The sequence below is a fragment of the Sinohyriopsis cumingii genome, chromosome 7 (assembly GCF_028554795.1).
Source record: "Sinohyriopsis cumingii isolate HCF-2022 chromosome 7, ASM2855479v2, whole genome shotgun sequence".
Classification (NCBI taxonomy): Eukaryota; Metazoa; Mollusca; class Bivalvia; order Unionida; family Unionidae; genus Sinohyriopsis; species Sinohyriopsis cumingii.
The window spans coordinates 112,214,455-112,469,729 of record NC_142967.1 but is presented as its reverse complement, the minus strand read 5'-3'; the positions used below and the strand labels follow the sequence as shown (position 1 = coordinate 112,469,729).

Here is a 255,275-nt window from a genome sequence, read left to right as displayed (position 1 = left end):
TACAGCTGTTCGGGAGCATCTCTGAGGAGTGTCCAGCAGTAGTCAGCCAGCATTGTAGTGGACCATTTTCCCTGGTATCTTTGTTCCATTGTTGCGATATCTTGATGAAAACGTTCGCCGTGTTCATCACTAACAATACCACAGTTGCTAGGAAAGAAATCCAAATGGGAATGAAGGAAGTGAATCTTTAGAGACATATTGCAGCCAAGTTTCTTATACTTCATCAACATGTCTTCTACTAGTTCCTTATAGTTTTCTGCCCTAACATTTCCGAGGAAGTTTGTAGAAACTAGGCGAAAAGCATTCCATGCTTGTTTCGCGTCACCTTCCAGCAAGTTGTTGAACCGGTCATCTTTGAAAAGCTCTCGAATCTGAGGACCCACAAAAACTCCCTCTTTAATCTTTGCTTCGCTGAGTCGAGGGAATTTTTCATGCAGGTATCGGAATGCTGGCAAAGTCCGGTCAATGGCTTTCACGAAGTTCTTCATCAAACCTAGTTTGATGTGAAGGGGTGGTAGCAAGATTTTCTGAGTCTCAACCAGAGCTGGGTGTTGGATATTCTTCTCTCCAATGGCTACATTCTGCCTGTGAGTCCATTCCTTCCTCATGTAGTGCATTTCCCTTGCTCGGCTATCCCACTCGCATAAGAAACACATGTATTTTGTATATCCTTGCTGCAGTCCCATTAAAAGGGCAACTACCTTCAAATCACCACAGAGGTGCCAGCTGTACTTGTTATACTCAATGGAATTCAGTAGCTGCCTTAAGTTATCGTATGTCTCTTTCATGTGGACAGCATACGCTACTGGAATAGATGGAAGAATGTTTCCATTGTGCAAAAGCACAGCCTTGAGACTCAGTTTCGAAGAGTCCACAAATAGTCTCCATTCTTGTGGGTCATGAGTGATTTTTAAAGCATTCATGAGGCCCTCAATATCGGAACAGAATATCAGATTACTTTCCTTTCTGAAGAAAGGCTCCAATTGCTGGTGGCGCTTTCGATATGCAGTAATTGTGACATCTTCTTCTAGAAGATTCCATTGTTGGAGTCTTGATCCTAGCAATTCTGCCTTGTTCTTTGATAAGTCCAAATCACGAATCAGGTCATTTAGTTCTTCCTGTGTTATTCTGTGTGGGGTTGATGATGCACCACAGTGAAAATCTGGATCACTGCATGCTGATGGACCAGGAGAAGAACAGGTCGACTCACCTTTGTCTTCGTCAGATGAATCAAGAGAATATTCTGCTGGAGGTCCTGGAATAGGAAGTCCCTCACCATGTGGAACTGGTCTCAATGCAGACGGAATGTTTGGGTAGACTATTCTCGACTTCTTTCGCTTCGTTATTCCGCCGGAAAGAGGAGGAACCAAGCAGAAGTAACAGTCATTTAGGTGGTTGCTTGGCTCTCTCCACACCATTGGGACTGCAAACGGCATTGATGACCTTTTGCAATTCAACCACTGTGAAAGCTGTGTTGTACATGTAGCACAGCATATATGCGGAGCCCAAGGCTTGTCTTGGTCACCAACCTTGAATCCGAAGTAAAGATGATATGCCTTCTTCACTTGAGAATTGATACTTTTCTTCTGGTTGGCAAATGTCACTTCCCCACAAATATAGCAAAAATTGTCCGCGGTATTAACACACTTTCGAGGCATTACTGTTCTTTATTGTACGTAAATGGATAAAATAATAAGTTTTATGTAACAGTAGCTTGAACTGTCTCGCACAACGTCTAAAATATTTTAAATGCTGAACCTATCTGATTGGGCTTTATATAGTACACTGCTTACGTCAGCTTCAGCAGCCGCCTGGCATTAGTATAATAGGCCTACACATGTATAGTACACTGCTGACGTCAACTTACTTCAGCAGCCGCATGGCATTAGTATTGCATTGCATCAGAAAATGATGCAATCAACTGTGGATGATGTGAGCATGATGGTATTATGCAACGTTACATCATTATTCCGGATGTTGCTGCAGTCCTACTGGAGAAATTTACACAGTGAAACATAGAAAAAGAGGTATATGAATATCTTCAAAACGAGAGCCAATACAAATTTTTCACGGTTATATTCGTGTTCGGCACACCAAAATACTACAGATTAGGGCCTTTTCAAGTCAGTAATGATTTCACTGTTGACCAGTGTATTCGTAAATATTTCTAGTTTGGCGCAGAGAAACAAAACAATCCAGAATAATAAAATCTACAAACTGAAGAAAGAGAAAATGAATTAACTAGAAGTGACCCCCATTATCTATGAAATAAAACAAACACAAGCAGCACATTATAGCAATACCAATTTGCGTGACCTATAGTTATTATCGTGGGAAGTTAGGTTTAGATAGGGCCCATCTGTAGTTTGAGCTTTACTTCCCCATATATAATTTCTACTGCGAGAATTATAGATATAGAAATATTTACACTATAATAGACCGTAGTGAAAAGGAAATTTAATAATAATAATAATAATAATAATAATAATAATAAATACCATTAGCAACGTTATGCTACTATATGACAGTGGAGCTGGGCCAAGTGTCTGGGCAAAAACTGACACAGTGACTTAATCAGAACACACCTGGCTAAATTTTACACATATTGATATCTGCGATATCCAAGATTTATATTTATAATCACGATCATTGTCAGTTCTTGTCAGTTCTTCTGTAGTTTATCTTCTTTGATATTATTTAATGTGACTGTACGGAGAACCAGGCTGCATTTAAATGTTTGTCTAGTTTGGCGTTTACTTTTTCTCTGATATGGCTTTCGTGATTGCTAATTCTTTTAGTCAAGTCATTTGACTTATTGGATGACACAGATTTTACACGCCATGCTGTTAATGACATTCTTACTAACCAGTTCCTGATGGTGAACTCCTGAACGTAGTAGTCTCTACATTTGCATATTGGTTACACAAAGTCTACCTGGCTATATTATGATGAAAAGAGTAACACAACTGTTTACAGTGACTATTAGTATGTCATCAGGTAATTAATCAGTACCGACGTAAAGGTTTTACAGAGTATAATAACACCTATTGATAAAACGTCTGTAGCAAATTTGCTAAACGAAGAGCAACAACAACTAAACGTAGGTAAGAATATGGTACACTAGAAGGATCAAAACGTTGATATATTGTAATCGAAGTGGTTTGATCTACATATCATTTCTTCTACGATCTCCGTCATACGGCAAATAAACAAACGCTTGTCATTATATGTGTGGTTGCCCTTTAGATTTCAGTAGTTTTCAACAGTTCTTGCAATGTGTCTGTTTATAATTTAAAACGAGTTTTAATAAGTTTATATTGAACTTCATCTATTTTTAATCGATGCTTATTTTATATTTACATCCATCAAATAAAACTCCTGCTAAGGAGTTCCTAACCTACTGATGAAAGACTAAAATTATTCTTAATATTTAGATATTTTATTACGATTCTATCTTTTCAGAAAAATCTCTATTTAAATCTTTATTGTAAAGGTCATCAAAAGCTTGAAAAGGTCCATTCCTTCGCCTTCTGTATGTTTCTACTGGTTTAAATGGATCAAAGCAACTTGAAAAAGAAAGAGGCCTTTTATTTATGACAAAAGAATAAATCTAGTAAGGACATAAAGAAGGACAACTAAGACGGAAGCCAAGGCAAAGAAAGATTGACTAGGAGGAAGCATATAAATAAAAGGAATCAAATCAAGAAACCATAAGACATTTCTGTATATATTAGATCAACCTAAATATGAATTACATTATAGTTGTATTATTACTTCACAAAATGTGAAATTTAGTTAATTTGGATGCATATCAGTTGATGGATTTCCATGTTTTCTGATAGAAATATATGACTTTATCTGTTTTTTCTTCACTGCGTATAACATTTTTATTTATTGAGATCAATCTTTGTTCTTGTTTCACGTATTTGCTTAAATATCATTTTATACATATGTATGTATATGTATGTATGTATATATATATATATATATATATATATATATATATATATATATATATATATATATATATATATATATATATATATATATATATATATTCCATTTGTTTAATGTACCCCTGCAAAATATTTTTTTGTTAAACTGCCTGATACCTTTACGCTTGTCGCATCGGAACCATTATTATTTGTCCATTATTTTGTACCATTTGTATAGTTAATATACAATAATAACAACGAGGACTTTGCAAAACGCATAATCGTTAGAAGCTCTACGCGCTTTACAACATTAGACAAGTCCTATACCATTAAAAACATATATAATGGTATTATTACCAAAAACAAATACCATCAAATTAGAACAAGAAAAAAACATGCTGAAAATAGTTAAGGTAGAAAACATTATTAGGTCTTTAAGTTTGATTTGCGGTGGAAATAAGTGGATTTTAAGAGCACTCTTGGATGGGATAACTGTGTCTTTGTGTCTAAGTTCAGTGGGCAATTCATTCCACGTTGCTGGGCCCTGGTATGCAAAAGAACTTTGTCCATATGACTGTTTTCATAGTGGAAATAGTGAGTATACGATTGTCAGAAGAGGAGCGTAGGTATCTTGCTGGTGTGTATACATGGCTGAGGTCGAAAAGGATTATTGGACTGGAGCCTGTCGGTGAAACGTAGCGCAGAGAACAAAGTTTGTGTTTGATTCTGGATCAAATGGATAGCCAGTATAGGGTACAGAGCAGTGGGGAGACGTGCTCTGGTCGTGGTACTCTAAGTATGGTCCGAGCAGTTGTGTTTTGAACTTTTTGAAGTTTCTGGAGTAGTTATTGAGATGAACCAGACATAATTGAGTTATAATAGTCCAGTCTTGAAAGTATTGATGAACACACAAGTGTTTTAGTGGCACCAACTGAAATATTTTTGCGAATGGAGCTAATGCGTCTCAGCTCAAGATATGCAGCCTTGAATATGTTCATGACATACTGGTACAATGTAAGAGTTCTGTCCAGTGTAACACCTAGCTTTCGTACTGACTGCGTGACTTTAATGTTGGTTTTCGCTGTTATTTATTGTTTGAGATAAAGGAAGTGAATGGAAAGTTTTTGTGTTGTGATCAGAATGGCTTCAGTTGTATCATCATTCATCTGCAGCTTGTTACACGTCATCCATGATTTCACATCAGAAATGCACCTCTCTACACCTTGGATGGTAGCATTAACTTTAGTTGAGTGGCTAGATTTGTATATTTGGGTGTGATCAGCGTACAAAACTGGTGAGACACTGGATGATGATCTATGAAACTTGAGAGTGGCTGAGTGTATATAATGAAGAGAACAGGCCCAAGAACACATCCCTGTGCAACACCACAACATAGATTAACTGGGCTGGAGTGCATTCCATTTGCAGACACAATTTGTGTCCTGTTGACCAAGTAGGACTTGAACCACATTAAGGCTTTATCAGGTATGCCAAATACATGCTGGAGACGGTGAGGTAATATATTATAGTCTATTGTGTCAAATGCTGCAGACAAATCAAGGAGGGTGAAAACTGTAATATTTACGCTATCCAAAACAGAGATAATGTCATTAACTACTTTTAGAAGAGTAGTTTCCGTACCGTGGCAAGGGCGATATGCAGATTGTACATTGCTTAAATGACTGTTTGAATTGAGATGAGATACAAGCTGGGATAGAACAACCTTTTCTAAGATTTTTTATATGAATGGGAGATTAGAAACTGGGCGGTAGTTCTTTAAATCGTTATGGTCTAGTTTTGTTTTCTTCAGCAGAAGCTTTACAATGGCAGTTTCGAAAAATGTTCGGAATTTCCCGGATGAGAGAGAGGTATTAATAACATCAGTTAGTGAACGCAATACTGGATCTAGGCATTCAAGTGATGTTGGAATTGGATCAAGTTCACATGACTTTGGTACTCTCTTCATCAGGATTGTACGTAGGAAATTCATAGAGACCGGTTCAAATGTTGTTAATGGTTGCCGCTCAAAGTCTGTATCCCAACTGTAATGGTGAAGACGAGTCAAGTGAAATTGTGGTGTCAAACTTATCTTTAATTGGTTTGTAATATGTCACGGAAGAAATTTGCAAACCTTTCCAGAAGGTCGACTGGAGAGAAGGTAGAAGTGGTGTATATTTGTTCCTTGACATTAGCTTGTTAGTAATCTCGAAGAGCACTTTGCAGCTGAAACTCTCCATGATTTTAGAACTGTAGTGGGCTGATTTCGCTGCATGGACTATATTTGTGACATTCTTCGTAGCGGCTTCATCTATTTGCTTATGAATAGTGAGTGTGGTGGAAAGCCAAGGCCTCTCAGCCTTACGGCGGTCTCTTTTAGCAGTGCAAAGCTGGTCCCTATCACTGCTATACCATGGGAAACACTTTTGAAAATGAAACTCTGCACTTGGTAGCTGGGGCATGTTTGTCGAGCAATGACAGCAGGCAGTTATCGGGTTGTTCTGCTGTAGGAGGTAAGCAAGTTGTTAGGTTTGCTTGGATGGCATGCATTAGTTTAGTTTTATTTATCATACGGTGGTTTCTCTTAGTAGCAGGTAAAGGTGGAGGGTTAGTGACTCGTACGTCAAAATGGCATATAATGCAGAGGTGATCTGACGCAAGGTCATGGGATACCAGGGAAGACCTTATAATGTTATCATCAGGTTTATGAAGAATCCAGTCTAAAATGTGACCATGTTTATGGGTCGGTTCGTTAACTGAATGTTTGAGGTTGAAACAATTAATCAAATCTAGGAGTTTTTATGTGTTTGGGTTTCCGGGACAGTGAAAGTAAAAGTTGAAATCATAAAGATTAATCAGGTTGCCACCAACTGAATTTCCATACTTCAGGAGACTGCTACAAAAAGAGAGATTCAGTCAGCTTGTATTTTTCTGCTAGGAGGAGGGCGGTATAGGCAGAAAAAATGGACTGACCTTTACTCCAGTGTGAGTGTGGTTTGGACTAGTTCAAATGATGGGTGGTCGAAATTGAATGCTGTGGTGTGGTGAAGACGTTTGACTATGAAGTTCTTGTGATGAAAGCAATTCCACCTGCGCGAGAATGGATGGGGAACGACTTGATGGAATAACCAGTAGGTATTAGATCCGCGCACCTGGGCTCATCGCCCGATATTATTAGCAATGTTTCTGTCAGGGAAAAGACGTCGATATTCTGGTCATTGATAAAGTTAACTATTTATGTGCACTTTTAGGTGGTCCTACTGATTGGGCATTGAATAATGCAATACGCAGAGGTATCTCTTGGATAGTTGACACAAAGAATGACGATTTAATAGGATTTGAATTACGTTATATAAATTAAAGGTCGAATTTTAAAATTGATGAGCCGGAAAGGGCATAAAGAAGATAACTGGAATTCTTCTTCCTATTCTACGCTGGCCAGCTTTGAAACAACGTTTCTCTTTTCGCTTCTGTTTACATGTAGGTAATGATGAATGAAGTCCCAGTTCGTTTAGTCTAGAGCACCATTTAGTGTGGAGAGCCAAGGAGTGGTCATTTAGAGCAATTAATAAATGTCCATCATAGCATATACGGGTTGACTGTCGAGTATCACGTGATGGCAGTTTGTTGAAAGACAAAGACAATTGTATCACTGGAGCAAGACAGCTGAGAAAAGTCTAATTGTTCTCGTTTCCAAACTAAGGAGATGAAGAAACACATACGAACTGAACAGCCAATACACGATGAACACAATAAAGTAGACTAAGACAGGCAACAAGCACATATATCAGGAAAAAACTGCACAAAAAAACGAACAGCTGCTTCAAGCCGGTTAAGCGATAGCGGCCATCTTGAACACCGAATTTTCTTTAATATATACTGCTTAAAGGTTACTGCTTTATTCATTTATCAAGATTGTTCAATTAGTTCTAGATGAAATGAAACGTAGTAAAAATATGATGTTGAATAATTTAAAACTAATTTTAAATCATATCCACGTGAGGATGATTTTGCCGTTTAAGTTAACTGTAGATTTTGTTGCAAAATAAATGAAAGGTGGTGAAAAGAAGACAAGAAATTGATACGGTTGGTGAGAGAAGCAAACAAGTTGTTCAATTATCAGAAAAAGTAACTTCACGGAAGAGAAAAATTCCTCGCAGAGTTAAACCACAGAGAACAACTTGGAAAACATTCACGTCTTTAAAAGAAATCATGAGCTATGTAACGATGAAATTTGTGAGATAATAAGAAGGACGTGGAGCAAGCAACGCAGATATTAATTCTAGTTCAGACAAAATGGATTAATTAAAAAGTGGTAATCTGCTGCTTTGAAACAACAAAATTACAGAAACAGCTAAAATAATCAAATACAAGCAAAGCCATTTCCAAAAATGTCACGTGTAAAGGCAAAACCTTTAAAGCATGTCAAGCAAAAACATCAAGCTCAAAATATCAAATGACATGCGAAGCGAACATCATAACGTTGCTACATGCAGCAATACATTCCGCTCCTTCAGCAATGAATATTGCGGCATTGAAGAGGATATTTAAGATTACACTGTATTTGCCAACTAAAATGGAAACAATGGAAATCATAAATTGGGTAAATGTCATTTATTTCAGTTAGCATAAGATTGATTACCTAAAGGCAAAAGTAATTTCTGCCACACAAAGCAATTAAGTGTTCATGCAGAATAAGATAAAAATGTGTACTAGCCGGCCAGATCATAATTGGTTTCCAATATTAAACATGATACGATGAAACAACGGGTAAATAAAGAAAGTATAAATACAAACAAACAAACACAAAATCCTGGCTTTAGAAGCATCAACAATGAGTCTAAATTCTCTTATTTAATACCTATAAGTCGGACAAAAAATATCAAGTGCAACATCCTTTAATGTAGCTCATTCGTTATATCAGATATGTCTTAAAGACAGCGAAATTCAACGTAGGTTGATAAAACTAATTAAACAGAGAATTATTTGACTCATAAGAATATTGCACATATGTCAGATCCATTTGTAAAACATCAAAAACCCTTTTAAACTGGGTATATGTTCATTGGGTTGTATTGGTATGGCAGCTGATAGCTTTTGAGTAACATAAATACATAGCATGACTTATTATCCCTGTCGATTTTAGAGGGTTACTTGCAACTTAACCAAGGTCTGTCGTAAAACATTTCATTGAAAAGCTAGGATACACTAAAGTTTCAGAACATGATAATATGTGAACCTTTGCTTTAAGTTAAGTCAAACGATGTTCATGATATGGCGAGTAAATGAAAGCAAGTATTGGAGTGCGTTTATTAGTGCTATTTTCAAATATTAATAAGGTTCCTTTAAATAACATCATTATTAGAAACTGGTGGGGGCTGAATATCGGGGTTTTATTTATTTAAATGACAAGGGTTGAAATGTAGCCGAAAGAGCGTTCGTACCTTTTGAAATGTGTGTTAGAAGTTGAAACTTAGCAGAGATTGACATATTAATGGAGAAGGAGAAAATGTGAACTTTTGCAAATGCTAGATGAGCGTTTTGGTAATAATGTCGATTAGATAACCAAACTTCCGATTGGACAAGTTAATCGCGCTGAGTCTCTCAGGAGAAATTTATCTTCACTGCAAAAATAGTCAGTCTAATTTTTTGCAAGAGACATATTTCTTAGATCGCGGATGATGGAGCAATTAATCGTAAACGTTGTTAAAAGGACAATAACTAAGAAGTCTTTGAAACACACGTAACCAAGGGCTATAGATGCGCCTCTGCTAAAATGGGAAGATAAAGGAAAATAACTTCCACATCTCGCAGTAGGGATTTCATGTCCGACGGTAATGATTCCATGTGGGATTAAAGAATCATCGCATAAGCGAAGAGCGAAAACGTGAGGGAACATAGTATTGCTGTACACGTTGACTTTGACCGACAAGCTACGTTGATTTGGAGGGTGGCCGGCAACCAGATCAGGTAAAGCAGACATGCCGGACAATTGAAGTTCCATACGCTCACTAAATTCTTGAGGAAATTCGCCGTGTAAGTTTTTTATTTTGTTGATCTATTTAATTAAATTTGGTATATTCTTTATACGGAGGCTGTGTTGTTCCAAACTATTTCTCTGATTAGATCTCCGTGTATTTCATCCATTAATTTGTATTTTCATGATCCGACACATAACACCGAGATAACCAATGAAATCTATAAACAACCGCTACACCTATACATTTTCCAAAGGTAACAAAAGAACCATAATATCTGAAGAAGCTCGTACTTCTAAGTAAGAGTGAGGCATGCACATAAAATGTTCCAAAAGCTCAAGATGATATCAAAACATGTGTTATAATTTACGTAGAGATAATTACCGAACCCGAATCAGAAATAAAATTAAAAGACATAACGCTAATCGATAAAACATCCGTTGTCTGCAAGAAACATAAATCACCTTAAAACTGTAATGACACGAAGAGAAACCAAGCAATATCCTGATGAAATAATTAAGGATATTACAGGTGCAGAATTTAACTTCGACTTATTTTCTACAATTTTCAAGCTAACCATAATATACATGAATACAAAATGGTGTTCGAGATATTAAATAAATCAAAGAGAAATTAAATAGCGAATGTTAAACTGGCGTTGATTAGGTATTCACGATAGTTATTTTCATATAAGTTAGATATAAGCAAAACAAATAAATTACCCATCCATAGCTGACGTACTATATTTCAGGTGCAACAAAGAAGCCTTCCAACATAAAACCATCAAAAAGAAGTCAATACATTGATATTGAAGCATAGTGTTGGTTTTTTAAAGAGTAGCATAAAACCAGATACAGTTTTTACCACAGCAAAAAAAAAACAACACATTTGTTGATGCCAACATAGAGGTTTTAACTTATATTTGAACACATTTAAGAGTACAACATAACATGATTATATGTAGTGTTACTTTTGGAAAGACACAGTTTGCGTTAGATTTGACTTAAGCAGAATATAAAATATTGTTCGATTCATTTGTCAAAATTGTCCCATATTTATATATACAACACAAAATAGTTTCCAGCGACAATATTTTAATTGTAATAGATGCTGCTGATAAATTAGATAAATAGTTTTATTCATAATTATATACGTGGACTAGGATACTTTGGTTCTGATGGATGGTTACAGTAACATTGAAAGCAACAAAGATGGAGTAAACATATTGAATAAAGTTAGCATTTAGAAGCAGGCATTAAGAAATAGATGAGTGGCTAATAAATACAAAAATATAATTAAATTGTTATAGTCATGTTTTGCAAGAAAGCTAAACGTGTATTTTTAATAAAATTACATTTTATAAGATTAAAAAAAAGGATACATTATATCAAAATTAAAACAGAATGAAAATGCTAAATTATTCCTGCATATGGAAAGTATTTTAATTACAAGTTGAAAGAACAAAGTCGGAGGATTGTCAAAAACCACACAGCAATATAGTTATCTCCTCCACATAATATCTTTAATCGTTACAAGGTGAAAGATCAACCGTGTTTAGTATAATATTGTAAATATCGTGATGCTAGTATTTAATTACTTTGATCTCTCGGTGATATATGGTTTTATTATGTAGGTGATCTTTGTACATACCGTACTGTTGAATTTTTTGGCGATTTTTGTACCTTTGGATACTTTTTTATGTACTTGTTATTAAAGCACAAAGTTTACTTCTAAGTACACATTATTCTTCGAATTAAAAGGTGCTGTTAGTTTTCTTTACGTGTAACACAATACAATAATAGTTGTAGTCTGACTTAATGTTATCATTTAATGTCACTGCAAAATTCTTTTAACATCGGTGTATCAAGAATTTGTCCACCTTTGAATTTTTAACTGAATTGTTATATTAGCTTTTAGAATAAGTCATTTATACGAGTCATCTCTTATCTTTGTTAATCTTATTTACTTCGTTTTTGAAGTAATTAATAATATATTTATGTATTACAGTTCTACTTTCAAGTATCTTTTTGAAATATACAGTTTTTCTTTAAGTCACTATATTTTGTTACATCTTTTCTCTTTCTCACATTTTCCATTTTGTTCACAAAATGTTGTTCAAAGAATTTTGCAAAATATACTTCAAAAACACTGGCTACTTTGTTTCAAAGATGTATTCCGTTAAACATAATATTTGAACCAATTCTTTCAATTGAACGAGAAACTACTGTATGTGTCCTTTGCAAGTTTTAATCCTAAATGAGTAGACACAATATTAAATAACACCTTTTTCTGCTTTTTAGCGCAGACAATAATTTAGGTATCAAGATTAGTATGATAGTTTCCTCCACCAGTAATGGTTTCAGTAATTGTAAAAAAATAGGGCCCATTTGGAATTAGCTTTCGATGTGATGAAGGCTAACTCTTCATCTGCACTTAAGCTGTCATCATATACCAAGATGGTTTTGCTTTACTATATGAATATCAGGTAGGCTTCTTTTCTAATTTCAAGTTGTATCATTAAGAACATATCACAATCTTGGAACAGCTCTAATTCCATATTAATTTCGTTCAAACTTGGATCATGGCTTAGTCCATTTATGCTGAAACAATGCGATTGGTGAAGATCATTCCTATTGGTGCAGAGATTTCTAATTTAAAAACAAAACAACATGTCGCAGTGTCTTCTTTACTTATTAACCGTGATGATCATAAGGAGAATTTAATATGGAATTTTTCATAACACCTTTTACATTCTGGCAATCCACTTTTTTCTTTACTTTTGGACTTGCGATAGAACATTTATGGCTATTTGGGATTTAATTGACAATACTATAAGTTCCTTTTAAAACTCAGTTGATAAATTAAGGAATTCATTTTCTTGATTTTAAGATCCTTGCTAGTTTTGGTTCCTGTTGTTACTTAGTTTAAGACAACAGAGTCCTACCAATAATATATATTTAGGAGCGAATACGTTGAAAAAGAGAGAAATGTAAGAACATCAGAATTGAGAGAAATTATAGGTAATTCTGAATTATGCTGGAACAGTAATGTTTATTCGGTTGAAGATGAATTCCATTTTGTTAGCGTTTGTCCATCCTATGGTTATTTAACAAATAAATAATTTAGTCAAGTTTATTATCTCTTTCCGCCTGTAGAAAAATGTGTATCCTTCATGAGTCATATTAATACATTAATTATAAGGAACCTTTCTAACTATATCAATTTGACTTATTATCTTAGACAATCTTTGATAACTCAGACGAATTGTGATTAATATACTTATAAGTGTTAACTTCTTTATAATAGCATGTACACATTAATGGAAATTATGGATGTATATTCATGAAGAACACCATATTTAACTTCTTTACATTATGGCACACATAATATTTACTTGCATTGTGTTTCCTAATGTGTTTTGTATGCCTTAATTACTGAATAAAGTGTATTATGTATGTATATATATATATATATATATATATATATATATATATATATATATATATATATATATTACAAAGTCCATTAATGTTGTGTTTATGACTCAATCAGTCTGCTGCTACAGACCTTAAAACTATAAAGAAAAACTTTAAAACTCAACATAAGGATTGAGTAAGGTTGATTCACTCCTCTCGGCTTCTTTTTCAACGGAAGCATGCAGTAACTGACACTAATTACTTTAAGTACAACTATAGTACTGTCCTTAAAACAGTGTTTCGCACTATCAAGTTTAGCATTCATTTACGTATTTACTATTGTATCTAAACAAAGACAATAATCATGTTTCCTGGTCCACTCTCGCTATCTACTTCAAACTTCCGTTCATGAGATCAATGACTGAAATTTCAAAGGGGGACTAAGTGTGTTGTAACTTGGATTTAGATGGCTGATAGCTAATATGCTGAGTCAGTATGGTGTGACCTCGGCTTCCGATTAATCGCCGAAAAGACAGTACACAATAAAGACTAAGGACTGATGATGACCCCGCTCCACACAGACACACACATACACACACAAAACACACACACACACACACACATGTACACATGTTCTTATTGCTGTGTGGTATTACCTGCTTAAGTAATATTCTTAGGAAAGCGCTGAGGTTTTCCTTTAAATACCTTAGCACACTTATGTATATTATGTGAGTACACTGAATTTTGATATCAAAATTGTGGTGGACCTTGCAGAAATGACCGAATTATTTAACGCATCGAATGAGGCATCCCTGTACGGGAAACAACTCTGTGTGTGTGGGGGGGGGGGAGCTGTAACAGCACGTCAGAACACTAGTGGCTTTATCGTGCCCATCAAAAGTAACGTTACAAAACTGTAAATATGAAGCTTTTCATTCAAAAGAACGTGAAGACATATTTTTCCAACTAAATATATCTGTAAAGTTTTACAAGATGAAATGAAGTTACTAGTGTCAAGATACAGAATAAACGAAATATTATAGTCAAGCGCCACGTAAATCGGCAACTAATGCTGCTTTTGCCACCAAAACTACAAAACAATACCAAAGAGCAGACCACAGAACTCGAAAAGTATGCATGCGTGGAAAAAGACTTAGATATTTAAAATTCCCTTCTTTACAACCACCCACCCATTGCTGTACTCGTGCAATGTTAGGACTTACAATATATGCATAGTATTATAATGACGCACAAGTATCTTTGATTTGATAAGTCGTATTACTCATACCGTATTCTCTACATATTACATTGAATTGCAGAGTGGTAGAAGTAATGTTTCTCTATGACCCCCAAACACACTGAATAACCTCAGTGAGAACCAGCAATACGTGGCTATAAAGACTCGAGAAAATGTTGTTTCACAACAGCCTAAAATATGACTTTATGGCAGCCTCAAAGGAATTTAATATTATGAGACCGTAGTGTCATTGTTTCACTTGTGCAACACCAACGCATCCCGATTCTAGACCAGCAAGTTGTTCTCCACCTTCTTTGTTTTGTTTGACTGGCGGCGGAGACCAACGTTATTCTGCACTACTCGTGCTGAGACGTCCGCGCTCTGACCTCAGATTTGAATTACCCACGCATGCGTGTAAAACAGCATCACCACGAGGTAAGAGTAACGCATGAAAACCGTCTGGCGAGGCATAGATCACTGGGAATTTACTGATGCTTGGGTGGGAACCGTGTCGTTACGGCAGAAATTTAGGAGATAGAGAGGGAGACGTCGTGTCAGAAATGTGAGATAGAGTGAATGATAAATAAATTGTAAAAAGACCACAACTGTATTCAGATGTGAAAATATGCTACACAATAATAATATTAATAATAATAATAATAATAATAATTTATTATTATTACTAGTGGTAGTATCTTCAATCATATTTAATAACATTTACAATGGTATAAATGGATTTTATGACATACATACATATCTACATATTAATACTTTACATTACTTATAAGAAGAACATGATTATTATGATGAATATTATTAATAACATTTGCAATGATATTTATGAATACATACATACATACATTACTTAACTTTACTTATAACATGACTAGCATGATGAACTTTATTAATAACATTTACAATGGTATTTATGAATACATACATACATACATACATACATGTTAATACTTAACATTACTAATAACATGATTAGCATGATGAACTTTATTAATAAATATAATTATTTGCAATGGTATTTATGAATACAAACATACATGCATACATACATATTACGTCTGTTATAATTTTACACCATAACATACAACATATGCATAATGTTATATTTTAATCAAAAACAATAATGTATTCTTCCCTTCTGACCACTGGTCTTCAAAATTCCTTGATAATTCTGTCCTATGTCTCTTGATCCGTGGATAAATGATACATTCCAAGCAAACGTGTCTTTGCCGATTTTTCGCCTCTGTATACTTGGTCTCCCATTTCTTCAACCAACCATGACCAAACATTAAATACAGCACTGTATGTTCTGAAATAAAATAATAATAATAATATTATTATTATTATTATCAATAATAATAATAATAATAATAATAATAATAACGATCCTTTTCATATGAAATATACCCCCGCACTGCTGGTATCAGACCATGTACATCCGACTCACCTCCCCATTTATATGATTAGTATGATGAACTTTATTAATACATACATACATACATACATACATACATACATACATACATACATACATGTTAACAAATGACATTACTTATAACATGATTAGTATGATGAACTTTATTAATAAAATTTACAATGGTATTTATGAATACATACATGCATACATACATACATACATACATACATACATACATACATACATACATACATAAATTGACGTGTGAGTTAGCGATAATTTTGTTTCTTTTGTCAAATTTGCGTGATAATTTGTTTATGTGCGAGATGTATATGTCTGGGTTCTTTATTCATGCTAATGAGCGGAAATTCTGATAAGCTGTGTGATATCTTCCAGGGATTTCTCTTAAGAGATCCTCGTCCTTCAATACTCTGACAAAAGTCTCAATATCCTTTCTTCGTGAAAACTTTGATTTTCCTGTCTTGAAACTTTCTAATTCGGAGACTGTTGTAGAGTATATTTTATCTAGAGCATGGCCAACCCCACCAGCCAACTTGCTATGCCTGTCCAAAGTGACGTCACTCAGCTGATGACTGGCCGATCGTAAGCTTTCTATAAAGATAATAAAAAGTCAGCATTCATATTTTAACCTCCAAAATTAACATTATGTGGTAGTTTTCAAATTAATGAACACATAATATATTAGACACCAAGAACATCATGTTAAAGTCGTATTTCCACGAATTACAAAATACTGCATATACTAAAACTTCATATATTTATAAAACAGAATTCTTCCAATTTAAAACGATTAATAATAATTCCGTTATCAAATGATTTACCTTTGAACTCCTTGTTCAAAAATTCATTGACTAGGTCAACCTCATTATTGTTTCTGGCACCTCCTCGAAGATTAACTGTTCTGTTCCACATCAAGTCTTGTTGCATTCTCTCTGATAAGTACCCAGATAAATCTGCAAGAATTTAATTTGCTTTGTTATTTAGGACTGTTTTCTCATTGTTTAACTGATTCTTATACAAATTTACTGTTACTGACCCACAAATGAAATAAAGATGTTATATACTACCGCAGAATGATCACACTAAATTAAAACTATTTTCTTCAGAATATTTGATATATGCATCTGATGATTCTGATATAGTCCTAATCAGGGCCGGCGCTACCATATAGGCAAACTAGGCAGCCCCCTAGGGCGCTGATTTCAGGGGGCGCATTTTTTTTATTTTTTATAATTGTTTATAAATGTTGAAATTGATATTTTCGGGGGGGGGGGGGCGGCGCCAAAATCTAACCTTGCCTAGGGCGCCAGATAGTCTGGTTGGGTTTGGCGCCCGCCCTGGTCCTAATGGGTATTCAGCTGTCACTTCCCTGATGTTCCAAAATTATATTAAATATAGGTGACTTGTTTTTAAATAAAATGAACCGATAGAATCTTTACTGTGGAACTTTTGTACCATCCAATTAAACACTTGTCATAACTTTTATAATTTATCTTCACATGACTTTATAATATTTTTTTGTACAGTAACCCTAAAGCAAACACTAAGTACGGCAAAAAAAGGACCCCCAAAAATATAATGCAGGAATTTTTTTAAAAATTACTTTATGAACAAATAAGCATTTAGTGGATTTTTCTTGTATGTGTTTTATCATGGATAACCATTTTGTTCTTTATAGTCGCTGGGATAATGAACTAATATAGAATAATTACAGTAATAAAAGGCTTCAGTATAGGTTGTTCCTTCATAGATGTTAGATGGAGTTAGCTTGACCTAATTAACATATAAATACATTAATGCTCTGAAACAAATATAACATGGCTTACTTGTAATTAGATTGTGCCCCAGGATAAAATATCTTCTGTGGGTTATTGTTGTGGAATTTGACCATGTCTTGCTTCCAAAAGGACACCATTGATGGGTCATCATTTTCTCTGACATCATCTCTTCTTAATTTATCTTCCATCCCTCAGATGAGAATCGTCTTTGTAAACTCGAAATTACGGTCAACAGCCTTTTCACTTACAGAGTCTTTCTTGCTCTTCCTTTTCTTAGATTTCTTTCTTGATATCTTTTTGCAATTTTCAGAGCAAAACCATTCTTCGTCTGGAAATGAAAACTCATGTATCTTACATAAAAATGAGAATATGAAAAAAAAATTATAAGTACGTAAATATGACGATTATTATAAAGTAACAGTTGGGGTATGATTTTAGATAATGCCATATCCTTTGTATTGATAAAGTTCCATGAGATGAACATTAATGAAGAGATACATTATGCTATTACCACTATCTGGAAGCTCTTTAATCCCTTTGCATGAAACATGAAACCACTGATGGTCACATTGCTGATTGGAACATTCGACCATTGGTTCTTCTTTGACCGACTGGCACACACAATAAATCTTCTCATCTACAGTTTTCCTGCATGTGTCACCGCACACCCACTCATCTGGTAGATTGTCTTCCTCTAGGCTAATACAACATAGATGGAAGAAGGAGCTTTTAGGGCAGGATTTATTCAGGCATTGTATCATCGGTTCATCTTCTCCCAGATCTGGAAATAATTTGAGTTTGTCAGGATATATCTTTGTATTCGATAAGACCAAAACTGTTATTAGTTTAACAATGATGTACATTTATACTGATTTTGACTAAGTGAAGCACATTGGTAGTGTTGTTTATCACTTGTGCAAACAATAGAATACGGATAATTTTGAAACAATAAAATCTCCATCATAAAGCTGTACAAAACAAGCTATAGATGTATATTATTTTACCTGAAGCAGTAGCATTCTTTTGTGAAATTCTCCAGGTGATGACACCAAACCCTCCAATCTTTGTACAGGATTCCCAGCATTGGATCTTGCACTTTGAGCATCTATGTGTCTTTCACAAGACAGGCCATCCCCCCAGCACACTATGGGATACACAAGATTATCATCTCTTCTTGGAACATAATCATGCAGCCGCTCCAGTATCCTAATAACACCTGCGGTTGTTGAAGGATTTTCTAGGATCACACCAATATTAAACTGTGAAATGGAACACAGTTTTATTACTGTACTTATACCAAGCCTTTATAACAGAAAATGCAGTTAAAGCGTTCGAGACAAAAATAATTTTCTCCACTTGCTATTGTTGTATTTTTGCCACAAAATAAATACGCACATTCTCTTACTTTCAACCTATCAGAGTAAGAAAAGAAAAACAATTGCAAATCTAAAACTAAGTGCACACATAGCTCCTCAGATCGTAAAAGTGCATTTGTTTAAACTGCTTCATGTAAACTTTTAATCCAAAACACGGACAAATCGTAGGCACTAGCATAACAATGTTGAACATACATCAATACAAATGAACAGTAGTACATCGTTTGAATGAGATTATTGTTATTATCGTGATAGGAGAATGGCATTTAGTATAAATATCAGGCTAGTACATACTACTTCACTTTTCTGCCTTGATTCGGACCAATGTTTGTAATCAATATGATGACAAACAAGGTCCGCCAGTGGATAGAGGCATGGGACATTTTCAGTCAGGATTAGAGACACCACAGCTTCCATTCTATCCCTGGTCGCTTGTATCTCCTCTCGAGAAGGAAAATAAGTGGACATTGGTAGATCTACAGCTCTTCTCACATCAGAGGCCTCCTTGTACATTATGGTGTTCACTCTGTTCTTTGCTATATATGCTAAGGCCAAAATCATGTACTTTTGTTGCCATGGTTCCTAGTATGATGCCTTGCCTTTAACTGTCGACCAACATTGTCCGAGCAAATAGTATAGCCTATTTATGGTGTGAAATTTAAAAAACTAATTAAATGATGTGTTTAATATATGTCCGTGATTCACTGTACTATGATTTATAGGCAGTATTGAAATGTATCATTCTTCCACGGATAAAGAGACACAGGACAGAATTATCTAGGAATTTTGAAGACCCGAATGCATAATTCGCTGTCTTGTTGCTACGGTAGCATTCGGAATGGGGATCCAAATCAGCGATGTAGATATCGTTATTCTTTCGGGATGCCCAAAATGCATTCTGAGCTATTGGCAAGAGATTGGGAGATGTGCCAGAGATGGGAGAAAAGGTTATGCTTGTCTCCTACCTTACAGGACAAGCACGATGAAGACAACAACAGATGAAAACATGATAGAAGTTGCGAAAAATCGTCAAGTCTGTTTAAGAAGAAAAATTCTTGAGGCATTGTGGATCCCCGAAATGGATAAACTTCCCGCTGGCCTAAAAGAATGTTCCGCGGGATGTTGCAATATATGCTCTTGCGGCAAATGTAATTTTTGTATAAATTGTTGCAACACTTGTCAATGCAGTGGTCAGAAGGGAAGAAGAAACTATTGTTTTTGATTAAAATATAACATTATCCATATGTTATAAGTTATGGTGTAAAATTATAACAGACGTATATATGTATGTATGCATGTATGTATGTATTCATAAATACCATTGTAAATGTTATTAATAAAGTTCATCATGCTAATCATCTTATAAGTAATGTTTAGTAATGTATGTATGTATGTATGCATGTATGTATGACTGACTGACTGACTGACTTTATTTCCTTTTCAAAAGAGATTACATCAGATTAAATAAATTCAGCATAATACAAGATCATAGAATAGAACAGAAAATTGACAAAAATACAACACATACTAATCATGTTCTTCTTATAAGTAATGTATAGTATTAATATGTAGATATGTATGTATGTCATAAAACCAATTTATACCATTGTAAATGTTATTAAATATGATTGAAGATACTACCACTAGTAATAATAATAAATTATTATTATTATTATTATTATTATTATTATTATTATTATTATTGTGTAGCATATTTTCACATCTGAATACATTTTGTGGGCTTTTTACAATTTATTTATCATTCACTCTATCTCACATTTCTGACACGACGTCTCCATCTCTATCTCCTAAATTTCTGCCGTAACGACACGGTTCCCACCCAAGCATCAGTAAATTCCCAGTGATCTATGCCTCGCTAGACGATTTTCATGCGTTACTCTTACCTCGTGATGATGCTGCTTTACACGCATGCGTGGGTAATTCAAAACTGAGGTCAACAGCCGATGAATACACAGGTGTTCTGTTCTGACAGGGATTTATACTAAAAAAGTGTGTGTTCTAAAGGATTTAACGCTGGGGATCGTTAGAAGAGGGATTATACTTACCGTCTGGATACAAGGAGTAGTCTAAATAAATTTATTAATTAATAGCGCGCGGTCCGATCATCCGAGGTGACATAGCGCAGACGTCTCAGCACGAGTGGTTCAGAATAACGTTGGTCTCCGCCACCAGTCAAACAAAAAAAAAGAAGGTGGAGAACAACTTGCTGGTCTAGTCCAGATTCATACTCTACAGGCTAAAGCCCACACCTACTGACATGAACACATACCTTTTGACCAACACATACACTAACTCACACAAAGGACAGGCTATACAATGAGGGGGTAAAATAGGAATGTCTTCAAAATGAAAACTAAATTGCATATAACCTCTATCCCATTTTACGTGAGTAGTGAATGGGGACCATATAGGGATTATGTGACTTATCATTAAAATACCCATTTTGTGACGATATAGGGACAATGGGAATTTAACATGGGAAATGTGAACATGGGTGGGACTATAGAGGGCCAAAAAAGTATTGGGACTGTCTAGGGACAATAGGAATGGAGCAGGTAAGATGACGTAACGGTAATGACGATTAGCTACAATGTAGCAAGGCTGACCTTGATCGGAGCAAAGAGCGGGGGGAGGGGAGAAACCTACAACCCTTAGCCGGAACGGGACTGACGGGACAGACATAACACAGAAAATAGACATTATACAAACAACTATACAACTAAAAAAATATTTAGGCAAGAAAACAAATCTTTTCGAGCATATCTACGACAGAACAACCGTCTAAAAACACTTTTAGGGAACAAAGCTAATTTTTCGATGCATATGAGTGGCCCTGGAAATGTCCTTTGGGTTCTCCAGTTTTTTCAACATTTCCTCATTTTGTCAATCATTCCTTTCTTCTTCTTTTTCTCTTTCTCTGGTATCCAGTCGGGATGGCCCATCGATCTAAATGTATCCCGCACCTTCATCCAGTTTTCATTTAATCTGTTAAACTCCTCTTTTTTCTTTCTGTTTTCATTTAATTTCTATCTTTAGACCACCTGTCTTGTATCTTCTTCACTTCTTCCTCCACCACTTTTTTCATTAGTTCTTCTGCTTTCTTTAGTTGTTCCAGCCCCCACGTCAATAAAGACCACTCTATCCAATGCAATATATCTTAAAAAAAACACCTTACTTTCATCACATTATCAAGGGCCTCCTTCAAGCTGCCCACTCTTACATACGAAAGTTGTATGAAGCCTCGTAACTTTTCGACTTCCCCTTCGATCATTCCCTGGACCAGATCCCTGGCTATTTTCAGGCTGGTCACTTGACTTGTCACAAAGTCTTTGATAACTGGATACCTCCATTCATGTTGTAGCTTTTCCACCACATAGATGTCATCCACCATCAGTACCAACATTCCTTTAACTTGTTAAATAACTCTATGGTTATCTTATTTTATTCTGTGTAGAATGGTGCGAACGACGAACGCTTTGACTTTATATTTGTCAAGCACGAAGAAAAACATTACTTACACTCACTTCACATATTATCTACTAACGACAAACAAGAAGGAGAAAAAAAAAACATATTATACTATAAATGACCACAATATCTACTATTCATAAGGGGAAGAAGAGAAAACCAACCCTTAATATACTATCCACAAAACCAAAATATACTATCTACACGGGAAAGAGAAAAAACAATCACAAGTATACTATCGACACAGAGATGAGGAGCAAAAACCAACCAAAATATACTATTAACACAGAGGTGAAGAGCAAAAACAAACCAAAAATATACTATCCACGCACAAAAAGGAGAAACACTAACCACAAATATAACATCCACACACGGGAATGTAAAATAACCACACTCTACTATCTACACAAACGTACGTGAGCTCATACAAACACACACACATACACACACACACACACACACACACACACATACCAACACACACAGTCACATCAGTAAACGACTGTTTATAATCACACTACTTCACATTCACACAAATCTGCAACTTGAATAGTGTCTCTTTTCTAGAGATTTGGGTAGCCCTGAAAAGAACTTTCTTTTATAACTCCAGATGCACCTGATTAGTGGTGGCATCTTCTGGGCACCACAGACACAGCGTCGGCTCCAGTCATTGTCCAAAATGAATGTAGCTGCTGGGAGTGCGGATGGAGCTTGTATGTCCTCATCATCCCAAGCTTCCGTTTGCTTCCATCTGTCTTCTCGTGTGCCAGACCTGTTGATGATGTCGTTCTCGTGGTTGCTATCGCAACTCCTTCCAGTTTTCCATCTGTGGGATCACGATCCATTGTACTGGTGGGAGAGGTAGTGGCTGTGGTTGGCGTGGTATTAGTGCTGCCAGTGGAGGTTTACTCACTATTGATTTCACCTCACACATAGGCCTAATCATCAGGTGAGGTAAGATTATTTCTTCCATCTCTATCTTCTTTCTCTTCTCCTTTTCCTTAAGCCTGGCTTACTCCTATATTGCCTCCGCTGTCAGCTCATCCAGGAACCGCCAGATGCATCTGAAGTTCAATCATTTTAGAGAGTCGTTCAACACAGTTGATGAATCAACACGGGGTAGACAGATTGACGAGAGCCCCCTTTATATTTGTCAAACAAGGACGTGAAGGAAACATCCTCTATCTACAAAATGTACAAGGCCCATATCATTAACCCAACAAACATGGTTCGCACGGACTTAAAAGAAACACTCGCTCACCTTTTACTAACAAACACTAATTACAATCACAAACTCACTGAATAGTTGACAAGCTTCGGAAAACGAAGTGCTTATAAACACACTTCTAACAAAGTTAAAGAAACGAAGTGCTTATATACACACTTCTATTTTATCTAACTTACTAACATACAATTGGCAATTGAATTAATATCTCTTTTCTAGAGTACTGGGTAGCCCTGAAAAGGGTTGTTGTTGTGGACAAGGAGCTATGACAAGTTTTATTGCCAAAGATTGCGTCCCGTCTGGCGACGGGTTTCCCAAAGGATATGGTCTGCTTCTTCGGAAAGAGAAGGATAACTTTTTGGTGTCTATACGGCAATCGACACAAGCTCTGTCTGGTTCCTGCTGCTGCTGTTGTTGCTGCCGCTGCTCTCTCTGCTGTTTCTGAAGTCTGTACTTCTCCGTCCATTCTTCTTTCTCCTTATTGATTTCCTCTCTGAAGAACTCTTCTATCAGGTCTTTTGCCACTATCAACATTCTGACATTCTCTATCTCTACAGGCTTAGGTATCAGGCTTTGCCTGATACGATGTAAATTCACGTAAGTTTCGTTCAGATTGACTAGTCTTGAGCACATCTTAATAGAAGTATTAGTCGACAATGGATGGTTAGACTCTAGACTGCGCCGTTTATATGGTTCAAGCGCGGACGCGATAGAAAACATCCTTACGCAGTTTAGGGTCGGAATGCTAAGATAGTTTGATTTGAGGGAGAGGGATAGAGAGAAGTCAAAGAACATGGTTCATCATAATAATGGCAAACAAAAAAAATGACGCATTTTCTTCACAGCACAACATTTTTATTCAAATAACTAACAACGGACAATAAACAATTTTTTTTTTTAAATTAACAATGAAACAGGTTTCAAATAACTAACTATTTTGTACAAGGTTGACAACGTTGTGAACTGAAGCAAGACTTCCACTGATGAAATTCATTGGGCCATTGATTTACATTACGTATCCTAGCTAAAGACAAAAGATAACCATAATTTTCACAAAATCCTCGATCTACTTTGTCATCGTTTCTAGATGAGTGACGAAAAAAGTCAGTAAATGTTCTAAAGAATAACGAAGACTGCGTTGATGAAGAAAATACACACAATATTGTCCATACACCATGGGATATGTGCCTTGTAATTTCACAATATTGAATCGTGTCGTCTAGGCATTTCTTCTCATAAAGTCGATGATATCGTCTTCCAAATCAAAATACTCCACACAACATGTTTTAGGAAAGTAGACGACTACCCAGTGGGTCCCTGGGAGATGACATTTCATCTTTAACACACACGACAGGATTCCAAGACGTAGTGTACGAACTGTGGTTCAAAAGGTAATAAAGTGTCCAGTTATCCGTTTTTTTGCGTTCTCCTTTTTTTGTTGCTTTTCGTCACAGGTAATGATAGGTGATCAATTCAATCCTGACTTTCTATTTGAAAATGTCTGACAAGTAACTATTTCTCGTTTCGTCTCTGCACTCTGAGGCAAAAGAGCTTCGATGTGATGGATCTCTAGAGTCATCAGTAGAGAAGAGGAATGATCACGCAAGTCTTTACACCACTGGTGCAACACGGCGTCTTCTGAGATGAGACTCCAAGCTTCTCCCAGATACTCGTCCAATTTTTCTTCTTGACTCAGCATCAGACATCTATCGTGTTAAATTTTACTAGGATGATCGTTTTGACATCCATAGCAATTTTTCTTGATCAATTCCGTAATTTCTTCTGCCAAGTGTTTGGCAAAACAGAAGACTAAATGTTTTTCTTGTTCTGGCCATCTGGACTTCATGATTATGTCCTTTTCGTCTTTGTCATGGGTTCTGCTTCCACGGTATCCTCCCATTCTATAGCCATAGATTCTCCACTATTCAAAGAAGGATAACATTCTTCCATAGCTTCTAATAGTGTAGAATAACTTCTCTCAAACTGTTGATTTCTATGGTATTATCGAATTCGGCATACAAGATGCCGTTCACCGTGTAGGGTGGAGCTTCTTTAAACTGAAGTTCCACACGAATCTGGTCGGTTTTATAGGGTGGAAATGTCCCTCATCGCTGCAGTGGTCTGGAGTAAAATGAAAAGTCCACAAAGCATAGCCTCCTGCATAATCGCAGTACGTAATACCGTGACTGGTGTTGGTTCCTATCTGTCCAGTGGCTTTGTACAGGGACAAGTACAATCTCAGGTATTTTTTCTGCTCAAAGTTAGGTTCGAAGGGTCTGGTACACAAGGTCTTGCCATCACGACTGACTTCAATCTTTGATACGTTGTAGTGCTTAAACTCGAAAAGATTGGCAGTGACAGCTCCGTTGAAGGCTACATTGTTCACCATACCAATGACTAAACGTTTGAGTAACTATCCTTGGAACAGATGATCTTCGATCATGGATTGATGTCCAATGGGAATTGTGAAAATTTTTACTTCCACACGTAGTATCGGATACTTGGACGTCGTTCTGCTCAACGTGTGTCCAAAATGTAAACGATCCATCAGTTCTAAACTACGTCCTTGCAGGATTTTCTTTCAACGATCTTTAAAACCCACATTGTGAGGATTGTTCTCTTCTTTCATGGCTGTCGTTCAACTTGTCTACACCTGTTGTATCCGGTTTCCGTACCAAGCAAGCATCCAGATGTGTGTTCTTGGCATTTTGTCCGTACGTCAAGAGATTTTCCAGGTACGCTCGGTAAGGGTAACTATCCACGCTGCTATTGACCATTTTGTTATTCAAGTACACATCGACTGAGCTGAACAAGGAATGCTATTCTAGCAACGTCTGCAAGATTGTTGTTGTCCGTTTTTTCACTTGGACTTTCAAGTACAAGTAACTGCTATTCAGATTAATGTAATCTTCAGGCTGTCCTTTGATTTTAAACTCGATTGGAAGCTGAATCCGTCAAAGAGGCGAAGGGTCGAAATTCGACCCATTGGGATTCTTGCATCGTCATCATGGTGGGTGGCATGGCAAACAGATCCAGTTCCGACCTTGAACAGGCACAAAACTCTCGGTGCATAATTTTGTTATCTCTGTTTTCTTAACAATCACAAACGTCTACGTCTCGGACGGTTCTTCTTTTCTTAGTCTTGCTAGCATTATGTGTGTGAAGTCTTCTGAAGCGGTGTTTTCGTAGTCTCTTTCTGCCTTGTCCTTGCTGTGGCGTGAGGGAAGCAGGAATGCCTGACTCGGCAGCGTCCAGGGCATTTAAATGCGTTTCTCGTCGGCCCAAAATGTCTTTGCCCATTTGCAGTAAGTCATTTTTGCATGCTCTCAAGAAATGTTCTTTGGGGTTTGTTTGTCGATGATTTTGGAGAAATTCTTTGCCTTGCGTCAACACGGCGTCTTTCAAAGTTTGCAATCCTCGTGTCACCATCGGTTTCAACACGGGTGCTACCTAACGAAAGACCGATTTCAGCATATCGTCTAAACGATGTCCTCGCTGTCAAGCAACGCGTCGGTACACTGGATACATGACTTACGAGTCGTTAGAGAATCGTTTTCGAAAATGGAGTTTCACCGTGACTTTTTCTTTTGTGAAGTGAATATTTTGTCCCAGATCTCCTTTTATAGCAATGTTGACAGTGTCAAAATACGAGTTGCTGACGGGTAAATAGTGAGGATGTACAAATTCGCTGTGAACGTGATAGGTGTTTCCACCTTCCTCGTCAACGATCGTAGCATAATCCACTTTGAAAAGAATGACACGTAGTAACGGTACGGAGGTGTGTCTCAGCATGTATTAATCCGCCACATTGCAATACACAAACATCAAATTCAGTCCTTGGTTAAGTTCTACCGGGGAACGAAAAACCTCACAAAATTTGAACTGCTACTGATGAATGGTATAATAATGTTGTTGGTTCTTATATTCCTAACCCTTTTGAGGTCTCCACCCAAAATGTCAAACAAATCAAGACAAAATTAATGGCCACCGTTTTCTCATCTGGAAGTTTTATCATTAGGCGATGAGCCACTTTATGGTGCTCGAAATTGATAGACGATTTGACGAATAGGTATTTTCTTTTGAACCATTTGGCGACGAACGTCACGATGTTTGGCTAAGCATTTTTTCTGGTGTTTAGAAGAAAGTATCGTACCTTTCGATACGTTCAAAACCATTCGCACACGGTATTGAAGACATCTTTGGAGGCAGTTTGAATGAGTTTTTTTCACATGGGCGGAGAAGCCTTGGACAAGAAGGACAGCATGTCCCCATGTTTGACTAAAATAGGAAGCAGTCCTTTCCTTTTTCTTTCCGCTGGGTTTAAAAGAGGGATGGCTTCTGGGGTGTGACATCTTTGGCTGTTCAGGAGCACAACACTGATTCCCATTCTCTACCTCTGACCTTTTTATACTGTAACGCGTCGCCACTGATTGTCTTTACGTCTTATTAACGCATCGTGGAGGGGTTCGCAACGAACTAAATCAGTACAGTCCTTGCTTTGACAAATCCAGTAAGCACTGTAACAGGCCCGATCTCTTTTGGACTTTTGATCTTGGGAGCAGGTCGTTTGTGAGCAACTGCTACTGCAGCTAAAGAGGAAGAGGGTGTCACCACTGGAGTAGAAGTTTTTGGAGACGCGGATTTTCATTGTTTCATCAAATGAGGAAGAACGGGTGTCAAATTGGGCTTTGTCTTTACGATGGAAAGAGTCTGTTGTGACAGTTGTAGTTATATTTTTATTTTTATTCAAATTATTTGGATTCTAAAAGACTAATTTTCTTTCCTGGAAATAGTTGAGTGCTAATACAGAATTCTGGGACAAAGACATTTATTTAAATTTTATTCGGAAATTCAAACACAGAAATAGTATTTTTTGTGGTTCGTAAAGAACTGTAAGCACATCAGCTCTAAACTTAATACAGTATACTTCATCGCCTTCCATTTTTGACTTTTCGTCGTGACTCGGACTTGAATTCATTAGAACATTTCATTACTTGGACGTCTACAATTTAATTCATGGACTATTCTCTGATAATTGTAGGATTTGTTTCTTAAGACCGTACGTTCTAATTGTTTATATTTTAATAGTGTTTTTTTCTAGAGAAATAAATTATTTGTTTAATTTTTCAAAGCTTATTGTTTTCGCTCTTTCTTTTTTACTGTTTATTAGAGCCTAAACACGTAACATACGAATTGAGGCCTAGTCCTTAGATTTCAATTATGACTAAATTATTTCAGAAAACTGTTTGGGTTTTTTAAAATTTGAATTACCCTAGTTTTTTTAACAAAAAATTCTTTAGTGAAATCGGCAAGGTTTAACTAAATTGTCGTCTAAAGTAGAGACATTTATTTCAAGTCCTACCCAGGACCAATTCGATCTTTCGAAAAAGATGAATTGATTCAACTTGCCAGAAAATATGATTTTTCTCAGTTCCAGTATTTTGTAGAAAAAGTGATTAAAATGCTTTGGTTTTGATCAGTAAGTCTGTATCAGACTCTGATATTAACGTATAGTAATTAGAATTAAAACACAAGATGGAATTGTAGTTGAGGATGCCGGAAGTTTCGGAATTATAAAGAAGAACAGCAAATGCAATTAGAAGAAAGAGAGAAATAAAGACAAATGCAGTTACAATAAAAACAATTGCAGTTACAATTTCAGAAAGAGGAGAGAGAGAGAGAGAGACAGGAAAGGGAGAAAGAAAGACAAAAGCAGCTACAAGAAAAACAAATGCAGTTACAGAATGAAGAGAGAAAGAGAGAGAGAGAGAGAGAGAGAGAGAGAAAGAAATGCAGATGCAAATGCAAAGAGAGAAGGAAGAGAGGGAATATCAATTTTGAATAAAAGAAATGGAACTGGCAAGTAAAAAGCATATTCCCACTTCAATTACATATTTAAGTTTCGATGTTGTAAATAGTATTAGGTTAGTGTCTCCTTTTAGAGAAAAAGATGTAGACAAATATGTTCCTTCTTTTGAAAAAGTTCCTGAAAATGTGAAATGGCCAAGGGAGCATTGGGCTCAATTATTATAGTGTGTACGTATTGGTGAAGCTAATTACATTTACCGTTCAGTGTGAATTCACCAAACTGGTGACTATGATATGGTTAAAGAATACATGTTAAGGCGTTATAAGTTTGTCCCTGAAGCTTATCGGTACAAATTCAGAAACTATAAAAAATAGCTAGACAAACTTATGTCGAATTTGCTAGATAAAAAGAGCAGTAATTTGATATATGGTGCTTAGCCAAGAGCGTTGGACAAGATTATCATGACTAGCATAAGATCGAAACCTTGGAAAATGCTGCTCGTGCTGCTGATGAGTATTATATAACTCATAAAGTTCCTTTCTTAAATAAGACATCCCCTCAACAGTCTTCTGGCAAGAATTATTTCAGCATAATATAAGAACTCAAACTGGCACAACTGTTAAAAATCACGCTTTAGATAGGCTTGACCAAAGTTCCTTGTCTCTTCTTACGTGTACATATTGTAAGAAGAAAGGGCACGCTATTTCGGATTAGTACAAATTGAAAATGACCATCAGGTTCAAGACATACCTATTCCAAATACTCTTATATCTAAGAGGTCAAGGCCATGGTCATGTATTGAAAGCAGTACATTTGTTGTGTCTAATAAACTCCAGTCTGATTTTATTATGGAGAATTATGAACCATTCATATCGAAGGGCTCAATATCACGCTTGCGTGATTTGGTCAATCCTATCCTTATCAAAATTTTAAGGGACACATGGGCTTCTCATAGTCTTTTATTGTTAGGTACTTTGTCTTTTTCTGAGACGTAATTTTGTTACAGGACGCGTGACAGTCCGCACAGTGTATACTTTGCCCGTTGAGGGCATTCATTTATTACTGGGCAACGACCTAGCTGGAGACAAGGTTGAGGTAAATCCATTTGTAACTGACAAGCCTTGTTTCAATCAGAAAGTTGATCCAATTGAAAAATAAATTTCCTCATTTATCTCAGCTTGTGCAGTTACCAGAGCTATGCCAAAGAAAGCTCTTGAAAATTTAGTAGTATTAAGAAAAGTATTATTTTAGCTGACACATGTGTTGGTCAGGCTCTTGATGAGGTCACTTTAACTCCTTGTTTGGATCAATCAAAGGGTATTGATCACAGTGATCCTCTTTTTGCTACTCATTCTCTTTATTCTAATAAGGGTAACAAGCGACAACCACTCGTCGCCGAACAGGAAAAGATCGTGAGATCTCCTGTTTGTTTCAAAGGGCCATTAGTGAAACTAAGCCACTGAAATTCCTGTCTGTTATTTCGTTGGAAATTAAATTCTTATGAGACAATGGAGATCTCCCGAGGTACCTGCTGCTTTTGAGTGGCCAGTGAACTATCACAATGTAGTTTCAAAACCTTACAGACAGGAAATACTTAGTCTGGTCCATGAAACTATTTTGGCTAGTCATTTAGGGATTACTAAATTATTTCACAAGATCTTGACTCACTTTTATTGGCCAAAAATTAAATGTGATGTTTGGAAATACTGTAGATATTGTCATACTTGTCAAATGGTAGGAAAACCCAATCAGAACATACCTAATGCTCATCTACAACATATTCCTGCCTTAGACGAACCATTTAGTAGAATTATGGTAGATTGTCTCTGTCCCTTACCTAAGAACAACTCAGGTAACATACACATGTTGACCATTATGTGTGCGTCAGCAAGATTTCCAGAGGCAATTCCTTTGAGGAATATTAAAACTAAAACTATAGTAAAAACTTTGATAAGGTTTATTTTAACTCAATTTAGCCTTCCCAAATCTGTCCATGTCTGGAATTTTCCAGCAAGTTATGTACGAATTAGGCATCTAACAATTCAAGTCGTCTGCCTATCACAATGAGAGCAAAGGGGCTTTAGAAAGATTTCACCAGACTTTGAAAAATATGATTCGGTCATATTTTGAAACAGGTAAAGATTAAGATGAAAGTATTTATTTACTATTGCTTGCTGTTAGAGAATCAGTTCAATAATCTTTAGGCTTCAGTCCCTTTGAACTTGTTTTTGGACAAACTGTGCGTGGGCCATTGAAGTTGTTGAAAGAGAAACTTCTTTCTAATGATGATACTGAAATCAATCATCTTGATTATGTTCCCAATTTTAAATATAAAATGTTGTCGAAGGCTTGTGAGGTCACAGGAGCAAATCTGACTCTACTCAATCAAAAATGACGCCATGATATGGTAAAATCTCGAAGGGAATGAGTTTTCAGTAAGGTGATAAAGTCCTGGCTCTCTTGCCCATACCACAAAATCCTCTTCAGGCCAGGTATTATGGTCCCTACACAGTTGACAGGAAAATAAATGATTTAAATTACATCATAAATACTCCTGGGAGGCGAAAACAGACACAATTCTGCCACATAAACATGCTAAAGGAGTATATTGAAAAATATATGTTAAACATGCAATTAATTTAGTTGTACCTGTCCCACTCAGTGAAGATTTAAGTGAAGGAATAGCATCGGATTCTACTAATAATGGAGTGTAAAATATTCGGAGTTCCGAAATCATGAAATATCTAGACCAGAAACTTTCACAGTTGCAAGAGCAAGAAAGAAATGAACTTAAGCAGTTATTATTTGAATATGAGCACTTATTTACAGCTGTTCCTACAATAACGAACACAATTTTTCATAACGTTGAAATTGTAAATTCCAAACCTGTGAAACAACACCCGTACAGGGTGAACTCTCTCAAACTGTAATACTTGAAAAAAGAAATTTAGCATTTGCTGGAGAATGATTGTACAGAGCACAATACAAGTGACTGGAGTTCACCATGCATACTTGTTCCAAAACCAGATCAAACTTTACGTATGTGCACTGAATAAAGGAAGTTGAATAGTGTGACAAAACAGATTCATTTCCATTACCAGCAATCAATGACTGTTTTGATAAGATCTGAAATGCCAGGTGTGTCGCCAAATCTGACCTTATGAAAGGATTTAACAAATTCTTCTAACCGAAAGAGCGAAGGAATTCCATATCTACTTTGTCAAAAAAGTAATGCCGTTTGGGATGAAACGGTCCCCAATACGTTTCAACGTCTCATGTATATGATTACCTCTAGTGTAGACAATTGTGATGCTTACACCGACGATGTCATCATCTACAACCACACCTGGAAAAAATTTAAGCAACAATACGGAAATTCTTTGACAGACTCAGATGCAGGTTTGACAATTAATGTATCCAAACGTGAGTTCTGCCGTGCTAGTGGAACATTTCTAGGGCATATCGTGGGACATGGACAAGTTAAACCTCTAGATGCTAAGATCGAGGTTAACTCTGAATTCCCTGTACCGTGAGTAAAAATCAACTGATACGATTTTTAGGTATGGCTGGTTCATGTTGGAACGTTTGTTCCAATTTGTATATAATTGATGAACCCGGACAAATGTATTGAGTAAGAAAAACAAGATCCTTTCGACTGAAAAAATGTAAAGAGGCTTTCGACAAGTTAAAAGCCATACTTAAAAGCGCGCCAGTTCTTAGAGCTCCAAAACTTCAGCCAATCATTTAAACTGTATGTTGATGCAAGTGACGTTGGGGTTGGAGCAGCTGTAATTCAAGAAGATGAACATGATATTGATCATCCAGTATGTTATTTTTCTAAGAAATTAAATAAACACCAAAGAAACTATTCAACAATCGAGAAGGAATGTTTGGTTTTGATATTGGCATTACAACATTTTAAAGTGTACATTAGTTCATCTCCTTCGATTATTGTGTTTAGTAACCACAACCCCCTTACTTTCATCGGCAAGATGAAGAATAAAACTAAAAGGCTACCAAGTGGAGTATGTTGTTACAGGAATATGATATTGAAATCAAGCACATCAAGGGGAAAGATAATTTAATAGCAGATGCACTTTCGCCAGTATAACACTGTATTATTTAATGTACAATGTGTGCAATTTATAAATGTTCTCCTTAACTACATGTATAAATGGAAAGAAAGGTTTATCATATAAATCTTTCTCTTTCTGTATGGGGAGAAGTGTAATTTATAATTGATTTAATTTAATTGTTTGTAAGTTTTAAAATCGTTTTTATTTTTTATTTCATTATATGCCGAAATAATGTAATTTTGTTTACTAGAAATTTGATATTTGCCAGAAAATTCAGTTTGACCTGATACTTTTCATAAGCACCTAACTTGGTATGTTATGCTGACCTAGTTCCCGACCTTGATTCAGAAATCACCGAGACAAGTGAACATCTCTTTATTTGTATTTTATTCTTTAGAGTACAATGATTGTTTTTTGTCAAGGTCATACTGAAACTACGTGCTTTTAGACGTAAATACTTCTGGAAAAAAAATCCTCATCCGGAAATCGTTTTCCGTCTTAAGTTACTGTATAACCTTTGTTTATAGAGAAATTCGGCAGTTGTGCAGTTATATTTTTATTTTTGTTCAGATTATTTAGATTCTAATAGATTAATTGTTTTCCTGTAAATATTTGAGTGCTCATCCAGAATTCTGAAACAGAAATTTATTTAAATTTTATTCGGAAATTCAAACATCGGGATTTTAAAGTCTGTGGTTCACAAAGAACTGTAAACACATCAGCTTTATGCTGACAACAGTATACGTCATCGCCTTCCATTTTGGATATTTCGTCGGGACTCGGACTTGAATTCATTAAAATATTTCATTACTAGGACTTCTACAATTTAATTCGAGGATTATACTTGGATTATTTTTTGGATTCGATTCTTAAACCGTAAGGTCTTAATGTTTCAATTTTACAGTGTTTTTTTCCAGGGAAATAAATAATTTGTGAAATGTTTCAATCTTTGTTGTTTTCACTCTTTCTCTTATTACTGTTTATTAGAGGCTAAACACGTAACACACACACACACACACACACACACACTTTTATATATATATATATATATATATATATATATATATATATATATATTTAATTTTGTGTCAGGGAACAAATCTACACCGCACCAGTCGACCTTCCTGACATGTTTGCAAATTTCTTCTGTGACAAAGTACAAACCATTAGAGAAAACTTGACACCACAATTTCCATTGACTCGTCGTCACCATATAGTTGGGATACAGAATTTGAGCGGCAACTGTTAGCTGCATTTTAACCTGTCCCTATGAATTTCGTACGTACAATCCTGACGAAGAGCGCACCAAAGTCATGTAAACTTGATACATTTCCAACATCACTGCTGCTTGAGTGCTTAGATCCAGTATTGCCTTCACTCTGGGGAATCCCCAAACAGTTTTCAAAACTGCCATTGTAAAGCCTCTGCTGAAGAAACCAACACTAGAGCATGACAATTTAAAGAACTACCACCCATTTTCTAATATCCGTTTCATATACAAAATCTTAGAAAAGGTTGTTCTATCCCAGCTTGTATCTCATCTGAATTCAAACAATCTTTTTAGCAATGTACAATCTGCATATCACCCTTGCCAAAGTACATAACTACTCTTCTAAAAGTAGTTAATGACATTATTTCTGCTTTAAATAGCGGAAATATTACAGTCCTCACCCTCCTTTACTTGTCTGCAGCAGTGACACAATAGACCATGATATATTACTTCACCGTCTCCAGAATGTATATGGCATTCATAATACAGCCTTACTGTGGTTTAAGTCCTACTTGGTCAACAGGACACAAATTGTGTCTACAAATATAATACACTCCATCCCAGTTGATATTTGCTGTGGTGTTCCACAGGGGTCTGTTCTTGGACGTGTTGTCCACATTATATACACTCAGCCGCTCTCAGGTGTCATGGATCATCATCCAGTGTATCACCAGTTGTACGCTGATGACACCCAAATATACAAATCTAGCCACCCAACTGAAGTTGATGCTACCATCCAAGGTGTAGAGAGGTGCATTTCTGATGTGTAATCATGGATGACATGCAACAAGCTGCAGGTGAATGATGATAAAACTGAGGCCATTCTGATTACAACACAAAGACTTTCTCATTCACATCCTTTATCTCAAACACTAAATATCAGCAGCACCAACAGTAAATTCACCCAGTCAGTACGAAACCTAGGTGTTACTCTGGACAGTACTCTCACATTGCACCAACATGTCATAATCATATGCAAGGCTGCATGTCTTGAGCTGAGATGCATCAGCGCCATTCGCAAATATCTTTCAGTTGATGTCACTAATACACTTGTGTGTTCATTAGCACTTTCAAGACTGGACTATTGTAACTCAATTCTGTCTGGTTCATCTCAATATCTGCTCCAGAAACTTCAAAAAGTTCAAAACACAGGTGCTCGGATGATACGTAGGGTACCACGATCAGAGCACACCTCCCCGCTGCTCTGTACCCTACACTGGCTATCCATTCGATCCAGAATCAAACACAACATTTGTTCTCTATGCTACGTTTCACTGTCGAAATCTAGTCAAACATACCTATCAGACCTCACCCATGTGTACACAGCAGCAAGATATTACTGCTATCAATAAAACGTGATCATAACAAAATGACACGAACTGAATTCCATAAAATGTGATTTTGTTTTACAAGGTTCACAATTTTAGGTCAACTACTAACCCTGTTATTTCGTACTCAAGGATCCACATCTTTGAATTATTTTGTTACTTTTCGTTGTTTAGAACACTTCTTGGTTATTAATATACTTTTGTAAGATTTTATTTCTATTTTTTTTATTAAATACTAATTTTGCGAGTTTCTTTTATATTGATTAATTTTATTTAATATTTATTTTAAAAAAATTCTTTCATACTCTCTAACACATAAATCTGTGGTCGTGTTGACCGGAAATGATTTGTAAGGATTATCCAATAGGGCAACTCAAAGGACAAGTACATTTCAGTGTGCCTAACACATGGACATGTTTGCAGAGTAACGCCATATATGGCCTAACCCACATGCACCAGCTATTCAAACCACTCGATCACGAGATCATTCCTCCTAGTAGAAAGGATTGTACATAAGGACTCAAAGTGCACGAAAATAGTCTCCGTAAGAAGATTCTAACACTTCACTATTCTATGGAACTCATTCTATTTCTATTTTGAAATGCAAAGTCTTGACAAGAATAGTTATAAATTAACGCAAATTTACCACGTGGTTAGATTTCTTTCTAAATACCGTAACAAATGTTTTATACAAAGATGTTCAATTACAAAATATCATTTCCGAATAACTTGTTTTCTTACCAATTCGATTAGCGTACTATATTGGTTTTCGTGTTAATGGCAGAATGTATAGGGGACGTAAATGTTCTTAAACTCCAACACGATATGGACAAATGGTAAAATGCTTCACAGAAACAGGTATCTTCTAACTATTTTAGAGAACTAGTTTGCCGTTGGGGAAATAAAAATTACTTTACTGAATGTCTTGAGATGTACCCATTGGTTAGTAAATAGATTTAATATTTTCCATTTTCAATTTCCTGCTAGAGTTAAAAGTTCTTTGTATTGAAATAACCTGTTTTCTTCTTCTAATTGTAGCCATTTTTACACTTTAATGTGACTAGATTACGACTAGAGGTTGACATTGCGACTGCATTATCTTTTTTTTTTTTTTCAGGATTGTATTCGGTATTGTTTATATTAGTTGTTGCATCAAAGGGAGCAAATATTAGCTGAAATTTTAATCCACGCTGACTTTGGCCATAGGACCAAACATCTAAATATATAAAATTTTAATGTCACAAAGATGCAATTGAAACATTAACCTATTAGATGCCGTAAACAAATCTTAATATATGATTCAAGAACATAATAAATCTAATTAAGAAAACTGAAGGCATCCAAAATATCACCGTTACACAAGCAATTGTTTAAAATGTAAGGTTCTGCAAATACGTAATGCCATCGGTGGAATTTTCATGCATGTATATGTGAATAGCAGACACATATTAAAGTCAGAGAAACAGCACGAGACAGATTGTATTAATTCACTTTTTTACATCTACAACGTACGGACATGATAAATATTTCTTGAAATGCGACATGGATTGTTATAATCTTTCGGAATTAGATAAGCGTTGATCATTATGATTTAGTTTGCTTAGGATATCATCCTTATTAGTGTAGTGCATGCTTGATGTATGTGGTTGTCCACATATACAAATGTAAAATAATAATATGTTTGGTATCAGTATCGGACCACTAATTAGTTTAAAGCCAGATAACCAGTCTGTTGATGAGGTAATACATAAAATACTAAACAGCTTCATAACCGGTCTGTTCGTGGGAAATATCAATATAATGCTCAACATTTTGAAATGTGTGTGTGTGCGTGTGTCATTTGATTTTTAACGTAGCTTTAAAAAATAATTTCAGTCATATCGCTACGATGTCTGCATTGTGACAGTTTATAGTGATGTCTAGCACTGGGGCATCATGCTGCAGGCATGTAATATGATGCCCCACCCAATCACATTAACCTGACACCAGGCCGACCAGTCCTAACACTAACCTCTTAATGCTGAGCGCCAAGCGAGGCAGCTGTTAGTACCAGTTTTGTAAGTCTTTGGTATGACTCGACCGGGGATCGAACCCACGATCTCCTGCATCCGAGGCTGACGCTCTAACAACTAGGCCACCGGAGCGGTCATTTTGAAATGTACCATTTCGCTAGTAACCGAAATTAATATGTTTCCATTAATAATTTCGCAAACTTCATGCTATGTACTATAGCTGATTAGAAAATATTTGTCTTTATTTTGATATTCTGTATTTAATTTCCTTTTGCTTTACTGGCATATGAAGTCTGATGAATGGAAGCATGTGGTCTGTATGCTACGCCAGTGGAAAATAAATATTCTTTTTTGTTAATATATTAGTATTAACTTCAGTAGGAAATGAATTAATTGTCCGACCTCTGTTCACTAAACATGTAATGAAGCACAACATTTACAATGTATTTTATGTATCTTGCTCCAATTTCAAATTCAGAAATTGTATCCGCCCTACTGTCACCATAATTCGGTATTTATACTGCTTCTTGTGGACCAGTATTTACTGCATATTATTTTACATCATACAAATAGAAGCAGACCGTTATTGTCGTAATAGTGTCGTGTAGAATATTGCGTAAATATAAAATGAGAAAGAAATAGAAAAGCACATGCAGCAACTACATTTTTATATCAGAGGTATAATTTAGAAATAGTAGTTGCATACGTGAATATAAAACATGTGGGAATAGCACAATATAGCAATGTGATTATGATAGCTACGTATATTCATATTCTTAGTGGAACAATATAATATAAACCTTCCTAGATTGCTTTGGGATTATTTATTCTTCTCTGAGTTCTATACACATTTCCCATATTAGACTAAAATTATATATGTTTTCAACTAAATCAAAAGGACAAGTTTCTCTAACCTTTTGATATTCAATCCTTAGATCATGCGCTAAAGTCAGAATGTTATATACAAGTCTTTCAAGTCAAAATAGTTTTATTCAATAACTCTTAATATCAAATACTACAAAAGATATCTCAACCTACAGTATTTTGATGATGAAAAATATTACATATTGTGCAAATAATTTATCAATATTCACCTAAGATCATGCAAATAACAAGTGTTAGTATGTACAGACTGGCTTAGCAAAAATCATAATTTATACGTAGTTCAAAAATCTCTTTCCCAATTAGAGTCCACCACATAATTTTAAAATTTCGAGTATCATACAAAAGGGAGTGAAATTACGTCAAAACGTAGTTATTTAGATTATTAAATCCTAACGCTTCAGTATTCTCAATTTTATATACAAATTGACAAACAAAAATTAAAAAAAATAAAAATAGGCATAATCATTAAATCTACAGGCCTGAACTAGGGGTTGCATATGCATGTGCACATTTTGGATCGTCATAAGATACATATTTAATTTTAGTTCATTTGATAAGTTTCGTTTACTACGCCGAATATTGAATCCTAACGGAGATACTTATATATCATGAAATAACGATAAACTCCTACTTCCACATATGGCAACAAACGCAAAGGAAACAACTGAGACCATCGTGCATTCGAATTCGTCAAGAAAATAAAGTTGAAACGAAGTTTGTATTTACATTAGATAATACTTTTTCATGCGTAGTAACATTATAAATGCTTCAACTGAATTCTAATTTATTAGGAGACCGTACTTTTCTCATGTATTTATGCATTTATGCGTGTATTCTGGTACCCGTACTTTTCTCATGTATTTATACGTGTATTCTGGTACCCGTACTTTTCTCATGTATTTATCAATATATTCTGGTATCCGTACTTTTCTCATGTATTTATTCATGCACTCTGGTATCCGTACTTTTCTCATGTATGTATACGTGTATTCTCGTAATAGATGGTTCCATCTGAAAATCAAAATGAAAACCATAAGTAAAGTTTGAAACGTTGCTTTATGATGATGACGATTTTGACAACTGTGAGAGCTCCTTGACTCGAAAACGACTTGAATACATTAATTCAGAATCAAAATATCATTAAATATTTTTTGACTGTGACACTGTGATGCCCTCTATATCAATAAAAGGTCAAAATATGCACATTACTCTGCTAAACATGCACAATCATGGCATACATATCGATTAGTGCTAATGATATATCGTCTCTTTGCCAACCATTGCAGATACAATACATGAGAGGAAAACATAACGATGAAACATGACATAATTTTCATCGTATTCCGGATCACTCCCAACTATTAATTTCCTGAGTTTGCACATCTTTACATGCATCAGCGGATGTCATTGGCAAAGGTGATTCTCGGTATCAAATTTCTTTACATATTAAACATTGAAACATTGATAGTATTGTTAAAATATATACATCATTACTATCATTTACGGCTTTCATACCGATCACAATATTCAGATGATAGAATAACGACATAATTTGATCTCGTAATAAAGGCTACTCTGACAAAACTACAAATCTATCCCAAAGGATGCTATATAAATCAAGAAGCCACTATATCAAAGTAACAAACCAGTATGATACTTCTCTTAATTTGTTATGTAATTTTAAGGACTTCAAAAGATGTGACCTTACCATTATTGCATGATCAAAAGATAACCCTCGTTACATTGCAAAATTTGTACAAAACGTAGTTTTGTATTTAGGTTTGTCATTCAATTTATTCTACAAGTAGTAATGATGCATTGATTGATTGATTGATTGATTTTTAACGGCGCATCGGCACTGTTAGGCTATTTAGCGCCAAACAAAGTGTTATTTCTATAATCTTTTAAAACTTATAAAAGGTCCTATATCGACCAGCGATATAAAAGAACAAATGGTTGAAATTAAAAAACGGTAAGATGATAACGGTGCAAAATAAAGGTTCCCGCTCAACGGGAGATGTAAAAATGATCAATAGGTATTAAAATGGGACGGTATATATATTGCATAAAACTGCACAAGGTGATAGCATAAAAGTCAGAGTTTAGAGTAAATATTTACGGCTTTCAAGAACTCTATAATACGAGTGATGTTTATATTATCAAAAAGTTCTTTCATGTCATGCACAATGTAATAACGATCGCGCGTTGGTTGTAGGTCAAAGCACTCTATCATAAAGTGCTTGACAGTGAATGGTTCATTGCAAGAAACGCACTCTGGTGGGTCGTCACCTTTTAGTATGTGGGTGTGGGTGATAAAAGTATGACCAATTCGGATTCTTGCAATGACTACCTCCTCCCTACGAATGGTTCTGTAGGAAGGAGTCCATTCTCCTAGAGTCGGTTTGATTGCGTGAAGTTTGTTATTTACAGCATCATTCCATGATGCCTGCCACTTCTGACGTAAGAACTTTCTGATACAAGGTTTAAAATCAGTATATGGTATTTTAAAATCAGTTGGTTCTTGAGAAAGGGCCATTTTAGCAGCGCGATCTGCTTTTTCGTTACCTTTAATACCAATGTGGCTAGGTAACCAACAGTATATTATATTGTGGGAGACACTCAGCTCGGTATTTTTTACGAGTATGTTTTTCAATAATGGGTTCCCCAGTTTTCTATTGTGTAGTGACTGGAGTACTGATAGCGAGTTGGAGAAGATGATACAGTTTAAAATACGGTTCTTTTCTATGTGTTGCAGAGCAAGGTCTATTGCTCTGATTTCGGCTGTAAAAATTGATGCTCCATTTGGTAAGCGAACTTGCGTTGTGTGATTTCCACAAACAAAGGCTGCAGCAGCCTTTTCCTCATCCTTTGATCCATCAGTGTAAATTCTGGTGTAGTTTTTAAATTCGGTGAGGAGTTCATGGTAAGAGTTGTGGAAGATAGAAGGGTTTGTTTCGGATTTTTTTCCATCGTGTAGCGTAAAACGTACTTTTGGTTGTTTAATTAGCCAGGGTGGTGTTTCAGAGATCGATGTTTTCTGAATTTTAGAAAGGTCTATATTTGTAGTGTCAAGGCTGGATGATATTCTAATGCCAAAGGAAGGTATGGCGTTTGGTTTATTTTCGTATAAAGTTTTGTATTTGGGTTGAAAAACAGCCGAAAAAGCAGGATTCAGAGGGTTTGATTTTAATTTGAGAGCATACTGTGCGGAAAGCATTTCTCTACGATGCGATAACGGTGGTTCATTCGCCTCAGCTAGAAGGCTTTCACACGGGGATGTTTTAAATGCTCCCAGAGCCAGTCTTATTCCCTGATGATGAATTGGATCAAGCATTTTAAGATACGATTTTCTGGCTGAACCATACACAACGCAACCATAGTCCACTTTGGAGCGAATAAACGTTCTGTATAAATTTAGGATGACTTTTCTATCAGCACCCCAGTCAGTGTGCGCTACTACTTTAAGTAGGTTAAGTGCTTTTAAGCATTTAGCTTTTAAGTTCTTTAGGTGTGGAATAAAGGTCAGTTTTCTGTCAAAGATTATACCTAAAAATTTGGTTTCCTCAACAACTGGAATAGGTGTTCCATCCAGCGTGAGGTTCGGTTCATCGTGATGTTTTCGTAGTTGACAGAAATGCATGCATACCGTTTTTGATTTCGAGAATTTGAAACCGTTTCCACTGGCCCAATTTTGAATTTTGTTTATATTTTGCTGCAGTTGTCTTTCAATTGTATGCATGTGCTTTGACCGATAACATATTAGAAAATCATCAACGTATAACGAGCAATCCACACCAGGAGTCAAACACTTGGTGATGCTATTAATTTTGATGTTAAAGAGCGTCACAGATAAAATACTGCCCTGGGGCACACCCATCTCTTGTTCGTGCAGATCTGAGAGGGTAGAGCCCACTCGTACTTTGAATTCTCTGTCGGAGAGAAAGCTGGATATGAAAGAGGGCAGACGGCCTTTTAGACCTAGATCATTCAGGTCATTTAGTATCCCGTACTTCCATGTCGTGTCATAGGCCTTTTCTAAATCAAAGAAAACCGCTACTAAATGTTCTTTCTTAATAAATGCATCGCGAATGAATGTTTCCAGTCTAACCAGATGATCATTGGTGCTCCGGCCATATCGAAAGCCACTTTGGAAAGGAGATATTAAATTGTTAGTTTCCAAATACCAGACAAGCCGAGAATTGATCATTCGTTCCATTGTTTTGCACACACAGCTTGTGAGTGCAATTGGTCGATATCTGTTGGGGTCTTCGCTATCTTTACCGGGTTTGGGGACTGGTATTACAGTTGCTTCTTTCCAGATTTTTGGTACATTACCAGTAATCCATAAATCATTGAAGAGTTTCAAAAGAGATGTTAATGATGATTCTGGAAGGTGTTTCAGAAACTGGTAATGTATCTCGTCAGGCCCAGCGGATGTATCATGGGCCTTATCTAAAGCCTCCCTAAGCTCCGATAGTGAGAACAATTGATTATAACTTTCCGAGTTGTTGGATGTGAATTTTAAACGTGACTTTTCTTTTTGAGTTTTAAGTTTTCGGAAGGCTTCTGAATAATTAGATGATGAGGAATTTTTCGAGAAACTGTCAGCAAGAATATTTGCAATGTCACGTTTTGAACTAAAGTTGTTATTGTTCAGTGTCAGATGTCGGAGAGGGTTTTGCTTTCTCTTTCCGTTTATTTTGCGTATAGTGTCCCAAACTTTTTTAACAGAGGAACGAGAGTTTAAAGAAGAAACATACTTCTTCCATGATGCTCTTTTACTTTCTTTGATTATGCGGCGAGCTTTGGCCCGGGCAATGCGATATATATTTAAGTTTTCGGGCGTCGGTTGATTATTAAATTTCCTTAATGCTTCTCGGCGTAGTTTAATGGCTTCCTTACATTCCTTAGTCACCCAAGGTTTTTGGGTTCTTTTACAATATGGCGAGGACTTGGGAATGGATTCTTCTGCAATCTCTATTAAAATAGATGTAAAATGCTGAATGGTGTCGTCAACATTGAAAACTGTATCCTCATTCAGCCTAGTTTTACACAGTGTTTCAAACTTGGCCCAGTCGGCCTTCTTTAAATTCCATTGTGGAATTACTTCATCGACTGTAGAGTTAAGATTTACAAGAAAGATTGGGAAGTGATCGCTGCTATGAAGGTCATCAGCGACCTTCCATTCATAGTCCAAAAGCAGAGAAGGAGAACAAATTGTCAAATCGATGCTTGTGTATGTACCCGTGCCTGGGTGTAAATATGTAGGTGTTTTGGTATTATATAGACACAGATCGTGTCTAGAAATAAAGTCTTCAACTTTGCGACCTCTGTCACTTATATGATTCGATCCCCATAAAATGTTATGGGCATTAAAATCCCCGAGTAAAACAAAGGGTGCGGGAAGCTGTTGAACAAGACTGTCGAGTTCGTTTGGTACTAGGTTAGTGTTTGGTGGTAAATAAATAGAGCAAAATGTAATCACTCTATGTAGAGTGACGCTTACAGCAATGGCTTGTAAACTGGTGTTTAAATGAATGAAGCTATGAGGAGCTCTGTTGTTCACAATAACAGAAACTCCTCCTGATGCCCTATCAACATTATGAGAGTAGTTGTTAAACAGGGAGTAGTTTTTAAGTGTGATGTTATCTGTATCTTTCAAAAATGTTTCCTGAAGACATAGTACTGCAGGATCACGTTCGTTTAAGAGCAAAAGAATATCATTGTAGTTGGCTTTAAGTCCTCTACAGTTCCATTGTATGATGGTGTTCTTCATTACAAGTTAATAGTGAAGATTCTGGAGCTAGATTAGTCCTTTCGCGGAGGCAATGTCTTTGGTTATTTATCTGGAGGAAGTACGGGGGTGAATTTTTTGTTGTTAGGTCTGGAGCCACCTTGAGGACATGGGGCAGATTCTTCTGCATCCATATCCTCAAAGTCTCCAAACCTATTGTGCAGTTTTATTGGGTCATCAGACCCTTTTTGCTGCCTATTTCCTGTCGACTTTTTCTTACTCTTTGGTGATTTTGATGGTGGAGGATTGTTGAACGTTGTTTGCGTCGATGTTGAGTTTTTTGGGGGTTTGTAATGCGATATGTTCGAGACGGAAGGGGATTCAGGTGGGTCTGTTTGGGTTTGGGCGTCTTTCGTTGCTTTTTGATTGCTTTTTACTATGGTTGAGAAGGATGGGCCGGGGAGTGATGTTCTATTTTGTACAAGCTTCCTGGCCTCTGGATACGGGATGTTGGATGTGTATTTGATCCTTTGGATTTCCTTCTCCTGTTTCCATATATCGCAATCTTTTGAATTTGCATGGTGTTCCTTGCCGCAGTTGACGCAATGCGGAGTGGCTTTGCACTCGGATTCCCGATGAGAAGGGTCTCCACATCGTCCACATACTTGGTTTCTGGAACAGCGGTCTTCATGATGACCGTATTTTTGACATTTGTAGCATCGGAGGGGATTTGGTATGTATACCTCAACCCTAACTTGTAAGAACCCAACTTTGACAACTTTAGGTACAGATCGTTGTTTCGTTTGATACGAATCCTACGAACTGCAGTGACACCTTCACTTTTCATCCCCTCTACGATGTCTTTGTCGCTGACTCCAGCCAAGTCACGGCAACGAATGACGCCTTTTGATGTATTTAGAGATGTGTGTGCGAAAAAAGTCACTGGGATGTCATGAAATGCTTGAATTTTTTGAATGTTCTCTGTGTGTGCTTTACGTTCGCACTCCACAAGCAGACCACCTGATTTAATCTTTTTAACGCTTTTTGGTTTGCCGACTAATCCAAGTATAGTCTTTTCGATTATAAATGGCGATAGTGCGGCTAGGGGTTTGGTTTCATCTTTTGATTTGATGACCATGAAGCGAGGAAACGATTCCACACTACATGGTTCATCATCTGAGTCAGTTCCCGTTTTGGTACGCTTATTTTGATTTTTTTGATTTTCCATTTTGGCTTGAATAAAAATTCAGCACCCGTGCTCCCCACCCACCAAGGAGCCCAACAAGGGGACACTTTTCAAGTGTCAGGGATACACAGATGCCATACTCAGTTGATAAAATTACCTTTGAGTGACCCTGAAGTCGCCAATTTCTAAGGTCGGTAAAATTACCCCCCGATTGACCCGTTAAGCCACCGCCTTCTAAGACTTGGAAAAGGGAAATATAAAGGAAAAGAATATAGGGGCAACGGTGGTATCAAGAGAGATACAAGGAGAGAGAGAAAGAAGGTGAGAAAGTTAATAAAGACCTCCTAGGGCTCGGCGTGACCAGCCGATTTGTCGGAACCGGGCCCATCCCGACCACCCGTCTAAGAGAAGTAGAGGCCAAAGTAGTGTATTGCAGGGAAAGCCACTGCTCAACTACCAGGATCCTTTCCTCCCCCGACACGGGACGCAACCCACGGCAAACAGGTTGCCTCTACTTAGTCGCCTTTTACGACACGTAGCGAGGCACGTCGGGCCAATTCTACAACCCCGGACCCGCAGGGGGAAGTAATGATGCACAGAGCAAAAGAATGGCTGAGATTTGAAAATGTAATATTGTGCTACTTTAAATCATGCATCTCTGAAAAATCATTAAAACTTGATAAAAAAATATTCTAAGATTAGAAACATGATTGCGTCTAATGAGTTGCAAACAAACAACAGATCGATTTACATTAACAAGTTATGCATTGTAAGCATACTTATATATATATATATATATATATATATATATATATATATATATATATATATATAGATAGATAGATAGACAGACAAACAGATAGACAGATAGATAGATAGATAGATATATGAAATACTGAAGAATGGTTTCATTTTTCATTTAAATGTCGCAGTCTTTTATTTGAACAACAAATTCAGGAAAACCTTGACATACCTAAGGGTTCCATAAAATAATGAACCTCTGCCTTGCTGCCCACTTGATTCTCATAGTCGTTACAGGTGATACTACTCCCAGGAGCTTCAGGAATCGGTCTTTCTAATTTCGATCTATTTTAATACAATGTACAGTGAGACTGACTTTTGCAAGATCAGTGACAGGTTTTAAAATATATATGTTTATGAGTAATCTAAAACAGCTAATTTTCTATTCAAATGCAATCAAAACCTTTTCAATCTTTAAGAGGAATTAACATGAAAAAATCCAGGAATAACAACCAAACGTTTTGTGTCCACACTACCAAATGTTTTGTGTCCACACTACCAAATGTTTTGTTTCCACGCTACCAAATGTTTTGTTGCGATTCTTGTGTTTAGCCTTTAATGATGGAATATTCCTTTTATTTTTGAGGTTTCAAACTGCTTGGGCAACACGAAAAACCTTATAAGCAATAAACATACTTGCTTCAATGAGAAGCTGACAATTTTTGACAACGTCTCTAATGCAACCAAATAAATTCGTCTTGCAGACCTGAAATCCAGAAAGAGCCTGAGTACTCACATATAGGTAACACAGATTACACACAATTTACAAATATTCAATGCTGGCTATCTGCAATAGTAGATAATACCCTCTCACTATCTATCTATCTATCTATATATCTATCTAGCTATATATATATATATATATATATATATATATATATATATATATATATATATATATATATACATAAAGAATAAAAGTCATATGGCGAATAGCAGTCCTTTCAAGTGCACTGGATCCAGCAAGGGCTCTTGTTTGTCAAGGATTATTTATGATCAATGTAATACACTGACTACGAACAGTGCAAAACTATTATCTAAGTAGCCTAAGCACTTTCGACGTTTAATGAGTCTTTTTCAAAGGCAAATACAAAACATAGACAAGACACATAAATAAAGCTGAAAAACCGTTGTCTTTGCAAAACGTTTCATCATGACTATGACTTGTATCGGATGCTGGAAGATATTTTATAGTGACCTAGATATTGATGAGCCATAGCGACATCTGTTATTTTATGTAAATTTATGTACGCGCAAATTATATCCTGGATATTTCATTGTTATAGTTGTAATTAAAGGTTATTGGGTGACTGATAAGCGAATTTAGAGAATTGTTTAAAAGAAAACATGGCGACAGCAAAATGATAATTTTATTCATAATTGCAACTATAACAATGGAATATCCTGGATATAATTTGCTCGTACATAAATTTACATATGGCCCATCGATTTCTAGGTCAATATAAAATATCTTCCAGCATCGGCAACAAGTCACAATCATGTAAAGATTTGCAAAGAAAAAGGTTTGTCTGTTTTATTTTTTTTTTGTCTTGCGTATGTCTTGTATTTGCCTTTGGAAAAGATTCATTAAGAGTCGAAAGCACTTAGGCTAATTAGATACTAGTTTTGCACAGTTCGTGGTCACACACACACAGAGAGACACAGACACAGACACAGACACACACACACACACACACATATACATATATATATATATATATATATATATATATATATATATATATATATATATATATATATGCGTGTGTATGTATAGCTATGAATAGTATGTGCGCCGTATCATTGACACACAAACAGATTTTGTTATACATTTTTCTTGGAGGGGAAACGCGGATTGCCGAGTCTCCTTCTAATGAAAACCTTATACAATGAGTGGCATATCAAATATACAGCGTAAATATTATACATACATTATATTTATATAACATACAAATATACATACTTGGATTCCCAACCAGTGGCGTAGCTAAGATATTGGGCATTTATGCGGGCCCTTACACAAAGCTTATCGATAGGCCACTGCCTAATCTATAGTGTAAGAAATTAATTTGTAGATCAATATGCTTTGCATAGTCTTGCTTTATGGCAGCTATGCCCGTTTCCAACGCAGTTAAGACTGACTACAAGAAGCTGTCTATTGAAGGAATGAATAAACTCTGCTTATCACTGTACATTGTCTCCGCCGCAAAATGTAGTTATTATTGTGAAATTCATTCTTGATAAATAAGGTCTGGCATGGCACGAACTAAACAAACTGCCTGGAAATCCACAGGAGTTGAACATATACAAACTTACACGTTTTTCTGTATTTTAATCCTTTTTTCTTGTTTATTTTTCCTTTTGTCCTTTCTTATTTTTTCATTTTTTTTTCTCTTTTTACCATTTATCATTTGTAATCAATTGTCTATTTATTTTTCTTTATTATTCATATTTGCACGAAATTGTGAGAATTTGTGTGTACTGCTGTCTACATTAATCAATGGTTCACAAAAAGCAAAAGAGTATAGGAAAGTACAATATTATACATTGGTGTGAGACCTACTCATTTAAATTAATTTTCGAACTACTGTGAGCTCTACTCATATCAGAACGAATACTGATATGTTTCAAGTGGGAGGCTACAAACATGTACAACCGACCGATTCAAAGATAAACACAAACTTCCAAACAAAGCAGGAGGGGAGTGGGGAAAGTCAGAAGCTTTTGGCGTTCCACTCCCAGGCTGCCAGATATTGGACTTAGGTGATGCCCAGAATTGTCCTCGGCAGTCAGATATTTTAATGGCATTTAAAACACAGGGGAATAATATTGACGGCATTGATGTTTTGCTAAACACGGGGATAAACAAGTATATCTTGTACCCCAATGACCATGGGACTCCAATCCTAGAGGCACAAAGCATAGACGTAAAGGGAGTTATGGCAGAGGTGGACAAGACTACACAATAATCATAGCGGTAGAGGCAAAGGTGACAGATGGTTCCGTCTCCGGTCTACCTCAAGAGATAGAAAACAAAGAAATAGTAAGCAAAATTGAGACAAAACTGAAACACTAAGGTGAAGAAGAGTACAATGGCAACAGTATGTTTTAAAAATTACAGATTCTATAACCAAATCAGTGATGACCTGTGGTCAGATGATTACGATCAAGACGTAGCCTGATGAAACATTGCATCAGGACCAGAGGGGGTTGGGGGTGGAGATGGGGGAAGGCTTAAGTTTACAGCCCAAGTAGGGGTATGTACCAGCCTGAGCGCGGACTGGAGCTTTAACCTCATCTCTTACATCATGGCAACAAACAAATAATGTACTAATTGTATACAACCCATTTAGCAGACATTCAACTGATCCTCAAACATAATACATTACTAAAATGTAACCAACAATACAGAAAATAGGAAACCGAATAAGTACTCATAAATTAATAAACATAATGCTCTTCTCTTTCTCTTTTTTTTTCCTCTCTCATTGATAAACTTTAGAGGGACACAGGGAACCTGCGTATGGGAGAAGTATGACGGCACAGACGTCGCAGCGCTAAGTCACATGGCGCTACGCGAGGTGAACAGGCCTGTGAAAGAGTCTCAGAAAAACCCATAAGAAAGATATGGACAAACAGAACACATATACTGGGTGATAGGAATAAACTCAACACTAAGGGTTACTCATTATAACGTGTAGGGAGATAACTAACACAGGTTTTACCTATTTGATTTCAGGCCCTTTCGGATCACTTTTCTGCTTTAAAAATACCATATACACAAGATATGGCCAAAATTAGACCACGCTGTCAGACAAGGCAATGCCCATAGATTAAGAGAAGCATGATGGAAAATAAAGGAAATGCGGCTCATTAAATAGGGCATGGCCGTCGCACTCAAAATAAGTAACGTCTCACCATGAACACACATACAAAATAATAGAATTTGGATTTTGTTCCTTTATAAAGGCAACTGTTTCTCATCAAATTTAATATCAGAATTCCAAATGACCGAATATTTAATTGTTGGACCAAATATCCAAATAACAAAATAATGTTTAGTATTATTATTATTATTATCATTATTATTATTAATCAAATCATAGGAAAAATTGAAGGGAAAATTGACACTAATGCTGTCATTACATATAAATCTATAACATACAAACAGAATAGCAAATACACATCAAGCTTATACAGGACATAGATAACCCTTAGCAAAGGTCAATTAAGAATGAAAGGGAAGGGAATTCGACTAGGACATTGAAGCCTAGTTCGGATAAACAACCCTTTAGAATATACTTGAGGAAAAAATAACCCATCAAAAATTTGTATTTAAATAAATGTTTGATCGGAATATATTGTAAAAAAGAAACACGTACACACACACCTTAGGAAGATCCAGAAACAAATGAAAACACTTTTACTGTTTATGGAAAGGGGGAGGGGGCATCTCTCTGCTGCCCCCTCCCAAAAAAGTAGTTATACAATTTTGTGAGTAATCGCAATATTCTTTGCAAATTGATGAGTTGCTTTTCTAATTTTTGAACTTGAATTTTATTTCGTATCGATTTAATACATGTTAGACACACGATTTAAGTAAGAAAAGAGGATCTAAATGAAGAAATGAGAGCACTGTTAACAGAGCAATGTTAAATACTTGAATATTGAACGCGCTGTCTTTCGCATATCGGCTCGCATATTGAAGAGTTGGAAATATAAACTAAGCAAAATGAGGAATCAGCTAGAGATAATTTAGACATTTCAATCTACTTACAGTTCACCTAAGTCATTATCATGATTTATTTAACACTGTTACCAATCATACAGTTATTTGTATCTTAGCAGCAAGGTTGCTTGTGGACCGACCTGTTTTAGAACACACCCACCTGGGGTGTTTTTCGAATGATCCAAAAATGATGAGATTTTTAGTTTTAAAAACACCGATCCGAGCCTTGTATCTACCACAGACGCATCAAGGGGGTGATGTCCATGGGTGCAGCATATGAGTGAATTGACCCTTTTGAAAACCAAACCGAAGGCAAAAGGTTTACAAAAATAGTACCTGTAGGTGGAAGGGGGTTCTAGTGTGTTATAAAATAACTGACCTATCATTGATTTACAACAAAATGAATCGTATCTTCAAAGTGGTCAAAGAAAGTTTATATTGACACAATGCGATATCGTCTGTTCGGATGGCGTACATTGATTGTAATGAATCCATGTGGTGCTCTCTGAGCATGTGCAGAGACGTTTTTAAACTGAGTTATGTCCATGTCACCGGGACATCAAGTCTGTTGAATATTTCGCAGTGTATGTGTATCAACGCCGTTAACGATAACCAAAAAGTACAGTTATCTCTGATCACTTTAGGGATATGAGCACACCACTGTGTAACGTAAATGACACCTTTATTTTGATGTCTCCCTCGTGAAAATATTCTCTCTTGGTTTATTTGTTTGTCAAGCATGATAACGTCGTAAACCACATTATTATGAACACTTACATCAAGAACTTCGCCCGAAGGTACAACATTGATGTCTGTGATACAATCAACAACACCTGTATCTGGCGACAAGGAATTATCGGCGGTTGAATCTCCTGCAACAATATCGCTAGCGATATTGCTGAATTCCTTGAGGATATCATAACATCGTTAGCCGTCTGCAGATAGCTCTACTAAAAAGTTTCTTTTATGTCAGCCATTTCATTATCATGTTGAGCATACTTGAGTTTTACCATATCTAGACGGACCAATGATAAAGGCTCGAACAGAATTTGATATTGTTGGATGGTGCTGGAAGAGAGGGTGGTGCTTGCTTTGTGACGCTGAAATGTCAGTCACGTTCATACTGTACGAATATGTATTATTTATAAGCATGAGCCTATATTGTGTTGGATGCAAGGCGAGCACCTATATTATTAGATTAAGAGGAACAATGACAAGGAATCGTCGACGGGCACTTGCAGTCAAGTGTATAAAATACGGAACAAAAATAGAAGTGTCTGAGTTTTCCTATTTCTAGAAGTAGTGGCTAAAGCTGAAGCTGTGATAATGCAGCAGTACTCGGTAGATTACAGGGAACTCCTTGGACTAAATACCGCGTGCGAAAACATATACCGGGATATAATTAGCGTGATACTGGAACCCGACTCGGTATGAGGCTTGGCGAGGGAAACCGGCCAAAACCTGACGAACTACCAGTGAATGAATTTGATCCAGCGCGCCATGCTCCTGACGTTGCTTCAAACAATAAAACTCTGCGAAAAAGACATATCGCTGATGTCAAGTTGATTCACACGCTGAAGTCAATAGAAAATAATATGAGGGAGTCACTTACCAACTGGTTCATAACATCAGCTCTGAGTGGTATGTTAGTGGTGGGGGTCTAACGGGGAAACAATTGTCTGGTAATTAATAACGGAACAAAATTTAGTATAGTCCAAGAGAATACTGGGAGGATACAGCAGCGAGTAGCAGGCTGGCGAATTCAGCAGGTTTCACGCTTGGTATTGCCTCAGATTTGTTATCAGTCAATAGGGCAAATTTACAAACAGCCACCTAAAATGATTCAACATATGTGTTGACGGTAGGCGAAGTTGCTAGCAAATACAAGGAAGCGCAGCCAAGTTTGAACGAGTTTATAAACGTGGACCTTTATGATGGCCACGACTGGTGCAGGTTGATTTTGGTAAAGACTTTATTGATTCAGTAACATCACTTATGTAACAAAATAATGTTGAATCAGACGCAGACATGTCGAAAGACATCTTGATCAGCCAAATGTTGAACGACTGAATCGAACACTTGCTGTGCGATTGTTTGGACATCAGTAACCACAGGAATTGTTGTTAAAGTACATAACTTGTGAATGTTGCAAGACTACCAAACGTAATAGTCGCGTTTAACAGCTGCGAAACCCATCGATGCAATCGGAAAGAAACAGAGCGGCCCGACATGACAACTGGGCAGCAACGTAACAGTCGGGTATTTATATGAACCTGGTGAACTTGATGGTGGCAAAGAAAGAGTAACTGGTCCTGTCTGGGGCGTAAACACACATACACTTTTCAGCATGGTAACAGCGACGGGCAGGCCTGCAATGTACAGACTAGCAGCTCCTCATGTGGATTTAGCCGTGAACAATTGCAAGCAATTCCTGAAAATAGACAATTACCATTAGCATGGACACACTAGCAAATCATAGCACCAACTCCTTGACTTCAGTTAAATTTAACATATGTCAGAGCCACATTTTCGCGTGTGTGGCCCAAACTGCTATTAATTAGGTCTTCGGTAAATTGTCTAAGGTCATTTGGAAAATAATGCCATAACGTTATTGTGTTACAATAAGCGCAGTGATTATATTTGTCGTTGTTTCAACACCATGAAAAGTTCAGGATCAAGATCAAACACGCGTTAAGTTTTGGGGTTATATCGCTGGTAGCCAGCTATTTTTGTCTTTTTCCATGCCGGTAACTTAAGTTCAGTGAATTGGCACGCAGGTGATTTTAGTGGGGATCCGTTGGATACTAGTATAATTAGAAGTGGTTCATTATAAACCATCCTGTGTAGCTGAGACATTCTTGTGATTATCAATACTGTCGAATACACTACATTTGACCATTTGACACGATCATCGACAATCCAAAATGCGACGAGTGATATGTTATTGCATATTCTAGAGTCAAACATTACAATTGTGCTAGAACCTTTTCAACAACCTCAGCAGGAACAAAACGTTATCTTTAAGAACAAGTCTTTGCTGCACCATGGAGCCGGTTACTAGAAGATCAACGAGAATATTTCGAAGTTGAGTATCCACTGGAAGATAACACAGTGGAGTCGGAAACTTTCCTTATCAAGTTCAATTTGTTTTACTTTGAAGTGAATTGCTAACTACTTTCCTGGATCCAACTATCAGATCATTAGAGCGCCAAAAGTTCAAGAAATCATCAATCACCGTTTCTGGATTTACACTGCGCATTATCGCATATTGAATACTGTTTGGTTTAAATCTGTTCAACGCTATTAAGCCTTATGGTCTTCGAACATCTCATAATAAACGACATCTTTTTGAGTCCTTTGTATGAAGATTCACCAGTAAACATAAGAGGTTGACCTTGATCGTCACACAATATAATAGCCGTTGATTTTGTTGATAGCCAATCAAGAAATTCGTGTAACGTGTCTTTTGATGTAATACATATTTCGTCCCAAATGATGATTTTAGGAATATATTCTTTGCACAGCAGTCTGCTGGATCTTGTTTATTCAAACGACGACCAAACCAAGCAGAAATAGCCAGATGAATATTTTTTGCAAACTCAGATAATTCAATCTCGACAAATCCAGTTAGATCAATTGGATCTCCATTGGATTCCACCGACAAGAGACTGTTTATTGAATTTCAGATAATTATGTGCGTTTGATGACCAAATAGCGTGAAATACGGCTCGCACTCACCCGTTCTCCCCAAAAAACTAGCAGGATAACAAGCTACCATATCAACATACATTACGTCATCTGGATTATATTTGGTGTTAAAGAGACCTCCATGTCCTAATTAAATAAATGAACGCTGTATATCCTTAAGAAAGTGTCTAGGTGTTTGGCGCCAAGAATGTTTGCCATCAATCATAAACAACTACAGATGCGATTGTCAACAATATTTCATCAATTCTTCTACGACTTTTGTGTCGCCGGTGTATTTTAATGCTTCAGTTTCATCTGCGTATGAAGAGATTATACACGATAAAATTTGCCAGAACTGATCAAACCGACCATTGGATTCCGATTCTTGATTGCTCTGAAACAACCAGATTGAAACTGATCGTTTTTACCAATATTTTTAATTTCATCAAAAATATTACCATTATAAAATCTGGGCGGAAATCATGTTACTCTGGCTGTCCACGCATGAGCGTTGTGGTCAACTATTACTATCAGAGCGCCTTTCGTGTGATATTTGCCGGAATGGTACAAAACCTCCTCGGTTAATGTTTTTAGTACTATCGAAACTTTTTCTCAGCGTCGCATGTCTTCTATTTTAACTCCATTCTCTCCAACACTGTCGACCCATTCGTTTTTCTTTTTACTGCTTCGTAGTTCTGTTAATCCATTTTCCCGTCGCGCGTTCATAAAATGTTATGTGACCATTTGAGGTGCGCAGTTTAAAATACCAGTTCGCATCAGTGAAAGAGTATTACTATTATGCGCGTTTAATAGATAAAGTGCGTAAGAAAAACCGTATTCACATATTATGTGTTTTGATAATATGGCCGGTCAATGCCAGTCAGCATCCCCGGTTTAGATTTTCCTGTGCGGTGATTTCTGAACGAAGTCGAATTTATCCTGTATAACCCAATTAGTCCATCATGATGGTCACGTTCGACAATAAATTTTATTCTAGATAAACAAGTATTATCACCTACCAGGCGATCAATAATCATCCGTGCCAGCTGGTCGTTCATTGTATCATTGATGAAAATATTGTCTTGATTTATCCGGAACATTGACTAAACATGCGTTGCACCATTGCGCTTGATCTCGTGTATATTTGGGGTTTTCTGTTTTCTTACCAGTTACAATGTCAAAATCAAACCTTTTTATCGCCTTTGCTGGTTTCATCACAACCATTCGAGCAAACACTTTATAAGTTAATATAGATTTAATCTGACTGGTTTCGTCACAAATAATCTAGCAAACTCTCTCTCTCTCTCTCTCTCTATCTCTCTCCATTCAAATAGATTTAATCGGATTTCGCAAATTTTCTTGGGCAACATTGCATCTTGGAAACTGAACCATAATTTCAGTTACCTGGAAATATTTCTCGTTTAATTCTTTTACGACACTCCATCTACTCATTGTATAATTAAAGTTAAATGTTTACTTTAATTAAAATGGTTTAGATTATTATATAAATCTCTTTCGAGTAAAACGCAGTTGCCCATGGCTGAGATTTGAATCAACAACCAAGTGTGGCCAAACTTGAAACTACGATAATTGTGATATAGTTCTGTAGTAGTTCGGAAAGAAAGTTTAGGGCCGAAACCTTGCATAAAATAAGATGTGGCTGTCAGAAATACGTCTGAGCTTTGTGTTCCATGTGGTGGGAGAAAAATGAGAGCGCTGAAATGGTACTATGATATAATAAACCAGATTATCTGGATAGAAAATCCGTGTTTCCAAACCAGTCGTAATCATATATTTTAGTATTATATCCATCAATATCTGGTGTTGGAAAATACTTTTGATATTCATCCAAATTCAGTACAGAGTGTAAATTTCTTATTAAAAGTATGTATGTATGTATGTATGTATGTATAGCAGTAATGAAGAGATACTATTTCAGTATATATAACTGTTTATCAAATTTTGGTGCACAGTTCCGGTATCGAGAGCCCACCGCAGTTATACTGTACAGCTATAAATAGAAAGGAATGAACGATAGAAAATCCGTGATTAGAAATCACCAATCGCAATCATATTGTTTAGTAATATAAAATCCATCAATATCCGTTGCTGGAAATTACCTTGATATTCATCCAGATTCAGTACAGAGTATATATAAAATTTATTTTTATATAATAAAATCGGCCTATTCAGATTAAAACCAAACCAAACATGTAGTTAAGCTTTTTTATTTCCTCCACATACACGTGTTACGATGTCTAATTTATCAGCCTAGACTGAACTAAATTATTTAATTACTGTCTATTATTAGCAGTTCAGTATAACTCTGTGGTGGACGCTCGCTGCCAGAACAGTACGAAATAAATAAGATAATCAGTTATAAATAGTGAAATCATATAGTTTCAATAAGGCTAAACTCTGCTAGGACGTGATACCTAGGGATTTGTCGGGGGGGGGGGGGGTGCCCATGCATAAATTAACATTGATAGGTACTTATCATGCTGAGCGTAAATTAGTATCATCAGCTTGTAAGCAGCAGCAGCGTGTCTGTATGTATAATATATCTATATCAATCCCAGGAAATAATGCCTATGAGCATCATCTGTCAAGGCCATCTCCTTTGGTGAATAATCAAAAAAGTTTAATTTTTGTATAATGAACCGGAAACATATTAATGCGATTATCTCTGTGATTGATAAGTTAGAGCGGAATGGTCTCGCGCATCAAATTGATCCTGAAAAAATCAGCGACGAATTTGAAATGATACAGCAGCAACGGCTAGAGGGTAGATTTATGATAGCAGCAGAATATAGGTCATATATATTACTCCATCGCTCCCTGCGCGGGTCAACGATAATAACGCGATTGCTTAATTTGTTTCACTGGCAAGCGTCAATGACAAAATTAAATCAGCGCTGTTTCGAAAATATGAAACGCGGATGGTTGTGGGTAATGGTGCGAGACAGCTATGGAAACGTATGGTGAATTGTATACAATCAGAATCAAAATCCGTATTCCCGGATTCCGATTCTGATTCAGATTGCAGTCAATCCACTAATGACGAATCGGAATCCAATCACATTGTTATTCGTACAGTGAAGGCTGGGGTAAACACTCTACCAACACATCCACGGGGAGACAATGTCGCCAGTACCGAAAAAATAACATAACGTATCCACGGGTGACAGCGTCGCCAGTAGCGACCAAATACAGACGGCCCGCCCGAGTAAAACCGGTATTTGCCAACGACACTATTACTGTACCTTATATCTTGTATTATTGGCGGCGGAATGAAGTTCCACTCGCGCTATTGTTTTATCGCTGGAGTGTTTTACTTGGCCTGTCCAATAAATGCCCATCTTGGTCGGTCAGCCGAAATCATAGCCGTGACCACAAAGTATTCTGACGTCGTAAAAAACATAATTAGTGGGCACTGACACAAACAAATGACCCAGGGGACCTCTTGAGAAAAGCTATAAAGAACATATCCTTGGGATGTAAGCATCCCATGGCTAGATCTGACGTTTGGCTATAGCTTGATAACTAACATCTACGACGTCACATACAAGATTTACAAAGGGTGTTAACGTAATATTAACAATTCCTGGCGATTTATGACGACCGCCACCATCTAGAGCGTTGTTATGCTTCAGATAATTTGATGAGGTCGATATTTTTCCATCTGCCGCAATGATTTTTTGGTATATATTCGTCAATTATTTCATCGAGATCCTCCTGTATTGTATTGATGCCCAACCCGTATAGTTTTAAAATAGGCAATTTGGTTTCGGTGATCTTAAAAAAATTAATAAATATCTTTTGGTTTTTTACTGCACCTAACATCACCCTTGTGAAATACTGCTTATATGACAGATTTTTTAACGAATTCTGAATCAGATTTGACCAGGTTAAGACATCTCAACTGTCTCAATGATTCTTAGTTTAAGATCATCATCCGGATCTTCAAATATATACTTCTGAAGCAACTTTCTCAGATTATCTTGTGTATTTTTATATTCTTGAAATATTTTGTCGATACATGTTTTCTTAGAAACCTCCAGTATGTGCACTTCTCTTAATATTCATTCTGTCATTCTTACATTATCATGGAACCATACCGTGTATTTTTACCATCACTTGTGGTATCTTATTCAATGACATTCTCCATTAATTCTCAGTTCCCTCTAATTATACATACGTTAGCATCGGCCACCCCGAAACTGTTTTGATTGATGAACTATAGATGTCAACAGCGTAATGGGAATACATGGATTCCGGCGCTGATGTTTCAATCTCGGCACTCAGCGTTGGCTCATGTACTGTGATGATGATATTTGATTTTTCCCTGTTATAGATTTGATTCACCCCATGAAATTCATCATTGATCTGTTCCATCTGATCTGATCTTATTGCAATTCCTACGACGTTCTACTCAGGAGAATACACTGATCCCTATCTATTCTTATACGCTAATACCAGTGAATTGTTAGCTTCAAATCCACCAAATGAATTTGATCTGACATTTGGCCAGCTATAATAAACTCGTAATTGTGCCTGTGCGTTTTCTAAAGTTCTGTCGCTGAGCGCTTTTATGGGAGTGGGAAAACTAAAATTTCGGCTCCATCGACGTCGCTGATATTATTGTGGTCATCGTCAGAGTTATGTTAGCGATGATCTGTTCTGCTTGTGTAGTGATTTCTGAGGTCATTAGCTTATTTATACCGGTTTTAAATGTGACGTTGGATGGTTTGCGATCCCGTCGTCGTTATTTCTGGATGCTGACGGCGTCTCGCGAAACTCCATATTTAGATACTGATGATAAACATCATTAATTGCATCATATTCACCAAGTGATATTACGCCACCGTTTAACCCCTTATATATATATAAATTTATCGTGTGGTGTCGACAGGCTATTGCAACATTGTATCATTGATTATATAAACACTGCAGATAAATCCCGAGGAATGTGTACAAATACCGTTACGACGAACCATGCTCTTTTAGGTTACTATGTGAAAGTTCAATTTTATGGTTTTCTTCCTGGTCAAATTATTTCTCTCTCTCTCTCTCTCTCTCTCTCTCTCTCTCTCTCTCTCCAGATATCTGCGTATTTTGTCCCTTATTCATGAGAGGGAAGGAGGAACGGAAAGTAGAAATGATTGCATGAAAATGATATACCATATAAAATTAATTTAGAAAATCGGGATTATGAATCCTTTTTTAAAGTTTTTTCATACGACACTAATGATTAATTGAGCTGAAATTGGTTAATAGACCTAGCATCGAAAGCACACAGTTCCAAGATTGTTTATTTACGCGTATTATTGCGCTCTGGGTTGGTCACAATTTGATATACCAATATCATTGGTATATAAATTTGTTTTATACCAAAACATACAAGCCATGTTATTTGAAATATATATATATATATATATATATATATATATATATATATATATATATATATATATATATATGTGTGTGTGTGTGTGTGTGTGTGTTCCGGTGGCCTATTAGGTTAGAGCGTCCAGCAGAGTCATACAAAAGACTTATAAAAACGGTACTAGCAGCCACCTCGCTTAGCGTTCAGCATTAATGGGTTAGAGTTCAGACTGATACAAGCAATTTGATATACCAATACTGTTATTATATGACTTTGCGATCAGCCCATATTTCAACAGTAGATTATATTTTAACAGTTTGATGCATGCTATTACTTCTATATTTTCTGAAAGTTTACATCATTAATTTCAACTTAATTATCATTAGCCAGGTAAGAAAATATCGATAACTGATATTATTACTTCCCGTTTTCTAAATGAAATAAACATGATGCATCGTCTATGTTTACACTTTGCTCTTTCGCTTTCTCTCTCTCTGTCTCTGTCTCTCTCTCTCTGTCTCTCTCTCTCTCTCTCATGAATATGGGGCAAAATACTGGGAAATCTATTGAGGATTAGAAAGCGAAAACTGAACCTGCACGGGTAAGTCACCTAAAAGAACCCGAGTCTTCGTAACGGTTAGTTGTACACGTTCATTGGAATTTTAATACAGTAGTGACGATACTAATGATACAAAATTGCACTAACCTGTCCACAGTTCAGCTTTTCGGTTAAGAACAACACCCATCCGCTGTCATCAATTTAAAGTTTTGTTTTGGTTTGTTCATTTTTCTCCATATTTTATAAAACTTATTAATAAGGTTCTAAAAACAGATTATTGAATATTATTATTTCCGAACGCCTCTCTCCACTCTCCCTGCCTCTATCTTGCATTTGTTGGTAAGGCCACAAACTAATCGAGCAACAAAGAAATATAGGTGAATGATGGTAATATCTACAATCACACGGACCAACAAACATGGGAAATATAGAAATAGGGGATATAAACAAATGTATGGTCGTAGCAATGTTGATTAAATCATAATAATGGCTTATATAGCTGTAACTACATGTGAAAGGTTGAATTACCTACTTTTGGCTCGTTGTTTCTCTTAGTTTGTATTACCCTCTAGTTTCGGTATTCTGGCCGGTAAGAGAATGGCTGTACGTCCAGTGTTCGTCATTTAAAGAATCATTAATATTTAAATCATAAGTTTTTTTAATGCTTATTTTATCAATATGAATGAATAAAGTGGTCAGAAACTTAAAGTAGATATTTTTCAATTTTTCAAGGAAGATTGTGCTAAGCCAGAGAAGGTAAATAACTAGATCTTTTGGTGGACACAATGGGCTTAGATGTTCAGAGCTCATTAATTCCACCATGGCACAGCTGCCTGCAGTCAGTCTTAAATGCGCTGGAAATACTAGAATGTGGGATTTTATGTGGTATTATAGAAAATAAATTCTCGTTGTATAAAGGTTTCTTTGAAAGGACTCGACAGGCCTCGTTTCCTTTAAAAAAATGTACACAGCTCTTGGTATATCACTGGTACATCGTAGATATATTCCACTTTATCTCTGTTTGTTGTATCTTGTGTACTTTCTTACCTATTCATTTTGTTCTTTTCGCTTTACAATTTGTTTTGAAATAATAGTTAACGTCTCTTTATGATTTGATCAAATCCCTATAATATTTACCTCGAATAAACTTCTCTGTTATCAGCAGAAAGATCTGAAAAGATTTTAATACATACGATTTAAGGTAAAGTACCTTGCATAAAAAGAAATATATATAACCTCAATTTATTAAGTAGTCAACTTAACAATTACTTTAATTTTGCGGTGAATCTTTATTTTATACCTCAATACTTAAGTTCGTATCTGAATGTGTTACATTATCATAAAAAATCTCAACCAAAATAAAATAATTCATGTAGGTTTATGGATCTCATTATTCCTGCTGTAGGTTTGTGGATTGGAAGATATACTTACACGAAAGAGAAGAGTTTTTGGGCTAATCTGCTATTGCTTTATAATTGATATTAAACTTGTTTGGCGAGCATGACGGTATTACAACGTCTGGAGTTTAAAAATAAGACATTAATTATTGCTGCCTGCTTTTCGTCTTTCATTTGAACTAATTCAAACATTAAAGACAGTTCTTAAAGATAACTGACCTTGCAGTTCTTGATATGGATCGTCTCCATCTCTAACATTTCTTAGGCCGTCATACTCATGTGACATGGCGTCATCTTCGCCTGTCGGAACAACCCCTCTGCCTACTTCATATCTTAAATGCAAAACAGATTCGAAAGCAGAATCAACATAAAACATCCCACCCCCACAAAATGAGAAGCCAATTCAATTTTGTAGAGACTCTGCACACAAAAAAGTATATATGTCAAAACATTTTAATCTATTTCAAATGATGTTATCATAGCCGGTTGCTTGATTGAAAACCCCATCAATGAGTTAATCTTTTTTATTAAAAAAACATACATTTATAAGCTTCATTGACACACATTCTTAGACATTAGACCGCAAGATGTGTATTAATGTGTGCCTTTTGGTTAATGTAATTAGGATAATGATAATCATCTAAAATTTGGTAGTTCGATATGCCCGAAACAATATCTTTAGCTAATGTGTTACATGGTCATAATCGCTCATCTGCAGTAACTATCAAGCTTTAAACTTATTTTATATCATTATACAACATGTATTGTCATAAATTTAAAAAGTCTGCATATTATATATATATATATATATATATATATATATATATATATATATATATATATATATATATATATATATATACATATATATATATATATATCGTTGAACTTTAATAATGTCCTTCATTACATGGAATGGATGTGCTTTTACATGGAATATATCGTGAGCCATGATATATGTATTTTTTCATAAAGGACAGCGTGCACCATGTACATTTTTAGTTTCACGGAGAAGAGCATGAACGATAATACGTTTTCAGGGAGGACAGCATGTAACATGATGAATTTTACTTTTGATGGCGAACTTCATGAAACATGATGCATTTTTTGTTTCAATGAGGACACTATAATGCATTATTTCAAAAAGGCCAGCATGAATCAAGAATACAGTCTATTTTTCATGGCGGACATTATACCTTTTATTATTGTCTCGAAAGTGATGATATTATTGGTACTCTCCAGATTTGCTATGTTCAAATTTCACATACGTGCAGATATTGGAATACAAAATGCACCACGATACATTTTTGTTTCAGAGAGGACATCATGAGCATGATACATTTTTTCAATGATGACAGCATGAACCATGATATATTTTATTATTGTTCAAGTTACACATGCATACGGATCACTGAACATTATTAGAAGCCAGTTTACACTTCCTGAGCCCTGAACTGAATTCAGTGCTCTTTTCTTAATTTATGCTAAATGTAAACTAAGGATTGTATTTAGAAATCATGGTAGTTGTACCCTAAATGAGTCAATATATCATTTAATGTTGTATCTACTGTACATATTATTGATCTTACAATCCGCTATTCAAAGCGAATTGATGTTTACTCTAATTATTGTCAACAATAAATCCTTCTAGTGTCCTCTAATCTTTTTTTTATAAATCGGGCTATTCTAATTCTAATCAGAATACATATGTGAACGAGTGCGTAAGTATTTGTGTGTACACATGGTGTTGTGTTACCCAGGAACTTCGCTTTCGTGTAACGTATCACCTGTAATTAAAAAACAAAACAAAAACAAATAAAATCAACACAATCCTTAACATTAACGGTGCTTCATTAACACTTAGTATTTTTTGGTGGATATATTAATTGACTACAAAACTAGCACTTTATAAACAGAAAACAAAATAAACCGTAATGACATTCATATGCTAAATTGTCTTGTACCCAAACAATTTAAACTGAAAGTGGCACAACACTACTAACTAGGTTATCACTAAAAACCGACTTCTCGTGGGTCGGTGGTTCTTCCCGGGGTTTTCCTGGGTTCTTCCTCCACCATTAATACTGGCCGCCATGCATAGCCTATCGTGTGCTGAAAAATGGCGTTAAATCCCACAACAACAACAACATCAACAACTAAAAACCAAGCATGAAAAGTGTCATAAATCCAGTCCATAATCACGAAATTTCCTAGAATCGAGAAAATACCAAAATATGTTCATTCCAGATCAAATGGAAAAGTTGTTGCAAGTTGTTGCAAGGCACATTCATTTACAATATGACTCCAAATTTCAATTTTAACTAGACACGCCATTTTCTTTCGAAAGCTATGTCGAGCGCGCGACTAAGTTCAAATTTATCTGGGTGGAGTTATGTGCGCAGTAATAATGTTGATTTGTGTAATGATGAATATGCGCTTGTACATTTAGTTTGGAATGCGGCATACATTCATTTACGTTGTTTCTTGTAGTGTATTTTGTTTATATAATTAAGCCTTAGGTAGAATAAATAAAGGAGCATATAATAAAAGGTTACTGCATTTGTATGGGAAAATATGAACTCGTTTTGTCGGAAGGATATACTGCATTCTGAAGGTCATGCAGTATTCCATCCAAAACACTCGTTCATATTTTCCCATACAAATGCAGTAACCTATAAATATTGTGCACTGATTAGGAAAGCCATAACGTGGCAGCATTGCTTTTTAAAATAGAACATACCAGACTGTGGTTTCTGAGGGATTGATCTTTTCCTCATGATGACGATGACTAAAGCGATAACAACGGCTATTAAAGCAACTATTGCTGTTCCCATCGTAACAACCACTGCCACTATTAACTGCTTACATGGATTCTTCTCGTCTCCAGTGCCTGTGATTTCTGGAAAAAATATGAATAAATTGTTATCATTTTCTTAATTAATTTTGAATATTTTTCATGCTGCTGTGATTAATTTAGTCTGTTGTCAACCACAAATCAACTCGCATGCCAAGATCATTCAAACTCTTCACTTGAATACCTCAGTTAAGGAGTTTTAAAATAAAATTTCAAATTTGTTAGAATCGAAGAATAGTTTTATTTAGACTCTTTTCATAAAGTTAATTACTCTTGCGGCGAGTGTATAAACCGATGGCAGTGTCAGATCTCATCTTCAATAATTGCATCCGTCGCCTTTGATCAAATGGAAGCTAAACAAATTATTGTTCTAATCCACTCAAATTTTAAACCTATCGCGTTTTTCGGACAATATAATCAATTTAGCGCATACTCAAGTGAAGGCAGAAATGGTATCACACAAATTAGACATTTATTTCAGAACTTCATGCCGTGGCGATCTGGACTACAAGCTTACATTCTTAGACATTTTCATTGAAGAGATTCGGGTGATAGAAATGTCCATACTAAGTGTAATCTCTTTTCTTTAATACGTAAACATCTGTAGTAAAGAACAATCATTGATGCTCATACAGTACAGTGTATTCATTAGACGTAACGGCCGTTTCAGTGAATATTTTTAAAAACGTAAGCTAAATTAACCGATTATCAGTTAGATATTTATAAACTGGTTTCTGATTATTTTGTCATAATGGTCAACATTAAAACGAGGCTGTCTTTGAATTGCAAATATCTTTAAAACTGAGCAATTTCAGTCAAATTTACTCTGGTAATCATACAAGGATTATCATTAACAACGTGTAAAATCAAAAATATATTATAAAGTAAATTAATATAAATTAAGATTTAAAATATATTATACTCGATGAAAAATTAATATATTTATTTGGACTATTTTCATAAAGACAATCTATGTTGTTGTGAGAATATCATCCCATGGTAGTGTATGATCTCATTTTGAATATTTGCAACCGTTGTTAACGATCTAATAGGAGCTAAAGGCATTCTAGTTCCCATCCACTCAAATCTAAAACCAAGCGAGTTATTCGAACCTCCTGATCAATTTAGCAGTTGATCAAATGATGGCAGAAGTGGTATGATATAAATTAGACATTATTTCTGATTTATAACATCGCAAAGGGTACTACTTTATGACCTAGCGATCTGGATTACACATTGAACTTAGATTTGGACGATATAAATGTACATCCCAAGTCTAATCAAGTCATTTTTGAACTTAAGCATCTGTAGTAGTCAAGGAAAATCACTGATGCACATATGGAACAGGCTATTCACATTAGACTTAACTGCCCTTCCAGTGAATAAGGGCCAAAATCAATTAAACGAAACTATGATCAGATACAATTTCGTAAATTTATTTTAATTTATTTTGTCTTAATCATCAACAACAACTGACCGCTCTGGTGGCCTAGTAGTTAGGGCGTCCGCCTCGGATACGGGAGGTCGTGGGTTCGATCCCCGGCCAAAACATATGAAACACTTTTAAAAATGGTACTAACAGCTGCCTTGCTTGGCGCTCAGTATTAAGAGGTTAGTGTTAGGATTGGTCGGCCTGGTGTCAGGGTAATGTGACTGGGTGGGACATCATGCTACATGTCTGCGGCATGATGCCTCAGTGCTAGACATCACTGTAAACTGCCACATTGCAGACATCATAGCGATATGACTGAAAATGTTAAAGCTACTTTAAAAATTCAAATCACACACACACACACACACACACACACACACACTTAACCATCAACATTGTTTAGATGTGCAATACAGCATTTCTTCGAAGTGCAAATCTCTTTAAATATAAAAAGTTAGTTAAACTTACAATGGATATCAGATCAAATCATCACCAGTTCCCAGTTCTAGTGAATAAGGGCAAAATTTAAATTAAACGAAACATTATTAAATTTATTTAAAATTATTTTGCATTTTTGTCAACTTTTATTCGATACGAAATATGGCTTTTCCTCGAATTGCAAACAACTTTAAATATTAAAAAGTTCAGTTAAACATACATGGATATCATACGAGGACAGAGATCAAATCATCACGAGTAGACAGTTATGTGGATAACCATGCAAGATACGTATTAGAAGAATTAGCACGCTTTGGATAATTTCAGTATAGCGTAATTTAAGCTTGTAAGTTATTATCTATATTAGCATAATAACCCAAACGTTTTGAAATAATGATCTCTTTTATAATAACCCAAACGTTTTGAAATAATGATCTCTTTTGTTTTTGGAGTAATTCTCAGTTGCCACCTGCTTCCACTCCTACCTAAACACAGAAAACATTCAACATACTAAGGGACCCTTCGTCTTTTGGTTAAATGGAGTATCAATAAATATAATAAATATAAATATTTCCAGTTACATTATTAAGTCTACGAAATTAAATTATAAAATGTATTACATAACTGATGTTAAAGTTGGGATCGAAGTTTAACGGAGCATGTATAGTTTTATTCGCCCGGTGCAAATGACGTGTATATGTTGGAGCATGTATAGATTATTTAGAATTTTGCATGTACCTGATGATTGCAGCTGCAATTTAAAGTCCGTTTTACCAAGTGAATTTTCTAACACAAGATTGTAATCGTCGAAATCATCTTCTGTTAGGTTCTGAATCAACAGATGTGCCATCCAAACTGCCAGATTTACCTTCCTGTTATGGAACAGTACTTCAACAACATCTGTGCGGAGGTACATATTTGTCTTGCTTGTGTTCTCGACGTTTGAACCATTTCTTTGAAATTTAAAGTCAGTAATGACCGGGTCACCATAAAAGGCTACGTATATATTGACCAATGAACCAATTTTCCCAGTAAATGTGTCATTTTTCTTATTTACGACTTCAGGCATCCCTGAAAAGAAAGGATATATAAAAAAATTGTATATTAATCCATTTCTTTTCATTTTGATCTGCAGCACTTTCACTTTATAGCGATATGTTATCCATTTATGCAGATCAAAGAGGGGAAACTCGAAATGGTATAATAAACACTCACGTCTATTTTAACTAACATTTATTCTAGACTTACAGTTCAACATGTATTTGCTAGCCTTTGTTTAGCATTTGTATTTGATAGTGCGGTTCGACAAGGTACACATGAAATGGACGTTTTCACGACTCATTAAATGTTGTGGTCTGTTAACTGTCCATTTTCAGCAAGCTAAAATTAGGGTATTTCTTTGATCGTTACAAGACAATGAGAATGAGAAATTAAGCAAGGGTGGACTTGATTTTCCATATATACTCTTATTTGAATCTTTGCATCCATTAAATATTCGTGCCAGCTTACATCAGTAAATACAATTTGACAAGCACATTGATGGCGATAGTGAGAAAGTTCAAATTATAGTTCAGCATTATAATGCAGGATGAGGACAGCACGAATGATGCATTCTATATTTGTCATATTTCCTTGACTGTATACACAGTATATGTTATGTTAGCGCTAATATATATGTACCTTTGATATTAAGAACTGCATCACTAGTTTGTATAATATTCCCATCGACTCCTCGTATTCCGTTGTCGACGGAACAGACGTATGTCCCCATATCCTGCAGTGACAGCCTATTCAGGGTCAATATATGTTTACTGGATTTGTTGGCGCCTTCATAATTACTCTGGAGATGGGATCTAATTGTCACTTCTCCAAGCATGTGCTTCCATGGATGGAAAGTATACTTCGTGGGAAATCCGCTTGCTTCACATGTGATGTTAGACGGCATGTTCAGTTTATCTGATCCAGTGACTGTTACATTTATCTCAGGAGCATCTGAAAACATATGCCTTCTAATCCATATGTTGAACATAATAGAGGAGTACTCAGCAAAATGTGTAGATAACGTCTAGGTTATATCAAAGTTAGTCTTTAACTGTTAAGATATCTATAAGTTTAGACTACGTACCAAGAAAGAACGATAGCCAATAAGTTTGCATAATGTTTAAAATATTAGTTTATTTTCCTAAAATACAACGTTTATATATATATATATATATATATATATATATATAGAGAGAGAGAGAGAGAGAGAGAGAGAGAGAGAGAGATAGAGAGAGAGAGAGAGAGAGAGACTTTTAAAGTGAACAGACCAAAAGAGAGAGACAGAGAGATAGAGAGAGAGAGAGATAGAGAGAAAGAGATGGGTACCACGAAAGACATTTGCTTGGATTATCCAATGGAAACAGAAAGTGTTCATTCGACAAAAATATTATTCTGGATCTATTGGGAATTATTTAAATAAGTTTTGGAGAACGCCATTTTTACAGCGTCACGATTATTGGTGGACCAGTGCAATTTCGATCCTGAAATTTATACGAAATTTTTCATAATTTTCGACTTTAATAAAACCATATTTGTATTGACCTAGAAATTGATGAGCCATAACAACGATGCACAAATAAAATTATCTTTTGCAGCCGACACATTTTCTGTAAAATAATTATCTAAATGTGCATAATAGCCTAGGACTACTATACTAATGAAATACCCGGGATATAATCTGAATTGACATAAATTTACATACAATAATAGATGTCTTTATGGCTTATCAATTTCTAGGTTAATACAAATATGTTCCAGTATCAGCAACAAGCTGAAATAAACTAGTTGACACATAATGTAGTTAAAAGGTTGAAAGGTTGAATTCCTGTAGAAAGAGCCATGCAAAGTTTCGCAAACGTAACCGTTTTTCTGTTTTATTTGTTTGTGCTAACTATGTTTTGTATTTTCCTTTGAAAAAGACTCTTTAAAGGGTCGAAAGCACTCAGGCTACTTAGATACTAGTTTCGCACTTTTTGTTGTCAGTTTATTGCACACACACACACACACACACACACACACACACACATATATATATATGTGTGTGTGTGTGTGTGTATGTGTGTGTGTTGGAAATATAGTGTGTAACCTTAGAGTCGTAGCACGATATATATATATATATATATATATATATATATATATATATATATATATATATATATCAAGAGATTTATGTTGAAGTTTAGAGCGAGACAGAACGTACTGAAGGTGACCACAATACCTCTTTAACCAGGACGGGTGATGAATTGCACAATTAAAAAAGCAGGCAAACGTTTTTATTGATGACATATGTGCAGTTAGAATTACTTGAAACTTATTTGCATTGGGAATGATCGAGGTACTAAACTTCATTCTTCATATGCATTCAAACAGATATTTGTGTTTCATCTACCTAGGAAATTGGTATGACATTGGAGCATTACAGTAGATTAAATTTTATTAGAATCTTTAGCCATTGCAAAATTTAAAACAAAGGATATACGTTAAATATTTTTTAAACATGGCCATCATTCCGTATATAGGATATCAGATGGAATACGGATGACCCACTACTATATTACCAATTACCAAACATATTATACAAACAAATGACCAGTCAGAAATTATACACAGTTTCTAGCGACAGAGAATTTATAAATGGCACGTAACAGCTGTATATGGATAAGCTATATAACTAAAATGTTATATAATTTTTAAAGTTATATTCTCAAGAACAAATTTGGTCCTGTCCTTTAAAAAACTGGGACATCTCATCGAAAACAAAATACTTACACTGTACATGAATATGGATTTTTTTCTGTTTCTGTAGTACTCCGTTCGTTTCCGATTTGGCTGTGACTGAACATGTGTATGTTCCTTTATCTGTTCTGCTGACGTTTTCAAATATGAGCGTTCTGCCAGATTGTATATTCCACGTTGGAGTGTCGGGCGTAGGATTTCCCGAGGCACTGCACAACACACTTATTGATTGTGTTTCGTTTACAGTCAGGGGACTGGTGGCGTTCAGCTCGATGACTGGCGAATCTGTAATCAAAATTAATATGAATATGAATTAAGCATTCTATTTGAATGCTGTACAATTGACTAATAAGTACATCAAGCGCGTCTAAGAGGTAGTCCTTATTATATGATATTATTAGTTGTTAAACATTGGTGATTTTATTTGGTTTTGTAGATTCAAGAACATGTGATGCATATTTGAATTACTGTGCATATCATATTTAAATGTGGGATGATAATTGAGTTTATACCATTATAGAAATGGTATTACGGTGATAAAGGTGAAATATATATTTCCATGAAAAATTATGGGATATAAAAGAAGGTAACTATTATGTAATTATTGCAGCAATGCATCCGATGTGGTGCATTGTTCTTGAAGGATCTTGTTGTTGTTGTTGTTGTGGGGTTTAACGCCATTTTTCAGCACACGATAGGCTATCCATGGCGGCCAGTATTAATGGTGGAGGAAGAACCCGGAAAACCCCGGAAAGAACCACCGACCCACGAGAAGCTACTGGCAAGCTTTCTCACATGCCCACATTGGCTGAATCTTAGACTCGAACCGCCGCAGACAGAGGTGAGTTGGCAGTGATCCGTAACGAAGAGCGCTTTAGACCACTCGGCCACTTGGGGCCCCTTTGAAGGATCTAAACACTTGAACACCGGACAGCTCGTAACTATATGATTTCTATACGGTGAACATTCAATATAGCAGAGTTTACTACGTACAAATAGCTCACCTAACAAGTGTATGTTTACCAATTTATTTTGTACCGTGAGTGTGTGGGGAGTGGGGGGGGGGGAGGGGCACAAATTAAACACAAAATTGTTTCCTTTCTAATTTGTACGGAATAATGGAGGACATATGATTGACAATATTGACAAGTAATGACAAGCTTTCAATTTACTCGCGCAAATACTAAGACACCTTGAAAAAAAAAAAAACAATAAAATTAACTGGTAAGAACTTCATATTGCAGCAACTAAATACTGACAAAATGCTCAACATTATTCTCTCCCCCCCCCCTTCTCTCTCTCTCTCTCTCTCTCTCTCTCTCTCTCTCTCTCTCTCTCTCATGTATAATCTAGTATGTATTGTATGCAGCTGTGTTACAACGTGAAGCCTAAACTTAAGTATATTTGTTATAATATCTCTTGTACAATACCCTTAGCAAAATGTATACGTATTATGTAGAATATTATCTGTTACGTATTTTTGTTTTATAAATTATTATTGATAATTTGACAGGAAGACTTAAACTGAGAACGTCGTTGTGCAGATGCATATATTTGTTAGCATAAAAAATGTATATAAATATTTTAATAGAACAAGCAAGATATGTCAGTTTGTGTTTTCTCTCATAAATATGTACGTTACGAAGTATGATTATTTTCTTTCAAAACATATCAAAATAGTTTGTTTAAATTTAGTTTTTTCGCCCCAAAAACTATCTTACACTGAATCTACTCTTTTGTTGAAGAAAATGAATGTACAAACTATTGTTATGTTTGGCCAAATTGTATTTCGAGATGGGCCGAATTGTCTTCGGGCCAAATTCACTATAATCCGGCATAAATGATACAACTTTCCCATCCCTCCCCTATTCGATCCCACAGATTAAATACACTTTCTTCTGGTAAACATGGTTTTTCGGAAAAAGAAAGAATGCCTTTTCCCCATCATTACTATTTTGGTTACATCCGTATGCAACACAGTGCACCATATTTGCAGTACAAAAGCACGACCGTACGCTATATCACATAGACATTTACGTGGGGAAATTAAGCACTTGAACGGCTAGGTTGAATAGAAGAGATAAATGTACGTCATATCCGGTTTTGGCAGGCGGAATTTACCGATTGTTTACGAAGATTGCCGAATAATTTTTTCATTTTATAAAGCGGAGTTTTAAGTCTAATTAAACATTTATATGGTGTGCTTACATAACAAATGCGTTTGGTTTATAACTATAATAAAATCACACGTTTGTACAATATAGGTGGCAGGTGACCTTTAATGAAAGAACAGGCATAAGCATCACAGAGTAAACAAGGTTGGGGCCAATTGATGGAAATAAGACGTACTTTTCCTGAGGATGGACAGCAATATATATATATATATATATATATATATATATATATATATATATATATATATATATATATATATATATATAACACATACATTAAATATAACATGGCATTTAAAGTGGTGGTATAAAGCAAATTGATATACCAATACTATTGGTATATCAAATTCTGAAATTGTGATCCGTCCATGGCAAATAATACAAATTTATAAACATTCTTTCAACTGCTGGCCTATAGATCTATAATGAATTTCTACTCATTCATTAATCATAAATGACATATGAAAATAATAACAAAAAAAACCCTGTTTTCTAAATGAAATGAAAAAGGTACACAGTTTCATCGGAGAAAATAAACAAATATTTGGAGTGAGAGAGAAAAAGATATTGAACTGGACGAAAACTTTAAAACTGAACTTGTACCAAGTAACTTACAATAATCTGATTCATCGTAACGGTCTGTTTACGCTTTCCTTGGGATCAGTCTAGAGTGTTCATAATATCAATGCTACATAGTTGGAATAGCCAGTCGACACTAAGCCGATATGCTAAATTTGTCGGTTACGAGGCAAATACACTGTAGCGTATTTAATGCCCCCCCCCCCCCTCTGTATTATTGTAGTCAGATACTGGCGAAAATCCATGAAAATACGAACATTGGGGATTTTTTCCTTATCTCATACGACGATGTCTCTGGACCTATGAATGTTGTTAAAGTTAAGTCAAACCGTCCAAAATGAGAGAGAGAGAGAGAGAGAGAGAGAGAGAGAGAGAGAGAGAGAGAGAACTTTTCCAGTAGTCTTAAGAAATGTTGATAAAAGCAGAACAAGTACTTAGATGAACTGTCAATATATTAAACTATTTTAATTACTTCTTGTTGGTTCGTCGTTTTGCTTAGTTTCTGTTCCACGCTAATTTCCATACGCCAGTATGTGAATGCCTGTCAGTTCAGATTCAGTGTTCAAGGTGCTAACAGTGTTTGTAGTGCACTACTTTCCTCCTATAAACTGTATTTCAAGTTTAAATCATGAGTGTGTCTTATATTGATTTAATAAATGTGAATAAAAATAGAAACTCGTAAAGGAAAACAATTAACTTGATTGTGAACAACAAGAAAAATCGTACAACTAGATTTTGTAGCGGACACACTCACAGGGATGTGAGGAGTTCAATCACTCGGCCAATACACAGTTGCTCGGAACATATCGTAACTCCATTCAACGTGCAAATATGTGTATTTGTATGTAATATAAATACAATATATGTACCTTATGTACGCTGTATCAATGATATACCACTCACTGTATAAATGTTCATGAAAAGGAAACATTGCAGGACTCCGTACCTTTTAATGATTTTTTTTTTATACATCTCATGGTATAGCATTGATACAGCGTACATACTATATATATATATATATATATATATATATATATATATATATATATATATATAAAGATTTACGCTCGCGGAAGGCCAATTATGGGAGGTGTGAATAAGTCTACGATGTCCCGCGAGATTGTTCGTGTAATGCGCTGTGAAGGGCCAATAAATTTGAATCACGTGTTCTGCCCAGCCAATCGCAATGCTTTCGTACCGGCTGTGCACGGAGGGATTGTCTCTGCTAGGGACTTTACCGGCAGTTGAGCCAGTTTCATTCTGGGATGTGGACGTGTTTTCTTTTTCCCACCTCCACCCCATCATTCTTACCTGAATATAACTGTTATTTGTTATCATATTGTTAATAATATGTTTGAATATTGTTGTTTATGTTATTTTATCTCAATTTGTTCGGTTTTTAGGCGGTTGCATCCGCAAAAAATCTCTTACAAAGTTATACGGCTTCTAAAGTCTCATTTTTTTATAATGTCGCTCGTCTCAGTATTTCATTGTTAGCATCGTTAATTGATATATTTTGTTAGTAATTATATTGATGCAATCACATACTTTAGATCGACTCTGCTCAGTATATAACAATCATGTTTACGGCGGTTGCAACCTCACAAAAATGTATGCATTTTACTCCATGTCTCATTAATCATTTTCTTAGCACGTTTACTCAATAGACTTTGTCCAAATAGTTAGGTTATGCTGTAAATGCATAGCAAATATTTGGTTCACTGATATCATTTATGTTCAATACAAAGTCACGAAAGTGGCCAGCATCATACACGTTTGTCTTTGTTTTAATTATGTACCAATATAATTTGACTTTTTAATATTTGCACGACTGACCTAGGGAATTCTGTATTTTCACTCTCTTATCTTCCTCTCGACTCTATCAGTGTCGGAAAGAGTAGGCTGGTGTATGCACGTCTAATTTTACAATCTCATCAAACAAATTAATAATACAGAACCCTGAGTTTTCATTCACTTTCTTACTGACAAAAACTTGTACCCTTCTTCTATATGTGTAAGATCACAGCACACACACACACACACACACACACACACACACACAAAATAATGGTGCATTCATATATTTAATAACAATACATAAGTAGTAAATGGGGTGAGATTAGCGTCAATGGGAATTAGCATCACAGAGACCCCTGGGTCAAATTAGCGTCAAGGGAAATTTAACATGGAGAAAAATCGTGGGTCAGATTAGCGTCAAGGGAAATTAACATGGAGAAAAATCGTGGGACGGTTTAGCGTCAAAGGAATTTAAACAGGGTGGGACTTTATAGCGTCAAGGGAAATTGAACATGGGATTTTTTTTTTTTTAAATTTTTTTAAAAAAGGGGTAGGCAATGGAAAGGCTATCTCTTTTCGAGAAATATGGCTGGCCCTGAAAAGGGCCTTTGGGTTTTTTTCTTCTTCTTCTGCTTCTAGTTTCTTCTTTTTCTCCACCAAGTTCTTATTTTATCTCCAACACTCTTTCTCTTCATTTCTTTCTTTTTTTTCTCCTGCTCTTCTTTCTTATTCTCTTCCTCCTCTTCTTTCTTCCTCTTTTCATTTTCTTCTTCTTTTTCAATTTTTTCATTCCATGCTCTCATCCTTATCCTTTCCTCTTCATCCTCCTTCTCCTCCTTTATTTCTTTCAACAGATCACTGATGATTACCTTCATTTTTCGTAAATTGTTTATCTCCATCTTCACTCGATGGGGACTACAAGAATAGTGATCCTCGTTTAGGTTAACCAACATTTGCTCTATCATTCCTAAATTGTCGAGGACGTTTTGCAATTTTTCCATTTTGTCCATTTGGTTAGAAGCCATCTTCTTTTTTTATTCTTTGCAGAATGGTTTGAACGACGAATACTGTGGGTTCTTATACGAAAAGCGCGGACGTGAAGGAAAACATCCCCCTACTTTTTCATTTCATATAATAAAACCCTAACTATACTCTCCATATACGCTAAGAAACAATTAACAAAATCCATAATCTACTATCCACACAATCGTACGTGAGCGCTTACAAAATCCAAACTATACTCTCCACATACGCTAAGAAACAATAAACAAAATCCATAATCTACTATCCACACAATCGTACGTGAGCGCTTACAAAACCCTAACTATACTCTTCACCTACGCTAAGAAACAATAAAGAAACCCATAATCTACTATTCACATACCTTAGCTCTTACAAGCACCAACACACAAACACATATCCTCACACTATCTTAAAAAAGAGTTAGTGTTTATATTCACACTACTCTACCTACACATTGGCAAATTGATGGTTATTTCTTTTCTAGAGTATTGGGTAGCCCTGAAAAGGGCTGTTTTTTTGTTTGGAACTTCATGGACACCTAGTTAATGGTGGCACCTTCCAGGCCTGGCGCCGCATACACATCTTATCCCCCAGTTACTTTTTACCTTTTGGGGGGAGAGAGCAGAGGCAATTTTCGCTCTCTGGGATTCTGAAATTTCTTCTTCTTCTCTCCTTTTCCTCCTCCTCCTCTTCTTTGTATCTTCTCTCCTCCTCTTTGTATCTTCTTTCCTCTTCTTCTTTATATCTTCTCTCCTCCTCTTCTTTGTTTCTTCTTTCCTCCTCCTCTCTTATCCTTCCCTCCTCCACAATGGCTTCCGCGGCCAGTTCATTTAATATGCGCCTGGCATATTCCAGATGCACATGAAGTTACAACAGTTTCTCCAGTCTCGTGTTCATTTTTGGTGTTGATCAATCAACAAGGGTAGTTGGACTGCCGAACGAGTTTCAATTTATAGTGAAAGCGCGTACGTGAAGGAAAACATCCCCCTAAAAACATAAAATTGATCTTACCTAGATCATGACCAAAAAAAATAACAACAACGCGCGGACCTAAAAGAAACACTCACTCACTTTTTTTATTCTACCCATCACTATTTTAAATTTTTTTATAAATCACTTCAATTGACTATCCACATACTCAAAGCAATCCAATCTAACCCCTAAATCTACACCTCGAACACCAAATAAAGACATCATTTTAATCTACTATCCACACCAACGTACTTGATCACTTACAAACACACAAACTCACAAACACATACCCTCACATTTTTAAAAAGAGTTAGTGTTTATTTTCACACTACTCTACCTACACACATTGGCAAATCGATCGTTATTTCTTTTCTAGAGTATTTGGGTAGCCCTGAAAAGGACTGTTTTTTTTGTTTGCTATGGCATTCTTTTTTAGTTTCTACGAATGCGATGTCCTCTGAGGATAGACTTTCTGGCGATAGGTCTGCTTCTTCGAAAAGAGAAGAAGAACTCTTTGGTGTCGATACGACAATCGACAAAGCCTCTATCAGCTTCAGGTTGCTGCTGCTGTTGTTGTTGTTGCTGCTGTTGCTGCTGTCTCTGAAGTCTGTACTTCTCTGTCCATTCTTCTTTTTCCCTGTTCATTTCTTCTCTGAAGAGCTCTTCTATCAGGTCTTCAGTGATTTTTAACATTCTCACATTCTCTATTTCTTCTGGCTTCGGTATCAGACTGTGTCTGACCCTATGCAAATTCACGTAGGCTTCGTTGAGCTTAGCTAGTTTGGAGCACATCTTCGTATGAGGATGAGTCGACAATGGATGGTTAGACTGGAAACAACCCCGGTTCTTAAAGTCAAAGCGCGGACGTGAAGGAAAACCTCCCCCACACGGTTTTTGAGTCGCAACGTTTAGTGAGTGTCATGAGAGGGATAGTAAGAAATGAAAGAGCATCAATCCAACATTCTTATAGCTAAACAAAAGACAAAGGCATTTTTTTTCAAAACACAACATTTTTTATTCAAAAATCACTTAACACTAAACAACAACTCTAACATTTTTAACAATAATCCAACAGTATAACATCAAACAATTTTTTCAAAACACAACATTTTTTATTCAAAAATCACTTAACACTAAACAACAACTCTAACATTTTTAACAATAACCCAACAGTATAACATCAAACAATTTTTTCAAAACACAACATTTTTTTATTCAAAATCACTTAACACTAAACAACAACAACTCTAACATTTTTTAACAATAATCCAACACTAAAAGTTTCTCCACTAGGTAAAGAGGGATAACAGTCTTCCATGGTTTCTAGTAATCTAGGATGACTTCTCTCAAACTGTTGATTTATATCGTATTATCGAATTATGCATACAGGATGACGTTCACCGTTTCATCAGGGTCTCGGTCTTTAAACTGAATTTCCACACGAATCTGGCCGGATTTTATAGGGTGGAAATGTCCCTCGTCGCTGCCTTGGTCTGGAGTGAAATCGAAAGCCCACAAAGCGTAGCCTCCTGCATAATCCTCGTACGTAATACCGTGACTGGTATTGGTTCCTAACTGTCCGGTGGCTTCGTACAAGGACAAGTACGATCTCAAGTAATTCTTCTTTTTAAAGTCAGGTTCGAAAGGTCGGGTACACAAGGTCTTGCCATCGCAACTGACTTCGATTTTGGACACGCCAAAGTGTTGAAAGTAGAAAGGATTTTTTTCGGCAGCTCCGTTGAAGGCTGTGTTCTCGACGATACCAACGATCAAACGTTTGGGTAACTGTCCTTGGAACAGATGATCTTCGATCATGGATCGCTGTCCCTTGGGAATGGTGAAGGTTTTCACTTCCACGCGTCGTATGGGATACTTGGCAGTCGTTCTGCTCAACGTCTGACTGATGTCGTTTCCCACTTTAGGTAACACTTCCACACGGCGTACGTAGAGTCTGGCTTCTAGGATTTTGGTTTTGTAACCGTCACTATCAGCCATCAAATGGAAAGCGGCACTGCTACGATTCAGTCTCAGGCGGACATCCACCCCGTTCAGCAAATACTTTTCTTGCAACCACATGTCCAAATGCAAACGATCCATCAGTTCTAAACTTGTGTCGGCTCCCGTGATTCTCTTTCTTCGTTCTAGAAATCCATCATTGTTGTCTTTCTTTTCATCAGTTTCCAATATTTCAAACTTGGTAGGTTCGTCAGCTTCCCATACCACACAGGCATTGAGATGAGTGTTCTTGGCATCTATTCCGTACGTCAAGAGATTTTCCAGGTAGGCACGATAAGGGTAAGTATCCATGCTGCTACTGACCAGTTTGCTATTCAAGTACAAGTCCACTCCACTGAACAAGGAATGCATGAAATTGTTGACGGGAGCTACTGCTTCATCGTCTATAGCACCTACAGTCTTATCTAGAATTTTGACTTTCAGGTACAAGTAACTGCTATTCAGATCGATGTAATCTTCGGGCTGTCCTTTGATTTCAAACTCGATCGGAGCGGAATCGGTCAGTGAGGAGACGGGGTGAAATTCCACCCACTGAGATTCTTGCATCGTCATCATCGTGGGGGGCATGGCAAACAGATCCAGTTCGGTCTTGGAACAAGCGCAAGATTCTCGGTGCATCATTCTTTTTTTGTCTCTTTTCTCAATAATCGAAAACGTCTAAGTCTCGAACGGTTCTTCTTTTCTTGGCCTTTCTCGCTTGAAGTCTGGTGAAAGGGTGTTTTCTTCGTCGTCTCTTTCTGCCTTGTCCTTGCTGAATGCCTGACTCGGTAGCGTGCAGGGCATTTATAGGTGTTTCTCGTTGGCCTAAAATGTCTTTGCCCGTTTGCAGCAAGACATTTTTGCCTGCCCTCATGGAGGCTTCTTTAGGGTTTTGTTTGTCGATGATGACATTTTGGAGAAATTCTTTGCCTTGCGTCAGTGCCGCATCTTTCAAGGCGTGCAATCCGCGTGTCACCATCGGTTTCAACACCGGGGCCACCGAACGAAAGGCAGATTTCAACAGATCTCCTAAGCCGTGTCCTCGCTGTCGAGCAACCCCTCGGTACACTGGATACATGACTTACTTACGAGTCGTGAGAGAACCGTTTTCGAAAATGGAGTTTCACCATGACTTTTCCTTTGGTGAATGGAATATTTTGTCCCAGATCTCCTTTTATAGCAATGTTGACCGTGTCCAAATAGGACTTACTGACAGGCAAATAGTGAGGATGTACAAATTCGCGGTGGACGTGGTAAGTGTTTCCACCTTCCTCGTCAGCGTTCGTGGCAGAATCTACTTTGAAAGGAATGACACGCAGTAACGGTACGGAGGTGTGTCCCACCACGTTGTACTCCACCACATCGGAATACACGAACATCAAATTCAGTCCTTGGTTCAGTTCTACCGGGGCACGAAAAAACTTGCTAAAAGACTCGTTGTCGTAAACAATGGGTAATTCGTTTTTCTTGAGCATGGCCTTTCTCATGTCCATGTCTCCGCCCAACATGTCAAACAATTCAGGACAAAATAAAATGGACACGATTTTACTTCGTTCAAATTTCATCAAGAAGCGACGAGCTGCTTTGTGGTACTCCATGGTGAAACTTTTGTTGACATGCTCCAAAGCTTTCAGAAACACGACATTAAACCTGGAGACTATGGTGCTGACCAAATGTTGACCACTAAAATAATAGCCTGGGGGAATGAACATTTGAAAGGTGGTGTACTTTTGTGTACGGGTTTTCTTGTCATATTTGACATTGCTATCCATCCACTGTTGCATTTGCTCGTCATGAACTTCCACATCAAAAAAATTTTGATTGGGAAAGACATTGAGGACTTGGGTTGGGTGAATCATTTCTACTAAAGCCACTTCCCAATGGGCTTCGTGATCTAACTGGATGGCTTGAGGTAATTTGGCCGTGTAACAGCACAACGTGTTGTTGGGAAACACCTCCATGGAACTGTCAATGGGTAAAGTTAAGTAAAATTGGTTTTGGTGACTCATAATTCCAGAGTTCTGTGGCTGTCTGAGGGGATATTACTGGACGTCAGAGGCGTGTCTCCGTCTAAAATGAGGTTCTGATTGTGGTTGAAGTGGTGACTGGCACTGGCACTGGACACAAGGTTCCCGGGGTTCCCGTTCGAGGAGAATTTCAGGGAGGGATTAGGAAGCAGGTAACCGATGCAACTGCTCAATAAAATGGTCCACAATTGTTTGTCTCCTTGTTGCAAACTCAAATTGGCAATGGTTGCCCGGATGACACAATACACCACGAAGATTTGGCAGAAAAAGACGATTTGCATTTTAGGCACACGTTCTCCACACCACACCCACAAGGGTTGATTTGTAAATCTTGCACAGAAGAACTAGGTGAAGGAGGAGTGGTGGACGTAGCTGCGTCTGCTGTGTGAAAGGGCATGATGGTCACTTCTTTTTATAGTCGATGACTTGCGAAGCGTCGATCCAAGAATCAAAACTGGGTGGATATCCTTTCCAACGTACTTTGACTTCTTTGACACGTCGTTTGCCCACTTTACGGGTTCTGCGTTCGAGAACGCTTTAGATGTCGTACACGTCGTCTTCTTTTTTGGTGACACGTTGTAACTCGGGCAAATAAAACGTTCCTTTGAGCACTTCTCCGTTCATTTCTTCCAATTTATAGACGGCAGGATGACGGCCATGCACTCGTCCAGTGTCGCGAAACAATTCGGTCGTCCAGTTAGGTAAGTAACCTTTGTCGAAAGTACGTTTGGTTTTGCCAATGCGCACCCAATCTCCTACGGCCAACATTCCACTTTTCTCGGGGACAGCCCTCGTCGGGGACGTACCAAACAGACGCTCAAACACCAACACTTCGTTGTCGGGAGTCACGTCTTGCGGGGCACGTCCGATGCTTCGATGGTAAGATTGGTTGTACGCTTGCACCAGGTGCGGTAAGATGTCGATGTACTTCAGAGTGTAGTGATGCGTAAAATATTTCCACATGCGTTCTTTCAAAGTGCGTTGAAAACGTTCCACGATGCTGGCTTTGGTTTCGGGATTCTCGGTGGTAAAAAAATGAATGTCACGTTTCTTTAATTCTTTTTGGAAAGCTTGGCTCAGAAATTCGGTGCCTTTGTCCGTTTGCCATCGAAGAGGGTGACGACCGCTTTGCTTCAACACCCGTTGCAGGGCTCGAACTAACTCGTTGCTCGATTTGGAAGTCAAGGACACGACCCAGGCAAATTTGGAAAAGACGTCGATGACACAAAACAAATATTTATAGCCACGATTGTAGCTGGCCAAATGAGAGACATCGGCTAAATCGGCTTGCCATTGATGATCGATGCCTTCCACTCGGGTGCGACTTCTGGCAAACATGCGTCGAATGGGTTTGTGTAAAGTGTAGGTAGCTTGTTCTTGTAACCATCGTTGCACTTGAGGTAAACGGAGACTTTTCAGTCGCGTTTTGGCAGCACGATACAATTTTTGAACTCCTGCGTAACCTGCAGGATGGGAGGGATCGTAGTAAATGCTGGCTAAGACTTTTTCCATTTTTTGTGTTGGTTGGTGTGTTAATAAGACACCCACTCTTGGAGGATGCTACTCTTTTTCTCTTGGGGTATTTTCTTGGATTGCAATGCTTTGCGTGTGCGGCCAGCAATAGGTGTCGAAAAGGAGAAGGATGTCTGAGCGCGGGATATCGGTTCTTGTTTCACTTCTGTCTTCACTTCTGTCTTCACTTTCTTTTTCTCTTGTGAGGAAGAAGGGGTGGCCATCATCTTTTTAATCCATCAAATTCTGGAGGTAGGTGGTGTTGTTAACTTGCGTACTTTTTCTGGTGGAGTTTGAAACCCTTCCTCTTCTTCTCCTTTTTCTGTCTTGGTCACGGGTACTGGTGGTACTGGTACTGGTACTGGTACTGGTGATGGTGCTGGACTTTTCATCAAGGTCTTAAAATCTTTCAGAGTGGGTAGAGCTGTTTCGTCTAAAGCTTTCTGGTGAAAGAGTTGCAGTCGTTGCAAGAGTTGACCGTACTTTTGCGATTTTTCTGTTTCGGACAAATCTTGGCGATCCATCAAGGACTGCAATTCGTGTTGTAACTGGGACATCTCGCTCAAATTGGGATTGGGAGGTAAATGCGGGGTGTGTTGTTCTTGCCACCGATGGTATTCCATCCATCGTTTGTAAGGCACTAAAGCTAGTTTTCGTCCTTCCATGGGGTTGTCAAGGGTCGATTCTGAGATCTTGGAACTTCCGAGGCCTTTTTATCTTGCTCCCACCAGTCCTCCCAACATGGTTCCCAAGACTCCTTTCAGTATGGGGCCTAACAAGAGAGGTAAAATACCTCCACGTTGCACTAACATCTTCTTTTTTTGACGAATGGGAATTTTCTTTTGAACCATTTGGCGAAGAACGTGACGATGTTTGCCTAAGCATTGTTTCTGGTGTTTGGACAAAGGGATCGTGCCTTTCAAAACGTTCAAACAACATTCGCACACGGTATCGATGACCTCTTTGGAGGCTGTTTGAATGAGTTTTTTCGTAGGGGTGGAGAAGCTTTGGACAGGACAGATAACATGTCCCCATGTTTGGCTAAACGTGGTGGCAGTCCTTTCCTTTTCTTTCCTTGGGGTTTTCTGGAGGGTGACATCTTTGAGTCTTCAGGAGCACCAAAAAACACTGATACCCGACTTGGTCACAGGCCTTTTTTATACTGGAACGCGTCGACACTGATTGTCTTTACGTCGTATTAGTTTGAGGACAGGAATGACACGTCGTGCAGGGGTACGCAACGGACTAAATTGAGCCAGTTCTTGCTTGGACAAATCCAGTAAACTTTGTAACATGCCCGATCTTTCTTGAACTTTGATTTTGGGAGAAGGTACTTTGTGAGCAGCAGCCACTGCCACTAAATTGGAAGGTCCTGCCACTGGGGAAGTTCTTTTGGGGGTCATCAACGGAGAAGTTCTTGGTGTGATCAACGTCTCCAAGTACTCTTCAGTTCTGGGTGTCATTAACGGAGAAGTGGACAAACGTGAAGCTGCCGGAGACGCAGTCACCGCTGTGGCAGGTCGTGGTTTGCGAGTGTAAGGTTGTGTCCTGGCCGAAGTGCCTCTCTTGCGACTAGTTTTCTGTGGACTTTTCTTTTTCTGGGGGCTTCTTTTCTTTTTCCGGGGTGGTGGTGGTGTCTGGTCAGAGGAGGGTCCTGCCACTGGAGAAGTTCTCCTTGGGGACCTGGTCTTTTTCTTCTTGGGGCTTCGTTGGACTTTTGTCTTGGGTATAACTTTGGGGGCATTAGGATCCCATCTTAAGAGTGAGCGAATGATGACCCCTCCTAGAGTACCGCTCCCTCCAGGTTTCAAAATGATTTGTTTTTTGGTTTGAGTGTCGATGCGGGGATCGGCCAGTTGGACCAAAGCGACTTTGTTTCGATCGAAAAAGCGTTTGGTTTGATGAGGAATCTGAATGATTCCTTGGAGTAATTGACGTGCCGTCACCGTGAACCATCGTAAGACTTCTTTGAGACTAGCTTCTAAGACACGAGCTCGTGTTTGTGGATCTTTTTCTCGACTGACGCCATACAAGGCACGAATCAATTTGACGGGAAGATGCGACTGAAGGGACGTCATGTTCGCACTGAGAGTGAGACAGACGAAAAAGGGTCTGAGGTTTTTATAGATTTTTTTATTGGGAGTGAAATGAAGTCGAGGACGGAGACGTGTACAGGACAGGCCCTCCGTCTTGGCACCAGTGGTGAAACAAGTGGGTACGAAATCGCAAATCCTCGGGGGTCGTAGGTTTCAAATCGACGAGTAAATAGGCGTGTGGAGTTTGAGTGGCATAGTCGTACGCCTGAGTCAGCCAAGGCGTTCCTAACTGTTTGGCTAAGACTTGCACTTGCGATTTATCTCGAGGGCTTTTAAACAAGACCACGTAATGCGCATTGAGACTGATGGTGGGATGGGCTTTACTTTGTTGAAACAAATTTTGGGTGATGTAAACGACACTGGCATTACGGTGATGCCCTTTGCGCGTGAACCACAGTTTAATTTCTTCTTCGTCTTCTCCTAACATGTCGTCGAAAATGACCAAATGGGTTAGACGGGAGTCAGAGACGATGCCATCGTCTTCCTTAGGAATGCCTTCCACAAACACGATAGAATCGCCTTGACTTTCTCGCAAGAGGCTGTACGCCGATTGCCACTCTTTGTAACACCACACGATTCGTTGAGGGGGTCGATCGATCAAATGATGTGTATGTTCGATCAAACGTTTGACGAATTCGGTTTTGCCTGAACCGCTAGGTCCAGCAATGAGCATGTTAAAGGGATGGCGAAGATACAAAGCCTCCCATCTGGCACGATCAAAGTGTTCGTCGATGACTTTGACAGTAGAAGAAGAGGGAGCAGAGACAGCAGAGGTAGCCATGGTGTGAGAAATGTCACTTGTGACACGAAAAACAAACAAGACAAGAGTTTATATACTTTTTCAGAACACGTTTATTGAATGTTTCAAACATGAATACGAAAGACAAAAATACATAAAAGCCAAAGGCTTAAGTACAAGAATAAAAGGCACATGATAACCATGAACGTGGAATAAACACAAGTGTCTGTACAACATGTTTTGGGTAAAGTTCTAACCAGTTCTGTAGTAGGGGGTAAGGTCACACAAGTGTCCTCCCGAAAGGGTCTTTCAGGCCTGTCCACGACAGTCCTGTCCTGGGTGACGGGTTCTTCTGGCACCGTCACTAACACAGGTTGAAATGTAACTTTTTTCCTTGAATAACTCTCGTGCATACTGGGCCACCTCTTGTGTCCAAGCCTCAAAACCCTGGTCTCGGTGATGTCCAACATTTGACTCCTAACCAATCTGGTTTCTTCTTCGTCAACGACATGGTAAGTTACTTCAATGAACAATGAACTCTCGATCTTGCCTAGGGTTCCTTTTTATATACAGACCAATACCGACGTGACCTTACGGTAAGGTGAAGTGATTGGGAAGTCGCACTCGCTTCTGGTATACAATTTGATAGACTTTTTCCAAGGGTCGACTGACGATGTGGTGAGTGGGTAAACGTACAATCTTGTTCGGTTGATAGGTGGTCACTTTAAAGTTTCCATCCTCTCCCGATTGCAAGGCTTCTTTCAATACCCCAAAGTTGACCACTCGACTGGTACGATGATTCAGAGTCAGTCCTTTCACTTTGCACGTCGTGTGCACTTCTCCTTGTTTGTCACGGTATTCGTAGCCGTAATTTTTGGGACCACCACTGACGAAACTTAGAATCTTGTCGTCGGGATGCTCGTCTGTCCAGGCTCCTAAACGGTCTCCTTCGATGTCAGGGTGCTGTTGAATCGGGTGATGGATGTAAATGCAACTGTCCGTGTCAAAGTACAGGACGCGTTCTTCTAACAGTTCTAAAGCTTCGTACAATTTTAAGCGAGCATGAGCTGTCACGTAAGCCGCAATGATGACATTTCCAAAAGGGTCGTCTTGTACAAAGTCCAGATCTTCTTCGTAATTGACCAAGATCAAATCCTCTCGAACGACGTCCACGTGTTTCATGTATTTGGTTTTGTCGTGAATCATCTGGAAGTAGCGGGAAGGTTCTGTCAAATATTCCGTCTTGGGTAAACACGGTCGTTGTGCCATTTTACCCCACATGCAATTTAACATCACTTTGGCAAAAGATCGCCTGCCTTCGTTTTTTTCGATGTGGTCTAAAGAGATGCCTTCTTGTGCATAGTATTTCTCTTTGAATTGTATTTGGTCTTCGGGAGTGTGACACCAGGAAGGATAGCCGCTGGCTTCTTGTTTCAGTTTCAAAAAGGCATCCACGTAGTCGGCGAAAATCCCTTTCTGAGTAGGGTCACCCTTGAGGTACTGTTGTGTCTTGGGAAAGTGGCAAATTTCGTACACTTCTAACAGTTGGTATCCCATGTCCAGAGCTTTGAACAATTCCACGCTGACCCAGGTTCCCGTCAAGGCACGTTCTTCCTGGCTGTGATGGCAAGGTTGGTCCTGGTTGCACGTTTCGGCACAAGTACGGCACAAGGGAAACATCAATTTGCCTTGACAATGGTGAGGTAAGACGGGATGGTATAGGTTCGTGGGAGGCAAAACTTTACACTTGATCAAGCCATCGTATTGTCGAATGTTTTTCAGGTCGATGTGTTCCGTCAACAATTGCGGGTGCCCTACAGGAAAGCGACAATATTTGCACACGTAGGGATACAGCGAACACACATCCAAGTATTTGATTTCTTCTCCTTTCTCTTCGTCGGTTTGGTACAGCAAACAGGTAGCATTGGTCCTTCCTCCGTACAAACTATCCCTCGGGTTCAGAGGGTCCATGAACTGGTAACTTTCCACGAGGCGTTTAAACTCGGGATCGGTTTTCAAACGGTGATCGTACTCGTGTTCCCACATTTCCACCACTTGGTATCCTTGCTGTTCTAACTTTAGGCGCCGCTGACAAGTGTCCTGGTACAAGTCTACCATGGTTCGTTGCAAAAACTGATTTTTAGTGTCACGGTCAGGGTAACAGACGGGACATCCGTGAAATAAGCAACCGTTAAACTCGTACACGATCTTGGGGTTTTCTAAGTCCCAGCCATCGACCGAATACGTTCCGATGGTCTTTTCGCCTCCTCCGTTGCGGGCATGCTGAATCCACTTGTCTTCCTTGTCGCACAAGTAATGTAACCAACGTAGGGCTTTGACCGAGTATTGACGCTTGACATAGTGGGTCGTTTGAGGACTGATGACAGCCACGGTGTTTTCAGGCATGAATCGTTGGCGGTACACTAAGGAACACGCTTTGGCAATGGTGCAAGCTTCTTTCAAAGGATCGACCCCTCCGTGTTCCATGAACAGTTCTCGAAATTTTCCACAGCAACGTCGTAAAATGTCCACGTCGGAACGACAATACTTGAACATTTCTTCCTGAAAGTCGAAGGGGTCAGAGGCATGAGCCTGGTACCAAGCGTAGAAAGCTTCTCGTTGTTCGGTACGCATGTTGTCGGGGTCGTAATTGTGAGCCTCAGGCAAATGGGGTAGAACGGCATGTTGATTGGCTTCCGTATTGAAAAAGTGTGGAAAGTACCCTTTAGCCATTTCTGTCGTTCCAAACCTTTTAGGCATTCGACTCAAAGGCATGGCCAAGTAACTCATCGAATCTTTAAACTGTACTTGTCCCACTTGCATGAAAATGATTTTGGCTCCGTTCAAAGTGACTTTAGAACGTTCGGTGTCTTGTTCCGTATAGTATCTGAGAAGAAACTGTCCATCGTATCCGGAGAAATTGTGAGCCATCACCGTGGCATGACGATGACAATCTCCGTAACGTTCGATGTCCTCTTGGCTCCACGTCTTGTCGATGGGGTCTAAGACCCATCGGGCAAAATCGGCTAACGTGTTTGGTCCCCGAAAGATTTTTTCACGCCCTCCGGGAATCTTGCTGCAGTGAGGGCAATGACTGAAGATAGGTTCTTGAATGCACTTCTCGCACGCTCGATGAGCCACGCAGAAATTAGGAATGTGAATGCCGGTCTCTTGCATGCATTCGAAATCGAAAAAGATGAAATTGCCTTTCTTCTTGTGACCGTCCTCTTTCTCTGGTGGGGGTTGGTATTTTTGCACGTAGCATTGGTGTTCCAAGTCCACGATGCGGTGACAAATGTGACATTTTTTTTCCCTGAACATACGTGTGCTTTGGTACTATTGGTACGTATGCCTTGTCTACACGTAGGGCACAATCTCAAGAGTTGACAAGCACATTTCTGCTGTGAACCTTGCGTCTTCAGATGTTGTTGGTAACAGGTAGGACTGACAAACGTGCGCAAACAAGTCGAACAAGGCACTGGTCCTTCGCTCAGACAGGGTGGAGAGGCCCAAACATCCTGGGCATTTCATTCCACAATGCTTGTGTTGCTCTCGATTGTTATAACCATAGTCACATTTCTCACAATAATAACTGTATCCCAGGAATCCAGTGATACTGGTAATGGTATCGAAATGGTCATCGTGATGATAGACATGAATGTATTTTCCGTCCTTAAAATCTTGGCTTCGAAACAACAGAGTTCCACGCATTTCTTCAGGGTGCACTTTCAAGGTGTAGCGTGGAGCTAGGGCATCTTGCAATTTTTGCATCTCAGGAATGCCACAGGGTGTGTCTTTGGACAGTCCGGCTTGTTGCAACAGGAGTTCTGCTTCATTTAGTTGTTTGGCTCGGTCGGATTGTTGAATAGTTTTCCAGGTTCTTTTCCATTCTACCGTGTCGTTCTTGTTGGCATAGGTTCGTCCGACCACGATGGCACGGGCTAAACACATATGGTATTGAGGGTTGTTAATTCGGACGAGACTCTTTTTGGTGTTGCGAAGGTCGTCCACCAATAACATCTTTTTGCATCCCGTTCCTTGAGGAGGAGAGACGTGGGCCATTTTCAGTGTGGCTTTACCATCGGTGATGTCAAACTGGTCATTAGATTGTTGCACCTGTTGTATCTTGTCCATGACTTTGGAAGGGGTCAGTTCTGCGGGTCTGCTAAACTCGATCCAAACAGGGGATTTCAAACCGTCGGGATCTATGGATAGTGTCAAGCGATCGTCTTCTTTGGCTTGACATTGTCGCTTGAGTGCGGTGAGCAAAGAATCCCACATCTCGGTGATAAACCTTTCTGCTTTCTCCAAGGGTACGTCGGCCTTGAAATCTTTAAACTTCACCGTGTAGGTGTAAGCCGTGGTTCTAAATTTTCTAGAGGAGCGCTTTTCCGTCTCTCGAATGGAATAGTACTTTTCAGGGTTGACTAAGGGTGGTGAACTTGGTTTAGAGGGTTCGGATTCTGGTTCACTCATGTCCTCTTCAAAATCACTGGCATTAATTTGTGCCAAGATTTCAGCCCTGGTACGAGGCGATAGATCACGTTTCTGCCTCTTACTTTCTTCTTCTTCTTCTTTCTTCTCGAATGAATGGGATCGTTTCATCTTGAGTGCAAAACGTCAAATGACTCAAGTTTAAACACCATAGACTAATTTACAGTCTTGGCAAACCAGCGTATATAAAAAGGGTGTGTGTCTTGTCCTTTCTCTATTCATTTCACTCTCAAGCCGAGCACAACGATGGAAGAGACTACCCAGATGGAACGTTGCGTCAGAGCTTTGCGAGGGGTCATTAGAAAATTCTCTTCAGACCAGCCGACGGACTACTCTCCTTCCTTTCGAGATAAAAGTCAAGATACTTGCTATATCTGTCAGAAGAAAAGGCATTGGTCTTCAGAGTGTCCAGACCGTCAAAAAAAAAAAAAAAAAAAAAAACAGGGGCTAAAAAAGACATAATTCAAGATACCTGTTATTATTGTAAAGAAAGAAGACATTGGTCTCCAGATTGCCCAAAAAAGAAACAAGAGGAGTCAGAAGAAAAGAAGGATTCTTCAGAAGAAGAGAGGGATTCTTCGGAAGAAGAGAGGGATTCTTCGAAAGAAGAGAGGGATTCTTCAGAGGAAGAAGAGGAAGAAAGAAGACAATTCTATTTAAAAGAGGCAAAGAAACAGGAGAAGAAAAGAAGAAGGGAAGAAAATGAGGAAAAAACGGTGAAGAAATTCAAAAAACAGAGAGACTAAATAATGAGAAAGAAGAAGTGTACGAACTTTTTAAAGTGTTCTGTGGTGAATTGTGAATTGGATTGTAAAAAATGGATAAAAGAATACATGAATGATATAAGGTAAGTGTCTTTGAGTTTTGATTTTAAAATAAGAAGCTAAACTCAAGCACTCATACACAGACACGTACTATAAGGTTAAAATGGGTGGGGTTTATTTTTGAGTTATTGGCAAATTGAAATTGTATTTCTTTTCGAGAAATGTGGGTGGCCCTGAAAAGGGCCTTTTTTCTTTATGGTGTAGGAGTGAGTTTAACCAATCAACTTTAACTGCCTTAAGCCTTTGCCACGGCCAAGGCCTACTTCTGATGATTGGGTTTAAATCACTAATGGTGGTAGGACAGGCTTAGTCACAGGTTTGGCGTGTTTAGCTCGGGAAGGTCGTATTCTCTTCGGTCGTGATAAAGAAGTCTGATACATTTGTTTCAGACTTCTTAACTCCGCTAAAATGTCCAACAGTACCGTAGCCGTTTGATTTTCACCCTCTTGTTTCTTTGCTGCTACTTCTTCTTGCTGTTGTTGCTGTTGTTTTTTCTTACCTCTTCTTGTTGCTGTTGCTGTTGCTGTAGGAGAAAAGCTTGTTCCGCTTCCTTTTGTCGTTGCATAAATTTCTCCAATTCTTCTTTCTGTCTCTGTCTAAAATTCTCCACTTGCGGTAATGAAGAAGGTAACGAAGGTTCCGGAACAAATTCTTGCGAGGTAAGAAAATCCACAAAATCCCAATGTACCTCTTCTGAAAGTAAGTCCGGGTTCCCTTGGGCAGTCTCCCCTGCTGGTGCACCCCAATGGATCGTTTTCTGAGTTTCCGTCATGTTGAATCACTGTCGCATAGATTGACTGCACACAAGCGCTAACGAATCTATATAGACCACGTGACGTCACAGACTGCTCTCTTCGGATTGGATGCGAGCTGACTGAATTTTGTAACGCGTGTTCGGATTGGTGAATGAATTCAATCCGTTTCAATCCTTCCTGTACCTATAAATAAGCGCAGTTCACTGCATTGATTCACCTATTCTCGTCGCTTCAAGATGTGGACCACAGTTGAGTCATCCACCCTTGTGTCTTCCATGATGTTTAGGACGGACATGCTCATGTATGTCAGGTCCAAGTGGACTGTTGTTGATAGGACAGATACTAGTCAATGGATGAGGAGAGTTTACATAGAAAGACAAGGATGTCTCAAGAGGGTACTTGTGTATGGACCGGCAGTTAGAAGGAGTTTAAGAAGAAGAAGAAGAAGATGTGACAGATGCCATCTATGTTAATATTAATATTAACATAAACCCAAAGGCCCTTTTCAGGGCCAGCCATATTTCTCGAAAAGAGATAGCCTTTCCATTGCCTACCCCTTTTTTAAAAAAAATTAAAAACAAAAAAAAATCCCATGTTCAATTTCCCTTGACGCTATAAAGTCCCACCCTGTTTAAATTCCTTTGACGCTAAACCGTCCCACGATTTTTCTCCATGTTAATTTCCCTTGACGCTAATCTGACCCAGGGGTCTCTGTAATGCTAATTCCCATTGACGTTAATCTCACCCCATTTACTACTTACATAACATATCAAAATTACAATTAATTGTTAGAGCGTGGATAATTTTATTCTTGGTACTGATATTATAGACATACGTTATACAAACTGAAACAGATTTACACTTTCCTTGTCGTTTGAAATAATCACTTTGATGTGGACTTGCATCAGCATACTAAGTTAATTGTATATATTTTATCTACAATCAGGGATTGTTACATTATGGTGGACATTGGTTGACAAAATCTTATTTCCCTTTGATGCTAAGTTAACGTTTCTGTGAGGCCGTTTTCTTTTGTTGTTGTTGTAGTAAACACCACGGATGAATTATATAGTTTTATTCAATGTTTCTGAGACTCTTTTTTATAATAACAAACGTATTTCCCAGAAATATATGATTCAAAAAGATCGTACTTTATGTTAGATTGGTCCCATTATCAACTGCAAGCGTATTTTCCACCCACAATCATTTAAATGCATGCCACTTAAATCATTACACAGGGATCATGTCCTGCGTGAAAATTAATTTAGTTCAGACCTTGGGATTGTTAGATTTGTACACATCATCCATGTAGAGAGCTAAATATCAAGAGTGTTATCAGACAATCATTAATTTAACTTTAACACGCTGGACGTTGAGTGTGTTATTCACTGTCACGTAATGCTGAATGTGTGGCTAAAGCTTTACGAGAATACCAGTTATACTTCAAAGCATACATAAATGGAAAAGAGAAAACAAAATGTACGAACAGACGGACATTCGAATGGATGGACACCATCGAGAAATGTAAAAGTGTCAATGAACCAAAGTTTGCATAAATAAATTATGCATGCAATAAATCATTAAGTATAAGACCAAGTCATTATAAGTATATCATATGAATGATATTAAACTGAGACAAAAGTTATTTGATTCTATAAATGAATGAACCGAACAAATATTTATGTAGTTAACCAGTGTATGAACATCAAAATAAGACGATTGAAGAAAAAGAGTAGAATAAAACCAAGAAACATTATAAATAGATCAGGTCAAATTATTTTGTATTGCGTCTAATTAGTAATATAAAGCTTTAGCTTTCAATGGGATGTGTTTTGTATTTATTTGAGGTGAATGAGACCATTGGGTTGCAGGGTCCAGTTTCGTAAATTCGCCCCTGGCAAATTTCGTAACTTAAAGCGATAATGTGACTTTTTCAGCTATTATTGTTAACTATTTAAATATATGGATATATTTGTGAACTAGGTGTTTCAGGCTTGTGTTCTTCTTGGAATTGATGACAGGCATGTACACCTTCCATAGTTACTCTGCAGTATATTGGTAGTGAAATACCAATAGTCGGCTAGGAAGAAGAGCTAGCCTCCCATAGCAGTAAACACATGGGTTTGGGTCATGTAGAATATCTCAAAAATGGCTTGGATGACAACTGTTCTGAGTTGCATTAGCCTGTTTTTAATACACGCTGTTTACCACAATTCTCATCTAGGAAAAGGACTTGTGTTTGCACTCTGAGCATCACATTGTGTCAAAAATGACCTTCTGACACGAAAAGTGCAGGTAGAAATGTGTGGTGGGGTGCAGAAACTTCTTCTGCTATGTACTGCCATTGACTTCTTTGGTCAAGTTGATACTTTTCATATGCTTTGTTTTAATATTGGTATCCTAGAGCGCTCTCTATTACGGATCACTGCTATCTCGCCTCTGTCTGCTTGGGTTCGAGTCTAGGATACGGCCAATGTGTGTATGTGAGAAAGCTTGCCTGTAGCTTCTCGATAGTCAGTGGTTCTTTCCGGGGGTTTCCCGGGTTCTTCCTCCACCATTAATACTGGCCGCCATGCATAGCCTATCGTCTGCTGAAAAATGTCGTTAAACCCCACAACAACAGCAACAACAATATAGGTATCCAACAATATGGACCGTTTTGTGTATTTGAATTTGTATGACCTTATTATACTAGGTCGCTAATTGCGGCATTAAATTTGTACATACAATCTGTCCTCTCTCCCCTTAAGTCTCACATGCATGCATTGTATGGGTGCTACTGATTCCGGAGGGACCCAAATACCATCTCACGTTCAACACCACTAGAATATGGCACCTTTCTGGGTATCAGCAATGAATAATTATGTATTGTTTTTCGTCCAACAATAAAACATTTCCCCGTCTTTTGTAGATCCCTGCCAAAACAATGCAATGATGTTATGTTGACAATCCCTACTCTGATTGGCAGTTGAATTCCATACAATCTTACATGATAGTGTTTCCTTGTTTCACTTTATTTTGGAATTTTACTACCCAGTGGCCGTAAATATGTTTAGAATCCTTGTTGGAATCAATAAAATGTCGAACATAACATCATTTGATAAAAGCTTAAGTACAAAGCATATTTTCAGTAAAATAGCAGCATTTTTGCTCATGTGCATGAAAAATAGCAGTGTACAAGAACGGATACGTTATCGTTTCACTGCCTTTTCCATGATGCTCAGATATAAACATATTTAGCTCATCGGCATGATGACATACAGCAAGCACAAGCATTGCGGATGTTGACAAGAACTGATAGGATCAAAGTCTTCTTATGAAAGACTGAGCATGACAAATAAACAAAGTAGGTCGATTCCTGATGAACGAATGACATTTTAACATTCTAAATATTATATTGATGTATGATTAAAAAACCGTTCTTATCTTCAAAATGCAATATAATGACTGGAATGATCATTTATGAGTGTGAGTGAGGTATACATTAAAAACTGGTTAAGACTCATAAGATTAAACTCTGTGTGTGTACACCCCCCCCCCATATATATATATATATATATATATATATATATATATATATATATATATATATATATATATATATATATATATATATATATATGTATATATATATATATATATATATATATATATGCACTGTAAAGAATTCCATTGGATGTTCATATTTCATAATTCCACATTTACTTACATTCGATAATCAGGGTTACAGGCGGTGATTTAACAGTAGCATTTTTATCGAGGGTGTATTTGTTGACAAGTTGACAGGAGACCGACCTCCCATTGTCATTTGGCGTCAGGCTAGCAAGTATCAATTCTGTGCCAATCGTAGCTCCGTGACTGGACCATACGACTTGAGAGGGAGGGTTGCCATAGTTAGATGTGTTGCAACTAAGAATCCCTGTCTGATTCTCCAACCAGGGAAATGTTCGACCAAGTACAGTTACATGTGGTTGATCTGCCTGATCTGAAAATTTTAATTTAGGAAAGGATATATAAATATGTGTGTGTGTGTGTGTGTGTGTGTGTGTGTGTGTGTGTGTGTGTGTGTGTGTGTTTGTATGGGTGTGTATTGATCAAATAGTACACTTTAAATATAATGTGTGTAGTTGAAATGTTTTGAGATGGCAAGGTAACAATGTATGAAAAGAAAGATTAGATCAGAATATTCATAATTATGCTTATATATAAATATATATATATATATATATATATATATATATATATATATATATATATATATATATATATATACAGATAGTGATATCTCTGGATTCTACACGACATTGATAGCTACTACTAACATAATGTATTGCCCATACGATACAAATAACATTTTCATACGAGTCAGGGAATTTAAATTCACAGTATACGGAGACGTCAACCTGAGTCAGCGGATAACGGCACTCATTGGTTCACGTGGAAGCATTAACTGCTATACCATCACAACCATGGAAGATATAAAAACAAGTGATGCAACTGTGTCGTTTTTTACAGGCATCATTGAGTAGCAGACGCACCCACATATCGATCTAGTAATCAATTATCATCTGTACACATAGTTTTTTTCTGGATTCCTCAGATACAAATCAAAGATAATAGGAAAAATGAAAACATACTAACAAGACTTTTAATAAATATGACACAACTTGCATTATTATTCATTAGTCCGGCCCAATCAGGATAAAGAAATAAGTGACAGAATAAGGGCCCGGTACAAAAAGTTTCTTGTTGGGCCCTTTGGATAGATAGTTACGTCACTGCCAGTATGATAATTCTATTTGTATCGTATATGCATTTAGTTTGACTGAAAGGTCTAAACATCCCAGACGCAAGTAACTTTGCAGTTTATTTTCTATTGGAGTAATATATATATATATATATATATATATATATATATATATATATATATATATATATATATATATATGTGTGTGTGTGTGTGTGTGTGTGTGTGTGTGTAACGGTTGAACAAGTTATCCAAGTAACATTGAACATTTTCTTTAAGATGTGAATAATCAGTAGGGAAACTGGAATTAACTCCCCAATTTGAAGTTACGTTTCTAAAACACACACACACACACACATATGGAGTATGCACCATTTGTAATTAGCTCTCCATTGTAAGGATTCATTAGATTTTCGTGATTATTTTGTATACATTAGCAAAGAAATTCTTAGTAACCTAAGATTACAAAAGATATCTTTAAAATGTCCATTGACACATTAGATATAAGTATTCTTCTTGAATTCCACATATCAAACCAGTTGATCGCGGATGACTAATACTATGATATTTTATATATTGACTGTCAATTAAAATCAATATTCTGGAATATTAAGGTAAAATTCTATCTATCTATCTATCTATCTATATATCTATATATATATATATATATATATATATATATATATATATATATATATATATATATATAGATATATATAGATAGATATATATATATATATATATATATATATATATATATATATATATATATATATATATATATATATATATATATATGCATATATGGAATGGCTAGACAGTGTAAGGTACAGAGTAGGGGGTGTATGCTCTGATCGTGGTACTCTAAAGATGATCCGATCAGCTGTTTTTTTAAAGTAATCTAATGTAATCTTTTCGCTATCCAAAGCAGAGAGAAGGTCATTAACTACTTTCAGAAGAGCAGCTTCAGTACTGTGGTCAGGGCGATACGCAGACTTTACATTATTAAAATGACTTTTTGAACTCAGATAAAAATATAAGTTGGGATAGAACAAATTTTTTAAGATGTTTTATATGAATGGTATATTAGAAACTGGACAGTAGTTCTTTAAATTGATAAGTGTAGGTTTCGTCAGCAAAGGCTGTATAATGGCAGTTTTGAAAAATGATGGGAATTCACCGGATGAGATAGAGTTAATAATAACACCAGTTAGTGAAGGCAATACTGGATCTAAGCACTCAAGCAGTAGTGATGTTGGAACTGGATCAAGTTCACATGACTTTGGTGATTTCTTCACCACGATTGTACCTAATAAATCCATAGAGACAGGTTAAAATGCTACAAACAGTTGCTGCTGAAATTCTGTATTGAAACTATATGGTGACGACGAGTCAGTTGAAATTGTATTGTTCAGCTTATCGCTGATGGTTTGTTTGTTCTTTGTCACGGAAGCCATTAGCAAACAGGTCCGGAAGGTTAACTGGAGAGAAGATAGTTGGAAGTAGTGTACATTTGTTCTTTGACATTAGCTTGTTAGTAATCTCGAAGAGCTCACAGCAGCTGGAACTTTCCATGATCTTAGTAGCGTAGTGGGCTGATTTCGCTGCATGGACTATATTTGTGACATTCTTCTAAGCGACTTCATATATTTGCTTATGAATAGTGAGTCTGGTGGAAAGCCAGAGCCTCTCAGTTTTACGGCGGTCTCTTTTTAGCAGTGCGAAGCTGGTCCCTAACACTGCTATACCACGGAGAACACTTTCGAATTGAAACTATGCGCTTGGTTGTTGGGGCATGTTTGTTAAGCAATGAACGCAAGCAGTTATCAAGTTGTTCTGCTGTAGGAGGTAAGCAAGTTGTTAGGTTTGCTTGGATGACATGCATAAGTTTGATTCTATTTATAATACGGATGTTTCTCTTAGTATCAAATAAAGGTGAATGTTTTGGCACATAATGCAGAGGGGATCTAATGCAACTTCGTGTGATATCATGGAGGCCCGTATAACTTAATCATCAGTTCTATGAAGAATCTAGTCTAAAATGTGATTGTGTTTATGGGTGGGTTATTTAGCTGACTTTTTGAGGTTGAAAACATAAATGGAATCTAAGCGGTTTGATGTGCCTAGGTTTCCAGGACAGTCAAAAGAAAGTTGAAAGCTCGAAGAATAATCAGGTAGCCACCTATTGAATTTCCAAACTCCAAAAGATTCGGAAACTGCCCCAAAAGGAGAGATTTAGTTTTATTTACCAGGAGCAGGGTGTTAGAGGCAGAAAAAAAATGGAATGACCTTTGTTCCAGTGTGAGTATGTTTTGGACTAGTTCAAACGATGTGTGGCTAAAATTGAAGGTTTTGGATTGGTTTAGACGTTTGATCATGGAGTTCTTTGCGATGACAGAGATTCCACCTTGGTAGCAAGACATCTGATAGACGACGCATAAAGTTTCATAACATAAGCAATAGCTTTAAATAAGTTGAGGCAAGAAACATATTGCGGTGATAACTTGTGTACAGCATTTAGGACATTTATAATGTCATTTATTCAATTCATAGGTAATATACACAACCTGTGATGCGTACGGAATGATTTTATGGACCAAAAAGTGCACAATTTAACCGACAAATTCTGGTTTGCAATGAAATCTAAACAATTTACTTTTGTGACAACTTACACAAGACGTCTATTTCAAGAATTTTTGACTTCACTTCTTGCTGACCATCGATATTTCCAGCACAGAAGATTTTATATATTTGTTCTCTTTTCGGGATAATGGTAATTTTATTTTCTCTCACATGAAGCATATTGATATCGGTTTTGATCATCTCGATGATGTCGATGATGTTGTTGGTAACAAATAACGTTGGATTAGTTGCATTATTGGTTTGAAGAAACCATCGTATGATAGGCACTGGTCGTGATGGACTACTGACGCATTTCAATGTTTGGGGAAATCCTTCATATGTAACTTTTGCTCCACTTTCTGAATCTATAAGGTTGATCTTACTCATATGAACTGCAACCAAAAGAAAAGATGCATATGAATTATCAAAAAGAGGCTGTACATTGCAAAATGAGTCGTCTTATTCTACAGTAGCAGATATAGCAAAATAGGATTTCAGCAGGGTCCACTATTTCACACGTCTAACAAAACATCAACAAAAATCTTACATATTCATTACCTATTTTGTATACATTTTGGTATATATGAAAGGAATATTTTGGAGAAAGAAAAAATACTCACCCGATATATATCGTATACTGTCTTAAAAGGAATACAAAAGTAAAAACCGAACATCATTTTACAGCTTTTCCTTCTTTATTGTCCTGCTACAAGATTGCATAGTTATCTCTGTACTGTACTCAGACATAATGTCTGTGCACACGGTCTGGTAAAACTGCTTTCAGCAAGAGTGTCTGACCCTTAATATCAATTACTGATCCCACACTTTCTATTTGCAGTTCGCCCAGCTGAAACCATTCCACGGTGCACATAGCTACCATTTGTACAGTTTCATTTTGAATACTACCGATACATTTCTATTTACCTTCATTAACACATTCTCTGTTAGTTTCATTTGCGATTTGTCATTCACAGTATTCGTGTGAATTGACACTGCGCTTTAAATGCAGTCTTATTAGCAATTCCTTGTAATATTCTCTGACGTACTTGACTGCTTCTTACAGCCTAACCAGGGCAGCACTTTAATCAATGAATTATTAATGGACTTTGTTTTCTTACTTTCCATTTCGCTCGTCGTGCTTAAGGCAACCAGTCTGCTTCAAAAAGTTATTGGATATTGTAGTATTTGCCCTTCCTACGTGCCTTAAATTTAATTTTAATCAGAATTAGTATACGTTCTCCTTTTACAATTCTGCCACACTTAAGTTTAGAACCTAGCATTAGCTGCTTCCATCTGTATGTCAGCTATGGCAGTCTGTAATATGTGACTTGGGGATCTGTTAGGTCATTTCGTTGTGGGACTAGTCAGCCCCAATCAAGTTCATGTCACTGAGTCATTTGGTTGAAATGTAAGCATGAAATTAAAATAAACTAATATCTAAATCCGTTTGTGACCCAAATACAGCATTTAAATTAAATTATTGATCTTCATAGATGCAATATGCACATATACACTCTTGCAAACTTACGTTACCTCAGGCATGAATTAAGAAGATATACGATTACAACTACCTAAACTAGCAGGACTTTTCATACTATAATTGAAACATATAATTGCATCTAAATGACATAAAGCTAGCTATTGTTTTATGAACTTAAATCTAAAACGTCGTTTCTATACCTGCAAATATGACGTTATTGGAAACATTTGAATATCTTATTTCTTCACCAAGAGTTTGATGAGTTACTCGACAAAGAAACTTTGTTGTATAAGGGATGTTTCCCGAGAAGTTAGTTCCACGTGGCAGGTTTAGAGTGCTGGTATACATAGCCTCCTGCTGGGGGCATTGACTGGTATCAGGAACAGTGTTTTCAGGAAATCCAATAAACTGAGCGATCTGTTCGTCGGTCTGAAATGAAAACATATCATCAAAAGCAAGCGATTGCGGATAAGGTGGTAAATACTGGTTGAGTATTATCAAATATTGGTGTTTTCAATAGCAGTGCGTTACATGAAGTTAATTTGGAATGTTCATCTCGGCTGTTTCTATCTATTGAAAACGGACGCTAGATACTTAGATGAAGATTAGCTAAATATTATATCTATTATTATGATTGTATTGCTGCAACACTGTGGAATAAATGATTAAAAGAGAAGCACACTTAGTCAGACAAACGTGTATATGTATGTATGTATGTATGTATGTATGTATGTATGTATGTATGTATGTATGTATGTATTACATACGTACGTACGTATATATTGATTGATGGTATTGATTAACTTTTGACCCATGTTATACTTCTTCATTGTGGCCCACAATGCCTCATGCCACACTCTGTCAAAGGCATTTTCGAAATCGACGAACACATGATAGATGTCTTGTTGGTGTTGCGAATACTTTTCGCACAGAACCCTGAGATTGAATATTTGTTCTGTTGTGCTTCTTCCACTCCGGAACCTGGCCTGTTCTTCTGCGATTATTTCTTCTGCTTGTGGGTTCAGTCTGTTCAATATGATCTTCAGCATTACCTTACTAGCATGGCTGATCAAACTGGTAGCTCTGTAATTTTGGCATAGCTGGAGATTGCCTTTTTTGGGAAGTGTTATAATCAGTGACTGGGTCCATCGTGTTGACCATTCACCTGTCTGCCAGATCTTGTTGCAGATGTTTGTTAGTAGCTCTTTCACTGATTCTCCCCCATTCTTGATAGGTTCAGCTGGGATGTTGTCATTTCCAGTTGCCTTCCCATTCCTCAGTGCTCTTATTGCTGACTCCACCTCTTCTTTGAGAATGGGGAAGTCATCATCATTTGTGGAGTTTGGAACTTCAAGCACCTCTGAGTCTCCTGTGGACTGATGGTTGTAGAGTTCTTTGCAATACTCAGTCCATCTTTCTGCAATGTCACTCGCTTCTGTGAGGCATTTTCCATTTTTGTCTTGAATGGTACTGACTCTTGGTTGTTTCTGTCTGGTGAGGTCTTTCACAATTTGGAATGCCTTTTTGTTGTTATTCTTTATCAGACAGTTCTCCATTTCTGTGCACTTTTGTCCAATCCAATTTTCCTTTGCTTTGCTCAAGTTTTTTCTGATATTCTTGAGGCATTGTGGGCCACAATGAAGAAGCATAACATGGGTCAAAAGTTAATCAATGTCATCAAGCAGCTGTACGCCAAGGCTACCATTGCAGTAATTGCCCAAGGTGCTGTGGGGGACTGGTTCCAGACAACAGTGGGAGTGCGTCAAGGCTGTCTCCTGTCACCCACGCTTTTCAACATCTACTTAGAGCGCATCATGAGCGAAGCCCTGGAAAACCACTGTGGGACAGTCAGCATTGGAGGGCGTAACATCACCAATCTCCGCTTTGCAGACGACATTGATGGACTGGCAGGCAGTGAAGACGAGCTAGCCACCTTAGTGAGGAACCTGGATGAAACATCTTCCAGATTTGACATGGAGATAAGCGCTGAGAAGACAAAACTGATGACAAATAGTGGCAAACAAATCTCAGCCAAGATTGAATTGGAAACAGTGAGCCAGTTCCATAATCACTGAGGAGGGATCAAGAGCAGAACTTTTGTCAAGAGCAGCACAAACAATGGCAGCTATGTCAAAGCTAAGACGCATCTGGAGAGACAAGAATATCTGTCTGAAAACTAAAATCAGATTATTGGGAGCTCTAGTCATCTCAGTCTTTTTGTACTCATGTGAGGCATGGACCCTGATAGCAGAATTACAACGAAGAATCCAGTCACTTGAAATGAGATGCTACAGAACCATCCTTGGCATCTCTTACATGGACCACATCACAAATGAAGAAGTGCGTAACACCATCAGGCGCGAAGTGGGCCAATATGAGGACCTCCTCACCACCGTCAAAAAGAGAAAACTGAAATGGCATGGCCATGTCATTAGAGCCAACAGTCTATCCACAACAGTCCTGCAGGGCAGCGTCCAGGGTGGCAGAAGGAGAGGTAGACAGAGAACAAAGTGGACTGACAACATCACAGAATGGACCAGGAAAAGTTTTGCGGAGACACAGGTATTGGCACGTGATCGAGACAAGTGGAGGGAACTGGTCAGATGTTCAGCAGCACAGTGCCTCAACGACCACACTAGGTCATGAGACTGATGATGATGATGATGATGACGTACGTATGTATGTATGTATGTATGTATGTATGTATGTATGTATGTATGTATTACATACGTACGTACGTATGTATGTATGTATGTAAGTATGTATGTATGTATGTATGTATCTATGTATGTATTACATACGTACGTACGTATGTATGTATGTATGTATGTATTACATACGTACGTACGTATGTATGTATGTATGTACGTACGTACGTATGTATGTATGTATGTATGTATGTATGTATGTACGAACGTACGTACGTACGTGTATATGTATACCTGAGTACGTACGTACGTCTATCTTTTGCCATAAAGATATATATATATATATATATATATATATATATATATATATATATATATATGTGTGTGTGTGTGTGTGTGTGTGTGTGTGTGCATCTGTGTCTGTGTAATAAGATAAAGAGATAACGAGGACGACAGAAAAATAAAAAGCCGTAAACATGTTTGTCATTTTCTCTCTTTATGTGATGCTCCTAACATAGTGATGGAATACATATGTGTCTCACATAAGTGTGCTTGGTAAAATGTTTATGTAGAATATTTTAATAACAAATACCAATGTTTCGTTGCCGAGCATCGCGTTTAAAGAGGGTGGTTTTTTTAGCCGTGGTTATTTGAAAATACTTAGTTCGTCTTTTACTCATTTCTGCCAGGGCAAAGAGGAAGCAGTGAGAATCCAGATTACCTCGAGTGCTCTGTCTTTGGGCATTCGCAACAACCTTGTTACGTATAGAGTAAATTACGGGAACAATATTCAGCTTTGGAGTTATGTCAGCTATAAGTTTGCTTTCTGTCCTGCTTTCCGTTTTATGTATTTTTTGTGTTATGTATCAGATGTTTCAAAATTTATTCGTAAGTGTGTAGGGTGGCAGCCCTGTGTTGCATAACCCAATGATATGGTATTGACTATACTGAGTCACAAGTTTGTCAGTTCTAATAAACGAACATACAAATGTAATTCAATTATGTTGTGAAGGCATTATGGGATAATTGCTATTAGATTTGATATAATTTACTGAGATTTTTCTTATTTAGTCATGTACTAATGTGCTTATTATAATATTAATATCTGTAAATTAATTCCGATGAACTGGTTTAATCTGTAATACAGGCATTGCATAATTGCATATGAGTAATATATATATTTTCATATTCGTATTTAAAGGTGGATCTTTACCGCACGGCTCAGTCTTTATATGTTTATCTATTCTTTTGACGCGGAGTCGTAGAACTATATGCACTTTCGTGTATCATGCATGCTTCTGTCGATAGTGACGTTGGTACGGATGATGTTATTAGTAGCCGTTCAAAAAGAGGTCAACTTTTCGGGGCCAATGGATCTGCATAAAATAAGGTCTAGAAGTGGTTATGCATGGTGGTCTCATTACCGTTTGGAACCGGAAGTCGCGGTTGTGAACTAGACGCAAGGATATGTTTTTTCTTTTTATTCTTCTTTTGAATCAGGTTTCTTCAATGTCCTTGTGAGTGAAATCAATAATTTAATATCGCTATATGAGTAAAAATCAATAACACATATATCATGATTGTGGATGAAACATGCATTATTCACATTTTTTGTACAACTTCTATACCTGGATCACCCTTAGCGATGAAATTAGTACGGAAAAATGCAAGACGTATTGTATTCAGAGTATTTAGCTCAATAAAAGTACAGTCCATTCATTGATAGGAAAATGTTTAAAGACAAAGTGAGCGACAATGATCGCCCAGCTGGAAAGTTTTGTTATATATGTGGATCTTTCAAATGCATTGAAGAATTACTAAATTATAATTGTTCTCAGACGATTATTTTTAATATTTACCTGACCGTAAGACACACCCACACACACACACATGTATGCGTGAGAGAATCGCCGTTTGCATTTATATTGATTCAAAAGGGGCTACCTTGTTGTACATTATCTAGGCAAAAACCACTAATTATAACAGTTTTTTTAACAATAAGCACGATTCAATCAATTGCAATGTAAAATTCTTACTACCTACATTACTGTTTCATGTAACATTTGATCCTCATACTTGACAATAATGGTTGTTAAAAAATAATAGATTTATTTTGAAAGTAGTAGGTGAGGAATAAAGGAAAGACGAATATCAGACTAAAAGAAAGCCGTCACAAGGCGATTGCTCAATGTACTTTCAAGATCAGAAGATACAAACAATGTAACTGTGGAAGATCTTTCTTCTGATGATGATTCTAGCTCTTCTGCTGCTGATACGATCGATACCATTTCGATAACAGACAAAACATTAAAGTTACAGTAGTCAATGATGAACAAAATCTGGTAATTACCACCAACAGCTTCCTCTGCTTTTGATATGACAGATTTATATTTGTTATTTTTCCTTTTTTTTCCTGCACAGTTCCCAATAGAATGGGTATTGATGTTAGACTGGTCTAAATATTTTTATTAAGCTCGTATTGATAATTGAAAAAAAGCCTGCTAGAAACAGGAGGGCAAATATTATTCCTGTGGACCGTTCTTAGAACACTGGAATGAGATATTTCTTCGACAATTAACAGGAAGGGACAAGTTGCTCCGTTTAAAAATGTTAGTGACATGATATGAAATTAAGGAATGGATGAGGCATCCTAAATGATGGTTGTACATTGGAACCAATATATTGTGCTACAATGCAAGCCTGTCAAGAAATGTAATAGTATATTTGATCGCATAGTAGCTATTATGCAACATCAAACAACACGGATTAGCATGCCAGAGGTTGCAAATTACTGTAACTACAGCTGGGGAAGTGGTTACTAAAACCATCTTAGCGAAACAATATCCATTATTGATTCTGTCGCGTGTGTAAGAATTATGCCTTGGAGCCTCATCTCGTCCAGAGATTAAAATATTTCAGCTCTTCCTCGATCAACGGAGCAAACTCCAGCTTAAACAGTAACATGTTGAAGATATCGAATCTAAATACAAAGAATTGATAGTTGCCACAATTATCTTTGCTCCATACCATTGAAAGAAGCATGGGAGCCAAGCGCTGACTACAACAACTTGCTTGAGTTGCTACCAGCGTTCTTGGAGATGTGCGACCTGAAGGTATCACATTCGTGCTCCATGAGTAATCCATCATCCTCGCTGGCCGGGAAAAGCACTACGTTTGTAAAAATGCCCATTTTCACAATCATTTTGAATTGACCCACGTAAACGGTAAAACTTCTAATATTTTGAGGTCTATGTAGTTTTGATTTGCATGAATGGGGGTTCGGATCAAGATATTCTTCAGCTGCACCTCAAAACAATTTAACTGTAAACAATAAACATAAACAAGTCCGCGAAGCTATTAACTAAATTATAGATTTTGCTCTGAAATACATTGCAGGGCAGCCGCGTTACCTCACAGAGGCCGCAATAGCAAAGCCTTTGTTACCAGTGGTGTACCACCAACAAAAATTAAAACATTATGCTAAATGCATTTCAAAGAAACCCAGGCTGAATACATTGAATACATATATAATAAAGCCAAATAATTTAATTTGTGGGTAATTCCTTCTGACTTTCTAACAAAAAGTTTTTTGGATGCGTTAACATTCCTCAGTGCAGAAAAATAAATTGTCCAGAACAAGTAGTAAAATAGGACAATTGGGTGAAAAACAGCTGTAACGTCTTCAAATTAAATTTGAAAGAAAGTTTTATGTCCTCGTGGTAGCATCAACATCTATGTAGTTTTATTTACCATTTACCTCGTTTAAAGTCTCAGAGAATAATTGTAATCATAATTTAAGCCAGTTTAGGTGAAGTCGAAATCAGCTTTATATCTTAAAATGTTATTCCCTTTATTCCTTCATTAACTGCAATTTAAATAAAGTTTTCTCGTTTTTCACGTTATGTTTTAGACTCTCTTTGTCCTTCTGGATTTAGAATTAATAAAAAAACGCGTCACTTGCATGTTCTAATTGCTTGACTTTTTAATGCATTCTTATTACCGCATCTATTGCACTCAATAACATCGTTATCTCTAAAGTTCTCAAAGTTTCTGCTACTTACTTCTCTCTATTCAATTCGCGTTCGTTATTCATATCCAGGAAATAATATGTTATGCTGCTCGTCAGACAATTTTCATTATAACCTTTAAATCCATAATTACCCTTTACCTTCATTAATATGCTGTTAAGAATCTTTGTTAACTCGACGTAACTACTAGTCACAAATCAAGCCTTAGCTAAAATTACTGTCGGATTAACAATATTTCCTAAGTAAATGTAGAAGTGTAGGAGTTTCTAAAAATTGTTTAGCTTTTCGCAATTATTCGCATCTTGCCAGCTCTGAATTCTTGAGTTTCATACATACTTGAGATCGATACATACATTTGATTTATTTCATTCCAGCTCGCCTCCACTGCAATCATGTTACGCCGATGTGTTATGATTAATTGTACCGATATATTAGTTGTGGTAAAACAATATCTCATTTGTTTGGAGAACTGTGATCCCGTCATCAAACTATAGTTTTGTTTAGGTTTTCTGACTATGGAGATTTCCCTAAAGTGGTGTGTAATCTTATTGTATGTTTTGCTTGTGTAAGGTATAGGTAGATTGATCAGTCTATCGTTCTCTCAATAAAGCGCATTGCATTTTCTTTTGTAGAACAATTCATTTTGCTCTTACTATTGATTTATACTTGTGCAAACTATTTTTTGTATGGCAGTAAATACGATCTTCTAGAGTATGTTCCTTCCCTTGCTCTGTAACGTTTTGAAAGCAGCTTATTATGCCAAAATCAACCAAGGTTACATATTATACTTGACAAATGTTACTTCGGGGTTATCATAAAGACTTCAGGGAATCAATTGGCAATTTGAACATTTTTTTGCAGCGATTTTCATCATTTTTCTATCCGATGAATTAATACCATCGGCATCATATTTTTTAAAACTACGAGTGAGTTGAATACAGCTTTTCATATACCAAGTGACCATATGCTAGATGTTTATTGAAAATAAGTTTTCTATCAATTATAACTCTGCTTAGGTCGAATTCTTCTAGAGCACAAAGCTTCAACACCACCTGTATCATACCCAGATTTGAAATTCACGTTATCTCTTCCTCTCATTATAATGGCAGTGCTGCTTGTTAGATTCATAAACTAGTTTAGTCACTTCTCCGACAACTGCTAAATCTTCCACAATATAACTGTGTGCACTAATTTATGTTGTGTAATTGTTCCTGAATCAGTTGCAATGCACGTTTTGCACATTCAAGATACGTCTGCACTATTGTCAACTGAGATTTGGCAATTTTGGCTTCACAAAATTGAGAATCGTCCATAATTAGCATAATGTAGTTGCTCTATACTGTGATTTAGTTATTTTACTTTTTCTTGGGCCAGCTCTAAAATATCGCCACGAATGGAATTTAAAGGGCAGTTTGTGGAATTTAAAGGGCAATTTGTGGAATTTAAAGGGCAGTTTGTGTCCAAAACTGATTGAATCAGAATTGAAATATCAATACAGTATATGAGGATGGGAATAGTTTGTTACCTGAAAGAAAAAGAGGGGTTTATAAATGGTGTCCTGTAGAAGCACAATATTTTAAAATTTAATCGAAACAAACTTGTCTCTTATAAGACATAAAACTCTCTCTCTCTCTCTCTCTCTCTCTCTCTCTCTCTCTGAGGCAGAATTGTTCTCTAATAAGCCTCATGCAATTTAAATATATACTATTTAAACTTCTTAGTGATCTAGAACTGTTGTTGGGGTATATATCTATACGAGACTTTTACAATGTATCTAATTATGTAATTATTCAAGAGATGTTGTGAGGATACCAATGGTCAAACATGATATAATTAAAGACCCTTTTTCATGCCGCTCATAAAATCATAAAATATAACCAGTAAAGGCATTATAATGAGATAAAATATAGATCCTCGAGACACACCACCAACACAATTTTGCGAGGAAATCTCTTCCCAAGGTATAAGCGAACCGTTAGTTTCTTTCCTTTTAAAGAAATACAAGGTGTGTCAATATATGTACATTCTTACAATTTCATATTCACCACGACTGTTTGAATTGCAAAATGAGTTTGAGCTATACACTGGGGTACATTCCCTACACCCTGTAACCGCATAGCAATGTATTGATTCAGGAACACGTACTATAGCGAATGAAACGAACACACAATACAACTATTGCAAAATAAAAATACAGAAAATTCAATATATATCAGTCATGAATGGTTTGCTAAGCTGCACAATTTCCATAATTTAACGAATCGCAGTGGAATGAGTTGACAACTGATTGCTAAGGATACATGCGCAAAGAGTCATATTGCCTTCCACTGGAAGTCTTCAGTACTTTGGCATATTAATGTGAAAGTTTCATAGGGTTTGGGTCTCTGAAATGCTTGTTACGAGGGTTGAAATATGTTGTGTAGTTGAAAGAGGCTCGTCGCAGATAAGACTGTATTAAACTGCAGTGCATCACAAACTATAATATTTATATACTGGACAAAACACATTCGCTCGAGGTATACATAGAACAAAATGAAAGACGATAATTGCAGCAAACAATTTATGGTTGGTAAGGCAGTGTGCTGACAAAACTAATGTTTTCGAGATTAACGTAAAATGCATCTGCACTGCCAACGAAAGGATAGGGTTTAGCCTATACAGTATAGGTATTGTGTCACAATTCCGAATTCAGGATTCGTCGCTAGTTAGAAAGGCATAGGGTGCACCACAATCTACTGTGTTATGTATACTTAATTTGCACTGTTTGTTATTAGTTTATTGGTTTTGTTTCAAATTGCATTAGATGCTATTATAATGTAACAATGTATGTCAGATTTGGCCTTGTCCAAAAATCAACTTTATTTCTAATTTACCTGAATTACTGATTCTTTTACTTTATTCCTTAAACAACTAATACTTGTCTAAAACATTTTCTACGTTCATGTGTTTAATATCATGATCGTTATTAATATAAGTAAATGTTTATTTGGGTCTGGTTCAAGGTTATTGAAATTCTCCTACAGTTATTCCTCGTGTACCAGACATAGACCAGGTTCGGTATTATCATTTTAGCAATACATGTTTAATTAAGACTAAGATTTTATTTTGTAAACGCTGAGAAGTTTCTAAAATGTTATAGGTACAATTTTTTAGAAAATGTTATTTGTGACCCCCGATCAGGTAGAATACTATATAATCTTGTTATTGAAAGGGTTTTTCATTCGTGCTTAAGATCCAATCAAATTATTTTATTTACGTGACAAATAATTCATTTTGGGCTTTAATTTATTTCTTGAAGTTATTTAATTCAAGTGATTTTTCTCTGGAAATACAGATAGCTTATATAAAAATAATATTATCGGACAGACATATTCACTGGAATTTATAGTTAATTCAATCCTGGATTTGCATTACTGTGATTAAACAAAATACACTGGTATATCAACACTTTAAGGACTACAAAGTGCACATCAAAACCTTCATCGTTGGATTTAGTTTGGGCATATAATAAATGTTATTCAGAATGTTAAATTGTTAGGACTTGTGTCTATTATTTTAGAATTATTTTGGGATTAAATTATTCATACCGTAAGTTCTCTTTTCAGTTTCGTTTAGTATTCTTGGGAAATAGATTAATTGTTGAATTTTACAAAGCTTGTTGCTTTTCACTCTTTTTTGTTACCTATTATAAAAGCATAGACCTGTAACAACTGAATACAAAAACAACAACCATGAACTGAGTTTGTGATAGTATTGCGGCAATTAAAAAAGTTGAAAACAACCATATGATACGCATGACACATAATAATTTATATAGTTATTGCAGTAGATAAGTTCGGCACAAAAATAAATTTAGAGGTTAGGCTTTCACATAATATACATAAAACATGCATCATGCATTAGAGGAGGCTACACTACTACTATTACCGTGTTATATGGGTTACTCATTTAGGGCTAGTACCTCTGGTGGGGGGAGCAGTAGTACACCCGTGAGCGTAGCTAGTCCACCTTCGGTCCCCACTTGATGCTCAGCTCTCACCTGTGGCTCCAAGAAGCTGTAGCATGCGCAGTGGCCACACCACGGGCAGCTGCTTCGACTGGCCGGTTAAACCAGGTTAAGGTTAACCGACAGGTCTCAAATCCTTTGTGGGTTAGGGATTGTCACCCATTGCATATGAAAATTGGAACCGGCGGACTGCGCGGAGGAACCACTAGTTGGACAACGGACAGGACGGCGGACCCAGCAAAGCGACGTGGACAGATAAAAGCACTGCAAGGCACGTGGGACGCATTGTCCACTGCATCTAGTCTCCATTCCAGCCGTTTTGACTCCGTCTTGCAACCAGACAAAGTGGGGCCTGGACGAGAGAATGAAGCTGACGCAGCGAAATTCTCAATTTAAACCAACTTATGTCATCACCCGTGCCTAAGGCCTTCAGTGATGGGCGAGCTGCGACACGGCAGGTGTGGATGCACTGACAGCAGTAGTGACGGACCTGCTCGTAAGCGGCTCAGGCCATAGGGTCGTCTTCCATTGACCTGAAGCGGAAATGGATGTCGGCAGCCGTTTGAGGGACTAAGCAGACCTCTTAACGATAGCGTTGCTTACCTCCGTAGCCTAAGGACAGGGCTAGAAAAGGTACCCTACAACAAGCCAGATTCAACTATACAGACCAGCTTGCCAAGCCTTGGGGAAAACAAAGAAAATAAGAAAGGTTTCACTCAATCTTGGTACTTGAAACATAGACATTCTATTGGATCGAGCTGAGGCTGACAGACCGGAGAGACGAACTGCCCTGATTGCATGAGAACTTTTTCGCTGCAAGATAGAGATAGCAGCCCTGTATAAAACGCGCTTGGCCGACGAGGGCTAGACGACTTAAGTTGGAGCTAGCTACACCTTTTTCTGGAGTGGACGTGACATCGATGAACATTGTGAGTCTGGAGTTGGTTTCGTTGTCAAGTCTAGTTTGGTGAATACCAAAGGAATGATGATCGTCTTATAATGCTGAAGCTACCCTTGTATGGAAAAAAGCAAGCTACTCTCATTAGTGCCTATGCACCAACTATGACCAACTCCGATGAAGCCAAAGACAAGTTCTACCAGGAGCTGAAATCTATCATTGCTTCGGTACCAAAGTCAGTGAAGCTGATTATTCTTGGTGGTTTTAACGCCAGAGTCGGCTTGGATCACATTGTGGAGTGAAGATAATGGTAAACATGGCATTGGCAACTACAACAGTAATGGCCCTCTGCCCCTGAGGATGTCCGCAACATATGATTTCCTGATCACAAACACCGTTTTCCGTCTGCCTAACCGTAACGAACAACTTGGATGCATCCACGGTCTAAGCACTGGCATCTGATCAACTACATGTTAGTCCGTAGGAATGACATGCAGGTTGTCAGTGTGACCAAAGCAATGTGTGGAGCTGACTGTTGAACAAGTCACAGGCTAATGAATTCCAAGGTGAATATTAAAATTAAACATCCCAGACGTCCTCATGGAATTAAAGTCCCAAAGCTACTCAACGTCCCTATAGCTCTGACAAGCCAGCTAAAAACTACAGACTATGATTCCGACGACGTAGAGAAATGCTGAGCAGGCTTCAAGCACCTGGTGTACTCTACTGCATCTGAAACCACAGGTGTCACTGCGCGAAAGCACCAAGACTGGTCTGACGAGAACTGTAAAACTTACAGTCCCTGCTAGAGGAGAAGCATCGTCTCCTTCGTGCATACAACATCGACCCCAAGTCTTCTGCAAAGAAAGATGCCTTCAGCAGAGTCCGCAAGCATTGCAGAAGAAATTGAGCGAGATGATGGATACATGGCACTCGAATTCTGGAGACCATTATACTGATCCTAGTCCAGGACACAAACCCACAAAAAGCCTGCTCAGTCTATTTTGCAAACAGTGTATCAAATTATCCTCGGTTCTCATCAAACCGAGGTTCATCAAAAGCATAATTTTGCCAGCGGTATGTCAGCGGTACGAATCCATTTCTAGTCCAGGTATTTAAACCTCATCTGCCAAAACAAAACAAAAAAAAAACAAAACAAAAACGAATGAATCAAACAACACAAAGAGCGTTATGCTAGCTTGTATAGAAACCTAGTGGATGGCAGGGAACCTCGTGTTATATAAAAATCAAAGTAGCAGCGGTCGCGTTCCTTGTGGTTCTCATCTCTATGGTTACCAATTGAATACACTCTCACCATTATAATTGATTTTTTGATAAACTAGACTGCTAAATGAACTGCCGCGATACCACCTACGAATAGTGCCGTTCATCATCTTAGCTTTAGAATTTTAACGATACCTAGACTTTTCACATAGTGAGAGTTTGTTTGGCACGTTTTCGCTGGTTTATTGAAGTCCTGAACATCTTCTGACAGTTCAGCAGTTGAGAGACTGTTCATGTTACTCTTCCTTAGAAGAATACATACATTTCATCATGTTCTATGAAGAGGAAGCGGTTGGTGAGAGGTTAGGGACTTTACTGTGGCCAATCTCATTGCTTCCTGTCTCTATTTAAAACAAACTTTAGCAAAAAACATATCGATATTGCAACTTTGCATCCAAATATGATACAGTCAACATACAATAACCAGTTTAGATTCCACATTACCCACTGTCAAACTCTGCTTAGGAGCAATAGGGGTCCCATGTTTGCAAATATTGAAACATGGACCAAAACCTTTTACATTTTGTGGCAATTTACACCAAAATATTCCTTCGGTTGATTCTTCCAGTTTCTTGAACAATGGTAATGTGTGCACCGCGCACGAGTTGGAACATATATGACCAACAGGTGCGACGTGATAGGGAACCTATGGACACTCCTTGATACAACTGCATTATGAATAATGTGTTCTGGCCACAATATCCGCCACCCGAATCACTTTGCTTAGGGCCATTTCTTTCGAGGCATTAGGTATCGGGGACGCTCAAGCTGGAGAGTGGGGGGGGGGGAAGAGGTTCAAGACGGGTTTATAATATGTCTTGTTAAGAAGAATGTACATTTTGTGGTGGTTAACGCCCAAGGATTAAATACCCTTGCCAACGTGTCGCCAGCCCAGGACCAATAATGGATATAAATTAAGTGCGTAAAAGCGATGCTCCATTAATCTGCCTGCCTATTAATACAAACGTCCCAACATGACCACCCCCGCCGTTTACCCCTAGAAGGATTCTATGTGAATTGTACATCATAAATCTCAACCGTAACGAGACAAAACCCCATTATCATTTTCGTTTCAACAAAGAATCACATTATGATCTCCAAGCTTGACAATTGTTTAGTGTCCATTTAAATGGCAATGCCTTTCTTTTTTATTAGACTGCCCCGGTGGCCTAAGTAGTTAGAGCGTCCGCCTCGGATGTGGGAGTTCGTGGGTTGGAATCCCAGCGGAGCCATACCAAAGGCTTAAAAAAATGGTACCAACAGCTATCTTGGTTGGCACTCAGTTAGTATTAGGACTGGTCGGCCTGGTGTCAGAATAATGTGACTGCGTGGACATCATCCAACTCGTTTGCGGCATGATGCCCCAGTGCTATGCATCATTATAAACTGCTACAATGCAGCTGTCGTAGAGATATGAATAATGAAGTGTTAAAACTACGTTAAAAATCTAAATCGCACACGCGCCTTTTTAGACGACAGGGTTGACATCTTCGGAATTTAATATCTTACTGATGCTTTCGTTACTCTTGGCTTTGGTTATTCTTCGATGGCAGGTGGATTGTTGGAGCATGGGACGCGACAATGAAGAATCATAATATCACCACGAATTAATCTTTCCTTTTAAATGTGGACGAACCCGTTGCTAAACAGAAGTTTTCCACTCCACCCACGAGGTGGTCATTCACATTTTAAAAAATGTCACTTCTTAAGATGTGCCTTGTACGTCGTTATGTTCGATGTTATATGCAGTTCAATATCGTAAATAGATAAGAGCAAGGTTGGCATGATCGAACAAAACACTTTCTGATCACAAAATTGGTCCCTGTTGAAAGTCGTAAAAATTCAACAGCGGTTCGCCTGCCTTAATGTGCTAGCGCCGGGTTGGACTGTTTGAAGAGGTAGGTCTAAGTGTATGATCGCGGATATCCATCTTTCACCTGCACTACTTACCCAACCATCAATACACTTGAACTGTCTTAAGCAGTCAACCCTTTCCGCAACGAGTTTAGTTTATGTATGTACATTGATTTCCAACTCTACCAAGTTCAACTGTTGAAGACGATTTGCATAAAGACCTCCTGTATGTTGAATTTCTATATTTTTATACATGTTCATTTACAGATTGATTTTGCAGTACCATTTACGCAAATTTACATAAGGGCAACTTTAAAGTGCAACCCTGCCATATTGTCTTGAGCAAAAGGTATAGGTCGTATATGATGGAATGTATTTGTACGGTCTACATTGGAACATTGCTTAGTGCCATTCGTTATATTTCATTTTACTAAATGACTATTTCAAATGCTGGTATCTCCATATTGCCCAATTTCCCATCATTAACTTCAATGACTTGACTGCTATTGAAATTGAATGATTTGGGCTTTTCACTGCATTATAGAAAACCATTTGGTTACTTGGGAGCTTATGGACTTCATCCCTATTGTTTCTAAGTGGGGGAAACTTATGAGTTAGCTTAGAAATTGTTCAGCTGCATTTGCTGCCCTGTCTCTGCATCGTAATAGAAAAGTAGGATATCATAGTTTTTTAATACACTACACATTGATTTATTCAAGCAAAGCTACTCCACACTAAGTTAATGAATTTTGTGCAAAATGTTATTTATTATTCCTTTATAGACATTAATCTAAATGCCCTTATGAGACAACTGTTTGTTTGATTTTTCTTCTCATTTCCACAAAGTCAGCTCTATTAAGGATTTGAGCCCTTTATGTGTGGAAGATTTGTCGGTCCACTGATGTATGTCAATTAATTTTGTATAGGTTACACATAGCCGTGTTGGTGTCTTCTGAATGCATAATATGGGACCAAATAATGATCCATTTTGAGCACGAGTGACGCTTCATATGCAGGTAGGAGGTCATAAGTGGATTTATGCCGCAGCATTATAAGTGTATCTCTTCTACGTACATGTTCGATATACAGTTGGGTGGTGATGATGGGGATATACTGCAGGGCGCGCTTTTGCAGGGGAAGCTGATGTCAACGTAATTTGTTTCGATGGAGCAAATCTTACTGACATTAGACCAATATAGTAGAATATATCAGATAACCTTTCTATGTCTGCAAGCCCACCGTTGAGGACGGAGCCTAAAGTTGATAATGTTGTCAAGTTCAGAGCTTTCTTTACTTCCGTGGGACGTCTGAACTAGGAGCCTACACTGACCTGTCCATCCACCAGAACTGAAGGTTTCTGGTGATTAAACGGCATACTTTGCACATCATTGATGTTATAATGCTGGGGATCTCGGCAAAGTAGACACTGAACGTATGAGTACCGAATTACGAGCAGACGCTCTATCAACTAAGCTCCCAGATTTCTCCAGCGCAACTGGATATTCAGTAAAGCATATTTCCATCGTCGTATATGCAAATTATTACTACAATGACTCATGGTATATTTTACTTATTTTTGAAAATAAACCCTCATAAGCCATTTTTACATAAGAGGCTAAGTAACAGACAATGATTTGGCCATAAATTTGACTAGATCGCTTCTGAAACAAAAGTTATTCATGCTCTTTAAATAACCTATTAAATCACCCAGTGGAACCATATATACAAAAACATACATACATACATACATACATACATACACACACTGGGAAAAACATTTCTTGCCGCCGTGTATGTGCTAATCGGGATAATCTCCATTTATGAATATCCATAATTGCGATGATATATATTACATAATATAATTCCTATGTGATCAATAATCCATCATAAATGTTCTTCATAAACTATAGTATTACTCCTGTCATGACATTAGGTTTGTAAATTTGCGGACATATATGATCTGCATCCTTTTGCAACACTTACCTTGTAGTACCAAGTTATATTTGGAGCAGGAAAGGCACAACTCAATGTCTGACACTTCATGGTGATTGATTCGAATGCAAGGTCTGCATCGCGTGAGATGGGTTGAACCAGTTTAACAGCACTTGGTGATGCTGACAAAATGAAACGAAAATTAATCAAAAAATTAATTGTTTCATCAAATGAAATGTAACATCTTATCGTAAAATATTTGTTGAACTGAATGTATCTGCGTGGAGTATTTTCACCAATATTTATCTTTGTACCCTAAATTGCGAATTTGTGCAAAATGAAGGATTATTTAAAAGGTAAATTTGGAAAGGTATACTGTAAGAAAGCGAGTATTAATTTACGTTTATTTTGAGACCAAAGCGAAATTATCGTGATCTTTCTACTCGAGGCATGTTGCACCTAAGAAAATTTGCAACAGTTAAGGACTTTGCATCATTTATCATGTTGTGTCTTGAACTTCGCAATACAAATCTGGTACATGAATCAGCAAAAGTTTGCGACGAATCAGTTTAAATTCTTCTTCATAAATGTTTGAATAATTCTAATAAGACCAAAATAATTTTGATTTATATTATCAATATTTGGCTTTTTATCTACTAAACTAATCATGTTTAGTTCATGAACACATAAGGTATATTTTCTGTTCTCGTTGTATGTATTTTACTTGCTGTTTCGTTTTTTTAAAAACAAATATAAAATTATTTATACATATCTTGTGTTAACTTTAAGTTTACTACACTATATATTGTACCTTTTGATTTAGGATAGAATATTGAACTGTACGAATCTCTTCTTAATTAGAATGTTGAATTGGGATATAATATAAAAATGCACGAATCCATTTTTATCGTTATTGTGTATTTCAGATTCTGTAAAAAAATATACAAAAGGATTATGCCTCTCTTGTGCATTTATACTAAATATATATGTTCATAGTTGTGTTTGATGTATCCACAACAACGAAGATCAGATATTTGACATATATATTCACAGCCTTTCAGCTTGAACAATTTTAAATATGTTTCTAGGGGCTTTAGATATTTTTTATTTGATGTAACTTTTTTATCTACTAAAGCGCATATTTTATGGTTTGCTCGGTTATTATCACCATCGAAATTAGATTCTAACATGCATTAGTATTGTTTAAAATCTCGTTGACTTAATTTTAGTCATTATATTTTATCCTTGATTTTCAATGTACTATATACTAGATTTGCTATGACTGGAATAATACTCCCTAGTATCCGGAACATGAACATATTAGTATAACTGCTACACGTGTTGCAATGAACTCATCCACGTCGTCATCTTTATCATCTTCACTTTCAAATGAACCATAGAGATTCTTTAGTAAATCCACAAACAAATATGATTATTTAAAAGCCTCTGCTTTGATACATGAGCGTACAGATTTTTTAACATCATAAGTAACGTCGTACAAACTATTTGCAGACAAAAGCAGAACAGTAAGGAAAATACTGCACGATTTTGACAATGTAAGTTAACGGAGAAAAAAAAAGAATATATAATAATAAAACATTCCAACGTTAATGTCAACTGTCTTAAGTATAGTTTAAGTGTTGACAGTATTATTAATATATTGTTAGTACAATCCGTTCATTAACAGGTATGATCTTAAAAAGGTAAACATTTATAGCACTAAGAGTAAAAGAATAGTCCCTACACACTTGACACTTTGAGATAATGTGTCACAAAATGCACTAATGATAATATGTGGCCACCTTTAGAAAAAAACAAAATTAGGAAAAGATCGCATAATCGATATTGAATATGATAACGGTAAAATACATAAATCTGATACATGTTTTATACTAAGAAAATATTATTGTAACTATGTAGCAGCTTCTTAAATACTAAAAGATTGTGTTGCATTATTTACTTGTCTTTGATAAAGTTTGTTTTGATTCTTGGAAATGTTTTATGGATAAACGCAACCACATTATCATATATATTTAATATCTATAGTTGGGATTTACTTTAACTGATATAATTAATATTTGCCAGTTGTTCACTTTAAGAAGCATATTATAATTTACAAACTATGATAGAGTAAATAAACATTGCATTCAATTATTTTACGGAAAGGATACGTGAATTAACACAGCCTATGAAAGTGAAAATACTGTCAATAGAAGAAGTGGTTGGCTTTCGGCCGAAAAACAACCTTTGTATGATGTAGAACGTGAATCAGCAAAACACCGAACACTTGATGAACTTAGAAACTTCAGAAAAAATTAATTTGATGGATATGAAAATGATTGGCGAGAAACGTTCAAAATCTAAAGCTTGGGTAAATCATGAGGTAAATTATGAGGTAAATTGTGTAAATTATGAGGTCGGCTTGTCATTTTACTTAAGCAGCAATAGAAACATATTTGTCTACAATAACTAAATTGAAATTTTAATTAATCGGATATATTTTGAGTTTAAAATATTTTCAGAAACGTCATAAATTATCATTAGTATATAGATTATTTAAGCTAATTTTACAGTGTTTGCCTACTTTGAAATGGAAATGTTATTATAATGCAAACGCAGGTAAATTTTAAAGTATTTTTATAGTGCAGGACTGTACATAACAAAATGTGTTTTATATTATTAATGGTGCTTGCATAATAATTCAATAATGTCTTAAAGACCTTTGAACATTTACTGAAATGCAAAATTCATTAAGAGCTATATCTTTATATAAAGAATTAGTAATGATAGTTATCTTCTACTTAAAGATGTATTTACCTCTTAAAATATTTAAACGTTATGGAATCAGTGAGTGTGTTCATGAATTGTCTAGTTTTGTGCATGTACCATATTTGTTATTCATGTATGTTATTTGTGTTGTAGCATGTTTATTCTTCTTCTTATAACTTATATTATTAATATTATTATTAGTAGTAGTAGTAGTAGTAGTAGTAGTGGTAGTAGTATTTCAGTTGCATAATAACTATTCAACATAACGTTTGATATGGTAGAATGAAGAATTTAAAACCTTTGGTAAAACAATGTAAGCCTTCTGCTCCTAAATTTAAAGCCATAAAGCACAGAACATAAGATGATCAAATAGGTTTAAGCCAGCTTAACAAAATACCTAAATTTTATATTAATACATTTTGATCAATAAGAAATGATGTAGCAAAGAATCGTATGGAGATGAGTTATATGAAATCCAATTTAGATAAATGAAAGGAATATAAATCACTAACTAAAGAAAAAACACATAATTTAAGGATTTGACATTTGCAATAAAATATGTTACACCACAAACAAAAGCACAAGGCTAACAGAGGAACTACACACAAACCAAAAACTCGCAAAGAACACAAAAACAACAATAATATCAAACACCTGAACCAAAACCACACCAGGAGAGCATCGCAAAAATATACGTATAAAATAATGCTAATATCTCATGAAGAAGAACTAAACATTCTGAAGAAAAAATATTTTTCAAGACTCACCATAAAAAAAAAAATAACATGAACAATGAACTCAAGAGGAATGTATAGAAATGTAGGAAGCGAAATATGAACCACACATATTATCTAAATCATGCAAGCAAGCACGGATCAAAATGTGGGCAAGTTAAACATTGATCCCGAAACGTGTTAAAACTAAAGGTGTATGCATATCCTGCAATGCATAATAGTACGCGTAATTCTTTAGGTCCTAATTCAAGGAATTACGGCGGCTAATACGTATTTGTGATCAAAATGTAAATATAACATATTAATTCACTATTAAATCATTCTAGTTTACTCATATGTCATTACTGGAACTTGTTCTGCTGTATATTGTTTCCATTTATATCAAATAGAACATGACGTAATTGATTATAGGACCAAAGAAGATAATGCATTTACCAATAGATATGATGTACCACATATCATTCCAATAGCTTGAAAAGACATAAATATATAAAATAAGATTTTAAAATGAAAGAGGAACCTTTGAATTATCAAGAAAACATCGATACTTTCAAATTATATATGTGTAACATTTGGTACATGAGTTTGTATATATCACTCATTAGTGATTAAGCCAAACATATCTCTAGTAAAATATTAAAGGACATAGGAACTTCTCAGAGTCTTTTATTATCAGGTTATTTGCCCTTGTCAGTGAAGTCTTCTTCGTCTGAAAGTGCTCTTGCACTTGGAGTAGAGTGCGCCATTATTCAAATTCCACTTCATTTTGTTTGTTGGCTTGACTTCGCTTGGGAAGATTTAGGAAGGGGGATGTCCATGTCTATTGAACGCGCGGTGGTGGCTGACGAGCCCAATACGTGACAGGCACGTTCGCCCACAGAAGATGTGGGTAATGTCTGGGTTGTGGTGGGTGCTGTTGATGGCTCCCGGTTTTATCTTCGCCGTCGTGTTTCCTCCAAGATGGCCCGTCTGTTTTGTTCAAAAGAGGCACTGGCCCGGTGAGCTGTACGTCACCAGCCTTTACGGTCAACAGCCCGTGATGCCCATTGGCTGTGATCGATGCCACAGACGGTGAGGATTTTTTCAAGGAGTCTTTATATCTCTTTTGAAGTGCTCCTTTATCGCCGAGGCCAGTGGACAGCTCACCATACAGTGCGATCTTTGGCAGGCGGTGATCTCTATCACTGGATACGTGCCCTGCCATGCGTAGCCGTATCTTCATGAGAGTGGCCGCAACGCTGGTGATCCCTGTTTTTTGAGGACTTCAGTGTTGGTGACGAAGTCATTCCAGTAGATGTTGAAGATAGTGAGGAGGCAGCGCTGTCAGAAGAATTAAAGGAGGCGGAAGTGGCGGCTGTAGGTAACCCGTAATTCGGCGCCATATAGGAGGGTCATCAGTTCGACAGCTCTGTAGACGCTGTTCTTTGTATATATCTTGAGACTTGCATAGTACCGCACACGTTTATAGAATATGCCGAAGGCTCTGTCTGTCTTGGCCAGTCTGTTGTATATTTCTTTGTCGATCGTGGTATCATAATATATCACCACAGCCCAGGTAAGTGTACTGGTGGACTACGCTCAGCTCTGTCCGGTCAGTCAAGATGCTTGGTGGCCGTTACTCTTCATTAGGAGCAGGCTGGTGTCGTACCTCAGTTTTCTTTAGGCTGACCTTAAGACCAAAGAGCTGGCAAGCTTCTGCAATGCAGAATGTTACGCGCTGTACGGCGGCTTCCGTGTGGTCAACAAGGGAGGCGTCGTCTGTAAAGGGAATTTCTCTAATCAGTTTTTCCAAGGTCTTGGTGTGTGTCTGATGTCGCCTTAAGTCGAAGAGGCTGCCATCAGTACGAAATCGGATATAGATAACATCTTATTCATCGAGGTCTTCATTCCACTTCATAATGTTAGTTTGCGTTGGCTGGAGATGAGGTTGTGGTTAACCCGCTTGTAACTGTCAAGTCTTGTCTTGTGCAGTTACTAGAGTTTCAGCAAAAGGATATCTTGAGAATGAAAGTTATCACGAAATTGATCCCTTGGCTGATATATGAATACCAAGAGGTGATGAATTTGATGGGGTTAATTTTACTTCTGTTACTGATCAATGAAAGGGTATTGAAATGTGTAATCCTCTTTTAACTACTAGTTCTTTGCTTGACTGAGTGAGGTCTTTTTGACAATTAACGTACGTAGAAGAGAGTTTTGCAGAGCATGTGTCACAGTTCTAGGATATATTGTAGGACATGGTCAAATTAAGCTTGTAGAATTTAAGGTTAAAGCTACCTCTGAATCCCAGAGCGTATCAGTACAAAGCAACTGATGCAATGTTCGAGTATGATTGGTTATTATTGGCAATTTAGCTGAAATCTGTCCGAAAATGCTGATCTCATTACCACTGTATTAAGTATGAGGACCACGATTTAGTCGTCTGACAAATGCCAGAATTTGTGCGATAAATAAACGGCCATACCTAAAAGTACACCACTTATATCATCTCCAGATTTCAAGAAATTGTTTAAGATATTTGTTGATACAAGTGATGTAAGGGTTGGTAACGTATTGATTCAGGAAGATACATCCATTGTAATATTTCTCTAAAAGATCAAATATGCATCAAATATTATTATAAAATTGAGAATGTATGCTTGGGTTTAATGTTACCTTTCAACTCTTTCAAGTATATATTACTTCAGCTCGTCTACTATTATTTTATTCACTGATAACAACCCACTTAATTTCATCAACAAAATGAAGAAGAAAAAATTTTTAAAAAATTGTTTTGGTGGGAGTTGGTATTTCAATGATAAAATAGCGACTATTATAATTTTAGAAATATGCTTCTAATTATAACTAAGATTTTGTAAAACAATAGAGGCTGGATCTTTGGATACAAGTTTATTTACAATATTTCAGAAAGCTTTGTTTTTCAAATTTAAATTCACCTTGTTTCGCAAATGTCTAAGTCCCAGTTGTCAGTTCACAATTTCCAAATTTATGTTGAAACCAACAAAGTCTTGCAATGTCATCTGAAGTGGAAAACTTTATTTCCATTCATACCCTTGAACAGTTGGACTCCCTGCCACAAACTAGTATCTCTCTGATCAAAGGCTTCTTTTAGGAAACAACAAACAAAATATAATTTGGTAACATATTTTGTGGAGTGAATCATTTGGACAAAGGTGCTTTGGTTTTCATGATTGTCTCCATTTGGCTCTTACTTACAAGTTATGAAATTTAAGTCAAAATACAAAAAGAAATAGACTTAATAACCTTGAATTTCGAAAAGACAAACGCAATTATGGAAAAATGAGAGACAAACACTGATGCAACCGAAGAAAGAAGTGGGGGAGAGAAATGCAGTTGTTGAGAGAGAGAGAGAGAGAGAGTGAGAGAAATGGACTAATGCAGATAAAGATGCAATGTTGCAAAAAGAAGAGGGAGAATTACAGTGGAAAGGAAAAAGGTAAAAAGAGAATTTCAAGTTAGGTTACAGTAGTCAGAATTTCAAGTTTAAAGCACATCCCCACTTGGCACAATATTTTAGATTTAGGTGTTACTGGACTTTGTTATTACTGTCGCAGAATAGAAACCGAGTGGGTCTTTGCACCAAATGAATAAGACAAACAAAATATGAGAAAGATGGAAATTTATGAAATGAATTAATAAAGAAAAATATATGATGTAAAAATACAATGATTCTGTCACGCTCTCAACATACGATTGACTCAATTCACTTTACACAACATTCACACATTGAAAATAAACCAAAACTATGAAATCAATATGAAGCATAGATCCAAGAAACTTTATGGACTGCAAATACGTCCATACAGTATTCTACTCTGCAAGAGAGATTCACATAATCTCAAATATGAACTCCGATTAAAATTCAAAATAATCTTATGAACACAACTAAGATTCAAAATACTCTTATGAACATAAAAATGCAATTGGAACAATAATTGAACCCAAATGCTTCTAGACCCCTTGTACAGTCGCACGATTATTTGGGTTGGGTTGGCCCACACTCTTATCGGCCGCTCGCATTCTTTATGGATCCACCACATGTACAGTCATACGTATACACACGTAAAGACAGCACACAGCACCCTTTTGAATTTGCTACGTCTACGTCCGTGGCACAGACATACGTAAATACATACATACGTATCGACAGCACGCAGCCTTAAATACTCTGGAAACTCCAGACAGCTCTAAACAACTTTAGACAGCTTCAGACAGCTTCAGACACCTCTAGTCATATTCACAGTCACAATGACAGTGACAGTCGCAATCACAGCAACAGTCACAATCAGCTACAATAAAACCAAATTAGTCATAATAATAGTTTCTGTAAAACCTCTAGATATATGATAATACTTTAAACTCTAATATTAACTTGTAATTAAAAGTTCAAATCTGCGTTGTAATAAATGCATTATTACGCGATAAGACACTACAAACCGAATAAGCTTCGCATATCAAATGAAATGTAAATTTAACACTTACCCCATGGCTGGAGAACAATGGAGAACGTACACGTCTTGACGTGATCCAAAACGACGAGTGTCGGTTTTAGAAATTGATCTTACTTAAATCCATAGTAGAGTGAGCAAAGGTCAGGGTAAAATACCAGTGCATATCATGTTATTAATGTTCCTTCGTCACAAGTAATTTCTGGCGAGGTACACGTTAATACAGTCGCTTACCTGGAAAAACACGTTTTCACTCTAGATAACGTTGTACGCATGTACAACGAGAAATAGTCAAATAGTTCTAAGGCAAAACCAAGTTATTTTTTTGCCTAACTCTATGACAATTACAAAATGCATTTTTTGGCAAAGTTCGAAACATCTATGCTTCCACGTCAGTACAGAAAAGTGCTGATTATGATATATTTAAGGAATGTTTCTTGAAGTTTGATGAGTTGGTAAGTGAGGCGTATGGACAAAGGTTTCGAAACTATACAAATTAATTTGGACAAACCCGTGTCTAATTTTCTAGAGGTAAAAAGAATATACATGATAGGTGGTGCTAAACCAAGAAAGGTCGTCAATATTACGAAAGTCTAAGACAACTCATATTCGTTGAAGAGTTGAAGAATTGTGTCCATTATGAATCTATAACTTAACTCGAGGAACACAATGTCGGAAATTTGGAACATTTTACTCGTACAGCTGATGCGTGTTCCTTGGATGATAAAGTCTATCCTTATCACTAAGTCATTGACTCAGCAGTCTTCTGGTAAAATTCTATTTCAGTCTAGTACGCTTCCAAATTACAAACTTTTAGAAATTAAGTTTTCAATAAGTTTTATCAGCAATCACTATTACACTTTACATGCACCTATATACACGTTATTTATGATCCTTACAAGTTGACAAATAAGCAACATAAGTAAGTCAGACCTATTCCAAATGCTCTTTTTTGAACAAGGTCAAGGCCAAAGTCATGTATTAATAGCAATACATTTGTTGGATCAAACAAACCCAAGTCTGGTTTTATTATGGATAATTATGGACCATTCATGTCGATTGGTTCTTTTTCACTCGTTAGTAATTCTGCCAATCCTGTCCGCATCAAATCATTAAAGGACAAATGAGCTTCTCAGAGAATTTTATAAGCAAGAACTTTGCCTTTTTCTGAGACATCTTCTTCTAATGAGAGTACTTTTATGCAGGGAGTAAAGTATGGCTTTGTTTATGTTCCTCTCCATTGTGTGCATTTGTTATCAGACTTAGTCTCAAGATCCGAGACAGTTGCAACAGCCTCGTGTTTATCCGTCAGCGGTATTCATTTATTGTTAGGCAATTACTTACCTGGAGATAAGTTTGTTGTTAATCCACTTGTAACTAACATGCTTTGTTTTGAACAGGAACTCGATCATGTTGAAAACGAAATCATTGATTTATACCTAGCTTGTGCAATTCACAGAGATATGGCAAAGATTGCTTTTGAGAATGATGTTGATCAGGAAAATATTCCTTTAGGTGAATTATCACATAGTCGGTAAACTTTGCCTACAGTGTGTACAGTTTAATATTTTTGATATTATACATATGAACATATCACTTTATGTGATTCTGGTTGGTCCAAACTTGCCCATTAAATTATTATGCAGTATTCTCTTTACTGATTGGCTGCGATCGTGGGAAAATTGTTTTAGCCCCGCCTTCTGCAATTTTTTGTTTTCATTGAACAGTTTTGCCGGCATTTTGTTATAAAAGCCAATGGACCCCCACAGTGATTAGTTATGTCATGTATAACGTATCATAACATAAATAAATGGCTTAATCCACAGGACAAGAACAATAACAACAAGTAAAACTACCAGTATTGCTTAGATGATAACATGGAAATCCATCCTATATACAAGCTTGGTTTAAATGTGAACTTACTGAAGTAAATAAACTCACTTTTGTTCACAGAAGAATGTAGACATAAGCCGGTCTCCCCAACTGACATAACTTATCCAACCACATCATATTTACGCGGTAAATATGTGATGCAAATCCGACTCAAAAGAGTCTACTTTAAAATCTAATGTTCCAAATCGCATACTGCATATGTCCGGTCACAAAAAAAATTAAAGTGAATATGCTTACTTCTGCATCCAGTAATCTTCTTTTCACAAAATATATAACAAAATTGTAATGTTTATTTGTGACATGGTATTTCAGTTATCACTGTTTTGTGTTGGTCAGCTTAAACCGGTACTGTGCACCGTATCAAACAATGTGACATCACACGCATTGGACATTTTTCGCTGAGAAATGTTTTTGTTTTTTGTTTGTAAAATGTTATATTTATTTGGATGGATGCTAATTCTTTGATTTATAGTTATCGAAAATGTTTAATATACTTTTTTATTTCAACTTTGTTTTGGACTATTTTTTACGCTCAACAATGAAAGGTACATAGTCTGTTAGGATGAAGGAAATTATTCGTTCTTCTCTCTAAATAATTTCTACTGAAGAGAAAATATATGATAAAAGGAATCTCAAATGGGTAATGATGTAATATTACATTATGAAACTCGTTCAATAATGTCCAGCTTTTCAAAAAGTCAGTATGAAATCATTACCATTTGAGATTCTGTTTATATGCAATAATCAAGCCTTTTATCAGGTCACATTTGCTCCTCGTTTGTACAATCAAATATTATTGATGACAGTGATCATGTTTGTCTACCAATTCTCTTCATTCTACTTAGAGTGACAAACGACAATCAGCTGTCGTCGAATTGAAAATTTATCATGAGACCTCATGTTTGTTCCAGAGGTATATTAAAAAAACTGAAGCCACAGAAGTACCTGTGTGTTATTTGGTTATACATTTTCATATATGTCATATAGTTGTGATACAAGAAAAGAGGTGGACTCATTTTCGTATGAGGTCGCGTTGACTACATTTTGCCAGCGGCACTAATCGCAACGGCCATGGACCGCTCCGGTGGCCTAGTGGTTAGAGCGTCCGCCTCGTAAGCGGAAGTTCGTGGGTTCGATCCCCGGCTGATTCATACAAAAGACTTACAAAAATGGTACTAACAGCTGCCTCGATTAAGCTCAGCATTAAAAGGCTAGTGTTAGGACTGGTCGGCCTGGTGTCAGGATAATGTGACTGGGTGGGACATCATGCTACGTGTCTGCAGCATGATGCCCCAGTGCTAGACATCACTATAAACTGTCACACTGCAGACATCGTAGCAATATGACTGAAAAAGTGTTAAAGCTACGTTAAAAATCCAAATCACACACACACACACACACACACACCGGCAATGATAGACATAGTTCTGATGGTTAAGCTTGCTGTCATTTTGGCAGCTATTTTAGTAACACCAACGACCGATTTGGCCACATGTTTTATAACACACGCGACCTCAATAACTGGTGCATTTATAATGTTGCAGTATATGTTGTACTTTATCGATTTCAGAGCGCAATGTACTTCTGCTTCATTGATTTTTCACGTCGATGCTAATGAAGGTCCATTATTATAACACCTGTATTTAAAATGCTTGCATCGGAGTACTAAGACCCCGAAACGTAATCAGGTGACCATGTCTTAAGTCCAGTATAATAAACATTGTCTACTTGTGCTACAATAATGCCGGGACTAAATTAAAAACAGTATCGAACTAAACTGTTCCCAGCCGATCATATCCAGAGATCATTTCTAGTTCCATTAGCACTACATTAGACATAAAGGTACTATACCCAATCACCCTCCACTGTTAATATACCCCAAATCCAATTTCTTGACATACACGCCACCATATATGGCTCTACTGGATTCTGCTGCCGTAATTGCCAATGTCTCGTTAAGTTCTCTTGTTCTGGGCGTGGAAAACCATCAACTTCATATCTAATGTTTCTTATACAGCGCTGACCTGAAGTAGGTCAGATAGTTTTGCTTTTTGATGTTCTCATCCTGCTATCGCGCTGCTTGGTTTTCAACATAGCTATTTTCGTGGCAATATCAGCGAGATGATCGCTGATTAGTTATATCTTCACAATGGTCACCAAATCTGTGTAAAATGGTGTTCATAAGAAACTTCTTGATATTTAGTTATAGTGTTACCCTGCCGCAACACCTCCAACAACGCTACTGATGTTTCTCTCACTACTCCCACCGCAAGCGTTTCCATTGTGAATAGTTTTATAGCAATATTGGCAGGTTTCCCTTGAATTTCATTGGAATTTCCAAAATTTAATCGAGGGCTTTAGGGTCAACCTGAACATTTTACATAAACGGCTACAAAACTTTACATAAACGGCTATTAAACTTTTTTAATGATTATAATCTTCATTGCGCTTGGTTATTTTGCTATTGCTGTCATCGAAGCATTTCAGTTGACACTTCCTCCATCAGGCATGTGTACTGCAACTAATTTATTTTTCATGTTGGGCTCTATATATATTGTGTCTCCACCTCGTAAAATTATTTTAATTATTTATTCTTGATGATCGAGTGGGACACCGTAAAATCTCTGAATCTTCTAGTCTTATCGATCTCATCGAAATTAACCATGGCTGAACCCGGCAGTTTGGTGATAATACCAATCACTTTGACAGTGCTGGTATTCTGTTGGCAAAAGTTATTCTGAAATACAACAATTTAATTTCCATCTTCTATGACTGTGAGGCCCGTTAACGTAGTTAAATCGTCTTTGATGGTAAATTTTGATGTGTCCACGGCATAAACACATGTGAAGCGTCAGCATCTTGATCGTCCATAGATGTCCACTGTCAAATGTATAAATTTATTAGGTGACTAATAGAAGCCCCGCTATATATATATATATATATATATATATATATATATATATATATATATATATATATATATATATACGACGCAATGAGTATCATACCGTTCACTGGACAGAAAGTCAATCTTTCCCATTTCGCGTGTATGTGGAGCTACTGGATTTCATCCCGTTTTAATGTCCTCTGAAATATTTGAAATCAGAATTCGGCACAGGTAGCTTTCTTCTTGGAATTATATTATGGCTATTAGCAGCTCCTAACAAAAATTGTTTCCTCTTACCATTAACAGCACACCCAGTTCTAATTTTCTCCCCTGCAACTTATTGACTATGTGCTACCTTACCCGAGGTAACTTCGTTTTCTGTAGCTTTATCAGTGCCATTCCAGCAGCTTTTCTAACAGATCCGAACGTGTCGGCCTTTGCAACGACTGGTGCAGTAGCGGCCATAATATCGGGTAATGCATCGAGAGGAGGGAATATTCTGTCATGTTTGGTCTTGGCGAGCTTGCTCGCTGCGGAGACCTCTGCGACCGACAGTATTATTTCCACTCCACGTGGCCTTCTTCGCGAGTTATTGAAACGAATCATCTGTCGCTAGGTTAATGCTAGTGTAAGTGGCTGAAAACCAGCAACGGTTCATGAATGCAACCGTAACCCAGCTATTCGGAGTGTTACCCTACAGTCTGTTTTTGGCAGCCAATCGTAGGTTTATATTTGGTTTCGACTCAATGTCACATCGACGTGAGCGCATGTGTTGTTGGACATGCTTATATTAGTAATATCGGTGATGTGCGTATGATCAATTTCGTTCATATGTTTACAACATGTGCATCAATCAATCCATTGGTCCACTAACCATCACGAGCTTAATTGTTAAATTCTATAATATAACAACCATATATCTATAATCATCAATAATCGTGCTGTTTGTTTCCATATGGGTGTTTGTCAAGGACTCTTTATCTCAGTAAATCCAGATGTTACAACGAAACGTAGCGGATGAGATACAACGCTGTAACCTCCTTCTGAGATATATGGATTCTCGCGTCAACGTCCTAATCACGCCCAATAAATGACATTAGCGTGCGATACCCATGTGGGACGAGATTCCAATCAAACTCTAGCTGGATTTCTTCGAATGTTTATTAGCGACAATTAAGTCGCCGATATACATCAGATACTATAAGTTTATAAAACGACATATAGTTTCCTCCTGCGAGCTAACTTCAGTTTTTGCGGCTACAGCGACAAGTGTTATTGTCAATTCAAATGGTCTGGTATCCACATTATCGGTAGATTATTATTGGCGAACATCATTGAGGGCATAGCATATGACATAAGTCCATGTCTTGTCTTTGCCAAGTCAATTATGTCCATGCATGCTTCAAATCCCTTGTCGTCGACGACGTATTGGGTGTTGTTACAAGGTGCCATTATTCCGTTTTTGACAAATCCATCGCGTTCCACAGCTGCATAAGTTGTCTCTTCGCCTTTTACAAGTTTACTCTAGATTTACAGGAAGGCCTCAGCTGGCAGGAAATACGTGTTTGTGTCTTGAGCCTGTAGCTATATTCGCCCACGATCATCTGGCACACGAACATCATAATAAACATATTGATAATTGCCCATGGATTCATCTTTGAGTATTCCTACGTTAACGTCAAGTGAGGGATCTGATCATATTGTATGATATTTCAGCAATTTAGTTGCCGCTACGATTTACCACTATGGCCAGCAGGGTACCTGAAATATATTTCACATTGATGTTTCCTCGTCAACGTTTGTAGTGTGCCAAATTAATTAGGCATGCTGCTGAGGCGACGTTGATAGTTGTATTGACCTCAGTTGAGCATATATGCCAGTGGGGGCACAGCTTGCAAACCACTAGCGGTCCATACAAAGTTCCGTGGAACTCTTCTAACTAATCTAGATAGTAATTTATCGCATAGAAACTCTTAACCACGTTTCTCACCCTAGGATTAATGATCGATCCAACGGTTGTATATTTTATTACCCCGATAGCCCTTTCGCCTATTATATAGCTAGTGAGTGTGCTTGCTTGGGGACACTGGCAAATCGTCTGATAAATTACCATCTCCTTCATAAACCCGATGCACCAGCTCTGGTGAATATACAAGTCGTACAGGAAAAACAGTATATCGATGTATGATCATTATAATTACTACAGCAGCAATGACTTGTACATTTATTGCGGGCTAGCTCCGGAGTGTCAGTACTCTGCGCAAGCGTTCACTCCGCCTTATACCTAATATACAAACTAACGATACAGGTTTTCATACCAACGTCAAGTAAATTACCTACTTGATCTGTCAGTGTAAAATTGACCCGACGTAGTATATTATTGTGACATCGTACAAACATCAAGCGCGTAGACACTACCGCTATACAATATACCGGACACATATTCGGGGAAACACTGTACAGGATATATCCTTGGCGGGCACGTGGGGATCATGCGCTATAATAACTGTCAGCAACCAAGTCACACTTAAGATCGTTAATATTGCTAGAGCTACATGATGTTCATCAACAGCTGGAGACTTATCAGAGGTTAACACACCAACATCACCATTGGCTCAACAATGGTAATCGCGATTTTAGAATCCATTTCAGGGATTCTTTTTATAGCTGTCTTAGATCTCCTCGAATTCGCTTGCACCATCTGCGATTCTAGATACGTGCAATTGGAGTGGGTCTTTCTATTAAAAGAGCAAATTAGTATCTGGTCAACAACCAAACCTGTAAAACACACGCAGTAGTCTTCCTCTATTAATGGAGTACGCCTAAATCGCGATGGGAAAAATAACATCAGTTCCCGTTTCGTCGTCAATAGAGACACCAACGTGGTCGTTGATGGATTTGTATTTGCAATGATGCGATCAAGTCGGTATTTATGTCCTCAGCCTTGCTTTCCAATATTACTACGGTTTATTCAATATTGTTATATTAGCATACGATGACTACTTTAATTAATCACTGTTGTAATAACGGTTCCAGGGGCATGTTTCGCTTGTGACAGTACACATCATCGAGTACCTCGTTAATCAGGGCGAAATATACATTAGGTTCCCAAACCCCATTAGTGTTCAAATGCACACCTTTTGTAGTTGCTTAGTGATGCTATCGTGGAAATAGTTCCCGAAGCGCTAGCTTCCAAAAACGGTTTCTAATCGATCAATTGAGGTGTTTATGCCCACCATAACGCTACTGGGACACACCAACGGCAAATTTTTGATGCCGGTGTTAAAAATGTTGCTTGCTGATACCGTACTTGCAGGCGGCAAAACTTGTTTCAGGAGAAGAAAAAATATTTTTTCTTCAACAGCTTGCTGGCTGGTTGGGATTAATCACTGCTGATACTTCCATAATAGTTATGTTTTAGTTTTCTTTCGCCCAGCTCTGCATCAGACCAGATTTAGATGGGATATTTTGCTTCACTCTTAACATTTTGCCACACAATATTTGTGCTGTATATCGTTGCTTTGCAAGCACGCTCGCGATAAACTCATTTGATCGAATCGTCACGTAACTCTGGGAGGAGGGGTCCTGGCAATAAATACTGACTTTTGTTAAAAAATATGATTTATACTAGGTAGGTTTCCTCAAGTGAAAACATTTCAGCAATATCTGCCACTTTACTTGCCCCCGTCCCCCCCCCCCCCCGGCCCGGTCGGCAATGTCTGCAATGCAGCCCGCTTGACGCGTCTCGCAGATAAAACGGTTTTACCTGCATGTCTGCGGCTAGATGACTCTCTGCGCTCCTAATTGCTTGAAAGACTTTTGCAGTGTCTGAGTCGTCGCTTCTGTTACTGCTGCAATATCTTTCGCAGTATTAATCAACGGTGCAAATGTTTGTTCCTAAAAGAGTGTAATCTTCATGAGTTGATTGACTCGATTGTAACTGTTGTTTGCCTGCAACAATCGTTGTTATCTATCGCTATAGGGCCGCCAAAGAGATTTTATTTTGCTAGTTATTTTGTTCCACTCAACGATTATATTAACTAAATGCATATTTAACTTACTTACTGAATATGTTTTATTGATGCCAATCCAGCATCGGCCCGCAGTTGAATACTATATGGTAACAAACTGGTTGCATGTACAAGTGAAAATACATTTTTGAAACGTTTTTTTTTTCTTCTTCTATATTGCCGGAATGAAAAATTCTCAATGAGTGTGAGTCTACCCAATTCAACACAAATATCACACTGGCATTATCCCTGATCGATTTGGGGATCGACGATTAATCTTTGTCAGATATATAACGTCGAAGTTTTTGTGTTTGTCGGAGCAAAGTTTTGTGGGGTTAGAATAATACCCCAACATCACATCATCGTACACAATCAGACTGTTAATGTTCAGATCGATTTCTTCGCTTCAGAGTACTTCATCAATGTAGCTTATAAATTCAACAATATTTTCGTGCGAAGTTATTTTCTTGGCGACCTCGTTGCAGTATGACAGGACCTCATAAAGCTGCTGATTCGCGTGACCTGTCCCAATTGATAATTCTCATAACGAGGTTAATCTATATTTGTTCCGCTAGAGAGCAATTCTTGTTGCTAAGTAACCAGCCGGATACTTGATAAAATTGAAGAATGTCTGCAATTGCTTTGTAATTGTTTCCAAATCAAATGTAATAGTGCGCCTTACCGAAAATGCAGCGCTGGCGACCAAGCTTTCACGTTTTCTTCAATGAGTTTGATGCCACTAATATGCCAGTATTTACCAGAATCATGAACATCCGGTTGTTGTCGTAAAAACAAATGGACATTTGAAAGTGTGCTCCAAAGCTTACTTGAGCACCATTTTCTCTCACACGCACATCCCACTGAGATATTTTAGGAGGTCAAAACAGTACCGCGTGATACACAAGCGAATAGACCAGTAAGACGTGCGGTTAAGCGATTAATTGTACCAGTTCTCACTGAGGACATTGCATGGCGATTAGTTTAATTCGTCACATAAATTCAACGTGCAACTGCGATGACCAGATATTCATTGTTGTAATAGACTTCGACGATTACCTTAATTAACCACGGCGAAAGCGAACTCAGCCACGGTGAATACATGTAAGAAACGCCATCAAAGGTAAATTCGTCCTTTGTATCTGGAAAATAATGACTCAGCTACGATAAGTACTTTCGACTTCTCCCCACCTGTATGAGGAGCTATATTGTCAAGATCAAACAGCGGTTCACGGAGCTCTTTGGACTTCTTCTGGGATAATCGCTGCAATTCTTTTTCAGTGTAAAATTTTTAGATTTCTTGATCACATATAATTTTCCAAAACGCCGCATAAAGATCATTTACTTATGAAACTGAACGCCGCCGCCATGTAAATTTTAATGCTGTAAGCTGGCTAGAATGATCATTTGATTTTGTCATTATATATATATATATATATATATATATATATATATATATATATATATATATATATATATATATATATATATATATATATATATATATGATTCTTTCCAATCAAAAGAATTAATATTATAATGTTTCTAATTAATGTCAGCAAGCGGCGACGGTATTGCAAATGCCTTCGCTTGGCAAAGCAGCAAGTGGGAGGCAACTCAATGCTTTTTTGGCTGTTTGATTGAGGTGTGGAGTGAATATTTTGAAGAAGAAAACATGTTTTTTTTCCTGGTAACGGTTTAGTGTTTTCATACCTGGGTTTGTGATGATTGTAAATAGTCGGTGGATAAATATTATTTTTCTGGATGATCCGCGATTTTGTCAAAAGGGCCATTAAAAAAAATTAGGTGTGGGCTCCCCCTTCTGCCTGCTTCCTACTTGTGTATTTACTACCGCTTAATGGGTTTATTGAGATGAGCGCTAGATTTGAAATTGACACGGCTCGTAAATTAAATAAGTTAATAAAGTTCAGTGTTTCTTTCGCAACATCCGACAATTGTTGTATGATAATGGAACAGAACAATTGAATATATACCTTTAATATTCTTCCACCATATATGTCTAGTATAATATTCAAATTATAATTCAAACTGTTTAGGTGTGGTTTAAAGATAGTCTATGTGGCAATGCTTCTACTTAAAGTGTATCAAACAGATTCTTATTACTGGTAATAAGCAGATGTCGCTCTTTTACCATTATCTAAAAATAAAATAATCCCTAAATCATTGGAGTGATCGTTTATTGAAACAATAAGCTAATACGATATAACGTGTGTATATAATACATAAATCGTGATCAAAGCGCAAAACGAAGACCGATTCAAATCATGGTTTCATTAGTTATACACAAGCTAATAAAATGCTTTTTAAACGTATATGCTCATTATCTGGTAGAAAAAGGACAAAACTTCCATGAAGTAAAATAGGTGGTACGCCATTAAAACAATAGGTGATAAGCCATCAAAACAAATAAGCGCTAATTCTTGAACAACAACATGTCGTGAACCATTAAAAGAACAACAAATGTACCCCAATATGCAAATACCATGTACTATTATATTAATACACGAAATCACATTGTTTGAAGTAGAATAAAGGAAACAAATTATACAGATTATGTAGTTTTTCACTAAACATATATTAGGGTAAGACTTAAAAACGGTGCAAGTTCAATATGTTGGGCAAGAAAAACAAAATATTTGCTATCAAGAGCATATGCATGATAGTCTTTTGCCATTATTACACAAATATGTTTTAATATCTACTGATATTGCAAACCTAGCAATCCCTTATATAATGTCTCCTGTTATGATTTGTGCGTTTGACCATCAATTGGGGTAAACAATGCAAGAAAAAAGGAACTGAAGGGAATATATAAATTGCATTGTAAAACGAATCACAAAACTTAATCACTAGGTGAGTCTTGGCAAATATAAAATGCAAGAACGAAGCATTGCAATGGACGATATAAATAGCTGAACAACTACATACCCTCATAATCAGAAAGTTTGCCTAACAAGACAAAATTAATAAATGAAAGATTTAACAGGTGAAATAATTGAAGGTAGTTTGCGAAATGGCAGATATTTTAGGATTTAAAAAATATTTAAACGTAACTATAAAAAACCCTTTATGCAAAATGGACTTTTGCTTTTTAGCTATTCATTGAATTATAAATACGAGATCTTTTATGTTATTTTGCCAAACATATAATAATGGTTTGTTTGTAAAATGGCTATTTATGTGTAGCATATGCTACATTTTAAAACTAAGTTTATATTTCTTTACCAACTAGTGCAAGGGTTGCTGGTTATATATCATGCCAGGTCAGCTCGTGTCGGTTGCCTCAACACGTCTTTTGGAAAGGCATTTAGTTCTTCGGCTAGATATAGGCATTTAAATGTTAGATGTATCTTTAAAAGAAAACACGAAACAAAATAACAATTGTCAACAAGTGCATTAAATGAAGATGCAGGACAGGTTTTTGTTCTTCTCAAAGCAGAGTTCCATTTATTTAATCGAAATATTTAGTTGATTCGTTCTTTTATATAAAACTTACTCTTATGATCAATACCTATAGGATTAGATGACGAGAACTGAACAACTTTTGCGGTTTTCATATTATTTTCAAGGACATTAACAATCAGGTGGCTTATGATTTATAAAAAGTGTTGAAAGTTAGTTGCCTAGTTTTAAAAAAAAAATAATTCGAGTGGAGAGCAATATGTTGACAGTAATTATAAATGGTAATATGAAACAAAAGTTTATAAGGATATCAATCATTGACGACAAATATTATTTTGCACAAACAGTAGTAGATGGTTATATGGTAAGCATTATTATAAAATAGTGGATAGTCACATATTGATTCTCTCGACATAATTCCTGTATATAAGGTTCAATGTGCTACGACCCCTTGATGTTACTCGCTTTGTCTGGAGGTAGATGCACTATCGTGATAACTGTAAATACTATATTTCATTATATTTACGGTTTATACTTTAGTAATGCTTTTGATAAATTTCACTAAAAAATATTAATTTTTTTACTAACGAAAGATCGATGCCAAATTCAAACACGTCAAATATTAAAGGTGTGCTAATAAAACTTAGTGGAAAGAAATATTGTGACAGCTGATTGTGTGCAACCTTTCAATGTATTGTACCATTTTGATGCCATCGTTTACTTTTTAAAATGGATTAGTTATCCTCTGGACCGTTATAAGTTAAAGATTTATGTGATCGAAAGGATGATGAGTTGCATCTGTAAGCGTTACTTGTAGAGATAGTACACATACATTGGGGGAATAACAATAACTCACTGACGATACTTCCACAGACATGGATTTGGTGTCTTCCTCACTGCTAAAAGAGAATTCGATAAGGTCAAGAGGACTTGGCTTTCCGCTAGCCTCACCTTTCATAACGAGATATATAAAGCGGTTCAAAATCAACCTACTATTTTAGTAAGATCACTGATGAAAGGTCCTAGTTTCATAGAGCTCTTTGAGATTATGAACAAGATTATGCCAAGGAATAAACGTGCATCACTTTCAACGACCGATTCTCCTTTCATCCTATTGGGCCTGCTTGCAAATTTGTTTCGTGACAAAGCACAGTTCGTTATTGATAAGCTTGATAATACAGTTTGAGCTAATTGTCGTCATACAGTTGTTATAGTTAACAGCATTTGAACCTGTTTCTATGGATTTATTAATTACAATTCTGATGAATGGCATGCCACAGTCATGTGAACTCGCTTCAACTCTGACACCGCTGATGATTGAGTGCCTATATTCAGTATGCTTCACATTCATGGCCAAAGCTTACAAAAAGTGGTTTTATCCCATCTTGATTATCTTCTGAATCCAGTCTCTTTAGGAATATGCAGTTGCAATATCGCTATCATCATAGTGTTTAAACAACACTTTTGATTGCAATTAACGACCTCCCGTCTCCTTTGGATAGTGGGAAAATTACATTTCTCGCCCTACTTGAAATGTCTGCGACATTTAACACAATAGACTATGATATTTTACTTCACCATTTACAGTATTTATTTGGTATTGAGGAAACAGTCTTCCTAAGGTTTAAGTCAACCCTTGTCAACATAACACTTTTTTGTCCGTAAATGGAGAACATTGCAACCCAGTTGATTTATGTGTGGTGTTCCACAAGGCTCTGTTTTAGGCCCCGTTATCTTTATTCTCATACATTCAACCGTACTCAAGTGTCATCAAATGACATCGGTGTCTCGCCAATTGTACTACACTCAAATATACAAACCTAGCTGCCCGACTGACGTTGAGGCTGCCAAACAAAGCAGATAGAGGTGTATTTCCTATGTGAAGTTATGTATGATATGCAACAAGCTACTGATGAGTAGTTATGAAACTAAAGCCATCCGGATGACCACACAAATATTGTCTCATTCACATCATTTACAACAAACAATACGTATCAGCAAAACCAACATTAAATTCATACAGTACGATATCTAGTTGTCAGTCTGGACAGTACCCTCTCTTTACACCACCATGTCATGAACACATGCAAGGCTGAATATCTGGGGTTGCGATGCATCAGCCCCATTTGCAATTTTCTTTAACACTTGCGCATTCCTTGATACTTCCAAGACATGAATATTGGTATGCACTTATATATGGTTCGTGTCAGGATATCATTTTCATTAAACCTCCGCTCTACAGATTCTTTACTCTGTATGTGTATATTTGTTTGAGCTTTTATTGCAAGATCATAATGTAAGTTCACAATGTAACCAAGGTTTTAACTAATTTTGCCATTATGGATAATCAGATTATAACACACATATCGCACTTATGTGCTTTGGTAGCACAAAATGAGAGGTGTCCAAATAAGCGACGATGGATTCCACATGAAGCCAATATACTGCCTCTCGTGGTGACAGTGTGATGGAGTATATATTTGTACACAATAGGGAGTTTAAGACGGAGTTTTGTGTATATCTGGACCACATATACACAATTAATGTGTCCACGACACACCACAGAGTACTGTGCAATCGTTACGATATCCACATTCACACATCCCAAATGTGTTTCTAAATATCTATTAGTGCATTGTTTTGCTCTCAGTTGTACATTTCCGTGCAATTTGATGTACATCTATTTCGTGGTGCCGACTACAAAGTATGTATTGTTATAGTCGTGACCAATGCTAATGCGTGCGTGTTTGTTTTGGATTTTTAACGTAGCTTTAATACATTTTCAGTCATATCGCTACGACGTCTGCAGTGTGGCAGTGTATAGTGAAGCATAGCACTGGGGCATCCTGTCGCAGACATGTAGCATGATGTCCCACCCAGTCACATCATCCAGACACCAGGCCGAACAGTCCTAACCGTAACCTCTTAATTCTGAACGCCCAGCCAGTCAGCTGTTGGTGCTATGTGTTGTACATGTCTTTCGTATGACTCGGCGGGGATTCAAGACCGCGACCTCATGCATCCGAGGCGGACGCATTAGCCATTAGGCCACCGGAAAGGTCGCCAATGCTAATACTTGTTTAAAATCAAGTGCCCTAGCACATATGCGGTAGATAATGTTCGAACTTTTGTTCCTTTTCACAAAAGTATGTGCATAATTTCCACATACCAATTCGTTCTTTGAATATTGTACACTCATTAGTATTAGGACTGAAGTGTGCGCAATCGAACTTGATGAATATACGTAATGTCTGCAAATTTATTCTTTGCAAATAAAATATTCGCCAAATACTTCTCGTGCCGCATCAGCATAGTGTATACTTCAGGACAACGACGTACATTATTAATCTGAGGTGAATTCGCCGGAAATACGTTTGCTGCTTAAGGCAATGCGTGGCCACTATATTCATCAAAAAGATTAGGATGCAAGGTCATGATAATAATATTTACCGTTCATTCAAAAGAGCTTGAATCCTTGACTGCACATTTTCCGCAAAGATACTTATGTTTGTAACGAGAAAATTACGTTGGCATATATTCTATCTTTGTAAAACATTAAAATGTATTAGTACATACACAGCAGGCTAGGTTTGTTGCTTCATAATGAATAGCATATATATGTAAGATTCAATTGACCAAAGTTCCAAGATTTTGAACTTTCTGAGCGAAACTAATGTAAACTTTAAGAGGACATTATTGCAAGCGTAGATGATTGATTGTTATGATGCATTGTATCAGATATGAATACAACGAATCTTCTTTGATCAGCGTTTAATCGTAGTTCACATATCCGACATTCAAGATTGAAATAAATGTAAAAATTGTACATTTTCAACCGTTATTTTTTATATTTATTTCAAAGTTCTTTGGGGGGTGGGAGTAAGTGGAAAAACATCTTAAAGATGCATGCATGATACTAACATGAATAATGCAGATGAAAGTAAAATGTACCTACCGTAAATCACAATTTGCATTGTATCGCTTTCATTATTGGTTGCATTAACAAATTGCACACATTTCCATATTCCTCCGTCCCTTGCCCTGTCTAAGCCATCAATATAAGCATAAGCTCCACTAATGTTGGCTGTGAAGCTGTAATTGCTTGCATTCCTGTCACACACTCCACCTCTTTGGGGATAGCATCTGGAAAGTTCAATACGTTTGGGGTTTAGCCAGAAGATCATGCCATCTTTAAATACGTCGCGACTCAAACATGAGAGAGTCAGGTTTCCTCCTACGATTGGAACCGAATTGTCACTTTCAAGCCTCAGGTTATGCACTTCTGAAAATGATGAAGATATGGTTTTATATCTCAAGTTTAGATAATACATATAATGATATGGTTAATTACTTCACATTTTCCATTACGTACAACCCAGAAAATAAATTACAGGCGTTAATTTTGCAGCCCTTTCGTTTTATACGGCTTTCTTAGTTGGGTTCATTGCAATCATTCTTAAACAAACAATCAGTGTGGTGCAAATTATGCTAATTTTGCGGTACGTTTTAGTAATCATTTTGCAGTCTAATTACTAGTGTAATATAGATCTCTATAGAGTCAATTGTGCTATGGATATTTAATTTGTGTTGTTTGTAGCATTTCTCCATGATTATATTCAATTTTCGCTTTGTATTATAAGGAAAAATATTATTTATTGAATGTTAAGATATGTGTTCGTTTTCGCTTTTTTCTGTTAGTTACCTCAAGAAAATAGGGTTGTAAAAGAACATTCAGGGCCATTCCGGGATTTTAATTTCTCTCAAATATTTCAGAAAACATGAATTTGTATTTGAAATTTAAATTCTCTTTTAAACTAAATTTCTAAGCCTAGGGTAGTTTAATTTTACATATTTGAGATACATTTATTGAAATCAGCAGCCTTTCAGAATAGAATTTAAAGTTGAGAACGTTGTTTTAAGCCAACTCAGAAAGGTTTGGAATCTTGGTAAAAGGACTTTCATGACAGACCAATGGATTTAGAATTAAGAAAGCTTCAGTTTCAATAGAAATGATACAACGCAAAGAGAGATGGAAGAGAGAGTGAGAAATAGAATTATAGAACAGAGAGGGAATGAAGAGAGACAAAGTGCAATTACCAAAAAAAGGAATACAGAGAGAAAGATAAAAGGAAGAAAGTTTAAAGTATGATGTTATCAGAAATATGAAGTTATTACCCTCTATTCAGGAAAATGAAATTGAGAAATATTTGTTACATTTTGAGAAAGTTGCTGAAACATTGAAATGGCTCAAGAGAGCACTTTACATTGCTATTATAAATGTGCATTTGTTTTAAAAAAGCTTTTGAAGTCTACACTTTAGTCTCAGTAGAATAATGTGCTGATTATGAGATGGTCAAGTAAAATATTCCATTTAGCCGCCGTTTGCTAAAATACAAAAACTCAGTCTCATATGATCACTTCCAAGTCAACATAGAGCACAAACTTTAGGAATCAAACTTCTGAAACGACTGATCAGAAATCCGTATCTCCTCCTGTGGCTTGTCACTCATGGTCAATAATCTCAAGATCTTAATCAGTTTATTGGACAAATATTAAAGGCAATCTTGTCACACATATTGAAGCTGATGTAATTTAAGTGGAACAGTTTTACACTAATACCAGTTGATTTGTTTAATTTTCAAAACTTCTTTGAGACGGGGTCTGTTTTTCAACTTTTATAATAATGATTGTCATTTTAGTCAGCTACAATATCATGCCTGGAAATATAATTATTTAGATTGTTTGTTTTCTTTATTTTGGTACGTATCCGTATATGCATGTTGAATTTCTTTTTCTTTAATCAACATATAACTTTTCATGCACATACATCAAGTATTACATTTTCCTAGCAGATAAATTGCACTGTTCATTGTTTCAAAACACAACCACATTTTTCAAATACACACGATTGTTGCTTCTTATCATATACTGTAACTAGATCAATAAATCCTTGCTCCATCAATACTACTCAGTTGTTAATTGCAATCTTTGTAATAAATGTGCTTCTGCTTCCACAACTTTAATGACTTTGCGCAAATCAACTTTTATCCATCTATCCATTTATACATCCACCCATATAAGCATATATTATGTATTTTGTTTGTGCACAATAACGGAAGTTTTCCCCTATTTTCAGTTACCGTAATTATGGATAGCATGCACTTGGGGTAAAATCTAAGGAAACGTTGACTGTGGTTTAAAGAACACAAGCAGTTTCTGTACAAGAACATTCTTTATACATTACAGACCAAGGTCAAACGTTGTTGATAGTTGCACATGGGGTATGGAAGCCTAATGATTTGAAGGTCAAATGTATCAAAACCCAATCACAAGGTACCCAAGGCTCATCTACAACATATTCTTGCATCTGAAAAACCGTTAAGCGGAATATTGGTCGACTTTGTCGGTCCCTTACCTTAGACCATTTTGAAACTGGAATTATGACGTGACAGACGTACAAGGAAAAGTAGATCACAGCCTGTTGTCTTGCACACACCACAATATCTTCTACAGATTAATTATTGTAATCCTAATAAATTTAGAAAGAAATTTAATTAAGTGAATAAAGTTACATCATTAATACATTGTCAATATGTTAATGTATTATGTTGAAAGAGTATGATGATTGCGGTAAAGGTCCTTTACCATAACTTGTACAGGAGGAAAAACAAAATAAACTAGTTTGCTGCTGCTAGCTATCAGGCTATGATGATTTAAGTGATGGAATGAAATCTGTCTGAGGAAACGTTGGTGTAAGTCATTACTGGAGTTCAGAAATATTGAATAATCTTCACCAGAAACGTTCAAATCTACATCAGCAAGAAAAAACAGAGCCAAAAACGTTACTATCTGAATACGAACACTTTTCCAGACATCTATCATCATGCTTAAATTTAGACTATACACCCGTAAAACAGCAGCAGGGGGGGCGAATCCGACATTTTGTCCAAACGTCATTTGGCTTAATTGATACTTTCTGCACTCAGCGGATCCGGTGTCGTCAGCGCCTGGTAAAAAAAAAACGACGTCGTCGTCGAGGGGGCGTCCGGACGTCATTTGGCTTAATTAATACTTTCTGCGCGCCGATCCCAGCGTCGTCAGCGTCCGGTAAACACATCGACGACGGCGTCGATGTCATCGCCCCCCCCTGCTGCTTCCTGTGATCGACGTTGAAATTGACCCGTAACCTCATTTCAGTGTGGCGGGTCAGTTTCGATGAAGGAACTGTCATAATTCCTATAAAAAATTAATTATGACAGTTCCTTCATTGATGGGGAAACTGTCAGACACTTTCCCCATGTGTGACGGGTCATTCCATAATTGCAATGGGGCATTGTTGTTGTTGTTGTTGTTGTTTTACAAAATAAAAATTTTTTTTATTAAATAATGCCCCATCGGCGATTTTTAACCGACGAGGATACCAATGAAATAATAAGACTCCGTGGGAAAACACCAATATCGGAAATAGCAGATCGATACAAAATCAGTTACCAGCGCATCTATAAAATCTGGAAAAATGAGCCTGACAATGATATCCTCAGCATCGACGATGAAATAAAACAAATTGTTGATGCACCCAGTGATGCGAATTCATCCATGGACGCCATCGTGGATAAACAGACCATTCAGGACTTGCAATGGCGGCTAAATAATTTGACCAACGAGAATAAATCATTGCAACAACGGTTAAAACACGTGTCAAGCACAGCCGATTATAATCGTATACAACGGCGTTATGACTATTTACAACAGCGTTATGACTATTTACAACAGCGACATGATGATATGCAACGACGTCACGATGATACTCAACGGCGTAACGATGATGCGCAACGGCGTCACGATGACATGCGACGCACCATTAATGGGCTTCAGTATGAACTCGGAAATGTCCGGAAGGAATTGAATGAAGCACAACACGATAATGCGCTACTGATTCAGCGAATCACCGAGATAACCGCCGCCCCCAACGAGTCAGAAATAACCAGAAAAAAGAAAAATCTCCGCGAGGATAAACCTCGTGAGGATAAATTTGTAATCGATGAAATCCCCGGTGTGGTATCTCGCAAGGACATCAAGTTTGTGAACCGCATGGACAAGGCGCTTCAAGATGGCGACTAGACCTTTCGTTCGGTAATTACCCATACTGTGTCAAATCGTTTGACGTCATGGTTTGGAAACATTTTTTCATACTCTCTTTGGTAATATTTGTCGCGGAGGCATAACCGAGCTTTCGCTGAACGACTTTCAAATACCATACAATCGTATTTATCCCCGCTGGAAAATTTCTGAACCGCATGAAATCTTCCGTTCTTGAATTTTACATTGATTGGCATCCTTGGGCAGGACTTTTTATAGTCGCTAATGACGCTGTCGAATTTCACCGGGTGATATTCCAACAGTGACATTATAATTAAAGCCGTTATTTAACTAAATATTAAAATGATATCAGGTAGTATGGGGTTTGGATCGCATCATGTTCCTCATGATAGAATAAATTGGATTGACCGCAGCAATAATGATTTACCGCCTTATACTCCACCACGGCAATTTCGATATGATAAAACCCGAAAAACAACACCCGATGGCGTCGTTATGGGCTGGCAAATAAATACTATCTGTTTGAATATCTCAAAGAAAAAAATTATCGAGTTTGATTCGGCGCCAGAAACCGCTAGGCATTTTAATATTTATCAGGTCTATAATGATGACCTTCCCTATTATCTCGTTGATGGCATCGGAGACATTTGGATCATACTCCGCGGGGATATTCCTGATGAAAAATGCGCTTGGTTTGATAACCTCGAAACGTTATTCGATAACGCCGTTGATGATCTTCCGTTGCGTTGTCGCGATGAGGTAAAGCGAATGCTTCGACGGTCGCCGTTGTGACCATCGTGATGACATCTCGGTGGGCGCACAAACGGTTCTATCAAGTTTGGGAGTCACATGTAACTCTCCCCATTCCTCCATTGATGAAGGAAGTGTCATAATTCCTATAAATAATTATTCTGACATTTCCTTCATTATCGGGAAAACCATCCATTAACCGCCCACAAATGGAATCGCAACATCGCGGAGACGGTCCGGTATCTGGTTATCAATCTCGGCCAGTCGTCCATCGATGAGGAAACTGTCAGACACTTTCCCCATTCCTCCATCAATGAAGGAACTGTCATAATTCCTATAAAAAATTATATTGACATTTCCTTCATTGATGGGGGCTGTCATAAATTCCTCCATTATCGGGAAAACCATCCATTAACCGACCACACATGAAATCGTAACGCGCTGGTATGTTCGTCCGTCGCGGTAACATTTCCCCCGGCGAATCCAACATCATCGATGGTCTTGTTGATCCACGCCGGATTATTTACAAAATCAGATTCGGGCCACTCAGGATAATACAGCACGTAGTCGGATCGACCTGAGTTCTTAGTGCCGTCCGATTGTAATCGACCGCCGAATCCCTTGTAGATCGATTTGATTTTTTCAATGATATTTTTTAGCGTCAAATCGCCCCTTCTAAACCTTATATCCGGGAATATCTCGCAGAAATGTTTCAATAGTGTATTATACTTGTCAAGTCGGTCTGGTTGCGCTAGCATTTCAGAAACGCTATTGATTAACCCGGCGCGACTTACAGGAACACTTTTCACATCAAGTCGATCCGGAACCACATCGGGGAGACTTAACGCGCCAAGAACGTTTCTAACGATTTTAAGTTGTTGCCGGGGGCTGATTTTATCGGACCGACACGGCGTCGTTGCTACAGCGCTACCATTATTATGCTCGTCGACTACAACACGCTGATATCGCTGCAGCCGCGAAACGTTCTTATTCAGATGTTCTATCCGGTAGTTATCTAGTTTTCTTACATCGGTCTGAAACACGTAATTGAGATACGTCAACGCCTTTTCGTATGGCTCTAGCCGCTGTTCGGGGTCGTATTGGTAGTATTTATCACGTATATTCTCACTATTAACCGCAGAAATTCTTTCTCCGATGCAAGATTTTAAAAAATCATCTACGCGTGGATCGCTATTGAGTACCGCGTCACTGACTCGTTTCTGCTTTTGCTGTTTTTTTTTTCCTTCCATATTTCGTATTCATCTGGTAATTCCCATTCAACTAAATAACCGGTTCGTTTCATCATTTCAACGAGTCTGCACGTGAAATAGCGTTTTGAATTATTCTCGTCAATAATCGTGCTAATAAACATATATCCGTAACCGGTATGTACATCACAGCGATTCGGGGTTCTAAACAGCAACTCTGACGACGATAAATTTCTTTCATGTGATTCGATTGCGGAAATAATATCATCGCGGGTCAATGGAAGCTCCGTGCGGCCTCGTTTTGTTGCAGAGTAATGTATTTCCGAAATATTTCTGAAACGATGGATGGCTTGTTTGGTCGCCTCTACAGAAACTAATTCCTCGGAAAACACCGTCATGTACTTGAATCGCGGGTCCACAATGGATACCCCGGCCTCGACGGTATAATTGTAGATCACCACGTCGATGTTTTCAAACGCCGCAGTGGTATCAGCGAAATCTCGCTGTTTTTCGGCCGGGTCGGTGTCCGCATGATAGTATTTTGCTCGGTATCCTAAGTGCTGTAACAATCTGGCAAGTGTTTCCACAGAATAATTTCCGCGTCGTTTATTGTGCGCGAATACAACTACACGATTTCCTCGTCGTAACATGTCCAGCAGTTTACTGTAGTTGTCTCTGTGAGACTGTTCCACAATGAATTTTTTACCATGATCGGGCCGATATTTGTTGATGAGGAATTTCATGTCCGGGCGATTCAAGTATTTCCTGAATAATTCTAAGTCGTCATTGTTAGCATCAGCGTCAAGTACAATTACCCGTTTCGCGGATGAAATCAGCCATGTCAGCGTTCCCCAAATCTGTTTACCGCGTCTTGATGAGACTATTTGTCGAAGAATTCCGTGCCACTCATCCAGCAATAGAACATCGGGAATTCCCTCGACAGGTACAATTGATTCTATTTGTGAAATGACTCTACGAGGCGTTTTAACGTTGAATATAATGTCCCCATGGATACTTTCGTACGATTCGAGATTATAGTCAATGGCGGTCTTTCTGGTAAAGGTCTTTCTGTACGAGACGCACAATACAGACTGATCATCTCGTATTGATTTCCACGCCGACTCTGACTTGCCGAGTCCACAGTGGGATCCATCCATGTAGTCGTCGTTGAGAATGATTTTACATCCCCGGCCGCCTTCATGAACTGGTGACTCGCGATAAGCGTAATCGGGAGTCCTCTTGGGAAACTCGCCACTGTAGTCCTTGCGGCGATAATTAAAACTCCTTACATATCTTTCGTAGAGGATTCTATCGTCACTAGCGGCTTCAATATCACGCGGTATTATTATTTTTTGCGTGCTTCTGTAACAACCGATTACAAACTGATCAGAGTAAACGCACACAAATGCGTCAATGGCCTTTCTCTCGATGAATCCACCGATCTCATTGTATCCGTGACGTCGCTGACATATGCCGCAAAATGAGCCCGCAACTCGCCCCAGCGATATTATGTTGCCGAGTCGATTTGTAGTCCCGGTGATTTGATTGGGCTGTCCGGACAACAACGTGGAAAATTGTCGAATTTGTTCAGCAGTAAGATCATCACACTCGGTGATTTCAGGTTCCGGTTCGGGCTCAAGTTGTTCGTAACACGGCTGAATAGAGACCGGACAAGATAGCAGCGTACTGGTGAATCCAACAGGATAGATCAATCGCTTAGCAACGCTGTTTGGTTTTGCCGATCTAGTTCCGGGTAATTTAATGCTATGCAGCCCAGCTTGTGTATCAACATTCCATGCTGGTCTATCCGCGGCGACTTTCTTCAACAGCGATTGATGTTCCTCGAAATCCACCGGGATCGTTTTCAACAGGATGTGATAACCGCCGCTGGTTTCAAAAATCAAAACATCGTTGACGGAATCAACTAAATCATGGAAATACGACAACAACTCGGCCAGCGATGGCGTCTTGGAATCCACGTCGATGGTAGGATATCTGCACCGGTGTTTCGGAATAATCTCATTAACAGCGGAATATCCCTGAAATTCCCTTATGTCCGGATCATCTACGAATACGTAAAATCTCCCCATTTGTTGGATAATTACTCCACGAATTTGATAGTCTGCTACGGTGAGAAGGTCAATTGCGGACTTTTTACTGGAAACCCTCCAAGATGGACCCAAATGCCTTCGGTAGTATTCTCGCACGTCGTGATACGTTTCCGGGGACGTAAAAAATTCATCCGGGGACTCCTCATAGTAAGATGTTCCACGCCCCAATTCGTCGATAAAGGTGTTACTGGAATAATGATTATCCATTATACTGTATAATTTTTAATATTTAATTGAATGCTTATTAATGGTTAATAATAATGGTTAATCCGGCGCTTGCTGTCAATAAATGCAAATGGCTTCCCCAGGGATCAAAGGCCCCATGCGGAAAAAACTGCTACGGTGAGTTTTGCGGGATGCATAATAGTAGATCAAAACAGGGGAGCAAGGACGGTCCTCAGCCCTGTCTCAGATGCGGAACGGGCGTCCGAGGAAAGATTAGAATTTGTATCGGCTGTGGAAGCCCCCAGTATCGGTCAGCGGTAGAATACTGCCAACGAAAGAATAAACCGATACCATCCCCGGAAGAGTTTTTAAAATCTCGAAAGGAAGCAGGACGCGGTTGAACGGAATTTTTAATTGTGGAGTGACCCGTCACACATGGGGGAAAGTGTCTGACAGTTTTCCCATCGATGAAGGAACTGTCAAAATTAATTTTTTATAGGAATTATGACAGTTCCTTCATTGATGGAGACAGTTCCCGATAATGGGGGGAAAGTGTGGAAAGTCCTATAAAAAAATAAATACCACATTTTCCCCAATTTGGTGCCTCGCTGGAATATTTTTTCAGTACAGATGTGACATTGGAATGATACCCCACTTTCCTCCAACAAGTCCTGTTCATGGAAATAATACCACACTTTCCTACTACGCTGACAATCTGGCCGACCAACGGAATAAAAATTTGAAATTGTAATACTGTACATACGAGTAGTGTTACCATGCATACGTATTTGTTGATTTTGCTGGTTGCTACCACCACACATGCTGGCCTTAGATTACCAGGAACCCCATATAGTTGGTATGGTAGATCAGACTGTGATTGCCCAAGATTATCGGAGCTGCGATTGTCCTGAGTGTCCGCCTCAACAAACATGCCCCATATGTAAGAGCTGTAATTGCCCTGCGTGCCAACGTCAGTGTCAGCACGTCAACGCTGAAAAAAATGGCGGAAGTATTTATTCTTATATCAGCAAGGACTGGCTTGTAAAAAACTGTGATTGCGGCATAAATATCAAAAAAAAATTAATGGAGGATAAATGAATTACAAAAATATTTTTTTTTTCTGCGGTAAAAATATGTCGGTTGTTTTTATTGTTGTTGTTATTGACCCCTAAGCAGTTACTACTAGTAGTGACCTTGCAATAACAACAACAATAAAAACAACCGACATATTTTTACCGCAGAAAAAAAAATATTTTTGTAATTCATTTATCCTCCATTAATTTTTTTTTGATATTTATGCCGCAATCACAGTTTTTTACAAGCCAGTCCTTGCTGATATAAGAATAAATACTTCCGCCATTTTTTTCAGCGTTGACGTGCTGACACGGACGTTGGCACGCAGGGCAATTACAGCTCTTACATATGGGGCATGTTTGTTGAGGTGGACACTCAGGACAATCGCAGCTCCGACATCTTGGGCAATCACAGTCTGATCTACCATACCAACTATATGGGGTTCCTGGTAATCTAAGGCCAGCATGTGTGGTGGTAGCAACCAGCAAAATCAACAAATACGTATGCATGGTAACACTACTCGTATGTACAGTATTACAATTTCAAATTTTTATTCCGTTGGTTGGCCAGATTGTCAGCGTAGTAGGAAAGTGTGGTATTATTTCCATGAACAGGACTTGTTGGAGGAAAGTGGGGTATCATTCCAATGTCACATCTGTACTGAAAAAATATTCCAGCGAGGCACCAAATTGGGGAAAATGTGGTATTTATTTTTTTATAGGACTTTCCACACTTTCCCCCCATTATCGGGAACTGTCTCCATCAATGAAGGAACTGTCATAATTCCTATAAAAAATTAATTTTGACAGTTCCTTCATCGATGGGAAAACTGTCAGACACTTTCCCCCATGTGTGACGGGTCACTCCACAATTAAAAATTCCGTTCAACCGCGTCCTGCTTCCTTTCGAGATTTTAAAAACTCTTCCGGGGATGGTATCGGTTTATTCTTTCGTTGGCAGTATTCTACCGCTGACCGATACTGGGGGCTTCCACAGCCGATACAAATTCTAATCTTTCCTCGGACGCCCGTTCCGCATCTGAGACAGCAGCAGGGGGGGCGAATCGGACATTTTGTCCAATCGTTATTTTGCTTAATTATTACTTTCTGCACTCAACGATCTAGTGTCGTCAGCGCCTGGTAAAAAAAAAACGACGTCGGTCCATCCTACACGATGGTGACGTCATTTGGTTTAATTAACACCTTCTGCGCGTCGATCCCCAGCGTCGTCAGCGTCCGGTAAGCACGTCGACGACCGCGTCGATGTCATTGCCCCCCCTGCTGCTAAGGAGTTATTTACAATGAAAATTATTTACAACTAACCGAATATTTGGTCAAGTCCGATACGATATCGTGTCCGAGGATCATGTAAATTTATCGTTACGAATCCATGTGGGGTCGACTGAGCATGACTAAAAAAGTTTCGAAAAACATTAAAGTCCATGTCACCGCCGCACCATGTCTGCCAAATATTTCGTAGCGTGTGTGTATCAACGCCGTTGAATACAGCAAGAATATTACAGTTGTCTCTGATTACTTTTGGAATCTGAGTATACCGTTGAGTGACATATATCACGTCAGTGTTTTTATGCCTGCCTCTGGAAAATATCCTAGCTGGGTTTTTTTGATTGTCTAACATAACATCATCGTACACGACTAGATTGTTAACGTCGCCATCAATATCATCAATACCTGGTGCATCATTGATATCTGTAATAAACTCAATAACATTTTTTTTTAGCGATCGCTGATGCATTCTCGTTGAAATCTTTCAACACCTCGTAGCATCGTTGATCATCCACGCTAGGAGCAACCAAATATAACTTATCCCACTTCATCCATCTCATTATTAAATTGAGTAACAATTGCGTCTTGCCGGATCCCGATGGTCCGATGATAATCATCCGGATCGAGTTTGGTAACGCTGCAACATGCTTAACTGGTTCTCTTGTTTTAGTCGCCGAAAAATCAATTATATTCATATCTCTATACATAAATTATGGATCTATATTGTGTGAAGTGTAGAGTACGTACTGGCACAAATGATATGACAACCGCTACAACAAGAAATAACAGATCGGCCCTTACTGGTAAGTGTGTACAATGCGGTACAAAGAAATTTAGATTTATTTCTATTAAACCCGGGGATGTTTTAAAAAAAAGCGAGGAGGTGATATTGCAGCCAGGTTATCAAAACTCCCCGGAACACCGTGGGCAAAGTATCCAGGAGAAAAGCACCTCCCAGGATATAGCTACTGTGGCCCCGGAACACGATTAGATATTAGACTCGATGATCAAAATCAGCCCAAACCCGGTGAGTATCCAATAAATGCTATCGATAAGGCGTGTCATGCTCATGATGTTGCTTACAAAAGTAGCGATCTGCAACAGCGTCATATCGCGGATGTAAAATTAATTCACGCGTTAAATGCTATTCCTGATAAATCCGTCAAAGAAAAATTGGCTTCATGGTTGGTAAAATCGGCTATGAAAGGTAAATTAATGATGGGCGCTGGTAATTAATAACAACATGGAATCCATCTATTATTCTCCGAGAGGATACTGGAAGGGGAAGGCCGCAATTGGTAAGCTTGCAAGCGCTGCAAAGGTAACAAAGGCCACTGCGGCTAATTGGTTATCCAAACAGGCTATATGGCAAATTTATCTACCACCGCCTAAACAAATCAACTTCTCGCGCTTTGATGTCAGCGTACCTAATGAAGTTCATCAGGCTGATATACTATTTTTGCCGCATGACAACGGTTACAAATACGCGCTAACCGTAGTTGATGTTGCGAGTCGATACAAACAAGCGGAGCCGTTAAAAACAAAGTCGGCAACTGAAGTAGCCGCTGCGTTTGAAAGAATTTATCGAAGAGGCCCTCTGCGCTGGCCAAATCTATTACAAGTTGATCCCGGTAGTGAATTTCGCGGCGCTGTTTTATCAACGCTGAAACATCATAGCGTCGCGATACGACGAGGTCATACTGCGCTACATCGTGATCAGGCAATTGTTGAACGATTCAATCGGACTCTTGCTGAACGGTTATTTGGATATCAATACGCGAAGGAATTCATCCAGGAAAAACGATCTCGTGAATGGGTTAAAAGGTTGCCAGGCGTAATTGCAGCGTTAAATAACGAGATTACCCGAGCAATCAACATGAAGCCCAACGACGCGATTAAATACGGGTATATACCCGGAAGATCAAAAATAGATAGCGTTTCCAAGCCGATTCTCGGCGATGTCACTGTTAGATATCTGTATGAACCAGGAGAGCTTGAAGGCGGTAAAAAAAGAGCTACTGATCCTATTTGGAGTGTTACCACACATAACATATCAACGATAACACGATCAACTGGTAGACCACCGATCTACAGACTGGATTCAACTGCTCCTCAGCGCGGATTTACACGCGAGCAACTACAAGTGATACCTAACGATACTCAATTGCCCCCACGTGGTCTTAACTAGCGCCGTTGCGTCTATTACACTCAAGACAGGTCAACCTCACATTGTTTTTGACATGACCGAGACTGTTATCGATCCTATCCACGGTAAATTGGCGAGTGTCTTTATCCGAATAACGCCAACTCATTATACAATTGCAACTCGCGCAGTGATTATTCTGTTGTTGTCGTAGCGAGATTATTAATTCGGCATCAATATCAAAACGCCGCTGTTTTTTTTTATCCTGTTGGCGGTAACCCGAGAGTTTTCTATTAATGACGCTTGCATCGATAATGTCGTTGTCGTTGGTGACTCCGTCACCGGCTTCGTCAATAACAATTCTTCGAAGCTGATTTATCCTCCGTACTCTGGACACTGCAAGATAGACTAGATTCGACCATTCGATGCGATTATCAACCATCCAAACAATTGTGTCCGTGATGGTTAGTCCTTGCGAGGAATGTATTGTTGTTGCGTATCCTAGCGTCCACGGGGATTTATCAGCACGTAGCGCGTCCTCGACGACGCTGATATCAACGAGCGCGATATCATTCAGCACGAGAATTTGTTTTTCTGTCCGGCCTGGAATTTCAACTTCAATGTTCTGCCGCCGTGTGTCCGCGGGTCTATAACATAACGGCACTGGGCGCGTTGGAAACTTTTCCTTATGCAACGTAAACAACCTCCGCTGAAGTGTGTCTCTGACTATCTTTCTGCTCGCTACAATCAAATCGTTTGGTTTCCATGTTTCCCAGAATTCATTTAACGGCGTTTCCGGAATCACCTCGCGGATTATTTCACATTGAATTCTATCCGGCTGTAATCTGATTAATTTCTTAACCTCGCGCAGTTGTTCATCAAGTGCTCGGTAATCAGTATCGGTTTCTTCATAATAGTCTACGAACCCGCTCAACCAATCATGTGGACCCTCGCCGACAAATGGTGGTGGTTGGCCATGGTCCCCACACATGATTACCGCTGTATTCGCGCGCAGCAACCACTCAAGAAACATTTGTAAAGTATCTAACGAAACAGTACATATCTCATCCCAGATGATAATGTCGGGAATAAATTTTTCACCCATTCGATCAGGAGTCCACTCACCGCCGCTGTATCGAAAAAAGCTGTGATAAGTAACGGCGTCAACATTTCGTTGTTTTATCTCTCGCGCTAGTCTATGGGTCGGTGTAAGCACGATTATACTTGCCCGCGTACGAAATAATTCAATTGCCCGAGTCGTCTTTCCTGACCCGCCACAGCCGCTTAAATAAACTGTTTTGTGTCTACAAATTGGATCAGAACACGATGGTGCATTAGACCATTCTGACAATTTATCACCGCGTAAGTAGTTGTTCTCAACGGTGACATCTGCTGACGGGGAATAATCGCGTCGTATTTCATTTTTAATTCTCCATGTACCCCAACTCTCGTCCGGACTAGTAAACTCGGCTACGTTTTCCTTATACGCTACGTCAACATAAAACGAATCAACGGCTACTCTAACCGCGGTATCGGGGAATCTATTTATCATCGAGAATAAATTGATAGCGGCATAACCCAGCATAGACGCCCTCAAATGCGGGTATGCCGGGCTGTCTCCATCGCTGTAGGTAACAACTGTACCCAACCTCGTTCCATTGGACAAGAAAGCTGTTTTGCAGTTCACGTATCTATTTTTTGCCACTGCGTCCTTGATTACGAAATCATATTCTGCGTCATCTATAATCAGCCGTGAGCAATATCGTTTGTAGTCGTGGTTTTTTCCACCTTGTGTGAACTTACCAATTATTCTTCTACCGAGATCTTTTGCCTCGCGGTTTCGTTGGTTAAATATCCTCCTGGACCATTCGATGATATATTCCTCGTCGGCATCGATGTGTTTTCTGGATTCGTCAATTATGCTATCTAGACGCTCCGGTTCTGGTAACCAGACTTCAGTCTGCGCCCGGTATGATATAATTGCGTCACTGACAATCAACGAAACTAGCATGCTACAATCAATCATATACCGTAGCAGCGCTATTGGCAGCCACTTCTTTTCAGCCATGTGTCTACCGATCCAAATATAGCAACAGCGATGAAGTCCTGCCGCGAACTCAAATGATACTATGCGAGCGAATCCGGTTAAATCAAAATCAGGCAGTGGTCCATTAATAGCAACACGAGTCATTTCATGTCTCGGGTGTCCAAATCGTTTGAAATACTCAGCGGCGGATCCATACCCGAGAAAACTCGCTGGATAACAGGCAACCATATCAACGGAAATCATAGCGTCGCGGCTGTATTCAGTGTTCCATAGTCCACCGTGATAGTATTCCAAACAACTGGATTGTACATCCGGCAGAAATTCCTTGCGCGTTGGTCTCCACGCATTTTTCCTTGCTGCAACATGAGCCGCAACCGATGGAATCGTAAAACAATTTGTTAGCAGTTGTTCATCATGCTCTTCAAATTCCATGGCGGTTTTTTTCATCCTGTTGTGAAACGCTTCAGTGCGATATAATTCACCGTTTGGTCTTACAAACTGATCAAAGGTATCCGCATCGTTTTCAGCGCTGCGAAGTAACCACACTGATACAGGGTCGTTTTTACACAAGTAGGCAATAGCATCAAATAGTTTCCTCTCCGCGAGAAAACCATCCCTGGAGAATTGTTCTCCCAGGAATTCTTCGGGTATATACTTTACTGTTCTATCCCGTGGAAATATTGTGATCGCGGGCGTCCATGCGTGTTCGTTATGATCAATAATTTTGATTGGGGCTCCCTTCGATTTATACTTCGATTCGTATAATACTTCACCGGTTATCGTTGTAACGGTTATTGGAAATCTCAACGACGTTTCTAATCTCGCTATGTCGCTGATGGTTGCTCCACGCTCTTTTACGGTTAGTTCCCACTGGTTGATTTTGCTACGTCGTAAATCAGTCAATTTGTTTCCTCGACATGCATTTGTAAAATGCTCTATTATTCGTTCTGCTACACAATTTATCCCCGTTGACTGTTTCATCGGTTTCAGTTTTCCGATATCAGGTTTCTTATTTAACGGGTATATTCCATAAACAACTGCTGTTTCAGGATACGCTCGTTCATAGTATGGTCTGTCAATTCCGGTTAACAACCCCGGCTTGGAGTCGCGGCTGACAGTGACTGTTTTCTTGTCGCTGAAAACTGGTTCAAATTTATCACGTATGATCCAATCGCCTGATTCCACCCGGACAATGAATTTTACTCTGAAGAAATACCTTTTACCGTCAAGTTGTGATATTATCATTGCTGCGCGGTTGTCGTTCATGGTAGCATCAACAACACCATCAATTCGAAATGTTGACCAACTATGAGATGCACCATCACGTTTGAATTCATTGATACAATCGCGTATTTTATTCAACAGGGTTTTATCGTTTATTAACGCTTTTGGTGTGTCCTTGAGGACTCTATCGAGATTGAACTTAATATTTTTCCAGGGCTTAATTACTGCTAATCTCTCAAACTCATCCATATAATTAAAACAAGTATTTAAATAAAAGAATATAGTATAATGAATAAATGCAAATGGTTGATGATTGGGTCGACAACCCCGTGCAATAAATCATGTAGAGGTGAATTCTGCGGGTATCATTTACAAAGCGTTCGTAATGGTTCTCTTGGCCCCCTCCCGTGCTTGGTTTGCCACGTTGGTGTAAGAGGAAAATCGCAGTTGTGTATCAATTGTGGCGGAAAGCGATACAGGGAACTAAAACGCTATTACGATAAACGAATAAAAAACGCCGTCATTGACCCCACCGCCGACTTCGTCATCAAAACCCCCCAAGACTACATTGAAAGGTTTATAATTAAACCAAATAATGAATTAGACAAGTAGTATTATTATACAAATGGACCAAGAATTTCAGCCGCATCCCGTGCTCGTTAATTACGAGGCATCTCGCGACGGTATTGTTAGAAATTGTAGACTGAAGAAGCCGGTTGGATGGAAAAATAATCACGGATATTTGATGTTTGGTGCCGGAAAGAAGAAGTATTATGTTCATAGGGTGGTATTTGAAGCATTCAACGGATTAATCGAGGACGGTCTCGTTATTGATCATATTGATGGATGTCCTCAAAATAACAGACTGTGTAATCTGCAAGCCATCTCTCAGAGTGAAAATAGTAAAAAAGGCCAAACTGGTAAATGCTCAAAAAAAGCAAAAAGCGTAAAATCATTTGATACAACAACTCACGAGGAAAAAATATTTCAGTCGATGAATGAGGCAGGAAAATATTTCGATATTTGTAGAGCTTCAATACAATTTGTTGCAGAACGAGTATATCAAACAGCGATCTCAAAAAAGACGGGTCACAGAATTCGATTTTCATATATAACATCAAAGGGAGATAACTCGTTTTGTGATAGCGTCGCATGACAAGAGTTATGTCCCTTGAAGTCCAATTAATGTTGCGATTAATTAATCATTTTACGATGAAAACTAATGAAATACACACTGTTATCTAACAGCTGTATTCTTTTTTTTAATGTTTTATTTGAGTATTTGGTTTCATTTAAATGCCGTGAAACACCATTAATAAGTATTTAAGGGTTTAACGATTCAAGGGAATTCAAATTAACACACACCTTGTGACTGACGCCGCTGTATTAGTCACTTTATATACAAGATGACTCGTTATAAGCCTGGGGCTTTCGAAAGCCAATTCAACTAATCAAAACTAACCCACGCTCTTGACCCGGGCGTGTGGTTGTCTTTTGTTCACAATCATGCAACCGGGTTAATTTAATTGGGTTGCTTTTGATTGGTTGAATTGGCCGTAGAGTTCCGCCCCGCCGTTTTATGTTTGTGCTGTCTTGTGCCGTCCCATCATCCATCAATCATTTCATTGTAAATATATTCATCCTTAATTAAGTACATGTAGTGATGTCCCTAAGCATATCTTCTGGGAGGTCTACGATGACGTTTGTCACCCTAGGCCTCCCTCCCGGAGATGTATGTTTAGGGTTCCAAGATGTGAATGTCCTTAATTAAGTATATGTGTATGCCTGTAATCTGCCACAACACTCGAGTGGAGATTTACGGCATTGTACTGTCCATGTATGCCTGTAATCTGCCACAACACTCGAGTGGAGATTTACGGCATTGTACTGTCCATACAAAAAACGGGGTCAAAAATGACCCCAATAATTTTATTAAATTTTAACTTAAATTTTATTAAAATTTTTGATATTAGAAATAAGATGTTTTATAAGAATAATGAATATCGAAGACATCAATAATATATTAGCCGAGATTTCAAAATTAAAAAATCAAGGAATTGAATTATCTGATGGTCTCGACAGTGAAAAAATATTATCCGATTATGAGATTATTAACGAACAGTCGAAACGGGGGCGTTTTACCCTGGCCCGCGAGTACTTTTTTATAAAACGATTACAACATACGATCAATGAAAACTTGTACCACAATGACGCAAATGCATTCATTGGACTATTTACTGCCGTTGAAATAATACGAAAAAAACTCGGACGTGTTTATGAACGACGCCGGGAGATTTCTAGCAAGATCAAAAACATTAGAAGGATTATAGACGAAAACTCCGTGGAACCCCCGATGGTACACTCGGCGGAAAATTAGAAAATTGCGGATCAATTTACAATAATGGTAGGCGAATCACTTACTACTCGGCTAGCCAGAGAGCGGCTAGCGGCGCTTAAAAAGTTTATACCGTTACGAGATAGAGTGAGAGAGAAACTTCAAACGCGACAACAAATGCAAACTGATTTTGCTGTTGGAAGTGAACAGTTATTTGCCCCGGTAACTAAAGCGACTAAGGATGTTACGGCGGCAACTGTACCCGTTCTTGGTGCGCTTGAAAAGATAGCGGCAGAGACAAAACAAACAAAAAGGTCTATTGAAACACTCCCTGCAAAAATAGCGGCTGCTACAACACGGAGGCCACCACCACTCGCTATAACCGAACCACAAGAACCCTATGTTACAATGGCCGATGAAGAAGAACTAGGCGCCACCGCAAGAGAACCAGAAGAAGAAATACCGGAAGAAGAAATACCAGAAGAAGAAATACCGGAAGAAAAAGAGGGGAATATACCCCGTATTGTACTCAAGAAGAGCACAATAGATCAAATTAGAGGCTTCAGCAACAGGGAAGAATTAATTAATTTTACTGCCAACAATTTTGCTAAGAGCATACGAGATAAGAAGCATATCAATAGCGGTTACGAGAAAAATATAAAGTCGTTAAAGGACTGGGCAAGAATAGTGTATTTAGCAAGTAAACATAAAGATGCATTACCACATCGTAGTAAATCCGATTACGACGCATTCCACAAGGAAGTTAAGAGTATAACACCAAAAAAAGGAAAAGGATACCCTGTTGGTAAAGAATCCTACGGCGTTACCTGCCCTAATAGTGTTCTCAGTGATATATCACGGCTAGAGGTACTAATTGGAGGAAAACGAGCCGGAAATAACTCTCCGGAAATAATCAATGAGGCCGCTGATATTTGCAAGCGGTTATTTGCAGGCGGTATTATGGACATTAATGCATATCGAACGCTCATAGACGAGCTCGTGGATGATTAATTGGAAAACTGGTGTTTTTAATAAGGATGATCATACACTACAATCATGATAAACCAGTACTCGTCTACGTGGTAAACTCGCGATTGCCTGTTTACCGCGCGTACTATGGAGATGGTCTCGGTAGCACCATTGCGGGGTTATTTACAAGAATGGCTCCAAAAGTAGCGCCGTTAGCCAAACAATTAGGAATGAAGGCTATTGATGTTATTCGTGATAAGGGTATTAGTGCCATTGGAGATGTTGCCGGAAAGGCGCTTTCAGCTGCGCGGGACAAACTAATGTCATTGGTGAAATCTAAGAGATTCTCAAAAAGAAAACAGAAACCACCGGTAATGCCATCAACGACAGTGATGCCTGCAAATGTCAGTAAAGTAATAAATAACGCCGTGGAAGAAAAATTAGAGTCATTGGCGACGACTCAGTCGTTGGCGACGACTCCGTCGTTGGCGACTTCGCCATCCGCCGATGCGGCAACCAACGCGCTCATGAACGCGATAGCGGGGAGTGGTTTAAATTCAAAGAATTTACGACGAAAAAATCGCAATTGAAAACATCAACATGATAAATAATAGAATGTTTGCGCGTACCGCTGATCCCGCGTTTGATATGGACGCCCCAGTGCGCAGGGATGATTCTGTCCGTGATTATCAATATTATTCTTATTATGCAGCGCAACCCGACCTACGATCGCGAATTGAACTTCAAGTCCAAGATACCAGTAAATATTTTTTGCCGTGTGAAGCGTTTATCGAAATCGAGGGAGAACTCGTGACAAATGCTGCCGATAATGCACCATACGCAGATGACCCTCGTGTTCGAGTTGGTTTCGTCAACAACGGTATCATGGCGTTATTTGAGAGCGCCAGATATCTTATTGACGGGCGAGAAATTGAATCAATAGAACGCGAGGTTGATGTTGCAACGACGATAATTGGGTTAGCGAGGTATTCAGATGATTATACAAGATCGGCGGGCCCATCTATGATGTTTGCGAAGGACACCGATAATAGCGCTGACCATCTTCAGTACATCAACGTGCTAGTGGAAAGAGATACCGCATTTGACCCACAAGCTGAAGCAGTCAATCCAGACCGCAGGGTAAGACCGGGCGCTGAGTTCAATATCATAAAAAGTACTAACGATAATTTTAATCTAGGATTTGCAACACGAGTAGGAATGTTGCAAAGACCACGCCGAAAGTTTTCATGCGCGATTCCACTCCATCACATATTTGGATTCTGCAGAAATGTCAGGAAGGTTATCTATGGGGCTAAGCATACAATCGCGCTGACGCGAAGGGGCGATGATAACAATGCAATATGGCGTGCTGCTGGCGTCGCTGCCGGTAAAGTCATTTTAACTAAAATGGCATTGTGGATGCCGGTGCTGACTCCATCAGTTACCACGGAAGCACGATTGTTAGCATTTATGGAACAGGGAGGGAAATCGCTGTTGAGTTGGCTAGCGGTAACAACTGATGCTAAAGAGGATAACGTCGCCGATACGTTTACATGGCACCTAGCATCAAAACAGGGTGTTTCAGCCCCGCGTCATATATTCATAGCGCTACAGAATAGGAATCGATTGGGTAATCAAGAACACAGCCATATGATATTTGATCAATTAGGAGTCAGGGATGTTTCGCTGAGAATAAACGGACAACAGGAACCATCCGAGGATATACAGCTTAATTACGATGACAACCATATCGCACGTGTGTATCATCGATTGCTGTCATATATGGGTCGTGATCAAAACGTCGACACCGGTTTGCAAATATCACAACTTGATTTTAAAAAACTGTATCCGATTTATTATTTTTCGCTGGAACATCTTGATTTAACGAGACAATCCGTCGTTGATATACACTTCCGAGCTCGTATAGCCCCCCCGGGTGGTGTTAATTACAGAGCGGTTGCTGTCATTCTCAGCGATAAATCAATGCTGCTAGAAGGTGTTGGTGGACGAATGAGAATCGTTGATGCGCCAGTGGAAAACATGTAATTGAAAACACAAACGCGTTTACAATAAAATGTCGTATAGTGTCGTCAGTGTAGAGTTGACTGATGGTCAAGTCAAGAAATTACGATCAAAGTCGGCTAAACAATGTGGAACCACAATAACGCTGAAGCCGTCACAGATGGCAGGTGGTAATCATAAGATATCGTTGACGGCGCGTCAAATAAAACATTTCAATAATGCGATGAAGAATAAAAAGGGTGTTCAAATAGATTTTTCAGCCGCAGCAATTAAAAACATGGAAAAGACCGGTGGGATATTTCCGCTGTTAGCTGCGATTCCAGCGTTGATTGCCGCGGCCGCACCAGCAGTGGCTAAGGCGGCGGCGTTAGGAGCCGTTGGTACCGCGGCGGGAATGGCATTAAAGAAGGCAACCGGGAAAGGCTACAAAAAAAAACGACCCGTGGCCGGAAAGGGTCTAAGACTACCGGGAACCCCGTATTCATGGTATTCGGGAAAGGGTCTAAGACTACCGGGAACCGTTTATTGACTCGGGAGTCAATGACTCCTGAGTCTATGACTCCAATGTCTAATTTTGATTTAATAGACGCCGCAAACGCGCTAGCGATAAAAAACTTCAGAGGTGTTTTTATGAGGGATCAATTACCGGCGGCACCAAGGAATATTGAAACCGGCATAATTAACCTCGATGGGTCCTCCGGAGCGGGAACTCATTGGGTTGCATACGCGATTGATCCGCGTGCGATCGTCTATTTTGATTCATACGGGTTAGCCCCGCCGAAAGAGTTCATGCGGTATATCCGGGCGTGTTCAACCCGGGCGTGTTCAGCCCGGGTTTTTTATTCCACGCTGCCAACACAGCGATTAAGTGACCCACCGATATGTGGTCGTGAGGTATTAAACGTACTTGCGGCGATTTCATCATCGCGAAAACCACCTCATGTGGTTGTAAACGAATACACTAGTGGGAAATTTAGAGACAATTACATTAGATAATAATGATTGATATTTGGGGACGACCGGTTTCGGCGCTGAAAAAGCCCACGGAAACGCCTACCACCGATGACATAAAAAAACTAATCGAGGATGAAATCGCTGATACGTTGAATTTAACAAGTGTTGACCCAGGTGAAATAGTTGTATTTCAAGACCGCCAGGGTAAATTGAAATCCAGTAATGTGTCGCTGGATGACGTTTTAATACGACATCCTAATGTAGCCAATGGCACTATCGCGTTGTATACCGGCGACGGACGACTCAAACCGGGTAAACATATATCGGAGGTGATGAATGAGATAACATCCGTTCGAGACAGACTTACATCGTTGAATATATCTATGATCGAATTCGACGCGCGGGTGAAAAAATCTGTCACCGATATACAACTCACTACCGCTAGTTTTTTTGGGACCCCGACGGTAACCGAACCAAATCTTGCAACAATAAAGAATACTATTTCGGAGTTTACGACGCTGTCGGGCCAATTTTACACGTTACGAAAAAATGTTAACAGGATCGATGACAACTTTGATAAATTCTTTGGTAAAAAAAATACCAAGCCGGATGAAATCACAATAACTATAAATGATATCATTGCGTATAGACAGGAAATAGAAACAATCAAAACTAATGTTGCAACGAGCAAAGGTAATGTAGACGCGCATGAACGAGAAATAGGAATAATCGGCGCTAATGTTGCAACGATCATAAATAATGTAGACTCGCATGGACGGAAAATAGAAACAATCAAAACTGATGTTACAACGATCATAAATAATATGGACGCGCATACACAGGAAATAGGAACAATCAAAACCGATATTGAAGCGAACAAAAAGAGTGTGGACGCGCATACACAGGAAATAGGAACAATCAAAACCGATATTGAAGCGAACAAAAAAAATGTAGACGCGTATTGGCGGGGAATAGGATTAATCAAAACTGATGTTGCAGCGAACAAAAAAGGTATAGACGTGCATACATATGAAATAGAAACAATCAAACTTGATGTTGCAGCGAACAAAAAAGTATGACCGAGAATACACGGGAAATAGAAACAATCAAAACTAATGTTATAACGGTCATAAATAATGTAGACGCGCATGGACAGAGAATAGAAACAATTTAACACTAATGCTATAGCGAGCAAAAAAAGTATAGACGTGCATGAAGGGGAAATAGAAGTACTCAAAATTAATGTTATAGCGAACAAAAAAAGTATAGACACGCATATACAGGAAATAAATACACTCATTACTAGGGTTGCAGCGAACAAAAAGATGTGGACACGCATATACAGGAAATAGGAACGATTAAAACTGATGTTGAAGCGATTAAAGACGGACTACCGAGAGTAGCAGAGCAATTCGAAAAAATAAAAATCCCTCATGAGAACATCATCAACACAGTATACACAATTCGGCATGGATCATTCGATTGGACTCCTACACAGAATACAGTAAATATTACCGCAACTGTTAAGGGTATTTATCGATTGACACTGGTTTCAATGATGCAGTTTAATATATTATCGTCGAGTTCATCCGGGTTTAACAATACAATATCAACAATTATAGACAAGAACGCAACTGAACTGTTACAAATTTATGCCGTTAGATAGAAATCTAGCCGGGGCAAACATTACATGGTATGTGGAATTTGCAGCGAATCTAAGTAATTAAAAACACTAGCTCTTTTAAAATAAAAATGACCACCAAGGAAATTGAATCAGAGGTATCACCGACGTCACATCAATATCGATTCGATACCGCAAAAGAATTCTCCGCGAACTTAAAAACGCTTTCCGAACAATACCGTGCAAAAATAAAAAAATACCGTCGTAAAATAACCGCCATCGACGCGGTCGTGTACTCGGTGTCGGGTATAGTAGCTGGCACCGGTGTTATTTTATCCACGGTGACCACGATAGCCCCGATCGCTGTTCCAATCGCTGTCTCCGCGATGACAACAGTTGCTGAAGTTGCCAACGCAATCACTAGGAAGATATCATCGTGTTTTCAGAAAAAACTCAACGAGTATACAGTAAAACATCAAATAGTATCCGACGCGTACTCGAAATTATCCGGGTTGATCTCGTTATCGATTGATAATTTGTTCGTATCCGATGTTGAATTCTCCACGATGGTCCAGTTGTATAGCTCCGCGATGTCAAAAATCGAGGATTTTCAACTGGAAGCCGGAACCACCTGGTTGTTGAAATTAAACACTAAAGACAACGAATAATAATAATGTCGCTGAACCCCGAAGGGTTTCAATTACTTCAGCGGATCGCGGAGAACACCACTCCGCTACAAACAAATATGATATCGATAACGTCAACGAAACCCGAATTCAGTGTGAACTTCCCATCACCGGTTCCAGTGAAGGAAATAGCGCTGGCAAAATTGCGAGTATATCACAGTTGGCCTAATATTCGAGCGGACGCATTTAACGGACAACAACCTAATAACTCGCTGGTTTTTGCATGGACAAGTAAACCCGATGGAACCCCAGACTGGAAGGAGGTTACAATACCAACTGGGTCATACCAAATAGAACAAATTAATGAAGAATTTCAACGCAGGATAAAATCGATCACAGGAAAAGAATCAAAAATCGCTATTACGGTTCATGAACCGACGTTATCGTCGACGATTGAAATAAGCACACCGGGGTATACGGTTGATATCTATAACAGTTCAATAAGAACCATACTAGGATGGCCTAAGAATCCACCTCATGAAAGTCCGCGGGAATTTCACACGAATGAGCAATCGTATCATAAGATTGATTCCACTTATCAAATTGATTTGCCTATTATAAAAAGCGTGTTATTATTACCCAGTAGGTTTACATTTCAAGACAGGAATACCATGCAATGGATATTTTCGTATAAGGAAACTCCTAAATTGTCCGACGCGGCCATAATTAGTTTAAGTGATATTAATAAGTATTTTATCGGGATTAATCGTGATTACCAATTACAACTAGGACGGCTATGGGAAACAAAAGCACAAAAACACATTGAGGCGTTAAATCAACTTATATCAGACATGGAATATATCAATGAACGAATCGTTAAAGCAATATCCGATAGCAGCGATGATAATAAACAAAAATTCCTAACCGAGTATAATATCGCAGAAGCCGATTTACCCGATTTCAAGTTTCCAGGATACAACGCGCCAGAACTAAGAAAGTCTCTTAATGATTTTCTCAGTCCATCAACTCATATCCTCAGACACGATAACGGGGATGATGGTAGGCATATTGCCCCGTACAACGTAAATATCGCATCGGTGATAGCAATCAATCTAGTGTGTGATGCTATCGAAGGGAGTTACCAGGTGGATACCAATCAATCAAATCAAGCTCAACAGGGATATATCCTTTATTCATTTTCACCAACAGCCCCTCCGGGATATTTAATCGTTGAGAATCCGATTAATCCGGTCTATATGCGATGCCATGATCGGTTTTTAACGAGAATTAATTTTAAACTCACCGATCAGTCAAATAACCTAATTGATCTACAGGAGGAGGAGTTAGTGATCACTCTGTTTGTAAGATCATAAAGACCCTCATTGTAAATAACTCCTTAGCAGCAGGGGGGGCAATGACATCGACGCGGTCGTCGACGTGCTTACCGGACGCTGACGACGCTGGGGATCGACGCGCAGAAGGTGTTAATTAAACCAAATGACGTCACCATCGTGTAGGATGGACCGACGTCGTTTTTTTTTTACCAGGCGCTGACGACACTAGATCGTTGAGTGCAGAAAGTAATAATTAAGCAAAATAACGATTGGACAAAATGTCCGATTCGCCCCCCCTGCTGCTGAGACAGGGCTGAGGACCGTCCTTGCTCCCCTGTTTTGATCTACTATTATGCATCCCGCAAAACTCACCGTAGCAGTTTTTCCCGCATGGGGCCTTTGATCCCTGGGGAAGCCATTTGCATTTATTGACAGCAAGCGCCGGATTAACCATTATTATTAACCATTAATAAGCATTCAATTAAATATTAAAAATTATACAGTATAATGGATAATCATTATTCCAGTAACACCTTTATCGACGAATTGGGGCGTGGAACATCTTACTATGAGGAGTCCCCGGATGAATTTTTTACGTCCCCGGAAACGTATCACGACGTGCGAGAATACTACCGAAGGCATTTGGGTCCATCTTGGAGGGTTTCCAGTAAAAAGTCCGCAATTGACCTTCTCACCGTAGCAGACTATCAAATTCGTGGAGTAATTATCCAACAAATGGGGAGATTTTACGTATTCGTAGATGATCCGGACATAAGGGAATTTCAGGGATATTCCGCTGTTAATGAGATTATTCCGAAACACCGGTGCAGATATCCTACCATCGACGTGGATTCCAAGACGCCATCGCTGGCCGAGTTGTTGTCGTATTTCCATGATTTAGTTGATTCCGTCAACGATGTTTTGATTTTTGAAACCAGCGGCGGTTATCACATCCTGTTGAAAACGATCCCGGTGGATTTCGAGGAACATCAATCGCTGTTGAAGAAAGTCGGCGCGGATAGACCAGCATGGAATGTTGATACACAAGCTGGGCTGCATAGCATTAAATTACCCGGAACTAGATCGGCAAAACCAAACAGCGTTGCTAAGCGATTGATCTATCCTGTTGGATTCACCAGTACGCTGCTATCTTGTCCGGTCTCTATTCAGCCGTGTTACGAACAACTTGAGCCCGAACCGGAACCTGAAATCACCGAGTGTGATGATCTTACTGCTGAACAAATTCGACAATTTTCCACGTTGTTGTCCGGACAGCCCAATCAAATCACCGGGACTACAAATCGACTCGGCAACATAATATCGCTGGGGCGAGTTGCGGGCTCATTTTGCGGCATATGTCAGCGACGTCACGGATACAATGAGATCGGTGGATTCATCGAGAGAAAGGCCATTGACGCATTTGTGTGCGTTTACTCTGATCAGTTTGTAATCGGTTGTTACAGAAGCACGCAAAAAATAATAATACCGCGTGATATTGAAGCCGCTAGTGACGATAGAATCCTCTACGAAAGATATGTAAGGAGTTTTAATTATCGCCGCAAGGACTACAGTGGCGAGTTTCCCAAGAGGACTCCCGATTACGCTTATCGCGAGTCACCAGTTCATGAAGGCGGCCGGGGATGTAAAATCATTCTCAACGACGACTACATGGATGGATCCCACTGTGGACTCGGCAAGTCAGAGTCGGCGTGGAAATCAATACGAGATGATCAGTCTGTATTGTGCGTCTCGTACAGAAAGACCTTTACCAGAAAGACCGCCATTGACTATAATCTCGAATCGTACGAAAGTATCCATGGGGACATTATATTCAACGTTAAAACGCCTCGTAGAGTCATTTCACAAATAGAATCAATTGTACGAGTCGAGGGAATTCCCGATGTTCTATTGCTGGATGAGTGGCACGGAATTCTTCGACAAATAGTCTCATCAAGACGCGGTAAACAGATTTGGGGAACGCTGACATGGCTGATTTCATCCGCGAAACGGGTAATTGTACTTGACGCTGATGCTAACAATGACGACTTAGAATTATTCAGGAAATACTTGAATCGCCCGGACATGAAATTCCTCATCAACAAATATCGGCCCGATCATGGTAAAAAATTCATTGTGGAACAGTCTCACAGAGACAACTACAGTAAACTGCTGGACATGTTACGACGAGGAAATCGTGTAGTTGTATTCGCGCACAATAAACGACGCGGAAATTATTCTGTGGAAACACTTGCCAGATTGTTACAGCACTTAGGATACCGAGCAAAATACTATCATGCGGACACCGACCCGGCCGAAAAACAGCGAGATTTCGCTGATACCACTGCGGCGTTTGAAAACATCGACGTGGTGATCTACAATTATACCGTCGAGGCCGGGGTATCCATTGTGGACCCGCGATTCAAGTACATGACGGTGTTTTCCGAGGAATTAGGTTCTGTAGAGGCGACCAAACAAGCCATCCATCGTTTCAGAAATATTTCGGAAATACATTACTCTGCAACAAAACGAGGCCGCACGGAGCTTCCATTGACCCGCGATGATATTATTTCCGCAATCGAATCACATGAAAGAAATTTATCGTCGTCAGAGTTGCTGTTTAGAACCCCGAATCGCTGTGATGTACATACCGGTTACGGATATATGTTTATTAGCACGATTATTGACGAGAATAATTCAAAACGCTATTTCACGTGCAGACTCGTTGAAATGATGAAACGAACCGGTTATTTAGTTGAATGGGAATTACCAGATGAATACGAAATATGGAAGGAAAAAAAACAGCAAAAGCAGAAACGAGTCAGTGACGCGGTACTCAATAGCGATCCACGCGTAGATGATTTTTTAAAATCTTGCATCGGAGAAAGAATTTCTGCGGTTAATAGTGAGAATATACGTGATAAATACTACCAATACGACCCCGAACAGCGGCTAGAGCCATACGAAAAGGCGTTGACGTATCTCAATTACGTGTTTCAGACCGATGTAAGAAAACTAGATAACTACCGGATAGAACATCTGAATAAGAACGTTTCGCGGCTGCAGCGATATCAGCGTGTTGTAGTCGACGAGCATAATAACGGTAGCGCTGTAGCAACGACGCCGTGTCGGTCCGATAAAATCAGCCCCCGGCAACAACTTAAAATCGTTAGAAACGTTCTTGGCGCGTTAAGTCTTCCCGATGTGGTTCCGGATCGACTTGATGTGAAAAGTGTTCCTGTAAGTCGCGCCGGGTTAATCAATAGCGTTTCTGAAATGCTAGCGCAACCAGACCGACTTGACAAGTATAATACACTATTGAAACATTTCTGCGAGATATTCCCGGATATGAGGTTTAGAAGGGGCGATTTGACGCTAAAAAATATCATTGAAAAAATCAAATCGATCTACAAGGGATTCGGCGGTCGATTACAATCGGACGGCACTAAGAACTCAGGTCGATCCGACTACGTGCTGTATTATCCTGAGTGGCCCGAATCTGATTTTGTAAATAATCCGGCGTGGATCAACAAGACCATCGATGATGTTGGATTCGCCGGGGGAAATGTTACCGCGACGGACGAACATACCAGTGCGTTACGATTTCATGTGTGGTCGGTTAATGGATGGTTTTCCCGATAATGGAGGAATTTATGACAGCCCCCATCAATGAAGGAAATGTCAATATAATTTTTTATAGGAATTATGACAGTTCCTTCATAGATGGAGGAATGGGGAAAGTGTCTGACAGTTTCCTCATCGATGGACGACTGGCCGAGATTGATAACCAGATACCGGACCGTCTCCGCGATGTTGCGATTCCATTTGTGGGCGGTTAATGGATGGTTTTCCCGATAATGAAGGAAATGTCAGAATAATTATTTATAGGAATTATGACACTTCCTTCATCAATGGAGGAATGGAGAGAGTTACATGTGACTCCCAAACTTGATAGAACCGTTTGTGCGCCCACCGAGATGTCATCACGATGGTCACAACGGCGACCGTCGAAGCATTCGCTTTACCTCGTCGCGACAACGCAACGGAAGATCATCAACGGCGTTATCGAATAACGTTTCGAGGTTATCAAACCAAGCGCATTTTTCATCAGGAATATCCCCGCGGAGTATGATCCAAATGTCTCCGATGCCATCAACGAGATAATAGGGAAGGTCATCATTATAGACCTGATAAATATTAAAATGCCTAGCGGTTTCTGGCGCCGAATCAAACTCGATAATTTTTTTCTTTGAGATATTCAAACAGATAGTATTTATTTGCCAGCCCATAACGACGCCATCGGGTGTTGTTTTTCGGGTTTTATCATATCGAAATTGCCGTGGTGGAGTATAAGGCGGTAAATCATTATTGCTGCGGTCAATCCAATTTATTCTATCATGAGGAACATGATGCGATCCAAACCCCATACTACCTGATATCATTTTAATATTTAGTTAAATAACGGCTTTAATTATAATGTCACTGTTGGAATATCACCCGGTGAAATTCGACAGCGTCATTAGCGACTATAAAAAGTCCTGCCCAAGGATGCCAATCAATGTAAAATTCAAGAACGGAAGATTTCATGCGGTTCAGAAATTTTCCAGCGGGGATAAATACGATTGTATGGTATTTGAAAGTCGTTCAGCGAAAGCTCGGTTATGCCTCCGCGACAAATATTACCAAAGAGAGTATGAAAAAATGTTTCCAAACCATGACGTCAAACGATTTGACACAGTATGGGTAATTACCGAACGAAAGGTCTAGTCGCCATCTTGAAGCGCCTTGTCCATGCGGTTCACAAACTTGATGTCCTTGCGAGATACCACACCGGGGATTTCATCGATTACAAATTTATCCTCACGAGGTTTATCCTCGCGGAGATTTTTCTTTTTTCTGGTTATTTCTGACTCGTTGGGGGCGGCGGTTATCTCGGTGATTCGCTGAATCAGTAGCGCATTATCGTGTTGTGCTTCATTCAATTCCTTCCGGACATTTCCGAGTTCATACTGAAGCCCATTAATGGTGCGTCGCATGTCATCGTGACGCCGTTGCGCATCATCGTTACGCCGTTGAGTATCATCGTGACGTCGTTGCATATCATCATGTCGCTGTTGTAAATAGTCATAACGCTGTTGTAAATAGTCATAACGCCGTTGTATACGATTATAATCGGCTGTGCTTGACACGTGTTTTAACCGTTGTTGCAATGATTTATTCTCGTTGGTCAAATTATTTAGCCGCCATTGCAAGTCCTGAATGGTCTGTTTATCCACGATGGCGTCCATGGATGAATTCGCATCACTGGGTGCATCAACAATTTGTTTTATTTCATCGTCGATGCTGAGGATATCATTGTCAGGCTCATTTTTCCAGATTTTATAGATGCGCTGGTAACTGATTTTGTATCGATCTGCTATTTCCGATATTGGTGTTTTCCCACGGAGTCTTATTATTTCATTGGTATCCTCGTCGGTTAAAAATCGCCGATGGGGCATTATTTAATAAAAAAAAATTTTATTTTGTAAAACAACAACAACAACAACAACAACAATGCCCCATTGCAATTATGGAATGACCCGTCACACATGGGGAAAGTGTCTGACAGTTTCCCCATCAATGAAGGAACTGTCATAATTAATTTTTTATAGGAATTATGACAGTTCCTTCATCGAAACTGACCCGCCACACTGAAATGAGGTTACGGGTCAATTTCAACGTCGATCACAGGAAGCAGCAGGGGGGGGGGGGCGATGACATCGACGCCGTCGTCGATGTGTTTACCGGACGCTGACGACGCTGGGATCGGCGCGCAGAAAGTATTAATTAAGCCAAATGACGTCCGGACGCCCCCTCGACGACGACGTCGTTTTTTTTTTACCAGGCGCTGACGACACCGGATCCGCTGAGTGCAGAAAGTATTAATTAAGCCAAATGACGTTTGGACAAAATGTCGGATTCGCCCCCCCCCCCCCCCCCCCCCCCGCTGCTAAAACAGCATCCGTACATAATTAATTCTCTGTAACACGAATGTTTGAAAAATAAATTCAGGATTTGCCTGAGAATGATTTTACAGAGCCAGGTGAAAGTGACTCCTGCTCATCACGTATTTTTGTGCCAAAATCACACAATACTTTACGCATGTGCGCCAACTCTATAAATTTGATCAATGAGACCAATGGAGATTCATTTCCATTGTCAAAAATCGATGACTGCATTGACTAAATTGGAGGTACAAAATATGTCACAACATTCGACATTTAGTAACGATTTTGATGAATATCACCGACAGAAAGGGCAATGGAATATTCAGCATTTGTAACTCCAGAGGTCTTTATCAATATCATGTGATGCGGTTTGGAATGAAGGGTTCATCTTGTACATACGGACATTTAATGAATATAATTAGATTTGATCTATATAAGTGTGAAGCTTATATCGATGATGTGTTCATTTGCATTGACGTCTGGAAAGATAACACGGAAAGGAAATTCTTAAATAGACTTAGTGATGCAAAATGCCAATTAATGTTAGTAAACGTACTTTTTATCGTACTTGAGATACTTTTGGGATATATTCTGGGCCATGGTCAAGTACAGCCTAAACGTTAAGGACACGGCTATATCTGAATTAACTGTGCATTTCAATTAAAAGCAAACGTGATGACATGTTGGGTACAGCTGGATATTCAGAGATACTTTGCTCCACTTTTCTATAGTTACCAAGCACTTGAACAACTTGAGTAAGAAAACAATGTTTCGTTGGTCTGGAAACAGTTATAAGGCTTTTAATAAATTAAAGGCCATTCTTAAGAATGATGCAGTTCTTTTAACTCCAAATCTCAGTTAGTCATTTAAAACGTTGATGCAAATGTTGATTGGGTTGGTGGTGTATTGCTTAAAACAGACAAAATCGGTGTAGATCATTCGGTGTCGTACTTTTCAACCAATTAAATAAGCTAGAGAGAAATTATTCCACAAGAAAGAATGAAGGATTGGCTTTAATACGGGCTTTTCAACACTGTGAAATGTATAATGGATCAACTTTTTCTCCGAATATTGTATTTAGTGCCCCGTTCATTAGCAAAATGTAAAAGCAAAAGTCAGAAATTATTAAGGTTGAGTTTGATGGAGGAGTACAATATGTACGTGTATAAGTTCTGGCATTCATATGACATCGTCCTGTGTAATGGTTATTGTATGTTAAACTAATTTGCAAACGAAAGTGTTATCGTAGAAATTTTTCCTTTTCTGTTTGACGGGAAGTGTTATGTATAACCAGTTTGTATTATGTGTAGCTTGTTTCCATGATTATATAATAAGTATATTCCTATTTCAGAACTTTGTTCAAAACCAAGTTAATGGTCTACCTGACTGGTCGGATTTATTTTGCAAACACACAATATATAGCGTATATGATTATACATTTGATTATTCAGCTCATTGTTATTATTAGAATAAACATGTTTACTTGAATCTGAGTCTTGGAAATTAGTTTTCCACTTTGAATATTTTATAAATGAAACTAGCTTACATACATTATTCTCTTAGCTTTTGATATCAATGTTGTTTACTGGAAATATTATTCATTCCTACCTTAACCCTAGACGTAGAACCATTCGTATTGTTGTGTTCCGTTTGTAATTACGTTGGAGTTAATATCAAATACATAGTTTGTGAGTTGCTCTGATCATCCAGAGATGAAATACATGATTTGACTTTGAAGAACATTATCATTCATGAAATAAATATTTACTTATTCAACTATGGGTTTCATCTTTACAAGTTGTAATTCTAATTAGACATGAATATCTTTGCATTTGGGTTACTTATATGGCCTTTACAAACTTTTATGCATGTTGTCTTGAGTGGAACATCTTGTTTATACGCTATGTGTACATTAGTCCAAAACTGATGGAAAGTGCAAGACTATTGCAGATTGAGTTGTTTGTCGATTATTGTTTTGTCTTCAATGTTGTTTAAGAAAGCCTTACACTCCAATGACTTGCAAATCTTTACTTATTAGGCTAACCCACCTTAGCAGCAGGAACAATATAACTATTACTACTACTAGCTCTACAACTACTACGTCTACTACTACAATTAATACTGCTACTACTACTACTACTACTACTTCTGCTAATAATGATAATATTAATGGGTATATTACTCGCATAAAAATATAATACGCGGTAATTTAGACACCATTGCTAAAAGTGCGAAATTATTCATGCTGATATAAGCATCACTCAGTTGTGGGTACACGTTAAGAGAGGCAAAATTAAAATGAATTACTTTGATTAGAAATACTAATTAACATCACAATCTATCCACATGGTATAAAAGCAACAATATTGAAATAGTATCTATGTCACGTGTGCAACGACTAGAGGACATACATTATTGACATTCTAGTGTCTAACGTCTATTTTGAGTATGATTGATACACCTGACGAATATACTCAAGGTTTACAAGCAGAAAGCGAAATGACAGATACAACACTTTAATATGTATGTTCAAAGAAATAAAACCGGACACGATATAGTTTTGATAAGAGTAGAAGAAAACGTTTTAAAATAAAGGAGTCTAAGATTTGTTGCACAAAAAACACCGTTCTTGACGTACTTGCGTAAAAAGAACTGTAGTTAAACTGCATGACAGAACACACAAAAAACGAGAATGGTGAAAGACAGAAAGGAAAAGAATTGGTCGTTTGACCACGGTTAATGCAATGATATAATAACTGTCATCGCATAGCATTGTATGGTACTCCAGTTGCAGCGAACTAGATGTAATATAGTCAAATGAGTGAATATATATTTGATTATGCGACAAACATACCAATATGGAACATTACAATCAAATGTTACTGAATCATGCAGAAGTTCAAAACGTGTAATAAAATTTCAAAAAGATACCACCTTAACTTCACCAAGAAAATATACCAAATTTAGAAAACTAATACTCTGTGATTCCGGTTTTAACAACTGCAATATTTAAATTGAGATGATACCAAACCAAAGCTTTTCGAGCCAGAGTTATCACTATACAAAAGGGCCGACTTTTACAAAGTTGGACATATTTTAAATAGAAGCATACGAAAAAGGAAAATATCTTTGTTAGCCAAATGAATGTATGTGATGCTTCGTTTTACTAGCCAAAATCATTATTTCATAGAATGAAATAAATTGAAAAAGTGGAAGCGTAAACAAAGATACCACTCTCAAACAGCATACAAATATGTTTTGCGTTTTCGTTTTTTATAGTAATCATTTATAAAATAGGAGGATGTGGAACAAACCATATATATATGTTGTTCAAATTTGTAATGACAATAAGGCTGGAGGTGAGAAGAAAAAAAACGTCAAAAAATTGCAGGTAATGATCACAAATGTATATAAAACGTAGACAGTGATTTGCAAAGATTTACCAAAATAATTTGGTACGAGATCATAAACTAAGTAACAGAAAGATTCAAAACATCAAGTATTGTAACACTTAACAAATAACGTAAGATAAACTTACATTATTATGAACAAAATACAAATTACTGTTAAAATGTATACACAAGTCTAAAATGATTGAGTGTTCCGAATGAAATTCTCATCCTTGAATGTGTTAACCTACCAACAGTCTTGATGCATTAATATGGTTTTGTCTTAAATTTCTTGAATGACTTCATAAAAGTTCAAATATGTCCAAGTTTGTGTTACGTATATTTGATTTAATTATATCTGATTTAATATATATTCATTTTAATTTAATTGTTTGATTGTCAGTGTTTTTATTACATGCTATTTTAATGTAATTTTGTTCACTGGGGATGATATTTTTCCAGAAAATAAGTTGACCTGAATTATTCTTTCGAAAACATCCAAAAGTTGACCTAGATCCTGACCTTGATTCAAAATTAGTAGTAGACACGTAAATAAGTTCTATTTTTTAAAAAAAGTGATTGGTTGTTATTTAAAGTCATGATGGGACTACGTGATTTAAAATATAAATATTTTTTTATTTTATTTCTTAGAGTATTTGGTTTTTGTCGAGGTCATGTTAGGCGTACGTGACATAAACACGATCACGTGACCTCCTCTTTCGGTTTCGCAACTTGGGGATTTTCAAAACTGCGTTTAGAATACGATATAACCTTTGTTTTAGAGAGATATTGTCAGCGGGTCTATTTTCTTTACACTGGAAAGTGACTGTTGTGTCGTTTGGAGTTATTTCACATGATCTGGATTCAAAAGGATTAATTCTTTTTTCCTGGAAAAATACGTGCGCTCATATGAAATTCTTGAACAAAGACAGCTGTTATACAAATTTATTTGGATTTATAACCTTTGTTTTAGAGAGATTTTCTCAGTGGGGCTATTTTCTGAACAATGGCAAGTGTCTGTTGTCTATTTTGTATTTATTTCTCATCTTTTGGATTCAAAAGGATTAATTCTTTTTTTCCTGGATAAATACGTGCGCTGATATGAAATTCTTGAACAAAGACATCTCTTATACAAATTTATTCGGCTTTCCTAAACTGGAGTGACATTTCTTGTTCTTCAAGGAACTGTAGACTTCAACACACTACAGGTTACAGCATACGTCATAGCTTTTCCATCCTGGATTCTTCGTCGAGACTCGAAGTTGAATTCATTAGAACATTTTAGTATTAGGACTTCTAAAATTTTATTCGTGAATTATTATTGGACTACATTTTGGATTTGATTCTTAAAAGCATAAATTCCTATTTTATTTCATTTTTGCAGACTTTGTTCAGGGATATAAATTATGATAGTTTTCAAAGTGTATTGTTTTCGCTTTTTCTTGAATTACTGTTTATTCGAGCCTAAACACGTAATAAATGAATAGGGCGCTCGTCCTAAGGATTATTTTGAATTTTGGCTAGAATTTTTCAGGAAACTTTTTTTTTAAAATTTGAATTCTCCCTAGTTCTTGACTTTTTTGTAAATTAATGTCATCAAAAGTGAAAATCATTCCTACCCAGGAATAACTAGATCTTTCACGAAAAAAGAACTGATTCAACTTGACAGAAAATACAATCTTCCTGAGGTAGAGGCTTCTTTAACGAAACAAGAAATAAGAAGTATTTTGGTTCATAATTTGGTAGAAAAGAATGTTTTGGATAAACGTGCTTTGGTTTCAATCAGTAAGTATGTATCAGACTCGGAAATAAAGAAAACAAATTAGAATTAAAATACAAGATGGAATTGGAGTTGAGGAAGTTTACACTTCAGAAAGATAACGAAGAAAAACAAATTTAAATCCAGTTGCATTTGGAACAAGGAAAAAAAAGTAAATTGGAGAAACATGTTATTACAAAAATAAACTGCAGTTAAAAAGAGTATAGAGAGAGATAGGAAAGTAAGAAAGAAAAAACAAATATTTTACGAGCGGAAGAAAAAGAGAAAGAAAAACAAATGCATTTACAAGAAAAAGAAATGCAGTCACAGAAAGAGCAAATGCTGTTACAGTTATAGAAAGAGAAGCAAGAGATAGAATATAATGTAGAATGAAAGAAATGGAACTGTCAAGGTGAAAAGGATATTCCCACTTCAAATCCAAATTTACGTTTTGATCTTGCAAAGAATAATAGATCAGTGCCCTATTTCAGAGAAAAAGGAGTAGACAAATACTTTAATCGTTTTGAAAACTTTGCTGAAAATTTTAAATCGCTAAGGGAGCATTAGACTCAGTTATAACAATGTGTACTCACGGTATAGGTTTTGGATATTTACAATTCACTGTCAGTTCACCAAAGTGGTGACTATGACTAGGTTAAGGAATGCATCCTAAGGGATTAAGAGTTAGTCTCTGAAGCCGATCGGCAACAATTCAGAAAAGATAGAAAAAAAGCTGAAAAATAAGAATGTCGACTTTGCTAGAGAAATAGGGCAGTTATTGGATATATGGTGCTTAGCCAAGAAAGTTGAACGAGATTACGAATGTCTCAAACAAACTATATTACTTGAAGATTTCAAAAACTGTGTCCAGGGTGTATTTAAGTGTTATTTTGACGAGCATCAGGTTGAAACCTTCGAAAATGCTGCTCGAGCTGCTGATGAGTATTTTTAACTAATAACTTTTGTAAATAAGACTTCTACTCAAAAGTCTTCTGGCGGACAAGTATCTCAGCCTAATACAAGCCCTTCTAAAACTCAAACCGGCACAACTTCTAAAAATAAAACTTCGGAGAATCTTCATTCAAGATCTTTGTAAGTTCCTATGTGTACCTATTGCAAGAACAAAGGACATGTTTTTCGGATTGTTAAAATTTTTAAATAGGCATCAGCATCAAGACACACCTATTCTAAGTGCCCTTGTTTCTAAGAGATCAAGGTTAGGGTCATGTATTGAAAGCAATAAATGTGTTCGGTCTAAAACAACATCAGCCTGATTGTGTCATGGATTCATTCATTCATTTTTAAAAGTTCTATATCGCTATTCCGTGACTCGGCCAATCCTACCCCAATTACAATTTTAAGGGACACATGAGCTTTTCAGAGTCTTTTATTGTAAAGGACTTTGTCTTTTTCTGAGAGATCTTCGTCTAATGAGAGTGTTCTTATTTAGATAGTAGAGTGCGGCTTTGTTAATGTTCCGCTCCATTGTGTCAATTTGTCATCAGATTTAGTCTAAAGACCAGTGAGAGTCGGAACAGTCTCTGTTTTACCAGTTGAGGGCAATTATTTATTACTGGGCAACACCCTAGCTGGAAACAAGGTTGTGGTTAACCCATTAGTAACTTACAAGCCTGGCTTGCATAAGAACATCTATCCAAGTGAAAAAGAATTACCTGATTTATTACCAGTTTTTGCAGTTACCAGAGCTATGGCAAAGAATGCGTTTGACAATGATGTAGATAAGGAATGTATACCTACAGGTTACAGCAGACGTCATCGTCTTCCATCTTGGATTCATCGTCTTTACTCGAAGTTGAATTCACTGAAGCATGATATTATTAGGACTTCTAAAATTTTATTCGTGGATTATTCTTGGATTGTTTTTGGATTTGATTCTTAAAACCGTAAATTCCTATTTTTTTCATTTCTACAGAATTTTATCCAGGGAAATAAATTATTATACTTTTCAAGACTTGTTGTTTTCACTCTTTTTGTGTGTTACTGTTTTTTCAAGCCTAAACACGTTACAGTCAGAATGAATCGTTATGTAATAACTTCGCAATTCCAATAAATAATGTAAATGCATAATTCCCCTCAAACTAGATTCAAACCCAACATTAAATACATATGCAGACTGGTATTAATACAAGATCATATGAATTAGAAATTAATCAAATATCCAACTCTACTTCCTTGTGTACATCCATATGGTCCTAAAACGCAGTTTTTCGTTACTCAATACGTACCTTCTATCACAATAACACATGTCGCAGAAGGAACCCTTCAGACTGACCTATCACATGGGAAATAATTTAATACCATATGAACCACCTAATCGACCCATCCAATTGCAAAGAGCCAAACCATGAACAGTTTCATTAGTAATATTAATATTAATGATCGTAAATACCTATTTATAAATCATATGCAATCTACAGACACGCATCAAAATCAAAACAAACGAAACAGACGAAAATCAGATTATAGAAGCATGCAAGATGGAAGAGATAACGTTCGAGATGATGAAGTAAGTTGCTGTAACTATTTTAAAATATTCGATATACAAGCAAAGAGAACCTCATAAGAAATGGTCAACTTTGTGGACTTAATTTGTCTTGTTCCATAAATTAATGGCATGATAGATGAGGGGATATCACACTGCGTCAACATATCACTTCATTTGTAAGCTGAATGTCGGATGTGCAGATTGGACTGAACTTTATTACACTGTCCGTTGCAATAGTCTCAGAAAGTGTCAGAATATTAATGGAGCTACCAATTTTCAGAAAGAAACGTTACAACACAGATAAATATTGTTATTTAATTTCCAAAAATACCAAACAAGATTATATAGAGTAATTAGAATATTATGCTGGTGGCGACGGCATTAAATTTGGTATCCGAAGTGTGGAACAACTTTAAATTGCTCAACACAATTTCGACCATGACACAATCGTGTTCAATAAATATTTTTAAAAACATTACTTACAACAAGTTTTTACGCTCTGCACGTAGTACTCGTATGTGGACATTTTTAATAGTTGTTTCTACTTTCTTCTTTATCGTACTTACGCGCGCACACACATATTTAAATTTATTTATCTCTACAATATATATACTGTGGTAGTTTATAGTGATGTCTAGGACATGTAGCATCATGTCACACACTGTCACATTATCCTGACGCCAGGCCGACCAGTCCCAACACTAAGCACTTAATACCGAGCGTTAGGCGAGGTAGCAGGTAGTACGACAAGTCTTTGGTATGATTCAGCTGTTGTCAAACCCAATACCCCCACATCAAAGGCGGATATTCTAACAACTTAGGTCAGTGGCCCGGTCAAATATAGAGCCAGAATATAGGCCAGTTTCCTCTCTAAAACATTCAAAGTCGTCAACACGTTCAGGAATGTCCAGGCGGAAAATTAATTTGCCAGACTCATATTGAAAACAAAAACATGTTTACCTCCATTACTAATGATCTGAATATTTCATATATAACCACAAAGAAATATACGCTATATAATATGCTGTTTACAAAATAATGCCACTGATCAGGTACACAATTAACGTCAATTACAACATATACATATACATTTATATAATCACTGAGAAAAGTCAACAAATGATACAAATATATATTGTTGTTGTTGTTGTTTTAGGGTTTAACGCCATTTTTGCTCACGGGTTGGTTGGTAGTTCTTTCTGGGGTTTTCCCCGGTTCTTCCTCCGCCATTAATACTGGCCGCCATGTATAGCCTATTGTGTGCTGAAAAATGGCGTTAAACCCTACAAAAACAACAACTATATATATATATATATATATATATATATATATATATATATATATATATATATATATATACAGAGAGAGAGAGAGATTCGGCTAAAGTAGATATGTGAGTATGTGAGTAAGCTTACCAGTAGCTTCACTTGGGTCGGTTTTTCTTTCCGGGGTGTTCCCGGGTTCTTCCTCTACCATTGATACTGGCCGCCATGAATAACCTATCGTGTGCTGAAAAATGGCGTTATGTGTTGTTGTTGTTGTTGTGGGGTTTAACGCCATATTTCAGCACACGATAGGCTATGCATGGCGGCCAGTATTAATGGTGGAGGAAGAACCCCGGAAAACCCCGGGAAGAACCACCGTCTCACAAGGAAAAATGGCGTTAAACCCTACAACAACAACAATATATATATATGTGTGTGTGTGTGTGTGTGTGTGTGTGTGTGTGTGTAAAACGTCTTTTACCAGTTAAATGTTCCATGACTATTATATTATATTCGGATGAAGCATATATTCTCTGATCATACCATTTAAGTAAAATAATGCTCAGCATCATCCGGTAGTGTGTAAAAGGTGAATTTAGTCTCTCCAATCTAGCTGTTTTCTAGTGAGTTGGGTCCACTTAATTCCATTAATATTGATTCATCATATGTATTTAACGCACTTGTAATGTTTCAATCTGAAGGCAGAGGTTCTGTATTGAGACACAGGAGAGCCAATTACCACTTCAAGGAGTAATACGGTTTGAAGCATTTGTCTTGTGATATATTGGCGTTATTTATTTGACTTGTTGTTTGTTTTTTATTTTTGCTTTTATTTTTAATTTTCCCTCACTGTATGCAGTTGTGAAATAAGTGGTGATAATATCCACAAATTGGAGTAATTAGGGAGTAAGTATTATGTGAAGTCACGATAGATCAGTAATTTGAATTAATCTTTAAATCGTTTAATTAAAGTTCTCCTCTGCCAGAGTGAGAAAAAAAAAAACATACAAAAAGTTTTATAATTTCGTACTGTCTTATATTATGTATGGTCTTTCCATTAGAATGCAGAAAAGATAACTACCACCTTGATAATGACACATACAAGATATTGATCAAAATAAAACAATAATATTCAAGTTGTAAATGAAATATGTGAAAATACATAACGGTTTTAAATCGTTGTTCTCAATGGCAAAATTTAAAAAAAACAAACAAAAGAAACGAACGGCACTTTTCGGATTATTTTTACTACCAAAATGTCAGTGTAATGGCTCTACGGTTTTCAACTAAGTATCAAAAAAGAGTGGAAAATGTTTTGTAAATATAAAAAGACACTTTATTTTCCTGGAATAAAAAGGGTGAAAATGTAAAAGCGAACTTACAGCACTGTAAATTAATTCCGTAATAGTTTTTAAAAGTTCTAGCACGTGTCCAAATGTATAGAATGTTCCAAATGAAATTCAGTGGTGTTCTGAATGAATTCCGATGCTGCATGTGCTGATGTGCCAGTAGTCTGAATTAGTGTTATGTGCTAACAATCTTCATTTATCACAATAATATAATCCAAAATATCCTTCAACGAGTTCAAAATAATTCAATGATAGTAATCTAGTTGTAAAGTCAAAGATATGGAATGTGTTATTGTAAAGTAAATACTTATCGAAAAAGCAACGACACAATAACAGATCGAGGATAATGGTAATTTCCCATTAAAAGGATCAAATAATTGCTTCTAGAACATTCTTAATTTCTAAAACAAACTAAACCTTGAACTCATATCCAAGTAAACAGGTTTACCGCCATGTAATAATGATCTTAACATTCAATCGAAATGAACTGACAAGAACTAGCTATGTGATATCTTGTATACGAATAAAACAATGCTGTGAAAAGTCAGGTAGGGCCTCGACCCTTAATAACTGACCATCGTCAATAATGATATCTTGCGAGAACTTCGGATCGTATGGGGTCTATGTGGACACCCGTAGACCTATGGGAACGACTCTTGGGGTCAAGCGGTAACAGCGTCACAAGGGCTGATCTCAGCTGGGGTTGGTACAGTAATATTGTTTGGCTTGATTTCAATGGGCACCTTTATAGGTTCCTATAGGAAATTTTATATTAAATGGGACCATAGGTTTAGCATGAGAGCTGCACTTGGGATCAAAAATGTTTATTAGGGTCATACAATAACTCCTATTTTAATAGTGTCCATAGGCGATCCAACCTTACCATCAAATACATTGCTTCTTGTAACTTTCCCAAATTATAAGACTGAATGTACTTATGCATCTTGGTTGACAAGCAATGGCATTACGTTACTTATTAGCATTACGGTCGCTTGCTCCCATAGGGCAATTGCGACCAGTTTATTCCCGATTAAACGGATATTTAACTGAGCGCGCGAGAAGGGAAACAGCCACATATATCACTCTTTTACATAGGTATGCTCTTTAAATGAGGTTTTACTCCGGGGATATAGGTCTCTAGGAAATATAAGTAATGAGTGGGAATAGAACCAACACTCACGCATTACAAACTGTATTTATGCAGTATCAGACGTCAGACCTGAACAATAGACCAATAAAACGCCACCCCGGTTACGTAATGCACGCACATCAGGGCACCTGTTTTCTAGACGAGAGGGGGAATTGTACCATGCTCTAGTTATTGATAGTCCGAGCAAGCAAAGGGTGGAAAGGGGCTCGGTCGGAAGTTCCAAACCTAAGTTGAGACTCTGTACCTGAAACGCCTAGGGTACTACGGCCAAATCATGTCCAATCACTGAATCGGGCTGTTCCCAAATTGCCAATTATGTGTAAGCCACAATCGTAATAAGATTCACGTTTAATAATGGTTAAAATTTTACCATATTTTAATTTTGGAATTTTCGTGGAATTTTGTCGAATTTTGTGTATTAAATGTACGTTTATTGGTCTAAAATAACATAAACAAAACAAGTCGTGATGACTTCTATGATTTGTAAGACGAAATTTTGAATTCAAGTAGCGAGTTTGGAAGGGTAACGAAAGGATCAAATTAGGTTCATATAGTTTTATATCAACCGGTTTCCAGTCCATACTGGAATTCCTAGATAATGAGACATTTGAATAGTAATGTGTGTAGCCCTTTATAGTCGAACCCATATTAAAATTCCCCATGTTAAATTCCCCTTGAGGCTAGGGTACAACCCTCCTCGTTTAACACTAAAGTCTCCTTGAGCCTAGGGTGCCCCACTATACTACTTGTGTGTAGCCTTTGAAAAGCTGTCAGGTCTCCAGAACATTACCTAGGATTGCTGTCCCGGGAATGCCTCAAGCCTGTCGATTGTTGTCAATTCTTCATCATATTTGAATCAGGTGGACAGTAGGCGTTGTTCAAAAGCCTCTCGGTAATAGTCCTTGAGGATTCCGACTCCAAAATGACAATGAAGTGGTCTTGGCTTGCAGTTCATTAGGGATCATCAGGTTTAGTATTTTACCGCACGTATAAAGTTACTGTCCAATGATACTGGCGAACATGTCGCGTCATATGCCTGAGGCACGTATGTGCAAGAAAACATCCCTCACTCAAAATGCAATTCACAACACACAGAAGACCCGGGGATCTAAAGGAAATATTGCCCTGCCAAACATGATTTAACACCCGTGATTTGATTTTTAAACAAAATTGTAAACCCATTTTTGAAAGCAGATAAGACGTCTTATATTGCTCTTGCCACTGCTGCTGCAGCTAAAAGGTCGATCTACTCTAAGACAAAAGTTCAAGATAGAGCAGGTGTGCTATAAACTTTACTGGATGTATAGAAAACTATAACTGTTTCACACTTCTCTTTTTTTGTCTGTGATAATGACTTGGTATAATTAAAAATTTGCAAAGTCGAAAAGTCTACAAGTAAGAGAAAGCTATGTGGCTCTAGTTTTATAACTTGCACAGACTCTCCCCTTTAGATATGTCACCAGAACAATTTATATTCGACTTTTGTCATTTTCCCAAACACGCAATCTTGCCTCTTTACAAGAAATGTTAAGTTCAGCCAAACCACAAAATTCACTAGTTTGAAAAAAAAAAGCAACTGATGTAGCCCTTATCTCTCTCTCTACTTATGTGAGTGCATGTATGTCAAAATGTCTAAGTGATAAAAGTTTTGTCAGTTTCAAAACTCGAACCAATAATGTTACAGTTCAGTCTTTAGGGTAGCGACATAAAGTTCACAACACATGATTGCAAATTCACAGTATATATCTGTACTGCAATGAATAAACGCCAGAAAATGGCATTAGTTTGCAATACTGCCTGACTTGAATTTAGAAAGAAAAAAGCAGTTCGTGACTCGTAATTACATTCGTTAACAAATATGTTCTATTGATTTAGTTTCCAATCGGCTTCAGTTGTTATTCACGCAATGAGAAGATCAGACGTTTTGTTTTGTTTGTTTTTTCTGCGCCTCACCACTAGTAGCTTCACAAACAATACAACTAATGCACATACAATGGTACAATTTGGGATCAATATAAATGGTGTCAATCTTATTGAAAAAGACATCACAGATTGTTTTGATACAATACTATCTAACTTATTTCCTATCAGTGTGATTTGTTTTAAAATGGGATGTGTGTATTTGCAGTTCGCAGGGAAAATCAACTTTACAAATGTAAGTGCCACAATGATTATACAAGTAGGCATACAATATTCTCTCTGTTGCATAAACACATACACCTTAGTTTCTTATAAGATGATTTACATTGAAATCATAATGACATCTGTTCCTCAAAAATATTTGTCAGTAGTCACAAGAAATGCTACGCTAGTTCTGTAATTTTTTCAAGTATTTGTAGGAAGATTTATCTTTAATGGGCAAATATCAATCTTAAGTTTAGTTTTATTTGTGTATATCAGATATCTTAGATTTGTGTTTGGTAGTTAGTCCCATTTGGACACATGGATTATGTGAAATCGTGAATGTTGTTGTGTGCCTGTGGATGCCGGATATCTTAGCTTTATGTATGAGTAGTAATATATGGACTCTGTAACGTATCAGAAGAAACACTTTATAACATTAACGACACACTAAAAGCAGGTCCTCTGCTTTACACTTTAAGATTATATCAAGTATATCCACCTCATTCACTCATATTTTAGAGCTACAACAAATCTTAAGACGAAAAATGTAACAATATTTGCCTTATTTCCTCCCAGATGATTTAAGATTTTGTGCTGTTTTTCCGTCACTGGCTTATGATACTTTGCAACGTAATAGCCTAGAGGCCGGTACATCAAAACCATACATCTCTTAAATCGGAGAAAGCTGAAAATGCTATTACACGGTCAGTCGATAATAAATATAATTCTACTTTTTATGAACTTGATGAATGACAAATATTGCCAATGAACAATTATAATATAATGTAATAAAATGTAACCTCATTAATTTCTCCTTTAACGCTACAAAATAAAAAATGGAGTATTTTATTACTCACGATACTAATTCAGTTCCCATAGTAAACCTATGCAAACACAATGGTATAAAACATTTACCACCTTTAAATTTTTGAGTTCTCATGATCAGACCTATATTTATCATTATAGATGAAACCTGGATGACATGTGTTTGAAACATATCCTTTCAATTCCGCACCAAAAAGTCAGGTTTTAATTTCAGCAATGAGTGTTCCAAGCTCAAAACGTTAAAAAGAACTGAAATTCCATCAAGAAAACAATGTCTCTGTTTTTCAGTTACGATTAAGATAAGCTCTCAAAAATATTTTTCCTTCAAAATAACTTCCATTATCAACCAATTTTGGCCACTTTAAATAAAATGTATTATATTTTATGTTCAACAATTTCCAGGCTGGTTCCTATTCTTCCATACAATTATTACCATCTGTCCTTTACCATTCTCTATACTCTCTCACTGTGTGGCTGTCTACAATATGATGTTTTTCTCTGTCTCTATCTACGGCGTAATTTCAATTCTGTGTGTGTGTGTGTGTGTGTGTGTTTATATCATCATTGGTCTCATGACCTAGTGTGGTCGTCGAGTCGCTGTGCTCCAGGACATCGGACCAGTTTCCTCCACTTGTCTCGATCATGTGCCAATGTCTGGTCCATACTGTGATGTTGTCAGTCCACTTTTTGTCTCTGTCTACCTCTCCTTCTGAAACCCTGAACGCTGCCCAGCAGGACTGTTGTGGAGAGATTGTTGACTCTTGTGACAAGGCCATAAAATTTCAACTTTCTCTTTTTGACCGTGGTGAGGAGGTCTTCATATTGACCTCCTTTGTGCCTGATGGAGTTACGCACTTCTTCATTTGTGATGTGGTCCATGTAAGAGATGCCAAGGGTGGTTCTGTAGCATCTCATTTCAAGTGCCTGGATTCTTCGTTGTAATTCCGCTGTCAGGGTCCAGGCCTCACATGATTACAAAAAGATTGAGATGAATAGTGCTCGCAATAGTCTGATTTTAGTTTTCAGACATATATTCTTTTCTCTCCAGTTGGGTCTTAGCTTTGACATAATGATAATGGAACCAAGATACTTGAACTGGCTCACTGTTTCCAGTTCCTGTCATGTGATTTTAATCTTGGCTGAGATTTGTTTGCCACTATTTATCATAAGCTTTGTCTTCTCAGCGCTTAACTCCATGTTAAATCTTGAAGATGTTTCATCCAGGTTCTTCAATAATGTAGCAAGCTCGTCTTCACTGCCTGCAGGCCCATCAATGTCGTCTGCAAAGCGGAAGTTGGTGATGTTTTGCACTCCAATGCCGACTGTCCCACAGTGGTTTTCCAGTGCTTCGCTCATGATGCGCTCTAAGTAGATATTGAAAAGCGTCGGTGACAGTAAACAGCCTTGACGTAATCCGAATGTTGTCTGGAACCAGTAACCCACAGAATTTTGGGCAATTACTGCACTGGTAGCCTTGGCGTACAGCTGCTTGATGGTATTGGTGAACTTTTGACCCATATTGTACTTCTTCATTGTGGCCCACAATGCCTCATGCCACACTCTGTCAATGGCCTTTTTGACATCTATGAACACGTGATAGATGTCTTGTGGATGTTGCGAGTTATTTTCACATAGAACCCTGAGATTGAAGATTTGTTATGTTGGGCTTCTTCCACTCCGGAACCCGGCCTGTTCCTTAGCGATTATTTATTCTGCTTGTGGGTTCAATCTGTTCAAGATAATCTTCAGCATCACCTTTCTAGCATGGCTAATCAGACAGATAGTTCGGTAATGTTGGCACAGCTGGATATTGCCTTTCTTGTGGAGTGTAATAATCAATGACTGGGTCCACTGTGTTGGCCATTCAATTGTCTGCCAGATCTTGTTGCATATTTTGTTAGTAGCTCTATCACTGATTCTCCCCCATTCTTGATAAGTTTAGCTGGGATGTTGTCTACTCAAGCTGCCTTCCCATTCTTCAGTGCTCTTATTGCTGACTCCACCTCTTCTTTGAGAATGGGGAATTCATCATCATTTGAGGAGTTTGGAACTTCAAGCATGTCTGGGTTTCCTATGGACTGACAGTTGTAGAGTTCTTTGCAATACTCAGTCCATCTTTCTGCAATGTCACTCGCTTCTGTGAGGCATTTTCCATTTTCATGTTGAATGGTGCTGACTCTTGGTTGCTTCTGTCTGGTGAGGTCTTTCACAATTTGGAATGCAAATGTTTACAGTGTAGTGTTAACTCTCAGTCTCTCCCTACGGATTGGTCTTAGTAGCTAATTCCCTCTCCCTCTTTCCCTCTCTGTCTGTCTGTGTTTACAGTGTAATGCTAATTCTTAGTCTGTCCCTATGGCTTGATGTTAGTTGTTAAGGACACACGGTACTAATGGTTTGAAAAATGGGAACCAGCCTAGAAATGGGTGAACATAAAATAGAGTATATATGGGTTTTGCTGACCAGGATTGGTTAATAATGTAAGTTATGTTTTAGGAAAAAGGATCTTTTGAGAGCTTATCCTACTTGTACGTGAAAAAATAGAAACACTGTTTAATAGATGGAATGTCAGTCCTTTATGAGTCTTGATTTTGGAACACTCATTACTAAAATTAGCACCTCTCTCTTTGGTGCGGAAATGATAGCACGTGTTTCAAACACATACAGGTCCAGAAAATGCCGCGGCTCATATCCTTTCCTCTACACAGAAGCTGACATCCAGGTTTCATCTATACTGATAAATATAGGTTTGATCGTGAGCACTCAAAAATTTTAAGTTATTGAACTTTTAATATCATATTGTTTGCATAGGTTTAGTATGGGAATTAAATTAATACCGTGAGTCCCTAATTCTCTCTCTTTTTTCTTAAAACGCTTGTCTCTACATTAGAGTATAGTCCCTTCTACCGTCGCTCAATAAAATAACGATGTGTGTCTGTGTGTGTGTGTGTGTGTGTGAAAGGCAATGGTATACCAAACAACGTCTGATAGAGTAGCATTCTCACACTGTGTATATCAAAATGGTAAAGTGGAACGGAAAGTATCAGTTGTACAAAGTGAAACGATTTTCAATATTTAGCGAGGAATGAAAATTATTATTGTACATAAAATCTTTTGCTTGACAATGAATAGGTAACTACTTGCTTTCATTTCTTGAATCATGCCAGTAAACAAAATACGAACAAAATCTGCCATGACAGACGATTTGTCATGGCAAAATCAAATGTACCAATCTATATAACCTAAATTTGTGTCCGTTGACTTTAATCGGCCGGTAGATCAATAGGGCTTTATTTATCTTTTATTTGCTGTTCTCCCGCATATGCATTAGAAAATTTTATAACATTGTAATGGTTTCCAGGAGTTTGGAGCTAAACAATGCACAATAAACATTTCAGGCATAAAGTGAATGATACTGTGATCATTCGACAATACAAATAACGGTGCTTTTTTAAAAACGACGATAAATGCAATAGATTGCCTATGAATATTTCCTACATAGAATTTCTCCATATACTCCTAAAAGGGGTTATATTTCTGCTTTAACCAGACCCCAGACCATAGGTTATGAAGTTATTTGCTGTTTTATTTTGATAATATTGTATTGTGGACATTTTATTGGTTACATTACCATTCATGTAGCTATGTCAAATCGACCTGTGTCAGCGAGAGTACACTTTAACCACTACTCGCTTTAAGTAATAAAATGTGCATCGTTATCTGCATTATTTAGAACAAAATACTCAAGTCATGCTATTTTGTGCACGCTATGCTCATAGCAGAAGCTCAGAATAGTCCACGAGTCAGGATAAAGGTCAACGTTATCGTTTTTTATTTTCTTTAGTTCAGACATGAGGTGTATATACATACATACATACATTCATATACATACATACACACACACACACACACACACACACATATATATATATATATATATATATATATATATATATATATATATATATATATATAAGCATAAACGTGTGCATCTTGTCTTCACCAATAACAGGCACTTGAGTCACTTAAAAACACAAACATTATACAATATCGTTACTTGTTCTTAAGGGACAAGGTACAGTTAGCTGCATGTTTGGAATTCATTAGATAGAATATTCCCTGAATGTTGTTACAATTCAGTGTTTCTTTCTCTCATTCCTTCGGTCCATCTTTCCTAGTCTATTTACTCTTGAATAGTTTGTAATTTTCTTTTAGTCTGACTGTCCATTTGTCAGTATATACTACAAGGAAAAGCCCATAATTGCATTATAATAACTGGTATCGAATTCCAATAGGTCTCATCCAAGAGAAATAAATTTAATAGATGAACACTGATTGTATACAAAGTATGCACCCCCAAAATTACGTTTCTACCCGGACCTTCCCAGATTTGATTTTACCTCGAATAAATATTTTCCAGAAATCTTGCAAAATGAGAAACAATTTCTAGCCATTGCAAATACATTTAATATTTATTTAAGCATAAGTATTTGATACTTCTTGAAGAATGTGTAACATGGCAGTTACTAAATTAGTTTAATACATATTGCTAAATAAAAATGAGTTGAAATATATCAAACTTACAACAAAATACATCAAATATGTCAAACATAATACCTTTTTGCACAACATTTATAATCTACCAGACACAAACTTTATGCACATATCTAACGACCTTACCGATAAAAAGCACTTAAAAAGATCTTCCTAAATAATACCAGTTAACGATATTATTTCCTAATGGTGTGCATTAAAGAAGAAAGCTAGCATTTTACTGTGACTATAATCTTATAGAGGGCATAGTGGAGATTTTGTGCTGACTCAGCTTTTCAAAGTAGCATCCTTCTTTCAACGGAGATTGTTTTATATTCTTCCATTGTTTCAAAATTATGGATGTATGTTTTTGTAAAATGATTGCAAATCGAAACTGGATAATGCTACGTAAATTAAACTAAAATATGTTTCTCTGGAAGAACGTACCTTGAGTAAAAACACACGACACCACAAAAACGATGAACTGAGAGAAGCCTTGATTCATCATAAAATGTGTGTACTTCGTTCAGCAATTGATTTAGATATAAGGATTCTTAGCAATCCACGAATGGCAACCCTATCATATCACGACATTAGATATCTTGTGATTTGCTATTATCTAGGTCATGGCTTTACAGATTTCTACGTATCATACACATAACCTGTTGCTTCCGTCTTCATGTGTTCCGTATAAGTCATATAAAACGTCACGTGATGGTACTGATTTTTTTTATCAGCATTATACTCACAGTGCAAACGTGGGGAAAAACAGAGAGTATTTATCGGGAAGGATCAGAAGGAAATGAGTGAATGTGACCGACATGTACAATTAAGATTGTCATGTCCGGTTGGTTACAACTTTTGTATATAATGTGGTAGATCCTTAGGGCAAAATTATATTTTTCAGACAACAGTGAATGATTACGGGGAGTTCATACTGATTAGAAATGCACATGATATACAATAAAAAATATAGCTTATGAGTGTGTGTGTTTGTGTGTATTTAAGCTTTTCAAAGGAGCTTTAACAATGTTTAGTCATATCGCTACGCAGGCTGAATTGTTGCAGTTTATAGTGATGTCTAACACTGGGGTATCTTGCAGCAGACATGTAACATGATGTCCCACCCAGTCAAATTATCGTGACACCAGGCTGACCAGTCATAGCACTAATCTTGTAATGCTTATCGGGAAGCATCTTTATTAAAGCTGCATTGGTATGTTTGCATGCTAGAATAGTAAGCGAAAAGTACTGTTGTGTTCATTTTATACACATTGAAAATCAAAAGTAAACAAGTTATTTACATAAACGCAGAAGATATGAATAAGTTTCTTGTAACTTAGAAAAGAAAAAGGTAGGAAACGAAGTGTTAAGGAATGTAAAGAGGGATGATTGAGTCGACCAAAACACTTCCAAAAATATGAGCTCAGTTAATTTTGCTGTGAACGCATTTTCTTCCCCATTCACTGACCGTTGAATGCTGATGACAAGAAAGGTTCAAGGTTAGAAACTTGTCCGTATACTCCACCTCGATATAAGTAAAATCATAGCATCTTTGTTTTAAATACAACAATGCTGGAGACCATCGCTTGGTGTTAAGAGAATATCAGTACAAATGCTATCTTGCAGTTGAAATTGCAAATGAAAAGATCAGGTCCCATGCACTGGTACATACAACGGCAGCCGATCCTGGCTGATACACTTTCAGCGTTAGAAACGGCTGGAAAATAGACCGGTAGGCTAACAACTAGTAACTAAACCACCGCGTATCACTTTGTTGTCACATATATAGAAGTTTAGCCAACATTGCTAGTATGACCCGTATATAGCAAGTACCGGTGCATAACGCATGTGCGACATAATTCATTTACGACTAAATATAAATGAATATGTCGTAGATCCAATATAACAAACTTATAGACCTAATAATGTTTCCTACCTTACATATTCTCAGCATGTTTTTTCTCATGTTTTCTAATTTCATGGTGTTGGTGTTTGTAATCATATCATTATATATGTTTTTTATCTTATGGGTGTTGCTTAATGTTGTAAAGCGCTTAGAACTTCTAAAGATTAGGCGCTATACAAAGTCTTCATTATTATTATTATCATTATTATTATTATCATTATTATTATTATTATTATTATTATTATTATTATTATTAATATTATATAGATGAGGGAAAAAGTGAAAGAAATAAGAGAGTTTAAGGAAACCTGATTGTTGTGAGGTCAGTAGTAAGGTGGGGTACATTAGCATCAATGGGAATTAGCATTACAGAGACCCCTGGGTCAGATTAGCGTCAAGGGAAATTTAACATGGAGAAAAATCGTGGGTCAGATTAGCGTCAAGGGAAATTAACATGGAGAAAAATCGTGGGACGGTTTAGCGTGAAAGGAATTTAAACAGGGTGGGACTTTATAGCGTCAAGGGAAATTGAACATGGGATTTTTTTTTTTTTTTTTAATGGAAAGGCTATCTCTTTTCGAGAAATATGGCTGGCCCTGAAAAGGGCCTTTGGGTTTTCTTCTTCTTCTTCTGCTTCTAGTTTCTTCTTTTTCTCCACCAAGTTCTTATTTTATCTCCAACACTCTTTCTCTTCTTTTCTTTCTTTTTTTTTTCTCCTGCTCTTCTTTCTTCTTCTTCTCTTCCTCCTCTTCTTTCTTCCTCTTTTCATTTTCTTCTTCTTTTTCAATTTTTTCATTCCATGCTCTCATCCTTATCCTTTCCTCTTCATCCTCCTTCTCCTCCTTTATTTCTTTCAACAGATCACTGATGATTACCTTCATTTTTCGTAAATTGTTTATCTCCATCTTCACTCGATGGGGACTATAAGAATAGTGATCCTCGTTTAGGTTAACCAACATTTGCTCTATCATTCCTAAATTGTCGAGGACGTTTTTGCAATTTTTCCATTTTGTCCATTTGGTTAGAAGCCATCTTCTTTTTTTATTCTTTGCAGAATGGTTTGAACGACGAATACTGTGGGTTCTTATAAGAAAAGCGCGGACGTGAAGGAAAACATCCCCCTACTTTTTCATTTCATATAATAAAACCCTAACTATACTCTCCACATACGCTAAGAAACAATAAACAAAATCCATAATCTACTATCCACACAATCGTACGTGAGCGCTTACAAAACCCAAACTATACTCTTCACCTACGCTAAGAAACAATAAAGAAACCTATAATATTCACACAAACATACCTTAGCTCTTACAAGCACCAACACACAAACACATACCCTCACACTATCTTAAAAAAGAGTTAGTGTTTATATTCACACTATTCTACCTACACATTGGCAAATTGATGGTTATTTCTTTTCTAGAGTATTGGGTAGCCCTGAAAAGGGCTGTTTTTTTGTTTGGAACTTCATGGACACCTGGTTAATGGTGGCACCTTCCAGGCCTGGCGCCGCATACACATCTTATCCCCCAGTTACTTTTTACCTTTGGGGGGGGGGGGGGGGGAGAGAGCAGAGGCAGGATATGTCGCTTCAGAATCCCAATTTTCGCTCTCTGGGATTCTGAAATTTCTTCTTCTTCTTCTCTCCTTTTCCTCCTCCTCCTCTTCTTTGTATCTCCTCTCCTCCTCTTTGTATCTTCTTTCCTCTTCTTCTTTATATCTTCTCTCCTCCTCTTCTTTGTTTCTTCTTTCCTCCTCTCTTATCCTTCCCTCCTCCACAATGGCCAGTTCATTTAATATGCGCCTGACATATTCCAGATGCACATGAAGTTCCAAGAGTTTCTCCAGCCTCGTGTTCATTTTTGGTGTTGATCAATCAACAAGGGTAGCTGGACTGCCGAACGAGTTTCAATTTATAATGAAAGCGCGGACGTGAACGAAAACATCCCCTAAAAACATAAAGTTGATCTTACCTAGATCATGACCATAAAACAACCCGCCGACCTAAAAGAAACACTCACTCACTTTTTTATGCTACCCATCACTATTTTAATTTTTTTTATAAATCACTTCAATAGACTATCCACATACGCAAAGCAATCCAATCTAACTCCAAATATACACCTCAAACACCAAAAAAGACATCATTTTAATCTACTATCCATACCAACTTACTTAACCACTTACAAACACAAACACACAAACACATACCCTCACATTTTTTTAAAAAAGAGTTATTGTTTATTTTCACACTACTCTACCTACACACATTGGCAAATCGATGGTTATTTCTTTTCTAGAGTATTGGGTAGCCCTGAAAAGGGCTGTTTTTTTTTGTTTGCTATGGCATTCTTTTTAGTTTCTGAGAATGCGATGTCCTCTGAGGATAGACTTTCTGGCGATAGGTTTGCTTCTTCGGAAAGAGAAGAAGAACTCTTTGGTGTCGATACGACAATCGACAAAGCCTCTGTCAGCTTCAGGTTGCTGCTGCTGTTCTTGTTGTTGTTGTTGCTGCTGTCTCTGAAGTCTGTACTTCTCTGTCCATTCTTCTTTTTCCCTGTTCATTTCTTCTCTGAAGAGCTCTTCTATCAGGTCTTCAGTGATTTTTAACATTCTCACATTCTCTATTTCTTCTGGCTTCGGTATCAGACTGTGTTTGACCCTATGCAAATTCACGTAGGCTTCGTTGAGCTTAGCTAGTTTGGAGCACATCTTCGTAGGAGGATGAGTCGACAATGGATGGTTAGACTGGAAACAACCCGGTTCTTAAAGTCAAAGCGCGGACGTGAAAGAAAACATCCCCCACACGATTTTTGAGTCGCAACGTTTAGTGAGTGTCATGAGAGGGATAGTAAGAAATGAAAGAGCATCAATCCAACATTCTTATAGCTAAACAAAAGACAAAGGCATTTTTTTTCAAAACACAACATTTTTTATTCAAAAATCACTTAACACTAAACAACAACTCTAACATTTTTAACAATAATCCAACAATATAACATCAAACAATTTTTTCAAAACACAACATTTTTTATTCAAAAATCACTTAACACTAAACAACAACTCTAACATTTTTTAACAACAATGCAACACTAAAAGTTTCTCCACTAGGTAAAGATGGATAACAGTCTTCCATGGTTTCTAGTAATCTAGGATGACTTCTCTCAAACTGTTGATTTCTATGGTATCATCGAATTCTGCATACAGGATGACGTTCACCGTTTCATCAGGGTCTCGGTCTTTAAACTGAATTTCCACACGAATCTGGCCGGATTTTATAGGGTGGAAATGTCCCTCGTCGCTGCCTTGGTCTGGAGTGAAATCGAAAGCCCACAAAGCGTAGCCGCCTGCATAATCCTCGTACGTAATACCGTGACTGGTATTGGTTCCTAACTGTCCGGTGGCTTCGTACAGGGACAAGTACGATCTCAAGTAATTCTTCTTGGTAAAGTCAGGTTCGAAAGGTCGGGTACACAAGGTCTTGCCATCGCGACTGACTTCGATTTTGGACACGCCAAAGTGTTGAAAGTAGAAAGGATTTTTTTCGGCAGCTCCGTTGAAGGCTGTATTCTCGACGATACCAACGATCAAACGTTTGGGTAACTGTCCTTGGAACAGATGATCTTCGATCATGGATCGCTGTCCCTTGGGAATGGTGAAGGTTTTCACTTCCACGCGTCGTATGGGATACTTGGCAGTCGTTCTGCTCAACGTCTGACTGATGTCGTTTCCCACTTTAGGTAACACTTCCACACGGCGTACGTAGAGTCTGGCTTCTAGGATTTTGGTTTTGTAACCGTCACTATCAGCCATCAAATGGAAAGCGGCACTGCTACGATTCAGTCTCAGGCGGACATCCACCCCGTTCAGCAAATACTTTTCTTGCAACCACATGTCCAAATGCAAACGATCCATCAGTTCTAAACTTGTGTCGGCTCCCGTGATTCTCTTTCTTCGTTCTACAAATCCATCATTGTTGTCTTTCTTTTCATCAGTTTCCAATATTTCAAACTTGGTAGGTTCGTCAGCTTCCCATACCACACAGGCATTGAGATGAGTGTTCTTGGCATCTATTCCGTACGTCAAGAGATTTTCCAGGTAGGCACGATAAGGGTAAGTATCCATGCTGCTACTGACCAGTTTGTTATTCAAGTACAAGTCCACTCCACTGAACAAGGAATGCATGAAATTGTTGACGGGAGCTACGGCTTCATCGTCTATAGCACCTCCAGTCTTATCTAGAATTTTGACTTTCAGGTACAAGTAACTGCTATTCAGATCGATGTAATCTTCGGGCTGTCCTTTGATTTCAAACTCGATGGGAGCGGAATCGGTCAGTGAGGAGACGGGGTGAAATTCCACCCACTGGGATTCTTGCATCGTCATCATCGTGGGGGGCATGGCAAACAGATCCAGTTCCGTCTTGGAACAAGCGCAAGATTCTCGGTGCATCATTTTTTTTTGTCTCTTTTCTCAATAATCGAAAACGTCTAAGTCTCGAACGGTTCTTCTTTTCTTGGCCTTTCTCGCTTGAAGTCTGGTGAAAGGGTGTTTTCTTCGTCGTCTCTTTCTGCCTTGTCCTTGCTGAATGCCTGACTCGGTAGCGTGCAGGGCATTTATAGGTGTTTCTCGTTGGCCTAAAATGTCTTTGCCCGTTTGCAGCAAGACATTTTTGCCTGCCCTCATGAAGGCATCTTTAGGGTTTTGTTTGTCGATGATGACATTTTGGAGAAATTCTTTGCCTTGCGTCAGTGCCGCATCTTTCAAGGCGTGCAATCCGCGTGTCACCATCGGTTTCAACACCGGGGCCACCGAACGAAAGGCCGATTTTAACATATCTCCTAAGCCGTGTCCTCGCTGTCGAGCAGCCCCTCGGTACACTGGATACATGACTTACTTACGAGTCGTGAGAGAACCGTTTTCGAAAATGGAGTTTCACCGTGACTTTTCCTTTGGTGAATGGAATATTTTGTCCCAGATCTCCTTTTATAGCAATGTTGACCGTGTCCAAATACGACTTACTGACAGGCAAATAGTGAGGATGTACAAATTCGCGGTGGACGTGGTAAGTATTTCCACCTTCCTCGTCAGTGTCCGTGGCTCAATCCACTTTGAAAGGAATGACACGCAGTAACGGTACGGAGGTGTGTCCCACCACGTTATACTCCACCACATCGGAGTACACAAACATCAAATTCAGTCCTTGGTTCAGTTCTACCGGGGCACGAAATAACTTGCTAAAAGACTCGTTGTCGTAAACGATGGGTAATTCGTTTTTCTTGAGCATGGCCTTTCTTATGTCCATGTCTCCGCCTAACATGTCAAACAATTCAGGACAAAATAAAATGGACAGGATTTTGCTCCGTTCAAATTTCATCAAGAAGCGACGAGCTGTTTTGTGGTACTCCATGGTGACACTTTTGTTAACATGCTCCAAAGCTTTCAGAAACACGGCATTAAACCTGGAGGCTACGGTGCTGACCAAATGTTGACCACTAAAATAATAGCCTGGGGAAATGAACAAGTGATAGGTGGTGTACTTTTGTGTACGGGTTTTCTTGTCATATTTGACATTGCTATCCATCCACTGTTGCAATTGTTCGTCATGAACTTCCACATCAAAAAAATTTTGATTGGGAAGGACATTGAGGACTTGGGTCGGGTGAATCATTTCTACTAAAGGCACTTCCCAATGGGCTTCGTGATCTAAGGGGATGGCTTGAGGTAATTTGGCCGTGTAACAGCACAACGTGTTCTGGGTAAGGTTAAGTAAAATTGGTTTTGGTGACTCATAATTCCAGAGTTCTGTGGCTGTCCGAGGGGATATAACTGGACGTCAGAGGCGTGTCTCCGTCTTAAATGGGGTTCTGATTGTGGTTGAAGTGGTGACTGGCACTGGCACTGGACACAAGGTTCCCGGGGTTCCCGTTCCAGGAGAATTTCAGGGAGGGATTAGGAAGCAGGTAACCGATGCAACTGCTCAATAAAATGGTCCACAATTGTTTGTCTCCTTGTTGCAAACTCAAATTGGCAATGGCTGCCCCGATGACACAATACACCACGAAGATTTGGCAGAAAAAGACGATTTGCGTTTTAGGCACACGTTCTCCACACCACACCCACAAGGGTTGTTTTTGTAAATCTTGCACAGGAGAACTGGGTGAAGGAGGAATGGTCGACGTAGCTGCGTCTGTGTGAAAGGGCATGATGGTCACTTCTTTTTATAGTCGATGACTTGCGAAGCGTCGATCCAAGAATCAAAACTGGGTGGATATCCTTTCCAACGTACTTTCACTTCTTTGACACGTCGTTTGCCCACTTTACGGGTTCTGCGTTCGAGAATGCTTTCGATGTCGTACACGTCGTCTTCTTTTTTGGTGACACGTTGTAACTCGGGCAAATAAAACGTTCCTTTGAGCACTTCTCGGTTCATGTCTTCCAATTTATAGACGGCAGGATGACGGCCATGCACTCGTCCAGTGACGCGAAACAATTCGGTCGTCCAGTTAGGTAAGTAACCTTTGTCGAAAGTGCGTTTGGTTTTGCCAATGCGCACCCAATCTCCTACGGCCAACATTCCACTTTTCTTGGGGACAGCCCTCGTCGGGGACGTACCAAACAGACGCTCAAACACCAACACTTCGTTGTCGGGAGTCACGTCTTGCGGGGCACGTCCGATGCTTCGATGCTAAGATTTGTTGTACGCTTGCACCAGGTGCGGTAAGATGTCGATGTACTTCAGAGTGTGCTGATGCGTAAAATATTTCCACATGCGTTCTATCAAAGTGCGTTGAAAACGTTCCACGATGCTGGCTTTGGTTTCGGGATTCTCGGTGGTAAAAAAATGAATGTCACGTTTCTTTAATTCTTTTTGGAAAGCTTGGTTCAGAAATTCGGTGCCTTTGTCCGTTTGCCATCGAAGAGGGTGACGACCGCTTTGTTCCAACACCCGTTGCAGGGCTCGCACTAACTCGCTGCTCGATTTGGAAGTCAAGGGCACGACCCAGGCAAATTTGGAAAAGACGTCGATGACACAAAACAAATATTTGTAGCCAAGATTGTAGCTGGCCAAATGAGAGACATCGGCTAAATCGGCTTGCCATTGATGATCGATGCCTTCCACTCGGGTGCGACTTCTGGCAAACTTGCGTCGAATGGGTTTGTGTAAAGTGTAGGTAGCTTGTTCTTGTAACCATCGTTGCACTTGAGGTAAACGGAGACTTTTCAGTCGCGTTTTGGCAGCACGATACAATTTTTGAACTCCTGCGTAACCTGCAGGATGGGAGGGATCGTAGTAAATGCTGGCTAAGACTTTTTCCATTTTTTTTTTGTGTTGGTTGGTGTGTTAATAAGACACCCACTCTTGGAGGATGCTACTCTTTTTCTCTTGGGGTATTTTCTTGGATTGCAATGCTTTGCGTGTGCGGCCAGCAATAGGTGTCGAAGAGGAGAAGGATGTCTGAGCGGGGGATATCGGTTCTTGTTTCACTTCTGTCTTCACTTCTGTCTTCACTTTCTTTTTCTCTTGTGAGGAAGAAGTGGTGGCCATCATCTTTTTAATCCATCTAATTCTGGAGGTAGGTGGTGTTGTTAACTTGCGTACTTTTTCTGGTGGAGTTTGAAACCCTTCCTCTTCTTCTCCTTTTTCTGTCTTGGTCACGGGTACTGGTGGTACTGGTACTGGTACTGGTGATGGTGCTGGACTTTTCATCAAGGTCTTAAAATCTTTCAGAGTGGGTAGAGCTGTTTCGTCTAAAGCTTTCTGGTGAAAGAGTTGCAGTCGTTGCAAGAGTTGACCGTACTTTTGCGATTTTTCTTTTTCGGACAAATCTTGGCGATCCATCAAGGACTGCAATTCGTGTTGTAACTGGGACATCTCGCTGAAATGGGGATTGGGAGGTAAATGCGGGGTGTGTTGTTCTTGCCACCGATGGTATTCCATCCATCGTTTGTAAGGCACTAAAGCTAGTTTTCGTCCTTCCATGGGGTTGTCAGGGGTCGATTCTGAGATCTTGGAACTTCCGAGGCCTTTTTATCTTGTTCCCACCAGTCCTCAAAACATGGTTCCCAAGACTCCTTTCAGTATGGGGCCTAACAAGAGAGGTAAAATACGTCCACGTTGCACTAACATCTTCTTTTTTTGACGAATGGGAATTTTCTTTTGAACCATTTGGCGAAGAACGTGACGATGTTTGCCTAAGCATTGTTTCTGGTGTTTGGACAAAGGGATTGTGCCTTTCAAAACGTTCAAACAACATTCGCACACGGTATCGAAGACCTCTTTGGAGGCTGTTTGAATGAGTTTTTTTTCGTAGGGGTGGACAAGCTTTGGACAGGACAGATAACATGTCCCCATGTTTGGCTAAACGTGGTGGCAGTCCTTTCCTTTTCTTTCCTTGGGGTTTTCTGGAGGTTGACCTCTTTGAGTCTTCAGGAGCACCAAAAACCACTGATACCCGACTTGGTCACAGGCCTTTTTTATACTGGAACGCGTCGCCACTGATTGTCTTTACTTCGTATTAGTTTGAGGACAGGCATGACACGTCGTGCAGGGGTACGTAACGGACTAAATCGAGCCAGCTCTTGCTTGGACAAATCCATTAAACATTGTAACATGCCCGATCTTTCTTGAACTTTGATTTTGGGAGAAGGTACTTTGTGAGCAGCAGCCACTGTCACTAAATTGGAAGGTCCTGCCACTGGGGAAGTTCTTTTGGGGGTCATCAACGGAGAAGTTCTTGGTGTGATCAACGTCTCCAAGTGCTCTTCAGTTCTGGGTGTCATTAACGGAGAAGTGGACAAACGTGAAGCTGCCGGAGACGCAGTCACCGCTGTGGCAGGTCGTGGTTTGCGAGTGTAAGGTTGCGTCCGGGCCGAAGCGCCTCTCTTGCGACTAGTTTTCTGTGGACTTTTCTTTTTGTGGGGGCTTCTTTTCTTTTTCCGGGGTGGTGTCTGGTCAGAGGAGGGTCCTGCCACTGGAGAAGTTCTCCTTGGGGACCTGGTCTTTTTCTTCTTGGGGCTTCGTTGGACTTTTGTCTTGGGTATAACTTTGGGGGCATTAGGATCCCATCTTAAGAGTGAGCGAATGATGACCCCTCCTAGAGTACCGCTCCCTCCAGGTTTCAAAATGATTTGTTTTTTGGTTTGATTGTCGATGCGGGGATCAGCCAGTTGGACCAAAGCGACTTTGTTTCGATCGAAAAAGCCTTGGGTTTGATGAGGAATCTGAATGATTCCTTGGAGTATTTGACGTGCCGTCACCGTGAACCATCGTAAGACTTCTTTGAGACTAGCTTCTAAGACACGAGCTCGTGTTTGTGGATCTTTTTCTCGACTGATGCCATACAAGGCACGAATCAATTTGACGGGAAGATGCGACTGAAGGGACGTCATGTTCGCACTGAGAGTGAGACAGACGAAAAAGGGTCTGAGGTTTTTATAGATTTTTTTATGGGGAGTGAAATGAACTCGAGGACGGAGACGTGTACAGGACAGGCCCTCCGTCTTGGCACCAGTGGTGAAACAAGTGGGTACGAAATCGCAAATCCTCGGGGGTCGTAGGTTTCAAATCGACGAGTAAATAGGCGTGTGGAGTTTGAGTGGCATCGTCGTACGCCTGAGTCAGCCAAGGCGTTCCTAACTGTTTGGCTAAGACTTGCACTTGCGATTTATCTCGAGGGCTTTTAAACAAGACCACGTAATGCGCATTGAGACTGATGGTGCGATGGGCTTTACTTTGTTGAAACAAATTTTGGGTGATGTAAACGACACTGGCATTACGGTGATGCCCTTTGCGCGTGAACCACAGTTTAATTTCTTCTTTGTCTTCTCCTAACATGTCGTCAAAAATGACCAAATGGGTTAGACGGGAGTCAGAGACGATGCCATCGTCTTCTTTAGGAATGCCTTCCACAAACACGATGGAATCGCCTTGACTTTCTCGCAAGAGGCTGTACGCCGATTGCCACTCTTTGTAACACCACACGATTCGTTGAGGGGGTCGATCGATCAAATGATGTTTATGTTCGATCAAACGTTTGACGAATTCGGTTTTGCCTGAACCGCTTGGTCCAGCAATGAGCATGTTAAAGGGATGGCGAAGATACAAAGCCTCCCAACTGGCACGATCTAAGTGTTCGTCGATGACTTTGACAGTAGAGGAAGAGGGAGCAGAGACAGCAGAGGTAGCCATGGTGTGAGAAATGTCACTTGTGACACGAAAAACAAACAAGACAAGAGTTTATATACTTTTTCAGAACACGTTTATTGAATGTTTTTTTCAAACAAGAATACGAAAGACAAAAATACATAAAAGCCAAATGCTTAAGTACAAGAATAAAAGGCACATGATAACCATGAACGTGGAATAAACACATGTGTCTGTACAACATGTTTTGGGTAAAGTTCTAACCAGTTCTATAGTAGGGGGTAAGGTCACACAAGTGTCCTCCCGAAAGGGTCTTTCAGGCCTGTCCACGACAGTCCCGTCCTGGGTGACGGGTTCTTCTGGCACCGTCACTAACACGGGTTGAAAAGTAACTTTTTTCCTTGAATAACTCTCGTGCATACTGGGCCACCTCTTGGGTCCAAGCCAAACCAATCTGGATTCTTCTTCGTCAACGACATGGTAAGTTACTTCAATGAACAATGAACTATCGATCTTGGCTAGGGTTCCTTTTTACATACAGACCAATACCGACGTGACCGTACGGTAAGGTGAAGTGATTGGGAAGTCGCACTCGCTTCTGGTATACAATTTGATAGACTTTTTCCAAGGGTCGACTGACGATATGGTGAGTGGGTAAACGTACAATCTTGTTCGATTGATAAGTGGTCACTTTAAAGTTTCCATCCTCTCCCGATTGCAAGGCTTCTTTCAATACCCCAAAGTTGACCACTCGACTGGTACGATGATTCAGACTCAGTCCTTTCACTTTGCACGTCGTGTGCACTTCTCCTTGTTTGTCCCGGTATTCGTAGCCGTAATTTTTGGGACCACCACTGACGAAACTTAGAATCTTGTCGTCGGGATGCTCGTCTGTCCAGGCTCCTAAAAGATCTCCTTCGATGTCAGGGTGCTGTTGAATCGGGTGATGGATGTAAATGCAACTGTCCGTGTCAAAGTACAGGACGCGTTCTTCTAACAGTTCTAAAGCTTCGTACAATTTTAAGCGAGCATGAGCTGTCACGTAAGCCGCAATGATGACATTTCCAAAAGGGTCGTCTTGTACAAAGTCCAGATCTTCTTCGTAATTGACCAAGATCAAATCCTCTCGAACGACGTCCACGTGTTTCATGTATTTGGTTTTGTCGTGAATCATCTGGAAGTAGCGGGAAGGTTCTGTCAAATATTCCGTCTTGGGTAAACACGGTCGTTGTGCCATTTTACCCCACAAGCAATTTAACATCACTTTGGCAAACGATCGCCTGCCTTCGTTTTTTTCGATGTGGTCTAAAGAGATGCCTTCTTGTTCGTAGTATTTCTCTTTGAATTGTATTTGGTCTTCGGGAGTGTGACACCAGGAAGGATAGCCGCTGGCTTCTTGTTTCAGTTTCAAAAAGGCATCCACGTAGTCGGCGAAAATGCCTTTCTGAGTAGGGTCACCCTTGTGGTACTGTTGTGTCTTGGGAATGTGGCAAATTTCGTACACTTCTAACAGTTGGTATCCCATGTCCATAGCTTTGAACAATTCTACGCTGACCCAGGTTCCCGTCAAGACACGTTCTTCCTGCGTGTGCTGACAAGGTTGGTCTTGGTTGCACGTTTCGGCACAAGTACGGCACAATGGAAACATCAGTTTGCCTTGACAATGGTGAGGTAAGACGGGATGGTATAGATTCGTGGGAGGCAAAACTTTGCACTTGATCAAGCCTTCGTATTGTCGAATGTTTTTCAGGTCGATGTGTTCCGTCAACAATTGCGGGTGCCCTGTAGGAAAGTGACAATATTTGCACACGTAGGGATACAGCGAACACACATCCAAGTATTTGATTTCTTCTCCTTTCTCTTCGTCGGCTTGGTACAGCAAACAGGTGGCATTGGTCCTTCCTCCGTACAAACTATCCCTCGGGTTCAGCGGGTCCATGAACTGGTAACTTTCCACGAGGCGTTTAAACTCGGGATCGGTTTTCAAACGGTGATCGTACTCGTGTTCCCACATTTCCACCACTTGGTATCCTTGCTGTTCTAACTTTAGGCGTCGCTGACAAGTGTCCTGGTACAAGTCTTCCATGGTTCGTTGCAAAAACTGATTTTTAGTGTCACGGTCAGGGTAACAGACGGGACATCCGTGAAATAAGCAACCGTTAAACTCGTACACGATCTTGGGGTTTTCTAAGTCCCAGCCATCGACCGAATACGTTCCGATGGTCTTTTCGCCTCCTCCGTTGCGGGCATGCTGAATCCATTTGTCTTCCTTGTCGCACAGGTAATGTAACCAACGTAGGGCTTTGACCGAGTATTGACGCTTGACATAGTGGGTCGTTTGAGGACTGATGACAGCCACGGTGTTTTCAGGCATGAATCCTTGGCGGTACACTAAGGAACACGCTTTGGCAATGGTGCAAGCTTCTTTCAAAGGATCGACCCCTCCGTGTTCCATGAACAGTTCTCGAAATTTTCCACAGCAACGCCGTAAAATGTCCACGTCGGAACGACAATACTTTAACATTTCTTCCTGAAAGTCGAAAGGGTCAGAGGCATGAGCCTGGTACCAAGCGTAGAAAGCTTCTCGTTGTTCGGTACGCATGTTGTCGGGGTCGTAATAGTGAGCCTCAGGCAAATAACGGCATGTTGATTGGCTTCCGTATTGAAAAAGTGTGGAAAGTACCCTTTAGCCATTTCTGTCATTCCAAACGTTTTAGGCATTCGACTCAAAGGCATGGCCAGATAGCTCATCGAATCTTTAAACTGTACTTGTCCCACTTGCATGAAAATGATTTTGGCTCCGTTCAAAGTGACTTTAGGACGTTCGGTGCCTTGTTCCGTATAGTATCTGAGAAGAAACTGTCCATCGTATCCGGAGAAATTGTGAGCCATCACCGTGGCATGACGATGACAATCTCCGTAACGTTCGATGTCCTCTTGGCTCCACGTCTTGTCGATGGGGTCTAAGACCCATCGGGCAAAATCGGCTAACGTGTTTGGTCCCCGAAAGATTTTTTCACGTCCTCCAGGAATCTTGCTGCAGTGAGGGCAATGACTGAAGATAGGTTCTTGAATGCACTTCTCGCACGCTCGATGAGCCACGCAGAAATTAGGAATGTGAATGCCGGTCTCTTGCATGCATTCGAAATCGAAAAAGATGAAATTGCCTTTCTTCTTGTGACCGTCCTCTTTCTCTGGTGGGGGTTGGTATTTTTGCACGTAGCATTGGTGTTCCAAGTCCACGATGTGGTGACAAATGTGACATTTTTTCTTTCCTCGACATACGTGTGCCTTGGCATTATTGGTAAGTATGCCTTGTCCACAGGTAGGGCACAATCAGGAGTTGACAAGCACATTTCTTCTGTGAACCTTGTGTTTTCAAATGTTGTTGGTAACAGGTAGGACTGACAAACGTGCGCAAACAAGTCGAACAAGGCACTGGTCCTTCGCTCAGACAGGGTGGAGAGGCCAAACATCCTCGGCATTTCATTCCACAATGCTTGTGTTGCTCTCGATTGTTATAACCATAGTCACATTTCTCACAATAATAACTGTATCCCAGGAATCCAGTGATACTGGTAATGGTATCGAAATGGTCATCGTAATGATAGACATGAATGTAGTTTCCGTCCTTAAAATCTTGGCCTCGAAACAACAGAGTTCCACGCATTTCTTGAGGGTGCACTTTCAAGGTGTAGCGTGGAGCTAGGGCATCTTGCAATTTTTGCATCTCAGGAATGCCACAGGGTGTGTCTTTGGACAGTCCGGCTTGTTGTAACAGGAGTTCTACTTCATTTCGTTGTTTGGCTCGATCGGATCGTTGAATAGTTTTCCAGGTTCTTTTTCATTCTACCGTGTCGTTCTTGTTGGCATAGGTTCGTCCCACCACGATGGCACGGGCTAAACACATCTGGTCTTGAGGGTTGTTAATTCGGACGAGACTTGTTTTGGTGTTGCGAAGGTCGTCCACCAATAAGACCTTTTTGCGTCCAGTCCCTTGAGGAGGAGAGACGTGGGCCATTTTCAGTGTGGCTTTACCATCGGTGATGTCAAACTGGTCATTAGATTGTTGCACCTGTTGTATCTTGTCCATGACTTTGGAAGGGGTCAGTTCTGTGGGTCTGCTAAACTCGATCCAAACAGGGGATTTCAAACCGTCGTGATCTATGGATAGTGTCAAGCGATCGTCTTCTTTGGCTTGACATTGTCGCTTGAGTGCGGTGAGCAAAGAATCCCACATCTCGGTGATAAACCCTTCTGCTTTCTCCAATGGTACGTCGGCCTTGAAATCTTTAAACTTCACCGTGTAGGTGTAAGCCGTGGTTCTAAATTTTCTAGAGGAGCGCTTTTCCGTCTCTCGAATGGAATAGTACTTTTCAGGGTTGACTAAGGGTGGTGAACTTGGTTTAGAGGGTTCGGATTCTGGTTCACTCATGTCCTCTTCAAAATCACTGGCATGAATTTGTGCCAAGATTTCAGCCCTGGTACGAGGCAATAGATCACGTTTCTGCCTCTTACTTTCTTCTTCTTCTTCTTTCTTCTCGAATGAATGGGATCGTTTCATCTTGAGTGCAAAACGTCAAATGACTCAAGTTTAAACACCATAGACTAATTTATAGTCTTGGAAAACCAGCGTATATAAAAAGGGTGTGTGTCTTGTCCTTTCACTATTCATTTCACTCTCAAGCCGAGCACAACGATGGAAGAGACTACCCAGATGGAACGTTTCGTCAGAGCTTTGCGAGGGGTCATTAGAAAATTCTCTTCAGACCAGCCGACGGACTACTCTCCTTCCTTTCGAGATAAAAGTCAAGATACTTGCTATATCTGTCAGAAGAAAGGGCATTGGTCTTCAGAGTGTCCAGACCGTCCAAAAAAAAAAAAAAAACAGGGGCTAAAAAAGACAAAAGTCAAGATACCTGTTATTATTGTAAAGAAAAAGGACATTGGTCTCCAGATTGCCCAAAAAAGAAACAAGAGGAGTCAGAAGAAAAGAAGGATTCTTCAGAAGAAGAGAGGGATTCTTCGAAAGAAGAGAGGGATTCTTCAGAGGAAGAAAGAAGACAATTCTATTTAAAAGAGGCAAAGAAACAGGAGAAGAAAAGAAGAAGGGAAGAAAATGAGGAAAAAACGGTGAAGAAATTCAAAAAACAGAGAGACTAAATAATGAGAAAGAAGAAGTGTACGAACTTTTTAAAGTGTTCTGTGGTGAATTGTGAACTGAATTGTAAAAAATGGATAAAAGAATACATGAATGATATAAGGTAAGTGTCTTTGACTTTTGATTTAAAATAAGAAACTACACTCAAGCACTCATACACAGACACGTACTATAAGGGTAAAATGGGTGGGGTTTATTTTTGAGTTATTGGCAAATTGAAATTGTATTTCTTTTCGAGAAATGTGGGTGGCCCTGAAAAGGGCCTTTTTTCTTTATGGTGTAGGAGTGAGTTTAACCAATCATCTTTAACTGCCTTAAGCCTTTGCCACGGCCAAGGCCTACTTCTGATGATTGGGTTGAAATCACTAAGGGTGGTAGGACAGGCTTAGTCACAGGGTTGGCGTGTTTAGCTCGGGAAGGTCGTATTCTCTTCGGTCGTGATAAAGAAGTCTGATACATTTGTTTCAGACTTCTTAACTCCGCTAAAATGTCCAACAGTACCGTAGCCGTTTGATTTTCACCCTCTTGTTTCTTTGCTGCTACTTCTTCTTGCTGTTGTTGCTGTTGTTTTTTTTCTTACCTCTTCTTGTTGCTGTTGCTGTTGCTGTAGGAGAAAAGCTTGTTCCGCTTCCTTTTGTCGTTGCATAAATTTCTCCAATTCTTCTTTCTGTCTCTGTCTAAAATTCTCCACTTGCGGTAATGAAGAAGGTAACGAAGGTTCCGGAACAAATTCTTGCGAGGTAAGAAAATCCACAAAATCCCAATGTACCTCTTCTGAAAGTAAGTCCGGGTTCCTTTGGGCGGTCTCCCCTGCTGGTGCACCCCAATGGATCGTTTTCTGAGTTTCCGTCATGTTGAATCACTGTCGCATAGATTGACTGCACACAAGCGCTTGCGAATCTATATAGACCAACTGACGTCACAGACTGCTCTCTTCGGATTGGATGCGAGCTGACTGAATTTTGTAACGCGTGTTCGGATTGGTGAATGAACTTAATCCGTTTCAATCCTACCTCTGCCTATAAATAAGCGTAGTTCAGTGCATTGATTCACTTGTTCTCGTCGCTTCAAGATATGGACCGATGTGCAATCTTCTACGCTTGTGTCTTCCATGATGTTTAGGACGGACATGCTCATGTATGTCAGGTCCAAGTGGACTGTTGTTGATAGGACAGATACTAGTCAATGGATGAGGAGAGTTTACATAGAAAGACAAGGATGTCTCAAGAGGATACTTGTGTATGGACCGGCAGTTAGAAGGAGTTTAAGAAGAAGAAGAAGATGTGACAGATGCCATCTATGTTAATATTAATATTAACATAAACCCAAAGGCCCTTTTCAGGGCCAGCCATATTTCTCGAAAAGAGATAGCCTTTCCATTGCCTACCCCTTTTTTAAAAAAATTTAAAAAAAAAAAAAAAATCCCATGTTCAATTTCCCTTGACGCTATAAAGTCCCACCCTGTTTAAATTACTTTGACGCTAATCTGACCCACGATTTTTCTCCATGTTAAATTTCCCTTCACGCTAATCTGACCCAGGGGTCTCTGTAATGCTAATTCCCATTGACGCTAATGTACCCCACCTTACTACTGAGGTCTGATGTATTGTTTTCATGATATGTGGCTGCTGTGTTTTCAATAGGTAAATGGTTTGGATAATGCGACTGTCTAACTGAAATAAGTGTATAAATCGAGTGAGGAAACGTGTCATGCATCGTGTTTCAACTAGAGTTAATTATGGACTGGGAAAAGTGATTTTGATGACAATCAGAGACTTGAAAAGGGTTGAAGTTTCTATCTTTTAATCTAACATGATTAACTGTGCTTTATCGCTCTGTTCTAATAAATAGTTAGTTTCTAATTCAGTCCATACTTATGATAACCTTTTGTGTAATGCAGTACAACGGTAGGCTATAATCTGTAGTGTTGAAGTCTACAGTTCCTTGTAGAAATGCAAATAATGACACTCCGGTGTTGGAAATTTGTAAACAATGTCTTTCCAAAACTTCTGTGTGAGCACTCCTCAAAACATTTCCAGAGAAAAATAATTAATCCTTTTGAAATCCAACTGATATGCAGAAAATTATAACTCAAAATCTGGCTACAACAAAATAACTTGATATTAATGTAAAAAGCCCAAAAACTGAGAAATATCCCACTACGCATCTCTATTAAAACTAACAAATGCGCAGTATTGAAAAAACCGGAATTGCGAAATGTAAAGGGGGTGTCATGTGATCGTGTTTATGTCACGTACACCAAAAATGACCCTGACAAAAACCAATCATTTTAAAAGAAAGTGTTTACGAAGGTTGCTACAAATTCTGAAACAAGGGCAGGATTTATATCAACACATAGTGTTTACCAAAGCAATGATTCAGGTCAACCGATTTCTGGAAAAATATCATCACTAGTGAATAAATTTAGATTATAACAGTATATAATAGAACGAAAAATAAAAGACCTGGCAAACAAATGAATTAAAATAAATATGAATTAAATCAGATGTATGTAACACCTTCCCCCATGAAAAGGAAAGATTTAAATAAGAAAGCTTTCTTTTCATCATAGATTAATTACACATGAGTTTTAAGTAAAACATAAGAAGTATTCTTATGAATTACAAGCAGTGTACATGAAATAATACATTTCTATACACGGGAAAGTGCATCTGCTATTAGATTATCATTTCCTTTGATGTGCCTCATGTCGAGATTATATTCCTGTAACAACAAACTCTACTTTAGTAGTATTTGATTTTTATTTTTCATCTTGCCGAATTAAGTAAGGGGGTTGTGGTCACTAAATACAACAATCGAGGAAGGAGCTGAACCAAGGTAACTTCAAAATGTTGTAATGCCAATATCAAAGCCAACCATTCCTTATCGATTGTTGAATAATTCCTTTGGTGCTTATTTAATATCTTGGAAAAATAGCACACTTGATGAAACCACTTTCATCTTCCTGAATCTAAACTGTTCCAACACCAGCATCACTTGCATCAACAGACAATTGAAATGATTGTCTGTATTTTGGATCTGTAAGAACCGGAGCATTTTTAAGTATGGCTTTCAACTTATCAAAAGCCTCCTGACATTTTTCAGTCCAAGGGGTTCAGCAATTATAGAAAAATTGGAACAAAATTTTCGATAATATCCGGCCATACCCAAATGTTGCATCAGTTGCACGGGAAATTCATAGATAGCCTTGACCGTAGGAACTATAGGTTTAACTTGTCCATGTCCCAAGATGTTCCCCAGAAATGTAACACTAGCACGGCAGAACCCACTTTTAGATACATTAATTGTCAAACATGCATATGTGAGTCTGTCAAAGACTTTCCGAACTGTTGCTAAATGTTCTTTCCATATGTCGTAAGCGTAACAATTGTCTAGACCAGAGGTACTCATATTCATGAGACGTTGAAATGTACTTGGCGACCCTTGCATCCTAAGCAGCATTACTTTATATTGGTAAAGTTCATCTGGAGTCACGAATGCCGAAATTTCCTTTGCTTTTTCCGTTAGTGGAATCTGCAAAAATGCTTTAAGAAGGTCAAATTTGGTGACATACTTGGCACTCCCGATCTTATCAATAGTCATCGATTCTTGGCAATAGAAATAAATCTATATTTGTCACAATATTCACATATAATCAGTACACATACGGTAAGTTTTATTTGGTTTTGGAACAAGTATGCATGGTGAACTGCAGTCACTTTTACTGGGCTCTATAAAACCATTCTCCAGCAAATATTGAATTTATTTTCGCAAATATTCCTGTTTGAGAGCGTTCGTCCTGTACGGATGTTGTTTCACAGGTTTGGAATTTAGAATTTCAACGTCATGAAAATTTGTGTTCGTTCTTATAAGAACATCTTTAAATAAATGCTCATATTCGAATAATAACCATTTAAGTTCATTTCTTTCTTCCTCTGCAAATTTGAAAGTTTCTGGTCCAGATCTTTCATAATTCTGAATGCATAAGATTTGTCACTCCAATATCAGTAGAATCCGATGATATTCCTTCACATAAATCTTCACTAAGTGGAACAGGTACATCTAAATTGATTGTAGGTTTAACCTGGCTATCTATTTCAATATATTGGTACCCCTATGATTTATCTAGATCCCAGGAGCACTAATATTATTTTTAACTCATTTCTCTTCGTCTTAACCTTGTAAGGGCCGTAATATCTAAACCGAAGAAAAATTTGAAGAATGAGCAAGAGAGACAAAAATCCACTAGTACAAAACTCAAACGTTCTCTCCATTATAATTCTGTCAAACCGTAATTTCACCTTTGACTCGAATTGCTGAAAAAGGGCTGCAAATTTCCAGTATTAACATTTGAACCTTGGCCCGATTGGACAGAGATGGAAATGCCAAATTGAGTAAAAGACTTTATCAAAGCTCTTGCTATTATAGATTGTATATTCCTCAAGTGAATTGCCTCTGGAAAACTTCTTGACGCACAAATAATGGTCAGCAGGTATTGGTTACCTGACTTGATGTTAGGTAAGGGACCAACACAATCTACCATAATTCTACTTAAATTGTTCATCAAAGGCAGGAAGAGGTTGTAGTTGAGCCTTGGGGGTTTTCTGATTTGGTTTTCTTACCATTTGGCAGGAATGACGAGACCTACAGTATTTACTATCATCACTTTTGCTTTTAGGCCAATAAAAGTGAGTCAAGATCTTATGATAAATTGTATTGATCCCTAAATGACCAGCAAATGGAGTTTCATGGGCAAGGCTAAGTGTTTCCTGTCTGTAAGGTTCTGTAACTTCAATTTGATAAATCACTGACCATTCGTCATCACCATGTACCTCGTAGGGTCTCCATTTTCTCATATGAATTCCGTTTTTAATGAAATAACAGACATAAACTTCATTAGCTTCAGTTTCACTAATGGCCTTCTGAAACAAACAGGATATCTCAGGATATTTTTCCTGTTCGACGACAGTGTTTGTCATTTCTCACACTGATTAGAATAAAGAGAATGAGTCGTTAAAAGAGGATCGCTGTGATCAATACCTTCTAATTGATCCAAACAAGGAATAAAAGTGACCTCATCAAAAGCCTGACTAATACATATGTCAGCTAAGAGAATACATTCCTTATCAGCATCATTCTCAAGAGCTTTCTTGCCATGGCTCTGGTAACTGTACAATCTGGAAATGCATCAGGGGATCTATTTTCAATTGTATCTATGTTCTGATCCAAACATGGCTTGTCAGCAACAAGTGGATTAACCACATCTTTGTCTCCAGCTAGGTCATTGCCTAGTAATAAATGAATGCCCTCAACGTGTAAAACAGAGACTGTTCCGACTGTCACAGGTCCTGAGACTAAGTCTGATGAGAAATTTACACAATGGAGAGGAACATTAACAAAGGCGCACTCTACTCCCTGAATAAGAACACTCTCATTAGAAGACGGCCTCTCTGAAAAAGACAAAGTACCTGACAATAAAAGACTCTGAGAAGTTCCTGTGTCCCTTAAAATATTAATAGGGATAAGATTGGCCAAATCACCCAAAAATTATTGAAACCCTTCGATATGAATTGTTCAAAATTTACCATAATAAAATCAAACTGGGGTTTATTACACCGAACAAATGTACTGCTTTCAATACATGACCGTGACCTTAACCTCTTAGAAATAAGAGCATTTGAAATAGGTCTGTCTTGATTCTGATGCCTATCTTTTAATTTTGTTGCAATCATAAATAACGTGTCCTTTTTTCTTGCAATATGTACACGCAGGAAGAGAAAAGGATCTTGAATCAAGCTTCTTTTAAGTTTGACTTTTAGTGGTTGTGCCAGTTTGTGTTTATGAAGGGCGTGTGTTGCCTGAAATTATTTTATGCCAGAAGACTGTTGGGTAAAAGTCGTATTCACAAAAGAAACATTATGAGCTAAAGCATAATTGTCAGCGGCAGGAGCAGCATTTTTCAAGGTTTCTATCTTAGACTTTAATGTAACTATGAACATAGTTCTTTAACACTTCAACCAATATGCGTTGTCTTTATTAACCTTTCTAGAAGAGCCCCACCTATCAAATTGTCGTGCTTTGTCCCATGTAAATTCGACATAGGTCTGCTCAGTTTCATTTGTATAGTTTCTGAATATTTACCAATAAGCCTCAGAGACTAACTCATAACCCATAATGATATAGTTCTTAACTATAGCATAGTCAGCGCTCTGCTCTAGTGACAATGAAATGTAACTATAACGAGCTCTACCAGTGAGTACACATTGCAATAATAGAGTCCTGTACTCTCTTGGCCACTTAAAACTCTCAGCAATTCTTTCAAAACGAAAACATATGTCTACTCCTTCTTCCAGAAAAGAAGGTACTAACTTGATATTTTTTAAAACATCAAAAGTATGAGAGTGTTTTCTTTTTGTTAGCTCTAATTTTTTAACCGAATTTGAAATTCGCTTTCATTGTTTTCATTTTGCATTTGCATTACTTCCATTTCTTGTTGTAACTATATTTGTTGTTTAATATATTGCCTTTGTCTTTCTTTCGCTCTTTCTTCCAATTGCATTTGTTTTTCTTTCTCTCTTTCCGTTCTCTCTCTCTCTCTCTCTCTCTCTCTCTCTCTCCTCTTTCTCAAATTGTAACTGCATTTGTTTTTTCTCTCCTCACTCTCTTTTTGCAACTCCATTCCTTTTACTCCCATCTCTTTCTGAAACTGCATTCGTCTTACTTCCAACTCACTTTCCATTGTATCTTTTGAATCTGAAACTGAACCTGTCTTATCTCTAATTCCAACTTTTTTAGCTGTACTTTCATTTTCAAAATTTCCAACCACTCCAGTAAAATTTAAGAAATATTCACTACTTTTGATAATATTTTAGAAAGCTTGTCGATTGCACAGACAATTTCAAAAACTAGGAATTCAAATTTCAAAAAACAAAGTTTTCTGGAATATTCTATCAAAACTTCAAAATTATTCTTAGGACTAGCCCAAAATTTCTTATGTTACGTGTTTCGGTTCGAATAAACAGTAACACAAGAAAGAGTGAAAACAACAAGCCTTGGAAATTATAACAAATAATTTATTTCCCTGGGAAAATACTGTAAAGATAAATGAATATGAGAACTTACTGTTCCCACAATCAAATCCAAACTTAATAGAAGAATAATCCACCAATGAATTTTTGGCAGTCCTAATATTGAAATGTTCTAATGATTTCAAGTTTAAGTCCCGTCGAAGAATTCAAGATGGAAGACGTTGAAGTATGCTATAGCTCGTACTGTGTTGACGTCTACAGTTCCTTGTACAAACACAATAATTAATCCTATTGTCTTGGAAATCCAAACAGAACTTTTAATAGATGTCCGTGTTCAAGAATTCTGTATGAATGCAATAATATTTCCAGAGAAACTAATTAATCATTTGAGTCCAAAATATTTAGAGAAACATTAACTAATAACTCAAAAACTCAAAAATTCATTTCTGGTTACAACATAAGAAAACAACTTGACATCAAGTGTTTAAAAGCCCAGGACTTTCTATCTAAACATCTTTATTAATACTAAGTATTTCGCAATTTCTGAAATGCCTAAATGCGAAATTTATTGCGAAATAGAGGATGACGTGATCATGTTTACCTGGAAAAGTCACATAGCTCCTGTATGTCCTTGATAAGAACCAATCATTTTAATCCTAGACAAAAGCTGTTTACATGACCCTCAATCAAGGCCAGGAACAGAGCCAAAAATAGAAACAAATGTTTCTATTATTAGGTAAGGAAAACTCAGGTCAACCTGGATTTTCTGGAAAACAAAATAACATTATATTGACATGTAAAGCAGATAAAAAGACTCCAAAACCCACAAACAATCGAACCAAATCAAACACAAATTAATCGAAATAAAACTTAAATCAAAAATATGTAACATCAGGTATAGAAGGCGCCACTTGCCTGTTTATCGAGGATCACTCCCTAGCACCGTATGCCGTCCTCAGTGTCCTGTAGGGACGTGCAGCTGGTTGAGAAGCATTATGTTTGGTACATGCCGCCTGGCCACCGCTAGCATTATGGACTTTAGGCCTCCGGTTCCTATAATATAAAGCAATGACAAAAGACCATAGTAGTATTGTCATTGGAAGATCACTAATTAAAATTAATGCTTGTGATAGGGATACTGTCGCCGTTGCTAGTGTGAACAAGCCCACCCATGTTCTCAATGTTAAAATTCAAACTATACCTGGGTATCGGTGAACACACGCCTTGCATGCCTATGAGCGCCAAAGCAGATGTGTAATCTTTGGTCGCGTAATAGAACACATATACCTGATAGGGATCGTCTTTTGGAAAGCGCAGGTATATGTCTACAAGCATGGTGACGGTTGTAGAGAGCCGCATAAAATGGCGGGAACCACCTTTGGCCGGAGGTTGTCATTTATACTTTAAAATTATCAACTAATGTAAAATGAAAAGTTATACGGTTCAAAAGACATTGCTATAACCCCGTATCCAGGATTTATATCATCATACAGCCAGGGAACGAATTCAATACTATTTTAACCGAGATAACCATCACGCAGCATTTACATTTTCTAAGGCGGACGCCGCATAGTGGTCAATGTATGATTTTGTTGACGCGTTTTTGTTCTTGACACGCTCTGCCACATTTAAAATCTCATGTCCATGGGACCGGTAATGCTATATCTGGTCTGGCAGACTCTTCCAGTAATTTCGAGGCTTACATACTATTTTATGGTAGCTACAAAACATCGACATATTGTTTCCTAACCGTAATGGTGCCGATGACCGCCTGGATCAGGAGACACGTATATTCTCCTAAGGTCTTCACTGCATAAGTAACTTATTTTTTGTTTCTCGCCACGTCATGCTTTTAGCCAGACCCATGATTCTGTTAGGCACCCTGTTCAGTTTTCTGACAATGATCTCGCCAGCCTTAGTATGCCTGAGAGCGACCTTTTCCGTCAACATGCGCTGTTAAGACCGTGCACAACCTCTTGATAATAACATCGAGGTTTTGTTTTCTAACAACATGAAGAGTAGGTAAAAGTGAGTGAAAGCGGTTCGTCACTGGCAATCTAACCTAGGCTTGGGCAGAAGAGCGATGCAGAGCGAGTCGAAATAGAGCATGTAGCCACAAACTGTCAGAAATGCCACTTATTTGCGTTCCGCGTCTTTGCGAGATATCAAGGCTGAGGATGCCGCTCTCAAGACGATTCTTTAGTTCGTCGCAGAGAGACATGTAAGCGGATGGGCGAGTCTCAGCAGATCAAGGTAGGATAAAGCCATCACAGAAGACGTGTTAGACGGATTTCTCTAACATTTTAGCTGTTTGATGCCACCAGTGCCATGTTCCATGGCCTTTGTAAAAAATCATGTGGCCATCAAACCCGTCAAACTATACCGCCTTGATAACAACCGAGATCGTTTGGGTCATCGCCTCCATGCTTGGAATGTACAGGGACAAACGTAGGGTTAACGGGAGGAATATGTCACTCTTTGTGCACATCATTTTCAGGGTAGTGGCAGAACGACAAAAGAAAATGCCACAAATTGCCTTGCGAGCCTCCTGGAGACGCGTGGCTATACAGGCACTGGACGCGCTTGGGTATCCAGGTTGTGAATAGGACTGGGTGGCGCTTCTGCAGGTAGTCAGCACCGTTCCTCAGCCTAGATCCGACTACGTTGATCCACGATGTAGCGAGCTTTAACAGATGGCCCGGAGTGAATGGCTTATGGTGATGTTTGCGGGTCATCGCTCGAATATGTGCTTGTATGGTTCGTTAATATCGTGTCAGCTAGCGAGGCATTACTTACTCTCATTTGTTACCTCTTCTCCCACCCGTAGGAACCTAGTTTATCCGAGAAGATGACGATACAGGTTCAGTAGGTAGAGAACGCACTGCGGTTTATGCGGACCCTGAAGTGCATGTCTTGGACCGACTGCTTGACCAAGTACTGGTGCCAAAGCCTTCAATGGTAGAGGCAGGTAACGAAATGCTTGCTCTTCAAGCCAGTGTCCGCGTTCTTCGACCGGCCTAAAATGCTCACCATCTGAACCATCGATAACCGACATGTTGATATCCTTGTTATTCTACTTTCCCCACAACATGTCCGGAAAGTGTACTACAGACATGGCAAAATTCACTTTTACATAAATTAGTCGACAGATTTGCGTAATTGAGTCGATCGAAGAATTTCGGAATGCTTTCCAAGTGATCTTTCTATGTCTTTGAAGACATTGACATTATTGATGTGCACATCACATGTTTCGGGACCAGATGTTAACATACGTATTAAACGCTGAAATTGTTGCAGAAAATTGTCCATACCTAATGGTATCACTTTATGCTAGTCAAAGCGATCTGGAATTAAACATGCAGAATTTTTTTCCAGTTTCCTAGAGTAGAATTCGCAATAATCATTCCGAACAGGTGAAGCTGGGAAACATGTTTCGCATTTCCAGTTTTATCGACCAAATCGTCTTTTTTGTCACAGGGCATGAAGCCGTTTTGGTGACACTGTTGACTGTTTCTATAACCAGTCCACATGCAAACTTTAGTATCTGCCTTAGTCACAATAATCCGTGGTAAAGTCCGTGAAATAATTCTTCAGTCAGTCTTTATTTTCTGTTTTGCAATTATTCCTGGTTCGGGAGATCCTTCCCATAAGGATTATATTTCACTGGTGTAGAATTTACAATATCAACGTCATGATAGATTTTATATGTTCTTGTTTGAACATCTAGAAACAAGCCTCATATACATAGTATAGCTGTTCATATCATTGTCACCAGTCAGAATGAATTCCAATGTCACGTCAACACTACGTGGGATAAGTATAACAATTAACTAAGATATCACTATCAAAATACACCTTTAGCATATTTATATGACAAAAGTGCTCCTGTGTCCGCCCCCCAGGAGAATTAATGGCATAATTTAAGTGGTTTACTTTCTTTTAATCCATATAAGGAAAATACATATTATCCATAAGAGGAGTTTGAGGTGTGGGCAAGAAAGTCATCGCTTTATCACCAGGCTGAAAACTCCTTGTATATATCTATGATATCAAAATTTCACTTTCACTGAGTAAAGATTATTTCTGGGTACTACACAAGCCAGTGACAGCCTAAATTTTAAATTAGAAAAATGGTACAGACATACATTTGAATCGTGGTTTGAAAGAGATTCCTCTTTGAATAATTGCAATGGTCCATGGACAGTATGTCCAAAAGTAAGTTCAAAAGGACTATATCCTAATAATTTCTAAACTGACTCCTCTAACAGCAAATGAATGCCCTCTTCCCAATCCTTTCTTGAATCAAGACCAAGTCCTATTTTTAAATATTTCATGAACATTTTTCCAAAACTACTTGATTAAGATTTTAACTGTGTGAAGCATAATGTATGCTTAACATGCCGGAAAATCTCATACATAAAATCTGACCCTTCATAACATTGAACAGATTTGGGAACGCCAAGAAATGTAAATAAATACTTTACCAAATTTTTACAATAATTTTAGTTTTAAAATTTCTGTAAGGAATTGCCTACGGAAATCGTGTGACGGATAAGTTATGTAACACGTATTGGTTGCCTGACTTGGTCTTAACTAATAGACCGACACTGTCTACCATTATCCTGTTATGTAGTTCGTCAAATCCAGGAATAGGTTGGAGATGAGCCTTATATCACCTAACTGGGGTTTCTTATCAACTGACGAATATGACAAGATCTAGAGTATTTAGACATGTAACTTTTAAATCTTCGCCTAGAAATGTATTCAAGACCTTCTGATCAGTCTTATGAACTGATAAATGACTAACCAATGAATTTTCAAGGGCTAAACTTAGAATGCCACGATTAAGAATGTTATTTTGGTACACCAGTTTGATAGCTCCCTACCCACTCGTCACGAGCAGGTACTTTATGTGGTCGCTATTTCCTCATCAGAAACCCATTTGTTCACAATGTAATAAAATGGTATTTGTGTGGCTTCAGTTTCGATAACAGCCCTTTGAGACAAATAAGTGTTCTCAGGTCTTATTATGTTCGACAACGTGTTATTGTCTTTAATCACCTTTCTCAAAAGAACGCAAATGACTTGTAAAAGTAGGATCGATATCTATTAATTGGTTAGCAAATGTGACCACCTCAAACGACTGACCAATAATTGTGTCAGCTATAGGAATAACTTCCTCATCAACATCATTCTTATAAGCTCTTTTTGCAATTCCTCTGAAAACTGTACAAGCTGATACAAATCAGGGATTTTATTCTCAGTTTGATAAACGTTTTCATCAGAACAAAGCTTGTAAGTTACAATTCGATCACCCACTACCTTATTACCAATTAGGTATTTATCTAGTGATAGGTTGATTCCCTCTATAGGTAAAGGATTACTGTTCCATTAATCAGCGAGCAAGAAATTAAGTCCGATGCGACATAATAGAGAGGAACATTACCACGCTCCTTTCCCTGAACAAAAATAATTTCACTAGAAGAAGACTTCTTAGACAAAGGCAAAGTACCTTGAAAATAAAGACTCTGAGAACATCCTGTCTTAATATTTCAACAGCTTTAGACATGACAAAAATCGCCCATAAGTGATAGAGAACCTTCCGACATGAATGGTTCATCAATCTCCAAAATTGAAACAGGCTAGGATATATATGAGGAAATATAAATTACTTAATTTCAATGCATGGCCATGACCTTCACCTCTTTGAAATAAGGGAAATTGGAATAAATCTATCGTTATTTTGTCGCTTAACATTCATAATTTTTTATTTCAAATTCTGACTCACTTTTGTTTGACGCAAAAAATATATTGCTTTCTATACATTACCGTGACCTTGACCTCTTAGAAATAAGAACATTTGGAATAGATCAGCCATTATTCTGTTCCTTATTTTTCAATCTGAAGCAATCAGATTTGATACGACCATCATATTTACATAAAGTACACGTATGTAGAGATAAGGACTTCGGAGATAAGGATTTAAGATCAAATTTATCAGATGTTTGATTTCCCAAAGTTGTGTCGTTTTGTAATTTGGAAGTGCTGGTATGAGACTCAGATGACGTTTTACCCAAAACTGACTATATAAATACTTATTCACACTTGAAACTGTGTGAGTCAGGGTATAATCATACGAGCATCATCTTCCAATGCTTGTGTTTGCTCAATGAAACATTTATGGCTCCTCACGAATTCCTAAACTAATACGAGCTTTCTAGAGATATTGTAATCTATATCAACCTTCTCGGATGAGCACCATTTATCAAACAATTGTTCGTTTTCCTCCGTTAAATCGACATGGGCCTGTCCAGTTTTTTTTCTTCTACAATTCATAAACCTTTGTCGACCTGCCTCAGGTACAAACTCATAACACTCCCCCAGATGCATTCCTACCCATGTCATAATCGGTTCATTTTTGTACAGTCAGTAAAGTGTTAGAATCTCGAGGTTTGTCAATAAGTACTCGTTTCATCAATAAAGTCAATAACTCTTTTGGCCATTCAATTTTTCAGCAATTTGTCTCTTGACAAGAGGTTACTAGCGTTATATTTCTGGTAAGGTTCAGAACCTTATCTTGCGTGTAAGAGACAGGGCGTGTCATGAAAGTTATGATTTGCTCAGTCTTTATTGTATTCCATCTCTCTCTTTCTCTCTCCCATTCTCCCTCCTCTCTCTCTCTCTCTCTCCCTCTCTCCCATTCTCTCTCTCTCTCTCTCTCTCTCTCTCTGTACTGTCATTATGCCAGGTTTACCTTTTTAACTAGTATGGGATGATGATACAGCTAGTGTTTGATTCATCGAAATTTCCCTGGCTATATATAAATCTTGCTGTGCGAGTACAAATCATGCAGAATTTATCAAAACGGACGATATTGTGTGCTTTAAATTAAAAAAGATTTTTATTTGATCTGGAGCGGGCGTATATAAAAAATAACCTTTGAGCATGGACGGATAAATTTTCCTTTTTGATTAAAGAATGGCTGTGGTATGTAATAGTAAAATATCAAATCAAAACTAATAATATTAGAGTGAGTTTATAGAGGTCTCTAGAAACTGTATTAAACTACCAAAAACTGTGTATACGGTCTGTATTATTTGGGAATTGAAACTAACAGTTTTACAAACAGATACACTACATGGCAAAAGAAAAGCAGTACATATTGCTGAACAGAAACAACCTAAAAGTATTAATGAAAGTACAAGACGTATGAAAATGTTGGGTACGTAGGTCGGTCTGGCGCAATGTTTGTTGGTATTGTATTCCGGCATGGGTCATCTGAGGTTATTGATGAAGACTTTTTTCAAATCTATTTTATTTGGGACTGTAAAGGAATTTTACTGTAGGAACCCAGAAATAGGCACTGGATTATTTGACAAGAGCCGATTTTAATGATTTGTGTTACTATTGGCGTATTCCATGGGGTTTTCAATAAACTACCACTAGAATCTAATAACGAGATATAATGCCAGCGACCGGAACAAACAATGGTATTCGCTCATCAGTTGTGGGATTTTTAGGACCTAAAACCGTGTACAAATGTTTTTACATATGGGGCATTAATATGAATATGATAATGAGGGCTGTGGCATGACCTGTCCATCCGATGTACATAATTTTATGCGTGAGAAGAAGAAAAAAAAAAATTTTGATGTCAATGAAGTGTTATCATATTCAATGGATGGATGATATTTGAAATTTGAAATCAACAATAAATAATTAACATTTATAACAAAGAAAATGTTTAATTTTCTTATGTTCTAATTTAGAAACATTTTATTGCAAATAATGAAACTATACGGATTACATTTCTCTAGTCGATAACTAAAATGTAGCATGAGCGACCGTGCGTTTTTTATTCATGGGTAGTCAGAGATCTTTGTCACCATCGTATAAAACACACCTTTTCTTTGGAGGAATTAAAACTGTGACGTACTCGTGAGGTGATTGATATTGATTGTAAAATTAACCCCGTGTATGAAAGACCCTCCAAACACAGTCCCTTGCTGATAACAGTTTCTTGAATAAATGATATTTTCTGTCTTGGAAATATGGCAAGTGTTGCTATTTGTAGCGCAAGGGTATGCTAGGGAAATATGTTTGTGGAATAATGCTTAGACGGATAAATTGTTCCTTCTGGTTGGTAAGTGAGTATTGTCTCATTTCTGAATTCATTTACATCTTTGACTTAACTAATCAGTGATTAAATCCTTCTCGCCACCAATGGTGCCAGTAAAATCGTATTTAACGTATTTGTTTCCCAAGTCCAAAAAGTATTTTTGGTCAAATGTACGAAAGTTTCGGCGATTATTTGATTGGAAAACTACCCCGTTGCTCTTGGAAGACAACAATAGTTGCATCCTTTTAAAAAGTAGTTCCTAGCAATTGGACACGATGGCCAAGAGGACCAGAATAAAACGACCGGATTGAGATAGGAAAAGTAAGGTTAGCAATATTTCTCTTTCGGGTGGGTGAATAATACAAACGCGCCAGCTCCTTTAGAATCAATGTAGTTGATACTCCAAAAGCGGTAGCATGCGAGTTGGTGCATTAATCATTTGAGCCTATTCGGGACAACATGAATTCAAGGCACATTCTCCATGGGTTAAAAAAATAACATTTGCTAAGGATTATTTAGATAACACGCCGGTTTTTTAATAAGACCATCGCGTAATATTTAGGATCAAGCTTAAGGACGATCCCTCTATTATGTGTTTGGAGCCAATTAGATTGACTTTCGCATACATATGTGTATATATATATATATATATATATATATATATATATATATATATATATATATAACAAGGTTCGTAAAACACATGATTGCAAACACGTGTGATTGCACAGAAACAAGTAACTGCAAGGACATATTAAAATGTATATGATTTAATGCTAGGATAAATGCAATTGCAATTGTTGATAATGTTAAAACACAAAATCTAAATCCAGTTATAGATAGATTTCGTAGACAAGGTTTTGCTAATATAAACATGCCTACGTCGCTCAGTTAAAGCTAATTGCTCAGCAGTATATAATGAAAATACCAAGTCATATGCGAAAAGCCTATATATTTGAATTATTGAAACCCATACTTACACCCGATCCACCTCCGGTCACGGATCTACCTCCGGTTGTTAACGCATAAGCAACAGTACAGCCACTAAAAATTCTCTGCACGTGAGCCTAGCATAGAAATGCCACAAAGCGCAAGAAAAGCTGATATATCTGCGATAGTAGACTCGTTTGAACAAAACTATCGTCGTATTTGTGATGAAAAACGCCGCGTCTCGATAAACGAAACCGTCTTACATCTGCTCTTGTTACAGTATCTGCTGATCATGTTGATGACAATCACAAATACCTGAATTCAACGTATAGGTGAGGTACAGGTGAGTTAGGAAATCACGTAGCAATTTCTTCACACATAAGAACCAGGTAAACATGCTAGATAGCTGTTAACAAATATAATTGTTGGAATCACATAGTGTTACAAACCTTTAGCCACTCCGGAGTTTAAGCAGATATTATCCTTAATGTGCATCTGAATATGCCTCTAAGTCGCGACAAGTATGGATTTAAAACTACTACACCGTGGATTATAGAAGTGCTCGTTCAGCCACAAATGAAAACATTGACAAAGGTATTGAACAAATTATAGAGAGGTTGGAGAAATACAATGAAAGATCGGGATGGAATATTGCACTATGCCAACCGAATTATGGATCCAGTTAGATACCAGCACCAGGGTGAGTCCTGCCAAGGTCAGTGATAAACGTAAAGAAGGTTTGAATGGTCTATTATGTCATGGTTATATCTAAATATTGATAAACAAGACATGCCTCGTATATAATGTCAGCACGTCATTGGACTCATCCTTGGTAATATCGAATTTCCCATGCAGGTTACCCAATCCATACTGAACAAGTTTGAAAACCTTAACCCTAGAATAGCTGCAAATGTGTTTACTTACGATTAAAGATTATTCACACATGAACAACATGGACGAACTCAGATGGGTTTTGCAGCTGTTGGTTCAGAATTGTTATCGCGAAATGTTTGGATAAACAATTTTGCACGGTTACTTCACCAGCACAACAGGAACAAACATAATGAATGTTCATGCAGCTGTCGCAATTAATACCCAGCAACTGCTTGCCGACCATTACTTTTATTGTGGTGGTATTAGTGAAAAACCGCAAGAGAACATGATGATACACCCTGGTGAAAACCTTCACGAATTAATAGCAATGCAACGAAGGACGAATGTTCTTTAAATCATCTTTGAATGTCTGAACGTTCCAGTAGAAAGTTTTGATTTCAAAGACAGCCAACGCGTCAGGTTATGTGTTCAGCCCAATATTGCAAGTAGCTGACCAACAACTATGCGGATTTTTTTATATAGTATTTAAGTGTGACGGGCGAACTGAGCCACCAGTGTTGTGTCTTGGCAAGTACACTGTTAGCGTGTTTCTCAAATTACTGAAGGTTAACTCGAACTGTGTGCGACAGCCCGATTCACCAGTATACATGATTATGACTAATAATAACATTCGAGAGAGTTCTCTGCAGCCACTCATTGCTGCAACTGTGATTGTCCCTTTAACAAAGGACAAAGCTCTTCCACCGATGGAACCGAAAGTTCCGGTTCCGGTTAGAACGCCATGTGATCACTGTCATATCATTGGTGCGTACAGTTGAGAACTTACTGAAACAGAACAGAAAACCCTGTATTGTTTCAAAACTTACGTGTTTGATGACAAGAAATTAATAATGCAACTAGTAGCCAGGGCATCAATCTTACCGATATGAGTGATCCCCAACAAATGAAAATATACATGATATTAGGATCCGACAATTACAGTTCATCGAATCGTTGAAGTTATGAATTCATACTTGGATAACATAGCGAGAACACTAACAGCGGAGAATGTCACAATCACTCGTCCATACTATCCTACCAACATGGACCTGCTAACGAGAAAAGGTGTGTATCCATATAAGTACATGACCGACTTTGACGAGTTTGCCGAAATCTCAGATTTCACCGATCGAAGCGTTTTATTCATTGCTGTCAAGCGAAAGTATTTCAGACAAAATATACGAGCACGCAAATAAGGCTTGGTCTGCAGTCAGATGCAAAAACATGGATGACTATCATGATCTGTACCCGTGTACGGATGTGCTGTTGCTACCTGATGTGTTTGAGAAAACGTGTTGAGAAAATGTGTGACAAAGTCATCCACTTATACAAGCTCTGTCCCCCACATTACTTCTCATGACCGAGAATGGTTTCGAATGCAGTGCTGTCATAAAACGAATCGAGTTGAAATTGTTTACTGACATCGATAATCATATGTTTATTAGAGCGATCACATTGTGGCGGGATTTCTACGGCGAATCGCACATATGCATGCACCAACATCCCAAATAATGATATGTATGACCTTGCGGAACTTAATAGTTACATTATCTATCTAATTCAAAAAATGTTTATAATTGAGCAATGACGCAACCGTTTCCGGCTGGTGGGTTTCCTTACATTGACCACACATATATTGCAAAAATACGTGTGAGATTACAACGTCAATAGCAGCAACCGATACTTCTTTGAAGGTGATCTAGATGAGGCGCACAACAATTATTCGGTGGCACCAGAAACGTTCTTCATGCATAATGCATGGTTGTCTCCTTATCAGTGCTCGAAAGTTGATGAATCCGGACGTAAATACGCCGAATCGACCAAGTTAGTATTAAGTCTTTATTTAGATTTTTTTTCTCCTAAGCTTCTTGCATTTTTACCTTTAAAGTTTTGGAATAATAGGTTTAATCGGAACTATACAGCGAATATTGTGCAGAAGTGACCTTAAGCGCTATTCATACAAACATACATCTTCTTGGCTCAGCTGCCAATTCGTAACCCCTGTACATATTTTGATACTTAATCATATAATAGACAAATCCGTGGAGCAAAGACCATGATTGTTAGCTGGGAAAAGGTCCCAATTCAGGCGTATCATGTGTCATTTGTGGTACTCATTACCAAAATTTTGAAATAGCTTTACGGAGCATTAATTGAAAGTTAATTAAATCCAAAAATAACAGTTGATGCTGCATGCTCGTAGCTAGGATCGAAACCTCACATGAGTAATGAAAAGAGTTATCTCTGGTCTAACTAAGGTGATATTTCGCCCTCGTCGGGATATTACTGAGGTACTAATTAAATATCTGATATTAAGACACCAGCAGTATGCAAGGTTTCTTGCTAGATCAGTAAAAGAATAAATTGAGCACAATTTTAAAAAACCATATCATTTTTTAAGCATTTTAATTTTTGGAGCAATTTCTGACAATTGTTTACGTGAACTATGATTAGTGTGTTTCGAAAGCATGCTAAAATTTGGCGAAAGTGCGTGATGTTTCAATTATTCAAATTTTGGTTGCTCTGCGGGGGTACTGAGTGTGTGTTCTGTTTTGTCCTGAACGCAATCATAGCTTATTTTACAGTGTAAGGAAGAAAATCATGAACCTCACTAATTGTTGCAGATTTGTTAACACGTTATCACTTCGCGTTTTTAACAGCATATGCACTCAAAAACTTGTAAATGAGGTTATGCTAATAAAAATGAATGAAATTGGTATTGATGACGTGAAAATTACCATCCTGTTGGAAAATGAGAAATATCATTAAATATGCATCAGGTCTAGACAGTACACAATGAAAATTTAAAAATATCAAACGTACATAAATTGTCAATTCATCTATTAAAATAGCTAATGAGATTTTAAAAATATAGGTTGTCACCAGAGCAATGCAAATTTCATAAGTCAGTTTGCCAATGGCAAATCCATTGGAACTCAAAATTGCCTTTGGGAGATCTGCACTTGAACCTCTATTCGACAACAATCTATCATAGTTAAAGTTAAAAAAGTAGGCAGAATTTTATAGGGAAGTTTAGGAAATTGCGTTACATTCATTTACAATTATTTTGTTTTTCTTTTTGGTTTTTGCATTAAAATCATATGATGATAATTAAAGTTATCAAAACGATGTGTGTAAATAGTAAATAAAGATAAATATGCATGTGAGAAGATAATGAAAAGTTAGAATGCATATATATGCATGGTATATACACATAAATATAGTATGGTTTGAGAGAGAGAGAGAGAGAGAGAGAGAGAGAGAGAGAGAGAGAGACAAGGGTAAGTTAGGTAAAAGACACTGACCTGAAACATTAAATATTTTTCTTTGAAAGGCTTCTTTTGATTTGCTTTAGGAAACGTTCTTAAATTCACTTTTCAACCATCATCTATGACACCAGATTAGTATGTACAATAACGACGGATAGACACCATGAAATAATTTGTTTGCTTAAGATGAAATGATCTGAGAACATTGATTAACCATTTACTTAACAATTGTCATCGAATCAGGATTAGGTTTATTTTTGAACCTGTCATTTTGTGATTAAATGCTGATAATGTAATCAATATAACTTAAGGTGTATAACGTCATTACGTTAGTATGCCCGTGTCATGTATAGTACACGCTATCGGATATAGTTTTAGCAGTCTAATGGCAGGAGTGTCCGGAGGGTCTAATGTCTGGAGTGTTCTGAGTGTTCAAAGTGTACGGAGTGTCCGGAGGGTCTAATGTCTGGAGTGTCCAGAGTATCTAGGGTGTCTAGAGTAACCAGAGTGACCCTAGCGTTCAAAGTTATCAGTGATCGGGGTCGACGTGGTGCAAGCTATAAAGACAACCACAGGAATTAGAAGCTGTGAAGCTGTAGAAGCTGAGCAGCAAAGAGGGTGAACAGACCATAAAATTCCGACAAAACAAATAAAACAAACAAATAAATCATCTCGTAGAAAGGTCCAGATTTTACAAATGAACTTTCCTTGAGATGTTTATTTTTGCAATGACCGATTGTGCTAATAAAACCTCAGTTCGAAATAGTATCTGAAAAAATAAAGTACTCTACGTGTTTATTTATTTCTTGTTTATTTTTTTGACGACCAACGTTGGTAGGTACCCTCTCTGCTGCTATTAATTTACCACCATACCAAGTTTGATGAATATTTTTCAACACGTTCTCGCTGTCGTTTTTCCTCATCTGTTTCATCTTCATCTGAATCTTCGGAATTTGTTCTATGTTTCAAGTAATATTCAAGTTCTGATGGTGGTTTTTCTATTTTTGGATTTATGTTCTTTCTGTGTTTATAATATATCATCAAACTTCTGTATCGATCTCCACCGCAATTTTTACAAATCTGATATAATCCTCTAACGCCGTTGTTACATCCAACACATCTTCGTGGACCAGCATGAGGATTTTTCTTTATAAGATAATTATGTTTCTTGCAATATTCTCCACGGCATTTTTTATTACAATTGTTAGTGGTTCCTTGACGCAGCCACGCACAGTTGTTCATTATATTAATGATATCTGTTTAATTAAATTTAATTTTATCATCACCCCTGTTACCCAAATATTTTATCAATACCCACACGATATCTTGTTCTTGGATCATGTAAATTTATTGTTATAAATCCATGCGGGGTAGCTTGCGCTCGTGAGAAGAAATTTTTGAATTTAATTATATCCATGTCACCACCACACCAGGTTTGATGAATATTTCGCAACGTGTGTGTGTCTACGCCATTAAACACAACTAAAATGTTGCAGTTGTCTCTGATCACCTTCGGAATTTGTGTATATCGTTGAGTAACATAGATCACGTCTGTATTTTTATGTCTACCTCGGGAAAATATTCTGGCTGGATTTGATTGTTTATCTAGCATCACATCGTCGTATACAACTAAATTATTAATAAATCCGTCCAAAACATCTACGGATGGTGCTTCATTATAAACTCTATAACATCATTACCTTCATCCAGTAATCGCGCGTTTTCATTGAAATCTTTAAGTACATCATAACATCGTTGATCATCAACGGATGGTGCTACTAAATACAACTTATCCCATTTCAACCATCTCATTATCAGATTAAGTAATAACTCCGTCTTACCCGATCCAGATGGTCCTATGATAATCATTCTGATGGAGTTCGGTAGCGCAGGATGATGCTTAACTGGCTCTCGCTGCCGAGTTGCTGAGAAATCAATTATATCCATATATATTATAACATGAATTTATATTGTTTACGCTGTAAAGTTAAAACTCCAACTATTGATTTAGCTACAGTTACAACAAAAAATAAAAAAATAGCGTACGGTGGAAAATGTTCTGTATGCTGTAGAAAGAAATTTTCGTTTTTACCTAATAAGCGCGGTGGTGATATTGCTAATTTGATGTCAAAGTTTCCAGGTGCTCCATGGGCTAAATACAGCGGGGAAAAACATCTACCAGGATATAATTATTGCGGTCCTGGTACTCGACTCGATATCAGGCTTGATAATCAGGATCAACCAAAACCAGGCGAGGAACCAATAAATGCTATTGATCGAGCTTGTCATGCTCATGATGTAGCTTATAAAAGTCAAAATCTACAAGATAGGCATATTGCAGATGTAAAATTAATTCATTCATTAAATTCTATAAAAAATAAAAATATTAGAGAATCATTAGCTAATTGGTTAGTAAGATCCTCGATGAAAGGTAAATTAGCGATTGGGGCTGGTAATTAATAATGGAATCAATTTATTATTCGCCGAGAGGATACTGGAGAGGCAAAGCAGCAATTGGTAAACTCGCTGATGCAGCATCGGTTAAACATTCTACTGCTAAAACGTGGTTATCTAAACAAGCAATATGGCAAATTTATCTACCACGTCCTAAACACATTCAGTACTCGTATTTCGATGTCAGTGTTCCTAATGAAGTTCATCAAGCTGATATTCTGTTTTTACCGCATGATACTGTGCGTGGAAAAACGTACAAGTACGCGCTAACCGTAGTTGATGTTGCAAGTAGATATAAAGAAGCAGAACCGCTATCGGCGAAAACATCATCTGAAGTAGCTGATGCGTTTGAACGAATTTATCAACGAGGACTTGGACCACAAGGTGGTCTACGATGGCCACAGCTACTACAGGTTGATCCTGGTAAGGAATTTCTTGGTCCAGTATCATCGCTGATGAAACAACATAATACCAAAATACGACGAGGTCATACTGCAATTCACCGTGATCAAGCAATTGTTGAGCGATTTAATCGAACACTTGCTGAACGGTTATTTGGATATCAATACGCGAGGGAATTTATTCAGGATAAAAGATCTCGCGAATGGGTTGCAAGATTACCAATCGTGATAGCTGCATTAAATAATGAAATCACACGAACAACCAACATGAAACCCATTAGCGCGGTCACAAAAAAAAATATACCAACACAACGAAAAGATGCTGGAAAACAAAAAATATTAGGTGATGTTACAGTCAGATATTTATATGAGCCTGGTGAACTTGAAGGTGGTAGCGCGAGAGCAACTGATCCTATTTGGAGTGTTACCACACACAAAATATCTACCGTGACAAGATCCACTGGAAGAAACGCAGGCGTTTCCAGACCTGCAATCTACAGATTAGATTCTGCTGCTCCTCAACGTGGATTTACACGTGAACAACTACAAATAATTCCCGCGGATACACAACTACCGCCGCGATCACTCCGGTGATTTCGATCACTTAACTAGCGCCTCTACGTCGATTACACTCAAGACAGGTTAACATGGTATTTTCTCGTGTATGACCGCGACTATTATCTTTTCTATCTACGGTAAATTGTCTTGAATCATTACTCGAATACCGCCATAACATTATACAATTACAACTGGTGCAATGATTATTCTGCTGCTGTTTTAACTCAATAATAAATTCAACATCAAGATCAAAGTCACGTTTATTTTTTTTGTCAGATTGTTTGTATCCGATTAATTTTTTTCTTATTATATCATCATCGATGATGTTAAATTTATCAACGATTTCAGGAATTATAATTCTACGTAATTGAGATATATTTCTGACCCTCGATACCGCTAAATAAACTAAATTTGACCACTCGATGCGATCGTCTACAATCCAGACTCGTGTATCAGAAATAGTTAATCCCTGAGACGAGTGGATCGTCATAGCGTATCCTAACACCCATGGAGATTTGTCAGCGTGTAATGCATCTTCGACCACACTGATATCAACGGCGACAATATCATTTAATACGAGATTCTGTTTCCTTGACTCTGTCAAGGGTCCTGGAATATCAACATTAATATTCTGTTTTCGTGTATCTGATGGTCTATAACACAACGGTACGGGTAGTTCTGAATATTGTTCTTTATGTAGCTGAAATAACTGTTGTTGTAAAGCGTCTCTGATTATTTTTCTACTTGCTACGATCAAATCGGTGGGTCTCCATGAGTTCAAAAAATCACTCATTGATGTCTCTGAGATCACTCCACGTATTATTTCACACTGAATTTTGTTTGATTGTAATCTGATTAATTTTTTAAACTCTTTCAAATTTGCATCAAGAGCTCTATGATCATCATCTATTTCTTCGTAATAATCAACGAAATTGTTTAACCAATCATGTGGAGATGGTCCAACAAAGGGCGGAGGTTGACCATGATCGCCACACATTATTATAGCGGTATTTTTCGTCAACAACCAATCAAGAAACGTTTTTAATGTATCTAATGACACCGTACATATCTCGTCCCAAATAATTATTTTAGGTATATATTTTTCTCCCATCCGTTCAGAAGTCCATGTATCCCCGCGCCATCGGAAGAAACTATGATATGTGCACGATTGTACTTGCCGCTGTTTCATCTCACGTGCAAGTCTATGTGTGGGTGTCAGCACGATCATATCTGAATTTCTAAAAACATTAATCGCTCGAGTCGTTTTGCCGCATCCACCAGGTCCATTGAGATATACTGTCTTATATCTGGTTATTGGATCACTCAACGATGGTGCCTTCGACATTTCTGATATTTTATTACCCTCACGATAAACATCTCTCACTGGAACATCTGCTGATTCTGTATAATTGTGTAATAGTTCCTTTTTTATTCTCCACGAACCCCATCGTTCATCATTACTTGTAAATTTCATAACAGGTTCTAAATATTTACTTGAAATATAAAACGAATCTGTTGCGACTCTGACTGCGGTCTCAGGAAATCTATTAATCATCGATAATAAATTTATAGAAACATAAGCCAACATGGAAGATCTTAGATGAGTATATTGCGGGGATACGTCATTTATGTAACTAACGATCGTACCTAATTTTGTTCCGTCGGATAAATAAACACTCTCTCGATTTACAAATGTATTTTTCGCCGTTGTATCAGCGATTATAAAATCGTACTCGGCATCATCTAAAATTAATCGTGCGTGATGTCTTTTATAATCATATGCACCACCTTGAGTAAATTTACCTATAATTTTTCTACCGAGATCTTTTGCGGTTTTGAGTTAAATCTCGAGAATTTTAGGAATATCATCTTCGGAAACTTCAGGATATTTTTCCTTAAACTCGCTGATAACTTCAGAATCTGACATGGGCAACCAAACTTTGGTCTGTGCATGATATGATATAATTGCCTCACTGACCACCAACGATGTCAGTATCGCACAATCTAGCATATATCGCAACAGAACTATAGGTGCCCAACGTTTTTCACAAAAATGTCTGCCAAACCAAACATAACAAATCTTGTGAAGATTTTCGTTAAACTCGAACGACTCAATACAGGCGAATCCAGTCAGATCAAAATCAGGTAATGGTCCATTAATTGCCACTCGCGTCATCTCGTTTGTAGGGTGACCAAATCTTTCAAAGTACGTAGAACAGTCTCCGTATCCCAGAAAACTTCCTGGATAACATGCAACCATATCAACCGAAATAACATCATTGTAATTGTATTTGGTATTCCATAATCCGCCATGTCCATATTCGACGCAACTTGCGCGTACGTCCTCGAGTAAATCAAATCGTGTTGGTTTCCATGAATTTCGTTCTCTGGCAAAATGAGCCGCAACAGATGGAACGGTAAAACAATTAGTTAGTAATTTGTCAGTATTTTCCGCGTGTTTGCACTGTAAAAACGTCGCAAGATTTTTCATCTCGTCATGGAGGGATTCTGTGCGATATATTTCACCGTTCGGTTTGACAAACTGATCAAATTCACCCTCCTCATTACTTTTGAATAACCATACCGATACAGGATCGGTTTTACTTATTTCGTTGATAAAATCAAACATACTCATATCTGCTCCAGAATTATCTGCCCCAGAATTATCTGCCACAGCCATATCTGTGGGGTAAAATCTAACAGTTCGATCACGTGGAAATATTGTTACTGCGTTAGTCCATGCGTGCGCGTTATGATCGATAATATTTATTGGAGCTCCTTTCGATTTATATTTCGACTGGTACAGTACTTCTCCTGTTATTGTTGCTACGGTTATTGGAAATTTTAATATTTTTCCTAACTCAGCAACATCTTTTATTGTAGCACCTTTATCCTTAACTGAATCAGCCCACGAGTTTATTTTTTCACGCCTTAAATCAGTTAATCCATTTCCACGCATCGCGTTTGTAAAGTGTTCTATTACTCGTTCAGCCACACAATTTAACCTTGACAAGGTCAAGGATGATAATTTCATCGGCGCTAGTTTATCAACGTTGGGTTTTTTATTTATCTCATAAATTCCATAAATAACTACTGTTACAGGATACTCTCGCTCATAATACGGTTTATCAATACCAGTCAATAGACCCGGTCTGGAATTTTTACTTAATATGATAGTTTTATTATTACCAAGGACAGGATCATATTTGTCACGGATAATCCAACTACCTGTTTCTGTTAATACAATAAATTTTACTCTGAAGAAATATTTTTGATTGCCCTCGTATTCAGCGATGTAGTTAATGATAGTTGCTGCTCGCTTGTCGTTCATTGTGGCGTCCGTGACAGCGTCCTTGACGGAGTCCTTGACAGAGTCAAGGCGTATAATCTTGAACGTTGACCATGTATGAGATGCACCATCCGTGTAAAATTCTTTCTTAGCGTCATGAATTTTCGAGATCAAACTTTTATTTTTCGGATCAACCAGATCTCGTACTGGCAAGTCAGAAGATAATCTGTTAAGGTTGAATTTATACTTAACAGGCCTAGTTTGGGATAATCTCTCAAACTCGTTCATATAATTAAAACAAATATTTAAATAAAGAAAATTATATATATATATATATATATACAATGTCCCAATGCAGATGATTGATGATCGGCTCAGTAAATCGATGCAACAAATCCTGTAGAAAGGAATTTTGTTGGATGCACTCACAAAACATACGACGAGGAAGTCTAGGACCAATACCATGTCTACGGTGTGGTATTGGAGTACGTGGAAAGACAAAATTATGTGGGAAGTGCGGCGGGAAACGGTTCAGAGAACTTAAAAGATATTATGACAAAAAAATAATAGCGGTGAAAACGCTATAAAATCCGTGGAGGATTATATATCAAGATTTCAGACAAACAATGATTTAAACATATAATATTATTATAATGGAGCAAAATATATTTGTCCCACATCCTGTCATAACAAACTATGAATCAAATATTAATGGTGTCATCAGACACTGCAAGTTAAAAAAACAAGTTGGTTATATTACTAATGCTGGTTATCTAATGTTCACATGCGGGGGGGAAAAGAAACATCATCTGTGTCATAGATTTACGTATGAATGTTTCTTCGGAGTGATCAAAGACGGTCTTGTTATTGATCATATTGACGGGGTCACTCAAAACAATAATTTATCCAATTTACAAGCTATCTCTCACAGCGAGAATAATACACGTGGAAATACAGGAAGATGTAAGACAATCGGAAAGAGGGCGGTAATTTCCACAAACATAGAAACTGGTGAAGAAATTATGTTTCGTTCAATATCTTCTGCTGCGAAATATTTTGATATTCACCCGCAATCAGTACAAAGAGTGGCAGAAAATATATATAAAACAGCTTTCTCGAAAAAATATAAACAGAAAATTACATTTCAGTATCAATAACTATCATCACCACATTATTAACTATCATCACCACATTGAATTAATTTTTTTAATTTATGTCACAGTAGGTCCTCCATACACTACTGAATTTTTGATTTAAGGGGAGATTACTTTGTAATATATAGTTTTCTTCGTAGATGGTTGGTTTTTTATGATCGTAATTAGTCAGTTTAACTAATTACATCGTAACTAATTACATCGTAACTAATTACTCGTAGAAGTATTATTTATGTTTTTTAAATATTTTCCCATCATACAACACATGATCCGTAGGAAGCTGTGTGTAAACAGAAACCGTTACTCATTGTAATTGACCTGCAGTTGTGTGTTCACTGAACTTACATTCTGGAAAGTTCTTTGACTGGTGCATTAATGCTACTGTTATTATCGATTTTCGGTCTGCTACAAATACAGAAACTATTATTCAGAAACTGTTATTATTCAGAAACTGTTATAAATACAGAAACTGTTATAAATACAGAAACTGTTAAATACAGAAACTGTTATTATTCAGAAACTGTTATAAATACAGAAACCGCTACAAATACAGAAACTGTTAAATACAGAAACCGTTATTATTCAGAAACCGCTGTTTAGTGTAAATATTGGTTTCTTAGCTATATATTAACTTCCGAAACATATGTTCGTAACAATGTTTGATAGCTCGATCAGTATGGTATTGGACTGTGGCGCTCGCGGTCCAGGATTGAATCCCCATGGCTGACAATTTGTCGGTGGTGCGCATAATTGCGATTTTTATAATAGTGGGGGGAACCGCAAGAACCCCTCCGCTCAGCAAATTCACAACCACAATATTGACTTGTGGTTGATACATATTTTCGTATCACCCACTGGATTAATTATTGTGGGTGTGATTTTGCTGAGCGTACATGTTTGTACTGTCCTTAGTTAAGTTATATGTTTGTACTTCATTCATAATCTGAGCTCGCTAATACACTCGATAGGGGCTCTTCATTCATTGTATATAACCATTCATTGTATATAACCATTTCATTGTATGTATGTCCGATAAACTTGGTAGATTGCGGTGGCAAGCTACGAGTTTAATGAGGACTGTGCTGTCCTTAGTTAGTGCCGTATTCATAATCTGAGCTCGCTAATACACTCGATAGGGGCTCTTCATTCATTGTATGTATATCCTCTAAGCTTGGTAGATTGCGGTGGCAAGCTACGAGTTTAATGAGGACTGTGCTGTCCTTAGTTAGTTATATGTTATGTGTATATCCTCTAAACTTGGTAGATTGCGGTGGCAAGCTACGAGTTTAATGAGGGTTGTGCCGTCCTCCCTCTTGGGCCTCTAGACCGTTGTTTGGCGGGTTAGGGGCTCTCGTAGAGGGAATAATTTGCCTAATGAACTTGGTAGATTGCGGTGGCAAGCTACAAGTTCTTGGCTGTGCTGTCCCTGAAACATCCCGACGAACTCGCTAATACACTCGATAGGTGTTCTAGGGATATTTTTTTTATTTTAAAGATTTATATATTATATAATGAACCATGAAAATATCAATGATGTAATTGTCGCTATTAAAAAATTAAAAAAAGATGGAATTAATATATCTGATGAACTTAATCCTGAAAAAATAGTTTCTGACTTTGAGATTTTACAAGAACGTAAAACCATGGGGACACACACACTATCATCTGAATACAGTCTCATGAAACGGATTCAATCGGCAATGTTTCAGTCGCTAGCTACCGTAGAAGATGATCATGTGAAGGAGTTCGTTCCTCTTTCTACCGCCGTAGAAAGAATTAAGTCGTTATTATCCCACGAGTATGAGGCAAAGAAAACGATTAGTACTCGCATAAGACTATTAAGAAAAATAATGTCAGCGAGTAACTTCGTTACTGATGAAACGATCCAGAGTAACTTCGTTACTGATGAAACGATCCAAGGTAACCTCGTTACTGATGATAATGAAAATGAAAGTTTTGGTAACTGGGGTCCATGTCAACGCTGACCACGTGTATTGGTAGTCAAAATCAAGAAAGTTCTAACCTTGTCAAATTGTTCCTAATAAATTTTATTTATTATAAATTTTATTTTTACTGAGGATTTATTTTTTTTTTACTAAAATCAAGAAAAATGCACAAATTACTTGATTCTGACGGGGTAGTTGGTAGTCAAAATCAAAGAAAAATGCACGAACTACTTGATTTCTGATGGGGTAGTTGGTAGTCAAAATCAGGAAAATTGAGCAATTTCGTTGTATTTTAGTAAAAAAAAATAAAAATCTCAGTAAAAATAATATTATTAATAAATAAAATTTGTTAGGAACAATTTGACAAGGTTAGAACTTTCTTGATTTTGATGGGGTAGTTGGTAGTCAAAATCAAGTAGTTCGTGCATTTTTATGTTTCTGACGGGGTAGTTGGTAGTCAAAATCAAGTAATTCGTGCATTTTTATGTTTCTGAGGGGGTAGTTGGTAGTCAAAATCAAGTAATTTGTACAATTTCAGGAAAATTAATAAATATTATTTTTTTTAAGTTGATCGAATTTGATTCTGATCTCTGTTACAAATGTTCTTCTAACTGTTAAGAAATCCTCGCGTGTAAAACCCTCCTCCACATGAAGATCTACGATAAAGTCTTACGACGGAAGTCTTTACGACAAAAATCCTTAAGATTTCACATACAGATTTATTACAAGTTCTTCTCCACGTATGTCAATTAAGCGATTAAGGTGGTCTGTGAGTTTAAAATTGATTCGTGTTAACATATTATTGTGACACCGCAAATACACGGGATTAGTTGGTTCTTGCACGATTAAATTTCCAGGGGGAACTTGTGGTGTGAACGTGTATAGGATGTATCCTTGTTGAGCCTGATTTGATCTTCCGAGATCTATTTGATAGCTGCCATCGATTACGTCACAAACCAGATTGACCGCGACCGTCGATGTTATATTAACGATCCGCGGGGATACGTGTCTTCCGCCGCCATGTGGATCATTATCATGTCTAAGAACAACTGCTAATGGTGCTAGTTTTTTCCATGCATCGAGTATTTTAGGAAAAAACTCATCAATGACATCACTGACAGATTTTCTTAACTCGGTTACACTATACCCGGGGAATTTATAATTCGGTACATCTGCTTCTGTTAATTTATATTTTTCTAACCATTTATATGCATCAAATTTTTTAAATGATGGCCCTAAACTAACCATCGCTTGAACTATTCGGTTATTAAAATATTCCATATCTGATATAAGCTGATTTAATATTTCCACACGCATGATGATTTTTTCATGCGATGACGCTGATATGTCAAAAATATGTTCGTTAAAATATTGATTTAGTTGATCTATTTGTTTTTTACATTCTTGATTGATTTCCTGAAAATATTCAATAATATCACCTCGATGAAGACCAAAAACATGTCCTGTTTCCCCCTCCCGACTTAGAAAAGTCCATGCCTCCATGGAGTCGTGAAAGAGAAAATGGCTAAATATTAATTTATTTTTAAAAATACGTAGTTTTTCCCCGTATGATGGATTAATTTCATGATATGATTGTCTATCCGTGACATAATCAGACTTTTTCGGTTCTGGTGGTCCTTCATGCACCGGGGGAACATCCGGCCATCCTAGCACTGATCTGATTGAAGATTGATAAATATCAACGGCATAATCAGGCGAGTTTATTTCAACCGTCGAGGACAACGTCGGCTCATGAACGTTTATTGATATTTTTGATTCCTTTCCCGTTATTGATTTTATTCTACGCGCAAATTCCTCACTGATCTCTTCAATCTGGTAACTGCCAGTTGGTATTCCAACAACAACCCAGTCAGGTGTTCCATCGGATTTGCTCTTGTTAGTAAATACGAGCGAATTATTTGCTGGTGTACCATGAAACGATTTTGATCTGATATTGGGCCAGCTGTAATATACTCGTAATTGTGCTAGTGCTATTTCTTTTACTGGAATTGCAGTAGGAAAATTAACACTAAATTCAGGATTAGTTGAACTTACCGAGATCATCGTTATCTTTGGCGGAGTTGTGTTGGTCACGATCTGCTGGAGTAATTCTGTCATTATTAATACTTGTATCTTTAATACCTTCATCGTATATTTTGGTCATCATTGAAAATTCGAAATCAGATATAATTCCATCACTGAGACTCGCTGATAACAACGAGGATAATTTCGAGTATGCTACCGTCGCTGTATGTAATTTTATTTTGTAATCGGATAACTTTTCGTTCGTACAAGTACATATTTTTTTTGTGATGATACCAAGCACACCTGCAATAGTTGTTGCTGCCGAAATACAAACAGTTACAGCTACTGGTGCCATCGTTGTCAACGCTGATAATATTACACCGGTTCCAGCAACAACAGCGGATACTGAATAAACAATCACATCAACGATAACCAATCGTCGTCGATATTTTTTTACTTTTACTGTATATTGATCGACTTGATCTTTTAGCGCAGCCTGCCATTCACGTGCTTGATTGTATCTGTATTGCGCACCGTCCATATATATTTTTATGCAGTAAACAATTGAGGTGTTTCAGCTACAAATTCCAAACACCACCAGTAAGATGTTGCGGTTAATGTCTTATCATCTACTTCCAGGATAAATACTTCTTCGATTCCGCTATTTAATATAACAGATACAACCCCGGAAAACCTGTCTGTGGAATGACGCCATGGAAACGTTGTAAATATTTCAAATTTTGCAGCACTAAACACAGATAGCCTGTACACGCCAGTGACTGTTGCGGTATATTTGATATTTTTATTTTGCTGCGACCATGTTGCAAATCCCGATGATACCGTGCATACGATGTTTGTGATATGCCCGGGAGTTATTTCAGCTGGAATTTTAATCAGATTGGTTTTATTGATAATCTCAGGAATTCCCGCTACGATGTCTAGTTGTGTTCGTTTGATCGTGTCTAGGTTACTTTTGATATCAGAAAGTTTCATGTCAATGACGGAAGGATTTCCAAAGAACTTATTTATGGCATCATCGGTTTTTTGAAAATTTCTTCGAAGCCTTGTAAACGCGCCCGTGTGAACGTCATACTCGGCCCGTAGCGTGGATAATTTACCGTCTACGGTGCCATAGTTGACATCGACGTATATTTTTGTTGCTGCGTCTTCGTCAGATGTTGGATCTTTTAAAACTACTATTTTGTTTCCGTTCATGCTGAGTTCACCCATCATTGTGTCACCGGTGTTTCTCACGCGATTAGCAACACTTTTTACAATTTCATCTCTGATGGTTTTAAGTGACATACTTGAATCTCTGATTTTGCCGCTATCAGTAAACACGGGAATATTATCCGTAACTGCACCGAGTACTCGCCGGACTATATCATTCCATCTGATATTGCTGGTTTTTAGTTTACCATATCGATCTTGAAAAATAACAACTTCATCTGGGTCAACTCCAGCAAGGTTCATAATATCAGCGAGGTCATCTTTAGTCGCATACTTTGACAGATCAACGTCGGATTTTATTTTCTTACCAGTAGAAGATCTTCCGTAAATATCAACCATTATAATAAGATCCGTTGTTTAAAATGCTTTACGCGCAACATATCGGTTGCTTGTATAATCGTGCACGACTTTATGTGGCGGCTTGGATGATTTTGATATTGCGTCGAGTACATTAATTACTTCACGGCCGCATATTGGCGGATCTGTCATTGTTTGTGTGGGTAGCGTTGAATACCAAACTTTATAACCGCTAGTTGTTGCGTGGAGTGGTGCGACATACTTGATAAATTCAACAGGTGGAGCTAACCCGTACGAGTCAAAATAAACAATTCCACGCGGATCAATCGCGTATGATACCCAATGAGTACCAGGTCCGGAACGTTTGTCGAGATTAATAATACCTGTTTCTAGTTTGTTTGGTTGTTTCGGTAATTGATCTCGCATAAAAACACCTCTAAAGGCGGATATTTTTAATTTTTTAGCAGCATCAAGTAAATCAAAATTTGATGATGGAACATTTAACGAAATGACCCTGGAAGCCTTAGGCCTCTCCCCCAACGAGATCCCGGTAATCTTAGACCGCGCCCCTTTTTTTTGTATCCCCGCCCTGTTGCTTTCTTTAGTGCCATTTCAGCGGCTGTTCCAACAGCACCTAACGCGGCCGCTTTTGCTACAGCTGGAGCAGCTGCAGCTATTAATGCCGGAATGGCCGCAAGAAGTGGAAATATACCACCCGTTTTAACCATGTCTTTAATGGCGCTCGGGGAGAGATGGAATTGAACTCCAGTTTTTGATTCTAGGGCTTTATTGAAATGTTTAATCTGATTATTTGTCAACGATAATTTGTTTGGACCACCACTAATCTGATCTCGTTTTAGTGATATTTTAGTTCCGCATTTGTTGGCGGTTTTTGATTGAAGCTTTTTTACCTGACCCGGGGTCAGAGTAACATTAACATGACCATACGACATTTTTATATAAAATATATTTTTCTAAATAACACGATTAAAGATTTTCCACCGGTGCATCAACGACCCTCATTCGACCACTGCCACCTTCAAGTAACATGGCCTTGTCGCTAAGTATGACCGCGATCGCTCTGTAATCAACACCACCACCGGTATTTAATGTTGCTTTGAGATGTATATCAACGACAGATTGTTTTGATAGATCAAGATGTTCTAATGAAAAATAATAAATCGGATACAATTTTTTAAAATCTAGTTGTGATATTTGCAACCCGGTATCAACATTTTGATCACGTCCCATAAATGACATCAAACGATGATATGCACGTCCTATGTGATTTAATGCATAATTTAGTTGTACATTCTCTGTTGGTTCCTGTTGTCCGTTTATCCGTAAAGAAATATCTGTGAGACCTAGTTGGTCAAATATCATATGAGAGTGAGTTTGTGAGTTTAAACGATTAGTTCTCTGAAAAGCAATAAAAATATGTCGTGGTGCAGAAACACCCTGTTGTGATGCTATATGCCATGTAAACTGACCGTTAACGTTAGTTTGCATACTGTCTGTGCTTGTTGTTAACCATGACAACAAGGATTTACCACCTGCATCCATGAAAGAAATTAATCGCTGTTCTTCTGCGATCGTTGGAGTCATTACCGGCATCCACAATGAAAGTTTTGATAATATTACTTTACCAGCATCACCAACGGGTCTCCACAGAGCATCATTATCATCGTTCTTTCTTACAAGAACGACCGTGTGTCTAGCTCCAAAAATAACCTTTTTAACATTCCTGCAAAATCCAAAAATATGCGATAGTGGAATTGTACATGAAAAACCTCTATTGCCTCCTAGCAACATATTTCTACGTGCTGCAAATCCCAAGTTAAAATTGTCATTAACACTTTTAACCACTGACTCCACATCAGCATCAGCGTTATTGGCAAAATTTCTTGGTCGTCCTGTATTATACAGATCACTTTCAGGGTGATCAGAATTATCTTTCACAAACATCATTGTAGGACCTGCTGATCTTGTATAATCATCAGAATATCTTGCTAATCCTATTATTGTTGCAGCAACGTCGACATCATTCTGAATTGATTCAATATTTTTTCCATCAATCATATATGTGGCGCCACTAAATAATGCTATGATCCCGTTGTTGACAAAACCAATTTTTACTGGATCTAAGTAATTAGTATCATCCGTTTTTATAATTGTACCTTCTACCTCAAGAAAGGCATCAGCGGGTAAAAAGTATCTACTTGTGTCATGAACTTGTAGTTCAATTCTTCCACGTTGATCTGGTTGTTTTGCGTCATAGGAATAAAATTGATAATCACGTACAGATTCATCCTTAAGGACGGGTGCTTCCATGTCAAATGCTGTGTCGGATACGCGCTTGAACATTTTATTATAATTATTTTTCGTCTAACACGTTGATCACCGCCTTCGGAAAGTTCCACCTCGGGAAGTTCCACTTCCTGATATCAAACTTGAGATATTATTTCCAGATTCACCGAGTCCTTGATCTGCTAACGCCGTTAGTTTTTGATTTGCAGCCTGATTTATTATTTTACTTACGTCTGCAGGCATCACCTCAGTACTTGCCAGTTTCACCGGTGATTGTTGTTTTCGTTGCAATAATCGTGCTAGTCTTTCTTTGATCGCCGAGAACGCCTTACCAGCAACATTGACAATTGCACCAGGAGCTTTATCACGAACAATATCAATAGCCTTCATCGATAATTGTTTTGCAACAGGTGCTACTTTTGGAGCTATCCTCGTGAATAATCCCCGAATGACATCACCAAGTCCATTTCCGTAAATTGCTTCATAGATTGGTAATCGTGAGTTTACCGCTCTAACCTGTGTGGGTTTACGATGATTATCATGCACAATCATCTTATTTTATTTACCATTTATCTAACAACTAGTCATCAACGAGCTCATCAATAAGTTCTCGGTAAACGCCGATATCCATGATACCACCTTGAAATAGTCGCCGACAAATATCAGCTGCTTCATTGGTTATTTCTGGTGAATTATTTCCAGCTCGTTTTCCTCCTATGAGAACTTCTAACCGTGACACGTCATTGATGATATTATCAGGACATAAACCAGATCCTGTTTTAGGTTCATCTTGAGGTGTTTTAAATACTGGTGGTTGCATTACCGGAGTAAGTACTTCAGTGGTGTCCGGGGGGGAACCTTCTCGAAATCCATGTGGTGAACCTGTCGGTGTAAATGTCATTTTCGGTGCAGAAATTTTCTTCGAGGGTAGTAATTTAATTAGCTCTTTAGTCTTTTTAATTTCCGACTCCAACCTTTGCTGTGGCGAAGAAGATTGTTGTTGTTCTATTTGTTGCAGAGGTGGAGGAAGCTGATACTGGAAGGACTCTCCTTGTTTTGGTTGTTCCCGTCTCTCTCTATAAAGTCTTTTTACTTCTTCTTTAAGTTCTTCAAATTCTGAACCTCTAGCTTGTTTTTTGTTGTAATATACGCGATATATCCATTTAATGAAATTATCATCATTTGTTTTTTCATAACGGGGTTTTAAAATACTAGATTTGTTAGATAAACTATTTAATATTGCTTCAGGTAATCTCTCTCTTTCAGTTTTTCTAATTTCCTCAACAACTCCTTCGTTAAATTTTGCAATTAATTCTACGTTTTCTCCTGCTGGTTTGGATTTAGATGCAAGTTTTTTTCTCACATCGGCGACTTCAGTACGAAGTTCTTCAATGCCTTCAAGTATTTCCTCATCAACAGGTGGAGGTTGAGCTGCGGCTATGTCAGTTGGAAGGTCTCGTAAAATCTTTTTTGTTTGGTTGGTTCTTCTTGCTGTTTTTTCAGCCTGCACTGCAGTTTGTTCTAATACCGGAAAAATACCCCTTTTCCTCTTCTCATCTTCCTCCGCAATATCTCCCCATATAGTTTTTTCAACAGCCGATGCAGCTTTCTTAGTAGCTATAGTGACGGGTTTAACTAGTTTTTTAGTGTCTTCTTCGTACTCAACTTTTGATTCTTGCTGCGCTTGCAGATTTTTTCTAAATGAGTCTCTGACAGGAAGAAATTTTTTAATTGTTTCTAATCGTTCTCGAGCTGTTCTTGCAGTATGAGATTCTGGATGTACCATTTTTATTATAACATAATAATTTAATTAATATCAGCAGAAGAGGAGCAGCAGAGAGGGTGCCTACCAACGTTGGTCGTCAAAAAAATAAACAAGAAATAAATAAACACGTAGAGTACTTTATTTTTTCAGATACTATTTCGAACTGAGGTTTTATTAGCACAATCGGTCATTGCAAAAATAAACATCTCAAGGAAAGTTCATTTGTAAAATCTGGACCTTTCTACGAGATGATTTATTTGTTTGTTTTATTTGTTTTGTCGGAATTTTATGGTCTGTTCACCCTCTCTGCTGCTAGCTGTGAAGCTGAACTGTAGCAGCCGTGCAGCTGAAACAAAGTGTACTGATGACGGAGTGTATCTCCTTACGCGTAATATGTTAGCCGTGGGCTAATTTTGGGGTTGGAAAACCAAGTGTATCATTCGGGACTGTAAAGATAAGTTGTATATCTGTCCCTTTATTATCACCATAATTTCACTACCTGAGTGAATTCATTTTACTACATGAGTAAAATTCAGCATTGTTTACTACCTGAGTAAACCATATCCATCGTTTCATTGTCAAATCGTTGTGAACCATTCACCCCTTGTCTTTGTTATTGTTATTGTGGGGTTTAACGCCATTTTTCAGCACACGATAGGCTATACATGGCGGCCAGTATTAATGGTGGAGGAAGAACCCGGGAAAACCCCGGAAAGAACCACCGACCCTCGAGAAGCTACTGGCAAGCTTTCTCACATACCCACATTGGCTGAATCTAAGACTCGAACCGCCGCAGACAGAGGTGAGATGGCAGTGATCCGTAACGAAAAGCGCTTTAGACCACTCGGTCACTCGGGGCCCCATTTTGTATTTGCTAAATTATTTTATTGGTATTTTTCGTCATTAAGTCTGTGCGTTCTTTTGTTAATTAAATACAACATTTTGATTATATATACACGCACATATTCATAATTAATTGCTCATTCAAGTCATCCATTATCAAACATTGTATTTATATCATCGTCAAAACTGTTCTGTTGTAAGTCCGAAAATCCCACCTGGTTATCTTGTTACAACAGCTTTCAATAATACATATAAACTCCCGTAAATGTAATAGCAACAAATGCAAATACAATAAGCCTCATTAACTTTAAATATAATAAACTTCACCAGTAACTGTTCAAAACCAACTAATCGTAAATGTAATAAGTATTGACTATAAATATAACAACATAGAGAATGATTATGTGAAACATTAATTTGGGCAGTATTTGTAATTATTCGTAATTTATCTAGGATTGTGTGTATGTGCATAGCTATATGTGTCTACGTTTATGTATGTACAATAAAAGTTTATGGAGTTACATCATTGAAATATTAGTTGAAATAAAACCCAGAACAGCCCACATGGTAGATGTTGACTGAAAGAGAAAATGTTGGTTGATGTACAACACAAATACAATCATTTGTCTTACTTAAGCAATATAATTAACCATGACTACATTTATAAACTCTATATCACTGATAGCGTCAAGACAATCAGACATGCTTACAGTTAAATGGCCTGTGAATGCGTGTTATTATGTTTAGGAAGTGTGATGGTTTGAAACTGGTCCATATATGTGAGAAATGTTATACGAGACAATACAGTGCTATACTGTAAATGGAGATTATGTATTTTGGATACACAACAATTGTACTAGAGGGTTGTTAAGGACTTAACATTTTAGATAATAATGCAAACAATTAATAATCAAAGCAATGGAATGTTTTTAAATATATAGGTTTTTGATTTCTCCAGTAATACTCAATGAACGTAATTGACATCTAAATTTCCATTTGCAAATTCCAAAAACTCTCGATAATCCGATCAGAGGTAGATAGCCATATTAATATAAACGGATCAAGTTAATAGGTTGTCGTCTACAAAATAAACTGTCATGTTTTAATGGAAAATGAAATGACCGTAATTTATGCGAGGCAATATATGTGATTAAATTGTAACAAAACAATTAATCTGTGCAGTACTTTTTAAGTAATTTACAATGCATGAGTAACAAAAGCTTTGATATTTTTCTCTCAGTCTTTTGTATCCTCTCCGATAAAACTTGTTTGTGTTAGCATTCAAACAATTACTGCAAAGGTACCATTATTTAGAGACACGGGTCTAATATGCTTAAATAAACACTGACTCGCTTTTATATCTCGTTTTTAATATATGTGACAATATAGTGTTACACATATGAGCAATGTAATCTCAACTTTTCTTTTTCAATTAGAAATCACGGAAAATAGTTTCAAACATCACGGTTTTCATAGCACTCAAGGTTTTTGACTTTTCCTCTTATGACACAGCAGAAATATACAAACTGTTTGAAAGACGATACGTAAAAATATCATGATATAAAATAATCGCTAAATGCCCTAATTGATGTTCATTTTTAAAACTAGAAATCAGAAAACAAATCAAATGCAACTAACAGGAAATTTGCCTAATCCAACACTTGATAAATGTTAAAAATTGCCCTCCTTTTTCCGTTTGCTAATACTCTGTGATCATATGTTACACACTGAACTCAAACTATTCCGCAGTCAAACCTTTATGACTTTGTCGAAAGCTATCGTGGCTATAACAATGCATATAAACAAACTGCTAGCACTTGTTTTGAAAATTACCAACATGTTTATATAATGTGTTGGACAAATAGGAACTAAATCACTGTTCTATAGTCAAATATAGATGATAAATCTAAGTTTCGACAGATTTAAGAATAATGTATGCAATAAATTTCCTTCTTTACCTTTGACCAAAAAAGTCTGAAAATTAAGTCAAGCTGAAACTAATGCAAGGCTTATAAAACATTTATACCAAAACCACATCTAGCCTGTAATACATTTGTAAAAATATATTGTCAGATATTGCAAACCAGCATACTTTATTCAATATCAGAATCAACATAATATATAAAGCATATCTACGCTTATATTAGTACATATAATTAAATATTTACTGTCATGAGTAAAATGTGTATAAATTTGTCATTAAAAGGAAACGATGCTTGCCGTATTTCCATTGAATAACAAAAGTTATACATTAAGTGGTATATCAAAGATATAATTCATATAATATACATATATTTTATTTAGATCACATACAAATGCACATACTTGCATTTCCGACTCAGATACGATTTACTTAAAGCAACTCTGTATTGACAGAATGAAATGAATGAATTCAATCTACACAACCATTTCATGTGTGTCGGCTACAAAATGTAGTTCATTACCTTTAGCGACTTTTATTTTCTGAACTTCTATTTTCATATCCCATTTATGCTTTAAGCAAGAAAGATGGTTTAAATGAAGAAAGTAGAGAACTACAAACACAATATATTTCAGTACATGAACACCGAACTCACAGCATATTGAAAATAGTGGGAAATATAAACTAAGAGATATGAGGAACCAGCAAGAGGTAATTCAAATATTTAAACATATTTCTACTAGATCAGTCGGTACAAAAACATATGTAAAGTAGTATAAAGAATTTAAACCGAACATTACTAAGCAAAATGATGACAATGACAATTTTCGAAAGTTATTCATATTTATTTGACCCAGAAATAAAAATAAATATATTTTTAACACGATTATCGAAACAATTTATGAATTATCGTGGTACAGACTACGACAGTATTTGTTTGAAAATACCCTGTATTTTTATCACGTTAAAACCAGGTTTTAGAAAATGTGAAAAATATAGACTCCAAAAAATAAATGTGTACGGACAGTGGTGTCTCAATGGTGATTTAATTCAAAACTTTATGAAGTGACGTTTAATTCAAACCTATTTATTAATACAAGCCTTAGTAGGTCAGGGTATTTGTCCTAACCCTTGAGCATGCGTCCCATTTCGTTACAACGCAATTTAATATAAACGTTATATGGGGGCGGGTTGAGGATAAATTGGTGTCCAAAAAATGTCGTCATGCTGAGTATCTCCCAGTATGTGAATTTTCATCATGACGAAAGTAACAGAAGTTTACAAAAGTTATAAATTTTAACCGTAAATCTCTAGTTTGAAGGCTTTGCAAAAAATATCAAAAACCTACCAAAAACAACAACAACAACAACAAAACACAGACACTTTCATAAGATGCGTCGATATTCGAGTCATTGCATAAAGATGAATCGGACGAGTCATTGCATAAAGTTTAAAATCAAAGAATGCTTCAGTAACGCATAGAGCTATTGATTGCAATGTATCCTATTCAAATGATCATATATATATATATATATATATATATATGTATATACCGGTATATAAGCTTAATTATTTGAGCAATTATTCGAGGGCGAACATTATTAAAGTAATTTCTATATGTTGATATTCCTGTAATTTATACAAGGAGATATTACCCTTAGGCAAAAAACACATAAAACAGATGTGCTTACTGTTACTGAGCTTAACTCTACAATCTCATAAATGCTGTAAAAAAATGTAACTCAGTGATAACACTTTGTTGACTAAAAGAAGACTTCCATGACAACATGTACATAAAATATAAGTCTATTTGGCGTCTACGTGCTAATATTACCTCATGAAATATGATCTGCCTTGTTTCAATGTCACAGGGTCATAGACTTATTCATGTTGCTGCGACTAAGACTGTTATATCAATTAAACTCCTTTGTGCACGGAAAATGTTGTACTCATCCAATTGGAAACAGTATTCTAACATAATTAAAACTTCCAAGGTACCGAAATACACTTTTATTCAAAACTCCTTACAAGTTCTCGCGAAAGCCACAAAATAAAACATACGAAAGCCACAAAATAATACATACGTTTTGTTAACCAAATGGCAAGTATATGACGGAAGTGAAGGAAACACGAAATTAGGTCTTGATCGAATGACCAATGAACAGTCTGTTTGACGGGATCAAATATACTTTTGAGTCATGTCATACGAAAACACTTCAGAAAAGAAAATTCAACAATCTTTGTGTGATACTAGTCCCTACCCGAGTTAAAAGTTTGTCCTTGGAGAGTGAATGTTGTTTTGGTCAATACATTTAGACCTGATTTAACACTTACCAACTGCATCTTAAAGCAGATGATACAACTGCTGAGGAATGCATCTGATGGGCACAGATTTTGTCACTGAATATAAATTATAGTAAATCACCTAATAACCACATATCGTAAAACTCTAAATTCCCACTGGCATTATATAATATTTCTCTTCTTTCACACTTTTGTATAACACAGCATGGGCCTTATCGTGACGAAAATTAATATCTCGCGCCATGCATTACAGAAAACGAACCCAACACTTAATACAAATAATTATTCCTATATCAAATTACTAAGCACGTATGCATACATACATACCTACATGCATACATACATACATACATACATACATACATACATACATACATACATAGATACATACATTTGTGGGTGGGTGAAAGCATTAAAACAAGCATATACGCACCCACATACATGCAACCATAAATAACTACTAAAGATGACACAGCCGTACATACCACAAAAGAAGAGTTAATGAGGGGCACGATTCCTTTTTATTGAGCGAATATGACATTCGTTGTCCTTATTCTCTACATATTTTTATTATTGTCTAGATAATTCTAACTCTCAAAATGTAGCGATTTTCTCTGCTCCTACGCTATATGACCTTAACCCTGACCCTAAGTAACAGTTAATGAAGCATCTGTGTGCAGGAACGACTTGAAATTGCAGTGTTTGATCTTCTAATCCCAAATGTTGACTGTTGCTGCAAACTTTTGGTTTGAAGTCATCTTGAGGTCACAGTGCCTTTCTTGAGATATTTTTGTGATGGTATAAGGAGTTCATCGGGTAAAGCATGACAGAGAAACACTGGAAACGGATGAGAAACTGAAAGGAGTCGTACCAATTTGCCCATGTGTAAAACTAATCCAGATTAGTAAGACGTAACCGTGTATAATTATTTCAACGACTAAAAATGCAGCAAGTTCATAACAATTAGAATTTAAAAATTTAAAAATTATGCAATATTTAAAACCTGTGACAAATTTAAACAAACATTTTAAAAAGTATTAAAAACGTTTTTATAAAACTACAAAATTTAACAAAACAATATTAATCCCTGTTAGTCTCACTCTCTCTCTCTCTCTCTCTCTCCTTTGATATGTGTGTGTGTGTGTGTGTGTTTGTCTAAGTCCTACTTTAATAATAATAATAATAATAATAATAATATTAGTAGCAGTAGTAAAATCGAGACATATATAAAAATATATATATTGCATGTATAGGTTCGAAAGTAAAAAATAATTAAAAAAGTTTTAAAACTGGTCCAGTTTGGAAATAATGTCTTATTTGCATCAATACAGAAACTGTTTACAGTATTTTGTTAAAACCTAGCATATATCTCTACACTGAATATTTAAAACTTGGATAGATAGATAATGGTGCCGGCGCTCTACTTAGTATAAATGTAATTAAACATACACTTTTTTTACTGTGGCATATGTAGACTACTCTTTTCAATATTTGAATCTGCAACCAATATAAGGAAATTGAAAGAAGAGAAGTAGGAGGAAGAAAAGATATTTTAGAAGAAGAAGTTGCAGAAGTCATTCTAATAAATTCAAAAGAAAACACTAACAAAACCAATGGATGTTTTGTGAAATAATTTAAACTTTAATTGAAATTAAAAAATAAGTTCGCAGTTTGTTATTGTTAACGTTTTTGTTGTTTTTCAATTTTCTTATATGATTCAATGTACTTATGCATGTATGCAGGAGTCTTTCATACACAATCATATCATCCTTCTCCTCGTTTGTTTTTTTTTAAAAACGACGCGGGTTTGCTTGCATGATTTTGCTTATTCACCTATATGGATAAAACGACTTCATACGCGAGTCCTTTTATCTAGTTCAGTTAAGAATGCATCTGTTTCATCATAACCTCTTGTTCCAAATCCGTTCAATTTTCACATTTGTCTCGTTTGTCCTTGCTACCTTCTACCACAAAATTATGTTAAACCAGTGTACGATCAGTATATTGTTGTCTCCGCTTTTCTGAAGAGAAGCAGGGAATATATTATCTGTCAGTCAACTTTCCTTTGCACCCAATAATTTGAAAGCTCTTTCAAATTAAGGGATTAAACTCATTAAGAATAATTATTCATTATCACTAGAATGTGTGTCGTGTGCATATCTGGGATTTAGTCTTCAAGGTCAAGGGTCACGTTTTACGTATCCATCGCACTTTCATTCCGCTCGAAAAATGTTTCAGATTAAGGAATAAAAATGTATATACTTTGTACATCATAATGAAGTGGCTTATCGAATACCAATAGTGAATTATGTATTCATGTTCAAGGACCCGACTCAACATTTCCGCAGTTTAAGATTAAGCGAGAGAATTTAGTATAATTCTAAGTCACTCAACTGTATTGCGTGTTGTGTGTGTATGTGTGTATGGGAATACTAAATTCAAGGTCAAAGTTAGGGCTTAATGTTTTGTGTTTTTCTCTTGCTTTCCCTTCTCTTTTATAATTCTATAGTCTTTTGGGAATAAGGAATAAAACCTGGAAAACGTATATGTCACTACTAGAAGGTACGCCGAGTACCATAT

The 255,275-nt window shown here is 37.7% G+C and overlaps 1 protein-coding gene across 1 annotated transcript; it reads right to left on the bottom strand.

Moving 5' to 3' along the window:
* Positions 1-39,030: 39,030 nt before the first annotated feature.
* On the bottom strand, positions 39,031-193,524 carry LOC149795942 (uncharacterized). Its single transcript, XM_089965862.1, has 15 exons — positions 193,210-193,524; positions 141,868-142,194; positions 117,782-117,912; positions 101,281-101,509; positions 99,651-99,992; positions 95,941-96,216; positions 71,278-71,529; positions 69,148-69,459; positions 68,206-68,538; positions 65,484-65,642; positions 64,500-64,530; positions 62,963-63,075; positions 62,484-62,517; positions 47,158-47,270; positions 39,031-40,275 (listed from the first exon to the last, which is right to left on the bottom strand). Exons 1-15 carry the CDS (start codon positions 193,268-193,270, stop codon positions 40,235-40,237), a joined length of 2,754 nt encoding a protein of 917 aa, XP_089821988.1. The 5' UTR covers positions 193,271-193,524; the 3' UTR covers positions 39,031-40,234.
* Positions 193,525-255,275: the final 61,751 nt, after the last annotated feature.

Excerpts from the sequence above, each read along its gene's own strand:
- LOC149795942 (XM_089965862.1), bottom strand. The coding sequence starts at position 193,270 with ATGATGAATCAAGGCTTCTCTCAGTTCATCGTTTTTGTGGTGTCGTGT. Across the intron at positions 96,217-99,650 it reads TCTTGAAATAGACGTCTTGT|ATCAGGCAGATCAACCACAT; the intron begins GTAAGTTGTCAC and ends TAAAATTTTCAG. Across the intron at positions 68,539-69,147 it reads TGCAGTTCTTAATATCAAAG|GGATGCCTGAAGTCGTAAAT; the intron begins GTACATATATAT and ends CTTTCTTTTCAG.